This window comes from Mustelus asterias, chromosome 23 (genome assembly GCF_964213995.1).
Source record: "Mustelus asterias chromosome 23, sMusAst1.hap1.1, whole genome shotgun sequence".
NCBI lineage: Eukaryota > Metazoa > Chordata > Chondrichthyes > Carcharhiniformes > Triakidae > Mustelus > Mustelus asterias.
In genome coordinates this window covers 72,312,647-72,517,202 of record NC_135823.1, presented here as the reverse complement: position 1 = coordinate 72,517,202, position 204,556 = coordinate 72,312,647, and the positions used below count along the sequence as shown (strand labels likewise).

The 204,556-nt window shown below is 46.9% G+C and overlaps 3 protein-coding genes across 4 annotated transcripts in view; all 3 read left to right on the top strand.

The window, feature by feature from the left end:
- Window positions 1-6,566, top strand: part of itpripl2 (ITPRIP like 2) — a 7,204-nt gene extending 638 nt beyond the window's left edge. The window contains exons 1-2 of the mRNA XM_078239860.1: window positions 1-1,106; window positions 5,680-6,566. The exon at window positions 1-1,106 is cut by the window's left edge and continues 638 nt beyond it. Of these exons, the coding sequence (XP_078095986.1) occupies window positions 1-926 (926 nt within the window). The 3' untranslated portion in view covers window positions 927-1,106; window positions 5,680-6,566. The remainder of the gene's footprint in view (window positions 1,107-5,679) is intronic.
- A 43,510-nt stretch (window positions 6,567-50,076) lies between these two features.
- syt17 (synaptotagmin XVII) lies at window positions 50,077-131,084 on the top strand. The gene is made up of 8 exons (XM_078240921.1): window positions 50,077-50,164; window positions 53,176-53,193; window positions 53,492-53,640; window positions 60,355-60,500; window positions 79,935-80,557; window positions 92,852-92,972; window positions 93,108-93,263; window positions 129,600-131,084. The coding sequence occupies exons 1-8, from the start codon at window positions 50,150-50,152 to the stop codon at window positions 129,794-129,796; spliced, it is 1,425 nt and encodes a 474-aa protein (XP_078097047.1). The 5' UTR covers window positions 50,077-50,149; the 3' UTR covers window positions 129,797-131,084.
- A 7,009-nt stretch (window positions 131,085-138,093) lies between these two features.
- clec19a (C-type lectin domain containing 19A) lies at window positions 138,094-201,901 on the top strand. 2 transcript variants are annotated; one of them, XM_078239858.1, is made up of 5 exons: window positions 138,094-138,137; window positions 166,844-167,021; window positions 174,897-174,990; window positions 188,607-188,739; window positions 200,333-201,901. In XM_078239858.1, exons 1-5 carry the CDS (start codon window positions 138,122-138,124, stop codon window positions 200,410-200,412), a joined length of 501 nt encoding a protein of 166 aa, XP_078095984.1. In that variant the 5' UTR covers window positions 138,094-138,121; the 3' UTR covers window positions 200,413-201,901. The 2 variants fall into 2 exon arrangements, with proteins under 2 accessions (XP_078095984.1, XP_078095983.1); XM_078239857.1 differs by lacking the exon at window positions 138,094-138,137 and adding an exon at window positions 151,168-151,275.
- The last annotated feature ends 2,655 nt before the right edge of the window (window positions 201,902-204,556 follow it).

Below are 204,556 nucleotides of genomic sequence, written 5' to 3'. Positions count from 1 at the left end.
TGCCCGGGAGAGAGGTGCCCTTCCACCTGGCAGGGACTGCCCTCTGCAAACTCAAAGCTTCCAGCAAGTCCCAGTCCAGCTCAAAGCACAGGAGGGAATTTAACCAATCTTTCTGTGCCCACTTCCAGAAGGAACCAGCCCTGTCGTCCGCCGAGGTGCTGAGGTGGTTTCACAATAAGATGCACAGGTGTCTCAATGTCATCAGATACCAGTGTGAGGAGCGCTGCTCAGTCACTCTGTCTGTCCTCAATCAGCAGCTCATCCTGAAGCTGCTGCCCAGGTCGGATTATGTGTGCTGCCACATTGCCATGTCTGTGCGGCTGATCCCAGCGATCCATGTGGGAGATTCCGTGTTCCTGGTATCTCAGCCCTGCAGCGCTGGGCTGCCCAGGCCCCTGAGACAGGAGGCTTTCTGGTACGTCTACCTGTCAAAGCATGAGCAAAAGTTCCTGAACTGGCTCAAAGTGCAAACTCCAAACAACTCCTGCCACCTCAAATGTCTGCAGATTATGAAAGCCCTTCGCGACCTGGGCGGCAAAGAGTTTGAGCAGGAATTTGCGGTTCAGTGGAACACCATACTTTGCACCTACAACATCAAAACTGCACTCTTCCACTTGCTCTGGAAGGGACCCCTGGAAGCTTGGGATGAACAATTTCTCATGGAAAGGTTGGAGGATCTGGTGCGGTTCTGGAGGGAACGCTTACAGAAACAGGAACTGATGCATTTTTTCCTGGGGAATAAAAATGTGCCGGAGTTTTTGACGGTGCCGAGGAAAATTAAGGAAGTTTTGCCGGTGAACCTGTTGGCTGGCTTTGATGCTGCCCTTTTGGATCTGGTTTCCTTTCAGCTCCTGAAGATGTGGAACCATGCGCACCTCCTAATGAAGTTAAATTGTCACAAACATTTACCCAGAAATTGCTCATAGCCATCGGTGTCTGAGTTTAGTGATGTAATCGGTCAACCCTTTCTGTTACTCATATTGCTAAACTGTAGTCTTCAGTTCCAGTGAGGCTGAATCATTGGGAATGATTGCTCCTTCCTTGTTTCCTCAGAGGACAATGTCTCATTAATCTAACTGCTGCCATGTCAGATTCCTCTGCACTCAGTAAGTTTATTATAAAGCAACAGCTTTCGCCAAAATGTGTAAATTTCTAAAGCATTTAAATCTAGCTAATTTATTATTTTGTTAATAAATAATTGGAAGGAATTTTGTTGTTTTAATAGTGTAAAATTCTTCATTTTATCCCCACGCCCCTGGTGTTTATGATTTGGAAAGGGTGAACTTGCTGAGGTGATTAATTTCACCTTCCTTCACCCGCTCTGCACTCTGTGCCTGACAAACATTGCTGCAACAACTCAGCCGCTCTGGCAGCATCTGTGCTGAGAGAAACAGAGGGTGGCACTGTGGCACAGTGGTTAGCGCTGCGGCCTCACAGCGCCAGCGACCCAGGTTCGATTCCTGGCCTGGGTCACTGTCTGTGTGGAGTTTGCACGTTCTCCCCGTGTCTGCGGGGTTTCCTCCGGGCGCTCCGGTTTCCTCCCACAGTCTGAAAGACGTGCTGGTTAGGTGGATTGGCCATGCTAAATTCTCCTTCAGTGTACCCAAACAGGCGCCAGAGTGTGGCAACTCGGGGATTTTCATAGTAACTTCATTGCAGTGTTAATGTAAGCCTACTTGTGACTAATAAATAAACTTTAAGAGTTAATTTTATCATCCCGCCCGCTACGGGAATTAAAGCGGGCAAGGGGCGGACCATGGAAAGGTCAAGATTTTACCTACAAGGCTGTAAAATCCTGCCCCATCTTCCAGGTCGAATATGACTTCTTTGCAGCTGTTCTGAAGAAGAGTCATATTTGGACTTTGGACTTGAAGCAGTAACTGCTGCCAGACCTGCTGAGTTCTTCCTGCACTTTCTGCTTCTATCTCGGACTCTCAGCATCCGCAGATATAACACTCTGTGGGGTCACTTGTACCTTTGTGTCATCATCAGCAATGTAGAAATATCAGTTGGAAAAAAATCATAGAATCCTTACAGTGCAGAAAGAGGCCATTCAGCCCATCGAGTCTGCACCGACTCTCTGAAATAGCTACTGACCCAGGCCCAACCCCCATCATCCCTATTACTAGAACATTATTCATTTACAATTTGGCTGTTTGATTAATTTAAATATTAAACTTTAAAGTGCTAATTGGTGGCATGGTAGCACAGTGGTTAGCACTGCTGCCTCACAGCGCCAGGGACCCAGGTTCAATTCCAGTCTTGGGTCAGTCTGTGTGGAGTTTACACATTCTCCCCATGTCTGCAAGGGTTTCCTCCGAGTGCTCTGGTTTCCTCCCACAGTCCAAAGATGTGTGGGTTAGGTGGATTGGCCATGCTAAATTGCCCCTTTGTGTCAGGGAGACTAGTTAGGGTAAATGCATGGAGATAGGGCCTGGGTGGAATTGTTGTCGGTACAGACTCGATGGGCCAAATGGCCTCCTTCTGCACTATAGGGATTCTATGATTCCAATTCTTAAATAGATTGGTTCTTATAAACACGGAACTTGCTATGTTTTATTAGCATTTATATTTGATATCAGAGTGCCAGTATTTGAATTAATTTTTCATTACCTGCAATTTTTGACAAGTCAGAATATTAATTTTGATTGCATAAATAATAGTATCCTAAATTTCACTGAGATTATCCAAGTATCTGAGTTAAACTGAGTGAAACTGAGTGAATACTTACAGGGACAAGGAGGGAGGGAAAGAAATTCATAAAACACTGTCAGAAGCTGCACAAGTTTGATCGAAATATCCAACTGTTCAAAACCAGCCTCCTGTTTCATGCCAGTCATTTATTGAAAATTATTCTGAAATGCTGGATTGAGTTCCAGTCGTTTCAGCATTATTTTAATTGTGGGATATATTTATAGAGAATATCCTTCACTCTACACAACTGAAAGGAGCACAGACTGTGCCACAATCAAGTTTTGGCCTTTCTCAGTTATTGGGTGAAATGGTTTGGAACCAGTTTCATTTCCTCAAAGTCTGCATTTTTTTTTCTGCTTTTGGTTTTATCTTTGCCTCTTCTGCTGTCTAAGCTCACATTCTCCACTGATATTTTGATACTGTTGATGGCACAGCCTTCTCTATGAAAGTGGAGGGGACATATCACCGTGAACAGGGCTCTTTCAGTTTGTATGTTCTTGCTCTTTACATCCTGCCCAGCAGTCAAACATCACCAGAGTCAGACTTAACAAAGGCACACAGACTGCCTTAACTTTCTTTTCACTTTCTTGGGATCTATAATTTTCTTGAGCAAGGGAAACATTTAACTTGTACGCACCTGAAACAGTTCCCCAGACTCCAGAAATATCCCATTCATCAGTAAATAAAATCCTTTTAATTTCAGTTGCTTTTTCCATTTAATCTCAGAATAATCGTCTAGCTAAATATTGACTTAAAGAAGACTGTGTGTAGCTAAGATGTTTGCAATATATCTTACCAAACATAGATGGAGTGCTCCATGCAATGTAGGCAGTTAGAAGGGCAGAAGCTATGCATTGGTACAAAGGGGTCTTGTCGGAGGTTTCTATTAGGCGGTCTGAGACTGTGGAAGGATTTGTAAACAGTTATTGTTGAAACTGGGGAAGACGGCTTGTTTTGGGAGCAACACTTTGTGTCAGATAGAATGAAGGCAACAGAGTTTTGGGTGAATTTGAATTTATTGAAGATAAAATTGGAACCTCAGCAGTGATACACTCAGCCTGCAGAAGAGGTTGTTGGTGAAGATTGCAGCAGAATTTCTTTAAATTCATTTTTACAGGATGTGGGCATCACTGGCTGGGCCCAGCATCTATTGCCCATCTGTAACTGCCCTCCATTTCAGAGGGCAGTTGAGAGTCAATCACATTGCTGTAGCTCTGGAGTCACATGTAGACCAGACCAGGTAAAGACGGCAGATTTCCTTCCCTAAAGGATATTAGTGAACCAGATGTGTTTTTTCGACAATCGACAATGGTTTCATGGTCATCAGTAGATTCTTAATTCCAGATTTTTATTGAATTCAAATTTCACCATCTCCTGTGGTGAGATTTGAACCCGCGTCCCCAGAACATTACCCTGGGTCTCTGGATTGCTAGTTTAGTGATGATTTCAATCTGCCACTGCCTCCCCGATGAGAATGGGTGGCAGGTACTGTTGCAGGGGTGGAAAGGTCTTTCCCACAGGTAGTTTCCATCGCAGATAGACTCTGAAGTTTGTGCTTGATGCAGTTCAGTCTGAATGAGCATGTGAGAAGGAAGTTGAAATTGGGGGTTAAAATGCAGAGATTATAGTGGGGACTGGTGAATCTGCCTCTAAGCATTGATCAGGAAGGGATGTCAGAGAAAATTCTTGTTCTACCCTTGACTTGATCATGAATAAATAAGCACAAAACACAATGATGGAAAGGTAGAACTGGGTGTCCCCATGCGCATGGAAACAGATTCATCTCTGAATGTTGTGACTGAAGGGCGAAGAACGAAACCTTCAAGTTCTCTAAATCTTCCCCAGTGGACTATCTCTCTACTCACAGAATCCCTACAGTGCAGAAGGAGGCCATTTGGCCCATCGAGTCTGCACCGGCCACAATCCCACCCAGGCCCTATTCCCGTAACCCCACATATTTACCTGGCTAATCCCCCTAACACTAGGGTCAATTTAGCACGGCCAATCAACCTAACCCGCACATCTTTGGACTGTGGGAGGAAACCAAAGCAACTGGAGGAAACCCACGCAGATACGGGGAGAACGTGCAGACTGCACACAGATAGTGGCCCGAGGCCGGAATCGAAGCCAGGTCCGTGGCGCTGTGAGGCAGCAGTGCTAACCACTTGTGCCACCTCTCTCGCCGTTATTCTATTTATCCTCTCTCCAAATCTAGTGGTTCTAAAATGTATAAGTCATGGATATTGAAAACATTCCAACTGCTCTAAGAGTGTGCAGTTTAGGATTCCCTTCCTTCGCTGAGGAAGGCGTGTGCACCCCACTGGGCTAATGATTATTTACTTTGTAAGTAGCTGATGTATAATATTAATTAGAAGCTGCAGTGTGTGCTCTCAGCAAGTGGCTTCGTATTAGTTACTTTTTATATAACAGAATTGGGCTGGAGGAAGCGAGGATGATGACACATCAGTTGAGGAATTTCTGAGGTGAAGTTTGCCAAGTGTATTCTCGGTACAGACAAACCATTGCTTTAAACTGAAAAAAACTTCTCTTTTTAGTATTTCTACACAACTCTATATTTATCAAGATATTGTGGACAATATCAGCCTGGGCTAAGGAAAGTGTCACAAATGGTTAAACTATACCGCCAGCAAAAATAAAACGCTATTTTTAAAAGCTGCCTGTTTTAAGTGAAAATGACAAAGTCATGATGTGGGGCCAGGAAACTTGAGTTGGCGGATTGCACATTGGACATGATTACAGCAGCTTCTCTCAGTTGGGTTGGATCTTTCTATCTTTCCCAGCATGCAGTTTTCCTAGTGTTTACTTTAATGAGTGATTAGCTCTCCCGCTTTTCAGAGTTTGGGGATTCCAGTGCTTATTTTTGCAGATTTCAATTTGTACCAAATGTAGTTGCATCTTATTTAAGCCGTTCAGTGGGACCGGGTCCCATCGGTGCTTTTACTGAGTCTGTTTATGTTCACACAGTTTCCAAATTTCCCAGATGTCGCCCACCTGTCGAGACGACTGCCTTCTCTTCGGCTGAGAGAACACGGCTCAACTCCCCGGACACCACACTGCTCAGAAGCTATTTCCTTTACAGCCTGGAGTGACAACACTCTCCACCCCTCTCCTCTCAGCTCTCGGATTTTGCTGCCGTGATGCTGAATGTCCATCTTGATCGTGCCCAGGAGAAGATTCCAGTGAAAGGAATTGTTTAAGTACTGTGAAAAAGTTACATTTCAATGCCTTATGCACATTGGTCACAGAATATAGCGAGGACTTCAAATATTTGGTTTACTAGCATTTATCAACATTCCAAAAATAAACACTTCAGCATTTCTTCCAGATGAGCTCATTGCTCTAACCCCCAAAAAAGCAATTCACCCTTTACCTACACTTTTTTCAGAATGGGGTTGGGCTATTTTGTTACGATATATAACATTTTGAATGCAGCATTCAATGTAATTACCTGCTCACACAGCACAGAAACATTACACTACAACCTGAGTCACCCTATACAATCATAGATGTCTACCTTCCGAAATATTACTGTGGCACTGTAGTTAGCACTGCTGCCACACAGCGCCAGGGATCCAGGTTCGATTCCCAGCTTGGGTCACTGTCTGTGCGGAGGTCTGCACATTCTCCCCGTGTGTTTGTGGGTTTCCTCCGGGTGCTCCGGTTTCCTCCCACAATCTGAAAGATGTGCTGGTTAGGGTGCATTGGCCGTGCTAAATTCCCCCTCAGTGTACCCGAACAGGTGCCGGAGTGTGGCAAATAGGGGATTTTCACAGTAATTTCGTTGCAGTGCTAATGTAGGCCGACTCGTGACAAATAAAATTTTAAAAATAAAGTTTAAAGTTTGAATTCTCCCCCTGATTCTTGTAAAAGAATACTTTGTACAAGTACTTAAGATAAAATAACTTACTTAAAAAGTATCTCAGGGCATAGCAGAAGAGATTGTTGTTAATAAACCTTTATTTTATGTGGTTTTTGATATCAGCTCAATGGCTTTATTTTAAATGGATACAATTTTATAATTCCATTGAGCTGAGTGTTATGTAGTCTTTGAGAGTGGTAACTTGAAGCTGGGATGCATTCTGATAACTGGGTTTGTGACTGGATTGAAGAAATAATTCGAGAGGAACGCTGTCAAAGTTTTTCACCTCATCGGGACAGATATGCAAGAATCTCAATGGTAAAGGGAACAACAATTTATATTGCATGAAAAGGGAAGGCACCAGGGGATAGTTAACCGTCAAGCTTCTGTTTAAATTTAAACCAGGCAGGTTGACTCTGGTTGGTCAAGGCATTGTCATGGGGAATGATTATTCCCCCATGTTTTTGTTTAGTTGAAAGAGATGCAATGTGTGGGCATTCTCCTCCTGGCTGCAAAGGACACAGTCCTGTCTGTGAGTTTACGCCATTGCTGGTAGGTGTAAATGAGCCATAGCGCAACCACGACTAAAAACCTTTAATTGGTTCTCAGTGTGATTCTTACCGCAGTCACGATTGTTTAGTTAGCGCTGTCCAATTGCAGAATTGCATCTAGTTTTGGACACTAGAGGCAGAATCTTCCCATCCCGCACGCCACGACAATCAAAGCAGGCGGGACACGGACAACATAAAGTTCCGTTGATCTCAGGCGGGATTTTCCAGCCGTGGGGTAAGCGTGCCTGGAGAATTCCTCCCTAGGTTTTGCAAGCACTGGCTGGTTGGGGGTGTTCTGAGCTTTCCCTGACAGGCGAAGGGACTTTCTGTTTGACATGATCTGCTAATAGTTGGAACAGATCTGGCATCACACTGGCACTGAAATTCATGGACCGTATTACTCATTTGTGAGATTTGCACAACGGCCTTTTGGTTCAACAGCAGCATCCTGCTCGTGGTAAATGCCCCTCGTGTTGCTGCTGCATAATAACAACATGAAACAGCTGGCCTCACCTGTGGCTCAGATTTCTGAGATTTCTTCCCTTTCCGGGGGAATTTGAGGTATGCCGGGCACTTGCCAAGGCCAAATAGCCTTAGGTCCATTCTGGAGTTGGTGTGGTATGCAGTGAGAATGATCTGATCATGGTAACTATTATCTCACAGGACGGCATTAATACGCTGCACTGAGCTCACATGGTGAACAAATGGCCCGGGCCCTATTTACCTGGTTGCTGATAAGGCCAATCTTTGGCCGTGTTGAACTGTAGGAATTCCAATGTGTGTATTGATGGCTTGCCATAGACAGTATGGTTTAAATGCAAACCTGCCTGGTTTGAATTCAAACCAAAGCTTGACAGTTGACTGTTCCCTGGTGCATTTTCCATTGCAATGCCTCGGCTAATCAGAGACCACTTGGTAACAAATCAGCACTCTCTTTCCATGTGGTATGGATTGTGTACCTTTACAATTGGTATTCCTGAAAATCTGTCCTGAGTCCAAGACAAGGCTTCCACGATATGGGCGGGATTTCCACACAACCTGCTGTGTGTATCGCGGAGGCAGAGGTGGCCCACCAGTGGCCAGTGACGGGATCCTCTGGTCCCACCATTGTCAACAGAGTTTCCCATAGAATGTAACCCTCTTTGCCGGGAAATCCACAGTGAGGGTGCAGCATTAATGGGATTGGAAAATCCCGCCAACATGGACATTTGGAAAGTCCCACCCATAGGTGCAATCTTATCACCCGTTCACGCCGCACTCCCACTGCAGCAAAGACGGGAGATTTTAGTGACAAGCGGAATCTCCATTCACTGCAGCAGGATGGGAAAATCCCACTGGCAGCCACCTAATTAGTAATCAAATAAAACTGGAATTCTGCAATTAACAATCTTTTCGTGAAGCCTTGAGTTCTGAAAAAAAATATGTGTAGATTGGAAGAGGGAGTAACAGGTGAGAAAATGAGAAATCAGCAGGAGGCTGGGAAGGGAATCTGTGAAGAGGAAAGAAATTCTAAAGAGGGGCAGTTGGTTTAAATGTTTGCAAAACAATCACATAAAACAACCGCAAGACCAAAATGCAAAACCAAATTCTCACAGAAGGGTAAATTAAAAAGATACTGTTTCCTTTTGTGACAACTTTAGAATTAAATTCAGCAGCTGAATCTACAGGAAAAACATTGTGTTAATTATTTAATGTAGTTACTTTGTATTTTCAGTTGTGTAATACTGTTGTTAATTTAACATTTAATCGGTATTTTAAAACACCCTGAGTAGCAGGAGAAATGTATTGGAAAGGCATGTCACAGTTCACTTGGTCCTTGCAGTCTGAGTGATCCGGATTGTGCACTCTCTACCAAATATCCAGTGAAATAATACCGTGATCCTGAATTTATAACCAGTGCCAATCAACTAATGAACTGTATTACAGCCATCACGTGAATCCTCCTGTTCTTTATGAGTGCACTGATCACATGGCATTCATGCTTTGAGTCAAGTTTTTAAAAAATTCATTCATGGGATATGGGCGTCGCTGGCTGGCCAGCATTTATTGCCCATCCCTAGTTACCCTTGGATTGAGTGGCTGGCTGGGCCATTTCAGAGGGCAGTTCAGAGTCACCCCCATTGAACAAAGAACAAAGAAAATTACAGCACAGGAACAGGCCCTTCGGCCCTCCAAGCCTGCACCGACCATGCTGCCCAACTTAACTAAAACCCCCTACCCTTCCGGGGACCATATCCCTCTATTCCCATCCTATTCATGTACTTGTCAAGACGCCCCTTAAAAGTCACTACCGTATCCGCTCCACTACCTCCCCCGGCAACGAGTTCCAGGCACCCACCACCCTCTGTGTAAAAAATCTGCCTCGTACATCCCCTTTAAACCTTGCCCCTCGCACCTTAAACCTGTGCCCCCTAGTAATTGACTCTTCCACCCTGGGAAAAAGCTTCTGACTATGCACTCTGTCCATGCCTCTCATAATCTTGTAGACTTCTATCAGGTCTCCCCTCAATCTCCATCGTTCCAGTGAGAACAAACCAAGTTTCTGCAACCTCTCCTCATAGCTAATGCCCTCCATACCAGGCAACATCCTGGTAAATCTTTTCTGTACCCTCTCCAAAGCCTCCACATCCTTCTGGTAGTGTGACGACCAGAATTGAACACTATATTCCAAGTGCGGCCTCACTAAGGTTCGATAAAGCGTCAACATGACTTGCCAATTTTTAAACTCAATACCTCGGCTGATGAAGGCAAGCATGCCGTATGCCTTCTTGACTACCTATCTGTATTACACCTTCCAAAATGCATTACCTCACATTTGTCCGGATTAAACTCCATCTGCCATCTCTCTGCCCAAGTCTCCAACAGGTCTATATCCTGCTGTATCCTCTGATGGTCCTCATTGCTATCCGCAAATCCACCAACGTTTGTGTGATCCGCAAACTTACTAATCAATCCAGTTACATTTTCCTCCAAATCATTTATATACATTACAAATAGCAAAGGTCCCAGCACTGATCCCTGAGGAACATCACTTGTCACAGTCCTCCATTCAGAAACGCACCCTTCCACTGCTACCCTCTGTCTTCTTTGACTGAGCCGGTTTTGTATCCACCTTGCCAGCTCACCTCTGATTCCATGCGACTTCACCTTCTGTGCCAGTCTGCCATGAGGGACCTTGTCAAAGGCCTTACTGAAGTCCATGTGGACAACATCCACTGCCCTACCCTCATCAATCATCATCGTCACTTCCTCGAAAAACTCGATCAAGTTCGTGAGACACGACCTCCCCTTCACAAAACCATGTTGCCTCTCACTAATACATCCACTTATTTCCAAGTGGGAATAAATCCTGTCTCGAAGAATCCTCTCCAATAATTTCCCTACCACTCACTGTGTAAGGCTCACTGGCCAGTAATTACCTGGATTATTCCTGCTACCCTTTTTAAACAAAGGAACAACATTGGCTATTCTCCAATCCTCTGGGACCTCCCCTGTAGCCAGTGAGGATACAAAGATTTTTCTCAAGGCCCCAGCAATTTCCTCCCTTGCCTCTCTCAGTATTTTGGGGTATATCCCATCAGGTCCTGGAGACTTGTCTACCTTGAAGTTTCTCAAGAACTCCAATGCCTCCACCTTTTTGATCTCAACATGAGTTAAACTACCTACACATCCTTTCCCAGACTCATCATCCACCAAGTCCTTCTCTTTGGTGAATACTGGCCAAAGGACTCATTTAATACCTCGCCCATTTCCTCTGGCTCCACGCATAGATTCCCTCCCTTGTCCTTGAGTGGGCCAACCCTCTCCCTGGCCACCCTCTTGCTCTTTCTACTTTCCTTGTATTCCACACTTGCTTCGTGTGTTCCCAGCTTCCTAGCTTTGGCTAGTGGCTCTGGAGTCACATGTAGGCCAGACCGGATAAGGACGACAGATTTCCTTCCCTAAAGGACGTTAGTGAACCAGATGGGTTTTTCTGACAATTGACAATGGTTTCATGGTCATCAGTAGATTCTTAATTCCAGATATTTTTTACTGAATTCAAATTCCACCATCTGCCGTGGCGGGATTCGAACCCGGGTCCCCAGAACATGAGCTGAGTTTCTGGGTTAATAGTCTCGCGATAATACCACTAGGCCATCGCCTCCCTGAAGTAATTGGTTTATTCCCATAGAATTCGCGAACGACCAATTTACAGCTTTCATGGCGTGAACAATGTATTTCCTGCACTGTTCAGCCAATGAAAAGCGATGGCAGCACAGCTCAGTAACTCCCTAAGACGGGCCCTCGGACAGACTGCCAGCTTCAGCTCAGGCCTTCAAAATTAAACTAGTTTCATTTTAAAAATACAGCAAGCTGTCAGCCACAAACCACAGAAACTCTGTGACAGGAAGAAAGAGAGACTGTATCAAGCCATCGCCTCCTTTCAGACAGATATCTGGGATCCCTGCTCACTGATCTGCAATGACTAAGGGCCTCAGATTGGGGCCAGCAGCTGTTATTTAGATTTGGCGGTGGATAAAATACTTCCCTTGATTTAATTAATTCGGAATGGTTAGCCAACAGTATCAGATGAAAACAATCTTTCTGATCACCCACGATATCTGACAGTGAATGCAATCATTTCAATTATCTGACCCCCACAGGGATGATTATTCATATCTTCAGCATCTTGTGTTAGTAAGCAGTTACAGTGGCCACATTGTCCAGCAAGAAGCTGCTGTGACCTTTCCCTAACCCCCTCCCTTGGAGAAATTATTGCTGAGAATGCTGTGTTCCCTCTCATAGTGACCAGAGCAGCACAGCAAGACTCCAAATGTAGGTCCCAGAAGCAACAATCTATTACATAGAAACATAGAAACTAGAAGCAGGAGGAGGCCATTCGGCCCTTCGAGCCTGCTCCGCCATTCATCTTGATCATGGCTGGTCATCGAATTCAATGCAACCTTACCGAGGTAATCAAATGATGGAACAATGAATACAGTCTGCTGGGTCTGCTGGGTCCAATAGGACTGAGGACGGGTGACCTCAGTTGGCCAGGTGGTTAGCATGTCTTTGAGAATAACATCAATACGATGGCTTTGATTCCCGTTCTAGCTCAGGAAAACCTGGGACTCGACCCTTCACCCTGTCCCTGAGCATGGAAACCAATAGCAAACTCCTGCTGATAAAAACAGCCAAGACAATGGCTCAGGATGGAGCATCAGCTGAGAAAGAGCCAAGGATCCGCCTTTGGGCAGATCTCACACCATGTGGCTACAAGACCAGAGCATGCATCAAATTTAAAATATTCTGATTGGTTTATCTGCTGCCACACTCTCCGCTTTGTGCTGCTGTTGTTATCTGGGTGGGAACTGTGTCTGAACTGAGCAGTTAATCCTGATGTGTGAGCCCAAGAGTGGGCAGAGCAGGCACAGACAGTCGTGGTTAAGGTTTATCCTGCCCACGTATCTGGACTTCCAAAAGCACCAGCATAAAGGAGGAGAGGGAATATTGGCTGCCTTTCCCATTCCCAACCTAGTGACACTGAAGCCAAGAACAAGCAGGGAATTGAAATCTTGAACCAGCTGATCCGTGGATAAACTCACAGAGACATTGGCAGCGATTTTCCGCTCTCACCCTGCCTGATGCAGATTGGGCCGATTCGAGAAAACAGGTGGCGATTCACCCAAAAATGTTTGAAGTGCTGAATTGGCAGGGAAACTGGTGTAGGTCACGATTGTTTTTTCAGTGGGAGTTCAGACTCGAATCTCCCCCCCGCCACTCTGTGCACTGCAGGTCACAATTGTAAATATCATTAAAAGCTCGGTGGGGGCGGGGCCTATTCACACCGGAGACTGACAGTTCCGGAACTCTGCACATGCGCAGTCGCTCCGATCTGTCAGTCTCCCCGTTTGCTGGCCAGCCCGGGACCCCCACAGCGCTGCCCCTCCAGCACCCCCCATGGCCCGATCGCGGCCCCCCCCATCCATTCGCAGGCCAGCCCCGACCTCCCCCAAATCCCGGAGCACCCCGATCTCCAGTCCCCCACCCCAGCAGTGGCGATCCCCCCGTACCCCCCTGGCAGACCCCCCAGCAGACTGCCCCCCACCACTGACCTCTCCAGCAGACCCGCCCCACTGACCCCCTCAACAGACTGCCCCCCCCCCGCTGACCTACCCCAGCAGATCCCCCCCCCCCACTGACCCCCCCTCCCCCCAGCAGACACTCCTCCCGCTGACCATCGCCCCAACCCGCCCCGATTACTGGCTTCCCTCCAGCCCCGACCAATCCCCATGCAGAGTGGTAGCGGGACCCCCCACTCCTACCGATTGTCCCTAAGTCCTGCCCCCACCAGGCTCCACCCCGTAGGCCTCACCCCCTTGGCTCTGCCCCATGCTTGGTTGGCAGTGCCAACGTGCCCTCTGTGCATGGACACTTTGCCCATTGGACAGTGCCGGGGGCAAAGGCTGGCTCTCCCATGGTGCTCATGCATCTCCCCGCTGCCTGACCCCCTGGAGGCCCCGATTACCCCACCCTTTACTCCAGCGGGGTTGACCTGCTCGTTCCCGAAGTGGGGAACTAGACTGAACCCTGCTGGAGTGAAATACTCCTGACGGGGTGGGAGATGCTCGTGGGTCTGGAGAATTCAATCCTGGGCCTGCTGATCACATTAAAAGCAGATGTAAAATAGATTTAAATGACTTACCTGGTGTTCCCGCTGGTTTCTGGCATTGTTCCGACAGCGCCGGATATCCGGTGCTGGGAGATGCCCGCAGATGTTGGGAATGCATGTGTGAATCCCGCGAATTAGCCGACATGCGATTCTCCCTGCCTGCCGCATCGGGATGGGAGAATCGCCCCCCCATAGTGACTGGGCCTAAAAACATGCCCCTTTTGAATGGCACAAACTGGATTGTGCCCAGAAAGGGCAGGAGGCTAATTAGCATATTTAAAGTAGTATTTAAATATGCATAGCCTGTTTACTGCCGGATCCTGCCAGATTCTGGGATATTCCGATCTTCGGGCACAGCGTGAACCGGCGAGAATCACCACTGGTCTCCACCAGCAGAGACCAGATGTGATGACCATGCCAGAGGGCTCAGAACTCATTGAAGCCCCCAGGTGGTCTGGGGCATAATTGGGCAGTGCCCATCTGGCAGTGCCCACCTGTGAAAATCCCGCCCTTTGTCATTGTTGGGAAAATTTTGTCCGTGTTGTCTTAAGCCAACCTTGTGAAGCATTTTCCAGAAGGGTCAAACATGTATCTAAGCCAGTAGTTATAAAGATATTTAATTTCTAATATGTGGCTCTCAGACTGAGCTGCTCTAAGATCTATCAGATAGGAAAGCGTAAGGATGCTGATCGCCCCTGAAACTGCCCTGGAAATAGATTCAGGTGTGGGCTAGAGAAACTGCCACTGAAAATGCATCAGGACACCATTCGTCTCATTACCTGGATTACAGATAAGATCAGATAAAATCTCCCGGCAATAACGTGTCCTACCTGATACAGTCTCATTCTAAAGTTCATCCCCAACTTGCTGCTTTTGAGAAAAATAAACACAAAACTCAAGACCAAAAAATTCAATGAAGCCAATCAACAAATAGTGACTTTTTGATTGTTGGAATGAAAATATATCTCTGATGATCAAAAGGCTATAGTTGCATCACACTTTGCATCATCCAGCAATGTGTACAATATCTGCCAATTTCTATTGTTCTTCACGTGTAGAGTTTGCAGTAATGATGAATTCCTCTACAAGGTTTTAGAGTGAGCTGTGTGGGCTAGAATACAAAAGCAGGAGTGTGCTATTGAGGCTGTATAAGGCTCTGGTCAGACCCCATTTGGAGCAGTTTTGGGCCCCGTATCTAAGGAAGGATGTGCTGGGCCTTGGAAAGGGTCCAGAGGAGGTTCACAAGAATGATCCCTGGAATGAAAAACTTGTCGTATGAGGAACGGTTGAGGACTCTGGGTCTGTACTCGTTGGAATTTAGAAGGATGAGGGGGGATCTTATTGAAACTTACAGGATACTGCGAGGCCTGGATAGAGTGGATGTGGAGAGGATGTTTCCACTCGTGGGAAACACTAGAACCAGAGGCACAACCTCAGACTAAAGGGACGATCTTTTAAAACAGAGATGAGGAGGAATTTCTTTAGCCAGAGAGTGGTGAATCTGTGGAGCTCTTTGCCGCAGAAGGCTGTGGAGGCCGGGTCATTGAGTGTCTTTAAGACAGAGATAGATAGGTTCTTGATTAATAAGGGGATCAGGGGTTATGGGGAAAAGGCAGGAGAATGGGGATGAGAAAAATATCAGCCATGATTGAATGGGGGGGCAGACTCGATGGGCCGAGTGGCCTAATTCTGTTCCTATATGTTATGGTCTTATGTGTTTAATCAGTGTTGATGACAAAAATAAGAAATGTAGGGTTTTATAAAATGGTCCAGTATTTCTTTCTGAAGTAGAAGGCCATTTCCATGTAATTCCATGAAGTGTTTTATTACATGTGAAGCTCTGTTCACATGGATAACATTTAATGTTACCTTTAAAGGAAATGAGAACAACCTACAGCATCTACAGAAAGCAGGGCGGCACGGTGGCACAGTGGTTACCACGGCTGCCTCACAGTGCCAGGGACCCGGGACGGCACGGTGGCACACTGGTTAGCACTGCTGCCTCACAGCGCCAGGGACCCGGGCAGCACGGTGGCACAGTGGTTACCACGGCTGCCTCACAGTGCCAGGGACCCGGGACGGCACGGTGGCACAGTGGTTAGCACTGCTGCCTCACAGCGCCAGGGACCCGGGACGGCACGGTGGCACAGTGGTTAGCACGGCTGCCTCACAGTGCCAGGGACCCGGGCGGCACGGTGGCACAGCGGTTAGCACGGCTGCCTCACAGCGCCAGGGACCCGGGACGGCACGGTGGCACACTGGTTAGCACTGCTGCCTCACAGTGCCAGGGACCCGGGTGGCACGGTGGCACAGTGGCTAGCACGGCTGCCTCACAGTGCCAGGGACCCGGGCGGCATGGTGGCACAGTGGCTAGCACGGCTGCCTCACAGCGCCAGGGACCCGGGGTGGCACGGTGGCACAGTGGTTAGCACGGCTGCCTCACAGCGCCAGGGACCCGGGTTTGATTCCTGGCCTTGGGTGACTTTGCACGTTCTCCCGTGTCTGCGTGGGTTTCCTCCAGATACTCTGGTTTCCTCCCACAGTCCAAAGATGTGCAGGTGAGGTGGATTAGTCACAATAAATTGCATCTTAGTGACCCATAATGTGTAGGTGTGTAGGACAATAATCTCTCCTTCAATGCCAACAAAACGAAGGAGATTGTCATCGACTTCAGGAAGCATAAAGGAGAACATGCCCCTGTCTACATCAATGGGGGCGAAGTAGAAAGGGTCGAGAGCTTCAAGTTTTTAGGTTTTCTGTCCTGTCCAGGGGTACCTGTCCTGGTCCCCCCATTCCGACACTATAGTTAAGAAAGCCCACCAACACCTCTACTTTCTCAGGAGACTAAGGAAATTTGGCATGTCAGTTACGACTCTCACCAACTTTTACAGATGCACCGTAGAAAGCATTCTTTCTGGCTGGATCACAGCTTGGTATGGCTCCTGCTCTGCCGAAGACCACAAGAAACTACAAAAGGTCGTGAATGTAGCCCAATCCATCACACAAACCAGCCTCCCATCCATTGACTCTGTCTACCTTCCCGCTGCCTCGGCAAAGCAGCCAGCATAATTAAGGATGCCACGCACCCCGGACATTCTCTCTTCCACCTTCTTCCGTCGGGAAAAAGATACAAAAGTCTGAGGTCACGGACCAACCGACTCAAGAACAGCTTCTTCCCTGCTGCTGTCAGACTTTTGAATGGATCTACCTTGCATTAAGTTGATCTTTCGCTACACCCTAGCTATGACTGTAACACTACATTCTGCACTCTCTCCTTTCCTTCTTGGTATGCTTTGTCTGTATAGCGCGCAAGAAACAATACTTTTCACTGTATACTAATATGTGTGACAATAATAAATCAAATCAAATCAAAGGCTAGGGGGATCAGCAGGCTAAACGCGTGGGGTTACAGGGATAGGTTGGGCTTGGGCCTGGGTAAGATACTCTTTCAGAGAGTCAGCGCAGACTCATTGGGCCAAATGGCCTCCCTCTGCACTGTAGGGATTCTATAAGATCTAATTTCAGTCTGTGAACCCGTGATTTGAAGATTTCAAAGTGTGGGAGGTATTTGGACATGCAAACTGTGTTTGTCACTGAGGGTATATGAGTAAATGTGTGCTCTCAGCTCTATGACTGAAAACAAACAGCATCAGTTGGACTGTATTGGAGCAAAAATAACTTCTCTGGAAGTGAAAAGCTCCAATATAGTGCCTGCGTCTGTGCTAAACACGAACCAATCACCGTGCTCTGGATTCTCCTAATTAAACATTACCATTTATTCAATTTACGTGGCAAAAATGTCAGGTTCTGGATATTTCCCGGTGTTGGGAGAATATAAACAGTGCTATTTCAGCCGTGTTATTCTTGTTTGATTCATTTAAATATTACTTGAATTCTTCTTCTGGTAGAAAATAGAAATGAATTCATCAACACTGAATACATCCCCAGAAAGCTGTATTCACAACATAGATCATGCTGCACTGTGCCGCACCCATTGCCCAGACACACAGATCCTACACTTAAATGCAGCTGTGTTAAAGTTTGCCTGGCATCGCTGTTATGAAGCCTATTGTGACTGATAACATTTAAAAAGATTTTTAAATTTATAGTAAATAGAAGCAAAATACTGTGAATGCTGGAAATCTGAAATAAAAACAGAAAATGCTGGAAAAACTCAGCAGGTCTGACAGCGTCTGTGGAGAGAGAAACACAGTTAACATTTTGATTCCGCATGACCCTTCTACAGAAGATGCCAGGCATATTTTCCATACTCAGTGCCATGCACAGCTGTATGTTGTTAGGAAAACAAAGTTAATTTTAAGGGATTTATATTTGTATAGACAAAAATTATGAATAAGGCATAGTTTTAAGTGGGCTTAATTTAATGCTCCATGGAAGTATATTCAGTTTTGATCAAGACATTGTGTTGGAAGCATTAACTCTTTGAGATTGTAACAGTTTGAAGGAGTGAAAGTCCCAGCTCAGGCTGAAGAGGAGATGGAGCGAGGGGTTGAATGTTGAGTGTTTGAGATGCTGTTATGAGCTGCCAGGGAGAGTTTATAGGTTCTGAGGTCCTGCCACCGACAATCTCCCGTTGCTGTCAGCATCATCAGTGGCAATGGAACAGCTCATGCCCAGGATATCCGAAACCTCTGCTTGTGGAGAACCTTGTTAGGAACCTCAGGGTAATAATACCCCTGCCAGTGCTGAGTATCTCGTGGGCATTAAATACCAACTTGTTCTGCAGCAATGAAGCAGATAAGGATTAGGTTCCTTGTTAGGGAGATTGTAGCAGGAAAATGGGGTGTGAGGAGTGGCCTTGGGTATATCTGAGTTGAGAAGGTTGTTTTGGAATTGTGCAGAGCGCTTGCACTGTGTTCTAGATGTTTGGCCACACTGTATGAGAGTGAGTTGTAAATGTCCTTAAGCACAGTGAAGTATGTAGCTTCCAGAAAGGTAGGAGAAAGGATCTCTGTCGCCTCCACTTGCTTTCTCCAAGTATTCTGAAAACAGAAAGCTATCTTACTTGGATAGTCACATGAGCAGCCTGGGAATGGAGGGATACAAACGATTGGTCTAGTTGGACCAAGGAGCGGCACAGGCTTGGAGGGCCGAAGGGCCTGTTTCCTGTGCTGTACTGTTCTTTGTTCTTTGTTCTATCAGAGGATGCCTCAGTTCTGCATTGAAATGTCGTGCTGCCTTCTCTGCTCACAACACCTTTTCAACATTATTGTACCACAACTAACACAACCTGACCCACAAATACACTTAGCCAGGAGACTTCTCTGTCTGCTTCCGCTAGTGGTTGGTATTGTGGACATCAGGGATAAGCTTGGGACCAAGTTCCATGTTAATAGCAAACACTTCTCACATTCTTCATATCCTAATTCTTTCTTATAGTATCAGGAAATGTATTAAATATCAACAGTGCCCGTATGGCGCAGTAACCACTTTGAAAATTAATCACGGTTGCTCAGATCACACTGAAAATGTTCGGGTTGTGTGGCAGAGTGTTTTTCAGAATGAAAACGGTTGCTGTGAGATCCTGACTGTCTTTCTCAACAAGTCACTGTCCACATGTTTTATACCAAGGGCATGTTGTTGGTTTTGCCACATGGCAGGTGGCTCTAATTCTATAATGGCTGCTAAACTGGACTTTATTTCCTCTCACTTTCAGTGTTGATTATTCTACCAGTCAAACGCATGAGGAGATTATTACTCACAGCTCCCAAATTGTAAACCAACCTTGGCAATTAAATATTTAAGCCAAATTTTAAATGAACAAAGAAATCCCACAGTGTTGATGCCAAAGTGAAGTCAGAATGAAGTCACATCCATATTTCCATGAATATACCGTGGAAATGAAACGTAATCTACAAATAGAACCTTTTATCAAATCTTCAAACTTGACAGCACAGTGATTGGAGTAAAAACCGTGTATAAAAATAAATGTCAACTATCTCCCAGTTGCTCCCTTGAAAGTTTTAACTCAGATGCCACAGCAGTGATTTTATATTTACAATTTTTACATTTATTTATTAGTGTCACAGGTAGGCTTACACTGCAATGAAGTTACTGTGAAAACCCCCGAGTCGCCTGTTCCAGTACACTGAGGGAGAAAGAGGGAGAAGTTAATCTTTCACAAAAAAAACTTTCCAGCACTTGAATGAAACATTATTGGTTGAGATCCATTAACAGTTTTGAGTACAGCTCACATGCGGCAAGATAACAATGGGAGTTGGAGCTGGAAATAGCTGGTATACGATAACTTCAACTTGTGGTGTAATGGGTCATTTCCCTGCCTCAGAGCCACAAGCTCCAGGTTTAAGTCCAGATGCACGGCAGCAACTCACCAAGTGATCCTTAGACCCACTATCACTGCCATCTAAAAGGACAAGGGCAGGAGATATCTGGGATCGCCACCACCTGGAGGCTTCCCTCCAAGTCACTCACCATCCTGACTTGGAAATATATCACCGTTCCTTCACTGTCGCTGGGTCAATATCCTGGCATCCCTTCCTAACAGCACTGTGGATTTACCTACACTACAGGGACTGCATCAGTTCAAGAAAGCTGCTCACCATCACCTTCTCAAGGGTAATTACTCCTTCTGAACTATATATCTCCTTATCTCACACCATTAAAGATTGACTTGTTCCTGTATCCCTTACGACCTTAACCTCTTTCCCTACTCCACCCTCTGCACTTGAGTAAACCTTGCCCACACAAATAAATTTTTTTAAAAGATCTGATACGAGATTTTTGACCAATCCCTGGGGCGGCACGGTAGCACAGTGGTTAGCACTGCTGCTTCACAGCTCCAGGGACCTGGGTTCGATTCCCGGCTTGGGTCACTGTCTGTGTGGAGTTTGCACATTCTCCTCGTGTCTGCGTGGGTTTCCTCCGGGTGCTCCGGTTTCCTCCCACAGTCCAAAGATGTGCAAGTTAGGTTGATTGGCCAGGTTAAAAATTGCCCCTTAGAGTCCTGAGATGCGTAGGTTAGAGGGATTAGCGGGTAAATATGTGGGGGTAGGTCCTGGGTGGGATTGTGGTCGGTGCAGACTCGATGGGCCAAATGGCCTCCTTCTGTACTGTAGGGTTTCTATGATTTCTATGATTTCTGACCAGGCTGCACATTCTTTCGCAGCTCTTCAGCTTCAACCATGGTCTCCTTCTCCAATTTAACAAACAGGCTTATCCTGTTTTACCACATCTGTCTTGCCAGTGCTTTTCTTAAACCACCAACACTGCAACTTGGTGCCACCAACTTTATTACAGTGAAAACATTTAAGGATTCTTATCTGCTTTCCACCCTCATACGTTTCTTTTTAACCTGAGCCAAACTTCCTTACTATCTCCAATGAGACCTCCTTTACCTTGACCACCTGTGGATTTCCCTTTTCCTCAGTTTCTATCCCTCACAGATTGAAATTAATGTCGAAAACCAAACCTTAATTCATGAACTAATTGAAAATTATCGCCATTTCTGCTGCCAATCTTTAACCCTTTGCTCTTTCATCTTTTGAAGTTTTCTTTTCAGTTCCTGCAGTTCAAATATTTTCTCTTTTTCTTTTTTCTCTCTTTCCTCTTGTTCTGCCATTGCTTTTCTCTCTCTCTCCTTTGCTTTTAATTCCAATTCAAGCTGTCTCATTTCCTTTTCTTGTTGCAGCTGTTTCATTAGTAATTGAATTTTAGCCAATTGCAGTGATTCAGATTGTGTTTCTGGTCATTTTAAATGCTGAGCTATCACTGGAATTATCTCTGCCTTTCTCACCCTTTCAGACAGAGTCAACTTCAGCTGGTTCGCCAAATCCAAAAACGTTACTTTAACCGCCCTTTGTAAACCACTCCGAGTGACTTCTTCCATTACCAGGAAAGCTTTAGTCACTGAAAGAGCCTTTAATCCACAAGGCACTCCCTAATTAAACTAACCAAATGCAACAACTGAAATAAAATTCCTCAAAGAGAGTTCAATAATCCCAGATCAAACCAGGAAGTATGCTGTTTAATCCCGAAGGAGTCCCCGATTTTTGTTACAATCCCGGACCTGGACCCCAAGGTAGATTCTGAAGCCAGACTAGACCCCAACATCTCAAGATGGCACCGGAGCGGGGTGACTTCTTGCAAGCTGTGCCCAGCATACCTTCTAATTCTATCTTTTACTCTTGTTCTATGCTTCTAAAACTTTATTCTAACTCTTTTAAACTGCTACATTCTGTACTCTCTCATTTCCTTCTCTATGAACGGTATGCTTTGTCTGTATAGCGCGCAAGAAACAATACTTTTCACTGTAAACTAATACATGTGACAATAATAAATCAAATCAAATCAAATTTGTGGTATAAATGTGAGGATGGGATGCTTTGCTCCCTGTGTAGTCTTCCTGTGAAAATGGGAATCTTTTATCAAAGCCAGCTTTATTCATAATGCAGCTTAAATATAACTCGAACCAAATGGAGCAGCTTAACTTTAAACAGTTGAACAATAATCCAAATTTCCACCCGTGCCAGTGCAAGCTCTGGAGCAAAAGTCTTCAGGACAAGATGCCTTTGACAAGGTACCTCATGGTAGACTGGTACGAAAGGTGAAGTCACACGGGAACAGAGGAGAGCTGCATGATGGATACAGAAAAGACACAGAAGACAGAGAGTAGCAGTAGAGGGGTGCTTTTCTGAATGGAGGGCTGTGACTAGCGGTGTTCCACAGGGATCAGTGCTGGGACCTTTGTTATTCATAGTATATAGAAATGATTTGGAGGAAAATGTAGCTGCTCTGATTAGTAAGTTCGCAGATGACACAAAAATTGGTGGAGTTGCGGATAGTGAAGAGGATTGTCAGAGAATACAGCAAGATATAGACTGGTTGGAGACTTGAGTGGAGAAATGGCAGATGGAGTTTAATCTGGACAAGTGTGAGATAATGCATTTTGGAAGGTCCAATGCATGTAGGAATTATACAGTAAATGGTAGAACCCTTAGGAGTATTGACAGGCAGAGGGATCTGGGCGTACATGTCCACCAATCACTGAAAGTGGCAATGCAGGTGGATAAGGTAGTCAAGAAGGCAGACGGCATGTCTGCCTTCATCGGTCTGGGCATTGAGTATAAAAATTGACAGGTCATGCTGCAGCTGTACAGAACCTTAGTTAGGCCTCATTTAGAATATTGTACACAATTCTGGTCGTCACACTACCAGAAGGATGTGGATGCTTCAGAGAGCGTGCAGAAGAGATTTACCAGGATGTTGCCTGGTCTGGAGGGTATTAGCTATGAGGAGAGTTTGGAGAAACTCGGTTTGTTCTCACTGGAACAATGGAGGTTGAGGGGTGACCTGATAGAGGTTTACAAGGTTATGAATGGCATGGACAGAGTGGATAGTCAGATGCTCTTTCCTAGGGTAGAGAAGTCAAGTACTAGGGGACATGGGTTTAAGGTGCGTGGGGGAAAAGTTTAGAGGAGATGTGCAAGGCAAATGTTTTACACAGAGGGTGGTGAATGTCTAGAACGCGCTGCCCGGGGAGGTGGTGGGAGCGGGTACGATAGCGGCATTTAAGGGACGAGACGAATACATGAATAGGATGTGAATGGAAGGATATGGACTCCGTAAGTGCGTACGGTTTTAGTTTAGGCAGGCATCATGACATCGGCCCAGGGTTGGAGGGGAGAAGGGCCTGTTCCTGTGCTGTACTGTTCTTTGTTCTTTGTTCTTTGCATTGCTGGAATGTTGAAGAGCCAATAGCCTTTGCAGAATCCAGTACCTTCAGCTATTTCTTGATATCACGTGGAGTGAATCGAATTGGTTGAAGACTGACATCTGTGATGCTGGGGACCAAAGATCAAAATAAAGATCATTAATATCCTGCGAGAGCGGAATTGTGTGTGTTATAAGGCTATAAATTATTGAACAGTTTAAAATGAAATGTGCCACAACAGTCAAGCTCAAACGGCTAGTGAATTTCATCGGAATCTTGATCTTGTGAAATAGCAGCATCTCACTTCAGAATAATTTTTATTTTATATGTGGAGAAAAACATACAAAGAAGCACATGACCTATCCAGCCTGTCCCATTCTGACATGGAATGATCGACATGCATTATCAACCTCTCTCTTTCCCACAGTTATGCAATCTCCCGGGAGAGGAAAAATAATCTTCGGTTAATTTGAAGACTAAACAAAAATACTCAGAAATTCTTCTCCTTGAAGGCAATTAGCCAAGTGGTGGGAGACGGCAATAACTGATACCAACGCCTTGTACAACTTCCATAACCCGAGATATATTCCATTCTCAGTAGACCCCTTTTGGAGAGTTGCAGTAAATCCATAGTCACCATACATTTTGATAATTTATTACAGATTCCAAAGACATTCTGTAAAGAGAGATACTTCCTGATGACTAACCTTGCATATTTTAATATTATAACCGATATTTTAATATTTCATACCACTCCATTCTTCATCCAACTCAGACAATGGAACTGAAAAAGATGTTACTGTCACGATCAAACTTTTCCACAGTTCTCTTTTCCACTGGACTTTGCCTGTTCTGACATCAGATTTCATCAACCTCAGCTGAAACCTAGTCTTTTTGTATTCATTCATGGGACATGGGCATCGCTGGCTGGCCAGCATTTATTGCCCATCCCTAGTTGCCCTTGAGAGGGTGGTGGTGAGCTGCCTTCTTGAATCGCTGCAGTCCATGTGCTGTGGGTTGTCCCACAATGCCGTTAGGGAGGGAATTCCAGGATTTTGACCCAGCGACTGCGAAGGAACGGCGATATATTTTCATGATGTGCAGATGCCGGCGTTGGACTGGGGTGGGCACAGTAAGATGTCTCACAACACCAGGTTAAAGTCCAACAGGTTTATTTGGAATCATGAGCTTTTGGAGCGCTGCTCCTTCACTCACCTGAGGATTCCAAATAAACCTGTTGGACTTTAACCTGATGTTGTGAGACTTCTTACGAAACATTTCCAAGTCAGGATGGTGAATGGCTTGGAAGGGAACTTGCAGGTGGTGGTGTTCCCATGTACCTGCTGCTCTTGTCCTTCTAGATGGAAAAGGTTTGGAAGGTGCCGTCGAAGGATTTTTGGTGAATATCTGCAGTGTATCTTGTAGATAGCACACACTGCTGCTACTGAACATTGGTGGTGGAGGGAGCGGGATGCTTTGTCCTTAATTGGGTCGAGCTTCTTGAGTGTTGTTGGAGCTGCACCCATCCAGGCGAGTGGAGAGTATTCCATCACACTCCTGACTTGTGCCTTGTAGATGGTGGACAGGCTCTGGGGAGTCAGGAGGTGAGTTTCTCGTCGCAGTATTCCTAGCCTCTGACCTGCTCTTGTTGATGGTCATTGGCTGGCATTTGTGTGGCGCGAATGTTACTCGCCACTTGTCTTAGCGTAATACGTAACTTGATTATTTTGTAACATTCCCTCGATCTCTTGGGGCTGTCATAACGGCGAGAAATAAAATCAATGGCAAGGATTAGATCCACTTTTTGTTCAAAATAATAGTTATTACCTGAAATTTCTTCAACTTTTTAAAAATGAATGCTTCATCACTGCCATAAAGATGCTCCAATAGGATGAGAGCTCTGCTCCAATGCTCCAAGGATGTCAAATTACCTTCCCATCATTTCACATTTCCACTATTCTTGATGTTCTTGCTGACTGTTCCTTGTGACGAATTCTGTTTTGATGATCATTGAGAATGTTACAGACAGGAGAGAGTCAGTTCAAACTGCGCTGATTTCCACCTCCCGCCTGCCGGGAAGCAGAATTTTGGATTAATTTTGAAATGAACAGGTGGCTGGTGTGTTTTCCCAATCCCTCAGACTTTTGAGTGATTCAGTTTTACTAATAATCCACAATAATTGGATTTGATTTGATTTATTATTGTCACATGTATTAACATACAGTGAAAAGTACTGTTTCTTGCGCGCTATATAGACAAAGCATACTGTTCATAGAGAAGGAAAGGAGAGGGTGCACAATGGCTTCAGAAGAGATGTTTATCCAGCATCTGGAATTGGCATGGCTTCAGGACTGATACTGTCTCAGGCATTAGTTGTTGAAAGCGACGCTAAATATGTTACAGTTCTGGCATTTGGGAAGCCATTGTCCTGGCCAAGTCACTGACTCCGCTAACAAGGTTGGCTTATCAAATGCAAATGACATCACTATAGTTCACTTTGAAATTGGTCCCATGTATTTGTTTGCCCTTTAGTTGGAAGTGGTCGTGGGTTTGGAAGGTGCTGTCTAAGGATCTTTGGTGAATTGCTGCAGTGCATCTTGTAGACAGTACACACTGCTGCTACTGAGCGTCGGTGGTGGAGGGAGTGGATGTTTGTGGATGGGGTGCCAATCAAGCGGGGCTGCTTTGTCCTGAATGGTGTTGAGTTTCTTGAGTATTGTTGGCGCTGCACCCCTCCAGGCAAGTGGGGAGTATTCCATCACACTCCTGACTTGTGTCTTGTAGATGGTGGACAGGCTCTGGGGAGTCAGGAGGTGAGTTTCTCGTCGCAGTATTCCTAGCCTCTGACCTGCTCTTGTTGATGGTCATTGGCTGGCATTTGTGTGGCGCGAATGTTACTCACCACTTGTCTTAGCGTAATACGTAACTTGATTATTTTGTAACATTCCCTCGATCTCTTGGGGTGATCACAACGGCGAAGAATAAAATCAATGCCAAGGGCAAGCTCTGGTCAGACCCCATTTGGGATATTGTGAGCAGTTTTGGGCCCCATATCTAAGGAAGAATGTGCTGGCCTTGGAAAGGGACCAGAGGAGGTTCACAAGAATGATCCCTGGAATGAAGAGCTTGTCGTATGAGGAACAGTTGAGGACTCTGGTTCTGTACTCGTTGGAGTTTAGAAGGATGAGGGGGGAATCTTATTGAAACTTACAGGATACTGCGAGGCCTGGATAGAGTGAACGTGGAGAGGATGTTTCCACTCGTAGGAAAAACTAGAACCAGAGGGCACAACCTCAGGCTAAAGGGACGATCCTTTAAAACAGAGATGAGTAGGAATTTCTTTAGCCAGAGAGTGATGAATCTGTGGAACTCTTTGCCGCAGAAGGCTGTGGAGGCCAGATCATTGAGTGTCTTTAAGACTGAGATAGATAGATTCTTGACTAATAAGAGGGTCGGGGTTATGGGGAAGAGGCAGGAGAATGGGGACGAATAAAATATCAGCCTTGATTGAATGGCGGAGCAGACTCGATGGGCCGAGTGGCCTAATTCTGCTCCTATGCCAATTGGGCTTGTGGTCTTATGGTTTTATAGATTTCCTTTTTTGTTCAAAATAATAGTTATTACCTGAAATTTCTTCAACTTTTTAAAAATGAAAGCTTCATCACTGCCATAAAGATGCTCCAATAGGATGAGAGCTCTGCTCCAATGCTCCAAGGATGTCAAATTACCTTCCCATCATTTCACATTTCCACTATTCTTGATGTTCTTGCTGACTGTTCCTTGTGACGAATTCTCTTTTGGTGATCATTGAGAATGTTACAGACAGGAGAGAGACAGTTCAAACTGCGCTGATTTCCACCTCCCGCCTGCCGGGAAGCAGAAGGTGTTTTCAATTAGTTTTGAAATGAATCAGTAAGAAGTCTCACAACACCAGGTTAAAGTCCAACAGGTATATTTGGTAGCACAAGCTTTCGGAGCGCTGCCCCTTCATCAGGTGAGTGGAGGTTAGTTCACAAACACGGCGTATATCAACAAAGACACCATTGCAAGATAATTACAGATTGGAATGTGAGACTTTACAGGTAATAAAGTCTTTACAGGTACAGACAATGTGAGTGGAGAGAGGGTTAAGCACAGGTTAAAGAGATGTGTATTATCTCCAGCCAGGACAGTTAGTGAGATTTTGCAAGTCCAGGCAAGTTGTGGGGGTTACAGATAATGTGACATGAACCCAAGATCCCGGTTGGGGCCGTCCTCATGTGTGCGGAACTTGGCTATCAGTTTCTGTTCAGTGACTCTGCGTTGTCGTGTGTCGTGGAGGCCGCCTTGGAGAACGCTTACCCGAAGATGGGAGGCTGAATGCCCGTGACTGCTGAAGTGTTCCCCGACTGGAAGAGAACACTCTTGCCTGGTGATTGTCGAGCGGTGTTCATTCATCCGTTGTCATAGCGTCTGCATGGTCTCCCCAATGTACCATGCCTTGGGACATCCTTTCCTGCTGTCTGAAATAAAGGACCTTGATGTTTAAATCCTCGACAACTTTCAGTTTGGTTTTGGATCCGTGGAGAAGACAGGAATGTAATTAATACTGTATTAAAATGATGCTGCTGGGTTATAGACAGTGTTACATTAGCGGTGTTTTAATAAAGTGGAAGTATTTGGTATTTGTTCTGAGATCAGTGAGGCCAGCCACAGGAAGTGATACAAACACTGACAGCCTGATCAAACGGAGAGTCCACGCGACAGGGAATGACTAACTGGCCTCCGAGTAGCTTCAGGCCATTCATATCACCACAGCGATACTGTCTGTCTGTATCCTGCCATCTGATAGGCTAATGGATCTAGTGGAGATCTGATCATCTAAAAAGACTAAATGTACTCTCATCTGTGATGTAACTGGATAGAAATAAAGTTATAAAATGCCCTGGGAAAATAGGAACAGTAGCAGAGAGTTTGCAGCCTGCTCTGCCTTCAGTCAGAGGCCTGGCCCTGGACAGCAGCCTGAGGCAACAGGTTGCAGGAAGCTTTGAAAATTAAAAGGCGAGGTTGGAAAAATCATGTTCCATTGCCGTCATTTTCCATTTCCTTTTCTGTGAATCAGTTAGTTGGAAGAGAGATTTTTGTGGCCATGTTCTGTCACATGCTTTTGCTGTCGTGGTTTTGGAACTGCGAATCACTGCAATCCCATAATTCTCACATCTGGGGGGCAATGGGAGACAGAACAACGGCAGGAACCTCAGGCTGGATCTTCAAAACTCTCCGAGGTGAGAATAGAGTGAAGATTGTGGTCCCCTGAAAGCGTCTCTAAAATGTGGTTGTGTGTTTGTGTGTGTGTATCTGTCTATGTGTGTGGGGGGGTGTGTGTGGGTGTGTGTATGAGTGTGTATGTGGGTGTGTGTGAATGGGTGGCTGTGTATGTGTGTGTGAGAGAGAGTGTGTGAGTGTGAATGTGTATGATAGAGAGTGTGTGGGTGAGTGTGTGTGAGTGAGTGAGTGGGGGGTGGGAGGGAGTCAGGAATCTGCTCATCTCCAATTAAACAGCTGGTTAAACTCATCAAGGAGCAGCTTAACGGGCCGGGAAGGGGGGGGGGGGGGGGGGCGGTGGGGGGGGGGGGGGAGTGGTGAAGGGAGGGGGGGTACCGAGCAGACATTTGCAATGAGCCAATCGATGAACCCCAACAGCCTGGTGTGTGTATGTTCATCGCAGAGAGAACAAAGAAAGATCCAGCACAGTAACAGGCCCTTCAGCCCAGCCAGCCTGTGCTGTTCTGAATCAGGAGAGGCACTGTGGCATTGAGACCTAGACTGTGCACATTGCCTCTCAGTCGGCTATTTGGCTACTCTTGTGTGAGGTGAGATTGGGCCCTCCAAGGTGCTCCATGCTCTGAATGCCAGGGCAGTGACTAGCTCCTTCATACCCCTCGCAATGCTCTCACCTCCCAGGAATGCTCAGTGCCACTAACTGGGCATCAAACTCACCTCCGCCCTCACTTGGACATTTACATTTGAAGATAAGCAGCATGGTGCTTAAAAACGGCAACACAGGTGGCCAAGGTGATTAGAAGGCATAGGGCATACTTGCCTTCATCAGCTGGAGCCTTGAGTGCAAGAGTTGGGAAATCATGTTGCAGCTATATAAAAACTTGGTTAGGCCGCATTTGCAGTATTGCGTGCAGTTCTGGTCACCACACTACCAGAAGGATGTGGAAGCTTTGGAGAGAGTGCAAAGAAGGTTCACCAGGATGTTGCCTGGTCTCGAGGGTGTTGGCTATGAGGAGAGGTTGAATAAACTAGGATTGTTTTCACTGGAAAGACGAAGGTTGAGGGGAGACCTGATAGAGGTCTACAAAATGATGAGAGGCACAGACAGGGTGGATAGTCAGAGGCTTTTTCCCAGGGTGGAAGTGTCAATTACAAGGGGGCACAGGTTCAAGGTGAGAGGGGGAAAGTTTAAGGGAGATGTGCGGGGGAAGTTTTTCACGCAGAGAGTGGTGGGTGCTGGAACGCAGAGGAGGTGGTGGAAGCAGGCACATTAGCAACAGTTAAGAGGCATCTGGATGTGTCCATGAATAGGGAGGGAATAGAGGGATACAGACCGAGTAAGGGCAGAAGGTTTTTTTTAGTTTAGTTAGGGCATCATGACTAGCACGGGTTTGGAGGGCTGAAGGGCCTGTTACTGTGCTGTACTTTTCTTTGTTCTTTGTTGTTCTTTGGGATAAGAAATGATCCGCCTCTCAGAATTCTGAAAAGCAGGTCCCTCGTGTTTAGGGCAGAGAACCTGTGTTCCTGCCAGCCACTCACAGCAGAGCTCCAGGCTGGGGTTGGTCTATGCACTGCCTGTTTGAGGTCTTGGTTCAATAGGGAGACAGTGACAGAACTCTGTCCCCAGCTACAAACTGCAGCACAGACACAGCACTAGCTGCCAGTGGCTGCAACAACCACTCCTGTCTTCATGTTGATCCCTGGGGATTATTTCAGGAAACTGCACTGAGCCCTTATGGTACCTGGGCATGCCTAAGCAATCAGCCCTTTGTACACTCACCTCGGACAGCGAGGTTGGAGAAGCTGTTCTCTTTGGAGCAAAGGGGGTTGAGGGGAGATTTGATCGAGGTGGACAAGATGATGTACATAGATTGAGTAGATAAAGAAAAGCTGTTTTCATTCTTTGGGGGATGATGCAAGGACTCGGAGACACGGATTTAAGGACAAGATCCGTAGAGACAAATGAATGGGGCTAAAGGCAGATAAATCCCCCTGGCCCTAATAGCTCACATCCTAGGATCCGAAAAGAGGTAGCTATGGAGATAGTGGATTCATTGGTTGTAGGTTTCCAAAAACTCTTGGATTCTGGACTCCATGTGACACCCCGATTCAGAAAGGGAGGGAGACAAAAAGCGGGTAACTATAGGCCGATTAGCCTAACATCTATTGTCAGAAAAATGTCGGAATCAATTATTAAGGCAGTAATAGCGGCACATTCGGAAAATCACAATCTAATCAAACAGAATTAACACAGCTTCATGAAAGAGAAATCGTATCTGACTAACTCATTAGAGTTTTTCGAGCAAGTCTCAACCAGAGTGGTAGAGGGGAACCAGTAGATATGTTGTATTTCAGAAGGCGCTTGACAAGGTACCACACAAAAGGTTAAGTCATAAGATAAAAGCTGATGGTGTCGGATGTAATATATTAGCACGGAGAGAGAAACAGAGAACGGGGATAAGAGGTTCTTTTCAGGTTGGTGACTTGTAAGCAGTGGGGTTCCACAGGGATCAGTGCTGGGACCACAACTGTTTATAATATATATTAATGACTTGGAGAAAGGAAGCAAAGGTACTGCAGCCAAATTTGCAGACGACACAAAAATAGATGGAAAGGCAAGTTGTGAGAGGGATACAAACAGTTTACAGAGAGATATTGCTCGGGGGGTTAAGTAAGTGGACGAGAATGATGGCAAATGGAGTATAATGTGGGAGGATGTGAAGTTGTTCATTGTGGAAGGGAGAACAAAAGAACAGAGTGTTATTTAAATGGAGAAAAACTGCAGAAAGCTGCAACACAAAGGGACTTGGGGGGGACTTGTGCACAAAACAGAGAAAGCTAGCACACAGGGACAGCAGGTAATCAGGAAGGGTAATGGAATGTTGGTCCTTATTGCAAGGGAGTTGGAGTATAAGAGTAGGGAAGTCTTGCTGCAACTGTGCAAGATACTGGCGAGACCACATTGGGAGCACTGAGAGCAGTTTTGGTCCCCTTATTTAAGGAAAAATATTTCATTGGAGGCAGTTCAGAGAAGGTTCACTAGGATGATCCCCGGATTTTCCTTAATCCTGCTGGCCAATGCTTTTTCGTGACCCCTTTTAGCCCTCCTTACTCCTTGCTTAAGTTTCTTTCTACTTTCCTTGTATTCCACACTTGCTTCGTGTGTTCCCAGCCTCCTAGCCTTGACAAATGCTTCCTTTTTCTCTTTGACTAGGCTCACAATATCTCTCATTATCCAAGGTTCCCAACACTTGCCATACTTATCCTTCATCCTTCCAGGAATGTGGCGGTCCTGAATCCCTATCGACTTACACTTGAAAGCCTCCCACATGCCAGATGTTGATTTGCCCTCAAACATCTGCCCCCAATCTACATTCTTCAGTTCCTGCCTAATATTATTATAATTAGCTTTCCCCCAATTTAGCACCTTAACTTGAGGACTACACTTATCTTTATCCATCAGTATCTTAAAGCTTACTGAATTGTGGTCACTGTTCCCGAACTGCTCCCCTACTGAAACATCGACCACCTGGTCAGGCTCATTCCCCAATACCAGGTCCAGTATGGTCCCTTCCCTAGTTGGATTATCTACATACTGTTTCAGGAAGCCCTCCTGGATGCTCCTTACAAACTCTGCCCCATCCACGCCCCTAGCACTAAGTGAGTCCCAGTCAATATAGGGGAAATTAAAATCTCCCACCACAACAACCCTGTTACTTTTACACCTTGCCAAAATCTGCCTACACATCTGCTCCTCAATCTCCCGCTGGCAGTTGGGTGGCCTATAGTAAACCCCCAACATTGTGACTACACCTTTCCTATTCCTGAGCTCTACCCATATTGCCTCGCTGTATGAACCCTCCGAGGTGTCCTCCCGGATTCCGGTACAGCTGTGATATTCTCCTTAATCAGTAGTGCAACTCCCCCACTCCTTTTACATCCCCCTCTATCACGCCTGAAACATCTGTATCCTGGAATGTTAAGCTGCCAATCCTGTCCTTCCCTTAACTAAGTCTCTAATGGCAACAACATCATAGTTCCTAGTACTAATCCAAGCTCTAAGTTCATCTGCCTTACCCGTTACACTTCTCGCATTGAAACAAATGCACTTCAGTTCACCAGACCCTCTCTGATTAGCAATCCCACCCTGCCTGCTGTTTCTCTGAGTCTTACTGGCCCTACTCTCTTGTTCCCCTTCAGCTAATTCACCTTTGCTTTGGGTCCCACCCCCCTGCCAAACTAGTTTAAATCCTCCCGTGTGACACTAACAAACCTCCCGGCCAGAATATTTGCATCCTTCCAGTTTAGATGCAACCCGTCCTTCTTGTACAGGTCCCATCTGCCCTGGAAGAGACCCCAATGGTCCAGATATCTGAAGCCCTCCCTCCTACACCAGCTGTTTAGCTCCGTGTTGAGCTGCACTATCTGCCTATTCCTCGCCTCACTGGCACGTGGCACAGGGAGTAATCCTGAGATTACAACCCTAGAGATCCTGCTTTTTAACTTTCTACCTAACTCCCTAACCTGCTGCTGCAGGACCTCATCACTCTTCCTGCCTATGTCGTTAGTACCAATATGTACCACGACCTCTGGCTGTTCACCCTCTCCCTTCAGAATGCTTTCTGTCTGCTCAGAGACATCCTGGACCCTGGCACCAGGGAGGCAACATCCCATCCTGGAGTCTCTTTCACATCCACAGAAACGCCTATCTGTACCCCTAACTATAGAGTCCTCTATAACTATTGCTCTAGTCCTCTTTGTCCCTCCCTGCTTAACAACAGAGCCAGTCGTGGTATCACTGCTTTGGTTGCTGCTGCTGGTATCCCCGATAGACCATCTCCCCCAACAGTATCCAAAACGGTATACTTGTTAGAGAGGGGGACGACCACGGGGGATTCCTGCACTGACTGCCTGTCCCTTCTGGTGGTCACCCATCTATCTGCCTGCACCTTGGGTGTGACCACGTCTCTAAAGCTCCTATCTATGACACTTTCCGCCTCCTTCATGCTCCTCAGTGCATCCAACTGCTGCTCCAACCTATCCATGCGGTCTGTAAGGAGCTGCAAATGGGTGCACTTCCTGCAGAAATAGTCGTCCGAGACGCTGGAAGTGTCACGGATCTCCCACATCTCACAAGTGCAACACTTACTGACTGACCGAGATTTCGAGCACCAATGAAATTATTTGAAAAAACGTATAAAACTCTTACCTTCACTTTTACCTTCTCACAGTGGCCTTTTTTTTTGGTTAGAGGAGGAGGGAGGGAGGGAAACACTAATGTAGGGTTTCGGGTTTCCCGCTTCTTGACACCCAGATCTTCCGCTTCCCACTTGGTAAATGTTGCTGGTCCGACTTCTCCCAGAATGCACCAGTGAAGTCCCTCTACCGGATCTTTCCGTATAGACTTCCCTTATGGCCTGTCACCTCTATTCCTCTCCCCTTCAGCCCTGTCAAAGACAACAAACAGGAGAAAATATCTTTGGAATGTTCTAAAAACTGTGAGAAATGCTTCTCCCTCAATGTTCCCATTTGCCTTTAAGTGATGGTTTGTCGATAAATTATGCAGCGGAAGTTACATCTTTTTGGAGCTCCTTTCTTGTCTTCCCTCTTGTCCATAAAACCCAACTCCTGCATTCTCAATCCTACACTTTCCTGTTTGGAACTCGCTTTCGCAAACAGTATTGAAACTGGATCTATTTTTGAATTTAAACCTAGAACTGACAGATTTTTGTGAGCTGAACGTATCAAAGAATATATACATATATATACATATAAAACCAAAACAGAAAACGCTGGAAAATCTCGGCAGGGCTGGCAGCATCTGTAAGGAGAGAAAAGAGCTGATGTTTCGAGTCCAGCTGACCCTTTGTTAAAGCTTTGACAAAGGATCGTCTGGACTCGAAACATCAGCTCTTTTCTCTCCTTACAGATGCTGCCAGACCTGCCGAGATTTTCCAGCATTTTCTCTTTTGGTTTCGGATTCCAGCACCTGCAGTAATTTGCTTTGATACATATACATATATGGGGCTTCTGCAGATTTATAGAGTTGGGTTGCAGATCAGTCATGATCTGACTGGATTGTGGAACAGGCTAAATGGCCTCATCTTGTCCTTGTGTTTTCCTGAGGTCGAATCCTCCAATTTTTCATCTACGTTGCAACAGTGTCTGAAAATATGATGTCATGTTCCACATTTACAGTAACAGCGCACAGCTCTAACCTCACAAAGCCTCTCAATCCATCCACCGTATCCATGTAGGCAAGACTACCTACCCAACATCCAGTTGTGGTGTCTACTTCAGCCCATCTGCTGCTAAAATCCTCATGCATGATCTTGCTGGCTCCATTCTAACTGTTCGAAAGCCCCCTTGGCCGGCGGCCACCCATGGGATTGAATTTATCCAAACCTCTACTGCCCTATTTTAAGTTGCACCAATCGTCCCAACCCTCATGTGCGTTGACATATATTGTCCCCTGGTTTATCAGCGCCTTGATTTTAAAATTCAAATCTCTCCATGGTTTGTTCCTCCCTATGGGGCGGCACGGTGGCACCGTGGTTAGCACGTCTGCCACTCAGCGCCAGAGACCCGGGTTCAATTCCCAGGTCTGTGTGGAGTCTGCATGTTCTCCCCATATCTGCATGGGTTTCCTCCGGGTACTCTGGTTTCCTCCCACAGTCCAAAGATGTGCGGGTTAGATAGATTGGCCATGCTAAATTGCCCCTTAGTGTTCCAGGATGTGTAGGTTAGAGGGATTAGCAGGATGAATATGTGGGGTTATGGTGATAGGGCCTGGGTGGGATTGTGGTTGGTGCAGACTCGATGGGCTGAATGACCTCCTTCTGCACTGTAGAGATTCTTTATTCATAAGACATGGGTGTCTCTGACTGGCCAGCATTTATTGCCCATCCCTAGTTGTCCGAGGGCAGTTGAGAGTCAACCACATTGCTGTGCCTCTGGAATCACATGTAGGCCAGACCGGGTAAGGACGGCAGATTTCCTTCCCTAAAGGGTGTTAGTGAACCAGATGGGTTTTTCCGACAATCGACAATGGTTTCATGGGTGTCAGTAGATTCTTAATTCCAGATGTTTTTTTTTATTGAATTGAAATTCCAGCATCTGCCGTGGCGGGATTCGAACCTGGATCCCTGGAACATTAGCTGAGTTTCTGGATTAATAGTCTAGTGATAATACCACTAGGCCATCATCTCCCATCTATGACTCTATCTTTATAACCACCTCCACCCTTCGGTGTGACAGGTGACCCCTGACCCAGCGAAATGGTTCAGGATTGCAGTGAGGTCATTGGAATGGACTGAATTCCTTCCGACCATGACCCCATTGAGAAATGGAGAATCCACCCCATTAGTAACACTTCCTACTTGCAAGCAGGAAAGCGATAGAGCACAGCTCCACAGTAAGTCCAATGTGACATCAGTTCATTCTTCTGGTTTCTTAAGAACCCATCCTTTACTTCACACCAGGATTATCAGCCTTACTTCCAGCCTTCTGGGTCCTAAGCTCTCTCCATAAACATCTCCACCTCTCCATTTCTTTCTCCTTTTAAAATGCTCCTTTAGACTTACCTTCCAAGCCGTGTGTCCAGGCTCTTTGGTTCAGTCGATATCTGTGCGATTAGACTCAATGATATGCCGAGCGATGTCTTACAGCATTAATTGTACTCTCGCAGAGTGAGATGTCATTGCCTCACCCCTTACCCCAGGGGTTTCGCTCCCTACAACAAAGCTTGGAGCTGTGAATAATTGTGGTAATCAGCTGACTTGGGAAGATTGTCTGCTGTCCACATTGCAAAGTCCAGCACCAGGAGAATAAGATCATTGAGTTTATTTAGAAGTAGCCTCGAATTAAGCTGTGAGCTGCCTTTTCTGTTGAGATTAAATTGTTGCATCTGAATTGCTCCCAGTGTCAAATTCTCACCATTCTTTCCCTTCAGTGAAATATAATTCCTAAACAAAATTGCCTTCTTTCTGAAATATATCCATCTGAATGAAAGGCAGAATTAACCTGCAGGAGAATTATCATTTCTGTGACAATTTTCAGGTTTTTTTTAAATTAGAAAAGAAATCCCATTTATTTCTTGCCAAGCTGCTTGCTGGCTCTGACAGGGCATCAAGCGGACATGAGACAGAACTTCATGATTTGGTGTCATGTTCGCAAGGCTCTACTGGGGTATTTAGAGAGATTGCATTGCAATTCCAGCTTGATGTCTATCTAAATAAACCATCCTTCTTCTGAGACACTCCTCAGCACTGAGAATGACTTGCTTCCACTCCAGAATTCTGGGCCCTGAGGTGACTCAAAAGTCCAATGTTGGATCCTGACCCTCTGCCACAGGTGATGTTTGATGGGGTGGAGTTGGGCCGGGGGGTGGGGGGGGGGGGGGGGAGGGGGCGGGGGGCGGGTGGGTTCCCAGGTTTTGGAAAGCTCCTTCCCACAGTTTGTACTTGGTTTCCACCTGGGCCTCTTGAAGATGCTCTCAATGGTTGAGACCTTCACAGATGCTTCTTTTCCAGTTTGGAATGGCCTCCAACAAGAGATTCCCACAGATCAGTGGGGATGTTGCATTTTTTCAGGGCGTCCCTGAAACATTTGCCCTTTGCTCTTGATAACCACTCGCTCTGATAGATCTCTGGGTAGAGAGCTTGTTTTGGAAGTCTTGTACCGGGTGTGAAGGCCATCAGAGACAGATTACATTGCCGATAACAGCTGGGAAATAATCCAGGATTTTGGGATGTATTCTAGTTTCATTATTCCATTCAGATGCTAATGCAGACAGATTTGCACTGGCAGCCTAATGATTAAAGGCCATTGGTTGGATTTAATGTCAATATCCCACCCAAATTCTGATGAAAAACTTGCACAAAGTTGGTTAACAGGCATTAGCTTTCCTGCCACATTCCAGTTGGAGCTGGATTTCCATCCAACCTCAGCATCAATTCCCGGCATTATCCCGACATTCCTCGATACCTTTACTGTCTGGGAATCTATTCCTCTCTGCCTTCGACTCCATGACTGAACTCCACAGCTTTCCGGAGTAGAGCATTCCAAACATTCGCCACTCTTTAAGGGAAGAAATTCCTCCTCATCTCAGTCCTAAATATTCCAGTAGACTCTTGTCAGCTACAGCTACAGCTACAGCCACAGAGTTTTCTTCTTTGGTGTTGTCCTGGCGACAGGAATCTTAGCGTGAGGTCACCCTTCATAACCAGTGACCTTTGCCCCAGCAAAATAGCTGCAGATTGCGGTAGGGTCATAGAAATGGGCAGAAGTCCAGCACAGACACGCTGGACTGAAGGGCCTCATTCTGTGCTGTAAAACTCGAATTCCTTCCCTGCCGTGATCCCATTGGGAAACAGAATCTACTCCATATGTAACAATTCCTACTTGTGACTGGGAAAATATTCTTTGATAAAACAGGGCTGCTGGTTACTCCGAAAGTAGCATCTGGAGTAATATTAAAAATAGCGCACACAGCTTGAGTCTGCCTCAGCCTCACAGGTGTCATCTCCATTAACATATGTTGGCAGAATCATCCCCCCACTGTTATTATTCAAAGTGTTGTGTAACCAGAGTATAATGGTGTTGCCAGAGAGAGACAGGGTGGTGGTGGTGGTGGTGGTGGGGGGGGGGGGGGGGGGGGGGGGAGGTGCGGGGTGGGGGGGGGGGGTGCGGGGGGGGGGGGAATTACAAGATAAGACCTGAACCTTAACTCTGGAGCTGAACTGTGAGAGAGCAGCGGACAGAGCAGAATATTCCCAACTCCAGACACTCGGGAGGTGACCGGAGAGACCAGCGGGATGGAGCAGAGCGATCCAGATTCCAGACAGTTGGGACCTTACCTGGTCTAGGTAATGTGACTCCAGACCCACAGCAATGTGGGGCTGCCCTCAGAAATGGCCGAGCAAACCACTCAGTTCAAGATCTCAAATGGATGGCCAATAGGTGCTGGCCTTGCCAGTAACAAAGAATAAAGAACAAAGAAAATTACAGCACAGGAACAGGCTCTTCAGCCCTCCAAGCCTGCACTGACCATGCTGCCCGACTTAACTAAAACCCCCTACCCTTCCGGAGACCATATCTCTCTATTCCCAACCTATTCATGTACTTGTCAATACGCCCCTCAAAAGTCACTACCGTATCCGCTTCCACTACCTCTCCCGGCAATGAGTTCCAGGCACCCACTACTCTCTGTGTAAAACATCTGCCTCATACATCCCCTTTAAACTTTGCCCCTCACACCTTAAACCTGTGCCCCCAAGTAATTGACTCTTCCACCCTGGGAAAAAGCTTCTGACTATCCACTCTGTCCATGCCTCTCATAATCTTGTAGACTTCTATCAGGTTGCCCCTCAACCTTCGACGTTCCAGTGAGAACAAACCAAGTTTCTCAAACCTCTCCTCATAGCTAATGCCCTCCATACCAGGCAACATCCTGGTAAATCTTTTCTGTACCCTCTCCAAACCCTCCACATCCTTCTGGTAGTGTGGCGACCAAAATTGAACACTATATTCCAAGTGCGGCCTCACTAAGGTTCTATAAAGCTGCAACATGACTTGCCAATTTTTAAACTCAATGCCCCGGCCTATGAAGGCAAGCATGCCGTATGCCTTCTTGACTACCTTCTCCACCTGCATTGCCACTTTCAGTGACTTGTGTACCTGTACACCCAGATCCCTTTGCCAATCAATTCTCCCAAGGGTTCTGCCATTTACTGTATATTTCCTATCTGTATTACACCTTCCAAAATGCATTACCTCACATTTGTCCGGATTAAACTCCATCTGCCATCTCTCTGCCCAAGTCTCCAACTGATCTATATCCTGCTGTATCCTCTGATGGTCCTCATCGCTATCCGCAAATCCACCAACCTTTGTGTCGTCCGCAAACTTACTGAACAAACCAGTTACATTTTCCTCCAAATCATTTATATATATTACAAATAGCAAAGGTCCCAGCACTGATCCCTGAGGAATGCCACTTGTCACAGCCCTCCATTCAGAAACACACCCTTCTACTGCTACCCTCTGTCTTCTTTGACCGAGCCAGTTTTGTACCAACCTTGCCAGCTCATCTCTGATCCCATGCGACTTCACCTTCTGCACCAGTCTGCCATGAGGGACCTTGTCAAAGGCCTTACTGAAGTCCATGTGGACAACATCCACTGCCCTACCCTCATCAATCATCTTCGCCACTTCCTCGAAAAACTCGATCAAGTTCGTGAGACACGACCTCCCCTTCACAAAACTATGTTGCCTCTCACTAATACGTCCACTTATTTCCAAGTGGGAATAAATCCTGTCTCGAAGAATCCTCTCCAATAATTTCCCTACCACTGATGTAAGGCTCACACCGGCCTTACATCTCATGAAATAATGTTTTAAAATTCCCATGTTTAGCCGTATTGTTTTTGCCGGTGTCGTTTGTATTATTTCACTGTGCGGCACCAATGAAAATCTTGATCTTATCTACTTTACTTTCCTTTCATCCAATCATCGCTGTCCTCCTCCCATCAGCTCCAAATTCTGTCACTGTTGATGCCATCTTCTGAACAGACCTGATATTTCTTTATGGAACGGAACAAACTATTCCATCCTCCCAGACAGATATTCACAACCTTTCAACGTACCCGCATTAACATTGTTCTCATACTGAACAAGCCAGTGTGATCCACACATCAGGAAGGACATTAGATAGGTAACTGGCTATCTGATCGAAGACAGAGGGTGGTGGTGGATGGAAAATTTTCGGACTGGAGGCAGGTTGCTAGCGGAGTGCCGCAGGGATCGGTGCTTGGTCCTCTGCTCTTTGTGATTTTTATTAATGACTTAGAGGAGGGGGCTGAAGGGTGGATCAGTAAATTTGCTGATGACACCAAGATTGGTGGAGTAGTGGATGAGGTGGAGGGGTGTTGTAGGCTGCAAAGAGACATAGATAGGATGCAAAGCTGGGCTGAAAAATGGCAAATGGAGTTTAACCCTGATAAATGTGAGGTGATTCATTTTGGTAGGACTAATTTAAATGTGGATTACAGGGTCAAAGGTAGGGTTCTGAAGACTGTGGAGGAACAGAGAGATCTTGGGGTCCATATCCACAGATCTCTAAAGGTTGCCACTCAAGTGGATAGAGCTGTGAAGAAGGCCTATAGTGTGTTAGCTTTTATTAACAGGGGGTTGGAGTTTAAGAGCCGTGGGGTTATGCTGCAACTGTACAGGACCTTGGTGAGACCGCATTTGGAATATTGCGTGCAGTTCTGGTCACCTCACTATAAGAAGGATGTGGAAGCGCTGGAAAGAGTGCAGAGGAGATTTACCAGGATGCTGCCTGGTTTGGAGTGTCGGTCTTATGAGGAAAGGTTGAGGGAGCTGGGGCTGTTCTCTCTGGAGCGGAGGAGATTGAGGGGAGACTTAATAGAGGTTTATAAAATGATGAAGGGGATAGATCGAGTGAACGTTCAAAGACTATTTCCTCGGGTGGATGGAGCTATTACAAGGGGGCATAACTATAGGGTTCATGGTGGGAGATATAGGAAGGATATCAGAGGTAGGTTCTTCACGCAGAGAGTGGTTGGGGTGTGGAATGGACTGCCTGCAGTGATAGTGGAGTCAGACACTTTAGGAACATTTAAGCGGTTATTGGATAGGCACATGGAGCACACCAGGATGGTAGGGAGTGGGATAGCTTGATCTTGGTTTCAGATGAAGGTCGGCACAACATCGTGGACCGAAGGGCCTGTTCTGTGCTGTAATGTTCTATGTTCTATGTTCTATGACTCTATTATGGTATCGTGGTAATGTCACTGGACTAGTAATCCAGAGACCCAGGCTAACTTTCTGGGGAAGTGGGTTCAAATCCCACCATGTCAGCTCATAGAGTCATCGAGGTTTACAGCATGGAAACAGGCCCTTCAGCCCAACTTGTCCATGCCGTCCTTTTTGTCACCTCTAAGCTAATCCCAATTGCCTGCATTTGTCTCATATCCCTCTATACCCATCTTACCCATGTAACTGTCTAAATGCTTTTTAAAAGACAAAATTGTACCCTCCTCTACTACTACCTCTGGCAGCTCATTCCAGACACTCACCACCCTCTGCGTGAAAAAATTTCCCCTCTGGACACTTTTGTATCTCTCCCCTCTTACCTTAAACCTATGCCTTCTAGTTTTGGACTCCCTTACCTTTGGGAAAAGATATTGACTATCTAGCTGATCTGTGCCCCTCATTATTTTATAGACCGCTATAAGATCACCCCTCAGCCTTCTACGCTCCAGAGAAAAAAGTCCCAGTCTATCCAGCCTCTCCTTATAACTCAAACCATCAAGTCCCAGCAGCATCCTAGTAAATCTTTTCTGCATTCTTTCCAGTTTAATAATATTCTTTCTATAATAGGGTGACCAGAACTGCACACAGTATTCCAAGTGTGGCCATACCAATGTCTTGTACAACTTTAACAAGACGTCCCAACTCCTGTATTCAATGTTCTGACCGATGAAACCAAGCATGCCGAATGCCTTCTTCACCACTCTGTCCACCTGTGACTCCACTTTCAAGGAGCTATGAACATGTACCCCTAAATCTCTTCGTTCTGTAACTCTTCCCAAAGCCCTACCATTAACTGAGTAAGTCCTGCCCTGGTTCAATCTACCAAAATTCATCACCTCACATTTGTCTAAATTAAACTCCATTTGCCATTCATCAGCCCACTGGCCCAATTGATCAAGATCCTGTTGCATTCGAAGATAACTTTTTTCACTGTCCACTATGCCACCAATCTTGGCGTCATCTGCAAACTTATCAACCATGCCTCTATATTCTCATCCAAATCATTAATATAAATGACAAATAACAGTGGACCCAGCACTGATCCCTGAGGCACACCACTGGTCACAGGCCTCCAGTTTGAAAAACAACTCTCTACAACCACCCTCTGGCTTCTGTCAATTTTGTCAATTTTGTATCCATTTAGATACCTCACCCTGGATCCTGAGAGATTTAACCTTATGCAACAACCTACCATGCGGTACCTTGTCAAAGGCCTTGCTAAGGTCCATGCTGGTGGAATTAAATTCAATTAATAAATATGGAATTCCATGAAACTACCATTGATTGGTGCAAAAGCCCATCTGGTTCACGAACGTCCTTTCGGAAAGGAAATCTGCCGTCCTTACCCGGTCTGGCCTACATGTGACTCCAGACCCACAGCAATGTGGTTCACTCTTAGATGCCCCCTGAAATGGCTGAGCAAACCACTCAGGGTACTCAAGGGTAATTAGGGATGGGCAATAAATTCTGACCCAGCCAGCAAGTGATAGAATCTTCTATAGAAATTGTGGGAAGAGAGGCTGTTTGAAATGTGCAGGGGGTAGTTGGCAGAATACTAACATCAGTTATCTGCTCCTACAACTATTCATTTGCACTAACCTACTCATTCAGTTCACATCACCGAGTGATGATTCATTGAGAAAATCCCATTTACAATGATGGAAAATTGCTTCCAATTGCTAATCATATTCTCTACTTGCTCTTTCTAGGTTGTGATGAAGAACCATCTCCACTGGCAGTGGAGTAGAGCACTTTAACTGAACACGCACCATCACTCACTCTTACAGCAGCAACTCAGGAATTTTCCCGCTGATAGATGGACTTTGAGGATTAGCACTGGGTGCTGCACAGTACGTGTGTGTGGAAGCAATGGCAGGAAAGGACAGTCCAGCTGTGGAGGCCTCGCTGACTCTACACGGTACAGATGATGACATCAAGTTTTCGAATGAGAAGATTTAGCTACATTCCAGGTGTTGCCATATGCGATGGAGAGTGCAGAGTTACTCAGCATGGCATTCTCCCAATGGACAGCATGAACCCTCATCTGCTTTGGATCCAGTGTGATTTCTGTGCTGTTTACAGTTTGGCCCAGTCATTGGGCACCTCTGACAGCAATGGGAATCTATCAGAGGAATGAAGCTACTCAGACTGTTCAGACTTTTATCATTTCTTCCAATAGATCAAGACTTGGTCAAGTTGGGCATGGACAAGTTGGGCTGAAGGGCCTGTTTCCATGCTGTAAACCTTTATGTAAACCTCTATGACTTCAGAGAACATCTGCCAGCTACTCACCTGCTCAGTGACATGTTTGCTTTCCTCTCTCAGGATGCCAGAATGCCTGCTGCCCTCCCACCCTCCTATCTCAGTGCCATGCTCTGATGCCAGAAAGCCAGCTGAACCAGACCGTGCAGATGTTAGCCTTGGTGCCACAGTCTGACCCTAGTTCACCCAGAGAATGGTCAATATGTGGAATTCTCAACCACGGAAAGCAGTTGAGGCCAAAACATTGCCTATTTTCAAGAAGCAGTTAGAAATAGCACTTGGATCAAAATGGGATAAAAGAATATGGGAGAAACAGGAAATGATCATAATGAATGGTGGGGCAGGCTTGAAGGGTCGAATGGCCTCCCCTTGCTCTTATTGTCTATGTTTCTCTGGCCAAGGTTCACCAGGGATTCCACTCTCAGGCACCCTATTGGAGGCCCAGCTGGATTCTACATCACAAGCTGAAGCCACTCCCTCAACACCTCAGAATGTTCTAAAAAACCTCAGACAATTGTACCAATGATAATGGCAGGTATAAAAATCACCATCAGATACTCTCTTTTTCAAACAGTTGGTTTGGTGAGTATTTGGGTGGCACGGTGGCACAGTGGTTAGTACTGCTGCCTCACAGCGCCAGGGACCCGGGTTCAATTCCGGCCTCGGGTTACTGTGTGTGTGGAATCTGCATGTTCTCCCCGTGTCTGCGTGGGTTTCCTCCGGGTGTTCCAGTTTCCTCCCAAACTCCAAAGATGTGCGGGTTAGGTTGACTGGCCGTGCTAAATTGCCCCTAGTGTCAGGGGATTAACAGGGTAAATATATGGGATTATAGGAATATTGCCTGGGTGGGATTGTGGTCATTACAGACTTGATGGGCCGAATGGCCTCCTTCTGCACTGTAGGGATTCTATGATTTGATGGTGCTGGAATGTGTTTTATCAGAAAATCCCGGGTTTGTTTTTGTATTGGTTCCCAATTGTAAAGATTGATCCCAGTGTGGGATTGGCTGCTGACCGTAACATCTGTCTGTCAGTTAAAGAGCCTTCTCTGCTGATAGGATAGACCTGTCATCTTGCCCTATTATCTCCAGTCTCTCTCCGTTCTCCAAATCTTCCTGTTTTTTTGACTCTGTTTTCCCATCCCAAAGACCTTCGAAGTTTTCTCTCTGGAGTCTGCACTGCTGCAAAACTCACACTGATCTGGAAACTGTTCCAGAGAGCCAGGGTATGAGTGGGAGCTTGCCACTGATTGATTCCTCATTTGTTTATAGCAGAGATTGCAGTGAGCATGGCGTGCTGGGGGATGAGAATCCAGGGGAGATTTCCAATGTGAGCGGCAATCTCAAATTGGGCACCATTACTTTCTTAACTTATTAAAGGAAGTAGGAAAATAATTAACTGCAAAGTCAAACCTAAACCGAGCCAATCAAGGAAATTCTCAACCTCAATCATTTCCCTGCCATTTCCCATTCATTTGGTTTAGTTTTAGAAGATTGAAAATGTTTGTTAGTTTAATTTTAATGAGTTCTTGGAAATGAGTTTCAAAGAACAAAGAACAATACAGCACAGGAACAGGCCCCTCGGCCCTCCAAGCCCGCGCCGCTCCCCGGTCCAGGATTGAATCCTGAATCCAGGATCCCCGCCCAATTTTCCAGCCTATCTACATACCAATATCCTATCCACCGAGCTGTCCCCCACAGCTACGATGCTTTGTTCATTACAACCTATTAACTCACCCCCACCCCCCCATTCCAGACCATGTGATCTCCAGGGAGAGGCGAAAACCCAGAGTGAAAAACCCCAGGGCCAATATGGGGAAAAAAAAAATCTGGGAAATTCCTCTCCGACCCCCTGAGGCGATCGAAATGAGTCCAGGAGATCACAATGGCCCTGATCGGAAAATGCTTCCCAACCCTAGTCATTTCCACTTCCACGAGAAACAAGGAACAATTAGCCCGCGCCGCTCCCTGGTCCAAACTAGACCACTCTTTTGTATCCCTCCATTCCCACTCCGTTCATATAGCTGTCTAGATAAGTCTTAAACGTTCCCAGTGTGTCCGCCTCCACCACCTTGCCCGGCAACACATTCCAGGCCCCCACGACCCTCTGTGTGAAATATGTCCTTCTGCTATCTGTGTTAAACCTCCCCCCCTTCACCTTGAACCTATGACCCCTCGTGAACGTCACCACCGACCCGGGGAAAAGCTTCCCACCGTTCACCCTATCTATGCCTTTCATAATTTTATACACCTCTATTAAGTCTCCCCTCATCCTCCGTCTTTCCAAGGAGAACAACCCCAGTTTCCCCAATCTCTCCTCATAACCAAGCCCCTCCATACCAGGCAACATCCTGGTAAACCTCCTCTGTACTCTCTCCAAAGCCTCCACGTCCTTCTGGTAGTGTGGCGACCAGAACTGGACGCAGTATTCCAAATGCGGCCAAACCAACGTTCTATACATCTGCAACATCAGACCCCAACTTTTATACTCTATGCCCCGTCCTATAAAGGCAAGCATGCCATATGCCTTCTTCACCACCTTCTCCACCTGTGACGTCACCTTCAAAGATCTGTGGACTTGCACACCCAGGTCCCTCTTTCGAGCCAACTGGATCATGTTCCAGCTCCAGTGAACTTCCTCATGTCAGGATTGGGAGCTGGAAGCTGGGAGCAACTTGGCACAGTCCACATGGCCGCAAAGAGGAGGAGGTCTCTGCAATTCTTCAGACTGAAATAAAGCTTTAGTGAAATCTCCGTCCATATCAGAGTGCCGAGGAGACTGGGAGCCACCATTCTCCAGATCATAGAAATCTTACAGTACAGAAAGAGGCCATTCGGCCCATCGAGTCTGCACCGACCACAATCCCACCCAGGCCCTACCCCCATATCCCTACATATTTTACCCACTAATCCCTCTAACCTATGCATCTCAGGACACTAAGGGGCAATTTTAGCATGGCCAATCAACCTAACCCGCACATCTTTGGACTGTGGGAGGAAATCGGAGTACCCGGAGGAAACCCATGCAGACACGGGGAGAATGTGCAAACTCCACACAGACAGTGACCCGAGCCTGGATTCGAACCCAGGTCCCTGGAGCTGTGAAGCAACAGTGCTAACCACTGTGCTACCATGCCGCCCTGTCTGTCAGATCTGTCAGAAATGTTCTGGTCTTTAGTGGAATGATTCATAATGACCCCTGTAGACCATTCCCTGGTGAAAAGTGTTCATTTTATACATGGGCTCTGACAAAGGGTCATGGTGGCACAGTGGGTTAGCATGGCTGCCTCACAGCGCCAGGGATCCAGGTTCACTTCCCAGCTTGGGTCACTGTCTGTGTGGAGTCTGCATGTTCTCTCCATGTCTGCGTGGGTTTCCTCCAGGCGCTCTGGTTTCCTCCCATAGTCCAAAGACGTGCTGGTTAGGGTGCACTGGCCATGCTAAATTCTCCCTCAGTGTACCTGAACAGGTGTCGGAGTGTGGCGACTAGGGGATTTTCACAGTAACTTAATTGCAGTGTTAATGTAAGCCTACTTGTGACATTAATAAATAAACTTTAAAACCCAGACTGGAAACGTTGGCTCTATTCTCTCTCCACAGATGCTGTCAGACCCGATGAGATTTTCTGCTTTTGTTTGATGTTCCACTGACCCCTCAGTCGGGATGCTGATGAGATGTTAATATGACAGACTTTCAAAATCTTCGTTTTAATTTACACCCATCTTTGGAAAGTTCCAAGCCTGTGATTTTAATTGTGAGCTGGGCTTCACAGTTCAATGTGAACAGTTAGTGAGGAAACTCGCGATTCTCCGCGTGGGAAATGTTCTTTCATTCCTGGGCAAATTCAATCAGATTGGATTGGGTCTTGAGGAGATACAGCGGCGAATAGTCCGGCTGCCCAATCCTGGCTTGTATTCCCACCCAGAATCACACAGACAGAGTAATGAACTCAGTCCATGCTCTAACTGAGTTCCTTACAGGAAGCGTGAAGGTTAGCTTCCCCCAATCTCTCTGACATTTCATTTACAACTTCAGTCAGTCGATAAATGTTATTAACATTTCTCCGGAACTTTTCCCAAATAACTGATTGGAAAATCTGCACCAAATATTTCATCCAAATCTCCATTTTCTGGGTCCTTTCCCAAGATGAATCCTGATCTTTAGTTTTTTTGGTAGAATGTGAATATATTTATCTATTTAATTGCAGACAACTCCCCACTCCAGTTTATTCCTCTGGCAGTTTTCCAGCAATAAGTTACACATCAACAGGAACCAAAGCGATTCCTCCCAATGCGAGGGATTTTCATTCAGCCGCTGGTCGGTGCGAACATCTCCCCACAGAATCTTCACCTCTTTCCCAATCCCTGAAACCCCTCCCAGGATAACCGTGGTGTGTGGAGGGACAGACTGGGAAAGGCTGCAGACATGATGTGGAGATGCCGGCGTTGGACTGGGGTAAACACAGTAAGAAGTTTAACAACACCAGGTTAAAGTCCAACAGGTTTATTTGGTAGCAAAAGCCACACAAGCTTTCGAGGCTCTGAGCCCCTTCTTCAGGTGAGTGGGAATTCTGTTCACAAACAGAACTTATAAGACACAGACTCAATTTACATGAATAATGGTTGGAATGCGAATACTTACAACTAATCCAGTCTTTAAGAAACAAAACAATGGGAGTGGAGAGAGCATCAAGACAGGCTAAAAAGATGTGTATTGTCTCCAGACAAGACAGCCAGTGAAACTCTGCAGGTCCACGCAACTGTGGGAGTTACAAATAGTGTGACATAAATTCTGATTCTAGTCTTTATCATGCGATCCTAGAATCAGAATTTATGTCACACTATTTGTAACTCCCACAGTTGCGTGGACCTGCAGAGTTTCACTGGCTGTCTTGTCTGGAGACAATACACATCTTTTTAGCCTGTCTTGATGCTCTCTCCACTCCCATTGTTTTGTTTCTTAAAGACTGGATTAGTTGTAAGTATTCGCATTCCAACCATTATTCATGTAAATTGAGTCTGTGTCTTATAAGTTCTGTTTGTGAACAGAATTCCCACTCACCTGAAGAAGGGGCTCAGAGCCTCGAAAGCTTGTGTGGCTTTTGCTACCAAATAAACCTGTTGGACTTTAACCTGGTGTTGTTAAACTAAAGGCTGCAGAGACAGGGGGTGAATGGGGGGGGGGGGGGGGCAGACTGGGAAAGGCTGCAGATGATGTGGAGATGCCGGCTTTGGACTGGGGTAAGCACAGTAAGAAGTTTCACACCAGGTTAAAGTCCAACAGTGCTTTAATCTGGCGTTGTGAGACTTCTTACAAGGCTGCAGAGACAGGGTGTGAATGGGGGCGGGGGTTATACAAAACAAGGCTAAGTTTTAAAACAAAGTAAAGATTTGGACTTTAATACATGTGACATGTTTGACACAAATGTTAGTGTTTTCCTAGCTGCGAGAACCAATGGCCAATCCCCAGTGAAACCAGTTTCTGAGTTTGATCCAACAAGCACCACAGCAGCACCGAGTCTGAGAGAGTCTCAGTGTGTGTGTGACTGTGTGTGTGTGAGAGAGTCTCAGTGTGTGTGACCGTGTGTGTGTGTGTGTGAGTTAGTCTTTGTGGGTCCGTGTGAGTCTGAATGAATGAGTGAGAGACAGTCTGTGTGTGTGTGTTTGTGAATGTGTGTGTGTGTGTGTGCGCGTAAGTGTGTGTGTGTGTAAATGTGTATGTGTGTGTGTGTAAATGTGTGTGTGTGTAAATGTGTGTGTGTGTAAATGTCTGTGAATGTGTGTTTGAGTCCAAGTGTGTGTGTGAGTGAATAAGTGAGTGAGACAGTCTGTGTATGTGAGGGTGAGGGTGAGTGAGTGAGAGTTTGTGAGAGAGTGGGTGTGAGGGTGTCTGTGAGAGAGAGTGTGTGTGTCCTTTCCCATGGTTTCCCTGTCCCAAGAGTTGGTGCTTTGAACAGTCTGGCTCCTGTTCTGGGCTCTAGGCGGGAAGCCCAGGATGAGAGGGATTCCTGCGGCATCTGGGAGCAGCTCAGGGGGGTGGGGGGTTACTGGGCTGAGGGGGACTCCAGGGAGTTTCCGGAGCAGTCCAGCCTTTCCCTGCTAGCAGCGGGGGGCAGGCCGCTAGCAGAGGGCAGCATTGACACTGTGGGTTCCTGAGAGGCAGAGGGATCTCCCAGCTGCTTCAGCAGGGAAGTGGCGAGGGAGAGGCGGATTGCTGGAGCATCTGGCATGGGAACGGCCGCTACTATCACTCAAACCAGTCACGTCTGCTGGGGAGGGGAGACGCCATGCGCAGGTTTGAAGTGTTAAGACTCTGAGCGAAGATGGCGTATATACAGGTAAGCTTGGAGAGCTTTTAGCAAATTGCCTCAGTCTGTGCACAATGTTCCCAAACTGCCAGAATCCCAGCCTAATCCAGACTCAATCCCAGAGCTGGGAATGAAACCCGCCTGGAAGCCACATTCCCAATAACACCGGAGCAGTTTCAGCAATGATTGTTACAGACAGCAATGTTTCTGCTGCTCTGGCTGCTCCCACTCTGGGACAAACTGCCTTTGCAAATTACACCTTTCTCTCCAGACTAACTGTTGCTGCCTTTCCACAAATGCTTTTCCAAAATGTCACGTCCCTCTCTCGCTTTCCACCTTCTGGATCGGACGATGCGGACGATGCGTCAGCCTCCGGCCACAGTTTCCATAGAGACAGCTACAGCCTCACTGGAAGGATAGCATCTTCCTGAGAGAGCCCCAGGTCTACAACTGGCCCCAGCCTCCCCCAGCCCAGGAGAGAGAGGGAGAGAGAGACAGACCCCCAGGACAGACAGAGAGAGAGAGAGAGAGACAGACCCCCAGGACAGACAGAGAGAGAGAGAGAGAGACAGACCCCCAGCCTGAGAGAGAGAGAGAGACAGACCCCCAGGAGAGAGAGAGAGAGAGAGAGACAGACCCCCAGGACAGATAGAGAGAGAGAGAGACAGCAGACCCCCAGCCTGAGAGAGAGAGAGAGAGAGAGACAGACCCCCAGGACACAGAGAGAGAGAGAGACAGCAGACCCCCAGCCTGAGAGAGAGAGAGAGAGACAGACCCCCAGGAGAGAGAGAGGGAGAGGGAGAGAGAGAGACAGACCCCCAGGACAGAGAGAGAGAGAGAGAGAAACCCCCAGGAGAGAGAGGGAGAGAGAGAGAGACAGCAGACCCCCAGCCTGAGAGAGAGAGAGAGAGAGAGACAGACCCCCAGGACAGAGAGAGAGAGAGAGAGAGACCCCCAGCCTGAGAGAGAGAGAGAGACAGACCCCCAGGAGAGAGAGAGACAGACCCCCAGGACAGACAGAGAGAGAGAGAGACAGCAGACCCCCAGCCTGAGAGAGAGAGACAGACCCCCAGGACACAGAGAGAGAGAGAGACAGCAGACCCCCAGCCTGAGAGAGAGGAGAGACAGACCCCCAGAGAGAGAGAGGGAGAGAGAGAGAGAGAGAGAGACAGACCCCCAGGACAGAGAGAGGGAGAGAGAAACCCCCAGGAGAGAGAGGGAGAGAGAGAGAGAGAGACAGCAGACCCCCAGCCTGAGAGAGAGAGAGAACAGACCCCCAGGACAGAGAGAGAGAGAGACCCCAGCCTGAGAGAGAGAGAGAGAGAGAGACAGACCCCCAGGACAGAGAGAGACAGACCCCCAGGACAGAGAGAGAGAGAGAGACAGGCCCCCAGGAGAGAGAGGGAGAGAGAGAGAGACAGACCCCCCAGGACAGAGAGAGAGAGAGACCCCAGGAGAGAGAGGGAGAGAGAGAGAGACAGCAGACCCCCAGCCTGAGAGAGAGAGAGAGACAGACCCCCAGGAGAGAGAGGGAGAGAGAGAGACAGCAGACCCCCAGCCTGAGAGAGAGAGAGAGAGAGAGAGACAGACCCCAGGACAGAGAGAGAGACAGACCCCAGCCTGAGAGAGAGAGAGAGAGACAGGCCCCAGGAGAGAGAGGGAGAGAGAGAGACAGACCCCCAGGACAGAGAGAGAGAGAGAGACCCCCAGGAGAGAGAGAGGGAGAGAGCGAGACAGCAGACCCCCAGCCTGAGAGAGAGAGAGAGACAGACCCCCAGGAGAGAGAGGAGAGAGAGAGACAGCAGACCCCCAGCCGGAGAGAGAGAGAGACAGACCCCAGGAGAGGGAGAGAGATAGACAGACCCCCAGGAAAGAGAGGGAGAGAGAGAGAGATAGACCCGCAGAAAGAGGAGAGACCCCCAGGACAGAGAGAGAGAGAGAGCAGATCCCCAGGAGAGAGAGAGAGAGACAGACCCCCAGGACAGGGAGAGAGAGACAGACCCGCAGGAGAAAGTGAGAGAGAGATCCCCAGGAGAGAAAAAGAGAGACAGCAGACCCACAGCCTGAGAGTCTCCCCCAACCCCCAGGGAGGAGAGAGAGCGAGAGAGACAGACCCCCAGGAGAGAGAGAGAGAGCAGACCCTCAGCCTGAGAGACCTCCCCCCCCCCCCCCCCCGGGGGCTGCTCTCTGTAATTGGGGGGGGGGGGGGCTGTTCTTTGTGATTCCCTAGGGGGAGGGGGGTTGCTCTGTGTGATTCGCGGGGGGGGGGGGGGGGGGATGTGTGATTGAGGGGGGCTCAGTGTGATGGGGGGGGGGGGCTGATGGGGGAAAGTATTTCTGATTAAAGCACTAAACTGGTCTCTTGTTTTCTCCATTCCTCCCCCCTCTCTCCCTCACCCCTCTCCCCTCTCCCCTCACCCCATCTCCCCTCTCCCCTCACCCCTCTCCCCTCTCCCCTCACCCCCTCTCCCCTCCCCATTCCCCTCACCCCTCTCCCCTCCCCCATTCCCCTCACCCCCTCTCCCCCTCCCCCATTCCCCTCACCCCCTCTCCCCTCCCCATCCCTCACCCCCTCTCCCCTCCCCCCTCTCCCCTCCCCCCATTCCCCTCACCCCCTCTCCCCTCACCCCCTCTCCCCTCACCCCCTCTCCCCTCACCCCCTCTCCCCTCACCCCCTCTCCCCTCACCCCCTCTCCCCTCACCCCCTCTCCCCTCCCCCTCACCCCCTCTCCCCTCCCCCTCACCCCCTCTCCCTCCCCCTCACCCCCTCTCCCCTCCCCCTCACCCCCTCTCCCCTCCCCCTCACCCCCTCTCCCCTCACCCCCTCTCCCCTCCCCCATTCCCCTCACCCCCTCTCCCCTCCCCCATTCCCCTCACCCCCTCTCCCCTCCCCCATTACCCTCCCTCCCTCTCTCTCTCTCCCCCATTCCCCTCTCCCCCTCCCCTATTCCCCTCTCCCCCTCCCCTATTCCCTCTCCCCCTCCCCTATTCCCCTCTCCCCCCTATTCCCCTCTCCCCGCCCCCGCTCTCTAAAAGGACAGCTGGAACCAATAAACCAGGTGAGAATCCCCTTCTCAAACCCTTCAGAGAAATAAAAATAATAACTCTCACTGTTCACAACAGCAGCAGCTCTGAGATGCGTCAACTTTCTTTATTATTACTTTAGATAAAGCAGGAGGTAAACACGATTATGTGTATTTTTGCTGTTATTTCTCGTGGTAGCAACAAGAATGGAAGAAAAGGCCAGGAATCAGAGGCTGTGAGCAGCTGCCTGGGCTGGTAACCCAGAGCAGAATACTGTGAGAGGCGGTGTACACACTCACTGCTAACTCCAACCCTCTTCTTCCCGAGACACAGGGCTTTCTGTCTAGAATATCAGACTTGTTCCTGTGCAGATGGACCTGTCGGAACTGCTGTCAGAAGTGTTATGATTGTGGCTGCTGCCAGAACAGTGAGGACGAGGTGGAAATTCTGGGACCGTTCCCCGCACAAACTCCGCCGTGGCTGTAAGTCTCATTTTCGATGTGATTCTCTCTCTCAGGCTGGGGGATGCAACAAGTCCTCAGCATTGCAACTTATCTCCTGGCTGCCATTCAGAGCGGGGATTCTGCAATGTGCCGTGTGTGTGTTTAGGGTGTTGTCAGTGATCCAGTTTCCCATTTGTCTCATTAGTCAGTCAGAAGGCAGGCTGTCAGAGCTGCACTGCTGCTGGGAGTGGGGACAGCAGCAGAAAGGTCCAATAGCGAAGGGAAGATGGCTGGCTGATACTTGCCACAGTCTCACCATTTCCCACTAACAGATTTTATATAAAAATAAGCAGAACCCCAGCAGAAACAGCGGGAGAAACATTGCTAAAGATTTAGTTCAACGCTAAATACAGAAACGAACTTGAAAATTGAGCTGAAAATAACCGAGGTTGGAGTAGGTTAAAGAGCAGAGTTGATATAAAAATTGATGCAACAGATTCTGAACTAATGCAAGAAAAAGTCTTGTTTATCTTTTAATTTAAAATGTCATGGTATTCAGTGAGGGGGGAGCAGAGCTGGTTATAAAAACAGAACATTTGCAGCACAGAACGAGGCCACTAAAGAGCCAGCCCAGCTCTTGGCCCGTAGCCCTGTATGCTACTCATAGAATCATACAGTGCAGAAGAGGCCTTTCGGCCCATCAAGTCCACACTAACCCACCTCAAGTCCTTGCCCAAGTACTTGTTAAATGCAGTGAGGTTTCTGCCTTGACCGCCCATTCAGGCCATGAGCCAGATTCAGGCTGAGAGGAGGGGTTTGGGAGTGGGCGAAGAATTAATGAAGGAGGAGATTCAGGGAAACCTCCCCGCAGCTGGATGAATGCCAATGGTGATTAGATAATGGAAAGGGAAACATGTTCAGCAGTCTGCAGCTGGAATGTGGGGAGGTGTGTGTTGGGAGTCACAGCTGGAAAATATTTCAGATTTAGGATCAGTGATTGTTAACATGAAAACAGAAAGTGTTGTGCGTGAGTGCCGCTGTGCGTGTGTGCCGCTGTGCGTGAGTGCCGCTGTGCGTGAGTGCCGCTGTGCGTGAGTGCCGCTGTGCGTGCGTGCCGCTGTGCGTGCGTGCCGCTGTGCGTGCGTGCCGCTGTGCGTGCGTGTCGCTGTGCGTGCGTGTCGCTGTGCGTGCGTGTCGCTGTGCGTGCGTGTGTCGCTGTGCGTGCGTGTGTGTGTCTTGCTGTGCGTGCGTGTGTGTGTTGCTGTGCGTATGTGTTGCTGTTTGTGCGTGTGTGTTGCCGTGCATGTGTATTGCTGTGAGTGCGTGGGTGTGTTGCTGTGTGTGTGTGTTGCTGTGTGTGTGTGTTGCTGTGCATGCATGTTGCTGTGCATGCATGTGTGTGTCGCTGTGCGTGTGTCGCTGTGCGTGCATGTTGCTGTGTGTGTGTGCGTGCGTGCCACTGTGCATGTGCGTGCGTGTCGCTGTGCGTGCATGTCGCTGTGTATGTGTGTCGCTGTGGGTGGCATGTGTGTGCACGCATCTGTGTATTAGTGTATAATGTGTCTGACTGCTTAAGCTTTGTGTGTATGCATTATTATACATCAGTCATTAATACAGTTCTTGATTTTTAAATACAGATGTTTTAAAATAATTCAGTATCCACTGGAACTGCTACCACATCTGTTAACCACATGTGTTTGACAGCGGATGTAAAAATATAGAACAGAGTGTCTTTACATATAAATAATTAGTTCTGGAAATGTAATTGAATTCTATATTTACTCTGTTTTATACTTCAATGAAATGCAATGCTGAGAGCATGCTGACCATTGGATTACAGGTCCAGCTAAGTCGTACAATTTGGAAGGAAATTCTTCTTATTTATTCTAATATTTTGTGAAACTAATCAGCAGAGGAGATGGTGATTAAGAAAGCTCAGAAACAGAAACCAGTTGAAATGGATTTGGTGAAATGAGCTGAGATCACATTCACTCCAGTGCAGTATAATTTAATGCTGGAATAGAATGTGATTTGAGGTGCGACATTGCCATGTGATGCAGGTATTTAATATACTGGGATGCACTTTGTGACTCAGTCTACACCTCTAGTATAGATCCCACTGGAGGTGTTTTTATAACCAGTGTTCACTGGGGAATACAATGGCTGGTTTTCCCAAACTCTTGCCAATTCAAGCTAAACATGTTTAACATGTTGATTGGTGATTGTCGAGCAGACACTACGACAACGGATGAATGAACACCGCTCGACAATCACCAGGCAAGACTGTTCTCTTCCTGTGGGGGAGCACTTCAGCGGTCGTGGGCATTCGGCCTCTGATCTCCGGGTAAGCGTTCTCCAAGGCGGCCTTCGCGACACACGACGGCGCAGAGTCGCTGAGCAGAAACTGATAGCCAAGTTCCGCACACACGAGGACGGCCTCAACCGGGATATTGGGTTCATGTCACATTATCTGTAACCCCCACAACTTACCTGGACCTGCAGTGTCACTAGCTGTCCTGTCTGGAGACAATACACATCTCTTTAACCTGTCTTAATGCTCTCTCCACTCACATTGTTTGATGCACTATCAATCGAGCCGAGACTAGTGGAGAGCAAGACAAACAGGCTTTTATTAGCAAGAACTTGGAGCCATCCCTGTCGGTGATCTGGTCTGAACTGAGAGCAAGGGGGACGAGCCACCGCCTTTATACCCGGACCAGGGGGAGGAGACTTGGGCGGAACTGACAGGGATGTGCCACATATACAGGTACTGAGAAATACTAACTACGGTGGTTAACCACTACAGACAACATATAACAGTGGTTTACCACATTCACCCCCTGTTTAAAAAAAGAGTCCGTCGGGGGTGAGGCAGAGTGAACAATATTTACAATATTTACAGATTTAGTCTATCCGGAGGCTTGCTCTTCCGCTGCTATCGCCGTAGTGCCGGTTCCGACGTGGTTCCAGGTGTCGTTTCGAGTGCCGGAAAGTAGCTGTCATCCGTGTTTTCATCCGCCCATTGGGTGCGTGGTAACGACTCCTGGGGCTCAGGCGAGCTGTACACGGGGGCGAGAGGAGTGCGTAGTGATTCTGACATGGTAGGGACAAAGTCGGGGATTGGGGGTGAGGGGTTGGGGGCTATAGAGGTCCCTGAGTCACCTGCGGGCGCTAGGTCACGGATAGATACTGTGTCCTCACGCCCGTCGAGGTACTGCACGTAGGCATACTGGGGGTTGGCGTGGAGGAGTTCTACCCTCTCGACGAGGGGGTCAGACTTACGGGTCCTGGCATGCTTCCGAAGCAGGATAGGGCCCGGGTATGCCAGCCACGATGGTAGTGAAGTCCCTGAGGAAGACTTCCTGGGGAACACGAACATCCGTTCGTGGGGGGTGGCATTGGTTGCCGTGCACAGGAGGGACCTAATGGAGTGTAGTGCCTCCGGTAGGACCTCTTGCCAGTGGGTGACTGGAAGGCCTTTAGCCCGTAGTGCTAGTAAAACGGTCTTCCAGACAGTGGCGTTCTCTCTCTCCACCTGCCCGTTACCCCGGGGGTTGTAACTGGTGGTCCTACTCGAGGCTATGCCTTTGGAGAGCAGGTACCGTTGCAGTTCATCACCCATGAAGGAGGATCCCCGGTCGCTATGGATATAGCTGGGGAAACCAAACAGAGTGAAGAGGCCGTGCAGGGCCCTAATAACTGGCCGAGGACATATCTGGGCAGGGAATTGCAAAGGGGAAACGTGAGTACTCGTCAATGACATTGAGGAAGTATATGTTGCGATCAGATGAGGGGAGGGGACCTTTTGAAGTCGATGCTGAGGCATTCAAAGGGGCGGGTGGCTTTTATGAGATGTGCCCTGTCTGGTCGGTAGAAGTGTGGCTTGCATTCCGCGCAGACCTGACAGTTCCGAGTTATGGACCTGACATCCTCAACTGAGTCGGGCAGGTTTCGGGCTCTAATGAAGTGGAAAAACCTGGTGACCCCCGGGTGGCAGAGGTCGTTGTGGAGAGTCTGTAACCGATCCACCTACGCACTGGCGCATGTTCCCCGGGACAGGGCGTCAGGTGGCTCATTGAGCTTCCTGGGCCGATACAAGATATTGTAATTGTAGGTGGAGAGTTCGATCCTCCACCGTAATATCTTCTCGTTCTTGATCTTGCCCCGCTGTGTGTTGTTGAACATGAAGGCAACGGATCGTTGGTCCATGAGTAAGGTGAACCGTTTACCAGCTAAATAATGGCACCAGTGCCGTACAGCTTCCACTATGGCTTGGGCCTCTTTTTCGACAGAGGAGTTTCGGGGCCTTGGAGGGTTCGTGAGAAGAAGGCCATGGGTCTGCCCGCCTGGTTAAGGGTGGCGGCTAGGGCGAAATCAGACGCATCGCTCTCCACCTGGAACGGGATGGATTCATCTATAGCGTGCATCGTGGCCTTTGCGATGTCAGCTTTGATGCGGTCGAAGGCCAGGCGGGCCTCCGCTGTCAAAGGAAAAAGGGTGGATTTTATGAGCGGACGGGCTTTATCCGCATAGTTGGGGACCTACTGGGCGTAATACGAGAAGAAACCCAGGCATCTTTTCAGTGCTTTGAGGCTAGTGGGGAGGGGAAGTTCCAGGAGGGGACGCATACGGTCGGGATCGGGGCCGAGGACCCCATTCTCCACTACGTACCCGAGGATGGCGAGGCGGTGTGTACTGAACACGCACTTCTCCTTATTGTAGGTCAGGTTAAGGAGACTAGCCGTGTGCAGGAATCTGTGGAGGTTGGCATCGTGGTCCTGCTGGTCATGGCCGCAGATGGTGACGTTATCCAGGTACGGGAAGGTAGCCGGCAGCCCGTTCTGGTCTACCATTTGGTCCATTTCGCGCTGGAAGACCGAGACCCCATTGTTGACGCAGAAGGGGATCCTAAGGAAGTGGTCGAGGCGACCATCCGCCTCGAACGCCGTGTATTGGCAGTCCTCCGGGCGGATAGGGAGCTGGTGGTACGCCGACTTCAAGTCAATGGTGGAGAATACCCGATATTGTGCAATCTGATTAACCATGTCAGATATGCGGGGAAGGGGGTACGCATCCAGCTGCGTGTATCGGTTAATGGTCTGACTGTAGTCAATGACCATGCGATGTTTCTCCCCAGTTTTAACAACTACTACTTGGGCTCTCCAGGGGCTGGTACTGGCCTCGATGATCCCTTCCCTGAGGAGCCGCTGGACTTCGGACCTGATAAAGGCCCTGTCTCCAGCACTATACCGCCTGCTCTTGGTGGCGATGGGCTTGCAGTCGGGAGTGAGATTCGCAAACAAGGAGGGAGGGGCGATCTTAAGAGTTGAGAGACTGCAGGTGGTGCGCGGTGGGCAATTTAGACGCTGCTGATTGCAGATGGAGAGCGGGGGAAAAGGGCCATTATACTGTATAGTGACACTCTTCAGATGGGTCATGAAGTCAAGCCCCAGGAGTACGGAAGTGCAGAGGTGTGGCAGCACAAGGAGCCTGAAGTTATCATATACCGTGCCCCGCACCTTCAGGGTCACCATGCAGCAGCCGAGGACATTTACAGAACGGGATTGCGACGCCATGGAGATAGTCTGCTGGATGGGCCGCATGGAAAAGGCATATCGGCGCACCGTATCGGGGTGAAACAAGCTCTCCGTACTCCCACTGTCAAACAAACAATGCTCCCAGTGCCCGTTTCCCTCAATGTCCATCATGGACTCGGCGAGACGATGAGGCTTCGTCTGGTCCAGGGTCACCGATGCCACTGTTGAGTCCTGCAGATAGCTGTAGGGGCCTGATAAGGTAGGAGATGGCGGCCCCTGCTGGTCACTCGTGGCCATTGTCGGCCAAGATGGCGGCCCCTGCGGGTCGCACGCGGCCGGGGTCGTCCAAGTTGGCAGCCCCCGTGGGTCGCACGCGGCCGGGGTCATCCAAGATGGTGGCCCCCGTGGGTCGCACGCGGCCGGGGTCATCCAAGATGGTGGCCCCCACGGGTCACATGCGGCGCTCGTGGATTTGGGAGCAGACTTACGGCAGGCCTTGGCGTAGTGCCCCTTCTTCCCACACGCGGAGCAGAACAACTCCCTCGCCGGGCAGCGTTGTCGGGGGTGCTTACCCAGGCCGCAGAAGTAGCATTTCGGGCCTCCAGAGGTTGCTGCAGTGGTCAGGTCACTGGTGAGGCATGGGGCGGCGTAGGGCTGTGGTCCTCCCGGTAGCGACGGCTGCGGTGTCCAGGATGCGCCCACGTGGTCAGGTGAGTAGGATTCGAGGTATTGTGAGGTCACTTCTAGGGATTCAGCCAGTTGTACTGTTTTCTTTAAGTCTCAGATAAACTCGAAATAGATGCATGCTTAAAACGAAAGGGAGTTACAGCATCAGTACTAGGAAAAGTCTTTACACTCACACTATAGTTATAATGTAAGTGCAGCTTTAGTTACAGAGAAAAGCATTTTACTAATTCTGCCCTAATTATGTTGCTTAGGGATCTATATTTCTCTGTGTGTGTGACAGATGGTAAAGGGGTCCAATTCAGAGGCCGCAATGTAAAGCTATAAATTACAACACCTGTTTGAACTCTTTGCTGATATCAAAGCAAAATATTCCATTGGATCGGAGTGAGTTTAGGAAAACTGTCTGACATTACCAAATACAACTGTAAAGGTAAGATAAGCTTGGCAGCACATTATTGGCCAAGGAATTGTGTATAGAACCTTTCATAAAGATATTCCAGATAAAAAATGTTTTTCTTGAATTAAACAGAATAAATGACCGTAGCGCTGACCAGGAAGCAGATGCTGAGAATGCAAACAGCGATCCTCCCTCAACTCCCCAAGGAATCTCTCCCGACAGAAAGAGTTCCTCAGACACATCGCGCTCTAGTTACAGCTTCACAAGACGCATTTCAAGTAAGTCTCAGATGTGTTCAATGTATTTCCATTTACACGTCATTCGACATCGAGAGACAGGAACAGGAATGGGCCAATGAGCTCCACAAGGCTGCTCTGCCACTCAATCAGATCAGGCATGGCTGGTTTGCATCGTGTCTCCATCCACAGTTTAATTATTTTGCCCAATGAGATTCCCTTACTCTTCATCTTCAATTGACCCCCAGCTGTTGGGCGGGGGCGGGGGGTGGTGAGGGTGAGGGTGAACGTTCCAGATTTCCACTCTCCATTGTGTTAGGGTTATAATGTCAGTAATGCTATTGACATTACCCCAGACTGGTTTCGCACCAAGGTAAACAAAAGTGCTGACCCCTTGTTTCAGATTCTTCATCAGAGGAAATTGTTCCTCTTCATCTATTCCAGTAAATCCTTTCATCATCCAGAGCATTACAATGAGATCATCCCCTAAACCCGCCAGACCCAAGGCAATCCTAATCTTATCAAACCTGTTCTCAAACTCTTTTTAACAGGAGGGTAAAGTTTGTTGATTGGCCAAGGATTAATCGCTGCCATATTATTCCAGATGGAATCATAGAATCCCTACAGTGCAGAATGAGGCCATTTGGCCCATTGAGTCTGCACCGACCATAATCCTATCCAGGCCCTATCCTGTAACCCCATGTAATTACCTTGCTAGTCCCCCTGACACTAAGTGGCAAATTTAGCATGGCCAATCCACCTAACCTGCACATCTTTGGACTGTGGGAGGAAACAGGAGCACCCGGAGGAAACCCACGCAGACACGGGGAGAACCCGCAAACTCCACACAGACAGTGACCCAAGCCAGGAATTGAACCCAGGTCCCTGGCGCTGTGAGGCAACAATGCTAACCACCGTACCACCCAAATAGGCAGATATTTAGGTGATGGCTGAAATATAAGAGCGAATGTTGAAATAAGGAGTTATTACAAATAATGATGTGTCTTTCACATTTCAGTGAGAACTACACTGCTTTGTGAAGGGGGTGAATTTAGTTCTTTCTGGTTGATGTGTCGTGTGCAGGATGTATAAGGAATATTAGACACCTCAATGTGATTATATAGGAAATAACAGATGTCCTGAAGTGACTGTATATAGAGATTAATTCTATCTAAGATTCATCCAGATTGAATAAGAGATATCGGGGAGCGATTGATGAGAGAATAATAGATCCTTGAGAATATTTGTACATCAACAACAGGTGAGCCAGAGTAATCTCGTGAGGTGATTGGAAACATGGTAATTAAAAGCAGCAAGAAGCCCATATTGAATCATTTCCTTTAAGACTGAAACTGATGTGATTTGCAGTTAGCATTTATATTCACAGATGAGATTTTTGGGCTGATTTTGTGAGTTTTGATGTCCGTACAGAGACCTGATGTGGAGATGCCGGTGTTGAACTGGAGTGGGCACAGTAAGTAGTCTCATAACACCAGGTCAAAGTCCAACAGGTTTATTTGGTGCACGAGCTGGTGTTGTGAGACTATTTACTGTTCATACAGAGACCAGTGGAGAGTTAGGTGTAAGCCTGAGTTTGTGAAACTTCACTAGCTGATTTGCTGCATTGATTCAAGCGGCATAATGATGCATGACTACATAATTATTTAAATTAGCTTTTACAGCAAGTTCCCAGTCATGTCCTTTGCTTCTATAACATGGGCCTGGCCTGCCTTGGGGTGGGGTACGCGGGGTCCTTAATTATGCTGACTGCTTTTCCGAGGCAGCGGGAAATGTAGACAGAGTCAATGTCCCACTCTTTGTTGCAGCTGCAGTCTGTATTTGTCCTGGTTTTGCTGCATTTTTATACTGAGCATCTTGCATATTTCCATTTCCTTTTATATTTCTGTCTGATGCTGTCTTTGCACAGTTGCACTTTGATTGCCAATTATTGCTGCACTGCAGGTTTGAGCTGTGAGGTTGGAAGGATGTGAGTTTTCCGTGGAGCTGTCGGGAATTGGATAACAATGATCCGTCTGGAGAGGTCAACAGCTCCAGCTGCAAGCACAGCTCCTACAGTGTGTTCACTCCTGCACACTCCAGTACCCATCTTTCTAAATCACACTCGTACCAACTGGAAGTGTCAGAGAGACTGGACTTTAGCGCACTGTATGTACAGTGACTGAGTCTCAGTCTCACATCACAACAACCACAAAGACTAGGTGCTTCTTTCCGAAGCTGTGACCATCATAACACATTCATTCTTTTCACAAGATCCTTTTTGGAGATATCTTCCAGATAAGGTCGGTCTGTAGTTCATATCTGTGTAAAGGAAATGACTGATGCCATCTTTACCAGCTTGGTATGGCACCTGCTCTGCCCAAGACTGCAAAAAAAACTACAAAGAGTCATGAACGAAGCCCAGTCCATCACGCAAACCAGCCTCCCACCCATTGATTCTGTCTACAGTTCCCGCTGCCTCGGCAAAGCAGCCAGCATAATTAAGGGCCCCACGCACCCCAGACATTCCCTCTTCCACCTTCTTCTGTCGGGAAAGATACAAAAGTCTGAGGTCACGCACCAACTGACACAAGAACAGATTCTTCCCTGCCGCCGTCAGGCTTTTAAATGCACTCTCTCCTTTCCTTCTCTGTGAACGGTATGCTTTGTCTGGAAAGCGGGCAAGAAACAATATTTTTCACTGTGTACTAACACATACAACAATAATAAATCAAATCAAAACCAGGGGGAACAGGAAAGATTTCATGGCACCATTCTGATGAAGAGTGATGAAATTTGCCCTGGTGTCCTGGCCAATGTTATCTCTACATCACTGAAACAGCAAATTATTTGGTCATTCTGATGTTGCTGAGGTTGATGTTTGTAAATTGAATGTTTCTTATGTTACAACAATGACAACTCTTCATTGATGTAATGCTTCCCAATGTCATGAGGCTGGGAAAAGTGTTCAATAATTGCAAATCGTTCTTTTCTCTTTATCATAAAATCAAAAGAATTGGGGCGACACGGCGGCACAGTGGTTAGCACAGCTGCTGCACAGCGCCAGGGACCCGGGTTCGATTCCGGCCTCGGGTCACTGTCTGTGCAGAGTTTGCACGTTCTCCCGGTGTCTGCATGGGTTTCCTCCGGGTTCTCCGGTTTCCTCCCACAGTCCAAAGATGTGCAGGTTTAGGTGCATTGGCTATGCTGAGGGGAATAGCAGGGTAAATACATGGGATTACGGGTATAGGCCCTGTGTGAGAGTGTGGTTGGTGCAGACTCGATGGGCCGAATGGCCTCTTTCTGCATTGTAGAGATTCTATGATTCTATGAAATGGGAGCAGTAGTAGGCCACTCGGCCCATCGAGTCTGCTCCTCCAGTCAATGAGATGAAAGCTGACCTGATTGTGGCCTGAATTCCATTTTCCTACTCGCGACCGCCTTGTCAATCAAAAATCCCTTTCCTTGATGGAAAAGGAAAACTAAATGGGAGCCACACAGAGCGATTAATGATTTCCAAAATGTTCAGGATGTTCGAAATGTGACCATGCTGTCCCCAGTACCTACATGGATATGAACGGGGTATCAAATGTCCGGATGATTTCACACTGCAGAAATGTCACTTTGTTATCCAGGAAGCAGCTGTCCTGCAACTCCTGATGCAGCAGCCCACGGTTCCAGCGTCTTTTACAGATTCCCGGAGAATGAATGGATGACTCCTCGGGAAACAAGAGCTGCTCTTTGCTGCCATTGCTAATGACTCCAGTTAAGAACTGTAACACACTAACAGAGCACTTATGGAACCAGACACCCACGTCCATAGGGACTCTGGAATAATGATTTCATACTCAGGAGGCACGTTACTCTAAAGTTCAGCTGAAGTTTACAGAAACGTTGCCATTTATTGTGTGCTGGACAGTTTCTGCATTCAGACCAGAATCAACATGCAGCAGCGATGGGATTGATATGGATGGAACTACAAGCCCGCAGGAAAGGGGCAATGGGAGGAGACGGAGACTGATGCAGAATTCTGTCATCAAGAACCACAACAGTAGAGGAAGCATCCTTCCAATGGACAACTTTGCTTTTTTTGATGAGATTCCACAGTCTGTAGATCCATGTCCTGTGCTCAGGATGAACTGTTAGACCTTTGAAGCATTTATAACCTTTCCAAATCCAAACCAATACCACCCATGTGACGGAGAGCTACAATATAGTAGTATTTATTTATGCTCACCGAAGCTTTAGAACCAGCTGTTCCCTTGGTGACTCAGTCATTTTCACAATTTAATGTCCACTGCCAGATTGGGAGGAGCGAAGGGAATAGGAGGTTAAACCTGGAAGATGAAGTCCTGTTGGGATAGTTGTCAGGGTGAATCTAAGGAGACAGGAGCAGGTGATGACTTGGCAATATCTGGAACGATGTTAAACAATGCAATGGCTTTGAATATTCATCCCAGTTTTGTACAGTCTGATGGAGTGGGTTGATAGGTACTCACCTCGAGAGATGATCCAATCTCTTGTTATTATGAGCATTGAACACTCTGGATGAGTGAGCAGCAACCTGGCAGTTATCAAGAAACACTGATGGGAAATGAAGGGGTTACCGGGCTATTGGAAAAGATAGAAATGATACGAAGAAGAGACATCTTATAGAGACATATAAGATAATGAAGGGGCTGGATAGGGTAGAGGTGGAGAGATTCTTTCCACTTAGAAGGGAAACCAGAACTAGAGGGCACAGCCTCAAAATAAGGGGGGGCCGGTTCAGAACAGAGTTGAGGGGGAACTTCTTCTCTCAGAGGGTAGTGAATCTCTGGAATTCTCTGCCCATTGAAGTGGTGGAGGCTTCCTCGTTGAATATGTTTAAATCACGGGTAGATAGATTTCTGATCGATAAGGGAATTAGGGATTATGGGGAGCAGGCGGGTAAGTGGAACTGATTCGCTTCAGATCAGCCATGATCTTGTTGAATGGCGGGGCAGGCTCGAAGGGCCAGATGGCCTACTCCTGCTCCTATTTCTTATGTTCTTCTTAAGAAGGTACTAGAATGGCTGGTAGAACATAAAGTGTAGAACATCAAATGGAATGGATCCAAGGCTGCTGAGGAGTGTAATTGCAAAAGTCAACATCTTTCAATCCTCCTCAGATACAGGGCTAATAGCAGAGGACAGGAGGATTGCAAATGTTATTCATTCATTCATGGGACATGGGCCTCACTGGCTGGGCCAGCATTTATTGTCCATTCCTAGTTGCCTGAGGGCAGTTGAGAGCCAACCACGTTGCTGTGGCTCTGGAGTCACAGGTAGGCCAGACAGGGTAAGGATGGCAGATTTCCTTCCCTAAAGGACATTAGTGAACCAGATGTTTTTTTCCGACAATCGACAATGGTTTCATGGTCATCAGTAGATTCTTAATTCCAGATATTTTTTATTGAATTCAAATTCCACCATCACCTCCCCCTAAAAAAAGGGAGAAAGAAAATGCTGACCATTACAGACCAGTCAGTTTAATGTTGGTGTTTAGAGGTTTTTAGAATAATGGAGACTTTCAGTGATAAGAGTCAGGACCAATTGTTACTGGCCAGTTGTGATGAGCTGCTTGATTGAGTTTTTTGATGATCTAACAGAGGGTAGGTGAGGCCACACTGTCAGTGGGTGGGATTTTCCAGCCATCCTTGCCCCAAAATCGGAAAATCCCGCCTGAGCTTAACGGACCTTTGTGGGTTTGTGTCCTGCCCGCTATGATTCCTGTGGCGAATGGGACGGGGAAACTCCCCCCAGTGTGTATGTGGGCTTTCAAAAGGCTTTCATAAAGTACCACATTGTCAGGTTTGGTCATAGAATTAGAGAATCCTACAGTGCAGAAGGAGGCCATTTGGCCCATTGAGTCTGCACCGATCACAATCCCACCCAGGCCCTATCCCCATAACCCCATGTTTTTACCCTGCTAATCCCCCTGACACTGAGGGTCAATTTAGCATGGACAATCCACCCAGCCAATACATCTTTGGAGTGTGGGAGGAAACCGGAGCACCCGGAGGAAACCCATGCAAACACGGGGAGAACGTTCAGAGTCCGAGCAGATAGTGACCCAAGCTGGGAATCAAAGCCGGGTCCCTGGCACTGTGAGGCAGCAGTGCTAACCACTGTGCCACCGTGCTGCCCCAGGTCCCTGGCTCTGTGAGGCAGCAGTGCTAACCACTGTGCCACCGTGCTGCCCCGGGTCCCTGGCACTGTGAGGCAGCAGTGCTAACCACTGTGCCACCGTGCTGCCCCGGGTCCCTGGCACTGTGAGGCAGCAGTGCTAACCACTGTGCCACCGTGCTGCCCCTTAGCAAAATTGAAGTTCAATAGGATATAAGGAGCAGTAGCAGCATCGATACGAAGCTGTACAAGTGCTGGAAAAGGCAGAGTTGTGGTGAGTGGGTGTTTCAGGCTGGGGGGAGGTATCCACTCATTCACCAGGGTTTCCAACTCACTGCTGCTCTTGTTATGCATTAATGACATGGACCTGGCAACACAAGGGGCAACTGTGAAATATGCAGATGGCACAGTGTGGTAAACTGTGAGTGATAGAGTTGAAGAGGACAGAGAGAGTGCCAGGGAGGGAGATAATGACAGCTGAAATTCAACAGGGAAAAGTGTGAAGTGATATATTTTGATAGGAGGAAGAGGTAAACGGCACAGTTTTAATCACAAGCTTTGGAAGGTGGCAGGATAATTCAACAAAGCAATTCCAAACTTCATGACAGCGACATGGAGCGGAATCCTCCGGAGCCCGCAGAGGTGAGTTAAGACAGCAGCATGGGGAGGAATAAGCATGTTGGATCTTCTCCCAAACACACCTGCCGCCTCTAAACAGTCTAGCTGGGGGCTGGATGATGAGGTTAATTCTCCGCTAAACTGGCAGGCCCGAGGGCAGTGAGACCTGCCTTAGTGACCCCCCGCCCCGCACCCCGACTCCCCCCAGCCCCCAGAACAGTAGGTAGCGATAGTTGTGGATGTGAATCTAAGGTTAGAGAAGCAGGCGATGACTTGGTGACAGTTGGATATGCCGCTGTTTTAGGTTAGAGAAGCAGGCGATGACTTGGTGACAGTTGGATATGCCGCTGTTTTTAGATGCTGTTCGTTGAAAGTGTTCAGAGGGAATTTAATCTTGATGAGTCCGTGTAGTCTTCCCCCTACATTAGCAGCAGCCACCTCTGCAGGTGAGATTGTCCTCCCAGTGCCTGCTGCCCTTAATTGGACTGGGCTTACTGGTGGTGGCCTGTTAATCAGCCCCAATTGGCCCTAATCCTCACTTAAAAACCTATGGGATCTTCCGGTTTTGCCAAAGCTGCCCCCCCCCCCCCCCGCCCCCACCCCCACCGCGGTGGGTTCCCCGGTGATGGGATGGGTGAGCTATTCAAATTGCCATATTTATCGGTGGGACCAGAAGATCCTGCCAGTGGCCAATAGCGAGCTGCCTCGACCACTGGAACAGACACCACGCAGGAAGCATGGTGTGTACTTGCTTTCCATTCTCAGTGAGTCCAGAGTGGAAATGTCCCCCCCCCCAACCCCCCGCCCCCCGCCCCCCCCCGCCCCCCCCCGCCCCCCCCCGCCCCCCCCCCGCCCCCCCCCCGCCCCCCCCGCCCCCCCGCCCCCCCCCCCCCGCCCCCCCCCCCCGCCCCCCCCCGCCCCCCCGCCCCCCCCCGCCCCCCCCCGCCCCCCCCCCGCCCCCCCCCCGCCGCCCCCCCGCCCGCCCCCCCGCCCCCCCCGCCCCCCCCCCCGCCCCCCCCCCCGCCCCCCCCCCGCCCCCCCGCCCCCCCCCCCGCCCCCCCGCCCCCCCCCGCCCCCGCCCCCCGCCCCCCCGCCCCCCCCCGCCCCGCCCCCCCCGCCCCCCGCCCCCCCCCCCCGCCCCCACAAGGGAGACAAAGTCAATCGCACCGTAAGATCCCAGTCAATGTGTTTCCGAGATGTTGATTGAGAGACAACCACTGGTCAGGAATAGCGTGTCGACGGCATTCATCCATTTACAACATTATTTTATACACAAAGAAAATGACAGCATAATTGTGGTAAGAACTAGTAAACTTTCAAAGTTGTACAGGTACAACGGGGGGGGGGGGGGGGGGGGGGGGGGGGGGGGGGGGACATTTCTACTCTGGACTCACTGAGAATGGAAAGCAAGTACACATACAAAGATAGAGTCATCGAGAATCCTAGCGTCACACAGCACAGAAATAGGCCCTTCAGCCCATCATGTCTATGTGAACCATCAACTACCAATCTATACTCATCCCATTTACCAGCTCTTGGCCCATAGCCTTTTGTTCCTTAGCGATTTAAATGCTCATCCAGATGCTTCTTAGCGAGATTACCTGGCTCCACCGCCCTCCCAGGCAGTGCGTTCCATAGTCCCACCACCCTCTGGGTGAAAAGAACCTTTCCTCAAATCCCCTCTAAACCACTTACTCCGCACACTAAGAGAATCCCAGTTAATACTGGTGAAGGTGAAATCTCTACTTCTATAAACCTGTTCCTCTCATACCTTTCTGTGATTTGTCTACATATCTGCTCCGCTATCTCCCCCTGGCTGTTGGGAGGCCTCCCAGCAAAGTGATTGCCCCTTTTTTATTTCTAATCTCCACCCATACGGCCTCATTTGAAAAGCTTTCTCAGACATCTTCCCTCATTCCTGTAGTAATGGTCACTTGTATCAATAATGCAATGCCCCCTCCTCTATTATAGTTCCCCACCCCCCCCCCCCCCCCCCACACCACCCCCTCCGATGATGCCTGAAACTTCTGTACCCTGGAGTGTTGAGTTGCCAGTGCTGCCCTTTTAACCATGTCTCTGTGATTGCAGCAATATCACATTCCCCGGTGCTGATTAACACTCTGCCTGACAGGCTCCTCGCATTAAAATAGATGTAATTTCGCTTTCCAATCCTGCCATGTGCCTTATCCTCCCATGTCTTCTCTGCCTGCTGGACTGTAGGGGAGTCTAAAACTAGAGGGCACAGGTTTAAGGTGAGAGGGGAGAGATACAAAAGTGTCCAGAGGGGCAATTTTTTCACACAGAGGGTGGTGAGTGTCTGGAACAAGCTGCCAGAGGTAGTAGTAGAGGCGGGTACAATTTTGTCTTTTAAAAAGTGTTTAGACAGTTTCATGGGTAAGATGGGTATAGAGGGATATGGGCCAAATGTGGGCAATTGGGACCAGCTTAGGGGTTTAAAAAAAGGACGGCATGGACAAGTTGGGCCGAAGGGCCTGTTTCCATGCTGTAAACCTCTATGACTGACCTAGTTTTGCTTTTAAATTTGACTGAACCTCACTCCTGACTGTACATCAACCCTCTTTCATCCTTTTATTTGGAGTTTGTTGTTTCAGGCTTGGATGCACTTGGATAAAAGCCAGGCGCTAATCCAGTGACTATTCTTCATGTGTGGGTCTCCAGGGTGAGACTGCTCCATTATCCAGACCCCCGCCCTGACATTCAAACATACAGGAACCACTGGAAGGAATCACTGAGGGAGAAACATGGCTGATTTTCCCTGTTCTTAGTTCAGAGATGTCAATCATAGTGACCCCTCCATCTCCCTGCGCCTCCAGTGAATTAGCTAATAGCTTTCAATAAGAACTTCAACTCATAGCTTCCAGATCTGTGTGGATCAGGATGCATTCCGTGGTGCTCATTACTGAAGGAGAGGTTTATGCAGATATAGGATATCATCCTCCTTATTCCGTTGTGATTGACTGCAAACACACAGCCTGATGTTGATGACTCCACGTCGCGATGCTATTGGTTCAGTTTTGTGATGACATTAATTGTGAAGTCAGTTTGCTTTTCTGGGTGAATGTAGACTTTTCCCGAATTGCCGGCAATGTGATATAAACAGACTTCTCTCATCATCATCTGTGACCAAGATTGTCTGAAGTTCTAATGCCCGGTGAGATTACTGGGTCTCCACTCCAGCTTTGTGTTATTTTAGCCGCTCTCTGCAGTCCCGTCTCACAAGATCCCTCCCTCTCTGCCCTTATTCAGCACCTTTTAAACCCTTCCCAAAATTCATTTCATTGGTCAAGGTAACTTTCATTCCCCCAAACTCAAACACTCAGCGACTCTTTCTCCGAAACTACCATCAGACATCTTTCCTTAGCGATGCCACAGACATGTGAGTGTCAGTTTGCATTAATAATACTGAGAACTCTCTTTTTCAGGTGAAATCTCTGTGTGTTTCTCCGACTGAACGAGTTTGCTGTCCTTGCCACAATGGTAAAGAAGTTTGACAAGTGTTTTGGCAGCAGAGCTTTGTTGAAGCTGCTGTGTCAAAGCTGTTCTGAAACTACCTGTTCAGAAACAAAGGCAGACAGACTGGATGACTCAGTGATGCTCCTTGCCCTGTTGTGTGTACAGATCTGAACCACTCTTACTGCCTACAGCAGTGCGGCGGCTGTTTGGACATCTGGCAGGTTAGGATGGAACTCACGGTCCAGGCTGCATCGCGCCATGCACTCAAATGCACGTTATCCCATTGCTATAAATTTCTCCCTTTCTCACTAACTTTCCAAAAAACAACTAAAGATTCATTACAGGTTGGAATATTGAATATATGAAGCTTACAGTGTGACCATCACTGTCCCGAATACCATTGACATACTCAGCAGCTGTGTAGAAGCAAGCTGATCTTTCCCCTTAACCTGAGCTCAGCTCATCTGAATAACTCTTTGCTCTCGACTTCACCCGTGATGTACCCAGAACACCAGCGCCTGACCTTTGAGAGGCAGCAGCCAGTGACAGGAGAATGTTGATCTCTCCCTCAGTGTCTGTTTCGAATGCATGCCACACGGGTGGTGTGTTATTTAAGTACTTGACTTGCATTGTGACACGGTTCCTGGTTTGAATATTATTTTCGAAGTCTGATAGGTTTCACATCTCGCTTGCGTGGGGAAACCCTGTGGCACACTGGGTAACATTCCCTGCCTCTGAACTCTGGGTCTAAGATCCCACCCAGCAGCTGATGACCACGGGAAGGTGTGATCACAACATAATGACAGACAAACTGGGTGAATAGCAGCCTGTAAACCCTTCCACACACACCAGTGGCAGGCGTAAGAGTGGGAGAGACTCCTGTCAGGGGTAGGTTCTTTACCCAGAGGGTGGTGAGGGATTGGAATGCCCTGCCAGCATCAGTAGTAAATGCGCCTAGTTTGGGGGCGTTTAAGAGATCCGTAGATAGGTTCATGGACGAAAAGAAATTGGTTTAGGTTGGAGGGTCACAGTTTTTTTTTAACTGGTCGGTGCAACATCGTGGGCCGAAGGGCCTGTTCTGCGCTGTAATGTTCTATGTTCTATGTTCTATGAACATCTAGTGATAGAAAGAAATTGGAGCCTCTCCCATCACTATCCTGAACTCACGCCTACAATAGGCATGTTGTCACTGTCAGGAACACAGAGGTAGTTTTTTATGGGATTTATGTTTGTTAAATATCAGAAAGAAGTTTTAAGTGGATTTAATTTAGTGTTCTGTGTAAGGGTAAACATATTATAGAATCCCTGCAGTTCAGAAGGAGGCCATTCAGCCCATCAAGTCTGCACTCTCTGAAAGATCATCCCACCCAGACCTCTCCTCCACCCTATCCCCGTAAACCTGTGCATTTGCCATGGCTAATCCATCTATCCTACACATCTCTGGACACCTAAGGGGCAATTTAGCATGGCCAATCTATCTAACCTGCACATGTTTGGTCTGTGGGAGGAAACCAGAGCACCCGGAGGAAACCCACGCAGACACGGAGAGAATGTGCACACTCCACACAGACAGTGACCCAAGCTGGGAATCGAACCCGGGTCCCTGGCATTGTGAGGCAGCCGTGTTAACCACTGTGCCACCGTGCCGCCCGTATAGTTGAATTCATGTTAGACAAAGGCTTTTGCATCAGGGGGCTTTTGGTTTCAGATAAAACTATGCTTCTAGAGAGGGTTAAGGTAGGCACTGCCAGGCTGGCACTGCCCAAGGGGCACTGTCCAGCCCTGCTTCCGATCATCCCGGGGGTCTCTATGACCTCTGGTCCCACTGGTGAGGCCTTCACATCAGCTCCCTGTTGTTGGAGACTGTACGTGATCCTCTGGGGAGGGCGTTGACCAGTGAGGGGGTAAGTACAAGTGAGCCTGACGTTAGAGTCCGGGCCTCACTCATCATGTTGTGAATATTAAAATGGACTTTGTGCCCGTTACGGGTGCAAAGTTAATATCGCCAGCAAATCAGTGCCGGTAACATTAGGGAGACAGCTGAGAAGGAGGAAAGCAAAGGTAGTAATCTCAGGATTGCTGCCTGTGCCACGGGAAGGTGAGGGCAGGAATGGAGTGAGGTGGAGGATGAATGTGTGGCTGAGGGACTGGTGCAGGGGGCAGGGATTCAGGTTCCTGGACCATTGGGACCTCTTCAGGGGCAGGTGTGACCTGCACACAAAAAATGGGTGGCACATGAATCCCAGGGGGACCAATATCCTGGCGGGAAGGTTGGCTAAGGCTACTGGGGAGAGTTTAAACTAGATAGGTTGGGGGGGGGGGGGGGGGGGAATCAAAATGAGGTGACTGAGAGTGAGGAAGGTAGCTCGCAAACAGAGAAGGGTTATAGGCGGTGCAAGAGAGCGGATGGACAGGGAATAGAGAAGGGGAGAGCTCAGACCAAAGGATTGAGATGTGTCTACTTTAATGCCAGGAGTATAGTGAATAAAGGGGATGAGCTCAGAGCGTGGATCGATTCCTGGAAGTGTGATGTGGTGGCCATTACGGAGACTTGGATGTCTCAGGGACAGGACTGGATACTCCAGGTGCCGGGATTCAGATGTTTCAGGAAGGACAGGGAGGGAGGCAAGAGAGGGGGTGGAGTGGCACTGCTGATCAGGGATAGTGTCACAGCTGGAGAGAAGGTGTATGCTGTGGAGGGATTGTCCACCGAGTCTCTGTGGGTGGAAGTTCAGAGTGGGAAGGGGCCGGTCACTTTGCTGGGAGTTTTCTATAGGCCGCCCAATAGTAACAGGGAGGTGGAGGAGCAGATAGGGAAACAGATCCTGGAGAGATGCGGTAATAGCAGAGGTGTTGTGATGGGAGACTTTAATTTCCCAAACATAGATTGGAATATCCCTAGGGTAAGGGGATTGGATGGGGAAGAGTTTGTTAGGTGTGTTCAGGAGGGTTTCCTGACACAGCATGTGGACAAGCCTACAAGAGGAGAGGCTGTACTTGATCTGATACTGACCAATGAACCTGGACAGGTGTCAGATCTCTCAGTGGGAGAGCATCTTGGGGATAGCGATCATAACTCTATCTCCTTTAGGCTTGCATTGGGAAAAGAGAGGATCAGGCAAGCTAGAAAAGTGTTTATATGGAGTAAGGGGAAATATGAAGACATTAGACAGCAAATTAGGGGAGTAAATTGGAAGGAGGTATTCTCGGGGAAATGTACTGAAGAGAGGTGGAAGTTTTTCAAGGAATGTCTGTCTAAAGTTCGGTAAGAAGTCTCACAACACCAGCATGTGGACAAGCCTACAAGAGGAGAGGCTGTACTTGATCTGATACTGACCATTGAACCTGGACACGTGTCAGATCTCTCAGTGGGAGAGCATCTTGGGGATAGCGATCTTCTTACTGTGTTTACCCCAGTCCAACGCCGGCATCTCCACGTCATGTCTAGAGTTCTACAGGACAACGTTCCGAGCAGACAGGGAGGTGTTGGTCGGTTAAAGGAACCGTGGTGCACGAAAGCTGTGCGGGACCTAGTCGAGAAGAAAAGGAAAGCGTACAAAAGGCTCAGAGAGCTTGGCGAAGATAGGGATCTAGATGAGTATACGGCTTGTAGGAAGAGACTAAAGAAGGAAATTAAGAGAGCCAGAAGGGGTCACGAGAAGGCCCTGGCAGGTAGGATTAAGGAGAACCCTAAGGCGTTCTATAAATATGTGAAGAGTAAAAGGATGAGACGTGATGGAATAGGGCCTATAAAAGGTGAAGGCGGGAAAGTCTGTACGGAACCCCGTAGAAATGGCAGAGGTGCTCAATGAGTATTTTGCCTCAGTTTTCACAGAGGAGAAGGACCTGGGTGGATGTACTGCGGGCGTGCGGTGGACTGGAAAGGATTGAGTATGTGGATTTTAATAAAGAGGTTGTGCTGGAATCTTTGAATGGCATCAAGATAGATAAGTCGCCGGGTCCGGATGGGATGTACCCCAGGTTACTGTGGGAGGCGAGGGAGGAGATTGCAGACCCTTTGGCGATGATCTTTGCGTCGTCGATGGAGACGGGAGAGGTGCCGGAGGATTGGAGGATTGCGGATGTGGTTCCTATTTTCAAGAAGGGGAATAGGGATAGCCCAGGTAATTACCGACCGGTGAGTCTAACCTCAGTGGTTGGTAAACTGATGGAGAAGATCCTGAGGGACAGGATATATGAGCATTTAGAGAGGTTTAGTATGCTCAAGAATACTCAGCATGGCTTTGTCAAGGGGAGGTCGTGCCTTACGAGCCTGGTGGACTTCTTCGAAAATGTGACTAAACACATTGACGAAGGGAAGGTGGTAGATGTGGTTTATATGGATTTTAGCAAGGCATTCGATAAGCTCCCCCATGCAAGGCTTCTAGAAAAAGTGAGAGGGCATGGGATCCAAGAGGCTGCTGCCCTGTGGATCCAGAACTGGCTTGCCCAAAGGAGGCAGAGAGTGGGTATAGATGGGTCTTTTTCTAAATGGAGGTCGGTCACCAGTGGTGTGCCCCAGGGATCTGTTCTGGGACCCTAGCTGTTTGTTATTTTCATAAATGACCTGGATGAGGAAGCGGAGGGATGGGTTGGTAAGTTTGCCGACGACACGAAGGTTGGTGGGGTTGTGGATAGTCTGGAGGGATGTCAGAAGTTACAGAGGGACATAGATAGGATGCAAGACTGGGCGGACAAGTGGCAGATGGACTTCAACCCAGATAAATGCGTCGTGGTCCATTTTGGTAGGACAAATGGGATGAAGGAGTACAATATAAAGGGAAAGACTCTTAGTATTGTAGAGGATCAGAAGGACCTTGGGGTCCGGGTCCATAGGACTCTGAAATCGGCCCCGCAGGTGGAGGAGGTGGTTAAGAAGGCGTATGGTGTGCTGGCCTTTATCAATCAAGGGATTGAGTTCAGGAGTCCGGGGATAATGATGCAGCTATATAAGACCCTCGTCAGACCCCACTTGGAGTACTGTGCTCAGTTCTGGTCGCCTCACTACAGGAAGGGTGTGGAAAAGATTGAAAGGGTGCAGAGGCGATTTACAAAGATGTTGCCTGGATTGAGTGGCATGCCTTATGAGGATAGGCTGAGGGAGCTCGGTCTTTTCTCCTTGGAGAGACGAAGGATGAGAGGAGACCTAATAGAGGTGTATAAGATGTTGAGAGGCATAGGTCGGGTGGACTCTCAGAGGCTTTTTCCCAGGGTGGAAATGTCTGCTACGAGAGGACACAGGTTTAAGGTGCTGGGGGGTAGGTACAGGGGAGATGTTAGGGGTAAGTTTTTCACACAGAGGGTGGTGGGCGAGTGGAACCGGCTGCCGTCAGGGGTGGTGGAGGCAAACTCAATAGGGTCTTTTAAGAGACTCCTGGATGAGTACATGGGACTTAATAGGATGGAGGGTTATAGGTAGGTCTAGAAGGTAGGGATGTGTTCGGCACAACTTGTGGGCCGAAGGGCCTGTTTGTGCTGTAGTTTTTCTATGTTCTATGTCCTATGTTCTATGTTCTAACATCACGAGGGGCAAAAAACGGGTACGATGTAATAAGGTCATCCCTATAATGTCCGTTTTAAGACATACACATTGGCTGTAGTCAGATACACAACCTCCACTCTGAAACCAAGTTAGTGTCTGAGGATTAAACCCTTCAAAAATTTCCCCTTATTTCTAGTGCTTACCAATAGATTTATAAATCCCTTTGTATTACATTTGTTTTCCTAACGCTCTCGGTACATTCCGCTCTGATAGTTTACGCTGTCTTTGCTCCATGAATACCTCGCTCACTGCAACTGTTCCAAAATTCAATGTGAGTGCGGAACTTTCAAATGGACTCCACGGACTGCCGAAATGTTTATACTAAAGGGAAGAACTATAAAATGTATTTTTATATTGTCGGAATAACTATAAAATTAATTGCTGCAATGGTAACATTCCATGCTGCTGAATCATCCAGTGGGAAATTTATATCCGCAATTGGTTGTGAATTGATTTGAAATGAGATTTGGTCATTTTCAGTCTGAAATAGTGTTGCTGTATTTAATGATCCCAGTGACTATTTAAAATTCCTTTCATGGGTGCTGGGAAAGCTCGCTTTTGTGTCCATCCTAATTTCAGGAGAGGCAGTTGTGTGGCAGTATTGTCACAGGGCTAGTAATCCAGAGACCCAGGGTAATTCTCTGGTTCAAATCCCACCATGGCAGCCGGTGAAATTTGAATTCAATAAAAATCTGGAATTAAAAATATGAAACCATTGTGGATTGTTGGAAAAACCTGTCTTTAGGGAAGGAAATCTGCCATCCTTACCTGGTCTGGCTTACCTGTGATTCCAGAGCCACAGCAATGTGGTTGACTCTAAAATGCCCTCGGAGATGGGCAATAAATGCTGGACCAGCCAGCGCCGCCCACATCCCATGAACGAATAAAAAATAATTCCCTTGAACAGAGTGCTTGGCCATTTCAGAGGGTAAACATGATACATGTGTCTGAACTCCATCAATGAAGGCAATTTGTTCGCCTACCTGGTTTTGAAATATTCTGGCATATCCTACAATTAAAATAGAGCTCCCAGGTCAAGCAATTGGTGGTCTATGATGTTAGCAGCTGAGTGAGACCTTTCACCTTAACAGCGCCAGTATTATCTCGAAGAGGCAACAAGGGGGGATTTGATTAATCTGATTTACAGCCGTTTGTTGCACAAACTTCATCACAACTCATTTATCGCTGATCAGAAGGACCATATAACTTTTAAAAAGTAGCGATGATTGCAATCCAATTCCAACCTCATGTTCTTGGCAATAATAATAAGAAATGTATCACTGAAGTGTCGTTATGGATAATATTTTAAGGAGATAAATAATTCAAATGTATTTTGTACCTGTGTTAACTTAGATATTATTCATACTTATGCGTTTTTATTAAATTGGTTGGATGCCACCAAGATGAAAATAAATTGTCAGCCTTTTGAAACCATGGAAGCAATTATTTACCTGCACAGGTTTTTAATTGGAGAAAGATTCTGTAGTTGTTGTGATGGTTTAAAATCTGGCATTCTTGCATTTGTCCTGATGAGTAAAAGATGGGGGAAGTGATAGTGTTGTGGTATTGTCACTGGACTAGTAATGCTCTGGGGACCCGGGTTCGAATCCTGCCATGGCAGATGATGAAATTTGAATTCAATAAAAATCTGGAATTAAAATCTAATGATGAAACCATTGTCAATTGTTGTAAAAACCCATCTGGTTCACTAATGCGACTCCAGGTTAACTCTAAGATAACCTCTGAAAAGGCCTAGTAAGCCAGTTATATACCACTGATACGAAACCAATAGAAAGGAATGAAACTGGACAGACTACCTGGCATCGACCCAGACATCAGAAACAACAACAAAGCCAGCCCTGTCCACCCTGCCAAACCCCCCTGACTAACATCTGGGAGCTTGTGCCAGCATTGGTGGAGCTGTCTCACAGGCTAGTTAAGCAAGATATAACCTTCACTGTCGCTGGACTGAAACCCTGGAACTCCCTCCCTAACAGCACGGTGGGTGTACCTACACCACATGGACTGCAGCTTTTCTTTTTCATTTTATGGGATGTGGGCATCGCTGGCTGGGCCAGCATTTAGGAGGTGGCGGTGAGCTGCCTTCTTGAACCACTGCAGTCCATGGGGTGCTGTTAGGGAGGGAGTTCCAGGATTTTGACCCAGTGACAGTGAAGGAGCAGCGATATATTTCCAAGTCAGGATGGTGAGTGGCTTGGAGGGGAATCACCAGAGGGTGGTGTTCCCAGATATCTGCTGCTCTTGTCCTTCTAGATGGTAGTGGTCATGGGTTTGGAAGGTGCTGCCTAAGGAACTTTAGTAGTTGTTGCAGTGCATCTTATAGATGGTACACTCTGCTGCTACTGTTCATAGAATCATAGAATCCTTTGCCAATGGTGGAGGGATTGGCTGTTTGTGGAAGGGGTAGCAATTCAGCAGGCGGTCTGTCCTCACTGGTGTTGAGCTTCTTGAGTGTTGTTGGAGCTGCACCCATCCAGGCAAGTGAGGAGTATTCTATCACACTCCTGACTTGTGCCTTGTAGATGGTGGACAGGCTTTGGGGAGTCAGGAGGTGAGTTACCCACTGCAGGATTCCTAGCCTCTGACCTGCTCTGGTAGACACAGTATTTATATGGCTAATCCAGTTCAGTTTCTGGTCAATGGTAACCCCTAGAATGTTGATAGTGGGAGATTCAACGATTGGTAATGCCATTGAATGTCAAGGGTAATTAGGAATGCCCAATAAATGCCAGTGGAGGTTGTGTGGTGCAGTGTGTAGTGTCTCTGCCTCTGAGCTAGAAGCTCTGGGTTCGAGTCTCACCCCAGGACTTGATGACTGAGGAAGGTGCGTTAATAACGCGGCCAAATGGATTGAGTGTCAACTTGTAAAATCCTTCCAACATACCAATAGCTGGTGGTAAGAGCGGGAGAGACTCCTGGATCAGCCAGGCTTGATGTGGAGTGGTGCCCTTCAAGCCCTGGCTACAGACTAGTGACTGTTCCTGGAATTATTAGCTGTGGAAACAAATGGAAATTGAAAGACGTTAATTTACTGGGATGAAGCTCTGCTAATGACCAGCTGTTTCTGATAATAATGGACCCAGGAAATGATGATGTGATGAGTAATGGTGTGAGCAGTAGAATAATTACGTCTATCCTCGTTGCGCTATTGCTATGTTGTAGCCTTTATTGATGTGGAGTTGCCGGTGTTGGACTGGGGTGGGCACAGTAAGAAGTCTCACAACACCAGGTTAGAGTCCAACAGGTTTATTTGGTAGCACGAGCTTTCGGAGCGCTACTCCTTCATCAGGTGAGTGGAGAGTTGGGTTCACAAACAGGGCATAAAGAGACACAGACTCAGTTACAAGATCATATCTATTATTATACTTATTAATATCTATTATTATTACACCTAATGTCTATATATGCTCTGTTATTCACTCACCTGATAAAGGAGCAGTGCTCCAAAAGCTCGTACTACCAAATAAATCTGTTGGACTTTAACCTGGTGTGAGACCTCTTATTGCGGCATTTATTGATTACGGGCTATTGAAAATTTCAAAAGTCAGAAAATGGATGTCAGTGGACAGTTGAATTATTTGATAATTCATTTATTTTGCAAACCCAGAAACAAATGTTCTCAGTTCCAGTGGTTTGCTTTTCTCTAACGCTATTCAATTTTCCTGTTTGATTTTCCAGATCTCGAGGCCATCAGACGGCCCAGTTCCCCACTTGTTGATATCAAACCCATTGAGTTCTGGGCAATAGGGTCCAAGAAAGAAATAGTCCAACCCAAGGTATTCCGGAAAGCCTACGTGCCGGAGGATTACTTCCGGAAGTTTGAGCCTCGGCTTTACTCTGTTGATTCGAATAGCGATGATGTAGACTCTCTGACTGATGAAGAGATTCTGTCCAAGTATCAGCTTGGCTTACTCCACTTCAGCACTCAGTATGACCTCCTGCATAACTACCTGATAGTGCGAGTGATCGAGGCCAGAGATCTCCCTCCCCCCATCTCATACGATGGGTCCAGACAAGACATGGCTCATTCCAATCCCTACGTTAAGATGTGTCTCTTACCAGATCAGAAGAACTCCAGACAAACGGGCGTCAAACGGAAAACTCAGAACCCAGTTTTTGAGGAGCGATATACATTTGAAATTCCATTTTTAGAAGCTCAGAGAAGGACCCTCCTTTTAACGGTTGTTGACTTTGATAAGTTTTCACGTCACTGTGTCATTGGAAAAGTTGCAATGTCCTTAAATGAAGTGGACCTTGTAAAAGGTGGACATTGGTGGAAAGCTCTAATTCCAAGTTCTCAGGTAAATATGAATCTGATTCTTTGGCTTAGATTTCAGCTTGTGTTTCAGTGTAATTCATTGGCACCTTAGCATGACAAAGGGTCATTGGACAGCTCTGCATCCCTGGTGTTCAGTGTTGCTATGGCGGCAGAGCAGGGATTTGAAATTTAATCCCCTGACGGGAGTTGAATTGATTTTGGCCAATTAGTCTAACTCCTCAACTCCGTCAATATGAAACGTTTGAAAAAGGAGTTCTACCCCCCTTACCACAGACTCGTACAGTCCCTACAGTTCAGAAAGAAGCAATTCGGCCCATCGAGTCTGCACCAACTCTCCGAAAGAGCATCTTACCCAGGCCCCCCCCTCTACCCTATCCCGGTAACCCTGCACATTTACTAAGGCTAATCCCCCGAACTAGCACATCTTTGGACATGCTCGGCTGTCTCAGAGTTTTTTGATCACCCGATGGGCAGCATTTCCCATCCCGCCCTCCCCGGGAATCACAGCAAGTGGGACACGGACCATACAAAGGTCCACTGACCTCAGGCAGGATTTTCCGGTCTTGGGAAAATCCCACCCAATGTGTCTGCCCTCTGAGTTCCGGGATTGGATTCTCGCCACACCAAGCATCTACTATGGCCAGTCAGATTCCTGGGCAGAGTGTAGAGGTTTAACAAAATTATTTAAATAAACCTGTTCTTGTTTGATTCAACAGTTAGAATCATAGAATCCTACAGTGCAGAAGGAGGCCATTCGGCCTATCAAATCTGTACCGACCACAATCCCACCCAGGCCTTATCCCTATAACCCCATGTATTTACCCTGCCAGTCCCCCTGACACTAAAGGGCAATTTAGCATGGCCAATGCACCTAATCCGCACATCTTTGAAGTGTGGGAGGAAACTGGAGCACCCGGAGGAAACCCATGCAGACATGGGGAGAACGTGCAGACTCCACACAGACAGTGACCCAAGCCAGGAATCGAGCCCGGGTCCCTGGCGCTCTGAGGCAGCAGTGCCAACCACTGTGCTACCGTGCCACTCCGGCAGAGCTTCAACCCGTCTGAGCAGAAAATTCATCTGCTTTGTTTCAAATATATCATTATAGAATCATCGAATTCCTGCAATGCAGAAGGAGACCATTCGGCCCATTGAGTCTGCACTGACTCTCCAACAGAGCAACCCCCCCACCGGCCCTATCCCCGAAGCTCCATGTATTTATCCCACTCATCCCTTACTTTGAGGACAAAACAAATTGACCAGGGCAGGGCAGTGGATGTTGTATACATGGCGGCACGGTAGCCCAGTGGTTAGCACTGCTGCTTCACAGCTCCAGGGACCTGGGTTCGATTCCCGGCTTGGGTCACTGTCTGTGTGGAGTTTGCACATTCTCCTCGTGTCTGCATGGGTTTCCTCCGAGTGCTCCGGTTTCCTCCCACAGTCCAAAGATGTGCAGGTTAGGTTGATTGGCCATGCTAAAATTGTCCCTTAGTGTCCTGGGATGCATAGATTAGAGGGATTAGTGGGTAAATGTGTAGGGATATGGGGGTAGGGCCTGGGTGGGATTGTGGTCGGTGCAGACTCGATGGGCCGAATGGCCTCTTTCTGCACTGTAGGGTTTCTATGATTTCTATGATTTCTATGATTGACTTTAGTAAAGCCTTTGATAAGGTTCCTCATGTCAGGCTGACACAGAAGGTGAAGTCATGTGGGATCCGAGATGAGCTGGTAAGATGGATACAAATCTGGCTTGGGCACAGAAAGCAGACTGTAGCTGTAGAAAGGTACTTTTCTAACTGGAGGTCTGTGACAAGCGGTGTTCCACAAGGATCAGTGCTGGGGCCTCTGTTGTTTGTAATATGTAGAAATGATTTGGAGACAATGTAGGTGATCTGATTAGTAAATTTTCAGATGATACAAAAATTGGGAGAGTAACGGATAGTGAGGAGGATTGTCAGAGGATATAGCAGGATATAAACTGGCTGGAGACCTGGGCCAAAAGGTGGCAGATGGAATTTAACCCGGACAAATGTGAGATGATGCAATTTAGAAGGTCTACTGCAGAAGGAAAGCATACAGGAAATGGTAGAACTCTTAGAAATATTAGCATACAGAGGGATCTAGGTGTGCAGATTCACAGTTCCCTGAAGGTGGCAACTCGGGTGGACAAGGTGGTCGAGAAGGTGGTCGTATGGCATGCTGGCCTTCATCGGTCGGGGCGTTGAGTATAGGAATTGGAAAATCATGTTGCAGCTGTATGAGACTTTGGTTAAGCCGCAGTTGGAGTATTGTGTACAATTCTGGTTGCTACACTAGCAGAAGGATGTTGATGCATTGGAAAGGGTGAAGAAGTGATTTACCAGGATGTTGCCTGGTTTGGAGGATATGGTCTATGATGAAAGGTTGAACAAACTTGGATTGTTTTCATTGGAGCGTCGGAAGATGAGGGGGGACCTGATAGAGGTTTACAAGATTATGACAGGCTTGGATAGAGTGGATAGAGTCTTTTTCCCAGGGTCAAAGGGTCAATTACTCAGGGGCATAGGCTGAGAGTGAGAGGGGAACAAAAAGAGACGTAAGGGGCAAGTTTTTCAGAGGGTGGTGAATGCCTGGAACGCACTGCCGGTGGAGGTGGTGGAAACTGATTCTATAACAACGTTCAAGAGGCATCTGGATAGATACATGAATAGGCAGCGAATAGAGGGATATGGACCACATAGAGGCAAGAAAATATTAGATAAGAGAGGCATCGTAGAATCTTAGAAATCTTAGAAACCCTACAGCACAGAAAGAGGCCATTCGGCCCATCGAGTCTGCACCGACCACAATCCCACCCAGGCGCTACCCCCATATCCCTACATATTCACCCACTAATCCCTCTAACCTATGCATCCCAGGACACTAAGGGCAAATTTAGAATGGCCAATCAACCTAACCCACACATCTTTGGACTGTGGGAGGAAACCGGAGGAAACCCACGCAGACACGAGGAGAATGTGCAAACTCCACACAGACAGTGACCTAAGCCGGGAATCGAACCCAGGTCCCTGGAGCTGTGAAGCAGCAGTGCTAACCACTGTGCTACCGTGCCGCATCTGTATCAGCACAAACTTGGTGGGCCGAAGGGCCTGTTCCTGTGCTGTACTGTTCTTTCATCCCCCTAACCTACACATCTTGGGACACTATGGGGCAATTTAGCATGGCCAATCCACCTAACCTGCACATCTTTGGAGTGTGGGAGGAAACCGGAGCACCCGGAGGAAATCCACGCAGACACGGGGAGAATATGCAAACTCCGCCCAGACAGTGACCCAAGGTTGGAATTGAACCTGGGTCCCTGGTGCTGTGAGGCAGCAGTGCTAACCACTGTGCTGTCCACCATCCTGTAACAGATTGAGTGTTTTGTAACTCCCATTGTGAAACATGCTTAATAATATCGATAAAAGAGCTCACCGTGGAAGTCACCAACATTTTATACAATTTACTGAGATTTTTAAAGTATGTGATATATATGAAATTCAGCTTCCAGTATGTTTTTGATACTGTGCAGGAAAACAGAATGTTACCCTGGCCTTTTTAATGATACTTGATGCATGAGATTAATTTGCACCTTGCAGTTAGTCAGAGTGAGGCAGGACGGTGTCACTGTTACAGTGCTGCGTCAGCAATCAAATATCAAAGACTTAAATCATATCGTGACAGACTGTGAAAGGAGTGTCAATAAATCATGTTGTTTGTGAGCTAGCACACAGAGGAATTACTCAGAAAGCTGCTGGTATGTAATGAGTGTCCAAAGTCACAAATATCCTTCAAGGAAAGGGGGCTGACACTCTTCCCTTCCCTGACCTATGTGTGAGTTTAGTCGCAGACTTTATGACTAACATTTCATTGTCCTGAAAGTGGCTGCTCGATAAACGCATGAGGAGAACTAAACAGAAGGAAATGTTGCTCCGGATTCCTCCCACACTCCAAAGATGTGCGAGGTGATGCATTTTGGTAGATCCAATTCAGGTGGGAGCTATAAAATAAATAGCAGAACCATCAGGAGCATCGACACACAGAGAGATCTGGGAGTACAGATCCACAGATCCTTAAAAGTGGCAGCACAGGTGGAAAAGGTGGTGAAGAAAGCATGTGGCATGCTTGCCTTCATCAGACGGGGTATCGAGTACAAAAGTTGGCAAATTATGTTACAGTTATATAAAACGTTAATTAGGCCACATTTGGAATACTGTGTCCAATCCTGGTCACCTCACTACCAGAAGGATGTGGAGGCTTTGGAGAGAGAGCAGAAAAGGTTTACCAGGATGTTCCCTGGTATGGAGGGTATTAGCTATGAAGAGAGATTGAATAAACTGGGATTGTTCTCCCTGGAAAGACGGAAGCTGAGGGGGTGAGCTGATAGAAGTTTATAAAATTATGAGGGGTGTGGATAGGGTGAACAGTTGGAAGCTTTTTCCCAGGGCAAAAATGACAATTACAGGGGGCACAAGTTCAAGATAAGGGGGGAAAGGTTCAGTGGAGATGTGCAGGGGAAGTTTTTTACACAGAGGGTGGTGGGGGTCTGGAATGCACTGCCAAGTGAGGTGGTTGAGGCAGATACGTTAGCCACATTTAAGACTTATCTGGATAGACACATGAACAGATGGGGAATAGAGGGATATAAGTGGTTGGTTTAGATAGGGCAACATGATCGGTGCAGGCTTAGAGGGCCGAGAGGCCTGTTCCTGTGCTGTATTGTTCTGCTTTGTGCAAGTTAGAAGTTAGGTGGATTGAGCATGCTAAATTGTCTCCTACTGTTCCGAGGTGTATAGGATAGCTGGCGGTTTTGGAGGTGGCTGGTCCTGGGTAGGATTCTCTGTCAGAGAGTCGGTGCAGGCTCGATGGGCTGAATGGCCTCCTTTTGCACTGTCGGGATTCTCTGGATATGGATTCTAACAAGAAATCTTGATCTTTCTGTCCTTTGTAAGCTATCGTCCCATTTCCGATCTCTCTTTCTTTTCCAAAATCCTTGAACATGTTAGTGCCTCCCAAATCCATTCCCATTTTTCCCACTCATCCATATGTGAACCTCTCCAATCAGATTTCCACTCCTGGCACTGCAGTGGAGTGACTCTTATTTAAATACAAATGGCTGTAATAAATGATCCCTCCATATCCTCCTGAACTGTGCAGCCTTTGACATGCCTGACTCCCCCCTCCTGCTCCAGTGTTGCCGTTTCTGTCACTGAGTGACGTGGGATTGTCTCCTTCTGGTTTCATCATTCTCAACCTAGCCAGAACAAAAGAATGACCTGCCATGTTTGATCTTGCTGCACCTTTACACTGGGAATCTCCCAAGGGTCTATCCTTGGCCTCTTCTTTTCTCATTCAGATGTTGCCCCTTAGTAACATCTTACAAAAACACATCTGGTTCCATGTGAATGCTGGTAAAACCCAACTCGACCACTCGCCAATTCTCAGCCCTTCCAGCGTTCCATATTTGTCATGTTGCTTGTTTGACATCCAGTTCCTGTTGAGCAAGAAATTTCTCCCACTAAATATTGGGAAGGGCGAAACCATTGTCCTCCATTCCTTAGCCATTCATTCATTCCTCTCCCTGGACCGTGTCTGAGGCTGAACCAGGCAATTCGCAACCTTGGCTTCCTGTTTGACCATCAGTGCCCATTCCATCAGCGAGATGGCCAACATGGCTAAGTATCCATCCCTGTCTCAATTCATCTGCTGCAGGAACCATCACCCATGCGATTCCTCCGGAATGGACTGTTCCAATGTTCTCCTGGTCACCTCCCCATCCTTCACTTGCAAAAATTAGAATTGATCCAAAATCCTGCTGCCATTGACCTAACTCGCACCAATTCCATTCACCTCTGCTTACTGACTGACATTGGCTCCTGGTCTGACAACAACCCGATCTCACAATTCTTATCTTTTTAAATTCCTACATGTTCTCACCCTTCTGTAGCTTCCTCAAGCTTCTAAGGTCCCGGTGTTCCTCAACTCTAGCCGGCTGTGCATTTCTGGGATTAATTGCATCTTCATTGGCGATTGAGCCTCTGGCTATTCAGATCCTACACTTTGGAATTCCTTCTTCAAACCTCTGCCTCTCGAGACCCTCCTTTGAAACAACCTCCATCCCAACATCTCCTTACGTGGCTCAACATCAAACTTTGATCATGCCCCTGTGAAATACCGTGAAACGTTCCAGGTGCTATGGTGTTGCAAATGCTATTTAATTTTTAGCAAAAACAAGTTTCTGTGTAAAGCTCCTCAGCGCTGCTCAGGGGAAGTTTGGATGGACAATACCATCAATTTCATTATCAGGGATCCGGGATCTTGCTGTGTAATAAACCATGGAAGCGGCTGGAGAAGATATTCGACACTTCCTGCGTTGTTGTATGGCCTGCTGTCTCTTTGACTCAAGTACCTGTTTGTGCGTGACATTTCGTTTGAATTAAATAGCTAGGTGGAGGATACAACTTCTAAACATTGCAGGTATTCTGATTGAACAAATCATATTAAAAATCCCAGTCAAATATAATCCCGTCCTCGCAAATACCTTCAGTTAACGGGACCATGTCATTGGTTAGAAACCTGTGCTGTTGATGGTGTTGCAGTCAGAGAGGTTTACAGCATGGAAACAGGCCCTTCGGCCCAAATTGTCCATGTCGCCCCTTTTTAACCCTGAAGCTAGTCCCAATTGCCCGCATTTGGCCCATATCCCTCGATACCCATCCTACCCATGTAACTGTCTAAACACTTTTTAAAAGACAAAATTGTACCCGCCTCTACTACTACCTCTGGCAGCTCGTTCCAGACACACACCACCCTCTGTGTGGAAAAAGTTGCAGTGTTGAAAGAAACATCATCTCTTGTAAAGCTCAGCACTCTGCCAGAAGAGGCACCTTCCGATTATCGGATAAAGGGTCAAAATCAGATTGGAAAATAACCTGTGATTATAACTCGAATCCAGTACAGACAGGGAGCAAATTTCATGCAGCCCGGTCAGTTCTGGGACCAGCTTAACCGGCAGCTCTGAAAGGCAAAGTGCACCCCGGCTGGAACAGGTGCTGGAAGCAGCGGAGAAGACTTTCTGAACGTGTCGAAGAGTAACTCATCAAGTCACAGAATCACACAGCGTAGAAAAGGCCCTTTGGCCCATCGAGTCTGCACCGACTATACCACTAAAGTCACACTATTCCCATTTACCTGCACTTGTCCCAAATCCTTGAATGTTATGATGTTTAAAGTGCTCATCCAAATATTTCCTAAAGGTTGTGAGGTTTCCAGCCTCCACTGTCTTCCCAGGCAGTGCATTCCAGGTATCCAACACCCTCTGAGTGAAACAAAAAATTCTCAAATCTCCTGCCCCTCACCCTAAAACTCTGCCGCCTCGTGACTGACCCCTCAACCAAGGGGATCACCTGTTCCTTACCCTACCTGTCCATACCCCTCAAAATCTTATACACCTCAATCATGTTCCCCCTCAGCCTTCTCTGCTCTAGAGAAAACAATCCAAGCCTATCCAGTCTTTCTCCTGGGTGGCACGGTGACAAAGTGGTTAGCACTGCTGCCTCACAGCGCCAGAGACCTGGGTTCGATTCCAGGCTAGGATCACTGTCTGTGTGGAGTCTGCACGTTCTCCCCGTGTCTGCGTGGGTTTCTCCCAGGTGCTCCGGTCTCCTCCCACAGTCCAAAGATGTGCAGGTTAGGTTGATTGGCCATGCTAAACTGCCCCTAAGTGTCAGGGGGGACTAACAGGGTAAATATGTGGGGTTAGGGGATAGGTCTGGGTGGATGGGCTGAATGGCCTCCTTCTGCACTGTAGGGATTCTATGATTCTCCTTATAGCTCAATGCTCCATCCCAGACGACATCCTGGTGAACCTCCTCTGTATCCTTGCTATCACATCCTTCCTATAGTGAGGTGGAGCAGGGCACAGAGTACTTGCTAAGTTCTCAGGTGCAACCTGTAGGCCTTGGTGCAATGGTCAGGGGGCGGAGGGTGAAGGGTGATGTTCTATTCACAGGGGCTAGCTTACCCTCTGCACAGACAGAACAAAACCAGGGGGACCAGATAACTGGCCGATGCAAGGAGTGGAGCCCCGAGCACCCACAATGCATCATTGTGAGAGGTTCTTACACAAGTGGTAATGATCAGTGAATTCAGCTTCAAACGCCGTTTCCGTACCACTTAGCCGTGAGTCTGAGACAAGACTTAAAGAACCACCTTCACCTCACTCACCCGCCAACACTCTGGATGGTGAGGATTCTGTCTTCACATTCAAAGCTTCATCCCATCCTCACACTCTGCACAGCTACAGAACACACAGCCACAATTCATCACAGCCTGTCCTCACTCTTCAACCATCACAGGCACACCAGTGAAACACATTCACAGACACTCTCTCTCTCTCCATCCCTCTCATGTGGTACAAGGTGGCGGAGAACCAGAGGCAGCAACACCTGTCGGGAGACAGCCATGGGGGGGGTAGATTGGAGAGGGAGGTGGGTGGATACATCTCCTGACCAAATGGAAGAGTTGCTGGTTTCCATCGCTGGGATAGTCATGAGGCTGCGGCCAGTGACGAGGCTGAAACTATTAAAGATGACGGTATCCTCACAGCTCTCCCTCCTCACATTTCATAATCCTCTCATCCTCACAATCTCTTCTCATTTACAAACTGCAGGTGCTGTAAACATACACTCGTACCGTACACCCCACAACACAACCCCACCCTTATACCTTCACCCACTTAGATACCCAAGAATTGCCACCTGGCTGGGCAGGAAGTCCGTGTCAGTTGCTGTTCGCAGCCACTGATTCTGCTACTAACACTGGGTCTATCTGAGAGGATAACGTGGAGATGGGATCTGCACACAGTGAGGTAGCAGACACAAGGAGAGAGCAGCCAGGGCAGGGGACAAGGTGATTGCTGGAGGGCAGCATTGTGGGTGAGTCCTGCTGCAGACGACTCGGGTGAAGACCTTGATGCAGCAGCCGATAGAAACATTCAGACTAAAGTGTTTTGTGGCTCGTGTCACTTGCAATGAGCGAGAGGAAGTTTATGGTCACCCACAGATTGGACATTGACTCGCTGGTCACTGACTGGACATTGGTGGCATCATGTGCAGTTATAGAAAGGGTGCAATGAATCGTAGAATCCCTACAGTGCAGAAGGAGGCCATTCGGCCCATCAAGTGTGCACCGACCACAATCCAACCCAGGCCCTATTCCCGTAACGCAATACATTCACCCCACTACTCCCCCTGATTATTGACTAGGGTCAATTTAGCATAACCAATCCACCTAACCAGCACATCATTGAACTGTGGGAGGAAACCGGAGCACCCGGAGGGAACCCACGCAGACATCGGGAGAACATGCAGACTCCGCACAGACAATGACCCAAGGCCGGAATTGAACCCGGGTCCCTGGCGCTGTGAAGCAGCAATGCTAACCACTGTGCCACCGTGCCGCCCAGTTGTGGGAGATCTGAGAATGAAGCACAGGTTGAGTTTCATGTTCCCTAATGCAGTCTGCAGTCCTTGAGATGCCACGTGCTGCCTCAGCCCGAGAATGAAACATATTGAACCCTTTTTCTAGTCTACAAGATTATGAGGGGCATGGACAGAGTGGATAGTCAGAACCTTTTTCCCAGGGTGGAAGAGTCAATTACTAGGGGGCATAGGTTTAAGGTGCGAGGGGCAAGGTTTAAAGATGTACGAGGCAAGTTTTTTACACAGAGAGTAGTGGGTGCCTGGAACTCGTTGCTGGGGGAGATAGTGGAAGCGGATACGGTAGTGACTTTTAAGGGGCATCTTGACAAGTACATAAATAGGATGGGAATAGAGGGATATGGTCCCCGGAAGGGGAGGGGTTTTAGTTCAGTCGGGCAGCATGGTTGGTGCAGACTTGGAGGGCCGAAGGGCCTGTTCCTGTGCTGTAACTTTCTTTGTTTCTTGTTCTCTTTGTTGTTTTGTACACACAGCCTGAGGGCTTTCCCTTGATAGTGGACACTTATCTGGGAGACCATGGGAATATTGCCACTTTCAGCCTGGAAGTGGTATACCAGCTCAGTGCCATGGTGATCTCAGCGCCATGGTGAACTCAGTGCCATGGTGATCTCAGCGCCATGGTGAACTCAGTGCCATGGTGATCTCAGCGCCATGGTGAACTCAGTGCCACGGTGATCTCAGCGCCATGGTGATCTCAGCGCCATGGTGATCTCAGCGCCACGGTGATCTCAGCGCCATGGTGATCTCAGCGCCATGGTGATCTCAGTGCCATGGTGATCTCAGCGCCACGGTGATCTCAGTGCCACGGTGATCTCAGCGCCATGGTGATCTCAGTGCCATGGTGATCTCAGCGCCATGGTGATCTCAGTGCCATGGTGATCTCAGCGCCATGGTGAACTCAGCGCCATGGTGAACTCAGCGCCACGGTGATCTCAGTGCCATGGTGATCTCAGCGCCATGGTGATCTCAGCGCCATGGTGATCTCAGCGCCATGGTGATCTCAGCGCCATGGTGATCTCAGCGCCATGGTGATCTCAGCGCCATGGTGATCTCAGTGTCATGGTGATCTCAGTGTCATGGTGATCTCAGTGCCACTGGCAATGCCATCCTCACACTGCTCTGAGGCTGCCGTTCAGGTGTGGATTTCAGTGATCACATTGTTAATGAAGGAAGGACATCTAAGTCTCTCCCCATCCTGAGATCGAGGTCAGGGATTCACTCCCTGGAGACCCTGGCTGGAAACCTCCCCCCCCTGCCGTGAGCCCCTCTCCCCTTCTCCATCCTCCATTGTCCTCTTCAATGTTGCCTCTAGCTGTTCTCCAGCTGTGCTGTATGTCCATGGGGATGTGAGATACTGCGCCCACGTCTCAGGGCAACAGGTTGGAGCAAAACCCCTGAAGTCAGAATCAAGACCTTCAGCATTTTCCACATCACCTTCTGTAGATTTGAGCAACTTTCTGTATCTGGACAACCACCAAACCCTTCTTCAACTCTGCAACGATCAGTTCAAATCAATCAGCAACTCATCTGGAAATCCCGGTAAGGAACACAAGTGGGATCCCAGTTCTTCTTCCTGATTGTACTGATTTACAAAAGTGAGATTCCATGTTACTTGGATTCAGATCAAAAACGGCAGCAGTGAGAGAAGCCAGCATTCCCCACTGACTGACATCATGATCTGCTCACTCTGCATCATTCTGGTGCTCAGAACCTGTCCTGGGATCACACTGCGCCGAAATAGTGTCCAGTGTGGCCTGCACCTGAAATCTGGACACAAGCCACACACCTCATTTTGGATGTAAAAAGGCGCTTGTAGAGTTGGAAGTATGCGTACTGCAAAATCCCATCTTGTGACCAGAATGTTATCTGGGAATAAGAACATAAGAACTAGGAGCAGGAGTAGGCCATCTGGCCCCTCGAGCCTGCTCCGCCATTCAATAAGATCATGGCTAATCTTTTTGTGGATTCAGCTCCACTTACCCGCCCGCTCACCATAACCCTTAATTCCTTTACTGTTCAAAAATTTATCTATCCTTGCCTTAAAAACATTCAATGAGGTAGCCTCAACTGCTTCACTGGGCAGGGAATTCCACAGATTCACAACCCTTTGTGTGAAGAAGTTCCTCCTCAACTCAGTCCTAAATTTGCTCCCCCTTATTTTGAGGCTATGCCCCCTAGTTCTAGTTTCATCCACCAGTGGAAACAACTTCCCTGCTTCTATCTTATCTATTCCCTTCATAATCTTATATGTTTCTATAAGATCTCCCCTCATTCTTCTGAATTCCAACGAGTATAGCCCCAGTCTACTCAGTCTTTCCTCATAAGCCAACCCTCTCAACTCCGGAATCAAACCTAGTAATGCAGCAGAGTGGCTGATCCCAACAGGAGCATATTAGTTATATGAATATGGTAAGAAGGCTCACAACACCAGGTTAAAATCCAACAGATTTATTTGGAATCATGAGCTTTCGGAGCGCTGCTCCTTCGTCAGGTGATGAAGATGGTTCACCTGATGAAAGAGCAGCGTTCCGAAAGCTTGTGCTACCAAATAAACCCATTGAACTTTAACCTGGTGTTGTGAGACTTCTTACTGTGCCCATCCCAGTCCAACACCGGCATCTCCACATCATGATATATGAATAAGCAAGAGAGTGAATTAGTGGCTGTGATTCTAAAAGTCTGTTCATGCAAATGTTTAATATCCGAAATCTGAAATCAAACTGTTCCCAAATGAAGTTTATTGGTACGTCATCATTTCAAATGTTTGATATTCTAATCCTCACTCCGCTTTCTTATAGAATGAAGTGGAACTCGGAGAACTATTGATCTCTCTTAATTATTTGCCAAGTGCGGGAAGACTAAATGTGGATATTATTCGGGCAAAGCAACTTCTTCAGACAGATATGAGCCAAGGATCAGGTAAAGATGATAAATATTCACACTCAGTGGGGATGTGAATGATAAGAATTTTGTGTTTGAATCTGTTGTAAGGCCAATCATACACATTAGGGGTTATAACTGTGTTAACTTTGTTCTGCATTTAAACTTTGATAGATCCATTTGTTAAAGTTCAGCTGGTGCATGGATTAAAACTGGTAAAAACAAAAAAAACATCTTGTATGAAGGGCACCATAGATCCATTCTACAACGAATCCTTCAGTTTTAAAGTTCCCTCTGAAGAACTGGAAGATATCAGCTTAGTTTTTACAGGTAAGATTATTCATCTTTTTATTCTCAGTTCATTAATATTCAATGTGAATTATTAATTGGTTAAAAATACCAATCATTTTCTTTTGTTGCCTAAAGCTTCAATGTCTTGACCAAAGGGAATGATTTACTTGTGTATCTGTGTTATTTGTAATATATTGTATCAATGCGCTCTCATTCTCTCCTTGAAGATTGATTATTGTTGAAATACACATCCGCGTGGAGCAAGAGGAAAGTGTCCGTGCTTCTTTAGTAAGCCTTGACATTGAATGGGAGCAAGCAATTCCACCATGAATGTCATCACACTTGCATCTGCTCATTGGAGCACCCATACATGCATGCTTTCAGTAGAAGTCTGATTAGATCATAATCAGATGCCTGAAATACACTTTATTTCCACCTTTCCATCTCTGAGGGATTGCTGTCAGTCCGAGGGCTCAATTCCTGCCCGCGTTGTTTAAGTGTAAGTTAAAGTTTATTTATTAGTGTCACAAGTAGGCTTACATTAACACTGCAATGAAGTTACTGTGAAAATCCCCCAGTCACCACACTCTGGCGCCTGTTCGGGTACACTGAGGGAGAATTTAGCACGGCCAAAGGACCTAACCTGCACGTCTTTGGACTGTGGGAGGAAACCGGAGCACCCGGAGGAAACCCACGCAGACACGGGGAGAACGTGCGAACTCCACACAGGCAGTGACCCAAGCCGGGAATTGATCCCGGGTCCCTGGCATCGTGAGGCAGCAGGGCTAACCACTGTGCCACCGTGCTGCCATGTTGACATCAGGGAGGGAGCAGCAATGGAACCTCAGGCCAGTATGGATTGTCCTGCCTTGGGAAATGCCTTTCACTGATTTACCCTGTATATTAACCTTCTAAAAAGAATGTAACTTAATCTATTGAAACATCAGAAACATTAAAGGTGAAAAATTGGAAAGCAGCGTATTATCATTGTCCAATACCATGTTGCTTCTCATGAACATTAATTATATTTACCATATTTATTCTAATTTGATATTTATGATTTAAAATACATCAGAACAAGTATGATTTTCCAGCTGAGATGGACTGACTTCCCATCAGCAAACTTCAATGAGAAATACAAAAAGATGTGCGGGTTAGGTTGATTGGCCATGCTAAAATTGCCCCTTAGTGTCCTGAGATGCGACGGTTAGAGGGATTAGCGGGTAAGTATGTAGGGATATGGGAGTAGGGCCTGGGTGGGATTGTGGTCGGTGCAGATTCGATGGGCTGAATGGCCTCTTTCTGCACTGTAGGGTTTCTATGATTCTATGATTCTATGTTGGAAGAGATCCCAGCCACGTTTACAAATGTACTTCCTGGTATACGCTTACTGACAAAAGGGTGCATGAATCAGCAATGCAAATCATGCATTTCGATCTTATTATTTCCTTGCCTAAACAACAGTAACTAAATTAGATTTCACATCTTCTCTGGCTTTTCCTGTCTGTATCAATGTCGCACAGCGATTAGCAGCATTTTAACTGGTTAAATAAGTCACCAATGTTAAAACAGGGACAATGCTGGGATTGAATTTCAAGTATAATCTGTCAAGGTGCCTTTAGCAGAGGAATTCTGTGCCCAAATCACTCAACATATAAACACCTCAGAATACAGGAATGGCACAATTGCAGCCACTTGAGAGTTTAATCAAACTCGCAGTCTAGTACTTCAATAGTAGAAAATGATTTGGTTGATTCATTTGTAGAGAAAGGAACTGTCATCATAATCTCAATGTGTCAACTGGAAGCTTCAGAATAAGAGCCTCACAGAGTCATTGGCACTGACATGTCTTTCACTGATTTGATTTGATTTATCATTGTCACATGTATTAACATACAGTGAAAAGTATTGTTTCTTGCGCGCTATACAGAGAAAGCATACCGTTCATAGAGAAGGAAAGGAGAGAGTGCAGAATGTAGTGTTACAGTCATAGCGAGGGTGTAGAGAAAGATCAACTTAATGCGAGGTAGGTCCATTTAAAATTCTGACAGCAGCAGGGAAGAAGCTGTTCTTGAGTCGGTTGGTACGTGACCTCAGACTTTTGTATCTTTTTCCCGACGGAAGAAAGTGGAAGAAAATGGCTGGGATTTTACCGCTCGCCTCACCCATTGATTGGGCAGAGTGAGCTGGGAAAATCGCGGAAGAAATCAGGATCGCGCCCAATTGCTCGGCTCTCCCATTCTTACAGGAGCCGGATTTCCGGCGCAGTCAGCCTCTCACCGGAAATGGGTGTGAGACTGAATACATTATGGTAATATATTTAAATGTGTTTTGCATGTGTTTAGTGAGCCTGGCGCTCAATCGTCCGGGATCGCTTGCCTTTATGGCCTCGCCGGGAGAGGTTCTCTCCTGGTCTACAAGGTTCTCCCTGGCGAGGAAAACATCTGCTCCCCATGAACAGGGGATAGTTGTGTTGGCCTTGCCAACCAGAGGCCATTGTGGCCTTGCCAACCAGAGGCCATTGTGCACCACCCCGCCCCCTGCCTGGCGAGGGGAGGCGTCCCTTGGGCAGTGCAAACCTGCAGTGCCATTCTGGCACCTTGGCACTGCCAGCCTGGAACCTTGGTAATGCACACTTGGCACTGCCCACTGGGCATGCCAGGGAGCTGTGCCTATGGTGGGCGTGGCCAGTGTGCAGGGCCTATGGGGGAAGGGCTTTTAGGGGCGGGGTCTGGAGTGGGTGGGGCCTGAAGGGGGTGGTCATGAAGGGGCAGCCTGATCAGAGAGGGTGGGGAGAGGGCACTGCGCACTATGCATCATGATTGGATCGGGGCGGTGGGGGGGTGCGCGCAATCAGTCTGGGCGACGCGGGGGGCTAGATGTCCATGTAGTGTAGGGCTCACAAATGGCCGCGGGCCCCTGCAATTGCAGGGGAGGGGGTGTTGGTTCAGGCTGGCTCCAGCACTCTGTCTGTCAGACCCCTGCTGGTGCAGTTGCACATGTGCAGCATCAGAGGTCTACACATGCACAATAGCTCCCTCTGCAGGCTGGTGGCCCCGCCCACTGCCTCTAGTCGCTAGAAGCAGTCTAGATCATATTTTCAATGTCTAAGATTGGGCATGGAAACTCGTCGAAAAAAACGGATCAGGAACTCTCCCATTTTCTCACCTCCTGGACATTTAGAACCATTCTCGTAAAATTCCGTCCAGTATGTCTGTGTTATGTGGGGTCTTTGATAATGCTGGCTGCTTTGCCGAGGCAGCGGGAAGTGTAGACAGAGTCAATGGATGGGAGGTTGGTTTGTGTGATGGATTGGGCTACATTCACGACCTTTCGTAATTTCTTGCGGTCTTGGACAGACTTGGAGCCATACCAAGCTGTGATACAACCAGAAAGAATGCTTTCCATGGTCCATCTGTAAATATTGGTGTGAGTATTGGTGTACAGGAAGTATTGGTCAGGGAGATGCAGTTAACAGCCCGAGAACACAAACACTAATTCACAATCCAGCTCTGGGACATCTCTGCAACACAAAGAACTTAGAAAGAAGTGAACTCTGTCCCTGTAGGTGTTGGGAAGACCACAAAACAATAGCCATCCTTCTGTCTGCCAGGGCTGACCTTTAACCAGTTGAATGGGCTATTCATTTTACTGGAATTTGCAGGGACTTGGGGAAAGGGGGTGAATGAAGACAAGTGGGGCGATCCCAGTAAGTAAAATAAATTCCCCACCACCTCCATGCAATGTTTCTACCACAACCTCATCAATCGATAAAAAACAGTTAAAAAACTTATGATAAAACTTGCTTTAAAATGAATATTAATTGTCCCTCAGACGCAAAATTCAGTGGATATGTAAAAGCTAAAATGCTGGAGACATTTATCAGGTAAAGCAGCATCTGTGGAGAGAGAAAGAGTTAATATCCCAGGTTACTGACCTTTCATCGGAACTGGGAAAGATTAGAGGTGAAAGTTATTTCCCTGGATTTTCCAGTTCTGACGAATGGTCATCGAGTTAGAACATAGAACATTACAGTGCAGTACAGGCCCTTCAGCCCTCTATGTTGCGCCGACCAGTGAAACCAATCTAAAGCCCATCTAACCTACACTATTCCAATATCATCCATATGTTTATCCAATGACCATTTGAATGCCCTTAATGTTGGCGAGTTCACTACTGCTGCAGGCAGGGCATTCCATGCCCTTACTACTCTCTGAGTAAAGAAGCTACCTCTGACATCTGTCCTATATCTATCACCCCTCAATTTAAAGCTATGTCCCCTCGTGCTAGCCATCACCATCCGAGGAAAAAGGCTCTCATTATCCACCCTATCTAATCCTCTGATCATCTTGTCTGCCTCTATTAAGATTGGATAGGTAACTGGCTGTCTGATCGAAGACAGAGGGTGGTGGTGGATGGAAAATGTTCGGATTGGAGGCAGGTTGCTCGCGGAGTGCCACAGGGATCAGTGCTTGGTCCTCTGCTCTTTGTGAAGCGGTACGGTAGCACAGTGGTTAGCACTGCTGCTTCACAGCTCCAGGGACCTGGGTTCGATTCCCGGCTTGGGTCACTGTCTCTGTGGAGTTTGCACATTCTCCTCGTGTCTGCGTGGGTTTCCTCCGGGTGCTCCGGTTTCCTCCCACAGTCCAAAGATGTGTGGGTTAGGTTGATTGGCCATGCTAAATTTGTCCCTTAGTGTCCTGAGATGCGTAGGTTAGAGGGATTAGAGGGTGGGATATGGGGGTAGGGCCTGGGTGGGATTGTGGTCGGTGCAGACTTGATGGGCCGAATGGCCTCTTTCTGTACTGTAGGGTTTCTATGATTTCTATGATTTTTATTAATGACTTAGAGGAGGGGGCTGAAGGGTGGATCAGTAAATTTGCTGATGACACCAAGATTGGTGGAGTAGTGGATGAGGTGGAGGGCTGTTGTAGGCTGCAAAGAGACATAGATAGGATGCAAAGCTGGGCTCAAAAATGGCAAATGGAGTTTAACCCGGATAAATGTGAGGTGATTCATTTTGGTAGGACTCATTTAAATGTGGATTACAGGGTCAAAGGTAGGGTTCTGAAGACTGTGGAGGAACAGAGAGATCTTGGGGTCCATATCCACAGATCTCTAAAGGTTGCCACTCAAGTGGATAGAGCTGTGAAGAAGGCCTATAGCGTGTTAGCTTTTATTAACAGGGGGTTGGAGTTTAAGAGCCGTGGGGTTATGCTGCAACTGTACAGGACCTTGGTGAGACCACATTTGGAATATTGTGTGCAGTTCTGATCACCTCACTATAAGGAGGATGTGGAAGCGCTGGAAAGAGTGCAGAGGAGATTTACCAGGATGCTGCCTGGTTTGGAGGGTAGGTCTTATGAGGAAAGGTTGAGGGAGCTAGGGCTGTTCTCTCTGGAGTGGAGGAGGCTGAGGGGAGACTTAATAGAGTTTTATAAAATGATGACGGGGATAGATAGAGTGAACGTTCAAAGGCTATTTCCTCGGGTGGATTGAGCTATTACAAGGGGGCATAACTATAGGGTTCGTGGTGGGAGATATAGGAAGGATATCAGAGGTAGGTTCTTTATGCAGAGAGTGGTTGGGGTGTGGAATGGACTGCCTGCAGTGATAGTGGAGTCAGACACTTTAGGAAAATTTAAGCGGTTATTGGATAGGCACATGGAGCACACCAGGATGATAGGGAGTGGGATAGCTTGATCTTGGTTTCAGATAAAGCTCGGCACAACATCGTGGGCCGAAGGGCCTGTTCTGTGCTGTACTGTTCTATGTTCTATGTTCTAAGTCACCTCTTAACCTTCTTCTCTCTAACGAAAACAACCTCAAGTCCCTCAGTTGAAACCTTTAACGGTTTCGCCATGGAACGCTGCCTCGCATCCTGAACATTTCCAGCATTTTCTGTTTTTATTACCAACACGGCGGAGATATTCCTGGTGATTCATCAACTCAGTGATGCCTTACCTATATCTGTCTATTTTGCCTTTTTACAGAAGGACTGGGAAAGCATGTTAGCCCCACATTCTGCCAGAAATCATGCACTTATCCAACACAACTCCACCAAGCAGATACAGAGATATTTCCACCACCATTATTAAACATGGAGGATATAATATCTCCAGTTGTTAGGGTGCATCGGCTAAGTCACTGAGAACTCACAGTTATTCCAGATTCCTGGCTTAAGCAGAGATACAGAAATCGATGGGTTCATCTTTAATGAGAGACCCATAGAAGCACCAGTGAAAAATCCACATTGCATGCCACCATGAATGATTATTTGGGAAATCCCATTGATTCAAGTACTGTGCAATGTAGGAGCACTGTTTCAGAAACTCTCGGATGGAGCTATGACTTAAACAGATTGATACCATTGCAGATTTAGACAAAGGAGTGAATTTGATTTCATTGAATGTTGTTATGATAACATCACATTGCATAATGGCCAGGCTAAGATTGTTAAGCATTAATCTACTGATGTTAAATCAACTTTATAAGTCCATAAGATATAGGGGCAGAATTAGGCCATTCGGCCCATCGTGTCTGCTCCACCATTCAATCATGGCTGATATTTTTCTCATCCCCATTCTCCTGCCTTCTCCCCGTAACCCTGATCCCCTTATTAATCAAGAACCTATCTATCTCTGTCTTAAAGACACTCAATGATCTGGCCTCCACAGCCTTCTGTGGCAATGAATTCCACAGATTCACCACTCTCCGGCTGAAGAAATTCCCCCTCATCTCAGTTTTAAAGGAGCATCCTTCACTCTGAGGTTGTGCCCTTGAGTTCTAGTCTCGCCCACTGGTGGAAACATCCTCTTCACGTCCACTCTATCCAGGCCTCCCAGTATCCTGTAAGTTTCAATAACCCCCCTCATCCTTCTAAACTCTGGGTTTAAACATTGAGTATAGGCCCAGACTCCTCAACCGCTCCTCATATGACAAACCCTTTATTCCTGGGATCATTCTTGTGAACCTCCTCTGGACCCCCTCCAAGGCTTAAAAGCCAATTTCTTTTACAATCTCATCAGTGCTGTGTTTGTTCACTCTGCGTACTGTAAGTTGTTGCTCTAAAAGGTGCAAAGCCACCAATTTCTCAGCGGTGACAAAGAGTAAATTCCTGAGATGCAAGGGCACTGATACTTTAAATTTTAAAAATGCCCGTTTTTATCTTACTATCACTTCAGATAATAATCCCTCCAATTGTTCGGGTGCATTGGCATTGGCCAAGTCATTGAACACTCAAATATCCCAGATCCACGACTTAGCAGAGATGTGGAAATCATCTTCAATGAGAGACCAGTGAAACATTTGTAACAGTAATCCATTTTAATATGCATGAAATGTTAAGTATTGTAACAGACCAGTACAAAACCTGGTCGCGTGCTGCATCCCACAGATTCAGGGCTGAAGCCTTTCATTGTTTTATAACATCGAGTAGGAGTGTTGGTGCAATCAAGACCTCACTTTTATGTTGATCACGGATTTTATTTTTGCATTGGCTGCAATCCTGTACTCACCATGGGAAAATACTTGATAAAAACAGTCTGGATTAAGTATTGTTTTATTTATTCACCAGTTAAAGCGACTCAAAAGAATTTGAATAGAGGTTAGTTGCAGGTAATGGTCAGAAACATGATGAATGGAAAAGCATTGTAATTTAGTGCATTTGAACAGAGAAAACAAGTGAATCTGAATTCCCTCAGTGGAATAAAGCAGTTATTGAGCAGTAAGAACACCAGGAATATTTTATAAATCTGGCATGAATGTGAAAGGAGGTCACACATTAAAAAATTACTCAGCATCAAGTCCCCCTTCAGTTCAGGAAGTTTATCCAATGACTAACCATTCTGCAAACCACAAAGTGGTTCCATTGCAAAGACAGAGAGTATCATGACATCAGCTTCAGAGCTGCACAGTGCGGACGTAGCAATCGCCTCCAAACCTTCAAACCTGCAGCAAGACACAGAGGGATCAGAGTTCCTCCTTGGTGGGGGTCTCTGTTCAGCAATAAAAAGCTTTGTTAAAATTACAACAGTCTTTAATAACGAGAAGTTCTCAGCAGAGGGATTTCTCTTCCCACATTTCCAAATTCCTTTCAGTTGAATGGGATTGCTGTTTCTATCGCGTATGTTTCCCTGCACCCGCTCACTCACTATCTCCACATCCACAATGAAACCTGAATGAAGTTTACTGTCTCAGCTCTCACCCACCCCACCCTCCCCTCCCTCCCCACACACTCCCCTCTCCCACCCACACACTGCCCTACCCATACGCTCCCCAGTGCGTCACCCTGCACCCCTCCTCCACCCTCATAACTCCCTCGCCAACCCCAGGTTTTACCCAGTCAGAATATGTTTCACTTTCTCAGCCTTATTATCTCCCGCTGGATGACCTCCCTCCACTCCCTCCACTCAGTCTACTCCCTCCACTCATTCTACTCCCTCCACTCACACTACTCACTCCACTCCCTCCACTCCCTCCACTCCACTCACTCCACTCTCTCCACTCATTCTACTCCCTCCACTCCCTCCACTCCCTCCACTCCCTCCACTCTCTCCACTCCCTCCACTCCCTCCACTCCCTCCACTCCTTCCACTCCCTCCACTCCCTCCACTCCCTCCACTCACTCCACTCCCTCCACTCACTCCACTCACTCCACTCCCTCCACTCCCTCCACTCCCTCCACTCCCTCCATTCCCTCCACTCATTCTACTCCCTCCACTCACTCCACTCCCTCCACTCATTCTACTCCCTCCACTCACTCTACTCCCTCCACTCCCTCCACTCCTTCCACTCCCTCCACTCCCTCCACTCCCTCCACTCCTTCCACTCCCTCCACTCCCTCCACACTCCACTCCCTCCACTCACTCCACTCCCTCCACTCCCTCCACTCCCTCCACTCCCTCCACTCCCTCCACTCCTTCCACTCCCTCCACTCTCTCCACTCTCTCCACTCTCTCCACTCTCTCCACTCCCTCCACTCACTCCACTCCCTCCACTCCCTCCACTCTCTCCACTCCCTACATTGGCACTTTCTGCTTTCATTCCACTGTGACAACTGAGCGTCTTAATTGCAGACTAAATGGACATGGGAGAAGGACATCCTGGAGAGTGAGTGGGTGCTTTTGGAAGTCAGATAATTGAGTGAAACAACTGCCCTAAGGTTTTACCTCTGGTCTGGTGCAGAGAGGGGCATTTAATTTTTTTATTCATTCGTGGGATATGGGCGTCGCTGGTTGGCCAGCATTTATTGCCCATCCCTAGTTGCCCTTGAGAAGGTGGTGGTGAGCTGCCTTCTTGAATCGCTGCAGTCCATGTTCTGTGGGTTGACCCACAATGCCGTTAGGGAGGGAATTCCAGGATTTTGATCCAGCGGCAGTGAAGGAACGGCGATATACTTCCAAGTCAGGATGGTGAGCGGCTTGGAGGGGGAACTTGCAGGTGGTGGTGTTCCCATGTATCTGCTGCCCTTGTCCTTCCAGATGGAAGTGGTCGTAGGTTTGGAAGATGCTGTCTAAGGATTTTTGGTGAATTTCTGTGTGCAGTTTTGGTGTCCTTATCTGAGGAAGGATGTCCTTGCTATAGAGGGAGCGCAGTGAAGGTTTACCAGGCTGATTCCTGCGATGGCAGGTCTGTCATATGAGGAGAGACTAAGTTGGTTAGGATTATATTCACTGGAGTTTAGAAGAGTGAGAGGGAATCTCATAGAAACTTATAAAATTCTAACAGGGTAGATTCAGAAAGAATGTTCCCGATGGTGGGAGAGTCCAGAACTAGGAGCCATAGTTTGAGGATAAAGAGGTAAACCTTTTAGAACTGAGGTGAGGAAAAATTTCTTTACCCAGAGGTGGTGAATGTGTGGAATACCACAGAAAGTAGTTGAGGCCAAAACGTTGTGTGGTTTCAAGAATAAATTAGATACAACTCTTGGGGCTCAGGGATCAAGGGATATGGGGGTAAGGAGGGAATCAGGATATTGAATTCGATAATCAGCCATGATCAAGATGATTGGCAGAGCAGGCTCGAAAGGCCGAATGGCCTCCTCCAGCTTCTAGTTTCTATGTTTCTGCAGTGCGTCTTGTAGACAGTACACACTGCTGCTACTGAGCGTCGGTGGTGGAGGGAGTGGATGTTTGCAGTTGTGGTGTCAATCAAGCGGGGCTGCTTTGTCCTGGATGGTGTTGAGCTTCTCGAGTGTTGTTGGAGCTGCACCCATCCAGGCAAGTGGAGAGTATTCCATCACACTCCTGACTTGCGCCTTGTCGATGGTGGATAGCTTTGGGGAGTCAGGAGGTGAGTTACTTGCTGCAGGATTCCTCACCTCTGACCTGTTCTGGTAGCCACTGTGTTTGTGTGGTGTTTTGTAATGTCTCCTTGAGGCAGTTGTGCTGTTGGTTACAGGCCGAATGGGGGGGTCCATGTTGAAGGGGCGTATCAGAATTTTAAAATTCTGCTGCTTCATCAGAGCGGTCTGAATGATGCATTAACCAACTGCATTGCTGAACGGTTTAACTGTTAAATTGACACAGACCTTGAGTAACTCTGTGAACCAAGGATGTAAAGTTGCCATCCAGACATGGTGCTTGTAAGTTCACAGGAGCATTCCAGCCTTCCTGGTAAATTGAACTGTCAGTAAAATGGGTCGAAACTTGGTAGAACTAAGTTCCAGCCCAAACTCCAGTCTCACATATTCCAGTAATGGGAAACCTACCCACTCGGTGAGTGGCCACCTAACCACCCAGACTTTTATCATTTGGAGGGTAATATTTTTATGTAAAATCGGATCTTGAGGATTCCTGCGTTCTCTCAGTTTGGAGGGCGCCTGAGTTAAAACCTACCACTCAATATGGAGGTGGGTGGGAAGCACCTCGTAACTTATCTCCTTATCACTGCAGAAATGTCAGTGTTTTAGTTAGTGTTAACAGAGGGAGAGTTAACCTGGGCCATCCCAATGACTCTGTATTAATGCATCTGATGTTAATGGAATGGAACTTTCTGGAACGGGAAGGGCTGGATTTTCCCCATGGAGCTGGAAAAGGAACAGCGACTGTTCCTGCGACAGAAAGCAGCCTCCAGGAAACAGACAGAAGTTTAGATTTTCACAGAGTCTAAAAGTTTATTTATTAGTGTCACAAGTAGGCTTACATTAACGCTGCAATGAAGTTACTGTGAAAATCCCCTAGCCGCCACACTCCGGCACCTGTTCGGGTACACTGAGGGAGAATTTAGCACGGCCAATGCACCTAACCAGCACGTCTTTCAGACTGTGGGAGGAAACTGGAGCACCCGGAGGAAACCCACGCAGACACGGGGAGAACGTGCAAACTCCACACAGACAGTGATCCAAGCCAGGAATCAAACTCGGGTCCCTGGTTCTGTGAGGCAGCAGTGCTAACCACTGTGCCTTGCTGGAAAGTTTAAATGCTGGAAAATCTCAGCAGGTCTGACAGCATCTGTGGAGAGAGAATAGAGCTAATGTTGACTCGAAACATTGGCTTTATTCTCTCTCCACAGATGCTGTCAGACCTGCTGAAACTTTCCAGCATTTTCTGTTTTTGTTTTAGATTCCAGCAGTACTTTCCTTTATCTTAGCAAACACCAACACCAGTCACTGAGATTGCTGCTTGTCCTAAAGGAGAAAGGTTGTGTACAGGACATACACATCCTGCCATTGCTACCTCCCCCAGCCCCGCACTGCCTCTGAAAACAGGAGTGGAAATTCCCCCCTTATATTGTGAAAATCAGCGTCATTCTGGAAAATGAACGTCAACCTTAAACAGATTGAAATAGTCATCAGGAATCCGTATGTAACAACCGAAACATCAACAAGAATTGTGTCCCAGCGGGGATTGCAGTAAAGACCGCTGAGAGAGTTTGGACTTTTTCACTTGGTGTGAAAACTACCAGCTGTACGAGTGTGATCCTTCCTCATGTTGTACCGAGAGACAGCGTTTGTTAATTGATATAAATTACTGGTGATTACAACCCTGCCACTAATGGAGAGGAACAGTCTGAGAGTCACATCATGTTAAAGTGTAACCTTTCCTCTTGGTGTCAGTAAATTATACAAACCTCATGATAATCAGCAACATTTATTTAAAAGCACCAAAACAATACTTAATGAAGCTACAGAGCGTTTGCGAGGCATATTTATTAGTGTTTAGCAGAAATGCAGTACTTGTGGAGTTGATGTTGGGAGAGATGATTATCTGTGTGGGTGTGAGGTGACTGGGAACTCCACTTCACATTGTGACCAGGAATCAGTGCAACCATTAAACTACAAATTAGAAAAATATGAATGCTAAATCGCTCAACTAACCTGCAGCACGTTGAAATGTTGAGTGTGTCAATGCGTGTCACAGTGTAAACACATACAGAATGGAAGCCACCAAAGCAGATGGAAGTAAAATCGCCAATCCCTTGCCGAGTACAATATCAATTCCAGATGTCAGTTCCATTGTGGAGATCGCAGTTCAGAGAGAACACAATAGTGGGAACAAAAGTACAATTTTGCTGATAAAACTTTGCCTGAATTGGCTGTTGTGGCATTGGGAATAGGAAACTCCATCTGGATCAGTGTGACGACACTGGTGTGTCCCGCATTATCCAGTCACCATCCCATCCCTAACCATCAGGATACACGTGAGGAATCCCAGAAAGTTAACAAGTTTTGGAAAGTTCTGAAGGTAACAGTAACTAAATAAAAAGGAAAAGTTCCGACTTTCTTTACAGTAAGTGTCGCAAATATTTTGTAAACTCTTGCTACTTCAGCAAGCATCAGATCGCTGTTGTAGTTTAAATGATTATACAAACACTCTGTGTAGAATGTTCATCCATTCACAAATTGCTACATGTCCGGTGCCACCCGTATTGATGGTGAAATGAGAAAGCGCGCGGCAAGTTACTCCCACCAGAGGGTGAGAATCACAGAATCATAGAATCATACAGCGCAGAAGAGGCCCTTCAGCCCATCGAGTCGGCACCAACACATCAGAAACACCTGAACTCCCACCTGCCAGCACTTGGCCCAAAGCCCTGAATGTTATGATGAGCCAAATGCTCGTCCAGATATTTTTTAAAGGATGTGAGGCATCCCGCCTCCACCACCCTCCCAGGTAGCGCATTCCAGACCGTCACCAGCCTCTGGGTAAAAAAGCTGTTCCTCGCATCCCCCCCAAACCTCCCACCTCTCACAAAGAACAAAGAACAGTACAGCACAGGAAACAGGCTCTTCGGCCCTCCAAGCCTGTGCCGCTCCTTGGTCCAACTAGACCAATCATTTGTATCCCTCCATTCCCAGACTGCTCATGTGACTATCCAGGTAAGTCTTAAACGATGTCAGCGTGCCTGCCTCCACCACCCTACTTGGCAGCGCATTCCAGGCCCTCACCACCCTCTGTGCAAAAAACGTCCCTCTGATATCTGAGTTATACTTCGCCCCTCTCAGCTTGAGCCCGTGACCCCTCGTGATCGTCACCTCCGACCTGGGAAAAAGCTTCCCACTGTTCACCCTATCTATACCCTTCATAATCTTGTACACCTCTATTAGATCTCCCCTCATTCTCCGTCTTTCCAAGGAGAACAACCCCAGTCTACCCAATCTCTCCTCATAGCCAAGACCCTCCATACCAGGCAACATCCTGGTAAACCTTCTCTGCACTCTCTCTAACGCCTCCACGTCCTTCTGGTAGTGCGGCGACCAGAACTGGACGCAGTACTCCAAATGTGGCCTAACCAGCGTTCTATACAGCTGCATCATCAGACTCCAGCTTTTATACTCTATACCCCGTCCTATAAAGGCAAGCATACCATATGCATTCTTCACCACCTTCTCCACCTGTGTTGCCACCTTCAGGGATTTGTGGACTTGCACACCTAGGTCCCTCTGTGTTTCTATACTCCTGATGACTCTGCCATTTATTGCATAACTCCTCCCTACATTATTTCTTCCAAAATGCATCACTTGGCATTTATCCGGATTAAACTCCATCTGCCACCTCTCCGCCCAATTTTCCAGCCTATTTATATCCTGCTGTATTGCCCGACAATGCTCTTCGCTATCCGCAAGTCCAGCCATCTTCGTGTCATCCGCAAACTTGCTGATTACACCAGTTACACCTTCTTCCAAATCATTTATATATATCACAAATAGCAGAGGTCCCAGTACAGAGCCCTGTGGAACACCACTGGTCACAGACCTCCAGCCGGAAAAAGACCCTTCGACCACTACCCTCTGTCTCCTATGGCCAAGCCAGTTCTCCACCCATCTAGCCACTTCTCCTTGTATCCCATGAGCCTTAACCTTCTTAACCAACCTGCCATGTGGGACTTTGTCAAATGCCTTACTGAAATCCATATAGACGACATCCACGGCCCTTCATCAACCGTTTCTGTCACTTCCTCAAAAAACTCCACCAAATTTGTAAGGCACGACTTCCCTCTTACAAAACCATGCTGTCTGTCACTAATGAGATTGTTCCGTTGTTCACCTTGAACCTATGTCCCCTTGTGACTGACCTTTCAACTAAGGGGAACAGCTGCTCCTTATCCACTCTGTCCATGTCTCTCATAATCTTGTACACCTTGATCAGGTCTCCCCTCAGTCTTCTCTGCTCCAATGAAAACAACCCAAGATTACCCAACCTCTCTTCATAACTGAAATGCTCCGTCCCAGGCAGCATCCTGGTGAATCTCCTCTGCACCCCCTCCAGTGCAATCACATCCTTCCTATAATGTGGCGACCAGAACTGCACACAGTGCTCCAGCTGTGGCCTCACCAAAGTTCCAAATAACTCCAACATGACTTCCCTGCTTTTGGAATCTATGCCTCGATTGATAAAGGCAAGTGTCCCATATGCCTTTTTCACCATCCTACTAACATGCCCTTCCGCTTTCAGAGATCTGTGGACAAACACGCCAAGGGCCCTTTGTTCCACAGAACTTTGTCAGAAATTCCCTGAATTCATTGGCAGCCACCCGGCCAACACTGATACTGATCATCATCCTTAAACCCACCCCCCCCTCCCCCCCACGCTGCGTCACCACGGCAACAGTGGATGATGCTCAAACTCCAACCCCAGTGTAGTCTACGGTGAGGAGCTGTATCCCACTGATACCCTCGCCAGGGTTTACCCACCCAATGCTGAGCGTCAGGAGGGCATCAACTTCATGACCATCCAACTGCTGTTGTCATGGTGAACTGGTGAAGACAAAGCTGCCCTGCAATCAGACCACACACGGAGCAACTCCCCAACATCATTGTGAAGGGATGACCTGCGATGTCTGAAGACCTTCCACATGAGCTCCACCATGTTAAACTCGTGAGGGAGGAGTTAACAGTGCAAGATAGACCGATACTGGGTGGCCAGAGGTTCATAATCCCTCACTCTCTGCACAAATACTCCACCCAGCAGCCGCACCAAGGGCACCCTGGGTCAAAGCAATAAAGCAAGGGGCAAAAGAGACTCTGTACTGTCCATCGATGCAGAGCGACATCGAGAGGGAGGTGTCCAGGTGGGCACCGTGCATTGTGCCCAGGCCTCATCAAGCACTGCACCTTCCTCAGGCCCCAGCGGTTCCAGGCTCACTCACCGTGGCAGAGGGATTTGGCTGGAATGGGAACGGAATCTGGTCTTTGTTGATTGGTTTTCAGGGTGGTATAAAGCTGATCCCTTTCCCGCCGTGAGGGGCAGCACAGCAATCGGGAAACTGAAGAGAGAGTTTGCCGTGCGTGACATTCCACAACGGCCAATGGCGGGCAGTGCCCGGCAGTTTGTGTGCAGGGAGTTGAAGAACTTTGCACACACACAGGACCTTGAACCTGTTACGGGAAGCCCCTCTATCCACAATCAAACGGTCTGGTGAACCGTGCGGTTCATCAAAGCACCGCCTCGAAAAAGACCTCCGTGACAACTCAGACTTTATGCTGCAGGTGACAGTCAGAATGCAAACGAAGCGAGTTATAACAAACTGATTGTTCGACACAGGCCAACAGCAACACGGTGCCTCAGAGAGCGCTATGTACATCAGGAAGCGGTGCCATCTGCTTCAGGTCCCTGAACCAGCCTCACTAACTGGCACAGAGGCTGACACACCGAGTCTGCGCCTCCCAAACCAGCTGAGATTGAGGTCCTTCCTGTTAGCAGTGTAACACGCCCTGTAGCCACTGTGCCCACTCCAGGGATGCCTGGTGAAATCCACCATGTGGCTATTAACCCATCTGCCTCCCAGGGACAGCCAAGTACACACCGGGGAGGCTGAACCATCCAAACCCCACGTGTAGGGACCATTTACCAACCTTAATATATGCATCTGCTGTTTCTGAGAGGGGTGGGGATGGGGAACAGGTTTGGCTTGCTCCAGTTTTCTTTAGCTGGAGATACACTTTGTGCTCTGTGTATCAGGTCCTCATTGTTTTTTCACTGCCATCCTGATCTGTTCTTTGTGGTTCCAGATTGTCCCAAATAAAAAATGGGGAAGACGTGGAATGTGTATTTGTTCACATGTTGCTACATGACCTTTGCACCGCTATCAATATACAATGTGGAGGAGCACGCTGCAAGTTGCTCTGGCGTGGTTACAGGCGCGGTGTGGTTACAGGCACGGCGTGGTTACAGGCGCAGTGTGGTTACAGGCATGGCGTGGTTACAGGCACGGCGTGGTTACAGGCGCAGTGTGGTTACAGGCATGGCGTGGTTACAGGCGCAGTGTGGTTACAGGCACGGCGTGGTTACAGGCGCAGTGTGGTTACAGGCGCAGTGTGGTTACAGGCACGGCGTGGTTACAGGCGCAGTGTGGTTACAGGCGCAGTGTGGTTACAGGCGCAGTGTGGTTACAGGCGCAGTGTGGTTACAGGCATGGCGTGGTTACAGGCGCAGTGTGGTTACAGGCACGGCGTGGTTACAGGCGCAGTGTGGTTACAGGCGCAGTGTGGTTACAGGCGCAGTGTGGTTACAGGCACGGCGTGGTTACAGGCGCAGTGTGGTTACAGGCATGGCGTGGTTACAGGCGCAGTGTGGTTACAGGCACGGCGTGGTTACAGGCGCAGTGTGGTTACAGGCGCAGTGTGGTTACAGGCGCAGAGTGGTTACAGGCGCAGTGTGGTTACAGGCGCAGTGTGGTTACAGGCACGGCGTGGTTACAGGTGCAGTGTGGTTACAGGCACGGCGTGGTTACAGGCGCAGTGTGGTTACAGGCGCAGTGTGGTTACAGGCATGGCATGGTTACAGGCGCAGTGTGGTTACAGGCACGGCGAGGTTACAGGCGCAGAGTGGTTACAGGCGCAGTGTGGTTACAGGCGCAGTGTGGTTACAGGCACGGCGTGGTTACAGGCACGGCGTGGTTACAGGCACGGCGTGGTTACAGGCACGGCGTGGTTACAGGCGCAGTGTGGTTACAGGCGCAGTGTGGTTACAGGCATGGCGTGGTTACAGGCGCAGTGTGGTTACAGGCACGGCGTGGTTACAGGCGCAGTGTGGTTACAGGCGCAGTGTGGTTACAGGCACGGCGTGGTTACAGGCGCAGAGTGGTTACAGGCGCAGTGTGGTTACAGGCGCAGTGTGGTTACAGGCACGGCGTGGTTACAGGCGCAGTGTGGTTACAGGCGCAGTGTGGTTACAGGCACGGCGTGGTTACAGGCACGGCGTGGTTACAGGCACAGTGTGGTTACAGGCACGGTGTGGTTACAGGCACGGCGTGGTTACAGGCGTGGCGTGGTTACAGGCGCGGCATGGTTACAGGCGCGGCGTGGTTACAGGCACAGTGTGGTTACAGGCACGGTGTGGTTACAGGCACGGTGTGGTTACAGGCGTGGCGTGGTTACAGGCACGGCGTGGTTACAGGCGCGGTGTGGTTACAGGTGTGGTGTGGTTACAGGCACGGCGTGGTTACAGGTGTGGTGTGGTTACAGGCACGGCGTGGTTACAGGCGTGGCGTGGTTACAGGCGCGGCATGGTTACAGGTGTGGTGTGGTTACAGGCACGGTGTATAAGAGCAATCCAGGATCTCTGTAATAAAGTGTTGACATTCTCACTCATGTCGCCATTCCTGCAAAAGCAGAATAATAACGTCTACGGACGGAACCGACTCACACACGGGAGAGAGTAACCTCATGAACCAGAGTGAATCAGAGTGAACCGAGTGAACCGAGTGAACCAGTGACCCAGTGAACCAGAGTGAACCAGAGAACCAGTGAACCAGAGTGAACCCAGTGAGCCAGAGTGAACCCAGTGAGCCAGAGTGAACCCAGTGAGCCAGAGTGAACCCAGTGAGCCAGAGTGAACCCAGTGAACCAGAGTGACCCAGTGAACCAGAGTGACCCAGTGAACCAGAGTGAACCAGTGAACCAGAGTGAACCAGTGAGCCAGAGTGAACCCAGTGAACCAGAGTGAACCAGAATGAACCAGTGAGCCAGAGTGAACCCAGTGAACCAGTGAACCCGGTGAGATTTTACCAGAGTGAACCAGTGAGCCAGAGTGAACCCAGTGAACCAGAGTGAACCCAGTGAACCAGTGAACCCGGTGAGATTTTATAGACACTTTCATAAACTGATTGTTATAAAAACATCAGTGATTCCGAAATTGGAGATGAAATCATCTGTGGTTGAGGTAAATCAGTGCAATCTGTTAGTTATGAGCTGTGTTGTGATCACGTGAGCGAATGTCTCTGTCTACAAATGGTTGAACACAGAGACTGTGAGTGAACCATGTCCTGTTGGTCTGGAATACTATTCCCGACTCCTCACTCCAGCTTTGTTTATCAACTCAATGATCAGAATTCCAACTGTTGCTTCTTCCAGATCAAGGTGGATGTTCAGCGGGGATAAAAGCCCAGATTCCTCATCAGCTCAACTAACTACAAAGCAAGATCTTTCTGGATGTGACGGTCACTGAGCTGCGCGGGGTTGGGTCCATGCACCGGTCTGACAGAACGGACAATGGTGCAGTGAGCTGAGTATGATATTTCTGTGGCAAACATCAGAGCTTCACTGTAGGTGCTGTCATTACTGTGCAGTAAGAATGTTCTTCCACTCCTTGTGCTGGCGATTGCTCACAGTCTATATCACAGCTCAGCGAGTCCCCCTCACTAAACTTACCCCTTACACTTCAATCACCAAAATCACAGAGCACTTTCCAGGTTAGTGATGAAGAGAGTGTCACCATTGGTGAGGGGATAAGAGCAACGATCTTCAGAGAGGCCAACGGTGCTGAACGAGGAAACACCCAGTCCTGACGCGGCTGGAGAACGACCGGCAGAGTTCTTTGAACAGAGGATGCTGAACAATGTTCCTGGCATGACTTTAGTGAGAGCATCAGAAGGGAACATTCATTAACTGTAAATGAGCCGAAAGCCCAGATCCCAAACCACAACTTGGGGGCAGAATTTTACAGCCCCCTCCTGCTGGCTGGATTTTCCAGTCCCATCAAAGTTGATGGACTTTCGATCGGCTCACCGCATTTTCCAGCCCTGGTGATTTAAGAAGTCTTCATCAGCCTCCCTTAGGCCTAATGTACATCGTGCAGATGTTCTGGTGAATCCCGTATCGGTGTTATTCAGGAAGACTGTAACAGTTACGCTGCACATGGATAATCAGGCAGGAGCTGTGGTACACTCAGCGTACAAAATGCAGAGGGTGTGGAGGCTTGTTTTCACTCCTCAGAAAAACTGGTTCAAGAACTCGTTAGAAGTTCAGTGCTCTGTAGCCCAGCAGACTGGAGCATTCCTTCATGACAAGCTTTCTGGCAGTTTGATGATACATAACATTCTCTGCTTCTGTTCATAATGAACCCGTAAAATCACCAAAGCTAACACAAGCACCAGGAGGATAAATCCACAACACCCACAAAACATTGTCAATGTTGTTGTGACAATATCTCAGGAAGCTTCTAAAACTGACGCGCCCAAACCCACCAGTTCCCAGAAAGAGCCAGTCAGCAGACACATGGGAACGTCATCACCATCGCTATCCAATTCAATTCCATTCTGCGTTGCCATCCCTTCCTCGTTGATGGGCCAATGTGCTAACAACAATGCAGAATTACCATCATTTTATCGATTGCAGCAACTCACCATTAAACTTTCAAGAACAATTAAGTGTATGCTAATATGCAAAGGCAGCTCGGTGGCACTGTGGTTAGCACTGCTGCCTCACAGCAAGAAGTTTAACAACACCAGGTTAAACTTCTTAAGTTTCTTGTTAAACTTCTTACTGTGTTTACCCCAGTCCAACGCCGGCATCTCCACATCATGACTACCATAGGCCTCACAGCACCAGGGACCCGGGTTCGATTCCCAGCTTGGGTCACTGTCTGTGCAGAGTTTGCACATTCTCCGCGTGTCTGCGTGGGTTTCCTCCGGGTGCTCCGGTTTCCTCCCACAATCCAAAAGAAGTGCTGGTTATGTGCAGCTAATTCTCTCTCGGTGTACCCGAACACGTGTTGGAATGTGGTGACTAGGGGATTTTCACAGTAACTTCATTGCAGTGTTAAGCCTACTTGTGACACTAAAAAATAAAAAACTTAAATGGCAGCCTTGCCACCTAGCTTATATCCTGCGAATGTTTTTTTAAAGCAATGTTGCTGATGGTTAAACATCAAAGGCTTTCTTGATTCTCATAAGAAGACAAAGCAATTGGATGTTCCCAGAGGTCAGGTCAGTGCCCTTTGAGATAGATGAAGAGACATAGCAGCTTCCAGAACCACAAGATCACTGCTGCTAACGCTGTAAGCACACACTACTCATTCTCATGTTGGCATGTATTAAAATAAACTGATGCTGCAGGATTCAAATAAAAATGCCAGCTGTTTTTGATAAACTGTCAGCACTGTCCAAGCATCTGTCTAACAAGGACCTGTTTGGTCAGAGCATGGATACAGGTGTGGACCCCATTACACTGGATCCCTGCTCAACTGTGTGAAATGTGAAGAGGTTTCATGTGGTCAGTTGTATAAACATGACCCACAGCAAGTTGTAGCCAATCACTCAGACTCTTCTCCACTCTGAATGTAGACATCATGGACCCTTTTGGGGAAATGGATCTCTGAAGTTTGTGCTCACATAACACCTCGCGAGTTAAGGGATGTAATCCTTTAGATTTCTGTACACAATAGCACTCATAGAATGTACAGCACGGGAGTCAGCTGAACACATCCATGCTGCCAGGCCTTGCTGGATGATGCTGAATAATTGATTAATCCCCAACACCAAGAAAGCCCCATCGTCCAGTGGAGCTCGTTCTCCCTTCCAGCTTGTTTGGCTTGGCGAGGCAACAGTGCAGTGAAATGGTGCCTGGAGTACGGACCGTTCTGTGTCCGCAAACTGCCAGCTGTATACACATTAGAACATAGAACATAGAACATAGAAAGCCACAGCACAAACAGGCCCTTCGGCCCACAAGTTGCGCCGATCACATCCCCACCTCTAGGCCTATCTATAGCCCTCAATCCCATTAAATCCCATGTACTCATTGATCAGAATCATTCAGAAATTTAGTATTTATGTGAGAGCTTCAATTCCATTCTCAATCTCCTTGGACACAACGGTGTTAATTGGCATTAATGAATGATGGCAACTCAACCAATGCTACAGCTTAAAACTAGAATGCAAAAATGAGAATAGCATTAAAATTAGACAGGGATTCTTATCTCGATTTCCCATCCCATCCTGAGTGGGTACAAGTGGCTTTGGAGAGGTTACAGAAAAGATTTACCAGGATGTTGCCTGGTATGGAGGGCATTAGCTATAAGGAGAGGTTGGAGAAACTTGGTTTATTCTCACTGGAACGACGCAGGTTGAGGGGCGACCTGATAGAAGTCTACAAGATTATGAGAGGCACGGACAGAGTGGATAGTCAGAAGCTTTTTCCCAGGGTGGAAGAGTCAATTACTAGGGGGCACAGGTTTAAGGAGCGAGGGGCAAGTTTTAAAGAAGATGTACGAGGCAAGTTTTTTTTACACAGTGAGTAGTGGGTGCCTGGAACTTGCTGCCGTGGGGGGCGGGGGGGTGAGAGGGGGGGGGGGGGGGGGGGGGTTGTGGAAGCAGATACGATGGTGACTTATAAGGGCGTCTTGCAAATACATGAATAGGATGGGAATAGAGGGATATGGTCCCCGGAAGGGTAGGGGGTTTTAGTTAAGTCGGGCAGCATGGTCGGTGCAGGCTTGGAGGGCCAAAGGGCCTGTTCCTGTGCTGTAATTTTCTTTGTTCTTTGTAAGTAGAAAAAAATATAGCTGCACATTTCTGTTTATTATAGAATGTCAAAAAAGAAAAGGCAGTTATTAAAGGAGAAAGGCAAAGCTTTTAGGCCCCATGTCTGTTAAAGATTCCTGTGCTGGCAGCCAAGCAATGTAGATTATATTATTGAAAGAAATGTATTATGCAAAGCTCCATCATTGAGGACCACCTGTTGGAGTGGCTGGCACGATGGAATTGAGAGCATACTAATTACTCTTAAAAATTCGGCCAAATTCAAATAACCAATCGCAGTAAATAAATGTGTTGGTAAAGGTCCCAAGTTGTGACTCAAAGCAATTTCAGAATTACACATTATGCAGGTACTTGTCAAAATTATATCAGGTATAAATGGAGAATATTAAAACTGACTGATTCTTTTAGCTTTTAATCAGAACAGCATCTCATTCTTGATTTGATATCTTCAGGAATGGCTTTTAAAAGTCAGGTTTTCAATTTATTCTGAACAATCATAAGATATGCGGAAATAAATGACATAACAAATCCGATTAAAAGTGGCCCAGAGTGTGTTGCAGCGGGACATCTAACAGCATTCCCATTGGTTCGGCATGTTGGGACATGTTTGGGTAGTTTTTTTGCTTTGCAAATTGTTGTGAGCTGATGATTGCCACAGTGAAGGTAACAGGGCATCTGGGACCTGAGTGAAGCATGTAGCCCCCTGCCCCAACCAATCAGGTTGAAGAACTGTGAAACTAACAGTGCAAGGTGTGAGAAAGAGTGGATGAAAGCAATTGTCACATCAAATACAGAAAGAATGGCAAAGAGAGGGAGAGGACGATTTGATTCAGAGAGAAAGAGAAAATATACAGGTAGGAAATGTGAAAAACTATATAAAAAATAAAACTGACATTTTAAAATCTCCAACAACAATTAAAACGTGAAGGGTTGAGCTTTTGCACTTTTAATTGCCCTCTTTCTGGGCCAAGGAGTTTGCATGGCAGTAATTAACAGAAATCAAATCATTAAAAGGGCATTTAAGTTTTCAATTACTTGCCCCAACTATCTGAGATGGGTTTGCTTTAAAATCTGAGATATGGTGTGGAGATGTCGGCATTGGACCGGGGTGGGCACAGTAAGAAGTCTCACAACACCAGGTTAAAATCCAACAGGTCTATTTGGAATCACGAGCTGTGATAAGTTCAGTTTGTAGCTATCATACAAATGCAAGAACATCATGACATTCAATGCATTTCAATGGTGAGGAAGAGTGTGAATTACTGTTTATACAAGCGAATGGTGGACGGGTGTAATTCTTAACAGCAACATTTGGGGATTCACCTTATTCATTTCCCCTCATCCAGTTTCTTTAATTCCATCCTCTCCTGGAAATGTTTGCTTGTGTTGTATGTAATGCTTTGAGTACTGGGAGCTCTGGGTCATCATTCATCATCTGTGCCCATTGACTGTGTAATGGGAGTAAAGTGACCCCCAGGAGGTTGGGTGGGGGTGTTGGTGGGCAGGGTGGGGAGAACCTCGTACATTGCGGTTGTGTTTATTCACATCCTGGAGCAGACATCCCTGTTCTCACAGTTTGGTAAGAAGTCTCACAACACCAGGTTAAAGTCCAACAGTTTATTTGGTAGCAAAAGCCACTAGCTTTAGGAGCACTTGCTGCTGCTTCGTCAGGTGAGTGGGAGTTCTGTTCACAAACAGGGCATGTAAAGACACAAACTCAATTTACAAAATAATGGCTATCAGTCTCTGCTCAGCGACTCTGCGCTGTCGTGTGTCATGAAGGCCGCCTTGGAGAACACTTACCCGAAGATCAGAGGCCGAATGCCCGTGACCGCTGAAGTGCTCCCCCACAGGAAGAGGACATTTTTGTGTTTGTAGTTTGTAGCTACCCCAGACTGATAGCCAAGTTCCGCACACATGAGGATGGCCTCAACCGGGATCTTGGGTTCATGTCACACTATCCGTAACCCCCGCAACTTGCCTGGGCTTGCAAAATCTCACTAATTGGAGACAATACACGTCTCTTTAACCTGCGCTTAACCCTCACAAGGTGGTCTCACAATTACTGCAGTAAGCAGCGCTGACATCATAGCAGCTCCTCAATTCAGGCCATCTGATTGGAATTTAAAAATGAGAAGGGGCCAATCACATTGCTGGGGGTATATTTGAGGCCCCCAAACAGTCAGGGAGAGATAGAAGAGCAGATAGGTCGGCAAATCACAGAGAAATCTTAAAACAATCGGGTAAGAATAGTTAGAGATTTCAACTTCCCCAATATTAATTGGGATAGGCAGAATGTGAAAATGTGATATAACGAGTGCGGTTGACGGAGGGGAACCGGTGGATGTGGTGTATTTAGATTTCCAGAAGGCATTCGATAAAGTGCCTCACAAAAGGTTGTTGCATAAGATAAAGGTACATGGAGTTGGGGGTAAAGTGTTAGCGTGGATGGAGGATTGGCTATCTAACAGAAAGCAGAGAGTCGGAATAAATGGCAATCAGTGACTAGTGGCGTGCCACAGGGATCGGTGCTGGGGCCTCAACTATTTACCATATACATAGACGATCTGGAGGAGAGGACCGAGTGTAGGGTAACAAAGTTTGTGGATGACACAAAGATGAGTGGGAAAGCAAATTGCGTGGAGGACACAGAGAGTCTGCAGAGAGATTTGGATAGCTAAGTGAGTGGGCAAGGATCTGGCAGATGGAGTATAACGTTGGTAAGTGTGAGGTTATCCACTTTGGAAGGAATAATAGTGAAATGGACTATTATTTAAATGGTGAAAAATTACAACATGCTACTGTGCAGAGGGACCTGGGGGTCCTTGTGCATGAATCACAAAAACTCAGTTTGCAGGTGCAGCAGGTGATCAAGAAGGCAAATGGAATGTTGGCCTTTATCGCGAAGGGGATAGAATATAAAAGCAGGGAGGTCATGCTGCAACTGTACAGGGTACTGGTGAGGCCGCACCTAGAGTACTGTGTACAATTTTGGTCCCCTTATTTAAGAAAGGATATATTAGCTTTGGAGGGGGTACAGAGAAGGTTCACCAGGTTGATTCCGGAGATGAGGGGGTTAGCTTATGAGGAGAGATTGAGTAGACTGGGCCTGTACTCATTGGAGTTTAGAAGGTTGGGGGGAGATCTTATAGAGATATATAAGATAATGAAGGGGCTAGACAGGGTAGAAGCAGCGAGGTTATTTCCACTTACAATGGAAACAAGAACTAGGGGGCATAGCCTCAAAATACGGGGGAGTCAATTTAGAACAGAGTTGAGGAGGAACTTCTTCTCCCAGACGGTAGTGAATCTTTGGAATTCTCTGCCCAATGAAGCAGTAGAGGCTACCTCGTTAAATGTGTTTAAGTCACAGATAGATAGATTTTTAACCATTAAGGGAATTAAGGGTTATGGGGAGCGGACGGGTAAGTGGAACTGAACCCACTATCAGATCAGCCATGATCTTATTGAATGGTGGAGCAGGCTTGAGGGGCTAGATGGCCTACTCCTGCTCCTATTTCTTATGTTCTTATGTTCTTATTGTAGCAGCTCTGACACTAATTTTCAAATCCTCTCTGGCCACAGGAGATGTTCCAGAGGGACTGGGGGACAGCGAATGTGATACCATTATTCAAGAAGGGAAGTAGGGAAAAACCAGGAAATTACAGGCCAGTGAATCTAACGTCAGTGGTAGGGAAACTACTGGAAAAAATTCTGAGGGACAGAATTAATCTCTGCTTGGAGTGACAAGGATTAATGAAGGATAGTCAGCGTGGCTTTGTCAGGGGGAGATCATGTCTTACAAGCCGCAGGGATTGGTGCTGGGTCCCTTGCTGCTTGTAGTGTATATTAATGATCTAGAAGTGAGTGTGGGAGGTATGATCAGTAAGTTCACAGATGACACGGAAACTGGTTATGTGGTAAATAGTGAGGAGGGAAGTCTTATATTCCAGGATGATGTAGACGGGCTGCTCAGATGAGCAGAACAGTGGAAAATGGAATTTAACCCTGAAAAGCATGGTTAGCACTGCTGCCTCACAGCACAGGCACCCGGGTTCGATTCCGGTCTTGGGTGACTGTGTGGAGTTTGCACATTCTCCCCATGTCTGCGTGGGTTTCCTTCGGCTGCTCTGGTTTCCTCCCACAGTCCAAAGATGTGCGGATTAGATGGATTGGCCATGCTAAATGCACAGGGTTACAGGGATAGGTGGAGGGGAGGGTCTGGGTGGGATGCTCTTTTGGAGAATCAGTGCAGAATCAATGGGTCAAATGGCCTCCTTCTGAACTGTAGGGATTCTATGATTGTATGAAAAATGTGAGGTGATGCATTTTGGGAGGACTAACAAGGCAAAGGAATACACAATGAACGATAGGATGCTAGGAAGTACAGAGGACCAGAGGAAGCACCATAAAACACTCAGAGCCAGAGTACTGTGCATGGTTCTGGTTATAACACTATGGGAAGGATATGATTGCACTGGAGAGAGTGCAGAGGAGATTCACCAGGATGTTGCCTGGGCTGGAGTGTTTCTGTTATGAAGAGAGGCTGGTTAGGCTGGGGTTGTTTTCCTTGGAGCAGAGAAGACTGAGGGGGGATCTGATTGAGTGCAGAAAATTATGAGAGACATAGATAGAGTGGATTGGAAGAAACTTTTCCCATAGTTGAGTGAGTCAATAACCAGGGGGCAGAGATTTAAGGTCAGGGGCAGGAGGTTTAGTGGATATTTGAGGAAAAACCTTTTCACCCAGAGGATGGTGGGAGTCTGGAACAACGCAGTCTGAAAGGGTGGCAGAAGCGGGAATCCTCACAACATTGAAGAAGTATTTAGATGAGCAGTTAGAACACCAAAACATACAAGGCTACGGAGCAAGTGCTGGGAAATGGGGTTGGCATGGAGAGGTGCTTGATAGCTGGCCCAGACACAATGGGCTGAAGAGCCTCTTTCTGTGCTGTAAAACTCTTGACTCTAACAGTGCGAGGAAGTTTGAACGAGTTTTTCTTTCTTGCAATAAGAATTTGGAATCAGAAATAATTTGTTCAGAAGATGCTACAGTTTTCTTTGCTATTAACCAACTGACGGTAAATAATTGACAGTATGTTCTCCATACGCAACTCTGTCGTGCAATGTTATCTTTTAATGTTATATATTGGAGCAGAGTTGAGCAGACTAAATGCAATACTTAGGTAAGGGAGGGTTTGTGCCAGTTTAATTTCAATTTAGAATTATTAATGTTTACAATGAACAGGATTTGTAAATTTCATCTGCTGTATTAGCTAAGTGGCAAACACATTTATTTCATTACATTTGACAATTTACATCTTCCAAACCTCAGCGTAAATGGAGAAATTGGCTTGGCAACAATCTATGATTGATTATTTTTTTCTGTTTGAGATGCAAAATGAAATTATGCTGTGGCTTCCGAGAGCTAAGTGTATTATGGAAACTGAATCAGCCTCGGCAGAAACCATACAGAAACCGATAGCTCCTACCTTGCTTATTTCTATCAGGAACTAGACAGGGTAGATGCAGGGAGGATGTTCCCGATGGTGGGGGAGTCCAGAACCAGGGATCACAGTCTGAGGATTCAGGGTAGATCATTTAGGACGGAAGTGAGGAGACATTTCTTCACCCATAGAGTGGTGAGCCTGTGGAATTCATTACCACAGGAAGTAGTTGATGCCAAAACATTGAATGTATTCAAGAGGCGGCTGGATATAGCACTTGGGATCAAGGGTTATGGGAGAAAGCAGGATTAGGCTATTGAGTTGGATGATCAGTCATGATCGTAATGAATGGCGGAGCAGGCTCGAAGGGCCGAATGGCCTCCTCCTGCTCCTATCTTCTATGTTTCTATGTTAAATCGAAACCTACACTTTGTTCTTAAAATACCTGTTGTAGGAGGTTTAAAAAGATGAACAGTATTTTTCCTGTTTGTGTAATTCTGGTTTTGATTCAGTTGCTAATGTAATGACACTGGCCTCAAAATGGGATCGTGCTGTGCCTGCTTTCCAGGTGGGAAGCAGATGGAAAGAGGTCCAGCTCAGAAGACCAACCATTATAATGAACGGCATATTGGTTTGGGCATTGTAGAGGCATCTCCAGCCACCGCCTAGGACAAGCTAACGAAAGCCAGCACAGATATTCCGCTTCACAAGTGGCCTGATGCAGTTCTTAATACCTGAACTGCAATTCTCTCTGGGTGCTGAACTCAGCTGTTGCTGGCTTTGCTACATTCAGGGCTATCAGATCTATATCTTGAAGAGTGCTCACTTGTTTAGAATGATGAGTTTGTGGATTTAATTATATTGCGGGTGGAAAAGTGAGCAATAAAGGACTAATTTCAGAGCACGACATATCGTTCCCGATCTGTATCTGTGTCACAGATACTGCAATAGGTGCTTTCCCTGATAGCAGCCGTGAGTGGCTGTGTCAGCCCTGTCTAACTTAGTAAGGGACTGAGTGTCATTGGGGCAAACACTGAGCGTGTTGTGATGTGAAAGTGAAATGGGGAAGAATGTTTCTCGAGATGACCTGTCCGCAGATTCCCTCTGAAGTGAACAGAAGAGGTTCTTCTTGTACAATCTGACAGAAGTACTGTCTATCGTTCAGGACGCTCTGGATTCAACCCTGTTGAAGTTGTCTCTGATTGGATCAGTAACTATGACAGTCAGGTTTAAGCTTTATCCATTGATTTGATTGGTGAAGGCAGCATGATGAGCACCCCCTGATATGAAGGATCCTCTAATTGCTGGAAGGCAGTGTGTAGGTGCTAAGGGAGTGCAGTCCAGTCTGGTTCTGAGTGCGTGTTTTGTGGGCACCCCCAGTACAATGTGGGTGGTCTTCACTGTGCTCTGAATTTACGGGAGGCAACAACTCTATCGAAATGTGTGGCCCTATCTCTCTGCTGCTTCGCTGTCATTCCAGAGATTGTCACTGGATTTCTCTGCTGCAAAGGATTTGATGAAGTCATGTCCATACAACTCTCTGCTTGATATTGGAGTTAGTAACAACCTGAAATAATCCTGTGTCACAGAAGTTATCCAGTGATCAGCGGAGTGTGGCGCAGCTAAACGAGCAACAGCTTACACAGAAACCCGAAAGGCTCTTTGGTGAAGTGCATTACCTTATGGAGAACTCTTCAGGGATATTCTAATATAACCTTTGTTGTCTATGGGCGGGATTTTCCAGCCACGCTCACCCTAAGACCGGAATATCCCGCCCAAGGTCAGCTGACCTTTGATTGGTCCTGTCCCGCCCGTTCGGATTCTCATGGTGGGCGGGACGGGAAAATTCCGCCCTCTATGTTCTCCAGTGGGATAATCCCTATTGGGTTGCATCCTCCTTCACTGGTACCTATCTTTCCTGTACCCAATGGGAGAAACCATTCCCACTGATCAGATACCGTGAGTGCTGGTAGGAGTGGCAAGGGCAGGGTACACAAATCTCTTGGTTGGATGATCCTGTGTGGGAAGCAAGTGCAGGCAGTTTTTGAAATCAATGCAAAAATAAGATTCACAAAGTATTTTCCAAGTTTCAGAAATTGAACTCTTCAAGCTCATAACGCTTCACTGTCACTTTGTTCGGAAGATCTGGCAGCTGCAAACTCACCCAGAGTGAAACTTGCACAAATCCAGATAAAGGCATGGCTGATTCTGACTGGCTAATATCCTGCATAAACCAGGGGGTGGGCAAAGCTCAGAAAACTCAAATTGGGGCTCAATGGGCAGAAAGTGCTGCCACTCAATGTTCTTGCTTCAATAAATTCCTTACCCATTGTGAATCTCCCGAGGCAGTTTCCTGTTCCGCTGCAGTGTACTTCTGGTTCTTCATTCATTTATAGGATATTTTCTGCTAATATATCCATTTTCTTGTGTATTTTACTCAAATATAAAGATGTGACTCCTCCAGAGGACACATTTCCTCCTTTGGAAGGTCGCCCTTGACCAATGAGAGTAACTGAAAATTCTATTTGAAGCATTCAGCCAGTATTCCCAACAGTTGCAGCAGTGGGTTTCCTCCGGTTTCCTCCGGGTGCTCCAGTTTCCTCTGGGTGCTCCGGTTTCCTCCGAGTGCTCCGGTTTCCTCCGGGTGCTCCAGTTTCCTCCGGGTGCTCCGGTTTCCTCCGAGTGCTCCGGTTTCCTCCGAGTGCTCCGGTTTCCTCCGGGTGCTCCAGTTTCCTCCGAGTGCTCCGGTTTCCTCCGAGTGCTCCGGTTTCCTCCGAGTGCTCCAGTTTCCTCCGAGTGCTCCGGTTTCCTCCGGGTGCTCCGGTTTCCTCCGAGTGCTCCAGTTTCCTCTGGGTGCTCCGGTTTCCTCTGGGTGCTCCAGTTTCCTCTGGGTGCTCCGGTTTCCTTTGGGTGCTCCGGTTTCCTCCGAGTGCTCCGGTTTCCTCCGAGTGCTCCGGTTTCCTCCGAGTGCTCCGGTTTCCTCCGAGTGCTCCAGTTTCCTCTGGGTGCTCCGGATTCCTTTGGGTGCTCCGGTTTCCTCCGGGTGCTCCGGTTTCCTCCGAGTGCTCCAGTTTCCTCCGAGTGCTCCGGTTTCCTCCGGGTGCTCCGGTTTCCTCCGAGTGCTCCAGTTTCCTCTGGGTGCTCCGGTTTCCTCTGGGTGCTCCGGTTTCCTCTGGGTGCTCCGGTTTCCTTTGGGTGCTCCGGTTTCCTCCGGGTGCTCCGGTTTCCTCCGGGTGCTCCGGTTTCCTCTGGGTGCTCCGGTTTCCTCTGGGTGCTCCGGTTTCCTCCGGGTGCTCCGGTTTCCTCCGGGTGCTCCGGTTTCCTCCGGGTGCTCCGGTTTCCTCCGGGTGCTCCGGTTTCCTCCGGGTGCTCCGGTTTCCTCTGGGTGCTCCGGTTTCCTCTGGGTGCTCCGGTTTCTCTTCTCAGTCCAAAAACGTGCGGTTCAGGTGCTTTAGCCATGCTAAATTGCCCATTAGTGTCCCGGGATATGTAGGTTAGTGGAATTAGTGGGGTAAATATGTGGGGTTACGGGGATATGGCTTAGGTGGGATTGTTGTCAGTGCAGACTCGATGGGCCGAATGGCCTCCTTCTGCACTGTAGGGATTCTATGATTGAGTGTTTGACATTCTGACCTGTTGGTGCTGAGCTAAGCTCTGTTCAACACTGACAGCTCCTGACTTTGTGATGACACCAGCAAGTGACACAGAACATCAGCAAATATTACCAGCAATTCAGAACATCCACATGTTAAAAAATCCCCTTCGGATTGTATCTCAAATGTGATTTTTGCTGAATAATGAGAAACTTTAACAGGTTAATTTGATTTGATTTGATTTATTATTGTCACATGTATTAACATACAGTGAAAAGTATTGTTTCTTGCGCGCTATACAGACAAATCATACCGTTCATAGAGAAGGAAATGAGAGAGTGCGGAATGTAGTGTTACAGTCATAGCTAGGGTGTAGAGAAAGATCAACTTAATGCAAGGTAGGTCCATTCAAAAGTCTGACGGCAGCAGGGAAGAAGCTGTTCTTAAGATGGTTGGTACGTGACCTCAGACTTTTGTACCTTTTTCCTGAAGGAAGAAGGTGGAAGAGAGAATGTCCGGGGTGCGTGGGGTCCTTAATTATGCTGCCTGCTTTGCCGAGGCAGCGGGAAGTGTAGACAGAGTCAATGGATGGGAGGCTGGTTTGCGTGATGGATTGGGCTACATTCATGATCTTTTGTAGTTCCTTGCGGGTCTTGGGCAGAGCAGGAGCCATACCAAGCTGTGATACAACCAGAAAGAATGCTTTCAATGGTGCATCTGTAAAAATTGGTGAGAGTTGTTGTTGATTGAGCATATTGGTTTATCAGTAAATTATGCACCGCAGCTGGACAAAACACCTCTCTTGTGGAGCCAGGTCAGTTTTACAGATATGAATCTGTTTGTAATCTTTGTGCTGGCTAAAGTGGGTTTAACAGTAAAACATTAAAAAAAAATAAAGACAAGGTGCGATGAAATGTCACGATACCATGATCCATTTTACTAAATCTTTCCATATATTTAGAAATTCAGAGAATTCTGAATGAAAGGATGTATTTTTAATGGAGGATTCTACACGTCTAGAATTGAAAGGAAATGTCCAGTGTTTGGCCGACGTTTAATAATGGTAAAAAGTCTCACAACACCAGGTCAAAGTCCAACAGATTTATCTGGAATCTGAGCTTTCGGAGCGCTGCTCCTTCATCCGATCGCAATCCCACCTCCCACCCACGCCCTATCTCCATATATTTAGAAATTCAGAGAATTCTGAATGAAAGGATGTATTTTTAATGGAGGATTCTACACGTCTAAATCTCCATAACCCCATTTACTTAACTAGTCCCCCTGACACTAAGGGGCAATTTAGCATGGCCAATCCACCTAACCTGCAGATCTTTGGAGTGTGGGGGGAAATCGGAGCACCCGGAGGAAACCCACGCAGACACGGGGAGAACGTGCAAACTCCACACAGACAGTGACTCAAGCTGGGAATCGAACCCAGGTCCCTGGCACTGTGAGGCAGCAGTGCTAACCACTGTGGCACCGTACCTCCCCTGTGTTGCTGTCACTGGACCAGGAATCCAGAGGCCCAGGCTAATGTTCTGAAGGCAAGGGTTCAAATCCCACAGCAGCTGGTGGAACCTGGAATTGAAAAGCTAGTCTCAGTAATGGTCACGATACAACCATTGTGGTTAAAAACCCACTTGGTTCGCTTCAGAGAAGGAAATCTGCCGTCCTTACCCGGTCTGGCCTACATGTTTTCCAGATCCACAGCAATGTGATTGAATCTTAACTGCCCTCTGAAGCGGTGGAGGAAAGTCACTCAGTTCAGGGGCAATTAGGGAGGGGCAGCAAACACTGGTCTTGCTCGTGACACCCACATCCCAGGAAATAAAAATTAAATGAATAAATGATTGGGTAATTTGTGGCAGTGTTTCCCCTGCATCTCAGATTGCTGGCTGATTCACACACTATCAATGGTTTGTACATTAAACTCACTAATGTTATTCTGCCTGGGATTCTGTGCCAGTGTCTTATTGGGCCAATGCGAAGTGTGTGACCAGCAGGTATGGGGACAGTTATTCAATGTACGTGCCACTCAAATTGACACAAAATGCAGTTTTGCGACTGACACCAGGATGCTAAAAGAAAGAAAGTTGCTTTTCAATTTGATTATTAATTAAATTGTGAAACTACTTTCTTTGGAATTCAAATAAACTAAATGCTGACAATGTGAAATACAAATGGGAAATGTTGTATGGAATTTATATTCATTAATATTAATATCAATTTCACTTTAGGCAGTCCATGGTCTTGTGTGTATTTTATGATCTGGACAGAAACACACACCACAGCAGTGAATGTAAAGAGACAGATGGGGAGTCAGAGTGCAGCTGAGCTCAGTATGGCGATGGGTCTCGCCTAGCAAGCGGTTAGAAGTGAAACTGAATCGTCCTAACGATAGATTTACTCAGACTGTCAGTTATCGAATGGTCAACATCAGGACATTGAGTTGTGGCCCCACAGCAGCACAAATGAGTCAGTGTCTTTTCGATGGGCTGAATGGCCTCTTCTGCACTGCAGTGTTTCTATAAACTAGGCTGGCATTTCAGTGCAGTTGAGGGAGTGCTGATTGGGGGATTTTCAGGTGAGATGTGAAACTCTCTGTGTATTCAGATGGATGTGAACAATTGCATGGAGCTGTTCAGAAAGGAGCAGAGGAACCCTCTCAGTGTGGGGCCCACCAGCCACTCACCAAGAACCAGAATATTTATCTCATTGTTCTTTGTGCTTTAATTGGCTGCTGCATTTCCCTAATTGACATCACAATTCAGCAAGTAGTTCATTGGCTCTGAAAAACTTTGGAATAAATTGAAAAGATGAAAGGCATTAAATAACGCAAAATAAATAAAGTTTCCGATGGGTTACAGTGCTGATCAGGCTGAGTGGTGGCAGAGTGGTTAGCACGGCTGCCTCACAGTGCCAGGGACCCGGGGGGCACGGTGGCACAGTGGTTAGCACTGCTGCCTCACAGCGCCAGGGACCCGGGCAGCACAGTGGCACAGTGGGTTAGCACTGCTGCCTCACAGCGCCAGGGACCCGGGGCAGCACGGTGGCACAGTGGTTAGCACTGCTGCCTCACAGCGCCAGGGACCCAGGGCAGCACGGTGGCACAGTGGTTAGCACTGCTGCCTCACAGCGCCAGGGACCCAGGGCAGCACGGTGGCACAGTGGTTAGCACTGCTGCCTCACAGCGCCAGGGACCCGGGTCCGATACATCACTGATCAGGCTCACTCTCAGATTGCTGTATGTCTTATTTTAAACTTATTGTTCATTGATCCTTGCAATGATGTGGAGATGCCAGCATTGGACTGGGGTGGGCACAGTAAGTAGTCTTACAACACCAGGGTGAAACAAATCCTGCATTCATCTGATGAAGGAGCGCCGCTTTGAAAGCTCGTGCTACCAAATAAACCTGTTGGACTTTAACCTGGTGTGAGACTTCTTACTGATCCTTGCAATGATTTAGACTGGATTTCTGAAACTGAATAACAGCAATGCTGGCTTTATTCACAGCTCTTGTGCTTTCGGGTGAATTTTTACTTCTAATCTTCACTTGCACGTTAGTGTCTGAATTGTGAAACATTACAAAGCATGTCGTCACACAGTTTCTAAAAGCTGCATTTCAAAATCAAATCTGCTGAGGGCAGCAGAGGTTTTATTGCTGCTGGATTTTATTTTATTTAGCTATGACTGGAGCCTTTAAACCTTTCCCTTTAAGATATTTACCAATCACCCCATTTCAAGCTCCCATTCATTTAGGAACTGACCAATTAATTTCCATTTGGGATTCAATCCAATATCGATGCATATTACCCAGTTTCAGCACAGCGGGGGGTAAAACTAACAGTACGGTGGAATGGCAGACCTTTCATAAAAAATCACTCCATTGAAAAGGTTTCGCTTTTACTCTTAATGCCGACTCTTTAGTGTTTATTTTAAATATTTAAATTCTCCACACCTGAACAACATATTTCCTTGTTTAAAACCTGGACAAACAACTTAATCCAAGGCTCCTGTAGCTTTGCCTTTAGCTAGTCCTTGGGGAATCTGTAAAACTATCTTGGATAGCGACACAGTGGTTAGCACTGCTGCCTCACAGCGCCAGGGACCCGGGTTCAATTCTGGCTTTGGGTGACTGCGTGGAGTTTGCACACTCTCCCCATGTCTGTGTGGGTTTCCTCCGGGTGTTCCGGTTTCCTCCCACAGTCTGAAAGATGTGCAGGTTAGGTGTATCGGCCGTGCTAAATTGCCCCTTAGTGCAGGGGGATTAGCAGGGTAACTGTGGGGTTAATGGTTTAAGTCCTGGGTGGGATTGTGGTCAGTGCAGTCTCGATGGGCTGAATGGCCTCCTTCTGCTCTGTATGGACTCTATGAGTAAACCTGATGTGAGAGAATCCTGAGCACACAGTCACTCATTAACACTCAGCGCTGCTTAATATGACCTGTTTTAAATATTGCTGATGATGTATCATTTGAGTAAAGTTTGTAAATGCACAGCGGGTTAAAGTGAATTGGATTATAATCCTTTGGAAATGTACATCTAGAAAGATTCTATTTTCTGTGCAATGAATTTCACACAATGTCCCCGGTGTTTCAGAGTAGAGGTAAATAAAGTGCAGCTAAAGTCTGTGATGGTTTGCAATTCCTTTAAGGTGGTAAACAGTGAACATCTTTGATGATTCCTATATTTGGAAATGAAATTCCAGCTGGAGCTGCTTATCTGATAAAACTGCAAATGGCAGCAATGTGGCAGGAATTCAGATCAATATTATTTCACTGAAAATCTTTACCAGTGACAAGATAATTGCATTATTACAAGATAAAATTGACCTAATTAAAGAACAGTGGCAAATCCTACAATCAATATTGACAGTTGCAGATAATAGTCCACTGAGTGAGAACTCCATGTGGATCCTTCACAGAACCGTCAGTGACTGGATCAAAAGGAATACACGATGGAGTTTGTGGCTGGAATTTTACCGCCTCGCCCGCTCCAGAATCGGGGCGAGACGAGGCTTGCAGAACGACACTCTCCGCTGGCCTCGCGCGGTGTGTTTTTGTAAGCTCCTGATGATGTTGATGTGTGTCTGCAGCTTTGTGTGATTTGCACTAACTGTCCACTTCCTTTCCAGTCTATGGTCACAACATGAAAAGCAGCAATGATTTCGTTGGTCGAATTGTCATCGGTCAGTATTCCACGGGTGCACCAGAGTCCAATCACTGGCGCCGTCTGCTGAACGTACACCGGACCTCGTCAGAGCAATGGCACAGCTTGCGTTCGCGTGCTGAATGCGACCGCGTCTCCTCGGCATCGCTGGAAGTAACGTGATGGAATCCCCTCGCCTCCCACCACTGGCTGAAGAAGGGGCAGCATTCACTCGTGTTTCTTGACCAAGAGAAACACTTCCTTGACTTTGTCTCTGACTTGTAAACTCTGCAGCATTAAACAAATAGCAACTCATTTTGGAGCATTAACAAAACGATTCATCCAGAACCATCTTGTTAACGCGCTGTCACACACACCACTAACAGAGGAAATAACTGATTTCAGGTGAAGTTAGCTGCTGCCCCTAATATAAAGATCAATGTGAGCTTCCTTGGTGTAAGTGGTGAAATAGTTTAAATTTGAATTTTATTGGTGGGTGTTTATGGAACCATCAATATTTGAAGGATTACTGTTATATGGATATGGCTGTAATTATCCTTAGTGCTGTATGTCATTCCACCGTGTTTATCAATAGTCAAAACCTGCAATCGATAGATTATCGATACATTAGATAGGTATTTGAGCACAATATTGCTGTAATGAAGAGCTGAGAAACTGTTCCATAAATTGTGCGGAACAGCTGTGAGCACTTGTATCTCCAGTGTCAGGATATTTGGTAGAATGATATATAGAAACAACATATTATCCAGATAGTCTTGTGTGATTGGTATACAGTATCTGAGTCCTTAGCTAGAATGATGTATGGCTGTAATCCTAGTTCCAGTCGGAAAGTTGCCAGTAATAAGCTATTGCCATCTGTGTTTTAATAGATGCTTCACAATTTTAGGGCAGATTGTTTTGGTTTAAAGTATATATTCAAATAAAGCAAATGTAGATTTTGTCATTCCATTGCCGTTGATGAAGAAATTACTTGTGCCCATTATGAGCCAGATAGAAAACCGAGCAATGGGAATGGCACGGAGAGATTGTATTACTATAATATTCAGGAATGAAAAGTCCCTTCCTATATGGGTATCACAGATGTAATATACATGTTCAGTGTAAGTTATAATGTACTTGCAGATAGGCTGTGAATGAGTTCTAATGAAAAGTAAACTTTATATTGCCAATATATTCTTTTGAAATTGGTGAAATATTTTAACATGTATCTATTCATATAAAGACTAAATTATTAACTTATCAGATCAATAAGATTTGAATCTAAAGTGTAACAGGAGAAAACTATTTAAAAGTGTACAAATCCAAAAGTGGTAATTTTTAGTGATTACATTCTGGAATGTAATGCTTTTGGCCACTTTTAAAAGTGTGCATATTTGTATATGCATATGTATATAATAATAAAATGACTGTAACAATCCAGCGATTACTCATCCATCAAGTTAAACCTGATCCTGTGTTAAATAATCAAGAAATAAAGTTCATTTGCAATTGACAAAACACCCATTTCAGAATGAAAAATACACTCAAGTGTCTTCATAAACTTTAAGCAGGAGCAGAGCTGTGAGGTGAGTGCGAGAGATGATTCTGAAAGGGTTAGAATTGCCATCATGCCTCTCTTCTGCTATTTATTTCTTTTCATTTCTATGGGAATACAAACTAGAAAAAAGAGGTTGCTTTATTTATTAATGTCACACGTAAGCTTACATTAACACTGCAATGAAGTTATTGTAAAAATCCCCTGGTTGCCACACTCTGGCACCTGTTTGGGTACACTGAGGGAGAATTTAGCACGGCCAATTCACCGAATCAGCGCGTCTTTCGGACTGTGGGAGGAAACCGGAGCACCCGGAGGAAACGCACGCAGACACAGGGAGAACATGCAGACTCCACACAGACAGTGACCCAAGCCTGGAATTGAACCCGGGTTCCTGGCGCTATGAACATAGAACATAGAACATTACAGCGCAGAACAGGCCCTTCGGCCCACGATGTTGCACCGACCAGTTAAAAAAAAAAACTGTGACCCTCCAACCTAAACCAATTTCTTTTCGTCCATGAACCTATCTACGGATCTCTTAAACGCCCCCAAACTAGGCGCATTTACAACTGATGCTGGCAGGGCATTCCAATCCCTCACCACCCTCTGGGTAAAGAACCTACCCCTGACATCGGTTCTATAACTACCCCCCCTCAATTTAAAGCCATGCCCCCTCGTGCTGGATTTCTCCATCAGAGGAAAAAGGCTATCACTATCCACCCTATCTAAACCTCTAATCATCTTATATGTTTCAATAAGATCCCCTCTTAGCCGCCGCCTTTCCAGCGAAAACAATCCCAAATCCCTCAGCCTCTCCTCATAGGATCTCCCCTCCATACCAGGCAACATCCTGGTAAACCTCCTCTGCACCCTCTCCAAAGCCTCCACATCCTTCCTGTAATGTGGGGACCAGAACTGCACACAGTACTCCAAGTGCGGCCGCACCAGAGTTGTGTACAGTTGCAACATAACGCTACGACTCCTAAATTCAATCCCCCTACCAATAAACGCCAAGACACCATATGCCTTCTTAACAACCTTATCTACTTGATTCCCAACTTTCAGGGATCTATGCACACATACACCTAGATCCCTCTGCTCCTCCACACTATTCAAAGTCCTCCCGTTAGCCCTATACTCAACACATCTGTTATTCCTACCAAAGTGAATTACCTCACACTTCTCCGCATTAAACTCCATCCGCCACCTCTCGGCCCAACTTTGCAACCTGTCTAAGTCTTCCTGCAAACTACGACACCCTTCCTCACTGTCTACCACACCACCGACTTTGGTGTCATCAGCAAATTTGCTAATCCACCCAACTATACCCTCATCCAGATCATTAATAAATATTACAAACAGCAGTGGCCCCAAAACAGATCCCTGAGGTACACCACTTGTAACCGCACTCCATGATGAATATTTACTATCAACCACCACCCTCTGTTTCCTATCCGCTAGCCAATTCCTGATCCAATTTCCTAGATCACCCCCAATCCCATACATCTGCATTTTCTGCAGAAGCCTACCATGGTGAACCTTATCAAACGCCTTACTAAAATCCATATATACCACGTCCACTGCCTTGCCCCCATCCACCTCCTTGGTCACTTTCTCAAAAAACTCAATAAGGTTAGTAAGGCACGACCTACCTGCCACAAAACCATGCTGACTATCACCTATCAATTCATTACTCTCCAAATAACTATAAATCCTATCCCTTATAATTTTTTCCAACATCTTGCCGACAACAGAAGTGAGACTCACCGGTCTATAATTCCCGGGGAAGTCTCTGTTCCCCTTCTTAAACAATGGGACAACATTCGCTAACCTCCAATCTTCTGGTACTATACCAGAGGCCAACGACGACCTGAAGATCAGAGCCAGAGGCTCTGCAATCACTTCTCTTGCCTCCCAGAGAATCCTTGGATAAATCCCATCCGGACCAGGGGATTTATCTATTTTCAGACCCTCCAGAATATCCTGCACATCCTCCTTATCAACTGTAATACTGTCTATTCTACTCCCCTGCAACCCAGTGTCCTCCTCAGCTATATTCATGTCCCCTTGCGTGAACACCGAAGAGAAATATTGGTTCAATGCTTCACCAATCTCCTCCGGTTCCACACATAACTTCCCTCTGCCATCTATAACTGGCCCTAAACTTGCCCTAACCAACCTTCTGTTCTTGACATACCTATAGAACGCCTTAGGATTCTCTTTAACCCTATCCGCCAAAGTCTTCTCATGTCCCCTTTTAGCCCTTCTAAGCTCGCTCTTCAACTCCCTCTTAGCCAATCTAAAGCTTTCTAGTGCACTACCCGAGTGCTCACGTCTCATCCGAACATAAGCCTCCTTTTTCTTTTTAACCAACAAAGAAACTTTTTTGGTGCACCACGGTTCCCTAGCCCTACCAATTCCTCCTTGCCTGACAGGGACATACCTATCACAGACTCGCAGTAGCTGCTCCTTGAAAAAACTCCACATGTCGGACGTTCCCAGTCCCTGTAATCTCCTAGTCCAACCTATGTTTCCTAATTCTCTCCTAATAGCCTCATAATTACCCTTCCCCCAGCTAAAACCACTGGCCCGAGGTTCATGCCTATCCCTTTCCATCACTAAGGTGAACGTAACCGAATTGTGGTCACTATCACCAAAATGCACAACAACTTCCAAGTCTAGCACCTGGTCTGGCTCATTTCCCAGCACCAGATCCAATATAGCCTCACCTCTAGTTGGCCTGTCTACATACTGAGTCAAAAAACCTTCCTTCACGCTTTGAACAAAAACTGACCCCTCTAACGAGCTAGAGCTATAACAATTCCAGTCAATATTAGTCAAGTTAAAATCCCCCATAACAATTGCCCTATTACTTTCACTCCTAAGCAGGATTGACTCCGCAATCCTTTCCTCAACCTCTCTAGAACTTTTAGGAGGTCTATAAAAGACTCCCAACAGGGTGACCTCTCCTTACTGAGGCAGCATTGCTAACCGCTGTGCCACCATGCCACCTATCACCCATTTTGCACGATTACACAAAGTTAAAATCTACCCACTGAGTCTGGCCATGGCACTACTTGAACAATGTTCTGAAGGTAGAAACAAGGATGTCTCAGTAAAACTGAGGGAGTAGCCATGATATCTGTCATCACCCACTCCCCCGCCTACCCCCACCTCCTCAAAACAAGTCCCTGACCCCTCCTCTTTCCTGTCTCATCTCCAGCCTTCCTTTCCGCTCCAAAGGTCTCAAACACGTTGCCTGTAAAATCCTTGCCCTGTTTTCCTGGAACACCATGTGTGAATCCCTCCATGATGTGGAGATGCCAGCGTTGGACTGGGGCAAACACAGTAAGGAGTCTAACAACACCAGGTTAAAGTCCAACAGGTTTATTTGGTAGCAAACGCCACTAGCTTTCGGAGTGCTGCTCCTTCGTCAGGTGAGTGGGAGATCTGCTAACAAACAGCAAACAGGGCATATAAAGACACAAACTCAATTTACAGAATAATGAATAATGATTGGAATGCGAGTCTTTACAGCTAATCAAGTCTTAAAGGTACAGACAGTGTGAGTGGAGAGAGCATTAAGCACAGGTTAAAGAGATGTGTATTGTCTCCAGACAGGACAGTTAGTGAGATTTTGCAAGCCCAGGCAAGTCGTGGGGATTACAGATAGTGTGACATGAACCCAAGATCCCGGTTGAGGCCGTCCTCATGTGTGCGGAGTTTGGCTGTCAGCCTCTGCTCAGCAACTCTGCGCTGTCGTGTGTCGTGAAGGCCGCCTTGGAGAACACTTACCCGGTTTCTATGTTCTATAGTGCAGAATGTAGTGTTACAGTCATAGTGAGAGTGTAGAGAAAGATCAACTTAATGCAAGGTAGGTCCATTCAAAAGTCTGACAGCAGCAGGGAAGGAGCTGTTCTTGAGTCAGTTGGTGCGTGGCCTCAGTCACTGAGGGTGGCCACATTGTCCCAGGAAGCTTTGTGGACTTTGAGTAATGCCGTTTTTGTGAAGATTGCGCTCTGGACATGGTATTAATTACGGAATTCTGGGATATTTACCCAGCCACGATGAGGAAAAGGCAATAATCATCAATGTTAGGATTCCATGTGACTGCACATGGCGGGGGGGGGGGGGGGGGGGGGGGGATGGAGGGTGAGGGGGGGGGGATTCTCCCCAAAACATTGTAAGTGTTAAATTCACAGGAAAACTGGAGTAATTCACGCTGTTTTTTTCAGTGGGAGTTCAGACCAGAATCTTCCAACTTCAAGCAGATGTTATGAGGAGAGATTGGGTAAACTGGGGTTGTTCTCACTGGAAAGACGGAGGATGAGGGGAGACCTAATAGAGGTGTATAAAATTATGAAAGGCATTGGTAGGGTGAACGGTGGGAAGCTTTTTCCCAGGTCGGTGGTGACGTTCACGAGGGGTCATAGGTTCAAGGTGAGGGCGGGGGGAGGTTTAACACGGATATAGAACATTACAGCACAGAACAGGCCCTTCGGCCCACGATGTTGTGCCGACCTTCATCTGAAACCAAGATCAAGCTATCCCACTCCCTACCATCCTGGTGTGCTCCATGTGCCTATCCAATAACCGCTTAAATGTTCCTAAAGTGTCTGACTCCACTATCACTGCAGGCAGTCCATTCCACACCCCAACCACTCTCTGCGTGAAGAACCTACCTCTGATATCCTTCCTATATCTCCCACCATGAACCCTATAGTTATGCCCCCTTGTAATAGCTCCATCCACCCGAGGAAATAGTCTTTGAACGTTCACTCGATCTATCCCCTTCATCATTTTATAAACCTCTATTAAGTCTCCCCTCAATCTCCTCCGCTCCAGAGAGAACAGCCCCAGCTCCCTCAACCTTTCCTCATAAGACCGACACTCCAAACCAGGCAGCATCCTGGTAAATCTCCTCTGCACTCTTTCCAGCGCTTCCACATCCTTCTTATAGTGAGGTGACCAGAACTGCACGCAATATTCCAAATGCGGTCTCACCAAGGTCCTGTACAGTTGCAGCATAACCCCACGGCTCTTAAACTCCAACCCCCTGTTAATAAAAGCTAACACACTATATGCCTTCTTCACAGCTCTATCCACTTGAGTGGCAACCTTTAGAGATCTGTGGATATGGACCCCAAGATCTCTCTGTTCCTCCACAGTCTTCAGAACCCTACCTTTGACCCTGTAATCCACATTTAAATTAGTCCTACCAAAATGAATCACCTCACATTTATCAGGGTTAAACTCCATTTGCCATTTTTCAGCCCAGCTTTGCATCCTATCTATGTCTCTTTGCAGCCTACAACAGCCCTCCACCTCATCCACTACTCCACCAATCTTGGTGTCATCAGCAAATTTACTGATCCACCCTTCAGCCCCCTCCTCTAAGTCATTAATAAAAATCACAAAGAGCAGAGGACCAAGCACCGATCCCTGCGGCACTCGGCTAGCAACCTGCCTCCAGTCCGAAAATTTTCCATCCACCACCACCCTCTGTCTTCGATCAGACAGCCAGTTACCTATCCAATCGGCCAACTTTCCCTCTATCCCACACCTCCTTACTTTCATCATAAGCCAGAAGGACATATTTTACACAGAGGGTGGTGGGGGCCTGGAATGCGCTGCCAGGCAAGGTGGTGGAGGCGGACACACTGGGAACGTTTAAGACTTATCTAGACAGCCACATGAACGGAGTGGGTATGGAGGGATACAAAAGAATGGTCTAGTTTGGGCCAGGGAGCGGCGCGGGCTTGGAGGGCCGAAGGGCCTGTTCCTGTGCTGTATTGTTCTTTGTTTGTTCTTTGTTATTGTACACAGGGTGGATACTGGAGGAGGTTATTGTACACAGGGTGGATACTGGAGGAGGTTATTGTACACAGGGTGGATACTGGAGGAGGTTATTGTACACAGGGTGGATACTGGAGGAGGTTATTGTACACAGGGTGGATACTGGAGGAGGTTATTGTACACAGGGTGGATACTGGAGGAGGATATTGTACACAGGGTGGATACTGGAGGAGGTTATTGTACACAGGGTAGATACTGGAGGAGGATATTGTACACAGGGTGGATACTGGAGGAGGTTATTGTACACAGGGTGGATACTGGAGGAGGTTATTGTACACAGGGTGGATACTGGAGGAGGTTATTGTACACAGGGTGATGTTTCATGCAGCTGCTTCTGTTTCAATGATTTCTTTCAGGTAGAAATTGGATCTGAGCAAGGATGGAGATCAGGACGAACAGGAGATAAAGCTGCACAGAATCCCTCCCATAACCCCAAATATTTACCCTGCTCGTCCCCTGACACTAAGGGGCAATTTAGCATGGCTAATCAACCTAACCTACACATCTTTGGACTGTGTGGGAAGAAACCGGAGCACCCGAAGGAAACCCACGCAGACATGGGGAGAATGTGCTAAACTCCACACAGACAGTGACCCAAGCCAGGAATCGAACCCGGGTACCTGGCGCTGTGAAGCAGCAGTGCTAACCACTGTGCCACCGTGTCGCCCCATGTCTTTCCCTGATTGCCTGTTCATGTGTGTTATCTCAGTGAGTTGATGCAGTCTGTCCTGTAGACAGATACACAAGTCACAACACACCACAATGTGCTCAGTGGCTCCTGGGTCAGTGAATAAGGCACTGACATATTAGAGTGGATACATTTGGTGGAATGTAAGATCTGATCAAGTATGGTTTGTGTTGCGAGTTCTATACCAGCGTTGGGTTGTTAAAGTGTTGAATCTGGGAACAGAGTGTTAATTGTTGAAGTTTCTGGGTTATTCATTAACATCACGGTGAGAGAGAATCATTGAGTGTGTGTGTGAGATAGTTTGTAAATTCCGAGCTCACTGAGTGAGAGAGAGAGAGAGAGAATGTGGGAATTTCCATTATGAACCTATTTGTGAGAGAAACGGATTGTGTGATCCCACCTGCAGATGCTTCTGTCCACCGGTAAGAAAAACTAATTGGAGATCAGAGACTGTCAGTGTGGGGGGGTGTGTGACTGTCAGTGTGAAGGTGTGTGACTGTCAGTGTGAGGGTATGTGACTGTCACTGTGTGGGGTTATGTGACTGTCAGTGTGAGGGTGTGTGACTGTCAGTGTGGGGCTGTGTGACTGTGTGAGGGGTGTGACTGTCTGTGTGAGGGTGTGTGACTGTCTGTGTGAGGGTGTGTGACTGTCTGTGTGAGGGGTGTGACTGTCTGTGTGAGGGTGTGTGACTGTCTGTGTGAGGGTGTGTGACTGTCAGTGTGAGGGTGTGTGACTGTCAGTGTGAGGGTGTGTGACTGTCAGTGTGTGGGGTTATGTGACTGTCTGTGTGAGGGTGTGTGACTGACAGTGTGAGGGTGTGTGACTGTCAGTGTGTGGGGTTTTGTGACTGCCAGTGTGGGGCTGTGTGACTGTCAGTGTGTGGGGTTATGTGACTGTTTGTGTGTGGGGTTATGTGACTGTCAGTGTGAAGGTGTGTGACTGTCAGTGTGAAGGTGTGTGACTGTCAGTGTGTGGAGATATGTGACTGTCAGTGTGTGGGGTTATGTGGCTGTCAGTGTGTGAGGGTGTGTGACTGTCAGTGTGGGGCTGTGTGACTGTCAGTGTGTGGGGTTATGTGACTGTCAGTGTGAGGGGTTATGTGACTGTCAGTGTGAGGGTGTGTGACTGTCAGTGTGGGGCTGTGTGACTGTCAGTGTGTGGGGTTATGTGACTGTCAGTGTGAGGGGTTATGTGACTGTCAGTGTGAGGGTGTGTGACTGTCAGTGTGGGGCTGTGTGACTGTCAGTGTGTGGGGTTATGTGACTGTCAGTGTGAGGGGTTATGTGACTGTCAGTGTGAGGGTGTGTGACTGTCAGTGTGTGGGGTTATGGGACTGTCAGTGTGTGGGGTTATGTGACTGTCAGTGTGAGGCTGTGTGACTGTCAGTGTGTGGGGTTATGGGACTGTCAGTGTGTGGGGTTATGTGACTGTCAGTGTGAGGGTGCGTGACTGTCAGTGTGTGGGGTTATGTGACTCTCAGTGTGTGGGGTTATGTGACTCTCAGTGTGTGGGGTTATGTGACTCTCAGTGTGTGGGGTTATGTGACTGTCAGTGTGTGGGGTTATGTGACTCTCAGTGTGTGGGGTTATGTGACTGTCAGTGTGTGGGGTTATGTGACTGTCAGTGTGTGGGGTTATGTGACTGTCAGTGTGAGGGTGCATGACTGTCAGTGTGTGGGGTTATGTGACTCTCAGTCTGTGGGGTTATGTGACTGTCAGTGTGTGGGGTTATGTGACTGTCAGTGTGTGGGGTTATGTGACTCTCAGTGTGTGGGGTTATGTGACTGTCAGTGTGTGGGGTTATGTGACTGTCAGTGTGAGGGTGTGTGACTGTCAGTGTGGGGCTGTGTGACTGTCAGTGTGTGGGGTTATGTGACTGTCAGTGTGTGGGGTTATGTGACTGTCAGTGTGAGGGTGTGTGACTGTCAGTGTGGGGCTGTGTGACTGTCAGTGTGTGGGGCTGTGTGACTGTCAGTGTGTGGGGTTATGTGACTCTCAGTGTGTGGGGTTATGTGACTGTCAGTGTGTGGGGTTATATGACTCTCAGTGTGTGGGGTTATGTGACTCTCAGTGTGTGGGGTTATGTGACTGTCAGTGTGTGGGGTTATGTGACTCTCAGTGTGTGGGGTTATGTGACTGTCAGTGTGTGGGGTTATGTGACTCTCAGTGTGTGGGGTTATGTGACTGTCAGTGTGTGGGGTTATGTGACTCTCAGTGTGTGGGGTTATGTGACTGTCAGCGTGAGGGTGTGTGACTCTCAGTGTGTGGGGTTATGTGACTGTCAGCGTGAGGGTGTGTGACTCTCAGTGTGTGGGGTTATGTGACTCTCAGTGTGTGGGGTTATGTGACTCTCAGTGTGTGGGGTTATGTGACTGTCAGCGTGAGGGTGTGTGACTCTCAGTGTGTGGGGTTATGTGACTCTCAGTGTGTGGGGTTATGTGACTCTCAGTGTGTGGGGTTATGTGACTCTCAGTGTGTGGGGTTATGTGACAGGCTGATACAAGATGCCTGTATATGTTAACCATTGCTCAAGAATGGTAATAAGACACTAAGGCTGGAATTTTACCGGGACGTTGCCACGGGAATCGGAGCGAGCGAGGGGCGGGGAATGGGAGGGTCCGTTACCCTCAGGTGGGATTTTACGATTTTGGGACGAGTAAGGCTGTAAAATCGTGCCCTAAATATTCCGCAGTCAGTCAGTTCCTGTAAGGAGACAGGGTTGGTTCGGACATTTCAGGTGTCGACCTTCTTCAGAACACTGTGACCTCTTGTTTCTCTTCACAGATGCCAGCTGATTGTTGTAGTTTTCCAGCACTTTCTATTTCATTCTGAATTTAGGATGTTTACAGCTTTTGCTTGTTTTGGTTTATTCTTTTCCTGTCCTTCATGGAATGGCAGTGAAGAGGAACCTGCCTCCTGGGGGCCACATGCGGCCCATCTGGGTTCTGAGTGAGGACAGTAAGAGTTTTAACAACACCAGGTTAAAGTCCAACAGGTTTATTTGGTAGCAAATGCCATTAGCTTTTGGAGCACTGCTCCTTCGTCAGATGGAGTGGGTATCTGCTCTCAAACAGGACACAGAGACACAAAATCAAGTTACAGAATAATGATTAGAATGCGAATCTTTACAGCTAATCAAGTCTTGAAGATACAGACAATGTGGGTGGAGGGAGCATTAGGCACAGGTTAAAGAGATGTGTATTGTCTCCAGACAGGACAGCCAGTGAGATTCTGCAAGTCCAGGAGGCAAGCTGTGGGGCTTACCGATAGTGTGACATGAACCCAAGATCCCGGTTTAGGCCGTCCTCATGTGTACGGAACTTGGCTATCAGTTTCTGCTCAGCGGCTCTGCGCTGTCACGTGTCGTGAAGGCCGCCTTGGGGAACGCTTACCCGAAGATCAGAGACTGAATGCCCGTGACCGCTGAAGTGTTCCCCCACAGGAAGAGAACAGTCTTGCCTGGTGATTGTCGGGCGGTGTTCATTCATCCGTTGTCGTAGCGTCTGCATAGTTTCCCCAATGTACCATGCCTCGGGACATCCTTTCCTGCAGCGTATCAGGTAGATAGGACGGTCACCTCAGCACCTCACTGTACAGCAAGCCCACGGATAACCTCACGATGCTCCACTTCTCCAGCTTCCACCCTAAACACATTAAAGAAGCCATCCCCTACGGACAAGCCCTCCGTATACACAGGATCTGCTCGGATGAGGAGGATCACAACAGACACCTCCAGACGCTGAAAGATGCCCTCATAAGAACAGGATATGGCGCTCGACTCATCGATCGACAGTTCCGACGCGCCACAGCGAAAAACCGCACCGACCTCCTCAGACGACAAACACGGGACACGGTGGACAGAGTACCCTTCGTCGTCCAGTACTTCCCCGGAGCGGAGAAGCTACGGCATCTCCACCAGAGCCTTCAACATGTCATTGATGAAGACGAACATCTCGCCAAGGCCATCCCCACACTCCCACTTCTTGCCTTCAAACAACTGCACAACCTCAAACAGACCATTGTCCGCAGCAAACTACCCAGCCTTCAGGAGAACAGTGACCACGACACCACACAACCCTGCCACAGCAACCTCTGCAAAACGTGCCGGATCATCGACACGGATGCCATCATCTCACATGAGAACACCATCTACCAGGTACACGGTACATACTCTTGCAACTTGGCCAACGTTGTCTACCTGATACGCTGCAGGAAAGGATGTCCTGAGGCATGGTACATTGGGGAAACCATGCAGACGCTACGACAACGGATGAATGAACACTGCTCGACAATCACCAGGCAAGACTGTTCTCTTCCTGTGGGGGAGCACTTCAGCGGTCGCGGGCATTCAGTCTCTGATCTTCGGGTAAGCTTTCTCCAAGGCAGCCTTCACGACACACGACAGCGCAGAGTCGCTGAGCAGAAACTGATAGCCAAGTTCTGCACACATGAGGACGGCCTAAACCGGGATCTTGGGTTCATGTCACACTATCGGTAAGCCCCACAGCTTGCCTCCTGGACTTGCAGAATCTCACTGGCTGTCCTGTCTGGAGACAATACACATTTCTTTAACCTGTGCCTAATGCTCCCTCCACTCACATTGTCTGTATCTTCAATACTTGATTAGTTGTAAAGATTCGCATTCTAATCAGTATTCTGTAACTTGATTTTGTGTTTCTGTGCCCTGTTTGAGAGCAGATATCCACTCCATCTACGAAGGAGCAGGGCTCCAAAAGCTAATGGCATTTGCTACCAAATAAACCTGTTGGACTTTAACCTGGTGTTGTTAAAACTCTTACTGTGTTCACCCCAGTCCAACGCCGGCATCTCCACATTCTGAGTGAGGCCCATGTGACATTTTGTTGACCGTTGCCCAGGCTGAGGGTTACCACATTCCACTGATTCCCATCGGGTCGTTTTTTTCCGAGCGGTGTGACTGAAGCGATCCACACGGAAAGCCCATGGCGAGTGAAGTGAGGTGGGTGCTGATTGCTCACAACATTGAGTGTGAGAGCCGTGCGCTTCCTCTGTGTCCAAAGCATCAATATTCCTTCTGTTGTTACCACTGATGTTGATGATAATTGTATTAATATAGAATTACTAAACATTTTCTACAACTAGTTGTGAAATATTCAGCCTGTATTAAATGTATTTAATCTTATTCATGGGGTCACGGTTAGTGAACAAGCCTGATTTCAACCTTGTGACCCACAGTGATGAAGGTTGGACACTCTCATGCTGCCTGGGTTGCCCATCGCTCCTGTATAGAGTTAGTAAAAATATTGTACAAGTATTTTTTTTAAAATGTGCATTGATACGACTAACATTGCAAGATCCAAACCGCCTCCTTCCTTTCAGATCAGCAGTGCTGATTATTGTGACAATCCTACACATTTACAGCTGATAGAATCGGAACATCGCCACCCATTCTAATCAATACCATTAAACAATGGCAATCTGATCCGATCTCAATCGCAAACCAAATCCTTTGTGGAAGAAGCAGGGAATAAAAGGAAACTTGGACTTCCTGATGGAAGATTGACCAAATTGGTTGCAAAAGTGATTTTTAAATAAGCCTTCCATTTTCTTGATTACAGCAGGTATAATTTATTGTGTATTGGAGACGTGATACACAGGACAGATTCTGGTTAAAAGCAAATGGCGTTTTATTGGTGACGTGTGATCTCTCCCATGGCTGTTCCTTCCTCTCTGTTTCCCGCGGTAGATCTATTACATCATGTCTGCGGCACACATTAACACAGAGAGTTCCAATCAGCCAATAGGAATAAATACAAATACAGAACATAATTTATACTGAGTTTGGGCACAGAAAACAACTGTGTAAATTGAACATTGCTGATTTCTTCAAAAACATGGACTGATTGGCCTTTAAACTGTTGTACTTTTTGATCCAGTCGCCCAGGAGATAGGAACACTAAACATCAGCAGTTAAAAGAAAGCAGAAGCGCTTTGCTGCAATCAAAACAAACCTCTCAACTTTCAGCAAGGGTTTAGTGATTGGAGATAAGCTGGAAAGTCAATCATCAGAGTGAATGTTTGTCTCTCTGATGGGAGTAGCTGATGTCCCACTTGCAGCTGACTGGGGGGCTCCCAGACTCCAGCTTGCAGCTTGCAGCTGACTGGGGGGCTCCCAGACTCCAGCTTGCAGCTGACGGGGGGGTTGGGGGGAGGGGGGGAGGTGGTAGCCAGACCCCAGCACAGCCTGATAGCTTATTCCATGTTCCAAATATTACTTTAAACCAGCTTCTCTTTGGTGTGTAGCCAATCACATGCTAAATTCAATATTCAAAATAAAATTGTTTCCATTTGTTGCATTATTTGATTTGCTCCTATGTATTCATGTAACTCTGGTTTATTTGGTAGCACAAGTTTTCGGAGAGTCGCTCCTCCTTCAGGTAAAGAAGGAGCGAGACTCCAAAAGCTCGTGCTACCAAATAAACCTGTTGGACTTTAACCTGATGTTGTGAGACTTCTTACTGTGCCCACCCCAGTCCAACACCGGCAACTCCACATCATGTAATTCCCCCATCACAGAATCACAGAATTGTTACAGTGCAGAAGGAGGCTATTCGGCCCATCATATCTGCACCAGCTCTTTGAATGAGCAATTCACTTAGAGCTACACTCGCACTATCTCCCTGTAACCCTGCACAATCTTCCTTTTCAGGTAATAGCCTAATTCCTCTTTTGAAAGCCTCGATTGACCCTGTCTCCACCACACCAAAGAATCCAAAGAGCTTCTACAAATGCATAAAGGGCAAAAGAGTAACAAGGGAGAGAGTAGGGCCTCTTAAGGATCAACAAGGTCATCCATGTGCGGATCCACAAGAGATGGGTGAGATCCTAAATTAATATTTCTCATCAGTATTTACTGTTGAGAAAAGCATGGATGTTAGGGAACTTTGGGAAATAAATAGTGATGTCTTGAGGAATGTACACATCACAGAGAAGGAGGTGCTGGAAATCGTAAAGCGCATCAAGGTAGATAAATCCCCGGGACCTGATGGTGTATCCCAGGACATTGCGGGAGGCTAGGGAGGCAATTGCAGGTCCCGTAGCCGAGATATTTGAATCATCGATTATCACGGGTGAGGTGCCTGAAGATTGGAGGGTGGCAAATGTTGGGCCTTTGTTTAAAAAGGGCTGCAGGGAAAAGCCTGGGAACTACAGGCCAGTGAGCCTCACATCTGTGGTGGGTAAGTTGTTGGAAGTTATTTTGAGAGACAGGATCTACAGGCATTTAGAGATGCATGGACTGATTAGGGACAGTCAGCATGGCTTTGTGAGTGGAAAATCATGTCTCACAAGTTTGATTGAGTTTTTGAAGGGGTAACCAAGAAGGTAGATGAGGGCAGTGCAGTTGATGTTGTTACATGAACTTTGGCCTTTGACAAGGTACCGCATGGTACGTTGTTGCATAAGGTTAAATCTCACGGGATGTAGGATGAGGTATCTAAATGGATACAAAATTGGCTCCTTGACAGAAGCCAGAGGGTGGTTGTAGAAGGTTGTTTTTCAAACTGGAGGCCTGTGACCAGCGGTGTGCCTCAGGGTTCAGTGCTGGGTCCACTGTTATTTGTCATTCATATTAATGATTTGGATGAGAATATAGGAGGCATGGTTAGTAAGTTTGCAGATGATATCAAGATTGATGGCATTGTGGACAGAGAAGAAAGTTATCTCCGATTGCAACGGGATCTTGATCAATTGGGCCAGTGGGCTGACGAATGGCAGATGGAGTTTAATTTAGATAAATGCGAGGTGATGCATTTTGGTAGATTGAACCAGGGCAGGACTTACTCTGTTAATGGTAGGGCATTGGGGAGAGTTACAGAACAAAAAGATCTAGGGGTACATGTTCATAGCTCCTTGAAAGTGGAGTCACAGGTGGACAGAGTGGTGAAGGCGGCATTCGGCATGCTTGGTTTCATTGATCAGAACATTGAATACAGGAGTTAGGATGCCTTGTTGAAGTTGTACAAGACATTGGTAAGGCCACACTTGGAAGACTGTGAGCAATTCTGGTCACCCTATTATAGAAAGGATATTATTAAACTAGAAAGAGTGCAGAAAAGATTTACTAGGATGCCATCGGGACTTGATGGATTGAGTTATAAGGAGAGGCTGGATAGACTGGGACTTTTTTCTCTGGAACGTAGGAGGCTGACGGGTGATCTTATAGAGGTCTTTAAAATAATGAGGGGCATAGATCAGCTAGATAGTCAATATTTTTTCCCAAAGGTAGGGGAGTCTAAAACTAGAGGGCATAGGTTTATGGTGCGAAGGGAGAGATACAAAAGTGTCCAGAAGGGCACTTTTTCACACAGAGGGTGGTGAGTATGTGGAACAAGCTGCCAGAGGTAGTAGTAGAGGCGGGTACAATTTTGTCTTTTGAAAAGCATTTAGATAGTTACATGGGTACGATGGGTATCGAGAGACATGGGCCAAACGCGGGCAATTGGGATTAGCTTAGGGGTTTAAAAAAAAGGGCGGCATGGACAAGTTGGGCCGAAGGGCCTGTTTCCATGCTGTAAACCTCTCTGACTCTATGACTCTGTGACACTCTCAGGCAGTGCATTCCAAACCCTAACCACTTGCTGGGTGAAAAAGATCTTCCTCTTGTCACTTTTGCCTCTCTTGTGAATTACCTTAAATCTCTGTCCTCTCATTCTTGATCCTTTTATCAACAACGAATAAAAAACAAAGAAAAGCACAGCACAGGAACAGGCCCTTCGGCCCTCCAAGCCTACGCCAATCATGATGCCCTAACTAAACGAAAAAAATTATTCTGTCCTTACTCGGTCCGTATCCCTCTATTCCCTCCCTATTCATGGACCCATCCAGATGCCTCTTAAATGTTGCTAATGTGCCTGCTTCCACCACCTCCTCTGGTACCCACCACTCTCTGCATGAAAAGATTCCCCCGCACATCTCCCTTAAACTTTCCCCCTCTCACCCTGAACCTCTGCCTCTTCGTAACTGACACTTCCACCCTGGGAAAAAGCCTCTGACTATCCACCTCGTCTATGCTTCTCATAATTTTGTAGACTTCTATCAGGTCTCCCCTCAGCCTCTGTCTCCCCAGTGAAAACGATCCTAGTTTATTCAACCTCTCATGAGCGGTACGGTGGCACAGTGGCTAGCACTGCTGCTTCATAGCACCAGGGGCCTGGGTTCAATACCGGCCTTGGGTGACTGTCTGTGTGGAGTTTGCATGTTCTCCCCATGTCTGCATGGGTTTCATCCAAGTGCTCTGATTTCCTCCAACACTCCAAAGATGCATAGGTTAGGTGGATTGGCCAAGGGGATTAGTGGGGTAAATAAATGGGCCGATTTCAGAGTCCTATGGACCCTGAATGAGGGGAGATTTGACAGAGGTGTATAAAATTATGACAAAGGGAAGGCGGTAGATGTGGTTTATATGGATTTTAGCAAGGCGTTTGATAAGGTCCCCCATGCAAGGCTTCTAGAAAAAGTGAGAGGGCATGGGATCCAAGGGGCTGCTGCCCGGTGGATCCAGAACTGGCTTGCCCAAAGGAGGCAGAGAGTGGGTATAGATGGGTCTTTTTCTAAATGGAGGTGTGCCTCAGGGATCTGTTCTGAGACCCTTGCTGTTTGTCATTTTCATAAATGACCTGGATGAGGAAGCGGAGGGATGGGTTGGTAAGTTTGCCGATGACACGAAGGTTGGTGGGGTTGTGGATAGTCTGGAGGGATGTCAGAAGTTACAGAGGGACATAGATAGAATGCAAGACTGGGCGGACAAGTGGCAGATGGACTTCAACCCAGATAAATGCGTCGTGGTCCATTTTGGTAGGTCAAATGGGATGAAGGAGTACAATATAAAGGGAAAGACTCTTAGTACTGTACAGGATCAGAAGGACCTTGGGGTCCGGGTCCATAGGACTCTAAAATCGGCCCCGCAGGTGGAGGAGGTGGTTAAGAAGGCGTATGGTGTGCTGGCCTTTATCAATCGAGGGATTGAGTTTAGGAGTCCGGGGATAATGATGCAGCTATATAAGACCCTCGTCAGACCCCACTTGGAGTACTGTGCTCAGTTCTGGTCGCCTCACTATAGGAAGGATGTGGAAAAGATTGAAAGGGTGCAGAGGAGATTTACAAGGATGTTGCCTGGATTGAGTGGCATGCCTTATGAGGATAGGCTGAGGGAGCTCGGTCTTTTCTCCTTGGAGAGACGAAGGATGAGAGGAGACCTAATAGAGGTGCATAAGATGTTGAGAGGCATAGATCGGGTGGACTCTCAGAGGCTTTTTCCCAGGGTGGAAATGTCTGCTACGAGAGGACACAGGTTTAAGGTGCTGGGGGGTAGGTACAGGGGAGATGTTAGGGGTAAGTTTTTCACACAGAGGGTGGTGGGCGAGTGGAATCGGCTGCCGTCAGTGGTGGTGGAGGCGAACTCAATAGGGTCTTTTAAGAGACTCCTGGATGAGTACATGGAGCTTAATAGGATTGAGGGTTATAGGTAGGTCTAGAACATAAGAACATAAGAAATAGGAGCAGGAGTAGGCCATCTAGCCCCTCGAGCCTGCCCCGCCATTCAATAAGATCATGGCTGATCTGACGTGGATCAGTACCACTTACCCGCCTGATCCCCATAACCCTTAATTCCCTTACCGATCAGGAATCCATCCATCCGCGCTTTAAACATATTCAGCGAGGTAGCCTCCACCACCTCAGTGGGCAGAGAATTCCAGAGATTCACCACCCTCTGGGAGAAGAAGTTCCTCCTCAACTCTGTCTTAAACCGACCCCCCTTTATTTTGAGGCTGTGTCCTCTAGTTTTAACTTCCTTACTAAGTGGAAAGAATCTCTCCGCCTCCACCCTATCCAGCCCCCGCATTATCTTATAAGTCTCCATAAGATCCCCCCTCATCCTTCTAAACTCCAACGAGTACAAACCCAATCTCCTCAGCCTCTCCTCATAATCCAAACCCCTCATCTCCGGTATCAACCTGGTGAACCTTCTCTGCACTCCCTCCAATGCCAATATATCCTTCCTCATATAAGGGGACCAATACTGCACACAGTATTCCAGCTGCGGCCTCACCAATGCCCTGTACAGGTGCATCAAGACATCCCTGCTTTTATATTCTATCCCCCTCGCAATATAGGCCAACATCCCATTTGCCTTCCTGATCACCTGTTGTACCTGCAGACTGGGCTTTTGCGTCTCATGCACAAGGACCCCCAGGTCCCTTTGCACGGTAGCATGTTTTAATTTGTTTCCATTGAGATAGTAATCCCATTTGTTATTATTTCCTCCAAAGTGTATAACCTCGCATTTATCAACGTTATACTCCATTTGCCATATCCTCGCCCACTCACTCAGCCTGTCCAAATCTCTCTGCAGATCTTCTCCGTCCTCCACACGATTCACTTTTCCACTTATCTTTGTGTCGTCTGCAAACTTCATTACCCTACACTCCGTCCCCTCCTCCAGATCATCTATATAAATGGTAGAAGGTAGGGATGTGTTCGGCACAACTTGTGGGCCGAAGGGCCTGTTTGTGCTGTAGTTTTTCTATGTTCTATGTTCTATGTATAGATAGAATGAATGCAAGCAGGCTTTTTCCACTGAGGCAAGGGGAGAAAAAAACCAGAGGGCATGGGTTAAGGGTGAAGGGGGAAAAGTTTAAAGGGAATATTAGGGGGGGCTTCTTCACACAGAGAGTGGTGGGAGTGTGGAATGAGCTGCCGGATAAAGTGGTAAATGCGGGCTCACTTTTAGCATTTAAGAAAAGCTTGGACGGGTTCATGGATGAGAGGGGTGTGGAGGGATATGGTCCAGGTGCAGGTCAGTGGGGCTAGGCAGAAAAATGGTTCGGCACAGCCAAGAAGGGCCAAAAGGCCTGTTTCTGTGCTGTAATGTTCTATGGTTCTATCTGGTTTCTAATCAGCTTTTTCCAATTCTCATCCAAACCTAGTGGTGCAAATCCCACTTTACTGTCTTCTGTCCCGATCCGCGTCCGTGCTGTTACCGACCTGCAAAATAAAAGTCTGAAGTCACCGCTGCAGCCTCCGAAGAGCGGGGTCAGAGACTGCAACGGCTCCCTGACCCAGGTCATCCTCTGGTCGGGGTGGGAGGGGGGTGGGAGGAGGAGAGGGGGTGTGACCGATCATCCCCTGGGTGGGGTGGAGAGGGGGTGTGACGTATCATCCCCTGGGTGGGGTGGAGAGGGGGTGTGACGTATTATCCCCTGGGGGATGATACGTCACTACCAGTTACAGATTACTCTTCCCTGCAGGTGCGAGAAAGCGGGAGAGATGGCTGTGGCAGGTAGTGAACCAGTGATAGTGCCAGGAGGGATCGGCCGCAGACAGGCAGCGGAAACCCCCTGACCAGAGGATGAGACGTCACACCCCCTCTCCTCCCCCCGCCCAGGGGATGATTGGTCACACCCTCTCCCCTCCCCTCCCCCCCCCCCCCCCCGGGGATGCGACGTCACAACCCCTCCCCTCCCACACCCCCCACTCCCCCACACCCCCCACCCCCCCGACCAGAGGATGATCGTCAGAGAGCCACTCTCTTCGCTTTCTGCTTTTTTTCTCGCGCCCGGGCGCGCTCTGTCAGGTTTTTTTCGAACTGCGCATGCGCAGTTCAGAGCTCCGATTGGTCCGCCAGCGCTAAGCCCCGCCCACATCGCGGATTGGGCCGGAGCCGGCAAAACGCGTATGGGCGCGCTGGAAAGAAGATTCCAGGCTCGGATCTATCTGACGCACAGATCCGGCACTTCGACTCAAAATGGTAAAATTCCCCCCAGAGAGTGTCCCTGGAAACAGCCCCTGGAGCACAGAGTCCTGTCTCACGGAGCCACTCAGAGTGAACCACAACTTCAATCTCCATGTCTCTTCCCAGGTCTTATTTGCAAAGGTGCCTTGCAGGATGGGGTGGCCAATGGTGCTGAGATTCACAGCCGAGTTCCGCCTCGGTGTCTGGATGGAGATGTTAGCCCGTTTCATCCACATGGAGGACTGTTCATATTCAACTTGTGAACTATTTCCAGATGGACTGCACAGAAACCCAGCACCCTGACAGAAATCTCCCCATTCTCCCCCTGCACTCCCAAAAACATTGGCACCTTTCCTGAGTGGATTTGTTTCTGGGAAGTGGGTGTGGGTGGCTGGGCCAGCGTTTGTTGCCCATCTCTAATTGTCCTTCGGGAAGGTGATGGCGAGCTGCCTTCTGAGTTTGGTGTGAACATCACAAAGGTGCCTGTTTGAAGGAGAAAACACCGGTTGCATTTCCTCAAGACCCCAAACCTTTAACGCTAGTTTTTTTTCTGGAGCTAAACAGCCCTTTTTAGGAAATAAAAGCAGCCTCCTGTCCACAGAGTCTGATTTCCATAAAGGGGAGTGTAGAGGCTGAGTTTGGAGGGAGAGATCAGAGTGTAGTGACTTGTGGCTGGGGTTTAATCCTGAGAGCTTTCACAATGATGAGCTGCAATGTTTGTGCAATCCTGTCTCTCCTGCTGATGTTAGAAGCCGCTATACCCCCGACACAAATTCAAATTAGCCAAGGTAAGGAAACATAACTTCTTGGAACCCTACTTAAAGAAAGTTGAGAGAGAGGGAGTAGTTTAATAAATGTGTTAAGTACACAACAATGTGTGATTTTTGGGAATCGATTGCAATGTTTCAGATAAAGGTTGTAAGATGATTTTTCGCTAATTTTGAGTTAAGATTTGATAAATTGGTTTTAGAACGCAGGCGATTGTTCAAATAATAACTCTATAAAACAAAACTTACAAACCTTTTAAACAATGGCGATTTAGCCGAGAAAATCTGGCAGAATAGATATTGTTTGTAGTTTACACCCACTGCAATGACAGGAGATTCGTAAAAATATCAGTGTGATATCCCCTGAGGATTTAGCTCCCTTTACTTAACAACATTCCAGACTCTGTTGCAAACTTTGCCAACTTGGAGCTGTCATTTTGACTGTCCTCTCGAATATTCCATAGGACAGGAATCCAGGAGAAACATCTTCACTGTTTCTTTTCTAAAAGTTAAACGGCGAAAGTTCTGTTCTGAATTGGACTATAACCAAAATGATGGCGAGACTGTGATCCACTGTCTGCTGTGGAAATCATTCATTGATGGATATAAAACACAAGAACGGACCCAGCAATGACTGTTGTATCAGTGGGAGAGAGAAACTCCGCGCAGGTTAAAAACTTTCAGGGGGGTAAGAATTGAACTGAGCAGAGGAAGTGAATGGGTGAATCTGCACTTACCCCAGTGAGGTGCCTGAGGTCGGGAATGTCTGTTAGGGCAACAACTTAGTGGATTCAGAATGTTCGGAATTGTTCACGGAGAAAGTAGTGGAGTTTTTATGATTGACAAATCTCCAGGATCTGATGGCTTCGACCCCAGAGTGTTAAATTCTAGAGGCTACTCGAAATTAAGCAAAGCCTTCGACATTCAAGAACTGTATATTTTTTGGACTGGAGAATTGTGAATGCATTATTGGAGAAGGATAGATAACTGTAGACTCATCAGCTTAACATCAGATGAGAGGAAATGATTGCAACTTCTTACCAGCTACAGGGAGACTGCGCACCTTAAACATTATCTGATCAAAGAGAGTGCACATGGTTTTGTGAAAGGGCAGTCCTGTTTGAGTGATTTGGGTGAATATTTGGAGGAGTGTCGGGGGAGTGTCTATCAAGGCGAACTTTTACTAAGAACTTTTAGAAGGCACCTGCCTTGGGCGGCACTGTAACACAGTGGTTAACACTACTGCCTCACAGCGTCAAGGACCCGGGTTCGATTCCCAACTTGGGTCACTGTCTGTGTGGAGTTTGCATGTTCTCCCCGTGTCTGTGTGGGTTTTCTCCGGGTGCTCTGGTTTCCTCTCACAGTCTGAAAGACGTGCTGGTTAGGTGCATTGGCTAAACTCTCCCTTAGTGTACCTGAACAGGCGCCTGAGTGTGGTGACTAGGGGAATTTCACAGTAATTTCATTGCAGTGTTAATGTAAGCCTTACTTGTTACTGATAAATAAACTTTTACTTTTAAATAAAAGTTCTGTACAAGAGATTATTCACATCATTGGAAACGCACAGGGTTCAAGATAACCTTTTACATGGGTTGCTAACTAATTGTTTCTGATGTGGAAGTTAAAATATCAGAATTAAGGGAACATTCCCTGGTGGAACTGGCCTTCCTGGGGATCAGTACTGATGATGTGGAGATGCCGGCGTTGGACTGGGGTAAACACAGTAAGAAGTTTGACAACACCAGGTTAAAGTCCAACAGGTTTATTTGGTAGCAAAAGCCACACAAGCTTTCAAAGCTCTAAGCCCCTTCTTCAGGTGAGTGGGAATTCTGTTCACAAACAGAGTTTATAAAGACACAGACTCAATTTACATGAATAATGGTTGGAATGCGAATACTTACAACTAATCAAGTCTTTAAGAAACAAAACAATGGGAGTGGAGAGAGCATCAAGACAGGCTAAAAAGATGTGTATTGTCTCCAGACAAGACAGCCAGTGAAACTCTGCAGGTCCACGCAACTGTGGGCATTACAAATAGTCACGGTCACGGGCATTCGGCCTCTGATATTCGGGTAAGCGTTCTCCAAGGCGGCCTTCGCGACACACGACAGCGCAGAGTCGCTGAGCAGAAACTGATAGCCAAGTTCCGCACACACGAGGACGACCTCAACCGGGATATTGGGTTCATGTCACACTATTTGTAACGCCCACAGTTGCGTGGACCTGCAGAGTTTCACTGGCTGTCTTGTCTGGAGACAATACACATCTTTTTAGCCTGTCTTGATGCTCTCTCCACTCCCATTGTTTTGTTTCTTAAAGACTTGATTAGTTGTAAGTATTCGCATTCCAACCATTATTCATGTAAATTGAGTCTGTGTCTTTATAAACTCTGTTTGTGAACAGAATTCCCACTCACCTGAAGAAGGGGCTTAGAGCTTCGAAAGCTTGTGTGGCTTTTGCTACCAAATAAACCTGTTGGACTTTAACCTGGTGTTGTCAAACTTCTTACTGTGATCAGTACTGAGCCTCCGACTTCTCACCATCAACAGAAACAACTCGAATGAAGAAATTAAATATTACCTATCCAGATGTACCGATACCATTAAATGAGAAGACACAATAAGTTTTATAGATGGGATGAAGACATTGCAAAGGAACATGCACAGATAAAGTATGAAGGAAAAATCCTGGAATGCCCTGTGGGAAATGTAATGGCTTTAGATTCAAGAAAGACATCAGAATGTTTTCTAGATGTTGAGAGATTTGGCGTTTTGAAGGAAGAAAGAGATTTGAATGTAGCTGAACACAGATCCCTTACAGCTACTGTACAGATACAGAAAGTAATTAGAAAGATTACTGAAAAGTCAGCCTTTATCTCAAGCAGAGTTGCAACATGACAGTGAAGTTTCAGTTGGAAGGGATTTGCCCAGAACCCATTTGGCAATACTGCACTCAGTTCTTTAAGTTTATTTATTAGTGTCACAAGTAGATTTACATTAACACTGCAATGAAGTTACTGTGAAAATCCCCTCGTTGCCACACTCCAGCTCCTGTCTGGGTACACTGAGGGAAAATTTAGCATGGCCAATGCACCTAACTGGCACATCTTTTGGACTGTGGGAGGAAACCCACACAGACACGGGGAGAATGTGCAGACTCCGCACAGACAGTGACCCAAGGCTAGAATTGAACCTGGGTCCCTGGCACTGTGAGGCAGCAGTGCTAACCACTGTGCCACTGTACCACCCATAGTTGGACACCAAAGCTTCAGGTGGATATGTTGTCATTGGAGAGGGTTAAAATGCAGATTTATCAGAATATCACTAGGATTTCAAAAGTTAAATTATGAGGACAAGTACCACAAAAGTTTGCATGAATTTAGAAATTTGAGAGATGATCAAATTTAGTGTTTGAAACAATAAAAAAATAATCAGGTTGGTGCAGAGAAACAATTTTCTTTGTTGGGGACATCCAGAACCAGGTCACATAAAGCTTCAAATCAGAACCTGGCCATAGACAAGTGAAATTTTCACATGGAGTCAATCTAACACAAACTCCTCAAGCGACTGTGAAGGTTGGGCCAATTGAATTCTTAAAGCCATGAGCGATAGATTTTGTTGAATCTGGACATCAAAGGGACATGGAGTCAATGAGGTTAAATAGGTTTGACCCGGTTTAATGGCAGAATAAGGTTACAAGGTTGAATTGCTGACTCTTGTATAACTCCAGGCTTCACTTCATTCATGACAAAGTCACACGCAAATAAGCCAGACTTTGGCATTTATTGACATTGGTTGTTATGTGTTGGCCAGCAAGAGAAAAGGCATGTATTCATCAGGGGCAGAGACACACAGAGAGATCTGGGAGTACAGGTCCACAGATCCTTCAAAGTGGCAGCACAGGTGGAAAAGGTGGTGAAGAAAGCATACGGCACACTCGCCTTCATCGGCCGGGGCATCGAGTACAAAAGTTGGCAAATTATGTTCCAGTTATATAAAGCATTAATTCGGCCACATTTGGAATACTGTGTCCAATTCTGGTCACCACCCTACCAGAAGGGCATGGAGGCTTTGGAGAGAGTGCAGAAAAGGTTTACCAGGATGTTGCCTGGTATGGAGGGTATTAGCTATGAGGAGAGATTGAATAAACTGGGATTGTTCTCCCTGGAAAGACGGAGGCTGAGGGGAGACCTGATAGAAGTTTATAAAATTATGAGGGGTATGGATAGGGTGAACAGTTGGAAGCTTTTTCCCAGGGTGGAAATGACAATAACAGGGGGCACAAGTTCAAGATAAGTGGGGAAAGGTTCAGTGGAGATGTGCGGGGGAAGTTTTTTACACAGAGGGTGGTGGGGGTCTGGAATGCGCTGCCAAGTGAGGTGGTTGAGGCAGACACTTTAGCGACATTTAAGACTAAACTGTATAGACACATAAACAGGTGGGGAATGGAGGGATACAAGCGGTTGGTCTGGATAGGACTACATGATTGGTGCAGGCTTGGTGGGCCAAATGACCTGTTCCTGTGCTGTACTGTTCTTTGTTCATTCATATTTAACATTGATACTCAGGTTTCGTGGTGCCCTATCTTTGCTTTTGTCCAGACCTCATTGCGAAACTATGGAAAATACCCAAGTAGAAACTAATATGTCTGTAATCTTTTTTAAGACAAAACATTTCACTGAGTGTCTCTCTCAAAATATGGATAAATTAGTCTTCTTAATCCATTGGGATTAGTGAGTAGACCTCAAAAAGTCTTTCCATTTGGTTGCATGACCGTTTGGTCTGAACAGCGTCATAAAAATAGAAGTTTTTCTTTCTTCTTCCTTAACCTCCAGCGCTGAGAGGTTGGTCTGCGATTCGTGAACAATTGATTCGACTTTGCAACGACTGAAACAGACCCTATCTCAGAATCACACACATCAACCCCGTGATTAAAGCAGAATGAGTTTGATTCAAACAGACAGAGTTGACAGTCGGTGTTTTTTTGCTGCAGATCACAGTGAAAAACAGAATGGACAGAAAAATAGTGGAAAGAAACCTCCTTTTTCCCTTTGAGTTAGTGACTGTCCATTCTGTCAGCCTCTATCTGATGGACTTTGCAATAACTTTGCAGAGATCAGAGGCACTGGGGAAAAATACACCAGAGTTATGGAGACAAGCCTTTTTTTAAAAAAAAAAGACTTTTTTTCAGAGTTTGCAATTTGTTAAAATGAACAATAGAAGAAATGTTGAGGAAAAAATCCCAATTCTAAAGGGCAAACAGCAGCAAGAGAAATGTAAAGATTAGAATGCTTTCACCAAAAGAAAACTTTTCCACAATTATAGCGGAAAATAATTTAACAAGCTTGTTTTTGTCAGATCATAAAACAAATGTATATAATGTACATTTATTATATAAATATATATACTCTTACTATGTTATATAAAGTGGCACATTAGCACAAGGGTGGCACGGTGGCACAGTGGTTAGCACTGCTGCCTCACAGCGCCAGGGACCCAGGTTCCATTCTCGGCTTGGGTCACTGTCTGTGTGGAGTTTGCACATTCTCCCCATGTCTGCATGGGTTTCCTCCCACACTCCAAAGACGTGTGGGTTAGGTGGACTGGCCATGCTAAATTGCCCCTAAAGTATTTAGGAAGACTATATCAGACTTCAGATCTCTGGGGTTATTTTACTCAAAACTAGCTCAGATGAACACACATCACCTCCCTATGTGACGGAAAAGATAGATTGTCATCATTAGCAGATAAATAGAATTGATGAAATAATAAGTTTGCTACCAGGTGAAGTGGAGCCAGGTGATTTTTTCACGTCTGTTGTTCACTCATGAAAATAATCCCATTACAGTATCTTGTAAATGACCATCTCTGTGCTATTTATCTGTAATAGTGGTTTCAGGGAGGATAAATGTCAGGGAGTGATCAGAATGGGCCACTGTCGTGTGATGAGAGGCAGTGTATCTATGTAAGACTTTCTTTAACTGAGTGATGATGACTGAATGGAGTTCATTCTGTGAGTATGGATTCTCACAAAGTACTTTGCCAACTTGCAAAGCCAACCTAATATGCTAAATCCCATTTTTATGATGTAGGTTTCTGGGATTTGTATCAATGTTTTAGATTTCTTATTCCACTATTCTGCCCATTTCTATTCAATAAGTCAAAACCTTGGTTTTATTACGCATGATTTCAGGATTTTTCCTAAAATTGGAAGGATTACCCGGTCCATAGGACTCTTAAATCGGCCTCGCAGGTGGAGGAGGTGGTTAAGAAAGCGTATGGTGTGCTGGCCTTCATCAATCGAGGGATTGAGTTTAGAAGTCGGGAGATAATGATGCAGCTTTATAAGACCCTCGTCAGACCCCACTTGGAGTACTGTGCTCAGTTCTGGTCGCCTCATTACAGGAGGGATGTGGAAATGATTGAAAGGGTGCAGAGAAGATTTACAAGGATGTTGCCTGGATTGGGTGGCATGCCTTATGAGGATAGGCTGAGGGAGCTCGGTCTTTTCTCCTTGGAGAGACGAAGGATGAGAGGTGACCTGATAGAGGTGTACAAGATGTTGAGAGGTATAGATCGGGTGCATTCTTGGAGGCTTTTTCCCAGGGCTGAAATGGCTGCTACGAGAGGACACAGGTTTAAGGTGCTGGGGAGTAGGTACAGAGGAGATGTCAGGGATAAGTTTTTCACACAGAGGGTGGTGGGTGAGCGGAATCGGCTGCCGTCAGTGGTGGTGGAGGCAAACTCGATAGGGTCTTTTAAGAGACTTCTGGATGAGTACATGGGACTTAATAGGATTGAGGGTTATAGGTAAGCCTATATATAGGCCTAGGTAGGTATGGACATGACCGGTGCAACTTGTGGGCCGAAGGGCCTGTTTGTGCTGTATTTTTTCTATGTTCTATGTTCTAATACATTTCTGGGATTCTGTCCATTTTTCCATGCAAACCATAAATCATTGGCCTTGGCTTTAATTAAGGTGTCCACCTTCAGTTGTCTCATGTATCTATCACAAATACTTATGCAAGGTCGTAACCATTACTGTAAAATACACTTTTTCCAAAAAAGTGTTGCTTTCTAAGGGAAGACAGATGACTTGTCAGCAATGGCAATGAGAGGTTCCTTATCAATCCAAGTGAATGCCTCTGTACATTCCAGGGTTAATTATATGAACAAATATGGTAACAGACTGTAAACACCATGAAAGATAAACCTCCAGCTCCACAATCATCCTCAGCAGAGCACACCGTACAACAAATGTCTCGTCTGGCCCGGTGTGGAAGTCTGTCTCCAGCTGTCAGCTGCAGTTTTCCCCAGTCTCCGACGAAGGAGAGCCAGTTGAAAAGCAAGTGTTTTGTAACGGAAAACAGAAACTCTTAGAAAAACATTAACCATTTTACTGAAAGAAAAGCATGTTCCCATTGCGTGAAATTAACTTGTAATTCACCTTTTACCAGACACTTCAGCTCACTCTCGTGTTTGCTTATGTCGCAAAGACAATGTGTCCTCATTAATCACATTTCAGATTATTGGCAGCCATTATGATTTGATTTATTATTGTCACATGCATTGGAATACAGTGAAAAGTATTGTTTCTTGCGCGTTATACAGACAGAGCATACCGTTCATCGAGAAGGAAAGGAGAGAGTGCAGAATGTAGTGTTACAGTCATAGCTAGGGTGTAGAGAAAGATCAACTTAATGCGAGGTAGGTCCATTCAAAAGTCTGATGGCAGCAGGGAAGAAGCTGTTCTTGAGTCAGCTGTACATGATCTCAGACTTTTGTAACCTTTTCCCGCTGGAAGAAGGTGGAAGAGAGAATGTCCGGGGTGCATGGGGTCCTTGATTATGCTGGCTGCTTTGCTGAGGCAGCGGGAAGTGTAGACAGAGTTAATGGATGGGAGGCTGGTTTCCGTGATGGACTGGGCTTCATTCACGACCCTTTGTAGTTTCTTGCGGCGTTGGGCAGAGCAGGAGCCCAGACCAAGCTGTGATACAACCAGAAAGAATGCTTTCTGTGGTGCATCTGTAAAAGTTGGTGAGAGTCGTAGCGGACATGCCAAATTTCCTTAGTCTTCTGAGAAAGTAGAGGCGTTGGTGGGCTTTCTTAACTATAGTGTCGGGATGGGGGGACCAGGACAGGTTGTTGGTGATTTAAACACCTAGAAACCTTTAAGACCTGGCTGGCTGTAGAGATTCGCATTCTAATTAGTATTCTGTAACTTGATTTCTGTGTCTGTGCACTGAATTTCTAATTCAATGGATGTGCAGTGTTTTTCAGTTGCTGAGATAGTGAAATCATCGACAATATCAGTGTTCACTCATTACCATTTTTCACCACCTAACCTCCCAGCCTTTTATTAAGTTGTCTGAAAGCACTCTTTGCAGTAAAGTTGAAGTTCAGTTTGTTGTTAAATTCCAGGTTTTTATTTTATTATTTTTATTTTAGGATTGTTTTGATATAAAACCCCACCCTATAAAACCCCACCCTATAAAACAGCACCCCATAAAACCCCACCCTATAAAACAGCACCACATAAAACCCCACCCTATAAAACCCCACCCTATAAAACCCCACCCTATAAAACCCCACCCCATAAAACCCCACCCTGTAAAACCCCACCCCATAAAACCCCACCCTGTAAAACCCCACCCTATAAAACCCCATCCTATAAAGCCCCACCCTGTAAAACCCCACCCTATAAAACCCCACCCTGTAAAACCCCACCCTATAAAACCCCATCCTATAAAGCCCCACCCTGTAAAACCCCACCCTATAAAACCCCACCCTGTAAAACCCCACACCATAAAACCCCACCCCATAAAACCACACCCTGTAAAACCCCACCCTGTAAAACGCCACCCCATAAAAGCCCACCCTATAAAACCCCACCCTATAAAACCCCACCCTGTAAAACCCCACCCCATAAAACCCCACCCTTTCAAACCCCATCCTATAAAACCCCACCCTATAAAACCCCACCCCATAAAACCCCACCCTGTAAAACCCCACCCTATAAAACCCCACCCTTTCAAACCCCATCCTATAAAACCCCACCCTGTAAAACCCATCCTATAAAACCCCACCCTATAAAACCCCACCCTATAAAACCCCACCCTGTAAAACCCCACCCTATAAAACCCCACTCCATAAAACCCCACCCCATAAAACCCCACCCCATAAAACCCCACCCTTTCAAACCCCATCCTATAAAACCCCACCCTGTAAAACCCATCCTATAAAACCCCACCCTATTAAACCCCACCCTATACAACCCCACCCTGTAAAACCCCACCCTATACAACCCCACCCCATAAAACTCCACCCTATAAAACCCCACCCCATAAAACCCCACCCTTTCAAACCCCACCCCATAAAACCCCACCCTGTAAAACCCCACCCCATAAAACCTCACCCCATAAAACCCCACCCTGTAAAACCCCACCCCATAAAACCCCACCCCATAAAACCCCACCCTTTCAAACCCCACCCTATAAAACCCCACCCTGTAAAACCCCACCCTATAAAACCCCACCCTGTAAAACCCCACCCCATAAAACCCCACCCTATAAAACCCCACCCTATAAAACCCCACCCCATAAAACCCCACCCTATAAAACCCCACCCTATAAAACCCCACCCCATAAAACCCCACCCTATAAAACCCCACCCTGTAAAACCCCACCCCATAAAACCCCACCCTATAAAACCCCACCCCATAAAACCCCACCCTATAAAACCCCACCCTATAATTCGATGGCTCAGTTTACTTAGAAAATGTTACAGATGCTGAAAAAGCAGGAAATGCCTGAAAAACTCAGCAGGTCAGGCAGTGTTTGTGGAGCAAGAAACAGAGCTAACATTGCACCAAGATCTTTCACCGGAGCTGGGAGCGGTTAGAGGTGTAACAGTTTATAATAGAGCGCACTGGAGCAGTAAGGGGACGGGAAGGCATCTGGGAACCAAGAGGCAAGTGTGTGATTACAGAATCTCGAGTACAAGAGGGAGGTTAAATGTTAAAATGGGGAGTGACGCTTCAAGGTGAGATCAGATAGTAATGGGAGACAAAATAAAAGATGGGTCCAAAGCAGGTGTTAGAGGGAAAATCGGAATTCTTATCAACAGCTGCTGGCCAGAGTGAGAAAAAGGGAAGATGCTGTCTGTGTGGAGTTCTCCCCCTGTCTGCGTGGGTTTCCTCTCACAGTCTAAAGATGTGCTGGTTAGGTGGGTTGGCCGTGGTAAATGAGTGCAGTTATGGGGATAGGGCAGTGGGCTGGGCTTGGATAAGATGCTCTTTCAGAGAGTTGGGGCAAACTCAATGGGCCGAATGGCCTCTTTCTGCACTGTCGGGATTTTATCGTTATTCTATGGTTGTGAACAGTATAGAAAACCGAGGACTGAAAAGGCAGAGAATTAAAATCTAGCCACTTGTGGCTCTGTGTGTGGACTGAACAGAGGGTGTTCTTTAACATGGGCACCCAGTCCATGCCCAGTCACCCCAGTGACCGCATCGGGCACCGTGACTGCTGACACTAAACTGAAAGGCGTTCAATTAAATTGCTGTCTGGACTTGGTAGACGATGGGAACATAAGAACTAGGAGCAGGAGTAGGCCATCTGGCCCCTCGAGCCCGCTCCGCCATTCAATAAGATCATGGCTGATCTTTTCGTGGACTCAGCTCCACTTACCCGCCCGCTCACCATAACCCTTAATTCCTTTACTGCTCAAAAATGTATCTATCCTTGCCTTAAAACCATTCAATGAGGTAGCCTCAACTGCTTCACTGGGCAGGGAATTCCACAGATTCACAACCCTTTGTGTGAAGAAGTTCCCCCTCATGGGGAGATAAAAGGGCAAGGAGTGCGGGAAGGTGCTGCGGGGTGTGGAGCAGGCTGGGGTGATTGAGGAGGGAAGCAAGGTGCCACGGAGAGATTGCTGACCGGGGAGGGGAAGGGAAGAGGTGGCAGCGCTGGTACCAAACTGGCAGAGATGGAAACAGGAGCAGCAGATGGTCAATTGAACCTGGAGGCTGCTGAAGTGATGAGTGAGGACAAGGAAGCAGAATCCTGGTTCCCAGTCCCTGTGCTACTGCCCCCTTTTAGAATTTTACCCTATTTTATATTGTCTCTCCCTGTTCCTCCTATCAAAATGCATCACCTCACACTTCTCCACATTGAACTTCACCTGCCACCTTTCTCATAGAATCCCTGCAGTGCAGAAGGAGGCCATTTGGCCCATTGAGCCTGTACCAACAACAATCCCACTCAGGCCCTATCCCCGTAACCCCACACATTTACCCCATTAATCCCTCTAACCTACGCATCCCGGGAAACTAAAGGGGCAATTTAGCATGGCCAATCCACCTAACCTGCACATCTTTGGACTGTGGGAGGAAACCGGAGGAAACCCACGCTGACATGGGGAGAACATGCAAACTCCACAGACAACCAAGCCGGGAATCGAACCCAGGTCCCTGGAGCTGTGAGGCAGCAGTGCTAACCACTGTGCTACTCCACAATCTGCCCACTCCACAAACTTGTCTTTGTGCTTTTGAAGTTCTACACTGTCCTCCTCACAGTTTATAATACTTCCAAGTTTTGTGTCATCTGTAAACTTTGAAATATTCACCTGCACACCAAGGTCTGGATCACACCCGGACCAATGTGAGGTGATGCATTTGGAAGGTCTAATACAGATAGGAAATATACAGTAAATGGCAGAACCCTTAAGAGTATTGATAGGCAAAGGGATCTGGGTGTACAGGTACACAGGTCACTGAAAGTGGCAATGCAGGTGGAGAAGGTAGTCAAGAAGGCATACGGCATGCTTGCCTTCATCAGTGGGGTATTGAGTTTAAAAATTGGCAAGTCATGTTGCAGCTTTATGGAACCTTAGTTAGGACGCACTTGGAATATAGTGTTCAATTCTGGTCGCCACACTACCAGAAGGATGTGGAGGCTTTGGAGAGGTTACAGAAAAGATTTACCAGGATGTTGCCTGGTATGGAGGGCATTAGCTATGAGGAGTGGTTGGAGAAACTTGGTTTGTTCTCACTGGAATGATGGAGGTTGAAGGGCGATCTGATAGAAGTCTACAAGATTATGAGAGGCATGGACAGAGTGGATAGTTAGAAGCTTTTTCCCAGGGTGGAAGAGTCAATTACTAGGGGGCACAGGTTTAAGGTGCGAGGGGTAAGGTTTAAAGGAGATGTATGAGGCAAGTTTTTTACACAGAGGGTGGTGGGTGCCTGGAACTCGTTGCCAGGGGAGGTAGTGGAAGCAGATACGATAGTGACCTTTAAGGGGCGTCTGGACAAATACATGAATAGGATGGGAATAGAGGGATATGGTCCCCGGAAGGGTAGGGGGTTTTAATTCAGCAGCATGATCGGTGAAGGCTTGGAGGGCCGAAGGGCCTGTTCCTGCACTGTAATTTTCTTTATTCTTTGTTATTTGGCTCCGGTCTGGAGTGTGATGGAATACTCCCCACTCGCCTGGATGGGTGCAGCTCCAAAAACACTCAAGAAGCTCGACACCATCCAGGACAAAGCAACCTGCCTGATTGGGACATTGACATGTTTAAATACCTCCTATCCCATTGAGATAGAAGCATTGTTAAGATTTTAGTGTCGCAGTAGTTCCAAAAGTAACTGTTATGCTGCTGTATGGCTGCTGAAAGGGCGACAGGTGCATGAACATTTTGCCCAACACTAACAGTATTTTGGCACCTTATCTTTGTTGTTTTCTTTCACTTTTGTAGCCAGGAACTTGAGTTATTGAGAAATCAATTATCCTTCAATATCCCCGGGCTGCGGATATCCCGATAGCCACTTTTTGTCAGGAAAAACATCTTTGTGTGTTGTTGTAGAGTCATAGAGGTTTACAGCATGGAAACAGGCCCTTCGGCCCAACTTGTCCATGCCGCCCTTTTTTTTAAACCCCTAAACTAATCCCAATTGCCCGCATTTGGCCCATATCCCTCTATACCCATCGTACCCATGTAACTATCTAAATGCTTTTTAAAAGACAAAATTGTACCCGCCTCTACTACTACCTCTGGCAGCTCATTCCAGACACTCACCACCCTCTGTGTGAAAAAATTGCCCCTCTGGACCCTTTTGTGTCTCTCCCCTCTCACCTTAAACCTATGCCCTCTAGTTTTAGACTCCCCTACCTTTGGAAAAAGCTATTGACTATCTAGCTGATCTGTGCCCCTCATTATTTGATAGACCTCTATAAGATCACCCCTCAGCCTCCTACGCTGCAGGGAAAAAAGTTAAGAGCAGTTGTCCTTTCTGCACTTGCTCCAGTTACACTTGCTAATATACAGGGACCGGTTTCAGGGTGTGATTGAATCGAGCCACAGTGGGAAGTGAGTCTGTCTGGCCCATCACAGTGTGGGAGAGGGCGTGTGCCTGTCTCCAGACCAGTCAGTGGGTGACGGGGGAGGGCCAAACACGTCCATCCACAAAACAATATCAATGATGCTAATGAATTAACTAACCATTTACTAATTACTAATTAATTAACTAACCATTTACTAATTAATTAACACTAATTTCCCCTGTGCCCACTGGAATTTAGTGGTGGTTTAGGGAGTGAAATGGATCTCCTGTGCCTCCTGTAGGCTGCCCACTGAACATAAGAGGTGGAATTTTCCGTTATTTGCGCAGAGTGCTGGCTGAGGCAAGAAGACTGGCGTGTATCTCGCCAGCAGAACAGCCGAGGTTTCCCACCACAGTTTGCAGCAATCCGCGCCCAGTAAATCTCCCAGTGATTTTTAAAATTCATTTGTGGCACTTGGGCATCACTGGCTGGCCAGTGTTTATTGCCCATCCCTAGTTGCCCTTGAACTGAGTGGCTTGTTAGTCCATTTCAGAGGGCAGTTGAGAGTCAACCACATTGCTGTGGATCTGGAGTCACATGTAGGCCAGACCGGGTAAGGACGGCAGATTTCCTTCGCAGTGTGAGGTGCGTGGGGGGTGCGGTGGCAGTGTCAGGGGGTACTGGTCAGGCATGTCCCTCTCCCCCCCGGAGCTATACTTGCCTGTTCACCCCCAATGTGTTCCCTTCACTTGGTTCAGCAGTTGTAAACCTCGCTGGCGTGGCGAGTTCCAAAAGCAGTTGAGTTATACGGTGGGGAATCCCTTTAATTATATTAGAATTTATTGAAATGAAGGTCAGGAACCTCGTCACATCACCAGCGGGGAGGGGGGGGGGAATCAGAAAACAAGATTTTGCCAACGTGATTCTTGTTTTCTGAATCTCGCGAAACCTTGCGCCTTGCTTGCACTGGTGGCGAACCTGAGTGGAAACTCGCAGCAAACTACATCATAAATAAGAACAGGGTGGGGGTTGGGGCACCCTCGCAGGGTGGGGGGTTCTTGTTGTCAGGTGTTCTGCCTGATCGAGGGATCCAGCATTGGAAAGAGGCATCAACTAGAAGCCAGTGCCCTCCCCTTGCCTCTGATCCACTCTGCCCCAACCCCATCACCTTTCTCATAGAATCCCTACAGTACAGAAGGAGGCCATTCAGCCCATTGAGCCTGCACTGACAACAGTCTCACCCTATCACCATAACGCCACATGATTACCCTGCTAATCCCCCTGATACTAGAGTCAATTTAGCATATCCAATCAATCTAACCCTCACATCTTTGGAGTGTGGAAGGAAACCGGAGCACCCGGAGGAAACCCACGCAGACACGGAGAGAATGTGCAAATTCCACACAGACAGTGACCCAAGCCGGGTATTGAACCCGGGTCCCTAGCGCTGTGAGGCAGCCATGCTAACCACTGTGCACCTTGCCCTGTGAACCCCAACTTGCCCTCATTCACCTAAGGCCAGTGATTGAATGATGACCCCTGGTGAAGTCCCTGAACTCTTTGACAACAACCATTGTTTCCAGTGGCAATGCCAGCAATGGAGAGGTACGAGCCTCTGATTGGCTGGAAGCCCTTGGCGGGCAGGGTTCTTGCCACCAGGTCCTATGTCTTTGTGGCAGTCCCATTGGTCAGGCCTCCCTTACTGAAGTGACGAGCGTTTCCCATTGGTTCTCCAGTCAGTGGGCGAGGAGCTCATTGCCAATGTTAAACCCAGACCTTAGTCTTTATAAACCTTCCCTTCACCTTCACTGAAATGGCAGCTTCATGCAGATCAATCATTGATTTTCATTACAAATGACATTTTTTCTTCATTGTATTTTATTTCTAAGTAATCAGTGGAATTCTAAAATCAATGCCTTGCTGAGTCCTGTCCATTGCTAAACCGGAGCTTATGTGGAATAATTGAAAGGTATTCTTCCTTCAAGTTTTGCCTGGAATGGTCGTGTAAAAGCAGTTCGGAGGATGGCAGATTGTTCCCATCCCAAACACAAAATCCACCCTTTGACTGTAACTCATTGAGTGATAATGAACAGCTCTGTTCACAGAAATCCAGTCGCATTCGGCAGGCTGACGGTATGTCGAAGCTATTCTTCTTACAGGAATGACTGATGCTGAGCCAAGCAAAGGACATTCCTGTCATCAATAATGTTCTGTGTACATTAACTTGTTGATTTTGATTTCCGTTCATCATTCATACTGTTACAGAGCTGCCTCTTCGACTGACTGGAGCCATCCCAGCCTATTCCTGCCCCCTCTTCTGGACTGAATTCAATGGATACTGTTTCCGCTTCTTCCCAGAGACCAAGGCATGGGCAGAAGCTGATCTGTACTGTGCTGAATTTTCAAATGGACTCAGATCGGCAAAATTAGCTTCTATCCACAGGTAATAATACTCACCACTTCTGTATGTTTCGATATTTAAACATGTTTAAACAAAGCTGTGCTAATGAGGAGTTTGAATACAGTGTTTACAATAACCACATTTACAAATCTCTGTGGTGGCAATTTGCACCCAACTTTTTAATGCATTACCATGTTTTTGGGCAATTTAATTTAATGCATTGAATAGACAGACGGTTATTGCACTGGGTAATTTGTGACAAAACAAAGAACAAAGAAAATTACAGCACAGGAACAGGCCCTTCGGCCCTCCAAGCCTGCACCGGTCGGTGGTGACGTTCACGAGGGGTCATAGGTTCAAGATGAGGGGGGGGAGGTTTAACACGGATATCAGAAGGACATATTTTACACAGAGGGTGGTGGGGGCCTGGAATGCGCTGCCAGGCAAGGTGGTGGAGGCGGGCGCACTGGGAACGTTTAAGACTTATCTAGATAGCCACATGAACGGAGTGGGAATGGAGGGATACAAAAGAATGGTCTAGTTTGGACCAGGGAGCGGCGTGGGCTTGGAGGGCCGAAGGACCTGTTCCTGTGCTGTATTGTTCTTTGTTCTTGACCATGCTGCCTGACTTAACTAAAACCCCCTACCCTTCTGGGGACCACATCTCTCTATTCCCATCCTATTCATGCACTTGTCAAGACGCCCCTTAAAAGTCACTCCCGTATCCGCTTCCACTACCTCCCCCGGCAGTGAGTTCCAGGCACCCACCACCCTCTGTGTAAAAAATCTGCCTCGTACATCTCCTTTAAACCTTGCCCCTCACACCTTAAACCTGTGCCCCCTAGTAATTGACTCTTCCACCCTGGGAAAAAGCTTCTGACTATCCACTCTGTCCATGCCTCTCATAATCTTGTAGACTTCTATCAGGTCCCCCCTCAACCTCCGTCGTTCCAGTGAGAACAAACCAAGTTTCTCCAACCTCTCCTCATAGCTAAAACATTTGGCAAATTGTGAAAAATTATGAAATGCTAGAAAGTTAGGAGTTACTCGACACAGTGCTCCCACTGTGCTCCCAGTCTAGATACTGAGCTCAAACTGCAAACTGTTCAGACTAGCCACCTTCTCATTTGAGTTGAATGGTTTCCATAAAGTTGCCACCTGCACTGATTGGAAATCCAGAGAAAGATTGGACCTGGTGAATTTTCTAAGTAAAGACAATGAGAGGATTTGTTGTTAGGAATTGACTTTGTGCTGTGTCAGACACACAGCGAGAGACGGAGACACAAACGATGCTGCTGATCTGAAACTGAAAGGGAAAGGGCTGTTGCTGAGCCAATGTTATTCATGGACTTTATTCAGAGGACCCCTGCCGACATCTGTATAATTACAGAAACTGAACTGGAAAACCCCAGCATCAGTTCAATCCAAGAACAGCAAGCATATTTGTGAACATCAGCGTCAAGTGTGTCTTTGACTGAGATTTACTGTATGACGATATTGAAATAATCGAATAGTACTTTCAGACAACTTGCAGCTGAAGTGTTTTATAATTTGTCATTTGTAATTTAAACACACGAGAGTGCTTTCAGTCTTTAAGACCAGATGCCAAAAAGAAGCAAACCTTCCTGCATATTCCTCGCGTTATCCCAGGATTACCTCGTCCCAGCCTTGCATACAAATCATGCCTTAGCCTTGTTGGTAGAGGAATCACAGAATCCTGCACTGCCGAAGAGGCCCTTCGGCCCATCGAGTCTGCACTGACGCATGAAACGCCCTGACCTGCCCACCTAATCCCACCTGTCAGCACTTAGAATCACACAGGAGTCTCTTTCCTGTCTCAAACAGCGTCTGTAGGTTAACAATGGGGCTGGGATTCTCGTGCTTCTGGCATCTCAGTAGAACAGGACCACCAGCACCCTCCACCCCTAACCGCCCCCCCACCCCCCCCCCCCCAACCCCCCCTCATCCCAGCCACCATCTCACGAGCTGCCACATTATGCTGCTGTTTGTATCTCCGCAGGGGGGGCAGGAAGATGCCCACAATGCTCTCCCAGTGCCATGTAGATCTGCTGTTTGTGATCAAAGTAGGCATCTCCCCCTTGGGCATTTCCCCCAAATAACTGGTGGAGATTTCTGCTGTGCATTCCAATGGGTGGCACGGTGGCACAGTGGTTAGCACTGCTGCCTCACAGTGCCAGGGACCCGGGGTGGCACGGTGGCACAGTGGTTAGCACTGCTGCCTCACAGCGCGAGGGACACGAGTTCAATTCCGGCCTCAGGTCACTGTCTGTGTGGAGTCTGCACGTTCCCCCCGTGTCTGCATGGGTTTCCTCCGGGTGCTCCGGTTTCCTCCCACAGTCCAAAGATGTGCGGGTTAGGTTGATTGGCCATGTGAACTTGCCCTTTAGTGCCAACGTTGTGTAGGTTAGAGGGATTAGCGGGGTAAATACATGGGGTTGTGGGGACAAGGTGGGGGGAGGGCCTGGGTAAGATGCTGCAATGGTGCAGACTTGACGGGCTGAATGGCCTCCTTCTGCACCATAAGGATTCTGTGATTATTGTGCTGGTGGATGGAATGGACAGGGAGAAGATGGCTAGTGTCCCAGGCCCAACCATCTTCAACTGCTTCATCAATGCCCGATGTAACTGGTTTCACTCAGGGAGCTGACACCATGGGATCAGCTCTCACTGCTGCCCACATTGGGTCACAGAGTCTGCAATTTGCTGAGAATTGTCAATAACACCAGCCTTTTCTGCTCAGGTTTCAGTCTCTGGCTTTACCACAAATTAAAACTGTCCAGAATGATCCTGAAGAGATAACCTGGAGATTTTCTTGTTGATTTGCCCAGACTTTCTCCAGGAAGCTCTCACCCTGTGTTGTCATTGCTGAGATTCACTCCTGTGATCAGTTTACTGAATATTTCTGATTAGCCCAGTGTCATGTTGGAGGTGGATGTTGCTCTGATCACCCTGTGTTCTCGCTGTTAGTTTTCCAATACTCTTCTCAAGTCAAAAATGTTTTCAACCTGGTTCACTTCGCGAGATTAGAAGATTCTAGTGATGGAACTTTGGTAGATCAAACCAGGGCAGGTCTTATTCAGTTAATGGTCGGGCGTTGGGGAGAGTTACAGAACAAAGAGATCTAGGGGTACATGTTCATAGTTCCTTGAAAGTAGAGTCACAGGTGGACAGAGTGGTGAAGAAGGCATTCAGCATGCTTGGTTTCATCGGTCAGAACATTGAATACAGGAGTTGGGACGTCTTGTTGAAGTTGTACAAGACATTGGTAAGGCCACACTTGGAATATTGTGTACAGTTCTGGTCACCCTATTATAGAAAGGATATTATTAAACTAGAAGAGTGCAGAAAAGATTTACTAGGATGCTACCGGGACTTGATGGATTGAGTTATAAGGAGAGGCCGGATAGACTGGGATTTTTTTCTCTGGAGCGTAGAAGGCTGAGGGGTGATCTTATAGAGGTCTATAAAACAATGAGGGGCACAGATCAGCTAGATAGTCAATATCTTTTTCCAAGGTAGGGGAGTCTAAAACTAGAGGGCATAGGTTTAAGGTGAGAGGGGAGAGATACAAAAGGATCCAGAGGGGCAATTTGTTCACACAGAGGGTGGTGAGTGTCTGGAACAAGCTTGCCAGAGGTAGTAGTAGAGGCGGGTACAATTTTGTCTTTTAGAAAACATTTAGATAGTTACATGAGTAAGATGGGTATAGAGGGATATGGGCCAAATGCGGGCAATTGGGACTAGCTTAATGGTAAAAACTGGGTGGCATGGACAAGTTGGGCCGAAGGGCCTGTTTCCATGCTGTAAACCTCTATGACTCTATGACTATAACCACTAGTCACGTGGACGTCCATCGATGATGGATCTCTCTGTGGACTGCGCCTGTGTGGACTTTGCTGAGGTGATGTGAAATATTGCAGCAAGGAAATTGGAGAGGAGAGTTGTTGCAATGGCACAGCCTTGTTTGACCCCAGCCGACCTTCACTTGGATAGGGACGGTGATGATTCTGCCTGTAAGGATTATAGCTTGTATCTCATGTGGAGTAGGTGGAGGATGGGAGGCCTTGGGTGTTGGAGGGACGGCAAATATAATGAGGTCTGTTGCATCTGGAAACTGAGGGCAATTACAGTGAGGGGTAAACACCCCAATTCCCACAAAATAGGGAGTTTCAGTGATAATGAGACAGGACAGTCAGCAAATAGAGAGCATAACTGGGCGGCACGGTGGCACAGTGGTTAGTACTGCTGCCTCACAGCGCCAGGGACCTGGGTTTAATTCCCGGCCTTGGGTCACTGTCTGTGTGGAGTCTGCACGTTCTCCCCGTGTCTGCATGGGTTTCCTCCAGGTGCTCCGGTTTCCTCCCACACTCCAAAGATGTGCAGGTTAGGTGCACTGGCAATGCTAAATTGCCCCTTAATGTCAGGGGGATTAACAGGGTAAATACGTGGGGTTATGGGGATAGGGCCTGGGTGGGATTGTTGTCCGTGCAGACGAGATGGGCTGAATGGCCTCCTTCTGCACTGTAGGGATTCTACGAACCAATTAGAATCAATGAAGTGCCAACTCGGGGGAAATTGCTAATGCTGCTGAAATCTTCCCAATGGAGGAGGCTGCTGCCTCTGAGGGTGAAGTCTGGCGGCTGCATCGAGGTGTCCTCCTGGTGACAGGCCGGGGAGGGAGGGGCACACCCTCATTTAAACTCCTCCACCTCCGAGCGGTGCGGCTGTGGCTGCACAGCATTCTGGGAAGGGTTATGTTCTGATGACCATGGGGGATCAGCAATGGCTCGCCCCATGAACCTTGTAGAATACCAGCGGGAGCTGGTTAGGCAAGTGGAGGCTTGGCCAATAGGGAAGGTTGGCCTGGGTTGGTTGTAGAGATTCGCATTCTAATCAGTATTCTGTAACTTGATTTTGTGTCTCTGTGCCCTGCTTGAGAGCAGATTTCCACTCCATCTGACGAAGGAGCAGCGCTCCGAAAGCGAATGGCATTTGCTACCAAATAAACCTGTTGGACTTTAACCTGGTGTTGTTAAAACTCCTACTGTGTTTACTCCAGTCCAACGCCGGCATCTCCACATCAATAGGGAAGGAGCAGCGGAGGGTTTATAACCAGCTGGTTCCCCTCAGGCCGGGGTCGATAGACTGGGGACTGATCCACACTCTGTAACCACTGAACCACTAAAGGCGTTTAATAAGGTGCCTCACTAAAAGGTTGCTGAAGAAGATTGGGTCACACGGAGTTGGGGGTAGGGTGTTAGTGTGGATTGGGGATTGGCTATCCGACAGGAAGCAGAGAGTCGGAATAAATGGGTGCTTTTCTGGTTGGCAGATGGTAACTAGTGGCGTGCCGCAGGGATCGGTACTGGGGCCTCAACTATACCATTTATATAGACGATCTGGAGGAGGGGACTGAGTGTAGGGTAACAAAGTTTGCAGATGACACAAAGATAAGTGGAAAAGTGAATCGTGTGGAGGACGTAGAAGATCTGCAGAGAGATTTGGACAGGCTGAGTGAGTGGGCGAGGATCTGGCAGATGGAGTATAACATTGACAAATGCGATGTTATTCACTTTGGAAGAAATAATATCAAATTGGATTATTATGTAAATGGAAAGAAATTACAACATGCTGCTGTGCAGAGGGACCTGGGGGTCCTTGTGCATGAGACACAAAAACCCAGTCTGCAGGTGCAACAGGTGATCAAGAAGGCAAATGGGATGTTGGCCTATATCGCAAGGGGGATAGAATATAAAAGCAGTGATGTCTTGCTGCACCTGTACAGGGCATTGGTGAGGCCACAGCTGGAATACTGTGTGCAGTATTGGTCCCCTTATTTGCAGAAGGATATATTGGCCTTGGAGGGAGTGCAGAGAAGGTTCACCAGGTTGATACCAGAGATGAGGGGTGTTGATTATGAGGAGAGACTGAGCAGATTGGGTTTGTATTCGTTGGAATTTAGAAGGCTGAGGGGGGATCTTATAGAGACCTATAAGATAATGAAGGGGCTGGATAGGGTAGAGATGGAGAGATTCTTTCCACTTAGAAAGGAAACTAGAACTGGAGGGCACAGCCTCAAAATAAAGGGGGGTCGGTTTAGGACAGAGTTGAGGAGGAACTTCTTCTCTCAGAGGGTGGTGAATCTCTGGAATTCTCTGCCCACTGAAGTGGTGGAGGCTACCTTGTTGAATATGTTTAAATCACAGATAGATGGATTCCTGATCGGTAAGGGAATTAGGGGTTATAGGGATCAGGCGGGTAAGTGGAACTGATCCACTTCAGATCAGCCATGATCTTATTGAATGGCGGGGCAGGCTCAAGGGGCTAGATGGCCTACTCCTGCTCCTATTCCTTATGTTCTTATGTTCTTAACCGCACTCAGATATCACTGTAAATAAAAGAGTGATTGGTAACAGAAGGCTGGCCTTGCTAAGATTACTACAGATTTCCTCTCAATGGTTATGGCTTTTTCGCTGTGGAGATACTTTATTTTGAAAAATTCAAAAGTCTTCAAAAGTTTGCCTCCATCTTGAAGAGTCCTCGTGGTCTTCCAGCTTCATCGACAGCACCCACTGGGTGGCACGGTGGGTGGATGGCACGGTGGGCGGGTAGCACAGTGGCATGGTGGTTACCACTGCTGCCTCACAGTGCCAGGATTCCCGGCTCGGGTCACTGTTTGTGCAGAGTCTGCACGTTCTCCCCGTGTCTGCGTGGGTTTCCTCCGGGTGCTCCAGTTTCCTCTCACAGTCCGAAAGATATGCTGGTTAGGTGCATTGGCCATGCTAAATTCTCCAGAGTGCCAGGCGCCAGAGTGCCAGGCGCCAGAGTGTGGCAACTAGGGGATTTTCACAGTAACTTCATTGCAGTGTTAATGTAAGTCGACTTGTGACACTAATAAATAAACTTCTCCAGTTTGTCATCATCTCACCCAGTTGTGAAAATGATCTGCACACATGCTGAGTAATTGTGGAGCTTTTTGACACTGGCTGTGTAGGGCTCCTTGTGGAAGATGTGTCCCCTCCTCCTCTATCCCAGCTCCTGATCACGAGTGCTCTGCCCTTCACCCAGTGATAACCCTCTGACTCACTAACTACTTCTGTGAGTTGACACATGGGCTGGTAGGTTAGTTACCACATGGAGGTGGTGGTGAAGTGGCAGGAATCATAGAATCCTACAGTGCAGAAGGAGGCCATTCGGCCCATCGAGTCTGCACCAACCACAATCCCACCCAGGCCCTATCCCCAAAGCCCCATGTATTTACCCTTGCTCATCCCCCTGACACTAAGGGGCAATTTAGCCTGGCCAATCCTCCTAACCCGCACATCTTTGGACTGTGGGAGGAAACCGGAGCACCCGGAGGAAACCCACACAGGCATGGGGAGAACGTGCAGACTCCACATAGACAGTGACCCGAGGCCAGGACTCGAATCCAGGTCCCTGGTGCTGTGGGGCAGCAGTGTTAACCACTGTGCCACCATGTTATGGATCTGGGTGTGTCTAGGCAGCTATCTGAATGTCTCACTCGTTCTGGTAAATTATTTTGTATCTCTGTGATCATGTTTTTCTATTTGATATGTTTGCTGCACACCTGTTTTCGGCACATCCTTTGTTTCTTTGTGAATGGCAAAGCACTGATTGCCTGGCGAGACTCTTCCAGCCAAACCCTCACCGGTGCAGATTCACGCACAAGCATATTCTCTCAATTGTGTCCAAAGCAGAAACTCAACCTTAAATATCTTTGTCTACCCAGAGATTAGTGAAACCTCAGACAAAGCACTCTGACTTCCTGAATATCCTTGCATTGCTTTTCAAGGTGGGAAGCTGCTTTCTGCAGCTTCATCTTCTACGTTGGCATTACCCAAAACTAAACCTGTCTCAATTTAATTCCCTTACCAGCTGGGAGGAGAATGTGTTTGTTTATGACCTGGTTAACAGTCGAGTTCCTGGAATACCGACTGATATTTGGATTGGTCTCCATGATCGAAGAGTGGTAAGTCCACATTATAAATATCTACTGGGAATTAGTTAGTAATGTAAGGCTACATTTCAATGTGTGTAACACTGCAGATTATGTTGTTTCACAGATCATAGAATCCTTACAGTGCAGAAGGAGGCCATTGGGCCCATCGCGTCTGCACTGACCATAATCCCACCCAGGCCCTATTCCCATATTTACCCTGCAAATCCCCCTGACACTATGGGGCAATTTAACATGGCCAATCAACCTAACCTGCACATCTTTGGAGTGTGGGAGGAAACCGGAACACTCGGAGGAAACCCACGCAGACACGGGGAGAATGTGCAAACTCCACACAGACAGTGACCCAAGGCCGGAATTGAACCTGGGTCCCTGGCGCTGTGAGGCAGCAGTGCTAACCACTGTGCCACCAGATACTTTTGGATACTATCTTATCCAAAAATAACAATGGATATAAAGTCGGGGGTTGGATTTTCAAAGGACGGTTGGGACTGGAATCCAGTGTGGGTGGGATTTGAAATTCATGATCTTGATGGTGTTTTCTGGATCCCAGCATGTCCAGGAGAGTTTGTAACTAACAAAAGGCTAATGGGGTGGAGTGAGGGGGGTGCGACCCACTTGTCATCGATTAATAATTCCCTAAGCTCCTTAAAAACGTGTTAAGGATCGTATCCAATGCAGAGTTGAATTTTTAAACTTTATTTCAGTAAACCCAAACAGTCCTGATGCATGTTAGTGCACAGCTAACCACAGGGACATAGAACATTACAGCGCAGTACAGGCCCTTCGGCCCTCGATGTTGCGCCGACCAGTGGAACCAATCTAAAGCCCCTCTAATCTACACTATTCCAATATCATCCACAATTAGAGCTTCCCTCTCATTGCAAACCGGAACACTGCTGATGCCACAAACCTGAAATAAAACAGAAAGTGCTGGGAATACGCAGCAAGTCAGGCAGCATCTGTGGAGAAGACACCTCCCCTCAGTCCGCGAGCCTGACTCCGAGTTTCCAGTAGTCGATCAGTTTAATTCTCCACCTCGCTCTCAGGCTGACATCTCTGTCATTGGTCTGCTGCACTGTTCCAGTGAAGTTCAACACAAACATGAGGAACAATACCTTAACTTCCAATTAGACACTTTGCCGTCTTCCAGACTCAACACTGAGTTTAACAATTTCAGACTGTGGTCTCGGTCCCTGCGCCATGTTTTCCCTTCTCTTTGCATGATTTGTTTTTTCTCTTGGATTCACTCTCAATCAGCAGCACATCCTGTTCCAGTCACACCTTCCGTTCCCTTCCTTGCCCCATTCCCATTCCCGGGAAGACTAGCTCTTCATTCATTCAATGTCTCCTGACTTTCACCCAATCGTTCTTTTGTCCCCCCACCGTGCTCACAATCTGTTACCCCTCCCACTTTTCCCGTTTCTGAAGGAAGGTCACTGACTGGAAAGGTTAACTCTGTTTCTCTCTCCACAGCTGCTGCATGGCCTGCTGGGATTTTCCAGCACTTCCTGTTTCTGTTTCAAAGTTTCTGTCCCATTGCTTATTTACAACTTTTTCCAGGACCTACATGTGCTGGTACAAGTGTGGGACCTTCTCAAGGCGTCTTCCAGCCCCGTTGATACTGTCAGTCATAGAATCATAGAATCCCTATAGTGCAGAAGGAGGCCATTCGGCCCATTGAGACTGCATCGACAACAATCCCACCCAGACCCTAGCCCTGTAACCCCATGTATCCACCTCACTAATTCCCCTGACACTAACGGGCAATTTATCTTGGCCAATCTACCCAATCCACGGGAAGAGCATGCAGATTCCACACAGATAGTGACCCAAGCTGGGAATTAAACCCGGGTCCCTGGCGCTGTGTGGCAGCAGTGCTAACCATTGAGCCGCCATGCTGCCCCTCTGATGAGATGCTTTCTCTGCTCAGCAAGATGGTGGCTGTCCCCAAAATGGCTGCCGCTGGGTCTTTGCCGGTGACACCAGACAGGCAGCTTTGTCTCTGGAGGGACACAGCATCATTAATTGGGTGCCGTTCTCTCCTTCTGGCCAATTAGGCCGTTTGAAGTTAAAAACAGTGTCCTGAGATTGTTGAGACATGGGGTCAGGACCCAGATTTTATCCAGATGTCAAGTTCCTGACCCTGTTTTGAAAATCCAGATCATTTTCTGCATGACTTGATTTTCCTCGTTCAGTATAATTGCACAATTGGCTAATTGCTTCTGGCAGCACTGTGCTTTGTTTGAGTCGAGTAATTTTTTCCATTCAGAAGAAATCTTAAAATATTTTTCAAGGAAACATAAAAGTAGGAATGCTGTGTGTGAAAAAGGTGCAGAACCCACCATGAGTAACATATATCACTGACCTATTAAAAATTACCAGGATTCAGAAAAAATATTAAAAAAGAACAGCAACAGGAGATCTTTTCTTGCTCCAGAGTCTGAACTATCGACTATTAGATTATAACACATCTTTTCCTCAACCTCCCTTATTCACCTTTCATAGAACACAGAACATTACAGTGCAGTACAGGCCCTTCGGCCCTCGATGTTGCGTCGACCAGTGAAACCAATCTAAAGCCCATCTAACCTACACTATTCCAATATCATCTATATGTTCATCCAATGACCATTTAAATGCCCTTAATGTTGGCGAGTCCACTACAGCTGCAGGCAGGGCATTCCACGCCCTTACTACTCGCTGAGTAAAGAACCTACCTCTGACATCTGTCCTATATCTCTCACCCCTCAATTTAAAGCTATGTCCCCTCGTGCTAGCCATCACCATCCGAGGAAAAAGGCTCTCACTATTCACCCTATCTAACCCTCTGATCATCTTGTATGCCTCTATTAAGTCACCTCTTAACCTTCTTCGCTCTAACAAAAACAGCCTCAAGCCCCTCAGCCTTTCCTCATAAGACCTTCCCACCATACCAGGCAACATCCTGGTAAATCTTCTCTGCATCCTTTCCAGTGCTTCCACATCTTTCCTATAATGCGGCGACCAGAACTGTACGCAATACTCCAAGTGCGGCCGCACCAGAGTTTTGTACAGCTGCAACATGACCTCCTGGCTCTGAAACTCAATCCCTCTACCAATAAAAGCTAACACACCGTACGCCTTCTTAACAACCCTATCAAGCTGGGTGCCAACTTTCAGCGATCTATGCACACAGACACCGAGATCCCTCTGCTCATCCACACTACCAAGTATCTTATCATTAGCCCAGTACTCTGTATTCCTATTACTCCTTCCAAAGTGAATCACCTCACACTTTTCCGCATTAAACTCCATTTGCCACCTCTCAGCCCAGCTCTGCAGCTTATCTATGTCCCTCTGTAACCTGCAACATCCTTCCGCACTGTCCACAACTCCACCGACTTTAGTGTCATCCGCAAATTTACTAACCCATCCTTCTACGCCCTCATCCAGGTCATTAATAAAAATGACAAACAGCAGTGGCCCCAAAACAGATCCTTGCGGTACACCACTAGTAACTGAACTGCAGGATGAACATTTCCCATCAACCACCACCCTCTGTCTTCTTACAGCTAGCCAATTCCTGATCCAAACCACTAAATCACCCTCAATCCCATGCGTCTGTATTTTCTGCAATAGCTTACCATGGGGAACCTTATCAAACGGTTTACTGAAATCCATATACACCACATCAACCGCTTTACCCTCATCCACCTCTTTGGTCACCTTCTCAAAGAACTCAATAAGGTTTGTGAGGCACGACCTACCCTTCACAAAACCGTGTTGACTATCCCTAATCAAATTATTCCTTTCTAGATGATTATAAATCCTATCTCTTATAATCCTTTCCAAAACTTTGCCCACAACAGAAGTAAGGCTCACCGGTCTATAATTACCAGGGTTGTCTCTACTTCCCTTCTTGAACAAGGGGACAACATTTGCTATCCTCCAGTCTTCTGGCACTGTTCCTGCAGACAATGATGACATAAAGATCAAAGCCAAAGGCTCTGCAATCTCCTCCCTAGCCTCCCCGAGAATCCTAGGATAAATCCCATCCAGCCCAGGGGACTTATCTATTTTTACCCTTTCCAGAATTGCTAACACCTCCTCCTTATGAACCTCAATCCCGTCTAGTCCAATAGCCTGAGTCTCAGTATTCTCCTCGAAAACATTGTCTTTTTCTTGTGTGAATACTGATGAAAATTATTCATTTAGCGCCTCTCCTATCTCTTCAGACTCCACGCACAACTTCCCACTACTGTCCTTGACTGGCCCTAATCTTACCCTAGTCATTCTTTTATTCCTGACATACCTATAGAAAGCTTTAGGGTTTTCTTGGATCCTACCTGCCAAAGACTTCTCATGTCCCCTCCTGGCTCTTCTTAACTCTCTCTTTAGATCCTTCCTGGCTAACTTGTAACTCTCAAGCGCCCTAACTGAGCGTTCACGTCTCATCTTAACATAAGTCTCCTTCTTCCTCTTCACAAGAGATTCAACTTCTTTAGTAAACCACGGTTCCCTCGCTCGATCACTTCCTCCCTGCCTGACAGGTACATACTCATCAAGCACACGCAGTAGCTGTTCCTTGAACAAGCTCCACATTTCAATTGTGCCCATCCCCTGCAGTTTCCTTCCCCAACCTGTGCATATTTCATCCCTAAAGGGAACCTCAACAAATCTGTGAATTTCAGTCTTGTGAATTTCAGCTGACCCAGAATCCCCAGCCTTTTGGGGGTCAGGTTTCCAGATTACCACTGCCTTTTGTGTTTTCTTTATATTCTTTTTTTGTTATTCATTCGTGGGACACGGGCATCGCTGGTTGGCCAGCATTTATTGCCCATCCCTAGTTGCCCCTTGAGAAGGTGGTGGTGAGCTGCCTTCTTGAATCGCTGCAGTCCGCGTGCTGTGGGTTGACCCACAATGCCGTTAGGGAGGGAATTCCAGGATTTTGACCCAGCGACTGTGAAGGAACGGCGATATATTTCCAAGTCAGGATGGTGAGTGACTTGGAGGGGAACTTGCAGGTGGTCGTGTTCCCATGTATCTGCTGCCCTTGTCCTTCTAGATGGAAGTGGTCATGGGTTTGGAAGGTGCTGTCTTATACATAACACACATTGCTGCTACTGAGCGTTGGTGGTGGAGGGAGTGGATGTTTGTGGATGCGGTGCCAATCAAGTGGGCTACTTTGTCCTGGATAGTGTCAAGCTTCTTGAGTGTTGTTGGAGCTGCACCCATCCAGGCAAGTGAGGAGTATTCAATCATGCTCCTGACTTGTGCCTTGTAGATGGTGGATAGGCTCTAGGGAGTCAGGAGGTGAGTTACTCGCCGCAGTATTCCTCGCCTCTGACCTGCTCTTGTAGCCACTGTGTTTATGTGGTGAGTCCAGTTGAGTTTCTGGTTAATGGTAACCCCAAGGATGTTGACAGTGGGGGATTCAGTGATGGTTACACCATTGAATGTCAAGGGGCAGTGGTTAGAGTGTCTCTTATTGGTGATGGTCATTGTGTGGCTTTGTGTGGCGCGAATGTTACTTGCTACTTGTCAGCCCAAGTGTGAAACAGCAATGACTGATTTCATTCTCAAATGCCTTCGCTTGGAGATTCTGTACCCCACCCTCTTGTTCTGCATTCCTCCAACCAGAGTAAATGGCTCCCCTGTTACCCACCACCTCACATTATTTTAAACACCATAAATCGATCACCCCAAAACTTTCTAATCTCAAGGGAATAAAATCCCAGTTTATGCAAATTGTCTTCAGCCGTTGTAGCCCTGACATCATTCTGGTGAATTTGTGCCAAGTTCCCTTGAGCGAGAGACCAGCATTGCATTTGGCTTAATGATTCTTTGTGCCTCTGTTGCAGAGTTTACTGATCTGACGCTCAGTTTTCAGAGCGCCTGACTAAGACAATATCCAAAGTGAAAGCATTAATTCCTGAAGATTTCTCTATCTTAAGCCCCATTATTTTCCCTATTAACATTTTCTAATTACATCTGTTAAAGCCAATTAATTCCTCCTCCTGACTTATTTTGACGTTTCCTTTGCTGGGATTTTCTGCTCCAGTTTTTTGGGGCAGGATTGGTGATGGGAGCGGAAAATTGTGCGAGGGTCCAAACCACGTATTGCGCTGACGTAGAAGCGTGACGCTGTTGTCCCCATCTCGCTGGCAGTGACGGAACGGGATTCCCCATGTTCAACATCAGAAACAACATTTGCATACATTAACATCTCATTATCAGATCTCTACGCCTGAATCATTAACATCACCCCCCCCCCCCCACCCCCCCCCCCCCGCCCCCACCATTCGTGTCGGTGTGAGTGTGGGACGGTGTGAACCGCGACTGGTCTCCCAGGGCAGGCACCTGGTGAGTGACCTCAGATGAGTGCATCACCCAGGGGGTCATTCCCTGGCACTAACCACACACTGACCCCTGACATTCAACATAAGAACATACAAACTAGGAGCAGGAGGAGGCCATTCAGCCCCTCGAGCCTGCTTCACCATTCAATATGATCATGGCTGATCTCATCTCGGTCTCAATTCCACTTTCCTGTCTATTCACCATAAGCCTTCAAACCCTTATTAAAGATCCGTCCACCTCTTCCTTTAGTTTACTCAATGTCCCGGTATCCATCGCACTGTGAGGTAGTGAATTCCACAGACTCACCATCCTTTGAGAGAAGCAATTTCTCCTCATCTGTTTTAAATCTGCCCCCCTTATCCTAAAACTATGACCTCATGTTCTGGATTGCCCCACAAGAGGAAACATCCTCTTCATGTCTACTTTGTCAATATCCTTTATCACCTTTTATACCTCAATTAGATCTCCTCTCAATCTTCTAAACTCCAGGGAGCACAGGCCTTTGGCAGTTCCTGGTTAACTTTTGTGCACTGAGTGAACTTTCAAAATGGCGCCCCGGTCTCCCAGATACCCTCCTCCCCCCAGCAGCGTAATGTCATGGGACCCTCCCCTTGCCATGGTTTTACCAAGTCCGGGACGATATGATGGAGAAAGCCACCATTGGTGCCAACAGCTTCAACGCTGCTTTTCCTGCCCGCTATTGGCCTTTGCCGAGATTCAGAATAATTCCCCTCCTTGTATTTAATCCTGTAAAATATTCCCAAATTTCCACACTATCCATGACAGTACAACCTCGTCTGCCTTTCCCTTACCGCTCTCTTTCTCAAGATAGTTTTGAAATTTACCATTTTCACATCTTATCTCTGTTATTTTATAACTCTCCCAGGCTGCCTGATCATTACTTTGCTTTACAAGGGGCGGGATTCTCCGGTCTTGTCCGCGGCTGGACACATTGCGAGTGAGAACGGAAAATGTGGCATTCCAGCCAAAAGTCCATTCACTTACAGCGGCACCAGAGAATCCCAGCCATGTCCGAATGTGTAAAAGCTCGGCCATTGTTAAAGGTGGTGGGATGTGGGACCCAGTAGATTCTGAATGTAAACCAAAACACACGGAATGTTGGATATTCTTCCTTTAAACAATAGACTTAACAGGCTGTTAAAAAAGTATTGAAGTTGTTACTCGTGTTCCGTGACAAGCAGGTTCTCTATTTTACTGAACTAAGAATAAGCCATGTGAAAGGAATTGCATTTATATAGCACCATACCATAACTCTAGGAGCTCACTGAATACTGTTAGGTGGACAGGCACAGGAGCTAAAGAGCAGAGGCAGCAAAACTCCACACATCACCGATTGTTCAAGGGCATGTTGATCTGCTGTTGGGGTCAGCTCCAAAGACTCCAATCACCTGAAGAGTTAGACCAGCTTTTGCTTGACATCTGACCTTTGGCCATGCATATGGGGGTAGGGCCTGGGTGGGATTGCGGTCAGGACAGACTCGATGGGCTGAATAGCCTCCTCCTGCACTGTAGGGTTTCTCTATTGTACTCGAGTGGGGCCTGAACCTCTAACTCGGAGATGTATGTGTTATTGACTCAAACAGAGTCCTATCGAGAAATAGGACGAGGGCCATGCAAAATATCAAATTCCCGTTGTTATCTAATCAAATCAAACAGATTTCAGCATTTTAAATTCATTATTGGCTTATTAATCCCTAATTTTCTTGACCATGGTTCCTCTTCCCTCCATCTGAAGTGTTGTTGCTGAACTCACTCCCGCCGATACTGGCAGCACTGCAGCCACTTTAAGCTTCAACCAGGGTTAACCGGCTGGAGGAGGGTCTGCAGTCCCTCCCTCGGGAGGTAACTTTCTCCAGCCCCATCAAAACACTTTACCCAGCCCCTCTGACTAATATACTTATACAGCTCTATACTCCAACTGAGCTCATTCAGTGCCATCACCTATACCCTCCCCTTCCCTTCCACCCCCCGCTTTTCCCCTCGCGCCATCAACTCTCCCATCTGCCTCACTTCTCTCCCCACTTTCCTTCTTCCTCCTCATTCTTCCCATTTCCCTCAGCCTCTTAACCTTTCCTTTCTTCAATGCCCCATTTCCCTGCTCCCTCACCTGTCTAAGTTGCTTTATTCCTGCCATCTAACTGCTTGATCACCTCATCCCAGCACCAGGGATTGATTCCCAAGACAAAATATCAAGGAGGAATTTCTCAAATGTTTTGCCAACAATTCCAATATTTCTAAGAGTTAGGGTGGAGGGGGCCTGTTAAATTCAGATGTAAAGCTACAATCAAAAACCATGAACATTTTATATTGAGGATTTAATCAGCATGGTAATGTCTGTGAAGTATGATTGATGTATAGAACTCTCTCTATACGTTGACAAGACCTGTCCATTATTAAACTCTAACATCTATGTTCCAATGACCTTCCCACTGCAGAGAACCATGCAATACACATTGACCGTTATGGTGAGTGGGCGGGTAAGTGGAGCTGAGTCCACGAAAAGATCAGACATGATCTTATTGAATGGCGGAGCAGGCTCGAGGGGCCAGATGGCCTACTCCTGCTCCTAGTTCTTAAGTTCTTATATTCTAAAATTCCTTTAGCATCTGTCCAGTTACTAACGCAATCTAAACTATTCAACTAACATGGCTCTGACAAGTAACTCTCCAAAAACAGCTGCAGAATCAATGTTTTGTTGCTTAGCTACAGTTTGGGCTCTCTCCCAAGTTACATTATTTGTGTTTTCAGCAAGTTGTAATTTCTATATAAGCCTGCATTCTCCGTCAGCCAAAAACTGCAAGTGTGGAGTATCGGTGATTGGAAATAGCATTTCCGCAGCATTAGCAATATAACTAACAGTAAAACTGGTTAGAATACAGTGTAGAATTTCAACAACATCACTAGTTAGGAAAACAATTCATTTTCGTACATTCACTATGAACAATTCTTGTGACAAGAGATTTATTAATGAGCTTTACTCACAATTACTTGTCAGAGTAAGGTGGGGTGTTAAAACAGCACAATATCGTATCTGAGGCTGATGACAGTTAACAAAGGGTTAACCAGCGAAAGCAGACTGACAGTCCGGTTGCAGTTAATCCCGCCAATGGCACGTTCCATTGCAGAAGGAAAGGATCTGTGAATATGTGCCTTTTGGTGAAAGTGTTTCTCTTGGGACTTGGACCAAATCAAACTGCTGCAGGATGGAGCCTGGTGGCTCAGGGAAACTGCAACCTTACCAAAGGGAGACAAACGTTAACATATACGCGGAATGTACATTCAGAAATCTGTGAGATCCTTCTTCGTTTGATCTGCTATTTCAAGTGTAATTTAGAATTTGTATTGAGTGCGATTTGCCTGTTAGTTCAAATTTAGTTTATCTTGATTCTGGTTTGATTGTTAATGTAGAAGTTATAAAAAGTAAAATCCTGTCCACGGCCTTTTCCGTTGGAGCCGTTCGGTAAATTAGTTTCTTTTAATTAGTTGGTCCCCACAAGCAACTTAACAATTCTTGAGTCCTGATGTCTCTCCTTGTGGTTGGGTGAGTGCTGGGTGCGTGGAGCTTTGGGCCGAGTGGGTGATAGCTGGCGTGGTGAGTAAGGGATGTCATGTGAATATACATTCGCTGACCTTAACCACTGTGTGCAGTCATTGAACTTCTTGCAGCACTGTAGCCAGGTTCCCCATGTTGCTCCCATTCTCTTCATAGGGTCTGACTTGAGGTCCCCCTGGTACCCTATGGAAACACGGCCCCTCTCCTCCCTTTGACCTTCTCAACTAAGAGGGACTGCATCAGAGATCCTGAGAGCCTGTTCCCTGACTTGTCACTCCCTTCACAGTATTATTCCTTCCCTAAAGTCCTTTCACACACTGTTCCACCAGTTGTAGCCTAAGGCATCTTCTTTTTAATTGGGACAGGCTGGCTTTAAGAAGGTCCGGCGAGGTGTAAGTCTTGCCAAGCGAGGTGTAAGTATAGCCGAGAGTGCAGCCTCGCAGTATAGGTTGCAAAATTACTGAAATGATCAGGTAGCAGCGTGTGGGAATGTTATCAGCTTCATATTGAACAGGCATGGAGTAATCACAGGGTAATGATGTATCGCGATCTAACAGCCCTAATCAAATTTTTAACCCAAAGATTCTTATATTGTCCATCTGATTTTCTATTTGTGATGATCTATTCATTATTTAATTTTTATTGTAAGAATTCTTTTGTGTTATTTGGACTGCACAGTGGCACAGTGGTTAGCACTGCCGCCTCACAGCGCCAAGGACCCGGGTTCGATTCCCAGCTTGGGTCACTGTCTGTGTGGAGTCTGCACATTCTCCCCGTGTCTGTGTGGGTTTCCTCCGGGTGCTCCAGTTTCTTCCCACAGTCTGAAAGGCATGCTGGTTAGGTGCATTGACCCGAACAGGGGCCGGACTATGGTGACGAGGGGAATTTCGCAATAATTTCATTGCAGTGTTAATGTAAGCCTTACATGTGACACTAATAAATAAACTTTTTACTTTGATTTATGTTTGTTTCCGAACTAAACTTCTTTCCTAACTTCTTTTGTTGGGTCTATGGAAAAGCAGTTGATTTGCTGGCCAACAATTTGTTGCAATAAAAGATAACTCTCTTCCAAACAGCGAACTGACTGAGAATGTGATGTTCAGTCTTGTAGTCTGGGAATATTAACTTTGTCACTCGGTATTAATATAGCAATTAAAATAAGATGCGATAGAATTTGGGAGCAAAGTTCTGGTTCTGGGAAGTATTTCACAACGTCAATATTGGAATGTGGGATTAGGGGAATTCTTTCCATTGTTAGGGACCAGGTCAGAAACTCCAAGGTATTTTGTGAAATTAGCCTAGACCCTAAGTTTTACATTTGATTTTGGCATTAGGGTGAGCATGAGATGTTTCAAAGAACAAAGAACAAAGAAATTTACAGCACAGGAACAGGCCCTTCGGCCCTCCAAGCCTGTACCGACCATGCTGCCCAACTGAACTAAAACCCCCTACGCTTCCGGGGACCATATCCCTCTATTCCCATCTCATTCATGTACTTGTCAAGACGCCCCTTAAAAGTCACTACCGTTATCTGCTTCCATTACCTCCCCCGGCAATGAGTTCCTGGCATCCACCACTCTCTGTGTAAAACATCTGCCTCGTACATTTTAAAACTTGCCCCTCGCACCTTAAACCTGTGCCCCCTAGTAATTGACTCTTCCACCCTGGGAAAAAGCTTCTGACTATCCACTCTGTCCATGCCCCTCATAATCTTGTAGACTTCTATCAGGTCTCCTCTCAACCTCCGTCGCTCCAGTGATAACAAACCAAGATTCTCCAACCTCTCCTCATAGCTAATGCCCTCCATACCAGGCAACATCCTGGTAAATCTTTTCTGTACCCTCTCTAAAGCCTCCACATGCTGTGTGGCGACCAGAATTGAACACTATATTCCAAGTGCGGCCTCACTAAGGTTCTATAAAGCGTCAACATGACTTGCCAATTTTTAAACTCAATACCCCGGCCAACGAAGGCAAGCATGCCGTATGCCTTCTTGAATACCTTTTCCACCTGCATTGCCACTTTCAGTGACCTGTGTACCTGTACACCCAGATCCCTTTGCCTATCAATACTCCGAAGGGTTCTGCCATTTACTGTATATTTCCTATCTGTATTTGACCTTCCAAAATGCATTACCTCACATTTGTCCGGATTAAACTCCATCTGCCATCTCTCCGCCCAAGTCTCCAACTGATCTATATCCTGTTGTATCCTCTGATGGTCCTCATTGCTATCCGCAAATCCACCAACCTTTGTGTCGTCCGCAAACTTACTAATCAATCCAGTTACATTTTCCTCCAAATCATTTATATATATTACAAACAGCAAAGGTCCCAGCACTGATCCCTGAGGAACACCACTTGTCACAGCCCTCCATTCAGAAACCCACCCTTCCACTGTTACCCTCTGTCTTCTTTGACCGAGCCAGTTTTGTATCCATCTTGCCAGCTCACCTCTGATCCCATGCGACTTCACCTTCTGCACCAGTCTGCCATGAGGGACCTTGTCAAAGGCCTTACTGAAGTCCATGTAGACAACATCCACTGCCCTACCCTCAATCAATCGTCACTTCCTCAAAAAACTCGATCAAGTTTCACTCCAGGTATGATTTGGGTGACCCACTAAGAAGCTTTTATCAAAACAAACTTTATTTAAGAACACAGTTAGAATATAACAAAAAGAATTAGTATAGCTTTTACCAATTAAAATACTTAAACATGACAAAGTATAATTCTTAACAGCTAGCTATCTTGATAATTTCAATTATAAGTGGTATCCCATAGACATAAATCCCTTCTTCAGAACCAGTTAGCACCAAAGACCAATCTGCTCAGGTGGATAATAAATTTCCAGCCTTTTAACCCATCTGGACAGAGATCCAGACAGGCACCTGTCTTCTGACTCTCATACACCAGAATCTTAGAGAAAGATCCACCCCCAAACAGTAAAATCTCAGAGAAGGATACTTATTTCCTGCCATATTCCAGTCTCCAACTCCAGAGAGAGAAAGAGAGGCGCTGCTCTCTAACAGCCCCAAGCAGCAGCTGAGCTTGATTTTCCTGTGTAAGCCTGGCTCCACCCAGTCATATTACCTTACCTGTCAATCAACCCAACCAAGTCCTACTCAGCAAAATCCCAGGGGAGCACTAAAAACAGCAGAACAACATTAATCCAGAGTAAAATGAACATTCTAGCAATTAGGAGCAATTATGCTGCTGCAGGAGTAATAGAGGATGTCGGTTACAGACCCAGCAGAACCGATAATAAAACAAAATTGTTAAAACAGATCCTGCACAAGAAACATGACTAAAATATATTTCTTAAAGGCATAGTATCATCATACCATGTTGCTGAATCCCCCAAGAAAGATAATTTTCTGGTCCCCATCAGATCTTTTGATACGGACCTTAATATAAAATACTGTTTACTTATAAAATACTGCTGACATAAATTGCTGCTAATATTATTACCATACATTTTTTGAGGCCTAAGGTTAGTCCCACAGCTTCCAGTAAAATGGCCATGGTACCTGTTTTACTTTATAACACTGATTGCCAAGGTTACCCCAGAGTCCTGTGAGACCGGGGATACAAGAGCCCCAATATTTGGGGTAATTTGGGGGTGAACCAGAATGTATTTTCTGCTCTTTTTTTAAGACAGTGATTAATTTTGTAGATAATTAACAAATAATGGTTTTCAAAACTCTTGGCAGGAAGGAGATTTTGAATGGACTGATGGGACAACGTATGACTATAACTACTGGGATGGGAACCAGCCTGATGATGGGACACAGTTAACAGAGGAGGAGGAGGACTGTATACAGATATGGTTCCGGCAAAACAGTGGTAAGTTTCTAGATATACAAAGCATGAAGGCTTGGATATGCATTTCCGTAACATAATGCAAAATCAAATATTCATTTAGAAAATGATTTAAAATGTGGAAAAACTACAATGGCAACACCAGAGAAATTCCATTGCTCTTAAATTCTCTTCAGATTGGAGACAATTAATGTAATCATCATAAATGAAGGGAAACAAGGTAATATTAACATCCAAAAGTGAAATACTGCAGATACTGGAAACCCGAAATGAATCAGAAAATGCTGAAAATACTCTAGAGGCAGCAAAGGTAGAGAGAGAAACTGTGTCAGAACCTTCAGTATTCCCTTCCTACATGCTTGTTATCGAACTCTGGGGTACGGGGAGAGGGCAGGGGAATGGCACTAAGTCCTCAAGTTTGTGGTACCCAGAGGTGTGAGGATGGTCTGGGCTGGTTGACTGCCAAGGGAAGGGAGATGGCATTAGTGCAGGACAGGGGCAGTCTGACGGGAGGAAGGTCACTCGCCTGAGGCTTGTGTTGAGAGTTCTCATTTGTGTTTCTTGCCCCCACCTTGCCCCCACCTTGCCCCCAGCCCGGATGTGGTCCACCTCCTCTCCGGCCAGCTCCGGGGCTCTCCCATCAAAGAACTTTAGGGTTTGCAGCTTGGGCATGACTCCGGCATTCTGTGCCCACTCACACTGACTGTGCTCGAGTTTGTTGCAATGAGACAGATGGGGGGAGCGTTGGCGGGAATCCTGCTGTGGGTCAGATGGTGGTGAAGTCTGGCATGTGGTGGGTGGTAGGTAGGGGGGTGGGGGGAGGGGAGGGAGGTGTCATGACAAGTGTTAGGACCCTGTCAGGTAGGTGGGAGAGAGATCATCCTGGAGGTGTGGTGGGTGTGTGCAGGTATGCAGCAGGAGACATGAGGAGGCAGACTTATCCTGGCCGGAAGGTCATTGCTCTTCTTCCGGCACTGTAACCCTGTACGGAGCGAGCTGGAACTCACTATCACAGTCACAGCCTCCCAGGCAGTGTGGCGGGGGGGGGGGGGGGGGGGGGGCAGTGTGGTTGGGGGGGGGGGTGGGGTGGGGGGGGTGGAGGGGTGGGGGGTGACCTTGCTTGCTGGAGCTCTGGCCAATTGCGGGCAGAGGATGTCGCACCTTGGCTCGACACCATCCAGGAGTTTGGTGAGGGCTCCCTCGGTGAAATGTGATGCTGTCTTCCTGGCAGAAACCACCCCCCCCCCCCACCCCCACCGCCCCCCGACTGGACTTGGACAGACATGTGCTGGGGAGGGGTTTATATGGAGCTATGCCACTGATCCCAGAGAGTAAGTTTCCTGTAGTGAGTGAATCAGAAGTAAGCCACCACCAGCGAGGCGCAACCAAGTAGAAAAGACCTTGTTAAAGAGGTGGAATATAGCGTGACCTTTCCTGCTGAAGACACCGGGGGGAGTTTCCCCAGTTTTCTCACCGGGAATGACACTATAAAGTATTGGAAAATTCCACCCGTAATTTCCTCGTTTAGACATAGAACATAGAACAGTACAGCACAGTACAGGCCCTTTGGCCCATGATGTTGTGCCAAACCTTTTCCGAAACCAAGATCAAGCTATCCCACTCCCTATCATTCTGGTGTGCTCCATGTGCCTATCCAATAACCGCTTGAAAGTTCCTAAAGTGTCTGACTCCACTATCACTGCAGGCAGTCCATTCCACACCCCAACCACTCTCTGCGTAAAGAACCTACCTCATTCTGACCATCAAATTTCACTTATTTGGAGGCTGCACCTATCATTCAGAGATTTTACATTGGGGTGATCAATGGTTAATACAGTTTAATTTGGAGAAATACAAGCTGCCACATATTGAAGGTAAATGTATGAGGCCTGTTCTGATTGGTGGGATAGAACTTGCCACAAGTGCCGTTGACCAATCGCTCATGTTCAACCAGCAAACAAATCAGCTTCGTGCTTGGATAAGTTAATTTCCAATCTCCAGAAATCGGCCTGTGCCACTAACATCCTCTGCTCAGGCCGCACCAGGAATATAACTGAGCTATAAGGAGAGGCTGGATAGACTGGGACTTTTTTCTCTGGAGTGTAGGAGGCTGAGGCGTGATCTTATAGAGGTCTTTAAAATAATGAGGGGCATAGATCAGCTAGATAGTCAATATCTTTTCCCAAAGGTAGGGGAGTCTAAAACTAGAGGGCATAGGTTTAAGGTGAGAGGGGAGAGATTCAAAAGAGTCCAGAGGGGCAATGTTTGCACACAGAGGGTGGTGGGTGTCTGGAACAAGCTGCCAGAGGTAGTAGTACAGCGGGTACAATTTTGTCTTTTAAAAAGCGTTTAAACAGTTCCATGGGTATGATGGGTATAGAGGGATATGGGCCAAATGCAGGCAATTGGGATTAGCTTAGGGGTTTAAAAAAAAGGGTGGCATGGACAAGTTCGGCCGAAGGGCCTGTTTCCATACTGTAAACCTCTATGACTCTATCTTACTGACGGTTCTGGCCACTATCACGTAAGGACACTCTCCAAATCTCAGAGGAGGGCAATGTGTTCACAGGTGGAAATGTAGAATTGGAGCTTCAGAGACATCTCCGAAAGGACTTTGTAGCGATGGGAACAGATCCTAATGGGCTGCAGGAGCTAAAACCAAATAATACTTTCAGATACACCAGGGTGGGGGGTGGGGGAACCCAAACAAGATGTCCCAGGGTCATCCAAATTGTGGAACCAAGGCAGGTGGATGGAGTTAACATTACAGATCAGTTCTGATGTATCTGGACGGTGGGATTGGCTTAAGGTGTTGAATGGCCTCTTCCTGTACCTATATTTTTAAGATTGTGAGGAGTGACACATTTTCCTAGATATTTCTTTGAGTTGCTCAGTGATTTGCCCCGGGATTGGTAGTTGCAGCGAGGAGGTTACATTGAATTCAGAAGGTGGCTGGAGGCTGGAATCAAATTTGACAGATTGGGCAGTTAATATCGAATGGGTTCATGGCCTTTAGCGTTTTGAACTATTTTGTAATTTGGTGTTATTGCAGTTGTGAAACTTTCTGCTTCTTCAGCCTCCACCCTGCAGCTTCCTATTCGTTAACGGAAATGAATGAATGGAGAATTCCTGGCCAATAGCTGAAGGCAATGGAGGGTGATACATTGAAAAGCGTTGTGACGTACTCACACCTGTGGAACGGAGCAAAGATATCCCAAAAAAATTCACATTTATCTAAAAGGCTCCCATCGTATTTTTATAGTACCGAAAATGACAGGATATAGAGTCAGAGAGGATTACAGCATGGAAACAGGCCCTTCGGCCCAACTTGTCCCTGCCGCCCCTTTTTTTTAACCACTAAGCTAGTCCCAATTGCCCGCATTTGGCCCATATCCCTCTATACTCATCTTACCCATGTAACTGTCTAAACGCTTTTTAAAAGACAAAATTGTACCCACCTCTACTACTGCCTCTGGCAGCTTGTTCCAGACACTCACCACCCTCTGTGAAAAAAGTGCCTCTCTGGACACTTTTGTATCTCTCCCCTCTCACCTTAAACCTATGCCCTCTAGTTTTAGACTCCCCTACCTTAGGGAAAGAGTATTGACTATCTAGCTGATCTATGCCCCTCATTATTTTATAGACCTCTATAAGATCACCCCTCAGTCTCCTACGCTCCAGAGAAAGAAGTCCCAGTCTATCCAGCCTCTCCTTATAACTCAAATATGAAAATGAATATGAAATCACTGAGTCTGGCTGAATTCACCCTCCTCTAATCATAGAATCAGAGAATCATAGAATCACATGGTGCAGAAGAGGCCTTTCGGCCCATGAAGTCCACACCGACACATTAGAAACACCTGAACTTCCACCTAATCCCATCTGCCAGCACTTGGCCCATAGCCCTGAATGTTATGATGTGCCAAGTGCTCATCCAGATATGTTTTAAAGGATGTGAGGCAACCCGCCTCCTCCACCCTCCCAGGCAGCGCATTCCAGATCCTCACCACCCTCTGGGTAAAAAAGCTTTTCCTCACACCCCCCCCTAAACCGCCTGCCCCTCACCTTGAACCTATGTCCCCTTGTGACTGACCTTTCAACTAAGGGGAACAACTGCTCCTTATCCACTCTGCCCATGTCTCTCATAATCTTGTACACCTCGATCAGGTCGCCCCTCAGACTTCTCTGCTCCAACGAAAACAACCCAAGCCTATCCAACCTCTCTTCATAACTGAAATGCTCCGTCCCAGGCAGCATCCTGGTGAATCTCCTCTGCACCCCCTCCAGTGCAATCACATCCTTCCTATAATGTGGTGACCAGAACTGCACACAGTGCTCTAGCTGTGACCTCACCAAAGTTCTATACAACTCCAACATGACCTCTCTGCTTTTGGAATCTATGCCTCGATTGATAAAGGCAAGTGTCCCATATGCCTTTTCCATCACCCTACTAACATGCCCTTCTGTTCTCCGAGATCTGTGCACAAACACAATGTTAACTTGTATCACCATTCCAGTGAAAGATAATGTTCAATGTAGTCGCTCCAACTGGGATAAAGGGGTTTCAATACATCCAAGACTTTTAGAATAAAGGGAGTTAGATTTTATCAATAAGGAGACGGTGGAAAGTGCTGCTCGGTGCCAAGGGGAAAGCACGGATCAGCTGGTATATTTAAATTTTGATTCCTGAGCTGCAGTGTCTGCCATCAGACTGAACGCAACAATTACTTCCAAAGGCTTGAGTAAATTGAAGAAATGCTTTTATGTACTTCAGAATGTTTCTCTGCCTTTTCCGGGGTAATCATGCAGGAACTGGAGCGGCATCATTATCTCTCACAGTTCCATTAGGTGCCAGAACGTAATACAATGGCAGAAGCGAACCGTGACGGGTGATTGTTACCCTCCCTCCTTTGGGCTGGGCTGTTGTATGGCGCTATGTGGCCAGGAAGGTCAGAGACACAGGCCCTGGAGTGAGGCAGAGAATGCAAAGTGGAGAGGCCTTCCACACAGGTTGATCCTGACCAGAGTTCGGTTTAGTCATTCTGTACTCCATAAAAAGCTTATCAGACATGTGAATCATTTCGCAAAATCTCTTGACTCCATTTCTTTGCACTGAAAGGATGCTTCTCTACTCTACAAGAGATTGGCACCAGTTGCCATGGCAGTCGAATAGCTCGGAGCAAAAAGTCGATTGAAGAAAGGTGACAAGTGTCCGTCAGAAAGATCTTAGAACCTTTTAAAAGTATTTTCTTCTGGCCTCCAGCAATGAGTGGGTACCCTGAGGAAACGGCACCCTGAGGAAATGCCCCCCATGAATGGCATGTGTTCATTAACACCTGAGTATCAGACATGTTAGTGTCAGTTCCATGTCAGTGCCAAGTTTGGTATGGATGTTTTCTAGAGGCAACTCTGGAAGCAGGGACATTGCAGCGGGTAAAACCATTGGATATTCCTGCCCCTGGAGAAACTCCATAGGAATATGACCCTCCAGCCAAGGTGATGTTGAACCACAAGAAGAATAGTGGATACCAATTTCTCATGTCCTTCATCGTCATGAAATTGAGCGCTGGCGCTGCTCAAATGAAGTCTTCTCAATGGGAATGCAGAGTGGAGGATCGAGACAGAAGGATTCAAAATCCTGAGGCTCCTGGACAGAGTAGATCAGGAGAAACTGTTCCCATTAGTGGAAGGATGGAGAATGAGTGGGCACAGATTTAAGAACCAGATGTGATGTGTGAAAAATCTTCTTTGTGCACTGGATATTATTAAACTAGGAGTGCAGAAAAGATTTACTAGGATGCTACCGGGACTTGATGGATTGAGTTATAAGAAGAAGTTGGATAGACTGGGACTTTTTTCTCTGGAGCGTAGAAGGCTGAGGGGTGATCTTATAGAGGTCTGTAAAATAATGAGGGGCATAGATCAGCTAGATAGTCAATATCTTTTCCCAAAGATAGGAGAGTCTAAAACTAGAGGGCACAGGTTTAAGATGAGAGAGGAGAGGTGTAAAAGGGTCCAGAAGGGCAATTTTTTCACACAGAGGGTGGTGAGTGTCTGGAACAAGCTGCCAGAGGTAGTAGTAGAGGTGGGTACAATTTTGTCTTTTAAAAAGTGTTTAGACAGTTACATGGGTAAGATGGGTATAGAGGGATATGGGCCAAATGCGGGCAATTGGGACTAGCTTAGGGGTTTTTAAAAAAAGGGCGGCATGGACAAGTTGGGCCGAAGGGCCTGTTTTCATGCTGTAAACCTCTATGACTCTATGAGTCTATGGTGTTTAGGATTTGGAATGCACTGTCTGACAATGTGCTGGAGCAGGATTTAATGCTGGCTTTTAACAGGGAATTGGATAATTATTTGAATTGAAAGGATGTACAGGGCTATTAAGTACTGGCAGGGAGGTGGCACTCGCTGAGAACTGGTACAGACAGGATGGCAGCTGAAGACATTCTGATTCTATCTGGTGTGAAGGTCAATGGGTTTGATTTGTAACACAGCTAAATGTCCAAATCAATGGCTATAAATTGGGAGCCTGAGGTATCAGATGCACTGAGCTCCAGAGCAGATTCTGTGATATATGGGATTACAGTGATGGGATATATATCTCTGTATTAGAGCATGAGTCACAGGTACTGGCAAACAGACAAGGAAAACTCTTTGAATGGAGGTTTAGTGAAGTTAAAGATCAGAAGCACTCAGACTCGACATAAGCTGAAAGTGCATGGAAACATTATCCTGAAGACTAAAGGGCAATGCCATCACTCTCGCTATGAAGTGTTTTCAATCACTTCACTGAATAGAGAATTGAATTGAACTCCTCCCGATGTATAAAGGAGAATATATATAGCTCATAGGACAAAGAACCAAAAAAAACTTTTTTCCAATCTAATTTTTGATTTGATTTGATTTATTATTGTCACATGTATTAGTATACAGTGAAAAGTATTGTTTCTTGCGCGCTATACGCACAAAGCATACCGTTCATAGAGAAGGAAAGGAGAGAGTGCAGAATGTAGTGTTACAGTCATAGCTAGGGTGTAGAGAAAGATCAACTTAATGCAAGGTAAGTCCATTCAAAAGTCTGACAGCAACAGGGAAGAAGCTGTTCTTGAGTTGGTTGGTACGTGACCTCAGACTTTTGTATCTTTTTCCCGACGGAAGAAGGTGAAAGAGAGAATGTCCGGGGTGCGTGGGGTCCTTAATTACGCTGGCTGCTTTTCCCAAGGCAGCGGGAAGTGTAGACAGAGTCGATGGATGGAAAGCTGGTTTGCGTGATGGATTGGGCTACATTCACGACTTTTTCAGTTGCTTCTGTCACATGCAGGTTCCCTGTAAAGAAGCACATTCATCCCCTTAACCTGCAGATCTTGATGTTCTTCAGCCCCTTCCACTTTTCCTGCTGTTTTTACACATGTCCATTGTAAAGCAACACCTCAAACTTCAGTGATTCCCAAGCCACAGTGCAGAGTAAGCAGCGTTTCTCTTTAAGCTGGTGTGATGTTACATCGCAGATACCGTGCGGTGGATCTTCACTGCGTGTGCTGCTGTGAATTGATTGATACCTTCCCCTTCTCACATCTCTTTTTATTTCCTTTGACCATTTTACATTGTTGCAAAGTTATTTACCCCTTTATGGGTGCAATGGTTATATTTTGATTTGGAGAGGGTGAAGCTCATTATAGAAATGGTTCCTGATGCGAAGCATGAGAGAGATGTTTAGACAACCATTAAAATTATTTTCATTAGAAGAACAGACAGAGGGATTTCATAAAATAGTGTAATTTATCCAGCAGCACAGAGAGGGGATATAGATATGTTGGATTTGATGTGCAGCTGTAGCTCATTTGTACCTGGTTGGATCTGACAGCACGGGTCAGGTTTAGTCTCAGGGATAATGATGTCAAAGTAACCACGTAGGGGAGTAGAGAGCAAGTCAGTAATGGCAGTGAGATCATCGACGGGATCTTAGCAAAAAGAACTGGGAGTGGCTGAGACTTGGGCAGTTTGATCTGTTTGAGTAGTCTTGAATAAATGTGCTTGCAGGTAGTTAGTTCTGACTGTTGGTGTTAAGGTAAAACTGATGATATCTGATCAACGACCCATCCTCCCAGTAACATCTTTGGGAAATTAAAGAAGTTTTAGAGCCAACCGGTTCCTCGAGTTTACAATCACCAAAAGTCAAAGTTACTCCCATTGCCTCCCATTTCAAATTAATCCGTCCAATGGGAAATCTCCAACCGTTTCTCTTCAACAGGTGTCAACATTTCACACACGTTGTCAACAAGTCTTTGATTTGCTCTCAGCGTTTTACACATGGGGGGTGGGCGGGGCGGGGCGGGGCAGGGCGGGGGGGGAGGGGGGCGCCGGGGCGGGGGGGGGGGGAGGGTGGGGCGGGGGAGGCGGGGGGGAGACACCATACCAATAACAATAAAGATAGTTGTAAATATTGCAATGACTCTGAGCTGGAGTGACTCAAGGCAGAGGCGGTTCATATCACCCGTGTGATCTTTTAGCAAAACATGTTGTTAATCATAACCTGTACATTAAAACAAAGTACTGTCTACAATCCAGCAATCCCAATAATGAAAACTGGGTATTAAGCAATGTGAATATCAGGAGTGGTATTTGCTAGCAGGATCTTCAAGTTCCACAAAGTCAACGCACCTTTGAGTGCTTCACCACCTTGTCCTGCCACTACAGCACTGAGGACGCAGCCACAGTGCCGGGAAATATGGGGGCCGGAATTCTCCCATCCCACCCATCACTGGAATTTTAGCGGGTGAGTCGCGGAGAATGTGAAACACCATTGACGGTCAGGTGGGAATTTCCGGGTTTTAGACCAGCGCAGCCGGAGAATTCTGCCCGGGGTTATAAATAGAGGGCCAATCTTATATCATGCAGATATAACACTCGTGGAAGTGAGATTGCCGAATATTGAATTAGGCTCTCACACAGATTCCTTCCACCTGAAGACTCCATGAGTGGAATTTTCCAAAGGTTCTGACTGAAAACTGGAATGTTTCTCCCAGGGAAACAGGTAAATTTTCTCTCCAGACTAAAAGGAAATTAAACCATTTATTCCCTTTGAAGAAACCACAGTTGCCAATCAGGCTTAGAGACTTAGTAAACATTGCGGTTAGGAACAATGGAGGTACTTGAGATGCATCCAAGCATGAAAGGAAAGGTAAATAAACACAGCTGACTGGAGCCTGAGTAGAAATCTATCAAGCTGTGAATGAAAACCTCTTTCAAAACACTTGGCTATGAAATTGAAGGCGATAAAAGGGTTTCAAAGGTTGCAGCTTTCGAGAAGGCCCAGAGATTTCAAATGAAAGCTGTGTGAATATATTGGTAGTCATGATGTGGCGATGCTGGCATTGGACTGGGGTAAACACAGTAAGAAGTTTAACAACACCAGGTTTATTATAAATAAACCTGTTGGACTTTAACCTGGTGTTGTTAAACTTCTTACTGAATATATTGGGGCAGAGTGAACAGCTGTGGAACGGGGAACCCGTCCCAGTGAAATTGGCATCTCCTCTCTGTCAGAGGACTTCCAATGGGTCTGCTCACACCTGCAGCTTCTGACAGAGTGAAAGGGAAATCTCTGCTGTAGATTGGAGTGCTGCAGTGATTTAAAATCCTGCTAGGTAACCGGGGGGCATGGAGTAACCTGGCCACTTCAAAATTTCACAGCTGACAGGCAGGAATAAAGCTACTAATCACAGGGCTGCCTGGAATCACCGTGTCAAGGGTAAACTTCAGATCTGCCAGGGCTAGAAGGGACAGTCTAGCCACGAGGCCCCCAGGTCACAGTGATGAGGTCAATCCCTTGTACCCAGCCCGAGCACAACCAATCCCCAGGAACCTTGAAGGACCCTTCCTCTGCAACCTGGCAGCGGCAAAGGGGCAAATGGCCACTGGACCTACCTCCTTGACCCCCCCCATCATGGTCCAAGGTGCCAAACCAGGATGTCAATGCCATGGTGCCAGGCAACAGAACACCATTGGCACTGACAAAGTGTGTGGCCTGAAAGGGGGGGCCTGAGGGGGAGGGAGCTGTGGGATGTGAGGGGACAGGTCAGGTCACCCTCATTCCTGTGTGATGTGGGGAGGGGATGACCTGTTATTTGAGAGATGAGAGGGAGGATGCCCCCCTCTTTGCTGAGGGGTTGGTGGTGCTCCCCTGGACTATTCCTTTAGGCTGTAGTTTGTATGGGCAATTCGAATCTTGGTCACTGAGTGGCAAACATGGGGGATTGGGTGGAACACTGGCTTTGGACCCCAATCCATATTGGGAAATAGAATCATACAATGCAGAAGGAGGCCATTTGGCCCATTGAGGAACCGACCACAATCCCACCCAGGCCCTATCCCCATGCATTTATCCTAGCTAGTCCCCCTGACAGTAAGGGGCAATTTAGCATGGCCAATCCACGTAATCAGTACGTCTTTCGGACTGTGGGAGGAAACCGGAGCACCCTGAGGAAACCCACACAGACACGGGGAGAAAGTGCAGACTCCACACAGGCAATGACCCAAGGTCGCAATTGAACCTGAGTCCCTGGCACTGTGAGGCAGCAGTGCTAACCACTGTGCCACCGTGCCACCCTATATTCAAAAAAAGATATAAACCAACTAGATGCCCGATCCAACTTTAACCGGTCGACAGGCTGCCCCCATTTGGGTGCCATCCTTTGGGGAAGATGGGAAGGTGCCAGAAAGGAGATTCACTAAGATGATGCCAGGGAAGGGTCTCAGTCTGGAGAAAGAATGAGAAAAACTGCAACACTGTTCACCAAGCTAATCAAATATCTGCGGAAGCTTCCAGAATTCCGATGGGATTCTCATTGAAAAATGTGTCCCGGTATATAGGGGAGGACAGGGAGAGAGGGTGAAGGATAGGTGTTCACTTTGCAGCTGCACTTGGCTAGGTGCAGACTCTGGTTGCCGGAGAGATGGATCAGCCTTTAGCAGCACGACAGGAGGGAGGGAAAGTGCCGTGACTCAGGGGGGCATCGATGGCGGGGGGAGCCGCGGGGGCCTGGATCAGAGATCCCGGTGGGGGAGGCCAGAGATATCGGAGGTCGGGGGGGGGTCAGTGGGCGATGGGGGCGGGGGAGCAACGTCAAAGATCAGTCCGGCTGAATTTCTTTCCCCGTGTGTTCATTTACTTAGAATAACATCTGAAAAAAGAAAAGTCTGGAGAAAGGGCTCTAGTTGGGTTCTCCTGGGGTCTGTAAAAGGACCTCCGTCTTGAGGGCAATTAGGGATGGGCAACAAATGCTGACAGAATTTTTAAAAACTCCTCTTTTCTTGAATTTAAGGCCGGAATCCTCTGGCCGCCACACCAGTGGATTCTCCGGTCCTGCCGGCAGTACACCCCCGTGTCGCAGGTTTCCCGGCAACGTGAGGTGGCTTCAGTGGGAATTTCCATGGACAGCAGCGGGTCCAGTGAATCCTGCCGCCCGCAAACAGCGCGCTGCCTCCCGCCACGGAGAAACACGCTGAGGGGAGACCAGCCGATCTCGTCCAAAAGGTCAAATCCCATTGTGGTTTCAAATTGACATATTTCAGATCAGAATCTTAACTTTAATTTCTCCGTTTTTATTCGCAGCTCTCCGATCCTGGAATGACAATCGGTGCAGCCGTGAGTTTCCATTTGTCTGTAAAATTCCTTCCCTGGAGAACAATTAACCACCAGAAGCACCTGAGGCTGTTTGGAATTGATTTCTGAAGGATATTCTGTGGATCCAGCACAGACACTAAGACATTCTCGTCGACTGGGAAAACCTCGTTCCGAGATTCCGATAAAGTGCCACGAATGTCAATATTGACTCCTCAGAGTTAGATAACAGAGCTTAGTTTATGTTCTGGCCTTTTTACTTCCAATTACTCATAGACCTGTTGATACGTTGTGTGATTGCATTGCGTACAGTATAACAGCAAACATTAATATTCTCTGATGGACTGTCCGTCCAAATATGATCCTGATTTGTGATTGCTAGGTCAAACCCGGTTTCCAAGAATGTATTAGTTAGAGGTTTCTCATCTATTTTTGTCTCATGTAAGCTCAATTATTCACAAAGCTGCCAAAAAATGAATTTGTTAAAATTTACTAAGAGTTCAGAAGTACAAGTGTTTAATTTCACATTGCGAATTACATTTAGCAAATTATTGGAACATTGACTTTATTTCAGATTGCAATATAATTGGAATTTCAATCTTATGACCAGTTCCCACTTTCCCACGAGCTCACTGATTCTAATGCTGCACACTGCCCTAGACCAGAACTCTCAGATTTCCCCACGTTTCTCTCCTATTCCCCTCACCCCGTCTCCGAGCTCAGCTTGTCCATGGGATCCACGTCCTGTCCGCTATTCCCACTGAACCGCTGGCTACTTCCCTTCCTGTCTCCCATGTTAATGTGATTATCAATGATTCTCTCTCCTCAGGTACAGTCCCTTTTCCTCAATAGCTATCTGAGCAAACTTCCACAAACCTCCGCACCAACTCTAACCTCCCTTTCCTCTCCAAGGTCCCTGAATGTGTTGTTGTTGCCTCAAGACCTGCAGCCATCTTTCTAGCTACTCTGTGTTTGAATATCTCCAGTCAGGTTTCTACCCCAGTCGCACTAATAAACCAGCTTTAATCATTGGCACACATGACATTCTGTGTGACTGTGCCAAAGAGAAATGACCCTTCCTTGTCCATCTCCACCTGTCTGCAGCTTTTGACATGGTTTGACAACACCATCCTTCTCCAGCTGGCTGGGACAGCTATCACCGGTTCTACTGTTATCTAACCAGTCCTAGCTAAATCATCACCTGCAATAGTTTCTCTTCCTGCTCCCACGTCACTGCCTCTGGCCTCCCCCAAGGATTTATCCTTGGCTCTCCTATTTCTCATCAACAGTCCCTTAGGATGCTGCTTAAAATCTACCTCAACTGCCCCAATATACCTTGATGTGGCTCAGTGCTGGATTGTGTTGGGTAAAGCTCTTCTGAAGAACCTTGGGTCATTTTACCATATTTAAGATGTTTTTGTTGTTCTGATCTTGATGCCAATTCAGAAACCTGTATTGTGAGATCACAGAGCTACGTCAAAGGCTGCAATACCCCAGATGTTACTGTGTCATGTCATCTGTACGTTCCTTCAGATGTGCTAGTAAAGTTTAAAAATGAGTAGTTCAGATGCAAAAGTGTGGACTATTTTACTTGTCTGTCAATCTTATATAGGGACTGAAGCTATTTGATGGAAAGGGCGCCATATGGGTGTAACCTTTGCATTCTCATTAAAATTAGCGATAAACAAAGTGTCAAATCTTACAACCAATATAGCGCCCCCCAAAACAAAACCAAATACCAAAAGGTTTAGTTAAATATCATTAAATATGAAGCTATTGATAGTGTGACTGAGGGCAATGACAAGCTCATCATTCATATCATTCCCAAACACTGCTCTCATCTGACTTGTTTCCAACACCAACTAATAGCATTCTGTACCCTTCTCATGATGTATAGAAATGGAAAAGTATTCTGAATGGAAATGTTCACCCCCGTTCATGAAATCATTGAGGAGTTATTTAGTGACATCATTCAAGAGGAAATTTCTTTGTGGAATATTTGTTTCCAATATTTGACAAGTAACTATAAAGAGTAAACAATAGTAAGGTCACCAATAAATATATTTGTAAAGATTAGGATTGTCTATGAATGCCAATAGTTTGCCATATGGGTACTTAACATTCCTTGAAGCTTTCTGAACCATCTTTATATTGTATACTTTGTTGTTTTAAATCTGTATTTGGAAACCAGGTCAGAAACCCCAAGGTATATTATGAAGCCAAACTAGACCCCCAACAGTTTCTATTTTGGCATAAATGTGAGGAAAGGATGTTTCATTCCAGGAGTAATTCCACTGACAAATTAGGGATCTTTTTAACAAAACAAGCCTTATTCATAACACAGTTTAAGTATAACTCTAACAAGATGAAACAGTTTAACTCTTAATCATTGAACTGACCCCCCCACTGTCAACATCCTTGGGGTTCCCATTGACCAGAAACTCAACTGGACTCACCATATAAACACAGTGGCTACAAGAGCAGATCAGAGGCAGGAATACTGCGGCGAGTAACTCACCTCCTGACTCCCCAAAGCCTGTCCACCATCTACAAGGCACAAGTCAGGAGTGTGATGGAATACTCTCCACTTGCCTGGATGGGTGCAGCTCCAACAACACTCAAGAAGATCAACACCATCCAGGACAAAGCATCCTGCTTGATTGGCACCACATCTACAAACATCCACTCCCTCCACCACTGACGCTCAGTAGCAGCAGTGTGTACTATCTACAAGATGCACTGCAGCAATTCACCACAGATCCTTAGACAGCACCTTCCAAACCGACAACCACTTCCATCCAGAAGGACAAGGGCAGCAGAGACATGGGAACACCACTTCCTGCAAGTTCCCCTCCAAGTCACTCACCATCCTGACTTAGAAATATATCGCCGTTCCTTCACAGTCGCTGGGTCAAAACCGTGGAATTCCCTCCCTAACGGCATTGTGGGTCAACCCACAGAACATGGACTGCAGCGATTCAAGAAGGCAGCTCACCACCACCTTCTCAAGGGGCAACTAGGGATGGGCAAATAAACATCTCTTAACTTTTAACTTATTACTATTCAGTTCCAATTAAGCAATACTTTTCTTATAGACTTAAACCCTCTTTAAAAATAGTTAGCAAATCCGGCAACATTGCTTTAACCTTTGTTAACAGTTCTGGAGCTTCCAGAGAGGGAGAGATCACATGACTAATATGACCCTGTACACCTAACTCACTTTTCCATTACTTTAATCAAGAAATCACCCCAAGGGTCATTTTCTTTGGTAAACATGTATCAATAGCGCAGTATCATCACACTTGATAGTGTCCAATAGAAAAATAGGCCATTTAATCATTGGGAGTTTTACCCAAATGGAAAACTGTAAATTTGATCCATTACATGTTTCATTTCACTGCATAAATTACTGACCATTTAAAACATCAAATCACCGATAAAGGTAGCTCTCAGTGAGATATTTTTATCAGTCTGCTCTATTCATTTAATAATTTTACTGTGTGGAAAAAGAGGATCTTCACAAAACACACCAATTATTTTGAAAGGTTAGCATTATTTATTAAAATTGTGGAAAAACATTTCCAAACAAAATTGAAAGGGTTTTGGTAATTTGCTTTTTGTTAGACAGCAAAGGCAGAATAAAATATTCGCTGTAGCTGATTCTGGGGCCTCTTCCATTTGGCCAACACACTACACTGCTCTTAGAAACAGCAATCCAAAAAAAAATCCAACTGTTTGGAACAGAGCCTTGTGTTCCAGAGAAATCCCAATCCCTTGTTGCTTGAATTTATGCAGCATTCTTCAACAGTGCAAACTCTTACCAACTGTTGCACAGCAGAAAGAAATGGTTCTCGGAATAGTATGCGAACATAACAGAAAAGGGAAATCTCCCTCACAGTAACAGACACATTTCAGATACATTCATTTCCTTTTCATTGCCTAAGAAATTGAACTGGTTTTTGCTGAAACTATGGCTGGTTCCCATTTCTCACTCGTGGTAGAATCACACACTAACACTCAATCTCCTTGTTGAATTGAGCTTAGTTTTGCTCTGACTTCTCATCTACCAACTTGAGATTGTTGTTGACTCTTTACTATCTCTGAAGTTTCTGGAGGTAATAACAAATCAAGCTTGATTCTCAACTTTCTCCTTAAGAGTAGCTGAACTCTGCGTAGTCGCATGGGTCGTGTTCCAATAAGCTGCCAAAAAGCTAT

Bases quoted from the DNA above. Each gene is read 5' to 3' on its own strand.
- syt17 (XM_078240921.1), top strand. The intron at 53,641-60,354 runs GTAAGTCTCATT...TGAATTAAACAG, and splicing joins GCACAAACTCCGCCGTGGCT to AATAAATGACCGTAGCGCTG. The intron at 80,558-92,851 runs GTAAATATGAAT...GCTTTCTTATAG, and splicing joins CTCTAATTCCAAGTTCTCAG to AATGAAGTGGAACTCGGAGA.
- clec19a (XM_078239857.1), top strand. From the start codon at position 151,188: ATGATGAGCTGCAATGTTTGTGCAATCCTGTCTCTCCTGCTGATGTTA. The intron at 167,022-174,896 runs GTAATAATACTC...TTCCCTTACCAG, and splicing joins AAATTAGCTTCTATCCACAG to CTGGGAGGAGAATGTGTTTG. The intron at 174,991-188,606 runs GTAAGTCCACAT...AACTCTTGGCAG, and splicing joins GTCTCCATGATCGAAGAGTG to GAAGGAGATTTTGAATGGAC.